The 258,511-nt window shown below is 42.9% G+C and overlaps 3 protein-coding genes across 7 annotated transcripts; all 3 read left to right on the top strand.

The window, feature by feature from the left end:
* The first annotated feature begins 75,130 nt into the window (after positions 1 to 75,130).
* On the top strand, positions 75,131 to 84,262 carry STX16 (syntaxin 16). 3 transcript variants are annotated; one of them, XM_066330924.1, is made up of 8 exons: positions 75,131 to 75,415; positions 78,792 to 78,899; positions 79,707 to 79,847; positions 80,373 to 80,535; positions 81,407 to 81,498; positions 81,656 to 81,799; positions 82,335 to 82,415; positions 83,474 to 84,262. In XM_066330924.1, exons 1-8 carry the CDS (start codon positions 75,335 to 75,337, stop codon positions 83,576 to 83,578), a joined length of 915 nt encoding a protein of 304 aa, XP_066187021.1. In that variant the 5' UTR covers positions 75,131 to 75,334; the 3' UTR covers positions 83,579 to 84,262. The 3 variants fall into 3 exon arrangements, with proteins under 3 accessions (XP_066187021.1, XP_066187020.1, XP_066187022.1); XM_066330923.1 differs by having other exon boundaries at positions 75,131 to 75,469; XM_066330925.1 differs by lacking the exon at positions 75,131 to 75,415 and adding an exon at positions 77,677 to 77,757.
* A 3,680-nt stretch (positions 84,263 to 87,942) lies between these two features.
* NPEPL1 (aminopeptidase like 1) lies at positions 87,943 to 101,131 on the top strand. The gene is made up of 12 exons (XM_066330921.1): positions 87,943 to 88,097; positions 88,895 to 89,080; positions 90,236 to 90,406; positions 92,967 to 93,056; positions 93,708 to 93,789; positions 93,975 to 94,117; positions 94,690 to 94,767; positions 97,273 to 97,373; positions 98,056 to 98,179; positions 98,530 to 98,706; positions 99,347 to 99,457; positions 100,204 to 101,131. The coding sequence occupies exons 1-12, from the start codon at positions 87,948 to 87,950 to the stop codon at positions 100,360 to 100,362; spliced, it is 1,572 nt and encodes a 523-aa protein (XP_066187018.1). The 5' UTR covers positions 87,943 to 87,947; the 3' UTR covers positions 100,363 to 101,131.
* A 21,645-nt stretch (positions 101,132 to 122,776) lies between these two features.
* Positions 122,777 to 254,077, top strand: GNAS (GNAS complex locus). Of its 3 annotated transcripts, none has more exons than XM_066330918.1 (12): positions 122,777 to 123,035; positions 175,133 to 175,205; positions 205,969 to 206,023; positions 206,110 to 206,229; positions 219,551 to 219,648; positions 247,286 to 247,340; positions 247,693 to 247,766; positions 248,184 to 248,242; positions 249,847 to 249,967; positions 250,976 to 251,106; positions 251,632 to 251,699; positions 252,580 to 254,077. In XM_066330918.1, the coding sequence occupies exons 1-12, from the start codon at positions 122,792 to 122,794 to the stop codon at positions 252,724 to 252,726; spliced, it is 1,245 nt and encodes a 414-aa protein (XP_066187015.1). In that variant the 5' UTR covers positions 122,777 to 122,791; the 3' UTR covers positions 252,727 to 254,077. The 3 variants fall into 3 exon arrangements, with proteins under 3 accessions (XP_066187015.1, XP_066187016.1, XP_066187017.1); XM_066330919.1 differs by lacking the exon at positions 122,777 to 123,035 and adding an exon at positions 170,403 to 171,583; XM_066330920.1 differs by lacking the exon at positions 122,777 to 123,035 and adding an exon at positions 172,542 to 172,718.
* The last annotated feature ends 4,434 nt before the right edge of the window (positions 254,078 to 258,511 follow it).

The raw sequence follows: 258,511 nt of genomic DNA, 5'->3' as shown, positions 1-258,511 counted from the left end.
GACTTTTTGAGGGCAAGTCAGAATGCCCACCTCAGGTGGTGCTTGCCCATGTCAGCCATTCCCTCTCCGTTCCCCGAACCAGGCCTGTGGGACAGAGCTGCGCTTGATAAAGGACTCAGAATCAGCTCTTGGCACGAAGCAAAGCACGAATCTGAACTGAGATGTGTCTGGGACAGAACAACACTTTCCTTTGTATCGGTGAGTATCGATGAAGCGTCTTGTTCCCTCCCTTGGAGCACATAAAACAGCACGTGTGTCCCGCAGTGTGAGGGCTCGGCTGCCTCTGGAAGCAGTGAGGGAAGAGGCTGAGCTGCCATGGCTCTGCCAGGTCAACACTTACAGTGCTGGCACTAAAGGCTAAAGTTTAATGCATTTTTCCAGACTGAAAAAAACCCCTAGTTTCAGTTTTTGCAAATGAGGCAAAGAAATCAAAACACATGTATGCCCCTGGCAGAGCCCCAGGACCCTGCACACTGGCTTTTCCTGGTGAAACTGGCTGTTTCACCAAATAAAAGGAAACTTTAGGGGAAAATAAAGAAGCTCGTCTCCAGGTTCACAGCAGTATTTCTGCTGATTGCAGTGGGGAGAAGCTGAGGCCTGATTCCACAGTCCCATATTTGCTAAGCAGGACCTTCAGCGTGCTGGGGTGAGGTCTCGCTGCAATGGGTTTAATGACTTTGTCAAAAATAATGCATAACATCTTTAATGTGAAGTGGGACAAACTTATCTTTCACGAGTGCATGAAGAATTAAAGTTTAATGATTCTTGCCAAGATAAAAAATAACAAAGTCCATTTGTAATGCAGGCACTCCTTTTTCTAACTGATGTTTTTATCTCTTTTTGTGTCTCAAATTCCCCAAACCAGTCATTCTCGGTAAATGTCCAAACCACTGTGGTTTTATTATATTTACAAATACATAAATTCTCAAATGCATAGGCAAAAAAAAGTTGTCCTTTATAATGATAATAAAGAGAAAGAAATAATTTTGCAAGAAGTTTTCTTTACAAAGCAGCACTTACTCTCTTCAGGCATGAGCCAACTTAAAAGAGAAAAAGAATGGAACAGGTAATCTTCTACCACTAACAAACATTTATTTTGGGTACACACCTCTCATATGACACTTCCAGCCTCTAACACTAGTCTCCTTAATTTCTTTCAGAGTATTTTAAAAGCACGTTTTTTTGGAGGGGGAAGGAATAAACCCAAAGCAGAGTAGTTTTCACGCAGGTGCCTGAAAATTTTAATAATCACACGTCAACCTTCGCCAGCCTTTATCACATCTCACACCCACAGGGCATAGCGATAGATTTCATTCATCTGGCCTCTTTCATCCCTGCGGCTCCCAAGGGACCTTATCAAAGTAACTGAGCCATGAGCACTTCTCTTTTTTTTGTTGTTTTGGGGGAAGAATTCCTCCCGCCACCCTGGTGCTGCGGCGATGCAGCTGTTGGGCCGCACACTGCCCCGGCAGGATGAGAGGAGTGCCACAGCCTGTTAGAAATACCAGGAGGATTTAGACAGGCGATGGAGTCTTCCAACCTGGAACTCTGCCAGGACATCAGGCTTGCATTCTCAGCTCGTGTTAAAAATTGCTGGGTAATCTTCGGCTCCTGCGGAGGACCAGCAATGTAAAAATGCCTATAATTTTTATTATCAAATAATTACAGGCTACCTGCTGGGCAAAGCACGTGGAGGGAGACAAATGAGTGCAAATAGCCGGTAATTCCAGCAGAACTATGCGGCCTGATTTATGCATTCAAAGAGAATAAAAGCTGTTCCTATTCTGATTCAGGGGCACTTTACTCGCAGTGCTGTAAATACTAACACAGCTGCAGGGTAACTGGGAAGCAGACCAAGGTGTTTTTACATTAGCTATGCTTCACTTGCCTGGCACCTTGTGTAATATTCATTCCTGTGCAAAACAGGTACAGAATATTTGAACTCAGGATCATGCACTCTTGTTAGCTATACAGGGCATTGAGTTGTCCAGTTCCCAAAGGCCAAATATTTTCTCTTCCCCTTGCCAGAACAGCAAGGGTAGGCAACCACACGTGAAGGCAGCAGGCCAGGAAACCAAAGATTGATCAGCCAACAGAACTGAAAATACTGTTGTGTGAAAAGAGGGATCCTCTGAGTAGAGACTCGGGTCCCCAAAAGGCCCTATCCATGAGCCATAGCTTATGGACTTTCTGGAGTCCTGTCTCTAAGAGGAAACACCATGGGATGTACTGGGTGACCTGGAAGTGCTGAGAATGTGCATTCACAACTAATATATACCCTGTAGAACCACTTGTATTCTATTTCAGTTTCAGGGGTGTGTATTATGCAGAGTGGAAATCAGTGTGCCCTAGCAGATTTCTGGGATAGCCTTTAGATTTAGGCACAAGACTACTACAAAATATCAGTGAGGGTACAATATTAAAGAAGAATTTTTGTGAAATTCAGCCTCTGTTTTTATCCAGTTGATTTCAGCTGCTGTGGATGGTCACCTGTAAAATGTCCTTCTGCTTCAGAATAGACTTTAAAGGCATAGCCAACATCTTTCTTAATGCTTATGAATGACTTCTAATCTGCAGCTTCTTATGTCAGGTCTCAGCCAAGAACAGATGGAATTGAATAATATATCCCTCTTTTGGGGCACTTGTGGGAGAAGAGCTCAGTGTCCCTCGTATAACTTCACTGAATCTCATTGGGAAACTCTGGAGGGAGCTATATACATTTTACACTCTTAGGCTCACCAACAGATGGACCATGATGCACAGTTGGAAGAAGGGGACTGAAAACAAAAAAAGTTAAAAAGAAGTATTAAAAATAAACAAACCTAGAAAGGAAAAGATTCTTGAATTTCTCAGGAGGAAAAAATAAGGTGGGAATGCTATTCCTTTCACTCCCAAGTAAAAGCAGTTAATATGTGCAGAGGATTCTTCATGAGAAATACAATGTGCAGAGTCTTTATTAATTAACTCAAAACATATAAAGGAAGGCAGTGAGATCTTCACCTCAGGGATGCTGGAGCCATGGAGGATAAGTCCTGCTCAAACAGGTGAAAGGTGCCATCAGGGCCTGTGTCAGGGCATTTCCCAGCTGAAATGGGTGGTCATGAGTGGAAATGAGTACCCTCTTTCTTTCAGCTCAGAGCAATGCTTCCATGTTGTATTCTTGCCACACTCCTCACCATTAGTAAGCAAAGCATAGCATTGTCCTCCTTGATCACCCATCATTTCTTACACCAACCTGATCTTGGGCAGGTGATTCCCTCTCACTTTTCCATGACTGGCAGCAGCCTGTTTGGACTCAGCCATTTGAGGTTTGGTGGATAAAGACAGAGTTTTGGTTGTCTTTACCAGCCACTTGAGATGAGCAGTGAAGGAAGTAGCACCTTCCCTTAGCCTGTTACTTTGCACTAGTCACTAAGAAATAGTATTTTAAAAAAATACTGCAGAGTCATGCGAGGCATACCCATCGCATTTTACAGGGCAACAATAGGAAAATGTGAATAAACCTTGCAGAGTACCTGGCTCAGTGTATGTATTTATATATTAAAAAGCACTGGAGTATTATTTACATGCTTAGCTGGAGTTTGTCCTTTCTAGAGAAGTCTGGGCTGCTACCTGTTATACTTGGCTCACGATGCTTTAAATAAGAATTTATAGACCCTAAACCATCTGCAAAATGTCCCAGCTCTTCAAGGCCAATGTAAATGCAGTGAGGGGGGAAAACCGCAGAAAGAAAAGGTTAACAAGGTTTCTCCTTGCCTCCCCCTTGGCACATTTTATAATTATAACTTTATAATGTCTGAGAGCAAAAGGTTGAAACAGATAAAGTTCCCACATCCTTGGAGATAATTGCAACAGTTTGTGTAGCACATGCCAGCAGCAGCAGCTTTGTTTGGTGTCACTGCTCTACACATTGCTGAGAGTGTGTGCACTGCAGGGCACTCTGGAGCCTGCCTTCACATCTCCACATGAAAGCAGCTCGCTGTGATTTATATCATCATGCTAATCAGGAATACGCATTAATTCAAGGTCCCTTTTGGGGCCTTGGGAAGAAGGAAGAATCAAAAATGAGCCAGATTTCTGTTTTGTGCAAGGTGCTGCTGTTTTCCAAAGTGTGAAGGAATTAAATGTGTCATTAGTGTTCGCAGACACGTTAAAAGGCAGCTAGAGGAGAGAGCTCACTGCATGGCTGCAGGGAGAGCCATGGGCAAGGAACCTTCTTTTGCCCCCTGACTCTATCAGCGTTAAGGAAATTTAAAATTTAAGTAAATCTTGAAATTCTAACCCACGTTTTTCTTATGAATGACAGATCCTTCCTGCCCTCAGTCCACCACATTTCTCCAAGCCTGAAAACTGACGCTCTCTTCTTAACAGCAAAAAGTAGGAAAGACGTTTGTGGTCTGGTGGTTGCACCATGGGGTTGGAAAGCAGAAGAAGTGGTGTTTCAAATCTGGGCCAAGATTCTTGTCCACCATGGACTTGATCCTGCCAGATACTGAGCACCCACTGATTATCCAAGGCCAGGCCCTCACGCAATTCATGTGAGTCCAAGTTCTTGTTCCAAAGTAAAAACTAGGCCTGTGTTCAAAAATATTGGTGCTGATTCTGTGGTTATGCTGCTTCCTTCACAACCCCAGCAGTCTAGCATTAATTTCCATTTTCCCTTCTAGTGGCATGAGGGCTGGGACAGTCATATTCCAACACTTGACACCTCCAAAGCCCTGATTCCCTGTGAAAATCTCATTTTACTTCTGTCTAGCTTTTAGTTTTTTCAGATTAGTGGGAGGTCCTGTTCTTTTATGTTTCTGCCCATACCCAGGAAGGGAGAAGAATAACAAATCTGGAAAGAAATTGCTTTTATTCTGACGAATTGCAAAATCACCTAGCAAGATCACCAGCTCTCTCTTTGGCTAGAGGACGCTCTACTATAAATACAGATATAGTCTGTACCAAAACTAATTTTTTAGGGCAACATGTAGCTTAGAAACAACAAGGAAGAATAACCATATATCTAGATTGTTGGGCAAGTAATAATATTTCCACAAGGTTTTTTAATGCTCACCCATTAGGATTTTAGGAATTTAGGTGCTAGTGTCTTATAAATACCTTAGACGTGTGATTTTATGTATGTTTTCCATGGACCTTGTGGCCACTCTGAACTAATTCTAAGGTTCTACAAAATATATAACCAAGAAAAGCAGTTCTATTGTCAGAGACTCCATGGGGGTCCATGAATCCAAAAAGACTGGAAACAGCCACCAAGGTCAATGGATGGATTATTTAGATTGGATATGCCCCCTTTTTCCCATTCTTTTATGTAATGCAATTTTCAAGGTGAGATTTCAGCGTGCCAGTTGCACCACTGCAGGCAGAAAACTGCACAGACCTGACTGACTCCAGCAGCTCCAAGCAGGGCCTCTGCCATTCTGCAAAGACAGAGAAAGGAAGAGGGAACTTGGGCCATCAGTGAGGAAAGGTAAAATAACCATATCTTTGTTCAGTGACTGTAGTATCCACAAGCAGTTGTTGAAACAGATTTTGGAGTGTGTCAAAAACCCCAAGCCTTTCTGTGGTCCCTAGTCCAGGGCTTTAGTAATAAAGCTTGTTTCCTCCTTGCCGAAACAAGCATTTACTCTTTACTTTGAGGAAGATAAATGTTCTTGAGGCACATAATGATATCAGCAGAGATAAATTACAAAAGCCACCAGCCAAACTCAAGCTGCTGTGAGGCTGTACCATAAATTGCTGCAGCAGACACACAGCTCCAGCAGCAGGGTTACCATGCACCTGCTCACGCCTCAGGCCAGCCCCTTGCATGGCATATTCCTGCAAGGCACGAGGAAAGCACTTAATCATTTGTTAAATTCTTGCTCTATCTAAAAAGTATTTAAGGATATGAACTTTGGTTCAAGCCTTGCATGTGTAATACCCTTATATGCCCAAAACATCATTCCACCATGTGCATTTTTTCTGGTTTATATATGTGCATTTTCTCTGACACTGTACAAACCTATCATAAAATGTTTTCAAAGCTTTTTTTAAATATATAAGGAAGCTGTGGAATGAGGGATGTCTGTTGAGTGCTTTAGATTATATAGTACACATTCATCTGAGGGTGCCCCATGGGTACCAGGGGGTTCAGTGTTCTTGCCAGGATGTCTTACTGCACAAACCCTCCTTCCTGCCCCGTAACAACCACCAACTGTCCCAAACTGCTGACCTATTAACCAAACAAACTCTGCTAAATATTGCCATGTGTAAGTGTACTATTATTTTTCTAATTGCTAAAAACATGTCCTTCCTGCGTTCAATAGCCTCTAGAAGAGATTGTTAACAGCTGGGTATTTAGCACAACAGAGGCTGTAGACTTAAAGGAACATTGTCCAGGTTAGCCAGTGAATTTGGCCATCTGTATTTTTTTATAGATGATCCTTTTCATGTTATCCATGTTACATTTGAAACTGTGAATCAATGGCTCTCATGAGGATTAAGTCAGCAGAGAGCAGAGTTCATTATTGAAAGAAAAGACCTGAAAGAAGATGGATGTAACCTTGGATAGCTGATGATGGATTGAGACTGCTTTTTAACTGGATGTCCAACCTTGTGCTGTGGGAATGAGGATTGGGGGCTGTGAGGGGGAGCACGTGGAGAAAATATTTTCTGGTATTTTCTGATGTGGTTGTATGGGATAACTTGGACCCAAAAGGTCCAAATCACTCCCAGCTATTTAGGGATCATGAATAAAGAAAGCTCCAAGCTGTGCTTTGCCCGTGGTTTCAGTGGTGAGGGAGCCCATCTTACATATGGCTGCAATAATTTTGAAAACCTAATTTTATTTTCCACTACTAATTGCAAGAGGTTTTTTCCTCCTGCTTTTTGCTTGCTGTGGAGGACCAGTCGTTTTTATTCTCATTTCTAGACAGCTTCAATTCCTGCAGTTGTGAACTGGTTTGCTGTTACGGCGTTTGTATTTTAAGCATGAGAAACAGATGTCTAGACCCATTAGTGTTGGGAAGAGAGATTTCTTTGGTATTTGAACTATAAATATGGCAAATTTCCCCTCATCTTATACTTTGTAAAGATTTGTTTTTGCAAAAGTATCTAATCTTAAATCAAACTTTGTTTGGTTATACCAGTCCTTTGGAGCCATTACAGTCTATCACGTCAGCAACAGTTTAGGTATTCCAAAAATAAGATGGTTGTAAATCTGTGCTCTGTACCCCTGTGTCCCAAAATCTTAAGGATAAAGCAGAGATACTCTGCATTTACAGAAGCAAGATTGAAACCTCAAAATCTCAGCGAGTTGCACGTGTGCTACAGCAATAATGATGATTTTGAGTTGGGCTCAAGAGTCAAGTGTCCACATAAAGAGGTGACTCCTGTGACTTTCAGACCAACCTCTCCCCTTTCCTGCATCACCACTGCAGCATCACAGAGCACAGCTGCCTGATTTCAGAGATGCTGAGGAGTCCCAGCCCCACCAGGGCTGGAATTACCTTGTGATCCCTGAATATGCTGCAGGACTGAGAGGAGACAGGGACCTGCACCCAGCCCCTGAGTGAGTGCCCAGCCTGAAAGCAGAGCTGCCAGGGGACCTTTGATCCTCTGCAAACAGAAAGTGCAATTGATTCTCTTCACTTAGAAGCATGACTGGTGTTACATTTCCTGAGCTGGACAAGGGTGGTCCAGATGTCCATGACAGATTTTTGCATAAGCACTTTACATTTTTTTGTTTTTCTAGCTGTTTGCTCTTCTTCTCTGGTTTAAAAAAAGCTCTTCATACACTCTTGTTGAAATCACTGCCCTAAAAAAGGACTTACATCAGCCTTTAGTCTTCAATAGTTTATTGGATCTCTGGTTGCTAGTGGGGAAAACAGACAAAATTAGGCAGACAGGAAAAACTATGGGACAGTTACTTATGTGAATTTTGGGTCATTTTTTCTTTCAAAAAAGTTAGTACAACCATATGGTGGAAAAAATGTGCCAAGTTTTACCCAATCTACTCACAAGTCAAATAATTGGACATATAAACTGATTATTCAACCGCATATGCATTTTGAACAATCTGAAATACTATTTTTAATGGACTAGATTCCAAATTATTCAGACATTCTGCAAAGAGTCAAAATGCCATAAAAATGTCACAATTCTGTCTCCATCTTTATGTGTCCACTCCATAATCACTGTGTACACAGTGGTCCCAGCCCTTCATGCAGGGAGCTGGACAAGGTCCCTAAAAAGGACAAACAGAGAGTAGTTGCACACTTCTGGGTTTCTGTAGAGATGGGCACATCTAAATCATAGATCCACTCACTCTCAGTGAGATAATCATAGTAATAAATAATGTATTAATACAAATCATTGTAAGTTGTCACAGGTTATCACTTTTGAATTCCTTCTGTCCTTTAACATCTAAGGAAATAGAAAATACTGGCTGTGCAAATATTAGCCCGTCTTTCTAAGCCTGCCAAATCTCTGGGTTCAGTGAAAAACTCGCTCTTCTGCTTCACCACACTGTGGTCACCCCTGTGAGCCTGCAAGACACTTATTTCTCTGATAATAAAAACAAACTCAACCAGTTTCCGAGCCACTTCCAAGTTTGCTTCTGGAATATCAAACTTAAGTTTTCATTCTCTTATTTCTTGATTAATGCATTGAGCATCAAATTTTCTCAGTCACTTCTAAACTTTAATCAAGGATAAATCACCCCCAATGGGCATTTTAATCTTGTTTCTGTATTTTTAAAGGAAATTAAATGTTAATTGCTGCTAGGTAAATTTATCTAAAACACTGATTTCCAATTCATCCCACAAACAGTAAGAAAATAAAGATAATTGTGAGGCATTTCCTGCTGAATAAAGGGAGCAAGGACTTTTTTCCCCAAATAATATTTCTAAAATAAAGTATTTTTAAAGATTACTGTTATTGTATATTTTTAGATGTCTGTTACTTTAAAATGCCCAGCTAAGCTGACTGCAGTAATTGTTAGGAAAATATTTCTCTCCCTGTCTCCGAGGTGACTGTGGAAGAACTACGACTTTGTTTAAGGAGAGATTAAAAAGTAGAGAGAAATTGCCATTGCATATTCAACAGCAATCAGAAAATATAAAGCCCAGCTGCTTTAGTGGGCTCGTGTGTGACATCCTCACTGCTGCTGTGTGTGCAGCTTCAATCCTTTGGGGGAAATCATCACTGGTTAGAGCTCAGCCTGTGTTCATCTTCCAAGTCAAGGCCCTTGATTTGGGGCTCTCACCACTTGTACTGGCCCTTTCATTATGTCTTGGGACTGCTCCTCAAACGTCCTGACTACACCATCCCAGGAAGTTGGGAGTTCCAAAAGATGTTACAGCCTGGCTACCCTGAAATCAAGGCATCCCAAAACACACTCAGATTGGGACCCACACTTCTGCATTTCCAACAGCGTTACCCGCAACCATCTAAATTTTAGGATCGAGCTCTTGCATTGCCGAAGATTTAAACCAAAAAAATGGCTTTGGATTAAAGTTTTTGTAAGGTTTACCACTAAACTCATCTCTGTAAGCAGCAAGCAAAATCCTTATGGTTTCAAATCCTACTTTTTGATCTTTTTCACAAAAGCATTGGCATTATTCCACGAAGCAAAGAAGAAGCTGTGAAGGTCAGATCTTCTACGTCATTGCAATCATAAGAAGAAAAAAATAAATTGAAAAATGTCTCTATTATATAATCCGCACATTAACAGGTGGAAAAACAGCAACATAATTTACCTTTCGACACAGAAATGTCTTCCTTGGAGCCAGGGAAATTCACTCTGGTGTTTAGTCTGAATAGATGCCAATTTTCTGTCTGTAATGGGAATCCAGTGGAAACTTGGGAAGGAGAAAGAATTAAAGATAAATGCCACTTTCAGTGCAGGAGCTTTGTCTAAGGATATTTGGTGGGGCTGGCAGAGCACAGACTTAGGGACTGGTCTCAGGTCAGCAGCAGAGTGGGCTTCTGACACTTTTGGTTTGCTTTTGGGAGCCTCTGCCAGAGTACCAAGGTGACTTTCTAGAGTGTAAAATTATCATTATCAGTTAAGACTTTAGTGAAAATACAGGTCAGGCCCTCCAGGCTCACTCACCCTCACACACACATGCACAGACACCTCCTTGGCCACATTCTGGACCAGACATTTCAGAGATGCTCTGCAGCCACTCCCTTTTCTAGTCCATAGCCAGAGCTGATGCTCTCTGCCTCAGGAAATGCTTAGAGAATCCACTCATTACGGCCCTGAAAGTTCCCTACTCTGAAGAAACTTTGTACTCTTATTAAAAAATGCTGGGACTAAAAACTGCTCCCAGGAAATGTGCAGGAAGGGCTTGCAGGATGGGAGGATTGCCTTGCATTGGGTTAATAGACCCATTAAAAATCCAGAAGGGGTCAAAATTAATATTATTTTCTAAATTTCACAGACGTTGCTTTATTAAAAGGAAACCCCGAGATGTTCAAAGCATGCAGGGAGCTAAGCTGCCAGTGTCATTGAATTTTAATGATGAATATGTTCCTTAGGCTCTTTTAAAATCCCAGCTTTAATGTGTTGCTTCACGCAAGGCTAGAAAGCTTGATTGCAAGCAATAATTAAAAGTTTTCTAATCCCAAGAAAACTAGATTAAAGCAGAGCTCCACTTTATAGTGATTAAACTAAAGCTACTAAAATGGAAGCTTCTTCAGAAACATTACTTTCCATTTTTATTCTTAGTGCCTCACTCTGAATCAAAAGCTGCTAAAAGGGGAAAATTTAATGTTAAACAGCCTAACAATAAAGTTTTCAGTCTAATCAATCTCTCTGGTACTACAGCAAGTGCAATTATTTTAATTTTGTGCCAAGATAAGTATGAAACTGAAAGTAATCTGAAAATTTCTCTAACTGCCTGTTAATAGTGGAGTTTCCTTCATTTTCTCCTTTGAAAACATTCCAAGAGTGTTCAGAACTTGAGTGAAATATCTCTCTAAATATTGTCTAAGAGTGACTTTTGTGTTGTCTAGTTCAAATGCAAAAAAAATATCTCAAAAATCCAGCAAAAAACCCTTTCTATAAGTTACTGCAGTCTTGCCTTTTGCAAGCATGGTGAAAATATATCTGGAACTTTTCCTTCATTTGCATTGATAGGTATTTTATTCTGGTACTGGAGATTAAATAGACATTCAGCTTTTCACATCCAGTATTAAACAAGAAAAAAAAAATTAGGAAAATGAAGAATAATGCAGGAGAGGAAACTAATAAGACAAAGTAGTTGCTCAGAGATAATAAAGCAAAATGCTTCTGATACCAAAGATACGTGGCCACAGCAAGGCCTCGTGGTAACATAGCTGTGTTGGAAGGATCAACACAAATGATCCATAAATATTTTTAAAGCTTCTTGCATGAAGGGTAAGAGATGAGGCACATATAAAGATGCATACGTAAGAGTTATGTCCCAGTTGGCAACCGCTAGCCCGCTTTTCTTTTGAACTGGCTGCAGGGGCAGGCTGTTCCTTGCTGTGCTGCTCAGGTACCAACAGGATCCATCCCCTGCGGACGGGATCCTCCGCCGAACGTGGCACTGGGGGATCGTGTGGCACCAGTGTGTGGTTCGATGGGCGCATTGTCCTGCAGCACTTCACACTCACCTGCCCCGGCAGGCGCAGAGACCAGGCGGCCTGAGCTTGAGTTCTCACCAGGTGCCCACCTTGGGGCGCGGTCCTGGGCGGGGGACAGGCACCCAAACACAGGCAGCTTTGGCGGAGCCTCCCTGCTCCACAGCCTGCAAAACATTTCATTTTTCTCTCCTCACCCCCAGTGCTCCCCTCCGGTTGTGGTTTGCTGCCTGCATGCCCTCAGAGAGACATTTGCAGCCGGAGAGTCAGGGCAGAGTGGTTTTCCACTAGATTCAAATAGCTTGGAAATGCTCCATCCTGTTTGGAAAAGGACCTCGGGGTTTGTTGCCATGCCGTGGGGGCGAACAGCAAGGAATCCTCTCACAACATTTGTGCTTCTAAATGCCAGCCACGCTGCACTGCCGCTGAAAGATCCCGGTGCCAGGCTCCGCTGGAAAACCCCCCGGCAATTCCCAGGGGCATCACTGAAATCCATCAGCGACCAAGAGTTACGGAGCAATGGGCATCGCTGCGCGCTCCGGGCGGGAAGCTCGCAGCCATCCTCCCTTTCTTTCCCTGCACCGCCTGCCCTTGGGACACGCTGTTATTGCAGCCTGCCCATCGTTTTTGAAGTTGCTCCTGCCATCGGCTCTCAGAAGCAGGCTCCCTCCTGAGCCCCTGGCTGTCATGCCTTAAATCATCATCTGCCATCGTTACAGGGTTGTCCCGGCTTCTAAGACATATTGGCAGTGACAATAATGGCTCTCAGAGCAAAGCTTACACAACGTGCCCGTTTGTGTGGGTTTCCAATACACAGCACTCTAAAACTTGGCCATTTCTGTGGTTTCTTCCTAGTGAGCAACCGCGTTTCAGCAATCAGAGGAAAATGGGCCAGGGTAATTCTCCTCTCTCCTGGTTGCTCTTACCTGTCATGTCACTCACATATTTCAACACACCAGCCCTAGGACAGCTGTAGCCGTGTGAATAGTTCCCAGAGCTTCATTTCACAATCCTTCTTCCTTTCAGTTTGTTTTATAAAGAAGAATAATTTCTCTGTGGAGAGGAATTTCATTGCATTTATTCGTGCTTTTCAGTAAATTGAGAGGCCAGGAAAAAAAAAATTACAATACACCTGGTGTCAGGATATTCAGTGCAGCCTCCTAAGTGGGAAAACAACCGAGGCCCGTGAGGCAGTGAAGGGGGGTTCAGCTGTGTGCTCTATTACATGGAAAAACTGAAGTTGTACAGTCGAGTTGTACTACATCATTTGAAGAAGAAAGAGGTAAAAAGACAGGAGTACCTAACTGTGGTGCAAGAGGAATCCAGGCTTTGGTTTGGTGTTGGGAAAAGCCAGGCTCAAATCTCCTGTTGCTTAAGTGTGCATAGCTGAAGTATAGACACCAGCAGCTCTGCTCATGTGGGAGTAGACACTCAGATATTGTCCTAATTTACTTGCCCACTCTGTTTCTCAGTGCTTTTCTTTCTTAAACTTACGTAAAGTCCAGTCTCAGTTCAGGCACAACTCCTGTGCCTAAAGAGCACTTTATGCTGTGTGGAAACACAAGCAATGACTACTGCACAATATCCCAGACACCAACACAGGACTTTTAATCTTAACACAACAAACCTGCTTTTCTCTAAAGATAGCGTAGTCTATCAAATGGCCCTGCTTATTGGAAACCTCCACAGGCTTTTTAAATAAGTTTCTGTTCCAATGTATGTGCACAGAACAAAGTGTACTTTTTGCTGCACAGGAAGAGTTTGAATAATCCATCAATAGTTTAAAACAAAATTCAAATAACTCAATTTGAACTGAGTGGAAGTAGTCTTTCTTTCAGTTGAAGTAGTCTTTCTTGTCCTGCAAAAATATTTTCTGTAAAACCCTTCTGACCTCTTTTATCTGTTTATTGAAGTGTATTGATGCTCAGTGCAATGAACTCAGGTTTGTGGAGAGACAAGGTGTATCAGACAAGATTTGGGCTCAGGAGAGTTTCCATGTCCAGCAGCCACTGAACATTCACACAGATCACTATTGCACACCTTTGCAATCTGAACATCAGTAAGTGATGCTGTGATCCGCGCTGCTTTAATACAGAATGTGAAAGAGTAAAAACACAAGATCTCTTCAGTCTGCTGGCCCAAGCAGGACGCAGATGCCCTGAAGGAATGCAAAGATGTTCCTGTGGGCTGTTGAAAATAGTGCAAAGGACTTGGATGCAGCTCCCTGGCTCTTTGCAAAGCCTCTCTTTTTATCTACCACTTACGGAGATGCAGTTTTCAAGAATAAGATTTTAAGCCCTCCCTAAAGAGCCAGTACCATTAAAGGGCACTGGGAATTCCTGCTTCTGTCAAGTTCAGACCAGTCTTGATAACAAAGTTCTGCTCCTGCTTTGCATCCTCAACTGTCTGTGCCTCCCTCCCTTGCCTTTGCTGTTTTGTCCATAGACATATAAGGACCCCTGGCACAGGAATGGCTCTGTATGGCCCATATTTGGGTTTTTTTGGAAGGTTGGAATTACGAACAGAGCAAATACTAACATTGGTGCTGACCTGGCTGACTTTGTCAGGTCTGTACCTGGTTTCCCAGCTGCATACTCAGACTCCCTGTCTGGTTCCATCTCTGATCCACACATATATCTTAAAGATTCAGAAAACCAGTGTGAACCTAATAAAATATTTTTACAGACCCTTTGAATTGAAATTGAAAAGGAAGCCATTTCAGTCACCATAAGTACTTACTTTTCCTTTCTGGCATACTTAAGTAGGTGAGAATTTGAGGCAGGTGCCCTCCAGTGTCTGCTACTATTATTTGCTGAATTTTGCAATGTAAAAGTCATTCTTTTGCATTAATGTATAGTGTGTGTTTGTGTACACTGCTATGGAAGCTGCAAATAAAAATGGATTCCTATAGTGGAGTCTTAACCCAAGTTGCTGCAGTACACTCACATCCAATTATTAAAAAAAAAAAAAAAAAAAAAAAAGGCAGCACTGTTTAATTTGGAAAGAGATGGTTCCAGTTATAGAATGAGTTATGTGGATTTGATTACAGAGCAAAATTTTTGTTAAATTGGTATTACATAATGTGTGAGTGAGAGTGCTTTGGGTTTAATAACCTGATTTTCCTGCATTTTTCAATTTTCCTATTTATTGAGAAAAGCGATCTCTTTACTTCATGGACGTGAGACCAAGTGTCAGAGATTCAGAAACTGGAAGTAAAAAGGAGAGGACAATCAAATGAAATGACAAGGGAGCTGCTGTCCTCCTAAATAAACCTTAGCCAAGAAAAATGCAACTGCACTCTCCTTGCTCTATTTGAAAGAATGCACTTTGTTCCTAGAAACTTTTCATTCCTGTATCGGTTAGTCTACTGAGAAAAACACTTGACAATAAAGAATATAGCTTTTGTGGCAGGAATATTTGGGACAAAATTCTCTCTGTTAGAACAGGCTGGCTTGTTCCCTGCTGCTGGCCTGGGTGATGGAGCCAAGAAAAGGACAGCACTTCACTGCCAGTCCCCTGCCCTCAGCTGTGCCAACACCATCAGGATCAGCATGGGCTGTACATTTGTAATTTTCTTTTCATGCACAAGCATGAAAGGCTCTGACTTGAAATCTTCTCCCCTGGTATTTCTGGAGTTTGGAAAAATTCAGTTCAAAATCTGGGCTTTGGAGTGGTTCCCTCAGCTCGGGGTGGTTTGTCCCCATATGTCAGACACAGGGACCCAGTGGCACATGTTGGTGCATGCAGAGATTTGGGGGGCACAGAGAGCCTGCACATAGGATGGGCCACAGGCAGGGTGAACCATAAACTCCCACTGCTGGGAAGAATCAAATCCTCTTTTTCATGTGCTGCCCTGGCCGCTCTGTGTGACAGAGAGCAGAGAAGACAGTGCAGTGCAGTTTGTGTCAGCTATCACAGGAGGGTGATAAATGTGCTGTCAGAGTCCTACAGCTCTATCTGTTTGCTGTCTGGTGGTTGCATGATTCAGGATCAGTTTATGAGTTTCTTCTGGAACCAGATGGTTGCAAGGCAACAAAACGAATGCCAGCCACATATAAATGTCAAATGTTCAAACCGCTCCATGTCAGCACAGCCAGGGTGTGCAGCCAGCACTGCTGCAGAGCACAGAGCCACAGACAGGCAGCGGGGCTTGTTTAGCCAAAGAAATACAGAATTCAGGAAAACTCTGATTCTAAAAGAGATATTTGGTGAAAATAAATCAACTCCTTATAACAAAAATATGACCAGGTCTGTGTGTCATGAGATAGCCTGCAATATATGTCACGAAGGCGAGTCCTGTCAGATTTAATTACATTTTTCTTGCAGCTTTAAACAGAGCTGGCTTCAGCATGAAGGCAGCTTCTTATTAAAAATGAAATATAAAAGATGAGATTACTAACCACGAGGAATTTACCAACAGAGACAGTATCTAATCCTGTGCAATATCCTGTGCAATCGTGAAATATCTGGGATATCTGCAGCATTCCAGAGAATTATATTCGGGCATTAATTATTCTTCTTAATTAGCGTTCAGACAGAACCTAACTGCAAGGCCTTCTCAGGCAGGCACTTCAGTGGGTTCCATTTGCACATAACACGACCTACCTTAATCCAGAACAAAGAATTCTGCCCAGTAGTTCTGCCAGTTTATGCCAAATCCCATGGACTTGAGTGGAGCCAGATTTTCTACTTTGGCTGCTTCTATATATTCTGGCAGAGATGAATGCATTTTTATAATGAATTATTCAAAATCTTTCCAAACAAACTCTGTTATAAAAGGATTTCCCTGCTGTCAGAAATGAGGTATTTAGCTGATTCGTGATGAGTACAACCTTTTCTAATAAGGTCTGCATATATTTCCTTTTGAGCTGCACTTCATTCGTTTGCTGGAAATCCAGGAAACATTTGAATCAAGTTAGGACCAAACAGTTCAGAGTCTGCAATGTGGTTATCATCATGTCAGACACAAGGAAAAGACTCAGGCAGAATCCACTCCCTCCAGAATGTTCCCATCAATATTATGGGTGTGAGAAGGAGCCTGCAGCCATCTGGCCTTCATTAGCTCTGTTTCAAGCTTGCTGTACATAAGGACGGGGTCTGAGAGACAGTCTGTTACAGCCAAAGAACTGCATCAAATGCCCAGTCGCTGTGTGAGTGATCCCAGGAACTACCTGCTAATGAATAGAACATGGCATTTGGCACCAAGGATGATGTTGAAGTAATAAGTTTTAAAATGTAGTTTATTATTGTCTTCCTTTATAAAATTAAACAGGATACACCATCCGTTTAAGAGCCTCTATAACCACTCATTTAGCCCTGCACTATTTAGCAAGAATGATTCTTTTGGTAAAATCTGTGTCATTCTAAAACTGATTTTTCATGGGCTGTTGCAAAATTGTTTGTCCTCCCAATACATCAAGTTTATTGCCATCAGTTGCAGCTGCACTACAGAGTAATATGATTATATTCCATGAAAGAGTCAGCAGCAAATCACTGTGGGTGCATCTATGAACCTTTTGGGGTAAAGTGGTATCTCATACCTGTGTGTTCAACAGTCCAGACAGTGAATCAGAGCTGGACTCTTCCATCCTGAAAACTGGGACCAGGATGGGTCAAAATCTATATAAGATTTGACCTTAGAAGCCCTCTGCACTCTAAATTCCTGCTGGCTCCAGCAGGCAGCTGAGTGTGGGAGGTTGGCAAGACAGAGCTAGGGTTTTGCTGCAGGAACCATCAAGGGACATCCCACTGTACACCCCAAGAAGTCTTCCAAGGCCAAAATTAGAGCTGGGCACCATCTGGGTCAGTGGTTACAGGGGCTGCAGAGATTTATATGGAGTCCTCAAAGGACAGGCAGTCACTCCATCACAGTTGTTCCCCGGGTTTGTTTTCTGCAGCGGTTTGCACAGAATGTGGGGAAATGTCTCCCAAATCTATCAGCACATTCTGCAAAACCCCACTCCAGCCCCAGCCAGGACGGTCTTGGGGCTGTAATTACCAATGTGGTCCTGGCTCCTCCCTGGACAAATCAGGAGTTTGCAAAGTCCTGGGTCAAAAATGACATTTTTCTCATCATATTGAAAACTGCAATTCTTGCTAAAAAACCTCCAACAAACCACCTATTCTAAGATTGATGTGCAACATAAATCAGAAGTAATCCAACTGAGGCTGTTAAAACAAAGCTGCTTTTTCTTACCAAACTGAAACATTTGGATGTGACAAAAAAGAAATGGTAGAGGCAGAACTGCTGCTTTTGACAATTTTAAATGAGATTTCACTTTAATCAGTGAGATTTTTGCAAAGTGTTTCTGACTTGTTTTCCCTGGCTATATTCATAGCTTTGCTCTGTTAATATTTATTACCCATATTTTCACACCTGGAGGACTAAGTTGCTCCCTACTGTTAGTAAGCTACTATAACTTTGAATTTCCTATCATGGTTAGCACAGGAATAGGAATAGGCAGGCTTTAGTCTTCCACGGGGTTTGGATTTGTCATCTTGAGCTTCAGATGCTTGGCTGTGAAGTGGGAGCAAATGTGTGCTATTTTACTCATCCACAAGGGAAATCTCCTTTGAGGTACTCAGATGAAAAGTCAAGAAATTAGGATTACTTTGGTACATTTGCCCTGTACAAGAGGTTTGTCTGCAAAGGAAAGAATCAGCTTGGCTGTGCATCCTGCTGGTGTGAGACTGACATCTGAGTGCACTGAATTGACTTTGCCATGGTTCTCCAGCTGTTCCTGAGCAGCAGGGTGAGAGCCAGCATGAAAACACAGCATCTTCTACAGACAGAACTGTTGGGACACTGAAAGCAAAAAGTACCTCCTGTGCTCTCCTGAAGGGAAGCACTTTTTCTGGTAGCTGTCCTTCTCTTCCTTCTTCCTCCAAGGACAAGCTGATGAAAGCAGACAAAGTCACAAGAAACAGTGATTTCCAAGGGATATTTTTGCAAAGAATTTTCATACACAAAAATGAAGAAGTGCAATGCAAGATCTTTCAGCTCTCTAAAAGGTGGGACGCTGTTGAGAAGAGACCTTTTCTCCTGAAGATTATTGTACTAAGTGAAAGTTCTCTACGGAAAACCAATGCCAACAGGATCCCTTCCAAACCACCCACATCCTGGGTCAGCACCTCCTTTTTCCTGGCTTGAGGAGCCCCCGGAGTGAAGGCACAGTGGTGGCACCAGGCTGTGCTGGGGAGATGGAGCTCCTCCTCATCGCCTCCTCTCATCCCAAAAACTCAGAACAGGGGGCACATGCAAAGAGGCCGCTCTGGGGCACAAGGAGATGCTCTGTCACTCTGCTGTCTCCCCTGACTTGCTGCCTTCCACTTGATGCACCCTCACTTTGTCCTTGTGCTCAGCAAAAGGCTTTTCAGGTTGCCTGCACAGGTAATTTTACCTCCTCACTTCTCTCCCCACCTCGAACAGCAGCAGCTCATCAGGAGCAGCGGTGCGTGCAAACAGCAGCACCTGAACTGGGTCACAACACCTCTGCTCACTGCAGGGCACGTCTTTTGATGCCCCAGACAGATACCTGAGACAAGACAGCACTTATACACTTCATTATCTGTCAGACAGAGATGGAAAAGGCGTGATAAGGAGAAGAGGTGGGGTGGGAAGCGCTCTGTTGACACTGGTAGGGAAGAAGTGAGCGTGGAGGCTCCTGGGTGGCCTTGGGGAAGCCATGGTGGCAGGTCCAGGCTCTCTGAGAGGGGCAATGCTTGTGCCTCCTCAGCCCAGCAGCACGTACAGAAGTGACCCGGAGCACTGCTGAGCACAAGCAGGCATGAAGCTGGGGCAAAAGGTTTACTTTGTTTACCAAAGTGAGAAGAGTCATTTAATACAGAGACCCAGCCCAGTTCAGTCTGCCAGGAAAAAGGAGAAAAGAGCCAGGATTGGGATGGGGACTGTTTCCCTGGCCTGCAGGCTGTGGACATGGTGTCTGCTCCCTGCTGTGATAATGCAAAAGGCTTGTCCACTGGTTTTGTCTCCTCAGGCCTTAGCCACTGCCCTTGCTGAAGAAGGGGTCAAACTGTCTTTTCATCATGGACCGGGTCAACTTATGGAGGAGCCTGGGAAGTGCTGCTTTATCCCATTCTCCTGAAGTTGGTAGTTGCCATCAGCACTCCAGGTTTGACAGAGTCAATATTGCAAGGCAGACACTGCCATGAGTCACGGGCTGCCTGACGTGGTGCCAGCCCAGCGCCATGCCCAGGTGTCTCCAGCGCAGGTTCCCATGGGAGAAACCCCCTGGATGTGATCCCTGAGCAGGGCCCAGCTTAGCAGACACTCGCTGACAGTAATTGTATTCCCCAGGGGAGACTGGGCTGACTCACGCTCAGAATTTTCATACAACATTTGGGATGGGCAGTGTTTCTGCTCTGAGTCACACTGAGCTGTTCTTTATGGCTGGGAGGATGCTACTGCGGGGTCCCAGCCCGGAGCTGCGGTGCAGAGGATTTCATGAGGTTGTCACGGGGCATTTATGGAGGTCACATCGTTCTCAGGAGTATCAAAGTCCCTTCCCTGCCACAGCCATTCCTACAGCATGCTCCAGGGGCTCAGCTTTGCACAGGAAACGCTCAAAGCAGTCACTTAGCAATTGCAAGTAAATATGTAATTGGAGCTCAACACTCGAAAGTGTCAGGAGCCAACATCACCACCCTCCCAAGCCATGCCTGTGTTTAAAGATCCCAGGGAGGCCCTTGCTGTCCCTATTGTAGTCCCAGATGAAGAATGAGCCTCTATTCCTCTCTCTGAAGACAGCAGCTGCTCTACGGATGCTCAGCCACTCTGGAGGACCCCAGCAGGCTGCCTCAAACTCCAGCCAAGAATAACATCAGAGCACAATGTAGTGAGTTTGTTTTTCACAAGGTTCTCCCAACTTCCATGGGCTGGGCGCATGACTCAAAATTAATGGAATGCAATAATTAATTTCACTTGTCAGGCCAGCATTACCCTATCTGCTGTGCTGAAAGTGCTGTTGCATCACACTGGGTGCTGGGATAGGTTGGAATCCTGGAGGAAATTGTACATGGAGAAGTAATGAGCAGGCCTAACCTGGGACTGCATGCAGCATATCTAAGAGGGACTTTTACACCTGATAGTTTCCTTTTAATTAAATGTAAGCTTGCCTAAGAAAATAGAACTCAAGGTCAGGGTTTTTGGATGGAAAATCTAATGACCGGGGCACATGTTGTGTTTTGCAGAGGGAAACAGTGTGAGGGGTTTTATTCAGGGTGTAGAGATTAGATGTTTTCCATGGTGTTTCAAATAGATCCTTTAAGTGTAAATACCCAAAGGATAAAAGCAAATAGTGTCCCTTCTTCAACAGCACCTTACCTGAACAACTGTTGTCCTGCAGGGAGTCCTCAGGGCTGTGGGGAGTGTGGCTTGGTGAATAAATGGGCAATGCAAAGCTTGAGGTCAATCCCCTGCACTTCCATTTCCTTCCTCTCCCTCTTCCAGACCCAGTCAGCTCTCCATGGAGAGAACCTGGGCTCAGATGTGAGCTGAACACCTGAGCTCCCAAAAAACCAAAGACTTCATTTAATACCCGTGTCTCAGTGACTGTGCTGCAGGTTTCTCAGCCAGGTGAAGAGGAGCACCTGTAACACTGTGGAGAGCCACTGCCTCCAAGGAAATATCACTTGCCTCCGTGTAGCAGCAGGGCTGGAAGGATTGGAGTTGGATGAGCCACTATTGCAATTACTGGTGTTGCTGGATGGATGTTTTCCTTCATGCTGTGCAAAGTTGTATTCTTTGGGAAAAAGAAAACAACTCAAACCTCCTTCAGAAACCACTTAAGACATGAGATGTAGAGAAAGATTAATGAGAGGAATGGATACAGTGCAGTTTCTCAGACTGAGGACATGGCTTGGTTCAGCTGCACTGGACCACAGGCTCAGAGGTGTTCTGGAGGGCTCTGGGGACCACTGTGCACAGGGTGGGCTCTCAGCATGTCTGCAGTTTCTCCCTCCACAGCACATGCACACACTGCCAGAGAGCAGGTAAGGCACTGGCTTGTGTCACTTGCACACTTTCCTCCCACCTTCAGGACAGATTTAGTCTTTTTTCTTTTGGCCGAGACCATCCTTCACTCCTAGGAATGAAAATTATATTCCAGACCCACTGGGTTTTCCCTTCCTTTATTGCTGAATATTGTTTGCTCTAGGAGTGAAGAATCATGAAACCCAGACCCAGAAAAGTTATTTTCTTTGAAGGAAACAATCTTACACCAGTGAGTTTTCTGCATGAATATTTGTTTGCATCCCACATTTGTTGCTCTGTGAGACAAGCCAGGCAAACTAGAGAGAAGGAGACCAGGGTGATCTCTAGTGTCCTTAGAATCACAGGCAAAACTGCCTTACTGCAAGGATCCTAGTTTGTATTTGATCATTTTTTAATGTTTTCTTTTTTTTCAATAAAAGATTTATACTTGGAACGACCTGTTCCAAATCACCTCAGCAAAGAGCAATTCCATTATGAGAAACTGATCCCTCTATTCTCAGTCCCTCTGGGAAAAATACGTTCTTTGGTAGTTTTGGTCCAACACAAATGGAAGTTACTGAACTGATCATACAAAGTTGCGTGATCGCTAAGTCTCTCCTTGGCTTTATGAATTTCCTGTTGTTTAACCACCTATGCCTTAGTGTGGCATGTAATTCATTGCTGGGAGATGCTGTGATCCACTTCATTAAAATTTCTGCATATCGAGGGAATTTAGCTTCTTTCAGATAATTTATCAAGCAAATGTGGATTTTTTTAATCCTCCTTTTAAATTTTGTGCTAATTTTGACCCTGATTTAAGATTATTAACGTCGAGATTTGCCCTCTACAGACCTTAAAATTCCAGGCTCATGAAAACTATTTGATCTCTAGGAACTGATTTCAGTCCTTGAAAGACTAGCACACGCCATGGGGTCATATTTATTTTATGAGATGATTTTTTCCTAGTGAGATCAGTTGATGGAGCAGCCAGTGTTGCAAAATGTGGAATAAATTTCCAATACTATGCCGCAATACCCAGAAAAGATCTCACCTGCAATTTAGCAGTCAGTAATAGGTGCATTTGAAGGGCTTGCATTTTATGTACCTCTGGTTTTATAACTTCCCTTCCCTTCTATATCTCATATATATATTTATTTATATGTACGAGATAGAATATATATAAATATAAATGGTTTCCTGCTTTCTTACTGAACACTGGGGAATTAAAAGTCAACTCTGCTTCCTTGAGCTGCTGAAAGATTGCTTTCAGGTGCTGTAGGAGTTCTTCCCAAGATTTACCATAAATCAAGACAGCATCCACCAGGCCACTGCATACCCTAAATGTTTGCATAGCAGCAGGCTGGTTACTTGAAAGACACTAAGGAGTAACCCACACAAACCACAGCTTTATGCTGAAAAAAATCCAGTAAGCACTGAAAATTTTGTTGTGGTCTTGGAAGATTCTGCTCCAAGGTGTTGCCAATATCTGTTCCAGAAATCCAAAAAGCTGTTTTTTCCCTTGGCCCTCACATCAGCTGGTACCCAAGGATGGAATTATTATTTAGCCTCAGTGCTGCAGCACTAAATGATTTAGTGCCAACTCTCCACATGGCCACCAGACCAAGATCTTCTGAAATGCTTCTTTCTGCCACTCTCCTGATCCCCTCTGAGTTACCCGGTCTCTGAACACACCAGAATTTCAGGAAAAGGAGCATGGCAATTTAAGTTCTGGTGTTAGATGTGGACTACAGGAGAACTGTTCAAAACTGTGTACTGGACTCAAATCCCACTGGAAATGTTCAGAGCGTTCACCAGCAGCACCAGTAGCCCCTTTTCCCAGTCCATCCCAGCAGGAGACCCCAGCTCCCACCCGGGCAGGAAAGCTCTCTGCATCCTGGATGCAGGCAGAGCCAAACGCTGCTCTTGTTCACACATTTCTCACTAACCTGATGTTCCAAAACCGGTATTTTTTCCCGCAATAAAGTTTGAAAAATGCCAGGACGCTCCCAGGCAAGTGATTCATGTGCATGTTGAGGGGTTGGGGAGGGGATGGGGGAGTGTGGATGTTCACACTGTCTAATTTTAGATGCCTAATTCAATTAAGGTCTGGCCCGATTACACAGTCAGAAAGACTCGCCTTCCAACAGGGGTTACTCAAAACTCCTAAATTAGGATTCTGCTGCTGGCCATGAGCTGGGCAGCAGCATGAGCCTGGAGTCAGACAGGGTTTGTACATCCTGCACATATTATTTTGTTCAGCTCTCCCCTCGGTGGCATACTGAAATACATCCTTCTTGTTTTGTCTCAGAAAAGGCTTTATTGGCTTAGCCTTATGCCCCATTTTAACCTCTCCTTCCCATTTGTTATTTGTGAAGACTCAGCCCTGATTAAAACCAGCCACATCTTTTATGCTGTGTGATGGCTGTTGCTTCCTCTCCATGGATTTCTTCCCCAGGATTCAGAGTTTCCTCAGCCCAGCACGGAGGAAGCCAGCACGCAGAGCAGGCCAGAGAACGAGGGCTCCTTTGTAGCTTTACTTTACTTTTCCTTCTGTTTGATTTCCAGGAGAGGGATTTTATGTTGCCTGATTTATAAAAAATTACTCAGGGTGCCCGACAGCCCTGCAAGGCACTTCTTAACCCTTAGAGCTCTTGCACCACTGTCAGAGAGTTTAGCAGAACTTTCTTTGTCCTTCATCTTTCCTCACCTTCCCTATCTAATGTAAAGTCATCATGAATTAACTGATGCTCATTTTCTCTATTACTCAAATCAGAAAAGTACTGATCCAAATCAGAATCAGTACATTCATCACATTCTGAGCCCTGTGATGCCAGAGATTAAAATGACCAAACCCAAAGTGTGTTTCTGGCCCCTCAGCTCTTTACCAGTAACTACAAACCCTCCCACACTCTTGTGGAACTGAGATTAGGCTGGAGGTGTCCCAGACACCAGTTCAGTGCTGTCCTCATGGTCAGCAGATGATGGGAGCCCAATGTGACCCTGAAAGAGGAAACAAATTAAACCCTTTTGACCAATTCTTTATTTTCAACTGGCTCTACATTCTTAAACCAGCATGTAGAGGGGTGTGGGCTTGTCAGATAAAGAAATAAACATCTGCCTCTTGACTCCACTGTTCATTCCACTGAAAAAGTCCTCTCTGGCCGTGGCAATCTTCCATGAGTTTGAAGAGGTAGGAATTGTACACTGGGCATAGTTTCCTGATGCTTTGAGCAATTCCTTTTAAAATTATGCATAGGAAACCCAGGCTGTAACCCTAAGTCATGCCAAAACAATCTCCCCCTTCTAGATTTATAAAGTTTGCCCAGCTTTCTACCACAGCCACCCAGGTGGTACTTCACCTTACTACAGAAAAACACCTATAATTTTATTTCTTTGAAAAACATGTGAAACTTTTGGCTCAAAGGCTGGGTGGGAAAAAAGTACATTTCTTAGTGGTTTATTGCCCTTAGGAAAACATACTTCAGTTATGAAGTATTCCCCCCTGAAAACTTACTTGACATTTTGTCGAGAAAATAGTAACATTTCTACAAAGTTAGCCAAACTACTTAATATCAGAGCTGTAAAGCAAAGACCTATGGAAATGTCAGAGTGTGGATGAGACTGGTGACCTGGCTTTATTCCACTGGTATGAGCCTGCACTTCTGAGGGACCATCCTGGGAAACTCTGCCCACAGTAGCAGGAATTGCTGCTGTAGGAGAAGCTGGAGGCGTTTCCCTGCAGCAGCACCATTGCTGCCTTCCCCCTTCGTGCTCTGCATGAGGCTGGAGGGTGAGAGGTGGAGGCAAGAGAGGTTTGGGCATCGTGGTGAAGTTCCTGAGGGGTTGGACCAGGCCCCTGGAGGTTTGGGTGGGCTCTGGAGCCTTTTCTTCAGGGAGACCTGAGTGCAGAACAGCTTTTCTCTACATCCTGGGAGCCTCAAGTCACTCCCAATCCTCTGTCCTTCCCCACTCTGGACTCCCAGACATGTGCCATAAGGAGCTCAGGATGGAGACAATGACACACCTCTATCAGAGCTCACTGGCAGAGAAATAAGCCTAGCTTAGCTCAAATGAGCTAATTAATTAATATCTGTCTGTCTGACACCCATCTCCAGCTGGAGTGAAATTCTGGCTCTGCTGAAATCAGTGGATGTTTTGGTATTCACGCATATGGGCGCACAAGTTCACTCATCTCTCTGTTTTTCAGTCTGACACAGCAGAAGGCAAAACCCTGTCTCAGCTGCCACCACTCCAGACATCTCTCAGGTGTCCCAACATATATCCATGGCCGTGCTGCTGCTCATCCAAACCCTGCAGTTGCTCCCATCTTTCAGGAGCAAGAGAGTTAACTGCTGTGTCTGAACAAATATGAACTGCAAGAAAGTTCAGGCCCATGCTGGGATGTGAACTTTCTGTCTCAAGCCCATTTCTAGCTTTGCTGTAAACAATTTCAGAATGTGATTAGATTTTAAGGGAAACTTGTAATAGAGCTGTAATAAGATATGATGTAATAGGTAATAATAATAATATATAGCAGCTGTTAAGGAAAGCTTTTTCTGCGTTTATCCCAGAAGGATACAAGGAGTCAGCTGCAACTTCATATTTTGAAAGAGGGAATATTAAACACTAGGACTGTGATGCAATGATGTTATTGTAAACGCTAACAGGAAAGCCCAACGTGTGAGGGTTAAGACCAGCAGAAGATGCATGCAAACAGCTGCCCTGACACAAATTCCTCCAAGTTTGGATCGTTTTCTTTTATTTAACTCAGAGTCAATACACTGCACTTCCAGAAATTGCTTTCAGTAGGTTCTAGGCTGCTGAGAACACTGGGATTTTTCCTCTTGCTTCCCACCATGGCCCTAATGAACCCTCAGAGATCACCTAGAGGGTTTAATGTGATGTGTGTCTCCAAACACCCGTCTGCAGCAGCGTCACTCAAGTTCCAGCAACACCCTATCCTCAGTTCATGCCTCTGGGAGAAAAGAAATATAAAATCAACAGAAGTTCAGGCTGGAACATCAACTTCAAAATGGAATTTCCTGGTGCTTTTCGCAGCACGGCATTACTTAAGTGTTAACTAATATTGCTCCGTGTGTTTAATCTCCATGTGTTGAAGGAAAAAGATCTTTCATGGAAAGACTAGAACAGATAAATCTATATTTAGCCTACTATAAACACCTCACAGGGTCACATTTCTGAAATGCAGAGGCCAAGGATTGCATGGAGAAAATGGATGAACATGAGCACAGTTGTATTTGATTCAAAAAGTGGGCATTTCTATGTATGATGGACAGAACCCATTATAAATTAGGCAATGTATTAAAACAAAACTTTTAATTGTTGACTGTAACAAGAAATGATCCAACAGGGGAGAAAAGGAAATACTTTTTTTGGATCGTTAACCTGTCAGGATTTTTCCAGGGTGAAGTTACTGTGCAGAAACATCAAACAGGCAGAGGGGCTGATTCTGCTGTACACAGCTCTTCTTCTCCACCTGCCCTTGGCAGGCAGCAGTGCCAAAAACCTGCCCTGGGCTCTGCCAACCCATTTCTGACATCAGCTTTGCTCTCCACATAACTCACTTGGCTTGTTCAGCCCGGGGGAGAGCTCTGGGTCCTGTCCTTCCTGCCAGGAAGAGGCAGTCGGGACTTCTTGGTAAGATGAGGACCCCAGCTGAGCATCTGCAGACACAGTGCAGTGGAGAGGTTTTTTCCTTTCAAACCGAAGGACATGCCGGGATACTTGTGGTGTCAGTGTTAGGGAAGAGAAACAGAACTGAGTGTCCCATTACACCGGCTTTCAGCTTTATTTGGGAACAACCATTACGTGAGAGGCACTGCCTACTGCCTGTTCTAAGTAATCCAGGCCTGATCCAAAGCCCCAAACTATCTGCCCTGCCAACAAAAGCATGTTAAATAACTTACCAGAAAGTACATTAAAACAGTCTCCTGTCCTTGGTGTTATTTTGGTATTTTGCTGCCTGTGCAATGTTACCATATTGTGCTTGCTGCTCAACAGTGTTTTTAGCATAATAAAGCTAGGAAAAAAGTCATCCCTTCACCTGAATTGCAGAAACTAATTCATTTTTAATATTTAAAGCTGTTCTGGATTCAGATTGGTGTTGGAGTTTTCTGTAGATTTGTGTCTAAAGTTGAGGGGGATTTTCAGTAAGATTTGCCATGTTTTTTACTGTCTTTAAGAATGGAGGTCTTTGTGTCTTTGGTTGCACTTCCAACTTCAGGGAGGAAAAACCAGGTATTGGTAATTGTGCTGATGAATCCAGAAGAATCTTAGAGTGATTAACTTGAAACAAAGAAGTTAGGTTGTTCTAATGATGAGATCCTTATCTGAGTTGAATGCATTTAAATGTGTATTTTACAGTCCACCGGTCAAGTCATAAAATACAGTTAAATCTTAAAGGAAAAACGGAAGGTTACTAGGTCAGAAATCAGCCACAGAATTTTACAGGTCAGGGAACAGCAGGTTTTATTCTTTTCAAGGTGCCCTGCAACACAAGGTGGATGGAGGTCAGAGAGTTTCACACTCTGAAATGTGGGGATGGCTCCTGGGCAGTCATGCGGGAAAGGGAGGAAGATCACATCCCAAAATCTGGGCTGTCTTACTGAGGAGAACAACAATGCCAGCGGCAACTGCCTGGTGTCCTTTTGCAGGGACACAGCTCCTGGTTGGTGCTGGCTTGATGGCTCTTCATCCTTAGAAATCCCTGCCCAATGCCAGCACAATCACGGGAAAAGGCCACGGTGCTGCCTCTGCTTGTTCCTGATGAGGATCTAACCAAGCACATTTCCCATCTGCAGCAGAGCAGCTACGTTTTCTCTTTTGAAACAGGGAATGTTGTTCTCCTGCGATTGTTGTATTTATTTTATGAGTTGCTCTAGGAATGCTGTGTGGCACTCTCTTGGCCCCTCTCGCCTGTGATTTACAGTAGTTATAAACATTCCAAAGTACACATGTAAGTTAAATGATACATTAATATCATAAAGTTACAATTCTGGTATAAATGTGTCATCGGTTTGAATATTCAGTTTTTCCTTTGCCCAGCTTTGTGATTAGGCTGACTGGAATCAGCTCAGTGCAAAAGCACCACTGACGTGAATTCAGTGTGCCTGCATGTCCCCAAAGTAAAATGGTGTAAAAACAAGAAGAGAAGGGTACTTTGCCAAGCTGAAACAGTTCTGAATATTTGACTGCTTACATACATTTTCATCATATTCTTCAATAAATAGAACGAGAGGGGAAAAGGTAATTGAACCTCATGCCCATGACAGGAAGACAAATTAGACTCCCTGCAATACTCTCCAAGGTCCGGCTCTTCCCGTGGGTTCGTGCCATTGAAGTCGTTCCTGCAGTGCCAGAAACCGCAGCGCTGGTCTCGCTGTTCGGGAGGGCACGGCTGCCCCAGCGCCGCTCCCAGAGCCGGCCACACGCTGCTGCAGCTCCCAGCCACTCGGATCCCGGCCAAGTCCGCACGCCAAGGCCTGCCCGGGCTGGCCGGAGAGGGAAGTGCCCCTGGGACACTCGCTGGGACACGATCCCTCCTTCTCCTGTGGCTGTCAGGGCATCTCAGCCCCGCCACTCGCAGCAGCTGTGGCACCGCTGGACTGTCTCCCACTTGTCACTCGATGAAAGGAAGCATTTACATCTGCTGGGAGGAGTGACCCGGCCTAGCATTCTCACAGGAGGATTTTCACAAAATTCAGAGACAGCTGTGTCTCCTGCCTTTGCAGATTAACTGCAGCAGCAGCGGTGAAACACAGCGAAATCAGATGATTCATTCAAGATCATGCAGGAAACCAACATCACTGGAGGAATAAAATGCAGCACCTGAGACCTCTACAGCTAAACTATAATACTAACATACAGAAACAATATACAGAAGGCAGGTAGTCTGTAAAATAGCACCCAGCTTTGCAAATAAGGCTAAGAATAATCACTTACATAATCAATGCAATATAACAAATTAAGACAAAAAAGGCTATTGAAGGAAAAGGAAATTTGTGGCGTTAAGATTTTAGGGGATCAGTCTCCAAGTTGTCTGGAGACTGGTTATTTCTAAAAAGATAAAGTGACTGCATTTGATCTGTCCATCCAGCTATGTACCACTAGCCTGAAAAACCTTTAAGAATGCTAATTTTCAGATAAAATTCATTAATGAACTATTTGATAAAAGGAGGCAAGCTAATTCTTTACATTCATATCACGACCCTGATCCAGGTGATTACTTTAGCTGATTCACGGGCAGGTTGGAATGTACCTAAGTCCCTGAAAATGTTACCTGCATTGTCTTAATAGTCCTCTCCTTATCAGTCATTCAACAAGGGATTTTTCTTTTTCTTTGTAAAAATCTATGAGGGAAGAGCTTGGCATTCAGAAGTTCAGCTCTTGGAAAAAAATTCTGCCTCCTCCTAGACCCCGGTGAGGGAAACTGGGTGAACTATCAGATGAAACAAGCCTACCACAGAGCAGCTTTGGCTTTCATTGTTGCAATATGAAAGTATTTTATGATGCCTCATAAGTCATGTGTGAGGCTCTGATAATGGTCAGGTCAGCCCCCACATTTCACACTGTGTTTAAAAATACAGCTTGTTTATCTACCCCACGGGCTGCAGCCTGCCATCAGATTTACATTTGAAAACACTCAGCACCCGCACACAGCCTCAGACTGCCTTATGAAAAGCACCCTGACATGAAACAAAGCCGTCACCCTCCCTTTATAATTAATGTTTTATAATTCCTTTTTTTTTTAATCTCTGGGTTTGGAGACAAACCGAGTCGAGTCCATACTCAGTGCCCTTTCAGGAAATGCTTTTAAGGTATTTTGCTCGTCCCTTTCTCCCTGTATCCCTGCACCCTGTGGGTGAGCAGGGTGGGTGGGTGGCCAGATGGCACAGAACCACAGCGTGTCTGTGCTAAGGCTTCCCATGTCCTCTTTGTTTTATTGTGTTCTGGTGCATTTAGTATTTCACTTACAGTCCAAATCTTGGAGGCAATCGTGAGAGGATCTCTGCTCTCAGCCATAAATAACAGCCTCATAACCCATACAACTACACTGAAAATCCTCAATATGTAACTGAGATGAACCTTTGGGTTGTAATGAACCTCAAGCATGCATTTAAACATACAAACAGATAAAAATAAAACAATGTGATGAGCTCTAAGCCAATTTCACAATTATGCTGCCTGAGTCACAAAATTAAATTGCTTGGAGTTGGCAGTAACATATGAACTTTTATTTGAGGCTGTGCTCTATTCCATTCCTGTATTAGCTCCTTAAATAGCAAAATGAAGTATGACTTAGCATTCAGCAGTAAATCCTCTCTTTTTTGTGCCCTGTGCTGCAGTAGCATGGTTTAAGGGAAAACATTTTTTGACGGTGACAATAAGCGCAAGATATTGCCTGACTGCAAAACTGAGCTGGTGTTTCAGTTAACTATTTCTTCCTCAATGCAGAGCATTAAATATCAAGCAGAGGCATTAAAGGAGCCTGTTGATGATTTTAAATATTCAGGTGGTGTTTTTCTGCTGTGTTTGTACAGCGCTGGGCAGCTGACAAGGAGTCCTGCAGAGCATAACGGCTGCACTGTATCACCCCAGAGCCGAGAGAGAGCCAGGTCCTGCCTGCGATAGGAGGGACAGGGGCTTCCAGCAGGCCAGCACTTCTTGCTCCAAGTGTGGAGGTTGAGTATTTATCACTAATCCGTGTGTATTCTGCATGTGGAGCCTCCTCCCATGTCCCTGGCTGGCCCATTCCCCCAGCAGCCCCGTCCACACCGTGCCCATTCCGCCTCCAATGCCGCCTTTATCGGCCGGCTTGCCGGGGCTCGCTGCCCACCACACAGCCTCTCTTTAATCTCTGTAAACCCAGCTCCCGGCCAGAACAAACTCTGCCTGCCAGAACACATTTGGGAGGGATGGCAGGGATGAGAGGCTGCCTGGCAGAGCAATGGACAAAGGGGTTTCATGGGTTAATTTCTGCTTGGGCACCCTCTTTTACCAGGCAGACCAGGTGGTAGAAAATTGTTAAAACCCCTCGGAGGTTTTTTCCATTGATGCCAGCACTGCTCCGACCTGTATTCTCAGCCTTAAATCACACAGAAACCTACTCGATGTGACCTGAATGTCAGCCCTGAAATGTCTTTTTGTGCAGAGTTCCCAGCCAAGGGTTGGGTTTGGGTGTTATTTCAGGCATGAGGGCAGGTTGCTTTCCAAAAACTCTGCCTGGATGCAGGGAAAAACAGGCTTTCATGAAAAGCTTATTCTGACAAAAACCCTGTATATTGTATTTGGAAGCACATGGGGGTTATCCACACAAGCAAAGTGTTATGTTTTCCAATTGTCCAATAAAATAGATTTACATAGAAGCAAGGAAGAAATAAGGCATTTTATAAGGCTGTTTCTAACCTCCATGAACTAAGACGTCTTGATTTAAAACTGCTCTGTGCCCAGCAAGAGGAAATAGTTTAGACTGTATGTGAGAAGAGAATAATGGCTCCATCAGGTAGTCTGTCAGCTCATGTAAATAGGGCCAGACTGGAGATCAGGGAGAATGATGTGCTCTCCCAGGAAAGGGCATCACTGAGGCATTGAATGAAACTGGAACAGATGGATTATTCCATGGGACTTGTACAGTAATTCCACTGGGCCCCTTTGAAAACTACAGGAAACACAACAGGAAAAACAGAGACTGTATTTACAGGGGAAAAGTTGAGTCCCAAAACATTTACAAACTCAGTCTGAAGTTTTTCAGAAGTACTGGCTGAATCTGTATTGCTTAAATCATACCACCTTCTCTTCAGGAACTTCTCCTCATTCAGCAGAAGCAGCACAAAATGTACCATTTGACAGTAATGCTGCTCCCTGTGCAAAACCTGACTGAATTTATATTTCAGGGTGTCTTTTTCCTGCTTTATTTCAGGCAAAACTTCACATTGCCAAAAGACTTCAATGCAGAACAAAGTTTTATGAACCTAAAGACCAAGGTCGATTGAAAATCAGGAATCATTCATGGAAAATTAGCAAATGTGACACACGCAGAGTGAAATCTGCATTAAGAACTGCCTCCAACTGGCAAGGCACTAACCTGTGGGACAGTTTTATTGGATCTCCCAGGATTACAACATAATTTTCTTTGACAACTGGTTCACAATCCAAACCGAGCAGAAACCCTTTCTGGGGGCAGCTCTGAGGCTGCCTGCTGTGTCGGGATCTGTGAAAAAGATCAAACCAGAACAAGCAGGAGGGATTTCTTTGCTTTGTAGAGCATGAGGAAGAACCAGGTGTGAAATGGTGAGAGCACTGTGGCTCTGCTTCAGGCTCTGCAGCTCTTCTGTCCAGACACACATGGGACTGCTGTCAATATCAGCTGGAGCTGCATGTGCCAGGCAGGAGGAGCAGATGTTAACACAGGACCAGGTCCATGTGTTTCCAGGCTCTGTCATGCCTCAGGTACATCTGCGTCAAGGCTGAGCTCTTCCCACACCTCCACCATCTTTCCAGCACTCCTCACTTGGCTTACTGTTTAACCAAAATCCTGGCCAGAATAGATCATCAGAGCTGGCTTAGGGCCAAGAGAAAAGCCTGGGAGAGTTCATTCACACTACGGAAAAAGTTGAGGCTCTTAGGCATCACCTCTAGCCCTTTGTGATCCCTTTTCCACAGATGCTGAGTGGAGAAGCTAATGGAGAGTACCAACCCCAGTTTAACAAAATCTCTGTGGATTTTGGTGGGGGTTGAAACCATTCCCCAGTGACTGAACATCCCCAGGGTGCTTCATCCCCACTGTGGGTGACAGTGGGGCCACACACACTTTGGGTCACTGGGCAGGAGTGGTCATCAGGTAAACGAGAGCTGTTTTCTGGAAGGAAAGCACAGAGAGGCTCATTGCAGTGCTGTGGCAGCAGGAGTGTGGAAGGGAGGGTCTGGGGCATCACATGGTGTGCAGGACAGAGCCTGGAGAGGATGCTGAGGCTTGTGAAACATGGGAGAGGGATGGGATGTGACCTGGAACATGGGCAGCGATGCGAGGAAGGTGTGGCATGGGAAGCTGCTGCAGCCTGCATGCCCCACTGAGATCAGCATATGGATCCAATGTCAAGAGATGAAAGGCCACACGTCTGGGGACAACCAATAAAAATGCAAAGTATACTTTGGATGGAAACGTTCCTGAGAAAACCAAAGGGGAAACAGTCCTGCTGGCAGCAGTAGCTGCAAAGCAGTCAGTCAGGGCTGGGGATGGTGAGGGCTGGGGTTCCAAAGCAAAGGAGACAACTGCTCCCCTCATCTGCCCACATCAGGAATTCTGTAATCAATGTGATGCAGTTTGGTTTAAAAATTACAAGGGGAAAGATATTCCAAAGGCAAAAGCTGGTATTTGCAGGGGCTGCGGTCTCAGCAAGGACCATCTCCTGCCTTTTTTCCCTCACATCAGCAGCAAATGGCTCATAGAATGGAAGTGCCAAAAGTAATCTTTCAATCTCGTTTTGTTAATATGAAAAATGTATTGCATTTTTCTAAAAGGAAAAAAAAAAAAAGACAAAGAAAAATTACTTTGTCTGGAACCAAAAAGAAAAAAACCCCAAAGCCTTCCTTGTGAAGTGAGCTAGGAGTGACTTGGATAAATGCATCTATTGACTTTAAAATGTAATGCTTTTCTTCAGAAGGAATGAAGGACACGGAGGGTGTGTGTATATCAGAAAGCTATTTACATTGCCTTAACCTGGATTCACCTTTCCTTTTCTCTAGGGTATTTATTTTTATTTTTTTCACATAATGTTCTTTTTCATGTTAGCCCTTCTGCCACAATTGCATGAAAGGGTTTGCAAGAGCTCACACTTCACTGAGCGCAGTTCTGCCTTAACCTTTATACAACTTCTGTTTCCAGCAGACTCTTTTTAATTTTCCACATTATTTCTCATTTCATCTTCTTTTCTTGATGACTCTACTGCCCTTGTTGAATCCTTTTTCCTGTTAGTTTTCAATAGATAAAACCACTAGGACCGATTAGCAAAGTAATGTTGGCTTTTTCTCAGTATGAGCCAAAGCTCGTACTCCAGAAGACTCAATTTGTGTCTTTTCTGTTTGTAAAACTTTGGTAAGACAGCTTCTCACCATATGAACAAAGATCCACTTTAAAAAACCATATGGTGTTAATGTTCATGCATTTGATTTATTGGTACACCCATTGGAGGAGGCTTTGCTGTTACCAGGAGGCTGCCAATACTCAGTAATAACTGCAGGGCTGTTCCTCTCCCTCCAGCCTCAGCATGAGGGGAGATTATTACTCTTTTACAGTGTTTTCCTTCACTTCCCCAGTGTAGGGAGATGTGTGGGATGTGGGAAATGGCCTCATCACTCTGCAGAATAACTTGCTGAAATACATGATGGAGAGGAGCTCAAAGTGTATCGGCTTAGTTTGCAACCCCAAGGATGGCTGCAAAGAGACTTGAGCACAGCTCTGCAATCCAGGGAAGGCTTGGGAAGGATTGTAAGGACACAGGCAGGCTCAGAACCAGTGACTTTAAATCAACATGAGCCACAGAGCTGGGGAGCTCTGTGTGATGTCTCATATTGGGAAAACAAAGTCCTCCTCCATCCAGCCACAGCAAAAGGCAATGCGGTCAGAACTGATCCAAGGATGGTTTTTTCCCATGTGAAACCTGATTAAAAGTACCAGAGGAAGCCTTTGTGGTTGAGAATTAAGCTTGTTCAGCAGCCATATAGGATAATAAACTTGTCCAGAGCTATAATGGTTACTGTTAAACCCTAGAAGTATTTTTAAACCTAATGCTTCTGAGCTGAAACCAACTTTCACTCGTTACAGATTAAGAAATGTCTAAAGCAGGCAAACCTCCCACACCAGCATTGTAGGCATTTCATAGCAGCACAGGCTGGAGACTGCTCAGGGACCAGGATAGGTTTTATCAGTAATGAGCATCTTGAAATGAAGATGCTTACATGAGTGCTAAACTCCTTTAAAGAGCTTGGCCCAGCCCAGAGAGAAAAAGGAAGGGTTCTCCAAGGTACGGTTGTTTCTTCGGGCTGTGTTGGGCGGCTGCCAGCTTTATTCACAAAACTGCTGTTTCTCCTTCCATAATTGCAGTGGGCACAGAGCCACCTCACAGAAAAGAACTGGCACATCCTTAATCTCCTTCCTCCTACCTCAGCAGAGTCCTTAGGATGAGCTGGCAGGTGCAGCCACTGTCTTCCCACAAAAAAATACATGTGACCTCTCTTTGCTCCTTCAAGCTCAGTGCCCACTCTCAGAGTCGAATTTTCCAGAGCTATGAATGTCAGTATTTGATTGTTCAGGTGCTTTTTCACATCAAAAGCTTTCAGTTTTGCTCCTCCAGCATGTGAAAATTGATTATTTATCCTTCCCCTGCCGAGGCTGATCCTGCCTTGTGTCAGGAGCACCATCAAACCAGTGGCAGTTCTATCCAAGTCACCAGAAAGTTTTCAGTGAATTGGGGTTTGTGTCGTTGGAAAATGGCAGTTAATTAGAACCAAGGTTTTCTGTGCAAATGTATTTGTTCTGCTAAATTTAACTCCAGACAAGGTGTGAAACTGCTAAGCGAGGAGGCAGAGCAGGAGCACACCCCTTTCTGTCTCTCCTGCCCCCATCATCCAGGAGAGTATCTGGTGTCCAGGCCCCTCACCTGCACTGTGGAAAGTTATTTTCAAGTCTTTTTTTTGGAATGGTGCAAAATCTTTCACTTGGTACCCAAACCAGTGGGTGAGGGAGCAGAGAAATCACTGGTTTCTGCACCATGAGAGATGGATGCTGTACTCTGGTGCCTCAGGCAGTCATCCAGAACAAAACAATTACCTTATTTTTTCTGAAGGAAAAGAACCCAAAACAACACCAGAAGTTTTCAATTTCATTCCTTTGAAAAACAAAGCAAATGTAGACACCTGCCTGTTTCACAAGAGATTACTGTTGGTGTTTCAGTTATCTCTGGCATTTGAGTGGTGTGGTGACCCTTTGGTGGCCCACATTCATACCCACCACTTTCTCCAGCCCCCTGACACCAGCACTCCCTCTCCACCAGTCCTGGCACATCTGAAACTCCTAAGGTCATTTGCAAGGACAAGGCAAAAGTTTTCTTTTAATAAACAGTTTCTCATAGTTAATCAATAACAGTTTATGTAATTGGGAGACCTGGGAGAGGAGTGAGGATCAGCACTCTATGTGTTATCCTGACTTCCCTGAGCTTTTACTCCTTCAAAGCCAAGTGTGGACCACAGAGGAAAAAGCAGAACAGCGAGTTGCAAAATCACATTCTTTCCCCTAAAACACGAAGGGACTTGTTTGCTTCAGCACTTTGGGTTTGGTAGAGATAGAGTGTAAGCAGGTTAGGGAAATAAACCTGTGTGCCCGTGGTTACCAGCTGTCTCTGTCCCTGTATTACTGTAAGTGTACCAGAGAGCTGCTACCTGCCTGTGAGCTGCCAGCAAAGAGCCTTCAAGAGGCCAAAGTCTTTGCTCCCCACTTGCCCGGGCAGTGTGGCTCGTTTGGACCTGTGGAAGAAAGTTTGACACCTTTTTGTTTCTCAAGGAGTGAATGTGGGAGCAAGGGGAGAGGAAAGGTGAGGCAGGAAATCTGGCTCCCTTTAAGATGCTTTGATAATCTCCTGCACAAAAAGCAAAAGCCCTCAGGTTTCTCACATTGTAACGTGGAACATGGGCTGCTTGAGACCTACAGTTATAGCTCAGTTACCAGGAGTGAAATGCTTTACTTGCCTCGGGGGACACGTGAAAGGAGAGCTGCCCCCAGTGCACTGCTAGAAGCCATGCCAGCAGTTCAAATAATTTTTTTCCAAAATTTTATGATCTGATGCTTGGATTACATTTGTTTAGCTGCAGAGGTGTGAGGTCTGAAAAATTTGTCAGAGGAAAGAATAGCTCCGGCTCCAGACATGTGTGCATTTGGAGTTCAGCTGCAACCAGGACACTGTGGAAATTCTTGAGAAGGGATGAAGTCACAGGATGTCTTGTCTGAGATTCAAAGTGCAGGAGAGGAGAGACACGTCTGGTGGCAGAGTGGGAGAAGTGACTGTGAGCCAGCTGGGGTGAATCCAGAGCAAGGTGAAGGCACCTAAGGCTCCCCTGGACATCTCCCACTGTGCAGTGGACACATTCCACCCCAGCCAGGCATCCTGAGGAGCAGGAGGGGCTGGACATGAACCATCACTGCCTCAGCCACCTGCACTGCTGTGAAAAGAAAGACCTTCACTTCCAAATATCATTTCATTGAGCTATTTATTCCCACTTTTCCCTCTGTTGTTCCAAAGGATCAATTTAGTAACAGAGCACAGCTTCCTCTCTAAACCTTCACAGAATCTGGACCTCCCAGCTCCCCAGACTGTGGCTCTCACCCTGCCATGCAGGAGGGGCGTTGAGGCAGGGAAGCTGGTGATATTTCCAAGGCTACAAGTAGAGCCACCCTCTCCCCCAGCCCAGGCAGGCACTGGCAGCACACAGGGCAGAGAAGCTGACACAACAGCTTGGACAAGTCTGTGGGAATGCACTCTTAAGGTCTCAATTAAGGGTTAAATGGCAAGGCAGTGACCCCAGGACCCCCACCCTATATCCTTTGCATCACTGAGCCTCCTATTCTAAAAAAATCTTTTCTCATTTATCTCTCCCTAACTGTCTTTTTTCTTCCTCATTTCCTCACTCCAAAATCCCCTTTTTTCCCTATCATCAGCTTTCCCAGCACAGGTCCTTCTGCCAGCCCATGATACCTGACCCTCCGTCATCTCCCCATTCATCCACTGACATCCAACATCTGCCCTTGTGGCAAACCAAATCCACACACACACACACGTGCACTTCAGGGTTTGGGGCACCTGGGTACGAGCTGCACCAGTGGAAAAGATCTTGGGGGCAGAAAAAGAAGAGAAATGTTAGGAAAAAAGTGGACATATGGTAGCCCTAATAAAGAGTGATAAAGTCCTCTGATAGGGCTGGAATGACTCCCGCTCAATTACCAGAGCTTTGGACCAGACTCCAAAGCAGCTCACTCTCCAAAGCTGAGATAAGTCCCTGGCTCCTATTTCCAGCTCTTGTGCTCAGACTGCTCGACAGGGCCCATCCTCCTGCTTTTATTTATATTAGGGAGTCACTCATTCGTAATTCATCTGGGGCTGAAGCTCACTTCCCGTGTCAGGATACAGATCGTTTATAAAGTGATAAGGGACTATATTAACATTACAACCCCGTGTTGGGAGATGCTCACATTTTCTCTCGAGATGTTTATCGCCAATAAACACAGCAGAAAATCTGACTTCATTGACCTTTGCTTCACAGATAATTCTCTTTCGCACTGTACATAAAATGTGACATTTCTTCAATGTAGTGCTGTGCCAGGTCCAGTGGAGTTCAGCACATAACACTGCAGACAACAGAAGCTGTAGGTGCTCAGAATGTTTGAAAATACTCCTCTGACAAACTTAATTAGGAGTTTTAATTGTCACATGTGCCAGTAGTATATTTTTACTTGATCATCAAGAATTTTCCCTGTCATCCCAAACTCAAATTCTTTTGTTTTCATTCGAAGAACAACAAAACACATAATTAGCAGGCACGTGACAAGACTTCATGATGGATTAACAGCATTTCACAGTTGAAAAGAGACCTGTAGATAAAAGGCCAATGTTAACAGATACTCACTCAGTGAGCTCAAAATTTCCAGCTCATCTCTAATTGTCCTGACATCATTTTTGCACACTGCATTTATGGAAAGGAGTAAGGAGCGTTCATCTTTTATCTTTGAAATATATGTAAATGCCTTGTTCTCTTCATGACCTGTTAAAAAAAGCACCCTTAAATACTAGGCAGGTAAATATCACAACAGTTTTTCATGTAAGATTGAAAGAACTAGTACAGGTGCCAGCAAAAAAGACTGGGCAAGGATAGGAAATGTCATGAGGACACCCTTTGGTTCATATTTTTAGGAGTCTCATTTGCAGGTGAGAGGTCATTTGCAGACTCTACCGATGGACAGTGAAGAAAATTCAAATGGCATTGGGTTCATTCACAGTGAGCAGCACTGGTGGGTCAGGGGCTCAATGGGTCATCCCTGTGCACAGCAACACTGGGGAGCTTCTCCTGGGCTGGGATAACACAACACAGATAACACAGCATGGAGATTCCATCACAGCCCTGATGCTCATCACTTGTTAATTCAGAAATAACAGAGCAAGATTTGGGTGCCCAGCTCTGCAAGCTTTGAAGGAATGTGTCTTCCAGTAAGTGGTCAGCACTCACCTCTAAAAATAGAGGCAGTGAAAATCACTGATGACTTTCGATAATCTTGGCCAAAATCAACTATTTTTAGCCCATCTGTTCCCTCTGAGCTCAGTGCTCTCAGGAAGAATGTATATTTTGGGGGAAGGGGAGGAGGCAGAGGTTCTTGTCACTTTCACTGAGTGAAAGTTGAAACACTTTCATATCAAGAGTACTAAAAAATGACAGAACCACTTAATTTCTTTAAATGGATTTGAGAATGTTGCCAAGTTTTGCGAGCAATTAAATTTAATGCAGGATAAGATGGCAGGGATGAAGGATAATTATATGCTCTCAAAAGCTTGGTCTTTTTGTAAATGAAATGGCCTTAGGGAGTTTTCCAGAAAAGTTTGGGCTCAATCTTTTAGTTCCAGCAAAGCCAATTGCCAGTCGTGGTTCTGCACTGGGTGTATGTGACATGATTATTAATGAATTCCTGCTCAGATTCCCATTCAGCTGCCCAGCAAACTTTAAAATAGTTTGTTTTTCCTTTGGCGGTTTTGTGCAATCAAATCTTGCCTGATGTGTTCACTTCCCCCATCCCTGCACTCTCAGCAAGTGAAGAATTCAATATACTGGACATTGGGAAATTTATGTTTACTGGCAGGTAAACACTGGAAGCTTTTAAGGTGATAGTGTAACAAATGCATCAATGAGAGCACTAATTACCTGTCCTGCTAATGAGCCCAGACCTGTGAGGGGTTTGATAGCTCCTTAGAGGTGCTCAGTGCCACCATTCCCTTTGCTGAAAGTCAAGAGAATTAATTAGTTCTGAAGAGACAGGAACTGATCTGTTGGGCACCTCAGTGAGTGTCCAGACAGCATCTCGTGGCAGTCTGAGAAAGGAATCTTTAAGAAGATTAGAGGCTCTGCCACAAGGCTCTACCCTTCAGAATTTGAGCACTGACTCATTTTCTTTTGAAGTTATTTGTGGGTGTTACATGAAATTATTAATTTATCACTCTTCAGACAATGTTAGATGACCTATTCGTGAAAACTTTTTCACTTTTCAGAAATGCTGTAAACCCATTGCTACAGATTCTCCAAGATCAGTTGTTTAAGAATCTGGGGGAGGTGATAGAATATTCTCTGTGTGATCCTCGTTACTGACCTGATTAGAAAGCCTCCCTTAACCAGACACATAACAGACACGAGACAACATGATTTAAACAGTTTATTCAATATATCTGATAGTTAATCTGAATAAGTTCCCAGCAATGGAAATTTTAGGAGGGGATGGATTATAATAAAGGTCATGAATGATTAAAACATCATAAGAATGAGGGATTAGCCACTAAAAAGGAATAAATCCCTTGGATCACTCATGTGATGTTTGCTATCCACTCTTGCAGGTTGCAGTCTGACAGGTTACAAAACACAACCTTAGGCCAGAAATCAACTCGTAGAGTCTAAGAGAAGCAAAGAATATTTATGAGCAACTTGTCTAAACACGTGAAAATTTTTTTCCACTTTTTAAAATTTTATCTTTTTTTTCCATTTACATCTTTTATTTAATAAATCTATTTTGTGTTATTTTGGCAACACTGTCTCCATGTAAAACATATTTGATTTGCAACTAGCTACAAAAATATTTCCCAAGCACATTCCAACCAGCTGCAAGGATGATAATCTTGCAGACATTTTTCTTTTTATGGGTTAATTATATTTATTTTTAGTTGAATTGCTGGGCTTATCCTTGGGAGCCTGTTGGATCCTGAAGATGCTTGCATTTGCTGTTGGGAATATGGCACAAACAACAGCCCTGGATAACATTTATCAAGGCTCTAATAGCTTTGTTGTTGGGAACGAAGAGCTGGGAATGCCATTTTCCCAACTCCACCTACAGATTTCAGGACCTAACAAGCTCTGGAACAAATTTTGCATTTCAGTTTGTGAAAAAGATTTTATCTATTGCTGGAAACCCCTCCAGCACTTTAGAATAAAAAGAGGAGGAAAAAAAAAGAGAGATAAATATGGTTTTATCTGATACATGCATTTGTTTCTCCAAACTTGGTTGAGCATAAATCATCCTGAGTGGTCCAGGGCATTGCCCAACTCTGTTTCTGTGCCCCTACAGTGCCACAGAGCTGCTGTGGCCGTGCCACCCTCAGCCAGGACAGAACCAGCTCGTAGAAATCAGGTGTCCATGTGAGCCTGGCTGCTGCAGGGAGATGCTCTGGTGCCTCAATCCAACTGGAGAATCCTTTCTTTAGGGACAGGAATGCCAATGGATCCTGATCAATGCAGCTGGAAGAGTCTCCTGTGATGGCTGTGCTGGATGGGACCTTTGTGGCACTGTAATGTGGGTGACAGAAAAGTTAATGGGAATTCCATCTCTTATGATTAAAGGCACCATGTTCTTTTCCATAGGAAACACTTAACTTCAGATTGTGTAATTGCAATTTCCTCTCTAGTTTTCTGCTCTCTTTGATCATTTCCTATCCTTCTTTCTTGAGAGGAGATTCTGAATGTTGTTAAGCAGCTTTTGTTTCAGACATTTACATTCAGTAACTGATACCCAGTGCAGGGTCTGCTAATGGCTCATTTAGGAAGGAATATGCTGAGTGTGAGGTACAGTGAGGCTTATATTAATCTTACACCCTCACAGCTAAAATTGATTTGATATTTTCAAAGACTTTGATGAATAGTTCCACATTTGAGAAAACAGAAAACTAAATAAAGCTTGAGTAAAGATTTCCTGATTAAACATTTTTAGCAGGAACTAAACCTGAAATCAAAGCTGGCTCCAGGGATGTGCTCAACATGCCAGCAGCATGTTGCAGGTGAGGTTTCCTGTTTGCCCGTTGTTGATGATTATGGGCAAAAAATTAAGTGTTTTGAAAACGTAATATTAGCATCAACCTGATGTTTTAATATTTCATAGATGTCCCATCCCTGAGCCTACCCCTGCAGCCAGTCTCTGTGGCTTGAGAGCTCCAGAGCAAGATGTGGTTGTCACCCCTATGACTCGAGTGCAGCAAAGTGTATGAATCAAAAGTGTTTGTACTCATTGCCTGGAGGGATCCTGTGCATTTATACTGGCCTAAGTCACACCAGAATCCTGTTCCCTAAACCCTGAAAACAAACACTTTGGCTTCAGGAAAGAAAATGGATCCACAACAAATGGTGTAGCATTGCTTAATGGTTTCCTGACAAATCCCTGTCTCTACACTGGAGCTGAGAAAGCAGACGTGGAGACTGCTCTCATTTCAGTCTCAGGAGGAACCTGACAGGTGCAGAGAGAGCTGGACTGGATAATGAAGTCAGAGGTTCGGGCACTACCAAAAAAGGCTTTCTGCACACTTAGCTAAGGACTGTCTGAGTGTGTCACTGCCATGAGAGGAGAGTCCCTCACTGCTGGAGTGTGCAGGGCTCACGTGTGCTCAGCTCCCTGGAAAAGGTGTAGAACAGGAATAAAGGCAGATCCTCCACTTGCTGTGACTCCCCAAGATCACAGGGACACACAACAGGCCAAGTGAGATCGGAAGATGATATCATTGGTTCACTGAAAAATCGAACAGAACTAAACAGACTTCATCTAACAACCTTAAGAATCGACGGATCCCCTCTTCCTCCAGCAGAGTGACAGAGCTGAAAGAGAGTGTCTAAAACAATAACCCTTCTTTTCCTCTTCAACGAGACCACCTAGGTCCCTCTTCACAATTTGTCTAGCCTGATCCTGGAGACAGCAGCCTGCACAGTCTGCAGCTGTACTTCCCGACCCTCACCCCTGGGAAGCCTTTTCTGATGTTTTGCCTAAAACTCTCCAGCTTTAGTTTAAGCCTCTTGCTTTTTGCCCAATGCACTTGGGTGCAGAGGAAGGCTTTATTTGTAAAATACTTCATAAATCGATAGGAGGTAAGATGGAGTTTTTCTGCTTCCATTGTTACTTATTTACTTTTAGCCAGAAATTCAGAGAATTTATTAACTTCCTTGGAGTGATTCAAATAAACCACACAGAAGAGCAATAGGTTTCTGTGGAATGCTTCAGGGAAAAGTAGTTTCATGCACTACTTAAACCTGGTGGGCTGAAGTCATGGGAAGTTTGGCCATGGAGTAAAACAGTGCCTGGATTTCAGCCAGTGAGTGGCAGATTTCATATTCCTGTATTTGTGAGGCTCCACTGGCTCATCCATCCTGAGAGAGACTGAGTGTCTTCCAGGTAAATACACAAAACAACTGTGGAGCCTCCAGCAGGTCTCACTGAGCTGTGGCCCCTTCAGCTCCCTCGAGGGGATAGATGAGATCTCCTCGAAGCAGGGTTATTCAGGCCTTGGTTGATTTGCCTGATCTTGACTTCAAGGAGAGAAGAAAGAGCTGAGGGTGTAACTCTCTTACAATGAGAACACAGGCTTGGAGGAAGAAATGAAGAAATACAGATTGTGGAAGAGGGGAAGACTCAAGGCAGAGCACCAAAAGCCCCATCCATCCTTCACCCCAGGCACAGACCAAAAGTCCATCAGTCACAGCAGTTTATTCCTGTCAAATGACTCCTGCTCCCAGCAGGAACCACGGGACCAGCACCAAGCAGAGGAGGTTTGAATCATCTGAGCTTATCACACCGAGGTTTCACAAAGTTCACATTACAGAGCCCCAATGCATTTTACAGCTTACTTGAAGGAAAAGGACCGAAACATCCAATATATCTCCCATAGCCTGACAACCCAGTAAACACTCCAGCAGGATAGCCATGATCCTTAGAACAATGGAAACATTTTAGTTAGAAACTGTAGAAGTTACAAGGCAAAGATTTATGTGCTGTGGGGCAAATAAATATTCAGTTCCCATTAATGTTAATGGGAGTTAAGTGGCTAATTCCCCACACATTATGCTGAAGATTTACTTCTTTGTGTTTTATAGAATAAATGAATTTATAGTCTTCCTGGAGGTTAGACCTGGGAAAAACAAAGAGCTCAGAGTTTACTCCATTTTTATGAGGTCATTTTTTTTAAAGCAGGTTTATTCCCTGAACAGAAGGAAAGGTTAGAAGAGCACCAAGTTAAAGCAATCCCCTCCATGGGATGCCAGGGAGATTTGTGACAGGCATTTAATCCAAACTCACAGACAGAGAGACACGCAAAGATCCATATAAAATGTCTTAATAACAGAAGCCGGAAATTTGTAACAATAATAATGGCTGACATTTATACAGAGCCTTTCATCCACACATCTACAGCCTGGATTTTGCATTCAAAGGCACTCACAAAATTCTGCTGCAAACCACATGTGATTTCACACTAAGAGGGCAAAATTCATCAAATAGGCTGACTTTGACATTGGTGACACAGACAACATTGGGGCGGCTGTTTAATGCCCCAGGAAGGTACTTCAGCAGGTTTCCATTTTGAAGCTTAGAGTATTTTCATTAAATTAAATTGATTTTTTTGATGTAGTACGGACAGAAATGAGCATCTATACCTTGATGAAGTCATACCTACACCAGCATTTAACAGTCATTCCCTGCATCTCCATGAAAAAAATCCCACAGCATTTGTTCTCTTTTTCCAATGCTCCAGTTTCTAAGATGACCCCATACATTTTCATTTCTGACTAAAACCCATTTAAAGTCAGTTTTGGGAACAAGTTAAAAGTCACAAGGATCCTTTGCCCAAGATGTGAACAGAATGTCACAGTGTCTGTGCTCAGAGACAACCAAACATTCATTCCAAACAAGCACATTTTTCTCTTCCTCTGTTAAGGGCTGCTACACATTTGCACCGAAACTGAGATTAGAGATTATGTATGAGACAATTACACATTTGTTTCCCTTTTGCCTGATGTGAAAAAGAACAGCTTCAGAAAGAGGGAGAGAAAAATTCAGGGCAGTGTTTTTCAATAGGGCACAGTAATCTGCCACAGATAAGCAGCAGTCTTTTTTCCTTATTCAAATGTTAAGCTTTCCCAGGAAAATAATATTTTCCCCTGACTGGTCATTCACTCATCTGTAACTCCATGCAAAAATTTCTTTTCATTAGCAGGGTCACTCTCACAGCTTCATTTTGGTCAGACATTGCTTTTGCATTGCGTATATTGGTTTGGGTTTTTTCCCTTTTGGCAGCCTCTCTCAAGACCTTTGACAGTAAGTCCACACACTCATCTTTCATTAGGACTAAGCTCTCTCAGATCCCTTGGTATTTATGGAGCCAAGAGCTGAGGAGGCACAGCAGGATCTCAAGGGCTGGGCACCACGACCCAGGTTCTCCAGCACAGTGGTGCCAAGGCCAGGCTCTGTCTCACATTTCCTGAGTGCACAGAGGACAGCAGCAAGCACTGGCCATGAGGGACTGGATGCTCTCCATCCTACTTGGGACACTGCTGCTTTTGGGGAGTTTTCAGTGCCCAGTGACAGCCTCCTGATGGGAAACCCAAGCCAGGCTTTTCTCTTCCTCATCTCCTGTGAAAGCTGTGCAGGGAGACCTGGCAGCCAACAGGGACACCTAAATTACATCTCATGTAGAGTGGACTTCCCACAGCTAAAACAGATCCTGGAGGGAAAGAAGGCAACAGAGACAAAGCAGGGCTGGAATGTGATTTCCTTGCATATTTGAAATGTTATTTACTATCTAGTAAAGCTGTTTTATAGCACCCTGCATTTTATTTTCAAACACTTCTATCGGCACTCACTGTATATCAGTCACTATCTGATTATAGAGGTTTTCACAATGGTTTCCGGGCAGCTTTAAAAAGCTGCCAAAGAATTCAGTGCAGCAGAGGTTTGAACTTCATTGCTGTTTTTCACTAAGAGAAAAAAAAAAAAAAAAAAAAAAGCTGAAGAAAAAACAACAGACATGGAAAAAATTGAAAAAATGGACTTCAGTGGCCTTTGTGAATGCAGTATGGCCCAAATCATGAAAAAAAAATGACCTTTTTGAGGTGATAGAGTTCAGACAACCTGCTCACAACTCTCTGCCAGGGAATCATGAGATCTATAGACCCTCTGGCTTCTTTATTAATTCTTGATGAAGAGCAATAAATAAATGTCCTGTCATTACCAAAAAAGCACGTATGAGACACAGAACAAATATTAATTGTACTTAAAGTAGTCCAGTCAGATGGTACATATGCATCCTAGAGAGATGATGGACAGGTAAAGAACAAAATATCTTCATTTAAAAGAGACAACTGACTCAGCCCATTTGTTTTTGCTGGCCACACAAGAATAGCATTGTGCCTGTACAGATTACTTTTACATTCTCTGCTTCTCCTCAGGGACAATACCTTGTCTTTTTAAGCCATTTCGTTGTGTTGATAATTTTTGTTCTTTACACTAGGCTGTAAGCCAAGGCAAATGTTTGTGTTGTTTTAAAAACTTGAAGTGTATCACTGTGGGAAACTTAAAATACACAGATAACTTCAGAAAGCATTTTTGAAAAAAATTGTGATAATATCCCATGTTATTTCACTTTCCTTCTGGTAGCTTTACATGTAGCAGTGTTCAGTGCCTTCACTGGCTGTTTTTCTGTCCTCCTCCCTTCCCATTCCAAATATACAAAAATACTGATATGGTCATAATTGAACCAAACCATCCACATTTCTGTAGCGACAAAAGTTACAGGAAAATCAAAATTCTAAAACCAAATGTTGTTTTTGTCTTTGAAAGAATGTGTGAGATATGCAGCTGAAATAAATAAAACACTTAGAAATGCATGGGTATTCAACATTACGGATAAACAGGGCTCAAAACAGTAATGAAAGGACAGGCAAAACAATTGAAAAAGACAAAATTAAATAAGACACAGACTCTGAGTTCACACAGAGAACATTAGTCTTAGTCAAATGCTACCAATGCTCTGCTGGGGCTGCTGAGTACACAGGGGCTCCAATTGGAAAGATTACAATTTTGTCTTGCGAAGGCTGCCCAGACTTAGTAAAACAAAATTAGATGGATGAAAAGAGTCAAGGACTGCTTTGCACCCCAAGAAACTTGGGGGAAGGAGCAGAGTGAGGTGTCAGGGATGGAAGCAGAGGATCTTCTGTCCTGGGGTAAGTTTATTCTGCCTGTCCTGGAAGTGGATCCTGGCAGGATCCTCCAGGCAGCAGGATAGAGCTCACTGTGAAAACAGATATTGATTAAGGGTGAACCTGATTGCACAGCCTGATCTGAACCAGCTTCAGCCTGAGCTCCAGCATGAGGAACTACTCAGGCACCCCTTGCCAGACCTGGATGACTGGACCAGAGGAAGGGAAGTGCTCCCCAGGCTGAGCAAGGGGAGGTTTAGATAAATTATTAGGAAAAATATCTTTCAGTGTGGTCAGGCATTGGAACTGGCTGCACAGGGAAGTGGTGCAGTCACCACCCCTGGAAGTGTTGGATGTGGCACTTGGGACTATGGTTTAGTGGTGAACATGATGCTGCTGGGTCAGCAGTTGGACTCAGTGGTCTTAGAGGTGTTTTCCAAGCTGATTGATTCTCTGACTGTGTGCTTCTGCCTCAGTTTTCGTGATGAGGGCATTGGTTGTGTGTTTAGACAAGCCAGGGGCTGTCCTGTCACATGAAAGAACTACACAAGTGTCTGTTTATCAGGTGGTGATCAAGCCCCCAGGGTCCCACAGCTAATGGTGGTCCAGTGTGGGCCCAAATCTCTCCACCAGCTTGTCCTCACAAGTCACCATAACCTCAGCCCTCCCTCCCTTTTCCAAGACACACACGGAGGCACAAGTCCCCACAGGTTTGTTGTTTCAGGGATGGATGACATTGAAGTGTGATGGAATTGTGTAATGCAGCTTTACTAAGCATGTGCTTTCTATTTGTCCCTGCTTAAGCTGTACTTTCATACACCCAGCCCGGGAGTCCTGCTGAAATCTGCAAAACATTTCCAGCAGCGCACATGAAGGTCCCGAACCCTCGGCAGGCCGGGAGAGCATCTGGCTGGGGAGGCTGGGAAGAAGTCATTTTGATGGAATTAAAGGAAATAGTAATCAGGGTTGTAGTGAGAGCTCTCTTCCTCCCGTTAATGCGTTTTGTTGAACAAAGCACAGGAAGCTCTAACAGAAAGCTCCTCTGTGCTCCAGAGGCTCAGGGCGCCCGGCATCCTTCGGCTCAGCACAAATCCCCTTTGATTGGGGGCAAAGCGGAGATCCTCCCTCAGCAGCACACAATCCTGGCCATGCCCCACTCCATCCCCCCTTCTCCCACTCCAGGGATGCTTTTCCTCTTCCGTTCACCTCCTTGAGCAGATCATCTGTTGGTGGAATAAAAAGAGAAATGTCAGCTTTACCTCCTTTTCACTAATTCCATCGCTCCAGCTCTCCTGCTGTCTGTAAGGGTGCTTGGAGTGTTTGTTTTTCAGCAATAAGCACTCCCTAACCAAGGTCACACACACTGTCTAAGTGCCAGCAACCAGAAACTTTAAATAAAGTCTTGCTGAAGTAACCGTACAAATATCTTTTTCACAATAATCTGCTCGTTGTCTTTCATGTGTTCGCTAATGAGCTTTACCTCCTGTGGAAACTCAATGGGCTCTAGCTGCACAATTTTCCAGGATTTGAAAAACGTATCAGTTTTGCTGGAAGGGGAGCTGGTGTTTGTTTTTCTGTGGTGAATTTTGTTTTTATTGCTCTAACTGCTGCTTCACAAAATGAAATGTCTGTCAAAACAAATCAGGAGTAGGAATGCTCCAGACTTACATTTTTGGCACTGTTCTGCAACATCAAGTGTTCATCGTCTTGACTCTTAAACACTGCACATGGTTAAAATGAACTTCAAGATCAAGACTGAATAGATGTCCCATTAATTATATTTCAATGTGTAGCCAGCTTCCAAAGTGGAACCCGGGGCCATACGGAGCTTTCCTGATGCCAAAGCCTGAGGGCTTCTCCAGCTCTGCTCTCGCTGCTTTAGTCACTCTCCACACATTCCATCCCCACAACTCACTAAGAGCAGAGGGGGGCTGGAGGAATCCCAGTTTTGCAAACACGTGCCACATTAATCATATTCTCAGTGCCGGTGCTCGCAGCACTTACACAGGGAAGGAAAACATTCATTACCGTGGGGTTTTTAGGTGTGTAGTGCAAACATGAGGAGTATTTGCAGGTCCCAACAAATGCTCTCGAAGCACCACAGCGCAGTGAACTGAAGTATCTTGGATTATGAGTGATAATAAAAGCAGGGATGTGGAAACAGAAGGTGTTTTGTCTTGGAAAATCAAATTGTGTCAACTTCTAATTGAGCACAAGCAATTGGTGTGCATAAGAGTTGGTCTGGTAGGTGTGTCCTTGATTGCATCCTCCTCAGCACAGCTCATGATTTGGGGCTAGAGCCTGCCCTGGACATGATCTCTGTGGAAATGCCAAATATTCTGAGTGTAGAAAGTCTTCAGGTAATTAGTAAAGAAATGCTGAAATGAGTGAAAGCTTTAAGATGCATAGCATTCTCATGATATTAGGGTTCAATGCTGATAATGCTGAAAGCTGGTTGTATTTATTATGTTGCTTATTCATAATTAATTTCCTAGTGAATAATATTAATAGTAATAAATAATAATAGTATTAATATCAATCAAATATCAACCATGAGCTACTAGTCATGTAAAACCATGTGTGCCTCAGGACAGCCCATGCAAATTTTAATGTGCAATTTCTGTGTCCACAGCCGAACAGGTGCCTTCAGAGAAACCTTGGTAAATACTTTCCTAAACAAAAAATAAATAAAAAGAAAGCACAGGTGGGCTGTCTTGTTTAATGTCTTCCACATGCAGAATCCCAAAGTCCAGAGATTAATAAGGGGAAAATTATTCTATGTCAACACTACTGCAAGTTTTAAAGGCCAAAATCCTCCTGAGTCTGAGCTCAGCTCTGAGAATCTTCCCTCCATGGAGAACCACAGTTCTCTGGTAATAAAATAATGGGGAGGGTAATGCTTTGCACTTGCCCAGGGCTACATGGGAAGTGGCAAACAAGGACAGTGGTTGCATCTACAGAAAAACAAACCCCAGGCTGGGCTCCAAGCCAGCTCTGCTGCTCACCTGCATCTGAAAGCAAGCACAAGCATTTTCTAAGAAACATTTTATTGCACCATGAAGAATTGAAATGTAAATATTCCAGATTTTTTTTTTTTTTGTAATTTTAATTCATCCTCCTGTGCACCTGCATTCTGATGCATTTTTACCAGTGCATCTTGCTTTTTCTCCATGCATTCCTCATGTCAGTGTGGTGGTAGCCTATCCCTTTTACCCTGGTGCATTTCTGGGTCACAGCCTGAGTCAGCTCTGGCAGGAGCCACCTGACAGCTCCAGAGGGATGCTTTGAACCAGGGCCCAGAGCTCCAGTGAATGTGGGGCCACAGCTCCATCCCAGCTCCACAGCTTCCCTGGGCCCACTCTGCTGGGTGCTAGGGCCACATCATCAGCACCATCCTGCCATTTAGGGGATATCCCAGACCAGAGAGTTAAATTTTGAGGTGGCCACAGACACTACCTCTGTCTAGAGCTGTAGGATGGATTGTGGTGGCCACTCTGCCCAGGGCCTGCCCTCCAGCAGCACAAGGAAGAGGGTGTTCACACAAAGGTTTGCACATCATCATTCCCAGACACCATCCAGGCAGCTCTGTTGGGACACATAGAAGGAGAAGGGTGGCCAAGAGAGGCTCTGCTGGCCATGCTTCACCTCTGGCCACCACCCCTGAGGGTGCTCAGTCCCACTGCAGGTCAAATGGTCATCCTGAAAAATCAAAAGTAGCTGTTTACTGCTCCCTCCCCTCTCTGCACTGTGCTGAGAAAGTGTTTGGGCTGACAGAATGTGCTTCATCTTAGGAAGAGAAGTATCTTTATTAGTTCATGGCAATATTTTTCTTTCAACTTCCATTCACTGGGTTTTGTGTGCCTTTAGATGGTGTTTTATGATGATTTTTAGATGTTAACATAAATCCTGTTGTTCAGCATTACAGCTTCATTGATCTTATTTCATTAATTCTTATCTTCGCTCCTGTGGATTTTACTAATTTCTATCAGTATATAATTGGAATTTTAAGAGCCATCATTAAATTTCTAGCATTTGAAGTAGTCCTCAGAGGGTTGCCCTGTAAATGTGACCGTCTTCAAGCACTTTTTCCCCTTAGTAAGGAGTGCTGCAAGATCTTTTGTTTTATTCATGAAATGTCACATTGTCTAATATCACAGCACTACATCACATAACACATCCAGCTCTGTAGTAGTAAATCCCTTTATGTTTCTACATTGGATTGCAATTTGCAATATTAATGCTGCGAGTAATGTATGGTGACAACTGAAACTTTCAAAAGAACATACAATTTCCATTCCAGACACCCACTATCATTCCCAGTAATGGGAATCCAGTCTGAATGTATGGCTCCAGCAGATTTAACAGCACAACTGTCAAAGCACCAGTGGTACTTGTGAAACCACAATTATGCAGGTAATCTGTGAATAGTGAAACACTTACAGGAACTTTGACTTTCCCTTTCCAAATCCTAATTTCTTGTTATTCCTCCAAAGGACATAATAACAACAACAATCATAATAACAGTAATGGTCAATGGCAGAGTAACTGTGAAGCATCTTGCAATAATGCAGCAGTGCCCAACTACATTTCTGTACATAGCACAGCAACCCATCCTGTCTAAAAAAACCAAAGATTTGATGATTAAACCATGGATGCCATCAAAAGGCAATTTTGATTTTAGCTCTCGAGGGTCTCAGGGGTTTTCCTACTTCTTTCTGGGCCACCAGGTTGCTGCCTTCCCACCAAGTGACCCATCCACTGTACCCTTGGTAGAAATCGCTGCCTTTGGGTTTCAAATCAGGCTTATCAGTCTCCTTTTGCCTCACCAGAAGTAGCTCAGGCATCTGCATATAAGCTGCCTCAGCAGAGAAACAAACCTACTGCCTGGCCCAGAGTCCAAGGATTTAGCTCATAAATCTCAAGGCTTTGATTAATTCCCTTCCTTTGATTCTTTTTTTGCTTTGCAGATGTTAACATTTTCCAAGCAGTTACATGTTACCTTGGTGAAGTGCTAAGAAAATAGAGGCCATGTCTGCAATGACATAAAGGATAAAGTAGAATAGCAGACATTGGTTTAATGCAGCAGTCAAGATTAGATAAGGAGCATATGCCCAAGGCTGGATCTGAGAAATTAGCAGGAATGCAAAAGACATCTTTAGCACGTGTTTCTGATATAAAGTCACTTTCACTCAGAGAGGAAATCTGTTGTGTGCTAATACTGATATTTTCTTCTCTGATCCATCAGGTGAAAACATATTGGAAGAGGCAGGATAATAGCATTTCACCAGCAGCACAGTTCTCTTCTTGCTAGAAATAGATTTATTGTGCCTTCTCAGTCAAAACTGATAGCATCCAGCATCCTCCCATTTACCTCTCACTGCTCCTGTCATCTGGCATTTTTCTATAAACAGACAGTGATTTAAGATTTCAGCAGAAATTAAATCATTTTGCCTGGTAGAGAATGGCAATCTTTGAGGCTGGGCAATCTTGGTTATACAGATTTAACACGAAAATACACATACAGCTAAAACTTGCTTCATTTTTTTCCCAAAAAATTAGCAATTCAGGGAACACAGTTGTTTTCATCATCCATTATCACAATAATTCTGATCAGGAGAAAACATATTAGCCATGCTCAAATTATTTCTTTGGAAAAGAATGTTTTAATATGGAAATCCTATGATCAAATTTGGGAACACATAAGTAAAGGTTTTCGTGTTACACTCTGCAGCTGATGTGTGGCAGTACAGATGCACCTGATAGTTCAGAGAAATCTGGGATTTTTACTGAGACCAGCAATCCCAGTCCCAGTTGCACACAAATAAACAGTTTTCACTGGGAATCTTATGGGTTTGCCAGTCGACATGAGACAAGGTTTATTTCCATTTTGGAGGGGCTGTACAGAAGGGATGGGGGTTGTTCATAACACGCTGTGGATCCAAGAGGCAGGGACTGCTCTGTCCTCCTGACTCAGCCTGTGGAGGAGCCCCAGCCTCCCTCCGTGGGAGTCTGGCAAGATGAGCTGTCTATTTTAGGGACTCAAATTAAAGCTAAACAGGAGAGGATACTCCTACAGACACAGAAATTTCTTGCAAAAGAAATGGACCATTTCTGCAATTATTTCTGCATATTTTTCAGTCAGATCTTGCAGAGCCTCTGTTGTTTTGCAGTGTGGTTAAACAAATACACATGAGACATCCATCCCTCCTGGTCAGCTCTCAGACCACTCCTATCTCTAAATTCCCAGTTTTATGTCTATATTATTCTTTTATGCAAGAATCAAGTCCCATAGCACACTGATTTCCACAAGGCAGTCAAAACCTCAAATATCTGATGCTCACCTGATGCTGCTTCCAACATTATCAAAATCTCAGGGCTGGAATACGAGATTTCTCCCTTCTCTCTTCCCACTAAAGGGCATCACAATCCATATTTTATAAGTTTGTATACTCCCACACGGCCAGGGCAAACGTGGTGCTGCTCTCGTGGTGTGTGTATCTCATGAAAGAAATCCTTTTGCCAAAGAAGCCCCACAAATTATAGCCTGAGGCATAAAAAAGAGAGATCTAGATCCCAGCTCAGATTAGGATGTGAACACACTGTGATCAAAAATCTTGGAACTAAAGATAATTACACCCTACTGCAACCATCACTGCTGCTTTAAAAATAAATCAAGCTGGTTTTCACTGAAAGCATTTCCAAATCCAAAATGGGAATTGGATCCAATACAATTTTGGGAAAATGCTGGGGCTCTAATATTAAAAAAAGATATTAAAAATCTGCAGATTTTTGTATTAATTGCATTTTCACTTCAAGCAAAGATAATGTTGACATTTGGTTGCCTTTTAGAAATCATCCACCAAACATTTCAAGTGAAAAAAATGTAAGCAGAAAAGGTTCAGTTAAAAATTTTAGAAGGAAAAGAACATAGCGTAAAAAAAAAAAAAAAAAAAAAAAGAGCATGATTGGAGAAAAATAAGCTTCTAAATTAATAATTACAGGATTACCTTTTATTTATAAAAGCACAGATTTTAAATAGGCATCAGCCTCTAAATGTGGGAGCCCATCATGTTGTCACCTGTACGACTGTAGCTCCATCACTGGTGACACACTGGGCTTCTCAAGTGTGAATGTCTCACCACATGAGTTAAGGAAATTATTCCTGTCATGCACAATACCCACATTTTATAAATGACACGGATGAAAATTGAAATTCCTGATTGCTCTAAGCACAAAATTACGGGGATAAATTTAGCAGCTCTTCAGATTTTCAGGGTTCCTATGCCATCAATCCCTCTCTCTCCTCCTGTTATTACCACATTAAGTTAATAAGACCATAGCCAGGAGAACCTTCACTACCAGAGTCAGCTGATAACTAATATAAATAATTTATTTCAGTTCTGAGATTAATCAATATATGACCTAATTTTTCTTGCTGTATTTTCCTCTATGTGCAGAAACTGCAGAGAATCTCAATGGCCACTTCAAAAATCCTATTTAAAAATTGAACACTAGAGATCATATTTTCCAAACCTGCCCAGTCTGTCTCTCCTAATTAATGATGTGGTGCACTAAAATAGATTGCTGTGTATTCTGCAGAGTGTTGCTTGAAGTTTGACTTGTATGAGTGCCATTGGCTTAAACAGCTGTTGCCATGAAAACTCCAAATCATTGTAAAAAAAAAAAAATAGATGCCTGTGCAGCAGAATAAAGGCAGAAGTAGCAAGTAGCACACTGAGAAATGAATCTGCCCAAGTAAGTGTGCCATCACTGCTGTGCACCAAAGGCTGCTCCTCCAAACTGGGCTCCAGCCAACAGGAGAAGTGACAGTGATGAGGTTTTGTGCCATTTAATCCTCAGCCCTGAGCTTGGCAGCAGAATTAGCACCAGCACCTTTCAAATCAATTTGCAGAAAGGAGAGTGATGAGTCATTCTGCAGGAGAAGTCAAAAACTGATCAGCTGAGAACACTTGTGATCACAACCCTTTCTGTGGCCCTTCCATGGCCACCTCAGTGTCCCTGTGAGGAGCCAGTGGCCCACAGGAGCTGGAAGCTTCCCCAAGAGCAACATGTGACCACGGATTCTTTTTCTGGTGGATCTTTTCATAACTGAGTTCTGTTTAAAACCGTCCAGCTGCAGAATCTTGGCAAGGGGGCTGCTCCAGAGCACAGGCACTAACTCAGCTGTCACTCTGGACACAGGGCTTTTGCACAGTGTGACTTTTGCACTGATGGATGATGTACCCAAACACCGTGTCCCTGTAACAAATGCATATGAATGAGTAAGCACATTTCATTCCAAACAAAAATCACGCCTAGGAGGAGGAGAAATCAACAAGCACATTGAGGGAGAGAGGTCAGGGGAGGGACTTTTTCTCATTAACTCTTTGACTTCTGAGAATCTGGAAAGAGTAGTCACTTAGCCAGTGCACAGAGACGTGAAGATCTCCATTGCCTCTTTCCTTCTCATCCATACCACCAACCAACAATGCTGATATTGGAAAACATGTTGTGACTCGTAGGCAAGAGTCACTGCAGTGAGTGCCCACAGATTCTGGCATATTCTGACCTGTTGGGCACAGTTTTGGCTCCTGCCCCTGAGCCATACTGTGCAGCAGAGCTGTGGCACCATTGCACCTCTGTGAGTCCATGCATGAGTTAACTCAGCTGAGGCCTTAAGTAATGACCCACACAGATGAGCAGGTGGTGAAACCTTGCCCACACAGGACACCTCCAGATCTCACTGGTCCCGCCAGATCCCTTGGGGTTTGTTCCACCAACACAGCTCATCCACCTGTGTGCCACTACTGCTTGGAAATCCTGGTGGACTTTGTGCTTAGGCTGCAAGGCACAGCTCTATGTAGAGCCAGTGTCTCTCTTTTCACATCCAAATGCCCCAGAATGATGAGTTGTTTCTTTCTGAAACAATCTGCCATATTTACTTCACCATTGCTTATCTTTCTGGAAATGTTTTTTCCTGCAGATCACGAAGAGAAGCCTGGCTTCCACAGCTATCCTAAATTCCCAGTCCCTGCAGGTCACCATCCTTTCCCTCCCCTATTTTCTGTGTTCCATTTCAATGGCTTCTTAGGGGCAAATTCTCTCCTTTCTCCCCATCAGCACATCATCTTCTTCTTCCCCATCCCACTGGCCGAGGCAGGAAGGGAGCAGGGCACCAAGAGCAAAGTGAGCCCTGAGGCATGTCAGGCCCAGGAGCAGCCCTTTCTGCCGTGTGCTGTGCCCAGAAAGCTCTCCCTGGCCATCGGGTGGTCCAGGATCCACAGCTTGAGAAACACTGACGGGGAGAAACAGGCTTTCTCTGTTCCACTCCAACACCATTTGGTGTTTTCTCTTACAGGCTGTTCTCTCCACCTCACTGCACAGAGAAAACACCCCAGAGTATCCTGTTCAGAGCCACTTCCTTGCCCTACATCCCAGTGGATGCAGCTTCTGAAAGGAAGCAGAGTCGGCAAGGATGGAGCACTTTTGGGAATCATTCCCAGCATATGGAGACTGCATTCTGCAGCAAGCAAGGGCAGTTCCCTCAGCAAGTGGAAAATGGGCTTCACCTCCCTGTGGTCTCCCTGTGGTTTGCTTCCCTTGCGATATTATTTTTGAACAGGAGGCAGGAGCTCTGTGCTTCTTGTTCTGTTTAGTAAATCCAATAACCAAACCTGGCCCACTTCTGGGTGGTCCTCCTGAAATACCCCAAATCCACGCCAAGGCCATGTGATATAATAATCATAAGAAATACAGGGATTGCTTTGACAGATACCTCAAAATCAATTTTTCAGGAAATGGGATGTTTCAACCAATGTGTCCATTCCATATGGATTTTTTTCCCCTCTATTTCTTTTACTTATTCAGTGTCTTTGTCCTTCATTCCAGTAAAGCCAGAATTACCAGCCTGGAAAATGAAGATCACTGGCGCATGATGCTTGACTTGGTCTTAGGCTGGTAGACGTTAGACTGCACAAAATGCCTCCCACGTTAAGGAATTCAGATCTGGATTGCTGAGCAGCCCGACTGCTTTCATGACCAAGAAAAAGAAAGAGAGATGTAAAAACAGCCAGCCATAAAAAGCCAGCCACGAAAACCCAAACGTAAGCATGGTTTCCTTTTATTTTCCGGAATGCTTTGTGGGTACAGTCAGCGCTCAGGGGCAGGCGGGGATGCGGAGCACGGAGCTGTGCCCGCTGCCGGGGCTGTGCCAGCGGCTCCCTCCGCGGGGCCCCTGCGCTCCCTCTTCCCGGCTCCGGCTGCGGCTCACCAACATCTGCCCCAGCCCCCGCAGCATCCCTGCCCTCCTGCCTCTGCTTCTGGTGTGAGAGGAGGCAAAGGAAATAATCCGTGTCCCTTCTGAGCTGAGCTGCGGGACCAGGAGCAGAGGCTGCTCACAAACTCTCTCAGATCACCAGCCAGCTCATCCCTCTGCGCATTGGGGATGTCCCTGAAAGTGCTTGACTCTGAGAGAAAATAAACGTGATATTGCATCACTTACAAACTTCTTCCCAGCTACCAGCTATTAATGGTGTTGTAACAGTTTCTCATTCACAGCTTTTTGCTGGTGTGTTGTATACACAGTCTTTTCTGGGAGGATGAGAACCCAAGCCTCTTCAGATGGAGAGGACAGGCTGGCCAGAGATACTGTAGTAAATTCCTGTTCTGATAGCAATCAAATGAATAATTATTTGGAGCAGAAAGTCAAAATTCCTTCTTAAGGGCCTGATCCAAATCACATTACATCAGAAAACTCTTTATTTTCTTCATATGCCTGTGCAACAGTACTTAATTGGATGTCTATGCTCTTATTTGTCATTGCCCTGATTTAATTAATTGCCACAGAATTAAAAATACTGTTTTAATTCATGCTCACATAAATATCAGTCATCCTTGTCTCTTTTCATATACACAGGCCCTAATTCAAGTACCATAATTTTGCACTGCAAACACAGCCAAAAAGGTGATAAAGGAGAATTTCACGATCTGTTTGTTGGCTGATACAGAAACAGCAGAGCACAGGATCAAAGCAGAGCAGTGTGCTTGATTTACTCCCAGCTGCTACGATTTTTGTGAAATGTGTCTCGAGACATGGGATCCCATGAAGGGAGCAGTTGGTGCCAGGAAGAAACAGTCAGCATTGCAGGAGCTACACATTCTTCCACTGCTCCTGGCATAGATATCCATGTGGATAGACAATCACTGGATGCCCTGTCACCTCCTCCTGACCTGGGAACCAGCTCTTCAGTGCTTACTGAGGAGCTCGGGGTTCAAGAGGCACACCCTGAGCCCACAAAACCTTCCTCCCACTGTCACCTCACACTTGATAATCCTGTGCCTTTTCTCTGCCACATTACATTCTCACAGAGCTGCCCCTGCTCTCCCAGCATGTAAATGATGTAAAAGAGGCTGTTGTACTGCACAGGCTAAAGGTCAAAGCCTTTATTAAAAAAGTCTCTAAACAGTTAAAGTAGCCAGGAATACGGGAGGTATGAGTGCAGCATTAATATTTAGGGGAGTGGAGGAAGGAAGACAGAGAGATGAAAGCTGAACACCTTTTTGAACCTGAGCCAAAGCTTTATCAACCATATAAATAAGAGAACATATCCTGCTCAGTGAGACACGTATTCACCCTGTTTCATTACATTCTGTTCTGTCCTCAGTCATGATGGATCCTGCTGAGACTCGTGTTTAACAGCTCCTTCCTGGAGTGGCTCGAGCAACAACAAGAAAAAAAATATTGTGAAAGTCACACCCCATTGAAATTGCATCCTAAAGGGACCTGGTGAGCGTGGTAATTACCAGGACGACTGTGAGCACCAGGGCCACGCTTGGCTCAGAGGCTGCTCTGCGTGTTAAAATTAAAAAGGACTTTAGGCAGATGCAAGGAAAGTGGAAATTAGGGACCAAAGTGTAGGCTCAAGAGCGATTCATCATTCCTGATAAGAAGCCATTAGGCCCGGCTGTGATGGGAGCAGAACCCGAGGAAGCTGGCAATTTTAAGCTTACAAATGCAGAGTAATCCCCCTGTTTTCAGATAATGGAAAACTGCATTAACCTTGTGATGTTTCCCTGATGGCTCCAGCACATTCCCCCTCTTACCAGCCTCTCTGCTACTTTTTTTTGCACCCTCTGATTTGTACAGGTTCTGATTTCCACCCTCTGTGGCCAATCCCAGAAGGTTTGGTAGGCGAGATCAGAATCCAGCCCCGTGTTATTTCAGCCGGAACCAGATTTCTGGCTTGTTTTAGCCATCAGGATAGCCTTGACATGCTTTGACTTGCTTGCACCAAAAATGTAAACAGCAGCCCTAAGTAGAACAATTAACATTGTGTCTCTGCAGATGTTTGTTTCCCTTGAAGGAGCTTGGAATTTGAGTGGGGAAAAGCAGGGTAGGCAGCGAACAGAGGCTAATGCAGTCTGGGGCAAACTTCCCAACTGGAGTTTTATAAACAGCTCAAGCTGCTTCCCTTTCTATCAGTGATGTCACTGCTAACCTTAGTTTGGGCTGCAGCATTGCTATCCATCATCTGCCAGCCGCTATTCCTTCCCCACTGTCTAGCAGCAGGAATATGCGAGGGTGGCCGGAGACCTGAAGAGTTTCTGTTTCACGTGAATGGAAGCCAATAAGCTCCGGATTCTCTGGATTTTTCATACAAATTATCTCACCCAAGTCTGCAGATAATGCTGTCTAACAGTTGTAGGTTATAATTTCCAAACAGGGAGATAACCTTCATCATGAAGCAAAAGCAAAAATGCCATTAGCAGATAGAGAGGTGATTTAGCTCAACCTAGCCATTCGCTCACAAGTCTGAATTTATGTCACCAGTTGTGATGAAATGAGTGTTTTCTTAGATAGATATGGACAACTAACACAGCGCAGAACTCAGCAATCTTCAAAGGACTCTGAGTTTTAAATTCCCTGGCTAAAGTCAAACATTTGTCTTTTTTATCACTTTCACTCAAAGGATGTGTTTTTGCTATATTACATCAGGTTCATTTGCCAACAGAAGAGGCCAAGAGGTGATGTCCAAGAGATGAATGCTGCCTTCACTTAGACGACAGTAACCCATCAGCTGCACTGGAATTACTCTGGGATTCCAGTGAAGGACTTGACAGCAGGACCATAACACCCTGCTAGAACATTTCTGATATCACCATTGCAGGAGCTCCATAAATCCAGCACTTTCCAGCTGAGACATTTCTGAGGAGAGCTCAAAGTTGAGGTGATCAAACAGTCAGGGAAGAGGTGACCAAACAATGAACAGCAGTAGGACACTTGCCTTCCTTCCCCTGCCAAAAAAATACTGTTAGGTCAGAGTAAAACTAAATGCAGAGTTATTCTGTGTCTATACCCATTTTGTCTGCAATTATACTCCTTTGCAGCATGAGACCTGGAGGCTTTGTGAGCAGGACATAGTCTTTAACAGGTCACTTGCATTTTCTCTTTTCCCTCTCAAATGCCAGCACCTTGGCTGCTCTTGTATCATCCTTTTTAAACTGTTCCTGAGCCAATGCTGTATGATTCCTTGCAGTGCTGCTCTCATCCCTCGACAGGCCATGAGAATCAAAGCAGATTTCATTTGCTTTGGAAGCAGATGTCTTGTGAAAAAGCTTCTGTCTGTTTAGCAGCATGACAGATTCATTCCTCCAACAGTCAAAAGGCTTTAATTTAGTGAGGTCACACAGTCAGAAATTGGCCAATTGAATACTCACCAGAAAAACTCTGCCTAAGCCTGATGTGATTCTACAGGACAGAGAGTACCTGCAGCATCAGGTAGAACATTAGAGCATCTCTCATTGCTCAGACACAGCAAGGTGGTCTCACTGCTGAACATTGTTATTATTACATACAGAAAATGCTGCTGCATCAGTTTGACTTTCCTGCAGCCTCCCATGGGGCTCACAGTGAAGGCAAATGAAGAGAGCAAAGAGGGATCGTTGGTGTGGACTGCCTCAGGCACAGGAAGGGCTGAAGGTGAGTGACTGCCTTACACAATACATGACTGCAAATCCTGCTCTGGTCGTCTGCCACTTTCCTACCAAGATAAACAAAACATGTCCCTACTCAGCTCGTGCAATTTTCCACAATGCTCTGAACTCTGCAGGTGACAGCCTGGGAGAGGGAACAGAGACAGCTCTGCACACACGTTGACAGGATTGCAATACACGATTGTGACAGCTGGGGATACTTTTCAAAACTATCTCTGTACCGGAGGATTTGAAATGTTTCTTACCTGAGGCTACCTGCCAATGACTACTGCTGTTCTTTGCAGCTGCAAACACCTTCAAAATAAAGGCAAAGTTCCAGCTGAGTGTGATGTTCAGACTCCAGCTGCAGCGTTAAGTTATGTGAAGAATTCATTCAACCTCCTCCTGCATCTTGTTGAACAAAGATGAGTTGCTTTCATGCCCATAGTTTCTGGGCAGTTGTGTCAAACCTTTGGCTATACTTAACCAAAGACCTGCCTAAACCCAGATGCATCACTGGGTAAGTTTAAGTCATGCCAGTGTCTCCACAGTGGCTTTAAAGAAGGCAGCATTCTGCACCACAAGCAGCCAGCTTTGTGGCTTGAGACAGATGGATCAGCTGGGAATACCTAGGCAAGGATGAGCAGAAGGCTCAGAAGCACAGAAGAAGCTAAAGGAAGGCAGTCTAACACAGTGGGTTTAGCCATCACTAAAACTTATCGAGTGCATCATTAGAAAAAAAAAACCCAAAGGTAGCTGTAATGCCAGTCTCTGCACTCCCTGTCTTCAAAGAGCTTCCAAAGGCAGCTTGAATTCTTCACCTCGATGCTGGCATGCTCGGAGTGACACTGGAAGGCGCTGCTGGCAGTGGCTGTTGTCACAGCCCAGCTCCCCACGCTGGCAGCAGCAGGAACCCGGCTGTAACCGGAGCTGTCCCAGCCCGGGCAGCCCCGCTCCCAGCCCCGCTGCTCTGCGGCTATCTGCCCTGCACACTAACTACAGACTTGATGAAACATTATCATACATGAAGGACTAATTAGGTGTGCTGGGCCATTAGCCATCTCTGAACATTGACTGATGAAAAACGTAATTAATGGCAGCTTTCATAAACAGACTGCAGAATGGAGAATTGAATTAAAAGGAAAACAGCTGTTGCTAATGGAAATAAGGGCCATTTCTTGATTAAAATATCTGCCTGTCTTTCCGTGGGAGTTTTTCCAGAGTGGTGGGATGGAAGAGTGTAACGAGATCTGGGAGCAGAGAATCTGCAAAGCTTCTTGCTGAAGAAAGTACTTCTCTGGCTGGTGAGTCACAATGTTTTCCTTTTGCAGATTGGAGCAGGGGAAAGAACCATACAATTGCCTTGTTCATCTTGCTGCCAGTCTGAACAGCTTTATAAACCTTGGGGATCAACCCTGACATGTAGGAATCCAGCTCAGCTTTAACATAATGTGATATTTCATTTTACATGAACCCACAGATATAGGAGAGTCTAGAATTCAAAAGCTGCTTGCTAAGGCCCTACACAGTAGCACCGAGCTCTGAATCCAGGAGGCATCTCCACAAATCCCACTTAAGCACATCTATTGATTCTGACACCAAACTGCAGCAGCAATACACAACTGAGAACATCCATCAAAGGGAGGCTTCCACCCAGAGACAGCCACTAGGGACTCAGTAAAAGTTTGGCAATATGAGTGAAAGGGTCTGAATGATGGAAAATGTCAGAATCAAGATTTTTTTTTTTTCAGGTCATGAGGCCTTTCTTTCATGCTGTGATGACCCTGATTCCCTCTGACAAGAAGCACTGCAGGATAAACCTACAGTATGGAAGAGTTAACATCCGGATTTTCATAGAGACTGAGCAACACAGTTTTGTCTGCTTCCTGTGACAGAAACCACACAGCAGTGGGGTGAAATGCTCCTTTCCGAGTTTCTGAAGCCATTTACTTCATTACTACATTTAGCAAGAAAATTTTCATGCTGCTTCGAAGTGCCACTGGGACCTGCGTGTCAGTGGACACGGCCTTCTCAGTTTTACCTCGTGTGTTTGAGTGTCCTCTCCAAGGATGCTTTAGTGTCTCTTTATCTAAAGCCTTGAATGATGGGGTTGATTCCCTGGGAGGGCACGTACTGCAGATGAATTTTGGTGCTTCACTGTCGAGCTGCTCTCTGTAGATGTGCACCCCGCTGCGTACCTGGGGCAGGAGAGCTCTGCTCTGCTGCTCCCACTCCATCACTCCTACTCTGCCTTGCTCAAAATGATAGATCTTTTCCATCAGTGATGCCTGAGAGCTAAGCCCTGGAAATCCCAAGCCCCGTGGAGCCTGCTGACAAGGAAACACACGCTCCATCCCACCTGTGCCCTGAGGAAGGGAGGCGCATGAAAGGCTGCGTTCAGGCCGCATTATCAGATTCAAAGTGGAAACCAAAGAGAGAGAAAGGTCTGAAAGATGAGCCAGACGGGAATGCCTGTTGCTTTCACCTTTGATCCACGTGGTGCTTTGATGTGGTATTTCAATCCTTCAGAGGAGGTAACTTATCCCAGCCTGCAGCTCATGGCACCTCTGATGGATATAAAGGAGGCAGCAAGCCGAGCTCTGGGCTCTGGCTGAGGCACTGCCACTCAGAGGCATAATTCAGTCCCAGCTCCCTCCCCATGCCCATTTTTTTCTCTGCCTGCAGAGTCTAAGAGGAAATTCCCTCAAATAAATACAAAAGCACTTGATGTTCATCTAATGGCATTTCAGGGAAAGGAAGCATGAAACCACACAAGTTATTCATCTCCATAAAATGGTTTTATCAGGACCCAGAACACAACTCCTTAGCCTGAGGAGGTTTGATCTTCTTTGTGAGATGTAAATGCATGACATTATGTGCAGAATGGGTGCTGCTTAAGAACCCAGATAGATACAGAGCAAGCATGTGGGAATGATCAGCATAAAATATTTCCTTTTAATGATGTGCACACTTCTGCTCCTTTGAGGGAGAACAGTATGTGCAGTGAATACTTCAGCACATTTTTCTAGTGATATGGAGGTCTTGATCTGGTGGTGAGGACTCAGACTCAAGTGTTATTTGTGTCACTCTCAGCCAAAGGTTTGCCTCTCCATTGCTCTGTGCATGGAAAATCCTGTGCCCAGGTTTTCCCAATAGCAAAACAGAAATAAAGTCCACATCCATGTGCTCACAATTTGGGCAATAACCTAACCTGGAAAAACAGGCTCCAAACTTCCTGGGGTTTGCTACTCTCTGCAGCCAATACCAGAAATCTGTCCCAAAGAACAGAAAGAGAGGTATTAGTCTAAACAAGCACTCCTCAACATGCACTTGAAACAAATCCTGGGAAGGGAGCAAAGCTGGAGCTGTTCTTACTTGCTGCCTCCTGTACAGGCTTTAATTGCACATAATTCATTAATCCTTTGCTCTTCTGAGCAAACAGATCTGTTTCAAGACACTTGTATTACATAAAAAGCCAGAAACCCTTCTGGATGAGTGTGTTTGTACACATTCACCCAAGGGAACGCTGCTGGTCCTCATTTCCCTGTGCAAGTGCTGTGCTAGAACTGACAGAAATTTGCATCCCTTGTGTGGCTTTGTTGGGCTGGTTTTGACATTGGTTTTACAAAATCCACATGGGAACCCCAAGATAACTGCCTGGAACACTCTCAGGAGTGGCACTTGGAGGCAGATGAGTGGGTATCTGCAGGACTGCTTGGAGCTACAGGAGGCATCTCACTGGAGATTCCTCCTCTCACCCCCCAGGGTTTTGTGCCTGCCTGTCACCCCCTGTGTTTGCTCTGCTGTCAGACCACATGAAGATGAGATATGCAGCTGTGGCTCTACAACAGTGCACTGGTTTCATGATCATTAATAGACAGCATCATTCTGTCCCTGGGCCATGAAAACAGGAAGAGACTAACAACTGTGCTGCAGGAGAGGGCAAATTCTCCTTGTCCAGGGGTTTGAACTCTGTAACACAGATGCCATCATGCTTAAAATGGGAGAAAAGTTATCCAGAAACAGAAATGAGGGAAAGAAAGGTGAAGAAGCAAACGCAGGGGGCATAGAAATGAGTTCACGGGTCCCCGTCACTCTCAGACTGCATGCTCAGGAGAATCAAACACAACTGTTGCTCTGTTGTTTTCAATTCAATAGGAATGAATCCTGGTCCCACAGGGAGTGGAACAGGGTAACTGGTGCAGCAGAGAGACCTTTTGAGCTGGATCTGGAGCCAGACTAACAACTGGCCCAAGCCGTTTCTGATAGAACAGTGCCAAAACCAGCTCAACATTCTTCACCTCCCCTGAGCTCCGGCGGCGACAAACCTGGCTGGGCTGTGCTCAGCCTGGATAACCCAGCTGTGGCAGGACCCAAGCCCAGCAAACCCATCGGGCACTTGCCAACCTGACACGTCTGAGTTCGTGAACTGCAGCTGGTGCTGGCCCCGGGTCCCTTTTTCCCTCGACATCCCGAGCAGAGCGAACCGAGCCTCACCACAGCGCCTGGGAGACCGCGGGCAGGAAGGGATCAAATTTTCCAGTTTTGCCTCAAGTGTGTCACCACATCAGCACACAACTGCTTCTCCTCATGCCAGTGTGTTGTGTCACACCTCATATTTCACAGGATAAAACACAGCCCAGTGATGCGAGTCCCTTCTCTTGCCGGACTGCTGGTATTTATGGAGATAGCAATTACCAGGAAGGCAGGATTTAGGGCACGCAAGGGCTGGTGGTGGCACAGAGCCCTTGCTACTGGTGGGTGGGATTGCTTTACCTCTCCCTGAACTCCAGCCAGGCCACTCAGCACATCTCCAGCCACAAGAAGTTTCCAGCTGTTTTGGTTTGAAGCACCAGAGGAGGGGGAGAAGCGGGGGAGGCTCTATCAGCTCTTCCCAGGGAATGTGGTTCAGTTCCTCGCACCTCATCTTTGGTCAGGAAACTGAGATGGGGATAGGCAAAGCTGCTGAGCCTACTTAGACAGAATACCTCAAGAAAACATGCAGAGCCAAATTATGTCTCACTAACTTCTCCCAGCCCAACACCTTCCACAGCTCTGCCGCAGGGAAGGCAGGGCAGCACTGGGACCTTTTCCTTGGCCCCTGCTGTGGAACAGCTCCTGGGCTCTCACATGCTCTCCTTCTCAATGGTGGGGAAAGCCACTGCTGGGAGTTGGGAGACTGAAGCACCAAGAATAGCAGGTTCAGGCAGATCCCAGATTCCATGGTCCTTGTGCCCAGTGTTTCCTGCTGCTGAGTGATTCTGACAACCTCTTCTGTGGAATTTAAGAGGGATACAGTGGAGAGAAGCCAGGGTGAACATTCCCATGCAAGGAAAATGAGGTGGCTGTGTCAGAGTAACTGGCACAGACTGGATCCAGCCCTCCCTTGGGTGCAACAATTCCTCCACGGGTCTCTGGGTTTTTCCTGCAACTCAGCTCAGGGTTTCCTGAGCCCTCTGTGGTCAATGGTGGATGTACTCCAAGCACGAGAAGATGTTGCCACCCCCAAAAAGCACAGCCAACAGGCCCTGGACTACTTTACCCAGCAGGGATTCAACAAGGGCAGCACAGCACAGAGATGAGGCCACACACCCTGGAGAGCACAGAGCCTCCCAGAACAGCCTACACACAGCAGCAAGGAGGTGTGAGGTCAAAATAACCCTCTGCCCACTCTGCCCACCGCTGACATCACTCACATCCTGACATCATTCACGTCCTGATCCTCTCCCAGCAATGGGGATGACTGGGGAGTTCAAGGCACGGGTCATTGAAGGAGGTATTCACTGTCACTGCAGAGCAGCTGGAGCCCACAGACAACAGCTGAGGGGTCCTGGCCTAAAGCCAGGCACGGGGACATCACTGAGAGGTGAACTAGAGGAGTCTGGGCTGTGTGAGTCATTCAAGATCAGGCATCCGTGACTCCAGAGGGATGAAACAAGGGTAGCTTGGAGAAAAACCAGTTGTTGTGTTTAAACCCAGCAGGCAGCAAAACACCACCCAGCCCTCACTCAATCCTCCGTGGTGGGATGGGGAAGATGACTGGAAAAAGGCAAAACCTGTGAGTTGAAACAAAGACAGTTTATTAGGACAGAAAAGGAAGGGAAAATAATAATAATGATGATAAAATAACACACAAAACGAGTGATGCACAAAGCAGTTGCTTATCATTCATTGTGAAATGTCCAGTCAGTCCCCAAGCAGCACTCACCACCCCCGGCTAACTCTCCACATTTTTTTTTTCCCAGCATGCTGCCACATAATCGGGAATTTCCCTTTGGTCTGTGGGATCAGCTGTCCTGGCTGTGTCACCTCCCAGTTTCTTGTGCCCCTCTCCAGCCTCCTTGCTGGCAGGGCAGCATGAGATGATGAAAAATCCTTGCCACTGCTCAGCAACAACTAAAACATCAACATCATTGTCATCCCAAATCCAAAACACAGCACTGTACCAGCTACTAGGCAGAAAAAAATTAACCTTCTTCCAGCTGAGACCAGGACATTGTCCAATCAGCATCACAATGCCTTGCCTCAGTTTCTTCAAACTGGGGACAATAGGATACGTTCCCACGAAGCTCCGGGGAGTGGAAGTTCTCAGATGGTGGAGACACTGTAATTCTTTTATCTGGGCAACAAGAAGAAAAGAGAAAGAAATAAAAACTGTTCATTTCTTGGAGCTGCTATTCTGATGTTCCTCGCAATCCCTCTGTTTTGATTTCAGATGTATGGTCTGCACTGGGCTTTTTGGTCTTTTTCCCTACTGTGATGCTATTTAAGGCAGAAAGGAGATTTCATCATCTCCCCATGGCCACTCTCAGCAGCCAGCCTTGCCCCCCTCCCTGCCTTGCTCCCCTTGGTCTAATAAACTCCTTTTGCTTGGTCCAGTTTCCTTCCTTGCACATCATCTCTTACATCATCTCTGTACTTATCTCAGGTTCTATCATTTCCTATTTCCAAGCACCTCTGAGAATAGCACTAAGCACCACGTACAGCAGTATCTTGGCATAACACATCAGCTGCAGGCAGTGGTTCTAAGTGACAGAAAACCAGCCTGGAAATCTAAGATTTCTTCACCACAGGACACCCACTTGGTAATAACTTGGCATCAGTTCATTAAGAAAATCAGTATTTACAGTTCCTCACCCTACAGGAAGATCTAGGCCAAAAGAAAAGTGAAGATTTGTTAAGTAGGACCCCACTCTTACGTGCCCTCTGCTGCTCCCAACTGGCATTGAAATTCCCTCATTTCAGAATGATTTATGGCTAAATGCTATCATTATAAAGCAGAACCAGACTACTTCTGTGCAAGATAACACTCATTAGGCAGACTTTCTGACTAGATTTTTTTTCACTGTTTCATTGATTATTTTTACATTGTAATGTGCAAAAACCTATTCATGTCTTTATTAGCCTGACTTGTTTCCTAGGTTTATGGAAAAGATCTTTCTTTGATAACAGTTGTTATTGCTGGAATGAATGTCAGACCATGATCTACTGTAATACATCTTTCTGAATTGCCTTCTCTAATTTTGTTAGTTGAAAAAAAAAAAAAAAAAAACCTAAGTCAAAGAGATAAAACCTTCTGGAAGTGGAACATTGCCACTAATTAGGATAACAAGAACAGAGGTATGAGTTGCTGGGGATACTGGAGTCTAAGCTTCTTTTTCTAACACAAGAAGAGGCATATTTTTCTGGAACAGTGTTTCTTCTTTTACTGAAATTCTGCTGCTTTGAAGGAAATTATTGACATTAATCTCTTTATCCACGATTCCCTTAGGAAAAATGCTGACCAGGATTCAGCAGCTCCAGATTCAGGTTCTGAGTTTGCTATAAATACCCTGTACGACCTTGAGCAAGCCACTGTTGTTCTGTGACTTAGTTTTTCCATCTGTAAAATGGCAGTAACGATGAATCCTGTGTTTTATTGCCAGCTCTTACATTACACATATCTGCAGGAGAACTGCTCACTGAATCTCCTCATGCCTTGGCGCCTCATCTCTAAAAGGGCAATAATAATACTTCTCTTGTCTACTTATTTTGACTACATTTTGCTCGTGTTTGGATGTCCTTGAAGTACTGTGGGAGTCTGCCCCAGGATGCAAACAACACATTTCTCTTCTCTCCTACGGCAGGCACGGTACTCTTTGACCCTTGAATGTCTGCTCTGTGGTCTGTGGGGGTTTGACCTCTCAGGGAAAGCTGCTCTGTCAGTGACTGAACTGACTGACTCGCACTGAAGCACCAGGGAAGCACTCACAGAGCACACTGTGGTAGATAAATTGCAGGGTAACATCATCACTGCGGTCAGCAGCAAACATTGAGGGGACAGAACATCTTGAATTCACACTATCTCTGCACATCAGCATCTAATTACTGCCAAACCTCCAGCCCCACAACTCTTGCTCAGCTAAGAACCACATCCATGGCGCTAGGAGTCCCACCTGGATCTAAAATTATATACACCTTACCAGGAAGAGACCACTAACACATTTTTATATCTGACAACTCAATTTAAAACCAGAATATCCTCACATGACTACTGGAGAGAGAATTAGGGTAAGCAGAGATATAAATGTCTACAACGAGCAACCTTTTATCTTTGCTGCAGAGGTGACCTACACCGTGGTGACACAGAAGATTTAATATAGTGCCCAGCTGAGGGAAGGAATTTTGCACAATATTAGATGACAGAGTTGTTCCATTGTTTAAGTACCACAGGCATTATTAGTCTGTCACGAGACTGGGGTAGGAACTCACAGGCTGTGCCTCTCACATCTGCCTTTGAACAAGGTTGCCTGTGTAATTATGTATGTGAAGTATGTCTGCCTGTAAACACCAAATTCATGCAGCTGAATTTTGATTAAAAAATTCCTCCCAGCCCTCCAAGCAGACACATCAGTCTTCACTGCCTACCCAGCTTAAAGTAGGAGTTGATTCCACCTGGATTGATTGCATTTCAGTGGCAGGGGAGGAGTACAGACACATTTGCAGGATCCATTCTACCATTTTTCAGTGTGCAGAAGAGTAGCTGAACTCAAGGCAACTCTTGATGTTGAGCAAAAAAGGACAGAGCCCCTTTAGAGCTGTGAATTTCTTTCTCTTTATTATTTAAACATCCATTATTTAGTGTCTTTGCACGACCAAATTATTGCTATTTTTCAGATGTTTTGCTGGAATTTGCTGGGTTCCCCATTCTGCTGTTAAAATGCTGGTACAGTTAGATCAATATGAAAAGCCAGTTTGATCAACAGCAGTTTTCCAGGAGGAGTTACAGAATGTCAGCTGTTTGAACCCAGAGAAAATAACAGTTCTCCTCTGTTTATGTTTCCAATGGGTGCATTCAGATTATAGCTCATCAAGATGAAGACATTATGGGCAACTATGTCTGATTTTCTTGTAAGGAAGCTGGAATACCAAAAGCCGGTTGAGAAACCGAGGGACTGAATTTTAAAAGCAGCACAGGCTGCCCTTGTTCCCATCTCCCTGCCTTGCAGCACCATCTACAGAGATGCTGCCAGAATCGCACCCTCTGCAAACCTCGGGAAGCTCCAGTTCCCTGGAAAAACAAACCCTGGCTCAGTGACTAACCTGCTCAGGAAACTGTGAGTTTGACAGCCCTAAAACCTGAAATCCTTCTGCAGCAAGATAAAGGCAAGAATATGATCAATTTTCCCTCAATTCCTATGCAGAGAATGCACCTCTAGCAACAACAGAGGTAACCCAGACACTTTGCTGGTTTTTTCTCCAGAAACTTTCCTGCAGAAGAACTTCTCTGGCAGAGAAGTGTTCCTTCTGCAAAAGGATGGTGGGATTTTTCAGGGTGAAATGCACTTCACGGTCCATTAATCCTGAATTTGGCACAAGCTGATTGCTCAGGCTTCAAAAGAGTGCAATATTTCACCTCCTCCGTGTATCTACTCAATTACACAAGATGAAACATCGTGGGGATTGACCTTCATCTGATCACTGGAGCATAAGATCTGCTTGCCCTTCACATGGCCTGGGTACCCAAGCAGTGATACAAGGGCAGGACCACGATGAAGGAGTTTTTAAGCACAAGCAAAGGAGTTTGCAGTTTAAAAGCTGGAGTTTGAAATATGTCTCTGATTAACTTGCCATTTAAAAAAAAAAAAAAAAAAAAAAAAAAAAAGAAAAAAGAAAAAAAAGAAAAAAGAAAAGGTATGCTTATCTATTCACCTCGAAATAGAATGTTCTTCTGAATATGGAGTGGTTTTTTCCACCAGAAGCCAGATCCAAATGCCACAGTAGTAACTGGAAAGTTCCCCACCAGGCCCTGGCTGTGGGAGGAGGTGGGTGCAGGAATGTGCCAGTGCAGGCAGCATTGCTATCTCATGGCTCACTGGGAGCAGCAGAAGAGAACAGGCATTAAGAAAGCAGATAAAAGGGCAAAGGAAGACACAGGCTCCAAACCTACAGCAGTGGGGCTTAGGCACAGACATGCAACAGCCCTGAATGTTGCCAGTGCACACTTAGGAGGATGTATTTAGGGATGTGTGCTGTCTTAGGAGGGGAAAATATGATCTGGGTTTTTTATGATCGGATCAAATGCAACATTTTAATGTGGTTGTTTGCCCTTGCCTGTCGGGAGGACATACCAGGACCCAGTTCCTCTGATGGTTGAACATATCCTTCTCATTTTCAGCCTACATCTATTCATTACCAGGCCGAATAGAACTCCAGCTCCTCTCTGTTATGAAAACCAGCTACCTTACAAAGTCATCAGGTTAGTCCAGCACTGTCCACTTTCAGTAAATAAATCCACATTGCCTTTTAGCCCATTCGTCTCTGCCATCACGTCTGCTATTATTCTTTCTTGCTAAATTTATCCCAAAGTCTTGTGTTTTATTTGGATCAGTCTTGAATCATTTTTCCTCTTTTTAAAAGCTGGAAGAATTTTTCCTGTTCTCAAACTGTGTTGTGTTGCTCGTGCAGGGACGCTGTTACACAGCCAGATATAAAGTGCTCTTGGATGTCTGAGTCAGAAATTAGAATATTCCAGCTGAAAGGTGTCTATAATGATCATTTAGCCCAAATCATTGTCGCATTATGATCTTGATGATTCGTTCCACTTGGATGAGGTAATTTCTGTCTCCATGCATTCATTTCCTCAGTGTACATTTCCACTCCATATTATACATTCGTGTCCTGCCTCTCCCCCTTTCACCACCTCTCCCCCTCCTCTCCTTCCTCTCCTGCTATGTATGCCTGAAGAACATTTTGCTATTTGTTTTAATTTCCTTTGCAAGGTCTACCTTAGCTTTACTTCTGGCACATTTCCCTTTATGCCTACACTTCCTAACTTCTAAGACGTCATTTTCTTTGATTAATCCTTTTTCCATTCCTTCCACTCCCTTTGCTTATTCCTAGTATCCACTTTGAAGTGGTTATTCACCAAGTCTGGACCCATTCCTTGCAGAGTTTTATCCCTCTGTGTACAAGTCCCAAATACTTTTTACAGCCCCTGCAGAAATTCCAAGCCTGCCCAACATCCAAAACTTTTTAAGTTGGCAAAAATCAGAAAGCAAAATGTGTTAATTGCTGCTGTGTACCAACTTCCAGCACACTGGGCTTCCTACTGGGTTCATGTTCTTCATCCAAATGAGATATTCCAAAAAGGTTTTTTTCTAAAAGATCATGGCGAGACCACTGATGGCAGGAGAAATTTCTCTTGACCTCCAGCCACAGCAGCAGTGCCAAGAGAAGGCAGGAAGGTCATTAGCTGTTCTCATAGTATAAAAATTGTTACAGTAGATTAAAAATTAGCATGAAGAAATGGAGCACACACATATATTTTTAAAGCCTTTGTCAGGCAGCCAAAGTGAAAGCAGATTTCACCAGACCACGAAGAATGAAATGCGTGTGTTAGCCCTTGTATGGCTTGAGCTTATTTCCTTGCTAAATTCCAAGTTTCAGGTCTCTCCCACTGAGGCAGAAGGGCTGCTCAAGAAAACTCCCCAAATATCTTACAATAGCAGAGGGAATTTTCCCCCCCTATTTTTCACGGTACAAGTTTGCCCGGGTGGTTAAATAAAATGAGATAACATTTCCAGAAAACGTGGTTGTGATTATAGTCCCTGTTTATACCACGAGTGTAAAAACTGGTTGGTTCGGGAGGGTGTTTTGAGGGTTTAAGAGAGGGAGTCTCCTGATGATCCCTGGGCAGAGCTCCCCTGGCTGTGCTGGGCAGTGGCCACTGCAGTTTCCATGGGAGATTTCTCAGATGTCCCTTGGAATAAAGGCGTGGGATGCACCAGAGGGAACCCAAGCCTCATGTCACATCTGCCCCGCGCTGGACTGACAGAGCAGCTGGGAAAAGTCATTTTAGTCACCGTGTTGAAAAGTTTCCTCTGAAAAGTCAAATCCCATATTGTCATTTTAAATGGTTTGTTCACATTCAGGGAACATCCGAGGTTTTGAATGGTTTGGATCAGGGAAAAAAAAATAATCCACGTGTCATTGTTTGGAAGACAGAAAATTGACGGAAACAAAGGAAGTGGCAAGGAAGGGGTGGGAGGGGTTCAGAAAAAAACAAATGGGATGTGGGAATGGACGAGGAGATGGATGAAGGGATGGACTGTGGATAGACCTGGGGATGGACTGGGAATGGATGTGGGATGGATGGAGCATGGACATGGGGATGGACGTGAAGATGGACGTGGGAACGAACGTGGGGTTGATGAGGGGCTGGACAGGGAGATGGATGCAGGGATGGATGTGAAAATGGACATGGTGTTGGACAGGGGGTGGATGTGGGGACAGGCTGGAGAGAACGTGAAGATGGACGTGGAGATGGACTGGGGATCGATATGGACAAGGATGTCGGAATGCCCGTGTGGATGGACATGGACATGGGGATGGCCGTGTGCATGGACATAGACATGGACATGGGGATGGATGCAGAGATGGACATGGACATGTGGATGGCCGTGTGGATGGACATGGACATGGGGATGGCCGTGTGGATGGACACGGGGATGGGGATGGCCGTGTGGATAGACACGGGGATGGGGATGGCCGTGTGGATGGACATGGACATGGGGATGGCCGTGTGGATGGACATGGAGATGGGGATGGTCGTGTGGATGGACACGGGGATGGGGATGGCCGTGTGGATAGACACGGGGATGGGGATGGCCGTGTGGATGGACACAAACATGTTCATGGACGCGGGTGTCGCCGCCCCGGCCCCCGGAGGGCCGGAACTGTGTTGTCGCGGCCGCGGTCCCGGGCGGAGCGGCGCGCAGGGGCGGCCGGAAGGCGGCGGGCGCTGCACAACGCGGAAGTGCCGGTGCGGGCCGGGCGATGGCGGCGCCCGGCGGCCGCGGGGGCCCGGGCTGGGGGGTCCCGGTCCCGCCCAGGGGCGTCCCGGCCCCGGCCCTCTGAGGGGTCCCGCTCGCGGCCCTCTGCCGGGTCTCCGCCCTGACCCTCTGAGGGGCGGCCGCCGCGTCTGCCGCGGGCCCCGCGCTGGGCTCGGGCCCGGCGGGGCGGGGGGCCATGGCCACCCGGCGTCTCACGGACGCGTTCTTGTTGTTGCGGAACAACGCGGTGCAGAGCCGGCAGCTGCTGGCCGAGCAAGTGAGTAGTTTCGGCTCCTCCAGCCCTCTGAATTCACGTAGCATGGCTGCTGCGGTGAGTCTCCTCCCTTCATCCTTCTGTAGTCGCCGCGCCCCGGGCTGCCGGGCGGCCGTGCCCTGCCCCGCCCCGGTTCCCCCTTCCCCCGACCCCTCTCCTCAATCCCCCCGTCCCCCGACCTTCCTCCCTCTGCCCCTCCTTCCCACCCTGTTGATCCCTATTTTCCCACTCCCTCACGTTAAAGGAATAGAAGAGATCTCTGTGCTGCTCGCATCTCTGTTCGCTTCGTGCATAATAAATCAAATACTGCCCTAACAGCTTTGGCATCGACAGGAGGTGTTTTGAAGCCTCCTTACCTCCAAAATAAAATAAATTCCTAAAGCGGATCTCTTCTATTCACCTCACTGTGGGCACTGTTAAAGACACTGATGTAGTTTATTCCCATTGCTTAAATTTCTCCATAACTTGCTCCGAATGTTCATTGCCCTTTTTATTTATCCCTAAATACAAATAATACTTAAACACATCTGTGAGAGAGGGAAGTCAGTAGATTCTAGTGTAACTCCTCTTTACAGAAACTACCAAAAGTTACTGGTTGAGAGGCAATTTCTGTAATTTTTTCTAGGTTTTGAGCTAGTCTGGGTGTGATGGGCTGCCTGGCAGCTCAGCTCTGCTCAGGTTTTCACACTTTCTGTTCAAACTCATCATTTATTTGTCATAGCCACCAGTAAATATCTGCTGGCAGTCTCATCACTCTAAATAGCTTTACATTAAAGCATTTTTGTTGGGAAAAGCTGTGCTTCCTGTTGCTCTCAATGGTCTTTGTTCATTGCTAACTTTATTACACCTGTAATGTGTGTATTAAATTGCATTTACAGAAGAGGAAATGTCAATAGCAATTTGTATTTTACACGTGTACTTTGGCTCTGCATTTAGTCCTTATTCATTTTTTTATGTCACTTCTGTAGATCCTTGGGGTTTTTTAAACATCACCTAGAAAAAGTAGCGATATTTTGAACTCACTGCTCCTGAGCAATGAAACTGCACTTTACTCAGCAGCCAGTGCAATAACATTTATCACCTGCATCAAATATTTATTTACAGTGTTTGTTAACGTTAATCAAAGCTTTTTGCTGGGCTGATTGCTCAAATGCAATGGAGACTCTCAGTGACTGGAAATTGTCCATCTGTGCAGTGGTGAAAGGAGTAATTTTTGGCCCTGGTGGGCATTTCAGAGTCCCACAGTCACTACTAGTGAACTATTGCAGCAAGAAGTGTGAAGTTGTCAGTGTGAGCTGTTTGTCTTTCATAGTTTTGGGTGCCTGTTGCTGTCAGAGTTGCAGGTTTCCCTTGGGTGGTGCCCCCAGGCAGAGCTGCTGTGTGCCAGCAGGGCAGGGTGGCAAATTCCAGCTTCCCTTACTTCATCTCCAGCTTCCTCCTCGAGAAATCCTCTGCTGGGAGAACTCTCTGTCAAGAATTGCATTCCTAAAGTCAGACAGTGAAAGCAGCATCTGACAGCAGAGTCCTGTTCCAGAAGGGAATCTTGGGGAATCTCATAAGAGATCATCAGCTGATGCCGCTTTGTTAAAGCACGAGGATTTTGTCCAATTTTAGGTCTGACTTTTTTAATCCTGCAGTGAAATACCCTTTTGCTCACACATCCTCTCCCCAGTGCAAGGACTGGTGAACAGGGAAGGTGCAGATCCGTGTCCTTGTGTGCTTTTTCAGATCCCTGCAGGGTTCATGTTCCCTGAAAGCAGAGCACAGCCCAAGTGTGTACAGAAGTGACTGAACATTTGCTTTTGCATTTTGTCTTTTGCTGTCTGTTTGATGCTGTGAGAACTGGGGTGCTTGTCAATAAATGTCCTACAAAAGCTTCTCTGTGCCCCCTCCAATCACAATCAAACCCAGTGGATGCTGACTGCTGCAGTCAGACTGCCTTTGCTGTCATTCTTCACTGTATTCTATTGCAGCTTTTCTGCCTGACATTTCAGTATTGAGAAACTTCACTGTGCCATCACTTTGTAAAACAAACCAAGCTCTGCACTTGATTTCTTATATTCTTGCTGTTTACCAAGGAACTGAAATATTTATTTTGAAAGTTGGTGCATTAAGCAAAATGCTGACTTAAAATGCAATATCATGATGTATTTATTGATTAACCATGTCTTAAAAGCCAGTTTGTTTTTTCTTGGTAAACCATCATGCTTTAAAAATAAATCAGTATTTTCTCAACTGACCATGCCCTATATCTGTCCTATGTCTCTTTTTTCCCTTTTATCTTTTGCTGTCTCTAACTGGATGGGGCTGATGGGATCCACAAATCACTTCAGGAGCTGGATGAGGTATTGTTTTTTCACTTTTTCTTCTGCCATGGTGCCTCAAGCCTACCTCACTGAGCTAAAATATTCCTTCTTCATTCTGCTAGTTTATAGAATTTCATTGTACAGTAGAAGGACAGGCTGCACAGAGAAAACAAGCATCTTGTGATGTTATATTGTGAAGAGATAAGTGTATGAACCAGTCTGATTTACTGTGCACACGTGGGGTAGAGTGACTTTGCACAGTGAAGCCATTAACTATTCTTCATGCTGTGCATAAATTATGCAAACTTTATTGATCAGGAAATAAGGTCAGGGATAAAAAAATTGCTTTCAAGAAAGAGTTGCTTGGGAAGGAAGGGGGATGGTTTTTTAGGAAGGGATGGGGCAGGGAGCCACAAAACTTTCCAGGCCTGATAAAGGAAAATTACAAATTTGGAAGAAACCAGGAAGGGAAGAGTTTGTATGAAAGCTTTCCCAAGTAATTAGTTAATGTTGTAAGTGGTATCATTGATGAACATCTCCAGTACTGCCTTGGCCATTTGTGTTTAGCACAATTTAATTATCACTAACTAAGTAATTTAACCATTTGAGTTGCATATCAGTTTGCAAGAGTGTTTGTTCTTCAAAATAACATTGTTTGAGAACAAGCAGTTATAATAAATGTTTTTTGTGAGCTTTTCCCAAATGCAGTTTTCCAACTTGCCAGGCCCAATGTGAACTGTGCTGCAGCATTGGCTGTGAATGAAATGTACTGTGTGAAATGTACCAACATGAGAGATACTTGAATTCTCACTGTAATACCATCTTTCCTCATGGAAACTTCGCTAAGAATTTATTCCAAGAGTAGCTCTGAGCTTTCAGATGCTGTAGGAAGTGGGAGGGTGGGAGGTCATTATCCCAAAGGGCCAAACCAGGGGACGTGATGTCGGATCCCGATCAAACACATCTCTGAGGTTCATTTCAATGGGAAGGCACACATGCACGTTTTTCTGATGCTCCAGGGTTTGGATGTAATTAGAATGAGGCTAATTGGCTGTGTGTTGTGCCCTGTGCAGCTGGCTGATGACCGCATGGCCCTGGTGTCAGGGATCAGCCTGGATCCTGAGGCTGCCATCGGCGTGACCAAGCGTTTGCCTCCCAAATGGGTGGACGGGGCAGACGAGGTGAGTTTTAGTTTGATTTTTTTTTTTGTTTGAAGCTGGTGAGGGTTCCAGTTGAATAGACCCTAAAATGGTGGAAATGAGCAGTTCAGTGTTTGAAACCAGGAAACTTTAGTGTCTTCTAGCAGGAGAACTTTGCTACCTGTGTGGTCTGGATGCCTTGCAAGTTATGGAAATATTTGGACAAATGCAAGGGAAGGATTCTGGAAGCATCCAATTAAGAACTCCAAGTATTTGGAGTGTTAAGCTATTCTTGACTTTAAGAAAATCCTGCTTTTTTTAAATGTACATTCAGAATGCTTGTTGGCTCATCAGTTTGTGTGGACAGAACCCGTTGTACAAAAAGATGCTTAGTCTCCTTTTTACTGTTATCATAATCATCCTTACAGATTTATTTTGAATTACTTGTTTGAAAGCGTGGCATTTAACTTCTACTACAGAGTTGAGGTTATTCAATTTCTGACAGAGTTGAAGGTGTGACCTGAATTTTCATTTATTTTTTTGGAAGTTGGCTAAATCTTCTTGCTGTGATGCTGTATAATTATAAAAATATTATTCCAACTTAATGAAGCATGTTTAAAAGCAGCAGTCTTGTCTAAGATTAATGAGTAGGTTTAAAAAAGTAGCAAACTCAAAGTCTATTAAGAGCATTCACTTCCTTAGTCAACTTTTTATGTGGCTTTTAATAATATTTGGTCTGCCTTTTATGTTACAGATTTCTCTGAATGATTTTTGTCTAACATTTCTCAGAACCTTTTTCCCTGAAGCATGAATTAATTCCCTTTCTTCCTGCTGGACTTTCTGTTTTAGATTCAGTATGATATTGCCAGGGTTAAACAGAAGATGAAAGAATTAGCCAGTCTTCATGATAAACATCTAAACAGACCCACACTGGATGACAGCAGTGAAGAGGAACGGGCAATAGAAATAACAACCCAGGAGATCACACAGGTACAGAGTGCTTTGGGTCCTAAACCTCCAGTCTGGCACATCTTTAATGCATTAGGATGAGACAGTGGTTTGCTCTGAGCAAAGGAATTATTTTGTGATCAGTGTTGGAATGAGCCAGAAGTCCTGGGCTCTGCTCTGACCTTCCCAACAAGTCACTTAAACCTCCCTGTTCTTTCCCTTACCTGTTTGATTTTCTGCTTGGAACAGGACTGGGAGATTAACCAAATCAAATTTACAGTTATCTCAGAGAAGTGTCTATTCTGAGGCTTGCAGTCCAGCTAATTATAATGAAGCAAACGTCTATGGTCAGAGGAAGTTGTGTTACTCTTACCTTGTTAGCTTGAAATTATTTGTTCATTTATGTTCTGTTTCCATATCTTTTTAAACATTGCACGGGGCAAATTCAGAAAATACTTTAAAAAATGTAGAGATAAAAATATTAGTCTTCAATGTGACACTTTTGCAATGTGCTGTTTAAGGCCTGTGCTGCTGTGTGTTTTCCCACTAATGGAATTGTTTTCTCAGTTATTCCACAGATGTCAGAGAGCAGTCCAGGTGTTGCAGAGCAGGTCACGTACTTGTACAGAACAAGAAGCTCGTGTTCTCAGGAATGTAGTGTCTTCCTTAGCACAGTCCCTTCAGGACCTCTCCACCAACTTTAGGCATGCACAGTCTGACTATCTCAAACGTAAGCATAAGAGATGTAACAGTAATGCATGGAGCCCTCCTGTGCAGAGCACTCACTGAGGTGTGCCTGTTTTCTTGGTTGGGAAGCACAGAAGGGTTAAGTGATGCACACAGGACTAAGCAGAGGTTAGAACTGGAGAGTTTCTGGTTCACAGCCCACGTTCAAACTGCTTTGCTCTACTTATTTTTCTTGTTGCTAAAGAAGGAATGTCATAGTTGAGCGTATCAACAAAACAGTATTTCATCCATCCACATTTTTAATGCATTTTGCTTCTCAATTTGTGGTTTGGAAAGATGAATCTGTTACCTGCTGCAGATGGCAGGCTGTGATAGATAAAGCTTAAGAGCTAGTCTGTGATGAATTAAAATTCTGCATTCATAAAGAGATTGGAAGTGGAACCATTTCTGTTTAAAGGTAAAATTTTGTTCAATTCTGTTTTAAGCTGAGTCAGATTATTTTAATCTTGAAAGAGACCCACAAAAACTTTATTTTCAAATGTAATGTTGATATTTCTTCTTCCTGTGGTATAAATGGCACAGGTGGAAATGAAGATCACCAGACAAGGAGTGTTCCTAAGAGATGTTGTTACAAAATAGCCTGGAGTGATCACACTTTAAGGCTCTTAACCTCCTAATTTTTTAACTTTATGGAACATAACAACTTAAAAATCACTGATTTAATCAGCCTTCCAAGTCTTGTTGAATTTGTTATGCTTTTGTTAAATAGTAAGCCTGACAGTTAATATTGAAATATTGTGATTTATGTCAATTACTACTCAGATTTTCTTTTTTTGTGCTTTTCTGTCTGATGCTTCAGACCTTGATTATAGTGTCCTTAAATATCATATTCAAACATAGTTTGTCTTTTACAGGTATGAAGAATAGAGAAGAAAGGTCCAAACACTTCTTTGACACCTCAGTCCCACTGATGGATGATGGGGAGGATGATACACTTTATGATAGAGTAAGTTAAGATGTTATCACACAAATTCAATATGAATTGCGTTTTCTCAGATTATAAATACCTGTCCGAGTTATGAAATCTTGTTATCCTTTTAATTATTTCTAACATTTTCATGGTGTTAATATTAGCTTAACATATAAATCTTGTATTTCAACAGGGTTTTACAGATGACCAGCTGGCATTGGTGGAGCAAAACACGCTGATGGTGGAAGAGAGGGAACGAGAAATCCGTCAGATTGTGCAATCAATCTCTGATCTCAACGAAATATTTAGGGACCTGGGAGCAATGATAGTAGAACAGGTACATTGACAGCACAGTGTTAGTAAGAAATGGGAACATTCCATGTGGTGTTGAGGCCTCCAGACTCGCTTTTCCTAATGTACTTCTTCATGCTCAGGTTTCCTCTGCTTGAAATATGCCACAGGTTGAGTTAATGAAAACAAGTGAACAATAATTCAACTGGTAATATGGGTTAAACTTAAAAAAAAAAAAAAAAAAAAAAAAAAAAAAAAAAAAAAAAATCAAAAGCCAAAGTTTTCTTGGTTATTTCTCCCAGAGATTCAGTTTATGGTAAATGTGTCAGCCAAGAGCACCTGGTCTGGAATCAGGGTGATCTTTAGGGATGTGATGTGAGATGGTGACAGAGCTGCTATTAAGAACTGAGCAAGGAAGTTGTTTATTGAAATCCCAACTAGTTCTGTAAAAGTTCATTGTTTACATAGTTCATGAACTGTTTGCTGTGAGTGTTGTTAATTATTCTGCTGCTTATGATAACATTTGCTTTATGAAGTTCATTTAGGTTCAATTTGGTGCTTGTTTTCTCCATTTTATTTAGGGAACAGTTCTAGATAGAATTGACTATAATATTGAACAGTCATGTATGAAAACTGAAGAGGGTCTAAAACAACTGCATAAGGTAAGCTGATGGCATACTTAAACCATTTTGCATATCTAATAAGATTTTATAATTAAATAGCTATTTAGTTAGTTTTCAATTAGACATTGTCCCTTTTAAAAATTCCCTCTGTACAGTATAAAATGTCCAGCTGTACCGTAGGAGGAACTTTCCATATAACTTCTGTTAATGTCATGCTTGATGCCTTGAGTTAATTTCTAAAATGACTTTCTGGGCATCCAACCAATGTGCTTTGATATTTATATTGCTGACCTGGTGGGACCTGTCTGCAATTCCTTCTGTTTGAAAAACCAGGCACTTGGGAATAGGACTGGTTATTTGGCACCTCACTGCAGGTTCTCGTTTGAAAACATAATCTCAATCACATGAGCAGAAAGAATAATTATTAATGTTTTCTCTTACCATCTGACACTTGTTAGATGTCAGGTCCAACCTCTTGCTTTATTGTGAAGCTTTTGCTATGAACACCTGAAAAGTTTTAAAGGCATTGATCTCAGCAGTTTTGTGGTCATTTTGTTCTGGTTTTATTTTGAAGGCTTATTAATTAAAAGCAAAACGCAAGCTTTGTTTTGTTTAGCTTCTGTTAGTAGACTTTCATTTGACTTTTGGAGAGTTTTCTCTATCTTGTGTCCTATTAATTCCCCTGGGAAAAGGAGGAGAGGGATGAGAAAATATGGTCAGAAGAAAGAAGAAATTAAGCAGAAAACTTGAAAACAAACTCAAAAATAAAGCTTTCAGTTCTAATTGGCATTAAATGAAAATGCACAGCTGGCCAGGTACAACAAATATGCCTATTAAAAAGGGAGTTCACAATTTGTTGTGAATTGTGATGTCTTCCAATATGATACAGGGATCTTATCTCAGCAAACTGAGCCTTTAACACAGTTAAAGTGCAGATCAGAGTTATTGTGTGGGAATTGCCTGCAGTGCACATTGTATGAGTTGTCAGGTTACCAAAGAACAATTTGAAATACACAGACTTGACTTGCACTAAACAAGAATCTGTATTTCAGCCTTGCAGAAATCTAATTATTGACTCTTTCCTCTCTGTTTTGTAGGCAGAGCAATATCAAAAGAAGAATCGGAAGATGCTCGTTATTTTAATTTTGTTTGTTATAGTAATTGTCCTTATTGTTGTTCTTATTGGTGTAAAGTCACACTAGGTTTTGCTTCATTTTTCTCATTTTTGGAGTTTCTGTGAACTTTTTTTCCCAATGTGAATGGATGGACCTGCACTCCAGAAAGCAGCCTTTGAATGTACGAGCCCTTGTGGTGCAACGTCTGTGCAATGTTTCTGTAGAATTCTTCAAAGTACAAGTTTGGTGATCTGTGAGGTGTTTGTAAGGATTATATGGAAAACGTCAGGAAATTTGATGCTCCCACACAAAAAAATTTGGCTTTCTATACAGAGGTATTTTGAAACAGTACTTAAGAATAATTAAAAATTGAAGTTTACCAGTGACTACAGTAATTAGTGTGTTACTGTGAACAAAAATGTGTTGTCCTCTATATTCTTATGTCATAATTGTTACAGGCTTCAAATTTAAGCCACGTTACTGAGTCAGTGGGACTGGATATCAAAAAGTGATCTTGATGTAAAATTTCTTGAGACACAAAATTGTTTGATTGAATGCCCTTTCTTCCAGACTCAAAAACTCCAAAGAACTGGATAGACAGCTAAAAAGGAAAGCTTTTAGCAACCAGAAAGTAATCCAACCCGTGATCTTAATTTAGATACTGCACCATTACGAAGAATCAGTGGTACTTGATCTTGTAAATAACAAGATGTAATCACTGGCATAATTTAACATGTTTAGTTAATTAAAAAATTTTCTGAGCTTGAGTAATCATGGGAATGATTTTCCTTCATTGGGATGATCGTATATATTTTTCATGCTTTTTGTTTTTGTTTAAAGTACAGACATTACATTAAAGCAGTGAAGTTAAGCTGAAAAAAATGGAGTAGAAACTCAAAAAGAGAATCTCTCTGGCCTGCTGCAGTGGGTCTTGGATGTTTCAAACTGTAGCTGCTGTATAAGTTGTTTATCTTACAGTGCATTTGTCCATATGGGTTATGTTTTTTGTATAAGAAATGGCTTCACTACAGTACATATTACATCCATTTTCCCTGACAGAAAATTCTCTTTCAAATATCTGCCTGGAAGAGGACATTTGTGGTCTTTTACTGGCCATGAGAGATATCATGCACATGACATGTTACAAGGTCTTCAGTGGAGAATTTGGGGTTTTCACTGCTTTTTTAAGTGGAAAACTTTGCTGCAGGCCGTACAACAGAAATTAAGGCAACACTTAAGTAACAAAATGCTCTTAATTTAATTCAGGCCTGAAGTGGTGTGCAATTGTAGAGGCCTTCTCTTAATATTTTTAATATTGCTTTTTTATATGTTTGGGTTTTGGGGTTTTTTTGTGTTTTGTTTTTTTGGTTTTTTTTTGTTTTGTTTTTTGTTTTGTTTTGTTTTTTTTCCCAAAGGGACTGTAACCTCCTTCATTTTTTTTCACTGATACAAGTGCTCCCCATAGACCTGCAGAGATGTTCTGCTCCAAGCCCCAGAAGTGCAGTTTCAAAACACTATGACACTGAAGTTGCATCTGTCGCCTGCCCCGAGTTTCTTTACTCTGTGCTAAAGAGAACTTGAGACGTGGCTTTAAACTGACCATTTTCAGGGATGGACCTGAAAGCAAAGACTGCAAAAATATTGAAAGCCTTGGCTTTTTTTTTTTTTTGTGAGGCTTATGAAAAGTTTTGTACCACTCTTGTTACCTCTAGAGAAAGGGGATGTTGAACCACCAAAACTGCCAGTTCAAATGCTTCATTGAATTCGTGAAGTAAATTGGTGAAAGGAAGACTGAGGCTTGTGTTGGGTGTGCAGCTCCCCTGTTCTGGTGATAGATCTTTCAATGATCGTGAGTAAAACTACTGTCCTCCCTCGTGCTGTCTCCATCACTTGGTGTGAAGCAGCAAATTGCTATAATTTAATATACTGTATTTGCAACCTTCTCTCTAACATGAGATCGTGTTATTTATTTCTGTCTTGACCGGTGCTTTTGACATTTTATCATGGCAGATGGTTTCAAAGAAGTAATAAAACACTTCCAACCTAATTGGGAAATTATTCTTTTTTTTTTTAATTTAAATTATAAACTGAAACATACTTTTGTGATATTAACATGTTTCTGTTGTTCATAATAAATGAAAGTGGCAGTGATGTGAAATCTTTTTTTCTAAAAAGTAACTTGCAGTAGCACAATGTCGTTTGCATTGTCAAGAGTTATTTCCCATGAGTTATGCCCACTGTCTACCTATTTTCTGCCCAAATTCTGTATGAGGAAATGCATTTTTAATGAGGTTAAATTCACATATCAAGTGTCCTATGTAACTTGAGCTGGAATTTCTTGAAGCTCGATTCTGTTGAGGAAGAAAACTCGGGACAGGCTGGATTCTACATCACTGCTGCTGTGTGGCTTATTCTGAGTCAGTCTGAATAACTGTCAGCAGTTCAATCAAACCTGATGCTGTGCTTTGTGGGAGTATCCCCACAAAAGGGGATCTGAATGTGCCTTTGGGCTGTGAAAACCCAGAAAAGCCACAGCAGCTGCTGCCTCCTCAGGTATTCCAGGAGCTGCCTGAGCCTCCTGCCTTCTCTTCTGCCCAGCCCTGGAGATGTCTGTGTGCTGCTGCAGGCAAAGCTGGGGCCTTCTCTCAGCCTGGACCTTCTTCATGGCTGCTGGATTCTTCTCAGCTGTATGGAAGCTCAGATTCCTTACAGGGGAACAGAACAGCATTGCTAAAGCATCTCTAAGGGTTTGTGTCTCCTCAGCTGGTGGGAATGGTCTGTAAAGCTGTTGGCTTGTGCACAGTTCCTCCATTAAAAATGCATGTAAGCCTGCAAAAAATGAGCTGCAACTCGTTAACAGAAGTTAATTATATGCCAAAATGACGGTATTAAAAGCATTGTAATAGCAAATTTATTTTTACTGCAAATTTTCTCTAGAAACTGAAAAGTAATGTGGAAGAATTGGTTTTTCACTTGCTGATTTTTGGAATGTGCTAAAAATTGGAATATCTATACTTAATGTCATGTTCACTGCCTAGATTGCATTGACCCAAGGTCTGCTTTTATGAACCACAACACAAAGGAGTCTTAACTCTTTTGCTTAAGTGTTTGGAAGCTCTGTTTTTGGTACAGCCTTTCAAGATTTAAGTTCTTGGATAGGTGACAGTGAAACTGATTTTGCTGGAAAAAAATATGCTTAGTATTTTAAAAACCCCAAACCAAACATCCACCTTAAACAAAACTCATTAAAACAGGGAATTCATTATAATTTTGCATAATAATTATGATGGATTGTGCAAGGTTACATTTTACTGGCTTAATTCCATGAATACTTGTCGAGGATCAATAACTGGAAGACAGGTCCCTGCTGCAGCTTCTGCTAAAGCTCAGAGAAATAGAAACGTTTGCAGCTGCTGGTGGTGGGATGTTCACAGGGAGTTTCTGTAGATAAAATTGATTTCCTCAGGCCATTCCCTCCACAAGGACCCTCCTCTGCTGCCCTTAACTGCAACAAAAGGATTGTGGGTTAGGTGAGTGTTTCCTGCTGTTTTATTTGCCTTTCAGATGCTGTGGATTCAGGGAATGTGCTGGGTTTGGACTCTTAGAGCAGCAGGAACAAGCGGGTTTTGAACTCAATGATTGGGAGCTTACTGCCTGGAGGAATCTTTGGAATGTCTCAATCCTGAAGTAATTGCTGTGCGTCTTCTCACTCCCACGCTGATCTTATATATTGGGATAACAGTGGACCCCTGAGCAGTGTATTTTCTGTGGTTTGGTAAAGAGACTCGGTAAAGTTGGAGCCTGTATATTGAGTTACTGTCCCGTCTGTGAGGACCCACCACCAACCTCTGCAACAGCTGTTCCTACAACTTTTATTTTCAATAAAGTTTCTGTGATGTCCCTTCAAAGACCTTACTCTAAGAAGTTGGTTTTTCTCTGGAATTCGGCCTGGGTTTTAGGGCTTTTTGTTTTTCTCTTCGGGTGTATTTCCATTATATGCATCAGAATTCTCTTTTCCCGGGTAGGTGGAAGACTGCACGGACCTTCCCGGTTTTCCTGGCTGCGGATCGATGAGCATCGCCTCCCGCATGGAATGGCCACAGCACCAACCCCGCCTGAGCTCCAGGAGCGTTCAGAGCCGGGATTGCGGGCTGTCTGCGCCGGCCAGGAACTGGCCTCCGTCATCCCCGTGGGGCACTTCCAAATGAACGCATTCTGAACAACCCGCTGGCCAAAACATGAACAGCAGGCGCTTGGCAACTACAAAAAGACCAGAATAAACACCTTATTCTATTCCGACCCGCCGTGTGGGCTCACTAGGATCGCGGACCCCGGCAAAGCGCCGCGGAGGAGCCGCAGGGCCGTGCCCGTGCCCGTGGCCGCGCTCCCGCGGCAGCGGCGCGTCCCCGCCCCGCGGAGCCGGGCCCGGGGCGGGGCGGCGCGGCCGGGCAGGAAGATGGCGAACGTGCAGCTGGAGTTCCAGGCCAGCGCCGGCGAGGCGGACCCTCAGAGCCGCCCCGTGCTCGTGCTGGGGCAGCTGCACAACCTGCACCGCCTGCCCTGGGCGCAGCTGCGGGGGAAGCTGCAGCCGCGGGTCACCGAGGAGGTGAGGCCGCGCCGCGGGTCCGCGCCCCCTCAGAGCCCGGCGGCGGCCGCGTGTCCGCCCGGCCCGGCCGCCTCACGGAGCGGCCCCGGCCCCGAGCGCCGCCGTGCCCCGGGACACACCGAGCCGGGCCCAGCCTGTTGCTGCGGCGGCCAGCGCTTGTGCCCACCCGGGCCGGGGAAAGGCGCTTTGCCCTCCCGCAGGGAACCGGGGACGGCTACAGTGAGCGCTGAGAGCCCCTTCCCCGCCCGCCGCCGCCGCGGTGCGAGCTGCGGACCTGTTTGTGTAGCGGCGGTGATGGCTTGTGGTAGAATGATAAACGTTTTTTTGCACTGCGGCTTTTTAGGTCGCTGGATGTTTGGCAGGGGTTTTTATACGGGGCTCCCCAGTCTCTTAAGACAATATTTACCCTTCTTGGTTTTGTTTGTTTTTAATTAAATTGCTATGTGAAATAATAATTCGGAGCCAGTAAATCAGTCCTCCTATTTATCACTAGGAAAACTGTCTCAAGTTAAGAAAGCTCTGAACCTGCCTGTGCACTGAACGGTGTGGTTTCAGATTGTAATTCATACAGCTTAAAGGAGATGCTTGTAATGGAAAGCACGTTTATATTTTCTGGTTAACGAACGGGTTTGTCAAATTTCCTGTTTCTTTTCCCTCCAGATGTTGTTGTGCACAATCTCTTTGTTTCCAACACCTCACCCCCTGTCATTAAAAAGTGCCTAAATACACCAGGAGTGAGGTGGGAAGGAAAAAGCCTGGCACGGTCCTTTGTCTTTAAACCCTTCGTTTCTCCGCAGGTCTGGCAGTCGGCTCTGAGCACTCTGAATCCCAACCCCACGGACAGCTGTCCCCTGTACCTGAACTATGCCACGGTGGCCGCGCTGCCGTCCAGGGTCAGCCGGCACAACAGCCCGTCCGCGGCGCAGTTCATCACCCGCCTGGTCAGGAACTGCCTGCCAGGAGGGGTCAACAGATGCATTCTTGTAAGTGCCTCTCCAAACGCTTCTGCTGAAATGTCTGGCCAGTGGTTTTTTTTTTCTTGGCTTTGCCGGGTTGTAGCTGTCTCCAAGGAGACTGGACGTGGACGAGTTTGACTGATGTAATTACACCGACATGAGTGGGTTTGCACTGACATGTAGGCAAGGCCTGGCTGTAATGCCTCCTGCGTGCTCAAGCACATTAGGAAGAGGAAATTAAGGCTGGATTCGTATGGAACATCTTCAGCCAGGAATGCCCATGCAAAATGAGCCATTGGTGCATTTTCTAAACTGGGATTTGGGATGTCAGCACATGCTTCGGGAGACTGATGTAGCCTGAGTGGAGGGTGCCATGTCTGTATCACTGAACCCGTGAGAGGTGCCTTGCTTGTGTTCAGTGAGTTTTAAAAGTCTTGATGCAAATAATGCTCCAGTGTGAGTCCTTTATAGCACTAGCTCTCGGACTTCTTTGATCATCTTCTCTATGAGCCTGGTGAATTTATGTTTCTGTGGGTTCTCCAGTTAATATCAGATTTGTGGGTTCTTGGAGAAGACTCATACAGTCAGTGTAAGTGACAAAATTTAATAGTACTCTTCACTTGGGAAACGTATTTGCAAGAGTAGTAACTCTACTTGATTTTTAAATGTTTAGCTAAAACCTCTTTCCATTGGTAATTTCTATAACGAACTTCAGAAAAATAATCTACCTGTTAACAAACTTCTGGGTTAATATTAACCACATTCTCATGGAATTCCTGCCTTCACATTCTCATATAATTTCTGTCTTTGTTATATTCGTTTTTAGCACGTATTGGTGATTCCTGTGCCTTTTTTGGTCCTGATGTGTAGGCTAGCCTCTGTTAATTGCACTGGTGTAATTACAGCAGTCTCCAGCTCCTTTATAAGGATGAACTAATTCCAGAAGTGTAATTAATTTCCATGTGGGAAATGATCTGGGCCAGTTCACTGGGGTACTTTTCACACTTCCTCTCTGTCCATGCAAAACACGACGAAAAAGCTTGTCCTGACTCATAACTCAGTGATTTCCCACCACCTCCTTTTCTCCCCCTCTTCCCCAGTAAAACCCCAGGCAGCAGATCCTTTTTTTAAGTGCACCCTTGCACTCCTGGTGTTGTGTGACATGTTTTGCTGCTGTTGCAGATGGTGTGTGAGCGCTCTGAGGTCTTTGCCTCTGCCTGTGCCCTGGCCAGGGCCTTCCCCCTGTTCACACATCGCTCCAGCGCCTCCAGACGCACAGAGAAGAAAACTGTGACAGTGGAATTCTTCCTGGTTGGCCAAAACAACGGACCCATGGAAGTAGCCACGCTCAAAGTAAGATTTTGGGGGTGGTTTCTGCCATCTTTTCCTTCAGTTTGTTGCATGGGCAAGTGCATCAAGCTGCCTCTGGAATAGGTGTTGTATAATTATCTTAGCTCAGGGTTCCTTGAAGCTGATCAGCTCAAAGCATCTGTGAGTAGAAATACTGCAGCAGATGCTGAGGGTGTCATTCAGAATTTAGATTTCAGGGGTGGAAAACACCAAACAAACAGCACAAAGAAAATGTCTCCTCTCTCACCTGTATCACAGATCCAAACTCTGGTTTTAGCCTTTAATATTACACTGCTTTTTGTGTATGGGCTTCTCACTTTTTTTCTGCCCAGGCAAAAGTTGCGTGTGACTGTGCAGGTGAATATCACAGTGAAGTCACTAAAAGTCTCTTAACAGAGATCACATGTGGCCTCTGCTATTTCTGTCTGATGTACCTCTTAGGGTCTTGTTTCTGGCCACAGTTTTGCCAGAAAAACTCAGCCAAAGAAACAAAACAGCTTGGAGCTGAGCTGTATATGACAGTGAAATATGTCCAAGTCATCTTTCAGTGGCAGAAAATCAAAGGCTGTTTCCCTTGTTTGACTGTTACAGAGAGGAAACTCCACATCAGGTAGCTAACTGTTGGCATGCCAGGTCATTCCTCTTCAAGATCCATAAACTTAAAAGTTATTCCAAGGTTTGCAGTTAATCTGTGAGGGAACTCCCTGTTCAGTGCTCCAGGCTCTGTGCTTTAGTACAGATACTTCCTTAGCTGATCAGTCAGTGAGGTTCCAGAAATCCCTTGAAAGTTTTGGCAATGGATTTGACAAAGGATATGGTGTTGCTGCCTTTGAAATTCACAGAATTACAGCTTTAGGGCGTTGTTTTTTTTCAGTATCTTTTCCTCTGTGCTTCATGCTTGCTCTGTGAACTGATTTGGCCCCAGAAAATGGTGCCAGCCCCGTTTTCAGAAAGTGGCAAAGACAGGCGTGCTGAGAGTACAACTCTTGATCACTCCGTTTTTCCATGCCCCAAATCAGAAAAAGCATAGCTGGTGTCAAAAATAGTTCCTTCAGATAGGTAGATTCCAAACCACTTGGGTTATTTTTAACTAAAAAACAAAGCTGCAATTATTTCTACCTCCTGTTTTTTCCCCTTGATGTCAATGCCAAAAATATTACTGGCTTCCTCTTAGCTGAGTTTGCACCCCTTAAATTCAACCAGCACCAGACAGCTAAAGCAGAGCATGGATGAGGCATGTGGTAGGACATTTTTATCTAAACCTCTCCTTTGGCATGTTGTATTTTACACCTACTGCATTGTACAGGGTATTTTATGGTGAGGACTAGCAGGGATTGTCAGAGCTTAGCAAGGCACTTATTAAAGGCTGCCATTTTTCAGGTTCTCTGGAGCACTCTGGAAATACAAACACAGGCACAGCTTGTTTCTGGAAGTCCTGCTGCCCCCCTGAGGCTTGGCCATGGGGTTAGAGCACCACCTTTTACCTGCATAGCCCTAGCAGGGAATCACTCCAGACAGAGCTTGGCTCCTGAAGGAGGTCCTTACCCCTTTAGGGACAGTAAAGCAATCAGAAGTAATTGCAGGGAATTGGGCACCACTCCAAAGCAAGCCAAGGTTTAGGAGTGTGCTGGGATACAAATGTATGGAATCCTTAGGCTGGTCTGGCCAAGCCAAACTTCAGGTCCCTGAGCACGAGTGAGTGTCCAACACCTCAGATTCCTGTGAAACCCATCTTGACTCGCCCTTGTGCCGTGTGTGGTCCTCAGTGTAGTTGTGGCTACTGGAAAGCTTGCACAAAGTTTCCTTCCTCGAGGTCCTACAGCTTCAAGTTGTTAGTTCGTGAGAGTTAAAAGTTGAAGCTTGATGTCTGGTGTCTTCATGGTCCTTTTTTTGCCAGGAGGATCCTTCTGTAAGGAAACAGCTCTGGCTGCTGGACCATTTTGATTCTGTCCCCTCTTAAATAAGTTTTTGCTCAGTCAGTCAGGTGAGGGTCAGTCCATTTTGCCCCAGAAATCAGGAAACAGTGCATGTTTTACACAAACATGAAATATTCCAGTTTCCCCGTGGGCCTGCCATACAGAACATCTCACAGCAGTAATCTTTATTGCCTTCAACCACTCTGCCTGCCCTTTACAAACTCTGCAGTTTCCCATGTTGCAGATTACACAATCCCTGCAGGTTTCCAACCCCAGCAGCCCATAAGCTCATTGTGACTTCCTGAATTAGCTTCCTCTTATCTTTCTTTCCTCCACCTCACTTTGCCTTCTTGGTCTCACTTTGACAGTGGAGAAAGACACTAATTTTCCAATTTTTCTACCCCTTTTGCTGGGTGAAGGAATACAGAAAATGAAAGCATGTAGAAAAATACAAAGACTAATGGTTAGCTTGGCTGACACTGTTTAACTGTGCAGTGCCTGCGGCGGTGGCAGTTAAGCATTAACGTGCTGCAGGGGAACCACACATGGCTGGCTGCAGAGGAACCAGTGGTGTTGGCTGCAGAGGGATAAATACAAAGCTGTGCCAGGCCCCTTCCCTTCTCAGGTGTCCCTCTTGTTGTTGGCAGTGCCTGGCCAGTGCCACCGAGGGTGTCCGGCTGGCCGCGCGCATCGTGGACACGCCGTGCAACGAGATGAACACCGACAACTTCCTGGAGGTTGGTGATGCACCTGAGGAGTGACAGCTGCTAACTGGGAGTGCAGACTGCAGTAATCAAACCCCAGTGCTGCTGCCTCGCAGGGAAAGCTGTGTGGCAGCAGCAGCCAGAAAATCAAACTGAGGTGCTCAGGCTCTGCCTTTGGCCTTTCACATTTCGTAGAACTGTGCAGAGATGGAAGGAGGCAGAGTTTACAGCTTGGAGTAGGGCACTGGGAAGCTGAGGAAATGAGTTCTTCATTTGGTCATGGCACTGGAATCTTGTCTTAAACCTGATGGTGACCAGAGTTACTGGAATTATGGGACAGTTGACACGTTTCCAAATGAGCTTTATCATAAAGATCTGGAAAGCTTTTGAGAATGAAATATTCCTGTCCTATTACATCATGATCCAGTTGTCCTTTACCTCAGAAGATTTCTTTTACTGGCAGAGCCTAAAGGTCAAATTTATATTTCATGCCATAGTAAGTCAAGGATGTGTCAGTGGAATTAGGCCATCAGAAAAGCAGCACCACTCCCAAAATTGTGAATGTTTGTATGTGTGTGCATGCAAAAATCACAAAAACTCCTTAACTGGGTACCCATTTGTGTGGAAAGGCAAAAATGTGTCCTGATGATTGACTGACGGTGTCCTTTTTTCTGAATTATTAAGGAAATCAAAAAGGTTGGCAAGGATCTTGGGATTACTCCTACCATTATCCGAGATGAGGAGCTGAAAGAGAGAGGCTTTGGAGGTACATCTTGTTGAGTATTCCACTTTTTCCCTAGCAGATGACTGGAATGTTTTGCCATCTCCATTGTAATGTTTCATTTGCGCATTTTTGAAACCTTTATTTATTGCCCATAGTATTCCAAGGAAATACCCACAGGGGCTCCCTGTAGTCTTTCTTCCCCACAGATTCAATTCTCTGTTTTCCAGGTATCTATGGAGTTGGAAAGGCAGCTCTGCATCCTCCAGCCTTGGCAGTTCTCAGTCACACTCCAGATGGTGCCACACAGACCATTGCCTGGGTGGGCAAAGGTATTGTGTATGACACTGGAGGACTCAGCATCAAGGGAAAGGTACAGAAACACTGGATCTGCAGCTGCCTTTGCTTACACTGTTGTTTTCTGATGAAAGCAGTTCACATAATGTCTGTAGGAAACAAAAGGACCTTTTTATTGAGTTAAATGCTTGATCTGTTGTCATCCATATGGGCACAAAATATCAGGGGAGAAGACCAAATGGGATTCAAGCACCACTACACAACAACTCAATGGCAACATGATATTTTGCCCTTTAAATGTTGCCTGCTGAAAGGCAGAAAGTAGGAACAAAAATGTTTAATTTCTGGTTTCAAAGATAGAACCAAAGCCCACTGGAGTTGGCCTCAGTGTGAAACTTATAAGCAACGTTTTTCTTTTTTACTTTCCTAACAGTTTAGCAGCCCAGGTTTAATATTTTTTGGTTTCATGACCAGATCCACCAATAAGCAGAGGCTCATGTTCCTTGTTTGTGTTGTTGACAGCTGAGCACTGTCAAAACCAGAGTCTCAGAAGCATCAGAAACACTGGTTCTAGCTGACATGACTGTGAAATTCTCTTTCAAAGACAAAAAAAGAAAAAAAAAAAGATCTATGGTTCTGTTTAAACAGACTACTATGCCTGGAATGAAACGAGACTGTGGTGGAGCAGCTGCTATTTTGGGTGCCTTCAAAGCCACTGTAAAGCAAGTAAGTAAAATGTGTTAATTGATATCTTGTATCCCAGCACTGCCAAGGAGCTTGGATTTATTCCCAGAGACAGAAGCCTGTCTAATCCTGAAGTTCTGACCTGCCTCTGCTCTTAGTGAGCTCGAGCCACTCTGCTCTTTCTCCTGTTCCAGGAAAATATTTCACATCTTTACTGGGATCTTGAGAATTGTGAGAAATTCCTTGAGTGCTGGCTGGTTTTTTTTTAAGGGTCTTCCTTGAATTTCAGGGTTTGTTCTGTGGACTGAGTGGTTTCTAGTTCCTTGAATCAGGTCTATACTTGAGTTATCCAGTGCTGATTTTGTTTAAGCTGTGGGATTTGGGGCAGCTGTTGTCACCTTAGCAAAGAAGGGGATGAGTGACTCTGGGATATGAAGTCTTTCTATATTCCAAATCCTGTGCCAGGTCTAATATTAACCTGGTGGGGAAATAGCAGCTCTAGTGTCATCAGGAGCTGCTTGTTGGGTTGCTTCTGTGGTCAGAAAGTAGTGGGGGAGCTGAGAAGAAGCCAGGTATTGAAATATGAAGAATTACAAATATTCCTATTGCAATTTAACTGTGCAAACTGGGGAAAAGTGGCTGCTGCCAATAAAACTCTGCCCTCTCCACAAATCCAGGGACTGAGTCTTGCTGACAGAGCAGCTATTGCCTCCAAGGAGTATCCAAAGTTCAAAAAATATTTACTGCTGCAGATTAATGCATAGATCTGATGGATGCTTTGTCCAGGGGCTGATCAGTGCCAAATTCCCATTTCTCAATAGTCTAGCTCTGTGCCTTGGCCCTAACAGCATGTTTGATGTGGAAAGATTGTAAACTTCACAGTTATCTGCTGAGAATTAAAATTAAAAACAGATTGTGAGCTGCATCTCGGGCAGAATAACTACCTTGCATAACTAAATCCTTCAGAAAGTTATGTCAGAGGTCTGCAAGGGACAAAAGCTGGAATGTGCTGCTTTGGGAGACTTTGGGATAGCCACGGATGGGGAACATCCTTTCAGTGGTTCAGTTCTTGTTCCCAGAGCAGTTTTGTGTGTGACTGTCTGCATGGAGAGAAGTTCCATTCCCAGTCCCAGCAGATGTGAGCACAAGTGATCTGTCAGTCCATACACAATTACTGCAACAGTGAATAAACTGCCAGAGATGTGTTCGGACAAACTGAGCGTGGAGGAATCTCCATATGCATTTATGTGTAAAAATGAAAGAATGAACTCACTGCTTAATTTTACTTGTGTGAGAAGGCCTGTAAATTACATCCCTGCAGAAAATGTGTTTGGAGAGGCAGTGAGAAGAATTTATTGTTACTGTTTCAAGGTTTTGGGTTTTTTTAATCCTTCTAAGAATAAAAGAAAGGTGGAAGAGGTTTCATTGAGCGATGCTTTGTCACAGAGACTGAAGTGGGAAATGTGTGTTGGATAGAAGGCTCAGTGGGATGAGGGACAGAGGTTGTTTTCCATCTTCATAAAATATCTGCCTGCATGCTGTTCAACATGTACCCAACATGATTTTAAAAGGCTTTGGATGGCAAAATTAAACAAGTGATTTTTCCTAGAAAGATGCATTTCCTCCATTGTGTGCTTTCCAGCACAAGGGAGAAGAGAAAAACATTGGCTTAAATTTTTGATTTCTTTCTTGTTAACATGATCCTGCATGTTAACATAGTGAACCCTGCTTTTGAAGAGCTGCAGGCAGAATGAGGTTCAGAAAAAGGCAACTGATACTGGAAATAGATTTTCACTTTTTGACAGTAGATTAACAACATGTCTCTCTTGGAGGAGAAAAATCCCGTGCAGTGCAGTGAGACTCTGTGAATAGTTGGGTCATGGAGGGAAGGTCCATCTCCAGCAATGCTGTTTGCTCACCAGCTGGGCTAGAAACTGGAATTATTTTCTGCCTTCTAAATGCTGCCTGTTGTTTTGAAATGTTTTGATTTATGCCTTTGCCCTTTAGACTTCAGAATATGAGCTGATTCAGCAAGCCCAGATTTCTTCAGCCACAGACTTTTATCAAGAGATTAAAACTGGCCCAGGTTTTCCCCCAGAATTTGATGTTGTTGAGGTTAACCATCCCAGTTAAGGAGGAACAATGTTTTCATTTGTTAAATGCTGCTGACTCCCTGTGTGTTCCTAGAATCCCTCCACACAATACAACTGCTGTATAAATAACAGAATCATCATCCATCTGAAAATACCATCCATAACCACACAGGCACTTGACTTTAAAACAAAATTAAAACATTATGAGATAAACCAGAATAGAGGAGGCTAAGGGAAAAAAAAAAAAAGTTTAAAAGTGCTGTGTGCCTCCCAGCGAAAATGACACATTTTAAAAAACCCAACTAACACCCACCCACCTGTCCAAAAGCCCCACCAGATTTCCTTTGAAAATTGTAGTGTTGCTGTCAAGAAATCTTAATCCCTCACTGATTTCAGTCCCAATAAATCAGCTTGATGTGAATCAAAAGCCATTTCTCCCCTCTGGTTGTTACAGGGGTTTAAGGACAATCTTCATGCCGTTTTTTGTCTGGCTGAGAACGCAGTGGGACCACGTGCAACAAGACCTGATGACATTCATGTTCTTTACTCTGGAAAGTAAGATTGTATCTATCCCTTTCCCATAAACAGAACAAACGTCGTTTTTCTATTAATTTGAGAGCCATGCAGATTGTGAAGCTGTCCCTAAATCAGCTTCCCTAAACATTGATAATTGCATTTCAGACAGCTATAGTCTTGAGTATAGCAATGAGTTTTAAGTGTGCTTAGATTTTCCTGTGGGGTATCTAAATATGCATCAAAATACGTATATATCATGAGGTGCACTTCTCTTAAAACACTCAGATTTAGATGGTTTTGGTAGTAAAACCAGTTTTCTGTGTCCATCTGCAGCTGCACCATGTGGCAAAGCAGCAAAGACAGGCCACCAATGGATCAGAATCTCTTTTAAGGACAGATGTTACTTCTTTGGCAGTAATTTGTAGAATCCCAGCAAGATTCTGGGACAATAAGATATATATATATATATAAAAAATACAATAAGATGTCTTAGTTGTTTCTGATAAAAACACAGGCTCAACAAGCAGAGCCTGCCACAAGGGCAGGGCTGTCATGTCCCTTTTCCTTGTGTGCTCTGTCTGGATGCTTGGAGCTGGGGAACAGCAGCCCTGCAGACTTGCAGAGAGAAGCCCATGAGGTCTGAGGTATTCTAGTCCAGACAGGTGAGTCCTGACTTCCATCCTGGAGCACTCCAGGCTGACATGGGCTCTCTTCCTCCCAGAACTGTGGAAATCAACAACACTGATGCAGAAGGTCGCCTGATCCTGGCTGATGGAGTCGCTTACGCCTGCAAGGACCTTGGAGCTGACATCATTCTGGATATGGCCACTCTTACTGGAGCTCAGGTACAACATTTGACATTTACAGCTCAGTTTCTTTTCTGGTCTTTGTGCAACGTTTTTGCTTCTGCATGCTTAAATTAAAAGGGGTGTTCTGATGACATCAGCAGCTGATGTAAGCAGGTCAGTGCTCCATGTTTGCAATTCGATTTATAATTACCAGAACTGATTGTTAATTGTGATCAGGATTTTCTTGTCCATGAAGTGGCTTCCATTTCAAGTTACACACAGAGTGGTACAGGGGTACAAATTTAACACTATTACTTTCTAGCATCTGTTCCTGTTTTATACAAGGTTATATTGATGAGCAGTGGTGGAAGGTGACTTCTTCCTGATTTTGTTCTTTACCTCACCAGGGAATTGCTACAGGAAAATACCATGCTGCTGTCCTTACCAATAATGAAGAGTGGGAAAAGGCTTGTGTTAAAGCTGGCAGGAACTGTGGAGACTTGGTGCATCCTCTGGTGTACTGCCCTGAGCTGCACTTCAGTGAATTTACCTCTGCTGTAGCTGATATGAAGAACTCTGTAGCAGTAAGATTTATTCTTTCTTACTTACATAAAAATGGGTGTTTTCTAGACAGTGAGCTGGCCTGCTGAAAGCTCTTCATGGGAGCACCTTTTAGAAATGGCCCACATTGTCCTTCAGGGTCTTTCACCTGGGGCTGTCACTTTTAAACAGGATGATCTGCTGCAAAGGTATTTTTTGGGCTGCTTGCCTATTAAACATGGCCCTAAATGAATGCTGAATTCCTAGATGGAGAACTTTTTAGTAAATCAAGATGGGCATTCCTCAGATCATACATCACCAGCAGAGAAAGTAGCTGGGAGTGCAGAAACCAGGAAACTGAGGATGGAGGCCTCGGAATTGCTGCAGCTGTTTTGCTGCATTTGAGAGCTGCAGTGTGCAGTGAGGTTCCAAAAGCACTGCAGACAGGAGTGTGGGCAGAAGAGGAACTGAGCAGGGCCACACTGCTCTTAGGGTCTAAGTCAAGGATTTACAGTTGAGTTGGTTTGTAAGATTGTTTTAGGGCCGTTCATTAGGCTTTGAACGAGATTTGTCTTTCCTCTAGGCAGAATGAACCACTTACAGTTTCTTTGCTTGCGAGACCAACTCTATTTTTATCAACAAATGTTTATTTACTCAACAACTCCATATTTATTGCTCCCACAGGACAGAGACAATACCCCGAGCTCCTGTGCTGGGCTCTTCATTGCCTCTCACATCGGCTTCGACTGGCCTGGGGTGTGGGTGCACATCGACATCGCTGCTCCCGTGCATGCTGTGAGTGTTCCTGCCCCTCCCTGGGCACACAGCCTGGGGAAACACACCTGCTGCTGCCTGCAGCACCTCTGGGCTTGTGTCCATCCAGTGTAGAGGGACAGAAATACCTGGGGAAAGTCTTTTAGAAAAGCACTGACTCGTCTCTGTTGCAAGTTTCTTGGTTTGGTGGTTTCATCTGTTCGTATTTTTTCATGTTGGTTTTAAAATATTCTAACAGCCACTTTAATCAGTGACATCTTTATCATTGTGAGCATTGACAACTTGCCTGGTCTCCGTTCATGGCAGTAGTCCCAGCCTTCCATTTTCAACCATGTTGTTTTAAGATGATTGACCAGAACTGATCATCCTTCCAAAAATATGTTCCCTCTTGGAGATTTTCTCTCCTCCCTTTGGTGGAACTTGTGTAGTTTTTTTTCCTAAAAACCAAGCCAATTCACTCCACTTGCTTCTTTTTTTCTAAACCCAGTTTATTCAGCTCATATTCCAAATCCATGCTCAGGCTGGTTGGGAGATCCCCTGCCCTGAACAACACTGGCCTCCCTCCACCCACAAGTCAGTGGGAGCTCTGTTCTCATGTGTTGACTTAATGCAGCTGGGCCAGATTCCAGTGGCCCTGAGGATTCAGCAGCACAGAGCAGGGCTTGGCTGTGGCTGCTGACCACCACAGCTCTCGTTGGATGAGCAGCCAAATCAACACTTGCCCAAATCCTCCGAGTGTGAGCTGAGCGGTTTTGGTTTTGTTCTAGGGCGAGCGAGCTACTGGCTATGGCGTGGCTTTGCTGCTGTCCCTGTTTGGAGGAGCCTCTGAAGACCCTTTGCTGAACCTGGTGTCTCCCCTGGGGTGCAATGGGGACTCTCCCCCTGAGGAGATGGAGAGGGACTCCAAGAGACGGCGCCTGGTTTGACGTGCCCCAGCCCTGCTGGGCTCTGGGGTTACCTCACTTTGCACTGATCTGTTCTCAAGCAATGAAATGTCACACGTCAGAAATCGCCCGTGTTCCTTTTTTTTTTTTTTTTTTTTTACTATCATGATTAAGATGTATTACTTGTTTCTGATAAAAACAGCCTGATGTATTGTTTAGTTTGGGGTTATTTTTTTCTTTTTTAAATTATTGGTGCACACAGTTGCTGAACAATATCAGTGGTGCAGAGTCCAGGCTCAACTAACTGTATCAGGAAGAGGCCACGTCCTCCTTTGAGCTCCTCACAAAACCTAACTAAGTGCATTAATGCATGAGAAGCTCCCTCTAGTCTGAAGAAGCAACTGCAGCTATTGCTTACAAAGCCTTCTGAACTACTTATTATATGTGAGGTTTTATCAAACATTTCTGCAGGCCCCACTACATCTCAGAACACAGGACAAGGGGAAAAACTCTGTAGACTTGGCTTATTCAGCAACGACTTAGCTTAGCAGCAAAGGAGATGAGATGAGGAAAGGCCTATAGTTTTAATAAGGTGCTGTTTCCGCATGTTTTAATGTTCTTCTGACCAGTAAAATCAGCAAGGGTTCAGAACATATCTCTGTGTAATTGTTTCACATACAAATTACAGAATGTATTCATGTTAAATGAGGAAAACAATAGAGGGACTGTGATTGAGTAAAATCGGTTTACAAAGCAGAGTGGCTTCTTGCCACTTAATAAATTTATTATTATTAAAGAAGCTTACATATCCCATGTGGTGTTTTGTGGTGTTATTTACATTTCTGAGAACACTGAGTGCTCCAAAACTTTGTGTACAACATCATTACCCTGTTCACATTCCTTTTCCCAGCACTCAGGGCTGAGAGAGGAACAGCTTGCAGCTTTGGGGCAGTTCTGCAGAACTTTGTGATTCACCTCATTTGATTCAGCAGCACTCAGGGATGCTCAGTGTGAGTTTCTGTACAAGCCACAGGGAGCTTCCAGGCACTGGTTTGGCTGGGACTGCCACAGGAAGTGACTGTGCCCAGCTGATGTCATGGCAGTGACAGGGCTGGGAACAGGGAGACCAAGTCCCTGTCCTGGGGCTCCAGCTTCAGCCTTTGGAAGCATTTCCTGGCCCCAGCAGCATCAGTGGTGAGAAATTCCCCCTGGGCTGGTTTGCAGATCAAGGCAAGCTGAGCTGTGAGGGACTGTCCCTATTGAGGGGATCTCTGGAGAACTGGTCTTGGTTTTAGCTGGAGTTCCAGCACTGAGAGACACCAAGAGTCTTTTTGATTAAAGACTTCTTGGAAAGCAGAATGCAGAAGGGAGAAGGAACAGGTCTCATCCTGATTGTGTGGCCCTATTTAACAGACAAAATGTAACTAAAAAAACCCACAGAACCCCAGAACTTCATTACTTCCTGTATTTGTTTCTCCCTTGCTATTCTGGCTCCCTGGTCCCACTTGAGTTTTAAGAAATCTGAATCTGGGTGAGTTCTGCCTTTGGTCATTCTTAACACTTGGTATAAAGCACTACCTGGCACCAGGAACTGCTGTGGGGAATGTGTTGATGAAGTTATTTTTATTACAGACTCGGCATTGAAGCAAATAGCAACATGTTCTAATTTCAGTGCTCTGAGATCATCCTCAATCTCCATTTTGTAGAAGTATTCTTCAAATTAATCAATTCTAATTTTGAAATGTAGTGTTTTGTCAGATTTTTACATAAAAAGTAGCCTGTGGCTTTGTGGCACGAGGCTCAGTTCTGATGTTACTCACTGACAACAGAGAAGTTTGATTTTGATGGCTGATTATCATATTCTTCAATTTTGCTGTGTCTCAAGGCATATAATTCTGCTGGATTTAATTTGGAAAGCACTTAATAGAAGTTATTTGTAAAATTAAGTACCTCATATTAAAAAAATCTATTAAGAAAAACCTGAAGAGCAAATGAGATGTTCGGAAAATCAAAACCTGAAAACCAGCTGAAGTTTGCTAAAGGACATAAAATTAATTAATTCAACACCTAATAATAAAAAAGTCTGACACTTCCTATGTATCAAAGATACAAAATAAAAATCAAGGCTCCTTCTTTCAAATCTGTAATAAAATCCCTTGCCATCCCTCATGCACATTATTACTTCCTTCTGTTTTGATAAAAGATTTATTCTCCAGAGCACAAGCTTTGGACCTACACAAGACAGTGATTTGTGAGCTGCATGTGCCAAATAAATGATTCTCTTTCACAGAGCTTGCACTGGGATCATTCCCATTAAGCTCACAATGTTTCTTTGCCCTTAATAAGTAGAATTTCAATTCCTTTGGTTTACTCTCGTATTTCTGGGTGCTGGACAATTTTAACTCCATGTTTTTGCCCCAAAGAATCCTGGTGTGAGATCAGGATTTTACCCTCTTTTGACGCAATCTTCAAAAGGGGAGGTCCCAAAATGGTCTTACAAATACCAAATACACAGCAATTAACACGTGGGGTCATTACCAAAATAAAAAAAAAGCCCATGTCGAGCAGCAGAGCTGGAATTTGTCCCTGCAGCTGCCACCACTGGCGGTGCCTGGGGTGAGCAGGTTCCAGAAGCCACCCTGACCCTGTGCCCCTGACACAAAACTCCCCGTGAGAGCAGCAGTTATTCACAGAAAACTCTTCCAGACATCAGAGCTTTGACCTCTGGGTGTAGGGCTGCACTTGAAGTGTATTCTGGCACCACTTAAACAACTTTGAACACAAACACTCCCACACTGGGCAGGGAGCACCTGCAGAGCTCTGCAGAACCCGCTGGACCCTGAGTCCTCCTGGCTGTGGGGAGCCCTGAGCAACCTTCAAAGTGTCAGAGTAACTTGGGGAGCCCCAAACTCCAGGTTCCCAGATGTCCTCCCCGTCCTCAGCTGCCTCCTGAGCAAGCACAGGAGCCAGAGCGGGGTCACAGAGCCAGGGAGGTGCCTCTTGGTGTTGTTTTGCAGGTCTTGGAGCTTAAATTTCTGCAGCTGTGAGCCCAGTGCTTTTAAGAGGAGGTTGGCAACCAGGAGCTAATGCACCTCTTCAGGAGATCTCCTTATTTCCTCCTTGGGGCTGTGCTGCTCTTGGATGGCCCAGTGGAAGCTGACACAGGTGAGTGGAGAAGTGTCTCTGCCATGGTCCAGACCATCCCTGCTCTTTACTTTGGGACAGAAACATCCTCTGGGCAGCAGCTTGCTGTGAGATGAGCGGCAGACTTGGGAGGACAAGGCTGATCTGCTGGTTTGCTTCTTAAAGTGAAGTTGTGCTCAGGGAAAACCTGCCTGTGATGTGTTCAGCTTGCAAACCTTACTGCAGGAAAGGCCTTTTCTGGCTTTGTGGTGTTTTGCCTGGAGGAAATTTAGCCAAGAGTGTGTTTGATCCTGTTTTGGCACTGCCAAGTGCTGTCTGAATTGGGAACTGGCAGCAGAGGCGTCACCAGAGTTTTACCTCGTGCTTCAGAAAGATGGATTTGGGCAAAACAATATTTAGGAATTAACTTTTACTGGTCAGTTCTGACCCTGGGAAGGCGCAGTAGAGATTTGGGTTCCCTTTGGGTGTGTTGGAATTCACCTGGAGCCTCTGGTTTGGAGCTGGGTGTGGAGAGATCATCCCCCCTCTGCTCTCCCTGGGAGCAGTGAGAGAGAGAGGCACAGAAATCCATCCTCTCTGTAATGGGGACAAACTTTTGGACAAAGTAGTTTTTTAGAAAACAGTCTTTGGGGCACCAAGACAAGCACCAAGGTTGTTCCAGGTGAGTCAGGGCGTGTTTTATTTTCTAGTTACCCGTGCACAAAGCTATTGCTCACCACGTTTGCTACAGTTGGAAAAGCATCCACACAGGCCAAAGGCCCTTTTGTATCACACTGCACTGACCCTGAAGCTGCACGAAGGCACACTAGGCCATTAAATTGATTTTTCTCCATTTGCATGTGTAAGGGTTGGAATTAGTACATCTCCCTCCTCCATCCCCATTGTGGTTTGTGTCTTGGAAATTCTGTTGCCTCGGTATGTGATGTCTTCTGGGCTCTGGATGGGAAAGCAATAGTTTTCCAAAACTGCTGTGCAGGGATTTTTATTTTTCCCTTTCATGTTTTCTTTCAAACACTTCTCTTACACAAAAGCCACAGAGAGAGTTCCAGGCAGCGTCCACCCATATGAAACCAGACATTTTTTTTCCATAATCTTTTTATAGATTTGATAATATTTAACTCTGCGTGTATTAAAAATGTATGGAGTACATAAAATTCGTTATAAATGTCACCAAATGGGCCAATGGCTTTTTAATATCACTGCCACAAGACTGTATTTTAACCCATTTCCTGTCTGGATCCATTCCAGTGGCAATTCCAGGAGGGGAATATATTTAGTCTATATTTACTTAGTCTGTTTAACTTTCAGTTAGTGTCTTTGGCTGATCCCGTGGCCGTGCTATTTTGGGATGATTTATACAATATTTACATTAAATTCTGCTAATATTTCCTTGCCTCTTGAAGTCGGATTACAGTATTTACATCTCAAAGGCCCAAGTTGGAGGAATAAGCAGCTGTTCCAGGCACCAGAGAGAATTTAGTGCAGGGGAGGCTGCCAGCAGTGAGACCATGAGTCTGAAATACTCGTGGAGGAATTATTTAGGATTGGACCAGTCCTCCATGAAGGAAGGGGGAATCATGGAATGGTTTGGGTTGGAAGGGACTTTAAAGGCTGTCTAATTCCAAACCTCCTGCCACGGGCAGGGACAGCTTCCACTCTCCCAGGCTGCTCCCAGCCCTGTCCAACCTGGCCTTGGACACTGCCAGGGATGGGGCAGCCACAGCTCCTCTGGGAAACCACGGCCAGGGCTGATGTGGTTCCTTTCATAGGGAACAATTTCTTCCCAATACCTAATCAAATCTGCCCTTTTTCAGCTTGAAGCCATTTCCCCTTGACACGCTCTTGTCCCAAGTCCCTCTGCAGCTCTGGTGGAGCCCCTTTAGGCACTGGAAGGGGCTCAGATCTCTCTGGAGCCTTTTCTTCTCCTGGCTGACAACCCCCAGCTCTTTCAGCCTGTCTTCACAGGGCTCTCCAGCCCCCTGAGCATCCTCTGGACTTGCTCCAATTGATCCATGCCTGTGGGTCAGAGGGAATTCCCTTCATGTCTGCAGTGGTGGAGCAAAGCCCTCAGCTGAAGGGAATGAAGTGTCTGTCTCACTCTGTGTGTGTCGTGGCAGCAGAGGCAGGACAATGGCCCTGAGCTGTGTGATTGAGCCTTTTACAAAGCTGAGAGAAACCTTCAAATCCCAGTTGGGATGCTGAGGTCAATCCTTTAATGCAAAAAAAAGGAAAAGAAGTAATATTGGGGTTTAAAACAAAAATTAGGACAAAATAGATTTAGCATCACTTAACTGCAAACATGCATCTCAGTTGGAGGGGAAAACATTCCTCTCTGCATAAATGGAAATTTACCTTCAGGATTGACCTGTGCAGTAACGAAGCAGCAACTGGATGAGATCAAAGTGCACAGAGCCAACCACCCTCAATCCCAACAATATTTGGCGGAACAAATGATTCTTCTGCATTGAAGGCACAATGTAATTTAGTGGTCCAGGGAAAAAATCCAAACTGTGAAAATATTTGACAGCTACTGTTATCTAGAGAGGAGAAAGAAACCAAATTAGCTGGCATTTTGGTCTATAATTATTCTCAGAGGAATCTACAGATTTTTAAGTATAGGGGACGGTTCCAACAGACATTCTTAATGGCTTGAAATTCTGGAAGCAAATACTGCTTTGAAAGCCAGTGAAACTTTAGGATGAATAAATATTTTTTTTCTTTTTACTCAATTTAGTTCTCATTTTCAAGTCCATGAATTGTCTACAGTTTATGAAAAAAATGTTTTAAGTCTTATATCCTTGCTAATCCACTCTAACATTGGACTGAAGGACGTTCATTGTGCTTCAGAAATGTCTCCTTTGGAAAGTTACTCACTTCAATACTAAGAAAAACTTCATCAGTAGTAAGAAAAACGTACCTGTGGATAAATAGTCTGTCATCCAGAAGGATTTTGTTGGCCTTGGAACTGCTAAAATGACATACAAAAAAAAAAGAATAAAGGGCAGAGCCAAAGCGAGAATTGAAACAGAAATTCCTGTGATTCAGAATGACTATGAAATAGAAATTCTTTCTGTCTTGGACGCCACAAAGCACAGCACAAGGCAGACAGATAAAACACCTCTGACTCCTCCACTTCATTGTCATGAAATATCCTGAACCTCAGAGGTAGGAGTTTAAAAAAAGTTCAAATGAATCATTTCTGTTTTCTAGGAACAAGAGACTGAGATTGCTAAAGAGCATTTTTAGCTCAGATGAATAAATAAATCAGAGCAGGGTATGGGGTAATGGAACTTCTAACCACTGCAGGTGTGAGGTGGTAACAGAATATAACCAAGGCTCTCCTAAAAGCTTTTGCTGCTCAGTCACTGATAATCCCAGTCTGAGACACTTGGGCTGATTTATGGGCACTAAAAGGATCATGTGAGTTAACTCACCTGAACTGCACCCGTTCCGTAACCTCTGAATTACCAGGGTGGGCTCACACTGACCCACCACTCAGGGCACCAAACTGCTGCCAGATTACTTTGCCAGAAGTTGAATTTTCCCTAAAAGGCCACAGAGCTGATGTTCAGTGTGAAAATGAGCATCAGCCCCTGAGTGTGACACAAGGACAGACACACACTCCCCACTGGGACCAACCCTCTGCCAGGGCAGCAGTGTCCTTTTGGGACAACTGACACCAGCTTTTTAGCCCCCACAAGATTCATATCCTTAAAAACCTAAAAGCTATTAAGTGTTATATTTAAATTTTATTTAGATTTTTTTTCCACTCTGATCACGTGCATATTGTGACAGGTAGGTTGGCTTTGGGGGTTTTATTGCCTGTTCAGAAACAGATCAGTGGGCAGTGGTCACGATGAGAACTTCATTTAATATCCTGCCTGCTTCTTCATTCCTGGACTGACGGGGAAGGGATGGGACCTGCCACCGATAAATGATTCCTCAGGCTGAGGACAGAGCAGGGGGAAGAGGTGAGGATCCATCCTTGGTGAGGCATCTCAGCCTTGCTGCTGCCTTTGGCTCCCATCTTTGCTGCTGCTTCAGCTCCACTTAATTCTTCAGCACTGTGGCTCAAATGTGTGCGTTTGAACATCTCTGACCCTACCAGAAGAGAAAAATTAATAGGAAATTATCATTTTGGGTGCAGGTAGCAGAAGGTTCTTGCCCAGTGGCAAATATTTCCTCTGTGCTTTCCTGTGTGCCCTGGTCCTCCTTTTAATGATCAGCCTCCAAGAGGGGTAATCGCCAGTTCAAATCACTAAAACAATCTAAAAACCAGTGGAGTCCAGACTTTTGTGGATGATTTAGAAAGACAAAATCCAGGGGAACTGTGCCTGTAAATGCTGGGTGTGCTGGTCTCAGTGCATGTTCAGATTTTTAGCACCACTTAACCATAGCATAATGGAACACAAGTTCGTGTTTTTATTCCCTTTATTAGTGTTTTTAATGTGATGTTCATATAGTTGAAGGCAGTTATTGAGTTCTAAGTAGGAACATCTGGAAGAAAATGATATTCCATGTACATTGAAGTGTGCTGGGCAAGAGCAGCGTTTGGGAGGGACAGAGTGGAAAATTGTACAAGTCTGGCTAAAACACACTCAGTCCCTTTGGGTGAGGGCAGCTCAAAGGTGCAGCTCCTGGAGGGCAGAGAGCTTCATTCCTGCCGGGCCTGGCTCCATCCTGCTGGGCTGGTTCCACCTCCCCATCACCTTTCCTGCTGGGAATATCCCCTTGGCTTTTCCCTGCCCCGGCTGTGGCTCAGCCAGGGCTGCCACCATCTCCTTCTGCTGTCATTTTTCTGCTCAGGGACACAAAGGGATGCTGCTGCTTCACCTGCCTCTGGGACACGCTGCTTTTCCTCCAGTGGGCTTTTGGTTTGTTTCAAGTTCTTACATTTCTTCTTGTCTTATTTTGATTAGTTTCGTCCAACTGGTTGAAAACAAAGTTGAGGCAATGAATACTCTAAATTATGTTGTGCGCTTTATCTGAACTCAGTGTCTTACAAACACTGTCCTCATGACATAAACCTGTAACTTCAGTGATATAGAAATCTCCAGAAAACTCAGATTTGATTTAGAAAGGACTTAAGAAATGAGAAATGCTTTTTTTTTTTTTTACTCTTAACTTTTTTTTCCAGCTAGTCACATACTTTTATTTCATTCTATTGTATTTTATTATTTTTTTTAATTTCCTGTCAGACCAGCCCTAATGAATAAATCCAGATTGCAAATGGGGAAATATTTTTCCTGAAGACGTAAGGTTAAACCAAAGCCAAGGAGATACTGGCTGTAGCCCTGGTGTTTTAAACACCAGCCTTTTGTTAGTTATGGCCTTCCACACTCACACACAACTTTATTTTCCATCTGGCTATTGCATTCTTTCTCCCAAGACTGGGTATCCCACCAACATTCTTCTTCCTGAATCATCCCTCACAAAAAATTTCGCAGCACTCCACCACTGTTCCCATCTGTCTGAAATCCTTCCATGATAGCAAAAGGCATTCCCTTTGTCTCCAGCAGGCTTAGCAGTGGGCAAGCCCACAAACCTAACCCAAAGCCCTTTTTGTATGAATATCAGAAGGGATGAGGATGGTTCTTAACGTGTGTTTTGTTGGCTATCACTTTGACATGTGAGATGTAAAGGCTGTGAGAGAAAAGAGCCTTTCATCTCTTTGGCCAGCAGGAATCGAGCCTGTGCCTTTTAAAATTGCCCCCCTCCTAGAACACATGTAAGCTTGCAAGTCAGGAAATAATAGAGAGACAATTATTCATCCGAGTATTAATACTTCTTCTGATATTATTGTTTTTATTTTTGCGGAGCACAGCTTACTTTGGAGCTGGCCAGCCTCTGGAAGCTCTCCATCCCCAGATCTGATATCCAAAACAGGAAGCGGATTTGACAGGCACATGTAACACTATAGACCAACACAAAGCACCACCGTAAAGGGCTGGCTCTGGCCCAGCTTTGTATGTGATGTTGAAACATTTGGTGTTCTGCTTAAGGTTTCTGCCAGGAAACATCTGTGAGATCCTGCTGCAGATAACACAAACTGTTTGATCAATCCTTGTTCACCCAGAGAGGTGCTGGGAGAGGCTTTGCTGTGGAATCAGAATGTGCCCAGTGTTGGGATAGCCTGGGTGACCTGAGGCTGGCAGGGCTCTTTGCATCCCCTTCTGCAGGTCCTCTCACCATTTCCTTCATTCATCTCCCCTCCATCTGCTGTCACAAATATCTAAACAGGATTTTTGTGGCAAAGAACCTTTTACACCCTGTGTATCCCGTGCAGGGTTAGTGGATTATTTAGCCTACTGACCGAAGCAGAAGTCATTGAAATGATTTCTGGCCAACTGGCAAATACATTGCAGCTCTATTAAACAGAGCAAGCCAAACAAAAATAGAAGGATGAAAGTTAATGCAAAAGAAAAACCCCAAAACCACTCAGTGCAAACCCTGCTCACACTGAAAGGCTTTTCTTCTCCTGGTGACCACCACAGCCTGAGACACAGCAGAGCTTGGTAGTGCTTGGCCCTGCTGTGACTGTGTTCCAGCAACTTGTCAGTGGTTAAAATAAGGCTCCTACCTCGAGGCAGAGCAAACAGCCCTGCTGCTCCAGGAGGCCTCAGCACCAGCCTGGGGATCAGCAGGAGTTCAGGCTGCCACAGCGGTGTAAATGAAAGTGCAGCTCACAAAACCTTTCTTTTTTCTTTCTTTTCCCCAACAAAATTCAATAGAGAAGTGACAGCTTTTCCTCCCCCTGAAAATCTGTGCCAATGGACCCTCTTGGTTTGGTTTTCCTGCTTCCCTGGTGTTGAGCCATATAGGACCAAAAGAGCAGAGTGTATTTATTCCAAATGCCACCAGGCTGCCACTGAAGCTGAGAACTGACAGTGTGGCAGCACAGAAATATCTCCAGTATTTAACTAACGTTCCCTTAAGCAGCAGGCCAAGGATTTCCAAAAGCAGATTATGTGGTTTGTCCCCTCCTGTAATGAGAAGAAAACAAATCTGTTGGGTGTGATGCTGTCAGCATACTGATTTGACACCTTTTCTATAATTATCCCCATGTATGGCTGCAAACGCCCCTGTGTAGGTGACTTATCTCTCCTTAAACATTGTCACTTAGCAACTGAGGTCCAAAAGGCAGAGATTGGTGTCCTGAACAGCAGTTACTGCTCCTGAACACATGTAATGTGTTGTCTTCTACCTTCCATGGCATCGCTTGTCTTTCTCAAATACCCGAAACAGCAACCAGTGGAAGCTGAACAACAGGTAAAAACAAAGGAACGCTCTTGGCAGCAGAAACTTCTGCTTCAGGAGCCAGGTATGGTCCTTGCAATAGTTTATATCACTCCCAGATAGGCTGGAAGGTCTGTGAACCCTTTCCATCTCTGTTCCATGTGCTGTTTTGGGATGCCCAAAAGCATCACAAAAGCATTTTGTGATGCACAAAAGCGTCCACAGATCAAATGCTTGGGTTTGCACAGCTGACATTTAGTGAAACTGTCCTAAGGACATTTTGGTAAGAGGTTACAGCCTTAGTTTAGCACTAAAGAGAAAGTCAAAGCACCACACCAGGAGGAACTTGTGTTGTTTCCTCACCGTGCCCATTCCCTGTCACTTTTTGGAGAGATTCTTGTTTATCTTGTGTCTCTCAATCACAAGTTGCCTTAGCAACAGTCAGACTGGGGATGCACAGAGTGGCTGCAATTAAACCACATTTGCACCTTATTTTTCCCATAGAAGGTGTAGAGGTGCACAAGCAACATCTCTCCTGGTGTGGATTTAGAACATTACAAACTTCACGAGTCAAAAAGGCAGCATTTGGAGAGGATGTCTGTCCTAGAGGCCACAGCTTTTATTGGTGTAAATCAGGGAGTTCAGGCTGCAAAGGCTTTGAGGGCAGGAGTTGCTTTGTGTGGGCATTGCACAGCACACTGTGAAGTCTGAGCACTCTCAGAAAATGGAGGGGAAATCTAATTGCTGCACTTTTCTTCAGTCCAAGCAAATGGCTCTTTTCCCCGACAGTTAATTAAGTCAGCATAGGAAGCAGAAAGTTTCCCTTGGCTATAAAGAACCCTCCCCTCTGGATTCCACACCCTGCACTGAAGTGCTGTGGACAAACCAAATGACAAGTGTTCCCAACACCAGTGTTCTCCTGTGCAGCCTCCAGCACTGGCCACTCGCTGCTCCAGGCTCCCCTAAAAAGCCAAATTCTTGAGCTGTGATAAACTGGTAGGGCTGGAACAAGCTCCCAGGATTTAATAAGGAGAGCTGGACTTTGCATGTGGCCTGACAGTGAATGCAGCAAACTGCAGGGATTTCATGGGTGCCTTTGCCAAGTAACTCTGGTTTGTCTCTCACATCATTCCTCACACGTTCCAGGTTGAGGGAGACTGCAATGAAGCACCAGAATGAAAACACGGTTTTCCTTTTCTGTGAGAGGCTGGCTCACCTGAGCAGGGAATGAGAAAACGTGGGATTCCTCTCTTTGTGCCAAGAAGCACACTGGGCAGTCACTGCGGTTTGAAGCCAAAGCTGATGAGAACTGATTGTGTGATTGGAGGGAGGAATTCCTCTGGGGAGGAATTGAGCCCTGCAAAGAAGCTTGGGACAGGCAGGATGTTCCTGTAAGAGGAAGGAATGGGGAACTACGCAAGGCATGAGCCCTCTGGTCCCGAGCCATCAAATGGGCACATGGGAGAGGAAACCAAGCGCATTGTCTGGGGTGCTGCAGCTCTGAAACAGGAGCTGGCTTTAACTGAGAACAGTGATGGCTTTAAAAGAAATCCCACATTTGTTTGGCAATACTGTGGATATTGGGAGGGAGGTATTTTAATTCAAAGCCATCTCTCCATCACTCCCTGAGCTCTGCCGTGACTCTGTGGGACAGCCTTGGGCATGAACTTGACTTCTCTGCCGCTTAGTTTGGATTGTGACTGGAGCGTTTTATCTCTTCATGAAAATTCTTGTAATCGCAGTGTCCTAGACCCTTTCCCTGCAGTTTGAAGGCAAACTGGGAATGTGGATTGTTGGTGCATTTTGAAGGGGAAATGCTCTGATAATAAGAGGTGAAAGGTTTGGAGGTAGCAAGAAGTTGATATGAATGCAAATAAAATTTACTAATAAGGAGCTTTGGGCAAACTTTGACTTTTGGATAATCAGAGAGGGATGGGTTTGTTTTTTTAAAGTACATTTTCCTGAGTTCTGCCCCAAATGTAAAACATCTTTTATTTAAATCAGCGTGGTTATTGCATAACCAGTGAAAGTAAAATTGAGTTAATAACCTTTGATGAACAAGATCTCTATTTTAAATTAATCGATAGCACATGGAAAAACCCTGAAATACTGATTTTGTTTCTTCAGACACAAAACTGACCAAATGCCAGTTCGAAATAAAATAAAAGAAGGACTGGCCTGTTTTGTAAGTCAACAATTTTTTATTGCCCTTTTTTTTCCCCTCAAGGTGTGGGGCTGTAAAATTTGGATTCTTGATGGGATGGAGAACGACAGATTTCAGCGACCTCCTCACTGCAGAATTGCCAGGCTAATAATGCACTTACAGGGTGATGCTTTCAATGAGGGGTAAGTTGTGCCAAAAAAAGCAACACTCATAAATTAGGTCATATATTCATGTTGTCCAATTGTTTCATGTACCAAGTTTACTGAGTATTTTCTTAAAGGGTAAAGAATAACCAAGGTTATATTGTGCAGACTATTCTTCAAAACAAGTTTCCCAAAAATAATAAACACAGGAAAGCAAGTTCATATCGGTTATTAAAAACTCAGCTAATAGAATTTAAATTAAAGTGTTTGGTTTTTTTGTGATAGAAGAGCAGAAAAAATTATTCTTTTTTTTCCAAGAGAGCTTTCCATGCTAAATTGCACTCATGTACAAGAACTGTAAGAATGCTACAGTTTCAGCAGGAAAAATGAAGTTATATATGATAGACTACAATGAGTAAGGAGAAACCATTTATGAAAACAGAAATCCAACTGCTGGTGAGGATGAGGTGCAAGGAGTGTCCCTGTGCCAACAGCAATTGTTCTCATTGCTTCCCAAAGGGGGAACAAGCTCACAGGGAGCTGTTCTGTTTCCCTGCCCTTCAGGTCTCAGATGGAAAGGCACAAACTGTGTCCATCGATTGCTTTGCAGGTACATTTACTGTATACATTTCCAATCATCAAACCAAAGGCTGGGATTTGCTCTCTGTCCAATAATCCTCATTTTCTCTGAAATGGGAACTATTGATCCCTTATGTTTCGCTTTAATCCAGACTCTTTATTGCTGAACAAGTACTTTGAAATGTGGCTGTAGGATCACTCTTTCTAAATTAGAGTTGCTCTGCATGGTTTCTTGATTTTTCTTTCCTGATACAACTAACTAGTCAGAGCAGAAGCGTTCTTCACATTAAAAGAAACAAAAAACCCTGATTTTTTAAATTAATGCTCAAAATCTAGTTCTTGAGTTTAAGATGAATGCGCACAGTCTCTATGCAATGCGTCCTTAAATGGTTATCCTTAAATAGGCCGAGTGAAGAGACTTTAAAGAACATTCTAAGTAGCAACCCAACCATCACAGAGGCCTCCATGATCCACCTAAATGATCTCAAATGCTTTTGAGGAATGGCTGCAGTGTTAAATATTCCAAATTTCCACCTATTCATCCTGTACCAACCCAGCTCAGAGCAAACTAGGCTGGAGACTGGGGACAGCAGAGGTACAAGAGCACAAGGCTTCTGCTTTGTATCCTTAGTCATACTCAGGGCAGGATTAACTAGCAAGGCAGGACACAATTAAGTTGATTTAGTAATATTGGTAATGTTGCCTTACTCAGCAAATCCTCTTTCTGTCATATTAATTATTTACTGAAGCCATTTGCTACTTAAACTGTGAAAGCTGAAATGCATCTGTGATTTTTCCTTTTAATCTTTGGCTAAGGGTTTTGTAGTAGATAATCCAGCAGAGAGTGTATGGTGGGTCTGTGATTTTGGTTGCCAAATGTATCTGTGAATGAACTTTGCAGCTCTGAAAACACAGAGCCCTTTAGGATTATTTGCCAAAAAAGCAATCACAAGCTGTTTGGAGGCTGGTACTTGTGTGCAGTCTCCTTTTATGTGATTGTTAGCTTTAAAGGGAATTAATCAGAGGGCGAAGCAGAGCTCCCATCCAGAGCTCTGTCAGAATGCTGGAATATGTTTGCACCCCTCAGCACACGGAGGGAAATGTTCAGTTGAAGCAATGCAGGTGGTCAGACCATGTCCTGGATCACACCAATTCCCAGGGCTTCCCCAGCCTGCTGCTGCTCCCCCACAGGAATGGGAATTAGTCCAGGGACTGTTAATTACGGTCTGTGCAAAGGGAGTTTGTCTCTGTGGAGTGTCAGTGCTGCAGAGGAACGAGCCCTTCTGAAGTCCCCAGTGTGAGTAAGGCAGTTAAGGAGTGACATTCTGCAGGCTCCACACACTCATTTTCTATTCTCTGTTGCTCTATTCCAGCTCCAGGTTATTGCTGCTCTCACTGGAATTTAATTCAGTCCATGTGAAGGCTGAGTGATGGTCAATTTTGCATTCTGCACCTAAAATCTTGTTGGAAAGACCTCAAACTGGCTATAGGAAGGTGCTGGCTACAGGAAGAACTATTTCATAATGGGAGCACAGAGGTCCTCAGCAAAAATTAATAAAGCTTATCGAAACTTCCTTTGCTGCCCAGCCAAAAACACTCCTTAAGATACAGAAAAGCAGAATTTTAAATGGAAGAGAAACCAAAGTATCTTGTATCATGTAAGCAAAGGTGTCTTTTTTGCCACATGGAACTGTTTGGTATCATGAAGAGACTTCATTGCCTTCATCATTCCGTCCTCTTGTAATTTTTTTTCAGTAGTAATAGCAGCAAGGAGAATCATGAATGCTTTGCACTTCCAGGAGGGCTTTATAAATGAGAGGCTTCAGGGCGTTTTTCCCTTGACATCACTGTTCTTTCACTTGAGCCTTTCCATTTGGTGCAGTGGAGGCTGCAGCTCTCCAGCTCAGCGCTGAAGGACCCTCCTGGGCGAAGGGCAGCTGTCTGTCTGTCTGTCTGTCTGTCTGTCCTAGCAAACACAAGTCTTTTCCTTGGACACTCCAACCTGATGTGTTTCGTCTCTGCCCAGGCAAAGAGTTAATCCTTCCTCTACAGAAACCATTGGGAAGTTGAAAAACACGACAGTGGAGTAACAGCAAAATACAGCAAGCGAGGGGGATGAGAAGGAACATTTTATTTGTCGAGGGTTTTTTCTGTTGTCGCACCAGAAGATGAAAGGTGATTTATCTTGATCACTCCCTTTTGTGCCTGCACCCGAGCGTGCAGCATTAGCAAGGAGGAAGAAAAGGCAGACCCCTGGATTGATGAGACACCAGATGTGTGAAAGCGTGGAACGAAATAACAGCCAAAACGGAGAGAAAGAAATGAAGAGCCGTGTCGTTCTTTTTTTTTTTAACTTTTAATGAGGCTGGTGTTAATACCCCGGGGCCTCATTAGCAGCTTATAGACGACACTGAAGCTGAAGCTGGGCATCTCCAAGCTGCAGCTCTGCCTTTGTTCTTGGCGGACACTCGGAGGGATGTGGTACCGCAGGGCCAGGCACAGCCAGCCCGTGCCACTGGTGACATCTAGAGGACTCCAGCTCTCGGCACCAGCACAGCTTCGTGCAGGGGAAGAAGGATGGATTTCCCTGCCATAGGGCATCTCCTGCTGCCCGCCGGGCTCATCTCACAGGGATGTGGCACAGGGGGACACTAAAAACCTCTCCGTGTTCACATGTAACTGCCCCTGAGGAAACCCTCCGCTGGAGTTTCAGATTTCATCAGCTCAGGGTGTAAAGTGCACTACTGCAAGCAAGGAATAGACCAAAACCTGCTCCTTCACTGCTGTGAGTGATTTATCCAGGAGCCTGTGTCTGAGGGGGCTCTGACACTGTCCCCAGACCGAGTGACAGTGTGTGACACAGAGCAGATGCAGCTGCTGTGCTCTGGGAGCATCTCCCCTGTTCCCCTCCCAGTCACTGCTGGGATCTTGCCCTGGAAGCAGTGCACAAATAATCAGAATTATGACTACAACTGCAGCTACTGTGCATGGGCGCCTCTATTTCCTGCAGTCTTAACGACAGGCAGGTGTCAGGCAGCATGAGAAAATACACAGAGACGGTGTCAGTGGGAGCTCCCACTGCTCTGCAGGGCTGCTGCTTCCCAGCTCTTGTGGGAATGTCACTGCAGAACCTTCCTGAGAGCCTGGCTTTGGTCCTGGCAGCTCTGCCTCTCCCTTGGCTCTGGAGTGTGCTGGCACCGAGGCTCAGTGGCAGAGCTGCCAGGCTGCTCCAGGGCTTGCTGGCAGTGGGGACAGCAGCCTTCCCCACATCCCTGTCCTGAGCAGCCAGAGGTGCTTTCATCCTCTGTGCTTTTTTTACCAAGAAAGTAGATCCCTTGTTTCTCTGACTTTTTTTTTTTTTTTTTTTTTTGCTTTAAAGCTGCATGAGAACAGTGAAGACTAGCAGGCAAAGTCAGCCTGACCCAGTGCTTCAATGGCAAATATTAAACTGCAGCGCTCAGAGAAATGATGAAATCTCTACTGGTAGAATTTAACAGCCTACTTACACTGGAGCCAACCAGGAGAGATTTATAAAGCTGTAAAATAAGCTAAATCTGTTTTAAATTATTTCAGAACCTGAACAGCACAAACTGTCTTTAAAATCAAAGGGCAAATTTGACATTAAAAAATGAGATTATACATTGCGGCCAAAATTAAATGCTGTTGACCCAATCATATAACAAGTATTTGTGAGGAATATCAGGGACAAAGGTTTCCTGGATTGTTTCCATTCAAAGAGAAAACTGATGATAGTCTCCATTTCTCTCAAGCCTCCAGTCCTTGCTATTCTAAAAGTCCTCTTCCACACGACATCCTCCCATGGCCACAACGCTCACTGCTATTCGGTTGCCCTTTTTCTTGCTCTCAAAGAGCTGTGGGGACCATCAGTGCCCAAACCAGCTGGGCCCGCGTTTGCAGAGTGTTTCTGAGAAAACCCCTTGGGCTGCAGAGTCAGGCTCGGGACTTGCCCCAGTTCAGGTTTTAGTCACTCAAACCCGAGGGCTGTCACTGCTCCATCCCTAAGGCTGACGGAGCAGCGTGTGGCCCTGTCACCCGCTTCAGCTCAGCCTCCTGTTAATTCCGTGAATAGGAGCGCTGACATACGAGCCCAAGTTTGCAGCAGGGAGCTTTTTAAGCAAAGCAGGATGCTGGCTGGACTCCAGGACGTGCAGTTGTTCTCCGCTTATTACACCAAACACGCAGCTCTGTTATCCCCATCGTACATCTGAGTAAGCGCCTGCTACTCCAACCGAAACGCTCCGCTCGGAGCTCACTTGCTTTTTCCAAAAGGCCGCGCGATGTTTGCAGACACTGATTCAGAAATGAGTGTTCGCGTGTCCTACTGCTTTAATTAGTCACACGGAGCCAGCAACACAGGCTGGCTTCAGCCCCTCTCCTTCGGCAACTCGTGCTCCTCCGGGAGGCGAGGACAGCGGCGCTGGGAATTGGGGCTCTGGCGGGGAGCACGGTCACTGCCAGCCGAGCTCTGTGCCCTCGCTGCTGTCCCCCTGTCCCTTATCGCCCCGCGGTTAGCGCACCGCGCTCGGCCCGTCCCTCGCTCCTGCCGCGGCCGCTATCTCCGTGCGCGAAACCATCACACGGGCTTGGTTTTTTTTTTTTTTTTTTTTTTTTTTTGTTTTTTGTTTTTTTTTTTTTTCCTACGCGGCTTGATAAGAGCCAACAGATGTCAGTGCAGCCTGAACAACACGGGGCCGTGCTCTGCTCGGGGCTGTGCTCCCTGCAGCAGCATCCCCGGGTGGGAGCGGTATCGCTGTGCCAGGGGAGGCACACGGCTAAAAACACCCGCCCCGCTGTTTTTAAAAACACGTCCGACGGTCTTAATGGACACACAGGTTTTTGTTGACAGAACGAGACCGCTCGTTTGTGCTGTGTATTATCCTTGAAAACCTGCTCTGTTTGTGCAGGGAGTCCCATGACAACCTCGGCTTGCTGAGGGTGCCACAATGATCTCAACAACAGAAGTGTCCCTTTATCTGCTGGAGAGGGACAGAGGGGAAGCAGGAAGTATCTGCAGGCTCTAGGAAAAGCAGTTAAGAAATGGAAATAAGCTGCTTTATCAAAATATTGCTTTGCTGTTTTCACAAGTGCGATCCCAGTGGATTTCCAGCCCAGCTCAGGGCACCTCTTCTGTGGCAGGTTAATGCCAGATACGTGTGTGAAACCCAGTAAAATCAGTGGAATTGGCTCGGTCATCTGGTTAAGTGATGTCTGAATGGAAGGAATTTGACAATGGGATTTCACCTTTTTGCCATAACTATGTTTTCAGGTGACAGCTCCAGGACAGAGAAGGCCTCCCTAGGGAAATTCACACATGGCCTGTTACTGGGGGGGGAAAAAAAGGTGAAAGTACTTTGATATTCCTGAAGGCAAACTGGGGCATGAAGCCACAAACCGAGATAGGCAGGGGAAAACCAACCATTGAGATAGCCAAGGGGAAAGGTAGCAAGTTTTATTGTATTTGAGAGTGAAAAGTTTGTACTTTGGAGCTTGGATGGTGGCAGCTGCTGGTTCTGTGCCTGGTCTTCTATCCCTCGCTGCAGTGTCAGGAGCAGAGAGAATACAAATGCTGGATCGGGGGATGAAAGATCTCATGGAATCTCACACCTGCACCAAGTTAATCAGGGTATTAATAAGCTGGATGCTTATCTACTCAGCTACACACCACACACAGTGAAGTGCAGAGCTTTGCTCCTGGAGCCCAGGACTTGTTCCTGTGGCTGATGGAAACCAAGATGGACTGGAAGGGTGTCAGTCAGAACTGGCATTCAGAGCAGGACATTGCCCCCTCCCCTCCAGTCTCTCCAAATAAAGACTTGGCCTATTTTGTACTTGGGATGGTCTTGAATGTCCTAGATGGAGGTGGCTTTGCTCAGCCCACGCCCCGTGAGCCCAGGTGGAAGCCGAAAGCTGCTGTGCAGTAACACCAGCACAGTTTGCTGACCATGTCTTCAGTCACTTTGGTGCTAGAAGCACCAATACCTCTTGTCATTTTATATCTGAAGTACATTTCAAATGGAGCTAATTCTACCTATCGTGCCTTATCTGTGCATCATGATGTTTACTTTAGAGACGAGCCACCTTTTAGATTAAGAGATGTGACGGTAGCTTTGTGGTTATAGGTATCAGGAGCTCTTGATTTTCACACTTCTTCAGAAAGAAGACAAAAGATTAACAGTTTAGATTGACAGTTAAACAAGAATTTAGGAAGCCATGATTGAAATTAGCCACTTAGTCACCACTTTTGACCTAAACTACAATGCAGGGAAGAGAGAAATGACAGGAAAATAAGAGTTAAGTGAAGGAAACAACCAAAAGCGAAGAAAACATAGAATCTGCTTCAGCTAAAATTAATGGGAAACTCTCACAGTCTGTAGTGGGTGTTCAGTCATATAAACACTGAGCAAATCCTACAAATGCAGATTCCTCTCCTTATGCCCTAAAAGCCTTGTTATGTAACTGGGTGGCAGGGTTTATTTTCAGGGGTGCTCAGTCCCCTTTGTTGCTCCAGCCAGACTGTGCACAGCAGTCTCAGGGCCCATTTCAAGAGCTAAGCCTTTACTCAGATGTCTTTAACCACCGTGCCAGGCTACAGCCACCTACACTGGAAAAGCTGAGTGCAAACTGGGGCCCCAGAGAGGGCTGTCTGTGGGAGGGCAGTGCCAGCAGAGGGGCTGACACACTCTGCTCTGCACCAAGAAATGAGGCTCGTACACATGGATCACTTACTCTAACAGCGGTGGGAGTCTGAGTTCAGTCAATTATTTTCCCTCCCAAGGTACAAATAAATGCAAATTTTACTCATCTACATTTCTCTTGTGTTTTCTAGTGTTGATCCAAATGTTTTTGCTTATGTGTCCGTGTCTCTTCTTTTAACCCTGCAGTCTCGCAGTTGTTGCCTCTTTTCTTCCTTAACATTTTTTATATTCTCAGATGGCCCATTCTGCTTTTTAACCTCTCCATCTCTCCCCCCCCATTGCAGATGGTAGGAACAACAGAACAAAAATACAGAGACCTGCAGCCCAGTGCTCAGGAAAAGACAACTCTCTGTTCCCTTCCTCCCTCCTGAGAGCTGGGGAGAGGCAGATTTTGAAGGCAATTTCCTCGTCTATCTTTGAAACTGTGTGATTTCTAAAAGCTGTCAGTCTGTGTCATGCAGTCTTTGCCCAGGTGAAACATGTGACTTTACCACTGTTGTCACTTCTTGCCACTAACTAAAACTGGTGTAAGGGAAGTGATGAACTGTGCCTGGCATTGTTAACAGCTGGAATTCAAGTAGCTAAATCTATGTTGTAACCACGGGCAGGGCCACAGCCAGGGCTACAGCAGGATGTGAAATTTCTGATTTCCTGAAACAAGTAATTTTTAAGCTTTATGAGTTATTCTAGGGGTCTGGAATAATTGGATGAGGGAAAGCCTGTTTTCCACTTTGGAACCCTATTTAATTTTCAGATTTCCACTTCAGGGGATGGACATGACAGCCAAGGTAGGCTTGGTGTGCTTTGCCGAACTTGGCACCTGCACTGGCAAAGTTTTCATGGTAACCAAACCAAGACAGGCTGGCCTTAAACTTGTCTTGCCGTGAATTGCACCAGCAGGAAAACTCTGCTTGCCTACCCCCAGAGCAGGAGAAAAAAATTATAGGCTGAATGTTCCTACTGGTTTGTCATCTTAGTTTTTGGGTTTGTTTGTCTTCTTCGGAGTCCTCTAAAGAGTTCCCTTTCCTTTGGCAGGTGGCACATGGACAGATCCCCCAAACCCAGCCTGTTTCAAAGAACTGTCCTGTCTCTAAGTACAAGATTTGTCTTGTTTCAGTGTCTCTCCAAAAAGCACAGGAAGAGAAAGAAAACTATTAATAATCTTCTAGGCTGACCTTTACATTTTCTTGTTATATTACATTCTCAGGGGTGTGTTCATCAGAAGAACGAACTCCGGGTCCCAGAGGAGAAGGCATTACAACAGTGGAGACAGAATGAGTCATGTGGGCATCTTGAGCCTGATGTGAGATGGATTTATTCCTGCTACAGGCAGCAACTGCTGCCGAACCCTGGGCTAACAGTGATGTACAAAGTGAACTTCCCTGCTGTGTAGTGATTTCATTCTTACTAATTGCTGTACCAGTTGCAGGAGATTTTGAAAGAGAAATGTGCATCAAGAAGACACCTAAGTTGTGAGCAAGCACCGAGAGGAGAAATGGAGATTTCAGTGAGAACCACACGGGCTGTTTGCAGAGGACAGGCTACAGCGCAGAGAGCTGGTTGGAAAGCTTCAATTCCAGAGTGCAGGATGTGTGGCCAGGCCCCAGAGAGCATTAGTCATCTCATAAGTGAATGCTCAGAGCTGGCCGGAGATGAGTACAAAATACAGCATGACAAAGCTGGCAGTGCTGTGCACAGCCCGTGCTGCCAGGGAAGGGGGTAAAGCCACAAACAGCATCAGGCCAGGTAAATTGAGAGAACTGAGGAGCTGAGTGTAAAGTTCGTTGTCAGAAAGCAGATGCGGTGCCTTCGGAGGAAGTTCATCAGTAACTTCTCCATTGGACGACGGCATTGGCAGAAAATAACGAGAAGTCACCGACTAATGTGTTAAATGTATTAAAAATGGGGCATGAAAATGGCACGGGTCTCGGTGTCCTTCTCTCCAGCGGGCTCAGGTGTCGCGTCGAGGAGCTCAGGCGCGGTGTCCAGAGCTCTCCGTGGACCAGGGCTCTCCCTGGCACCGCAGCATCCTCACCACGGGATGTCGGCTCGGGTCCCGACCCGCCAAAAGCCGGAGCGAGACGCCGAAGCAGCGCTGGCCGCGGTGGTCCGGGGCGCGGGGAACGCCCGAGCGCTGCCCCCGGCCGTCCCCGCGGGGCGGGAGGAGAGCCCGCAGACAGCGCTCGGAGCCCGGGCGCTGCGGGACGCGACCCCCGCCGCTCGGGGCGGGATGCGGGGGCCGCTCCCCCGCGGGCAGCGCCGCGGCGGGGGCCGCTTTCCAGAGAATACGGTAAACATGTCCGCATCACGTGCGGCCGCTCCCGCCGGCCGCGGCGCGGGACCGGCCGGGAGGGCGGGACGGGACGGGAGCCGCGCTCCGCCGGCCGAGCGGGGCCGCTTTAAGAGGCCGCCGGGCGCCGCCGCCTCGCCCTGCCCGCCCCGGCGGAGAGCGATGCCCGCGGCGCCGTAGGGCGGGCGGCTCCGGCACCATGGGGCTGTGCTACAGCCTGCGCTCCCGCCTGGCCGCCGCGCACCCCTCGGCGCCCTACGGCGGCCGCGGCGAGCCGGACACCCCCGCGGCGGCCGAGCACGGCGACCCGCAGGTGCGGCACCGGCTGCGGCAGGACCTGGTGGCCAAGGAGCGGGCGGACAAGAAGCGGAGCAAGAGCATCGACAAGACGCTGAAGGCGGAGAAGCGCGAGTACAAGCAGACGCACCGGCTGCTGCTGTTGGGTGAGCGGTTCGGTTCGGCCCGGCAGGTGCGGGGCCCGGTGCCGCTCCCGGGCGGGCGGAGGGGGCGGCGGCCGCGGGGGCCCCGGGGCGGGGCGGGCGCGCACGTGGCGGCGGCGCCGGGCGGGGGCTCCGGGGGCTCGGCGGGGCTGCGGCAGCGCGGGGGGAACGGGGCCGGCGTTTGCCGTGCCCGGCCGGGGCTGCCGGGGCCGGGGGGCGCTCCGTGCCCGCCGCCGTGCGCGGTAGGAGCCGGCCCCGGCGGAGGAGCAGCCGCACGCCCGTGAAGGTGATGCTCCGCAACGGGGCCGCGGCCGCCTGTCTCACACCGGGAGCGCGGGGGCCGAGCGGGGCGGGCGGTGCCGTGCGGAAGAAGCCCGAGCCGTCCGTGTGCCGGAGCGATCTGTCCGTGTGCCGGAGCGATCTGTCCGTGTGCCGGAGCGATCTGTCCGTGTGCCGGAGCGATCTGTCCGTGTGCCGGAGCGAGCTGTCCGTGTGCCGGAGCGAGCTGTCCGTGTGCCGGAGCGATCTGTCCGTGTGCCGGAGCGAGCTGTCCGCGCCGCCTCCCCGAGCGCACGGCGGGCAGATGCAGCCCGGGCGGTGCGCTGCCAGCCGGCGCTGCCCCGTGCACCATTCCTCGTTCCTTCCATGGCAGCCCGTCCCCGCCTTGGACTGCGCAGGGCTCACGGATGCTCCTGCACGGTGACAGCACCGGCGCTGCCTTCCCGAGAGGTGCCCTATGGAAAGGCGCTTTGATCATTAAATGATGTGATGTCTGAGCTTGTGTAGTACACAAACCACAACGCAAAGAGGTTTAGAAAGTCAGGTGTTGGCCTTCAGGTAAGTCGAAGGAGGCTGGAAATGTTTCTCCTCCTCCTCCCCCCTCAGTGCAATGCAGCTGGAATACAGGTTACCCTGAGCATCTTGGGATAATAGAGAATATTTTCAAGTGTTCACAGATAATTTAATCGCCTCTCACCCTTGGAGTGTGCACGGTTCTGCAGGACATAAACAGGAAAATTTGGCCTTCATCTTACTGATGTGTGTTTGCAGCCTGTAATAGAGGAGCAGAATTTTAAGGAGCTTTAGAAAACAATATTGGACCTGGTTTTCTGCATCTTGGTGGTAAAAGCTTCTATTCCAGAAGCAGAACTTTTTTTTTTTTTGATGTGGTTGCAGCTTTACTGATGCAAGTCTGTTAATAAAGGTGTCCCTCCTTCTCATGGGAAGGGGGTTGAGCAACACTTGTGGGAAGAGTAAACTCATGTGCTGTGACTGTTGGTAAGGAATCACACCTCTACCCAACGTGCATTCCTTTCAAGCACACCATACCTGTAGGTGTGTTATCGTTTGGTGTTTGGTTTTAATTTATTTCCAGTTTGTTCTGTAGTGAACAAGTGCGTGAAGGAGGAGCCGTGAGAACTTTTCTTTCTTTGTAGATTAAATAAGTCAGGAAAAAACCCAACAGCAGGGCTAGTTCTGATGTTAATCTGCAAGCCGTTAAGTCATAAAGGCTATCTGATACAGGCTTCTGTGGGCAGTATTTCAGTTGCCTGTTTTTTAATAAAGAGCTGGGGTTTGCTGCAGTGACATTGAACACTGAGCGAGTTAAACAACACATCTGAGTGGTTTAGAGTTGTCCACGGTGAAGCCAACAGAGCTTTCTTTGTCAAAATCCTGATTTATAAATCTGATGGATATGAGTCAGTGTTATGCTGGCAGTCGTTTATTATATTTCAGCCTGGACTTGAATAGCAGGAAGTCACTTTTTGGCCCTCTTGTAAATCTTGGGATGCCTGAGAGACCCATTTCCCTGCTCCTTACACAGGGACTCAGTTTTCCAGTTAGCTTCCTTCCCTTGCTGCTTCTCCCCTGCATCTCACTCTCACTTGGAGAATTTTCTCTTTCTAAACAGGAATATGAAATTTGGGGTACATTTGGTGATCTTTCATGTACATGAACAGGTATTGCTGCCACAGCTGAGTGTGTCTGTGCTGGGATTGCTTAGGGTCTGCACACACAAATGGAGCAGGAGGGTGATGTTGAATGCAGGGGGCAGGAGCATCCAGCTGGGATTTAAAGCTGCAGCTGAGTCTTTCTCTAAGGAATGGAGTTAGGGTGGGGAAAATGTGCAAAGCCAGGAATGTCCCCTTGCTTGGGCTGAAGCTCAATAGCAAAGGCTGCAGTAGATACTTGGAATTTCTCACTTTTATTCCAAATTTTTAGGTTGACATGCTCCTATAGGAGTGCATCGCTGACACGGACAGCAAAGGACACCAGGGCTGTGGCAGCTCTTTCTTTGAGAGTAACAGACTTTAAATCAAAACTGCTCTGATATTTCAGGTCTATCCTATCCCCAAAGCTAATTTTTTGTATCCTATGGCTGCAGAAGCTCATGCACTTCCAAGGGCTGTATTGGGAATGTGGAGTGTTCCTTCCCATGGCTGGGCTGTACAGGACACGGGGAGTGCCCAAAGTCACTGTGCCTGTGCTGTGGGCTTTGGTGTTGTAGCCTGTGTGTAACTTACGTGTCTGTTACTCCGAGTATCACTCAGGTTATGCTCTTCAGCACACCTGATACTTATGTTCCCACCTTGTAGTTCCTTTTTTTGGAAGGACAAGTTCATCATTTTATCCGTGTGCTCAGGGGTGTGCAGTGTCATTACTCAGCTTTATTCTGTTAATTGACTGAGGCTTCTTTAATAATTTTTCAGTCCTTTTTTATCACCACTGTTGTGTAAGGTAAAATCTCAAGCCCCGGAACTTCTCTTAATTTCAGTAGAGCAAAGATCTTGCATCTGCTGTGTTTTGGGGACAATAATCTGACTTTGTATTTGCAGCGGAGTAGTGGGAGGGTTTTTGCTTTGTTTTTGTGAAATGCTCAGCCAGGTGTAATCTTACTGGATTTTGTTTAGTGAACTGTACGAGTCACAACTTCAAGATTACAATCACTGTTGTGTTGGCAGCATAGTGTGAGTTCAGGGATACTATTGGGAATAGAAGGTGATTTTTCATTGCATGGGGGTTGTTTTTTTGTTGGAGAACAATCCTGGCTCTAAAAGTGAAAGTCTGTGGTTATGGGGGAGAAGATATTAAACTCTGTCATAAAACAATTCCACTACGCGTGTGCTTTCTTACTGGTGACAGTAATATGGGTTTTCCTTTTTATTTTTCTTTTAAAGACTTGAAAGTATGAATCTGGTTTGCTATAAGAGAGTGAACTTGGGCTGGTCCCCTCTCAGTGCTTTGCCAATCTGTGTACTTGGCTTTTTCACTCTCTCAGGCTGAACTCTTGTCTGTGTAAGAAGTATTTGTAGCTTATTCCCATCTTGGAAAGGAACTGTGGATATCAATATATGAATAGAGATATATGCACTTGTCACCCTAAATATTTATATTAAACAACAGCTTATAAAATAACAACCATTCTGAATCTTCCCTACATCAGTGCTTAAGTAAAAATGGTTTTAACATAAATATGTGTGCTGGTGCAAATATGCATATAGGGTATGCAAATGGAAAGTTTTTATGGGGAAATATATTACACAGAAGAAAAACACACTTTAAAAAGCGGGGAAATATCAGCGTGGAGACTGACCACAGTCACCCTCTCTGTGTGTGCTGCATGGTGAGCCCCTGGCTGCCATAGAATTAAAAGACTTTCTTGTATGGTTTACATTGTGTTTTTTTCCACAGGGCTGGTGCCTTATTCAGGGCACAAGATGGATGTTGTGTAGTGAATGAGCAGCTATTCAATATTCTTATCCTCCTCATACAATGTGTCACCCTGTGCCCTATTTGCGACACTCCATCCATACCCTGTGCTGAATAAAGAACTGTTGAACTCTTCATGCTGTGGCAGTGATCACTGCGGGGACTGAATGCTTCACAAATGTCAGTGCATGGCACTGCTGTGAAATGAGGTGGTATCCTCCTCCCTTTGTGGATGCTGGAGGGGGAAATGCCACCAAAGACTAAAGCTGAGATTGTCCAAAGGCACCACGGATTTTATGTGCCTTGTCTTTGCCAGACACTGATTTTAATCCATAGCACCCAACTTTTATTTGTTGGGGTTTTTGGGTGCTTCTTTTGGGGTGTGTGTGTTTTTTTTTTTGTTTTTTTTTTTTTTTTAGTAAGCACTTTCTGTATTTAGATCATAGACCTCATTGTTGTGAACACTCAGCATTTTTGCAAAGTGAGCTTTAGGTGCTCTGAAGTGCAGCCCAGGAGTGAGAGGCACAGCTGGTTATCCCTGTTGGAAGCTGTGTGCTGCTCTGCTGGTCGGGGCAGCTCTGTGGCAGTTACTGAAGCTGCAATGGCAAATCCCACACAATATTCCTTCTCTTGTGGTGATTCCCTATCTTGCTAGCGCACAGGGAGGTGGTTATCTTGGCACTGCTTCTCTTGGGATGGTATGGGAGAGGAAGACATCCAGCTACAAAGACAGGCATGTGCTCAAGCACTTGACAAAATTCCATTTTGTTGACAAGATTTTCATTCACTTGCAACCAGTTTGTTTCTAGTGCCCCATGTATTATGAGCTGTAAGAGAACACACCCTGCTGAAAAGCATGTTATCCTGCTCAGAAGGTCATGTAAAAGATGTACAGGACAAAAGAGACTAAAAATATAGAGGGAATCCTTATCCTGGTGCTCCCTAATTCTCAAGAATAAGATTTTTCACACTAAACATCTTTTACTGAGTTGGGATTAAATTTCCCCTTTAAGAAAAGCAGGAATAGGACAAAAAAAAAAAAATCCTAGGGGATGCCTGTGATGTGTGTATGTTGTAGCAGCCTGCACACTGTGATACCAGCTGGAGAGGCAGCAGTGTGCACTTCTCCAAATGGACTGGCTTTAGTGGTGAAGGAATGACAATATTTTCCAATAGGGCTCCCAGTAATTACCAGACACTACAAGAACACTTGGACATGGGAATTTCTGTGGTTTCCATCTGCACAGTGCAGACATGACAATCCTGCTGTGGACAGCAAGGAGATGGAACGCTAATTATGGACCTTCCTTTGCAATAGGAGCCCCTGAAGAGAAATCCTACTCAGTTCCCACTGCTGTATCCAAAATGTGATGTCTTTTCAGTCGGTAAATGGAGATCTTCTGGATTGGAATATGTTCACCCCAAACAAAAATAACTGGGAAGCTTTGCAAGCTTTGAGAGAGCTTTACCCAGTGTGCAAGAAATGCTGGCTGCACCTGTGATGGGATTTGTGATTGATTGCTGAATCTCAGAACAACTTTGTGTCCTCAGCAGTGACACTTCTGTGCTTTAGATCACTTAGTAAAGTGATTTCTCTCCTGCTCTCATTTGAAATTTCATAAGAAGGGGAAAAACTACTTCTCACTTCCTGCTCTGTTTTGGTTGTTTTTTTGTGGGGGTTTTTTTGTTTTTCTGTGTTTGTGTGGTGGTTGTTGTTTTTTTTTTTTTTTTTTTTTTTTACTTGAGAGCTCCTGACAGTGGCTTTCCTCCACGTAAACAAAAAGATCATTAGTCTCAGGCAGACACATGATGTGGAGAGCTTCAGCCAGCATATCTGAAGTTTGGCAAAGTTTGAGCTGCTTCAAACAGGGTCTGGCAGGGGAAGGTGTCTGAAAAGCTGGAGCTGCTCTGCTCTGAGTGTGTGAGAATGGAAGGCTGCTAATAGATGGCAATGCTGTGTGAGGCAAAGTGGATGTTCTCTACAGGGATCTGAACTGCAAACTAATTACTTTCACAGTTGTGCCTAATGCTGAAGGGATGCTCTGGGCATGTGTAAGCATGAATTTTTGTGGGAAGGGGGGTGAGGAGTCTCAAGGATGCCCTGATCCCCAGGACCAGCCATGCCTGTGCAGTCACACAGCAGCATAAATGTACACAGTTTCTCCCTTTCCCCAGCAGAAATGCCATCTCTGTGTAGTGGCAATCTGGTTTTTTCACTCATTAAATGCCTGGTGGCATAAAGATCATCATCCATCACTCCAGAGAGGCTGCATTCATCTGTAGCCATGGATCTAATTTCAGTTATCCGAGAATTTTTATTTTTAAAGCTCAGACTCCACCCCAACAGTTCTCTCTTTCGGAGTGACTTTTTCAAGCTTGTGATCCTGTTGCTTGGTCAGCACCATCTGCTTCCAGAGCAGGCGAAATGTCTTGCTTGCTTCTGTGCAACTGCTGGCACCATTCTCCACTGGGACATCTTAAATTGAGCTGCCTCCTGTGCAAGGGCTTCCCTAGAGGAAAAGCCTGGAGGAGTTAATGACATGCAGTTCTTCCCGGGCTCCCTTAAATTTGGGAGTGTCCTTACTCACAAGTATGCATGATTTCATTGAATTTCGTTCTAATTGCCACAATTTAAAAATGTCAGGGAAAGAGCCTGGCAATTCCCTGGTGTGAGGACAACTCAGATGCTTTTCATGAGAAAGCCCAGTTACCAGGCATATAAATCCATGATGGTTTAGATATTCAGACCTGAAGAATGTGTCTTGAGAAGAGAAGTTGAACTCCATGACTTATTCTTATTGTTCCCCTGCTCAGTGAAGCAACTGAGAGAACCAAGCCATGCAAGCTTTATAAATAGCTCGGCCAAAGTTTTCTTTACTTCCTCTAATGTGTTCCCTCTGCAAAGAAAACCCACAGTGTCTGTGTCTGGGCAGCGTTTTAAAAGATCTGTATGTAACTAAGAGGGCAGAAAAGTTGATGGGTTACTCTCTGCACTGAGGAGTGTGGGGAGGCAGCAGGTGTCACACAGATGTCAGAAAGTTGATACTTTTATTTTGCCAAGTGAAGGAAGGGGGTGCTGAGGAGGATGGGGTTGGTTCCTTGCGTGGAATAAGAGGCAGTTTTACAATCTAGAGTCTTGCTCTGTTTAGCCACTTCTGTCTCGGCGCTTTGGAAGAGGGAACAAGGGCTGTCACAGCTGTGCTTCCTCTGCATTATGCTGCAGGAGACTTAAACACAAATACATTGCTTTTATAATGTAATGCTTGCATTTGGAGAGCCTTCCTTTGACTTTGAAATCAGTCACATCTTGCCCCTGTGCCGTTCCTGGCTGCTTTAGCTGCCTTGCAGAGCAGCTTGTGAGGTGTGTGCTGCTCCCCTGGGCAGCCAGAAACCTGAGCCTCAACTGCGAGTCATTCCTGTCACATTGCAGAGATTTTAGATTTCACTGATACCCTGGAACAATTCGGATCGTGGGCTTGCTGCTGGTGAATGTGTGCTGTGTGCCAGCCCCTGCAGGGGCCAAAGGCTGGTGGAAGGGATTCTCCAGGCTTTAGCCCTTTATAACTTTTTTGGTTTTTTAGTCCTTTTCTAACACACCCTGCTAACTCTTTGCTTTTGGCAGTTCCAGTGGGACACCAACACCTGGGCAATCCTGTCAGGCACTTTGTCGGAGATGATGAGCTGTGCTGGCTCCTTGGTGGAGGTGACAAACACATCTGAGTCCATGTGCCTTGGAGAGAAGAGAGCCTGGAGGGGGAACAGCTTGTCTCACAGAATGTGGGTGCTCTGGTCCTGGGGCACACAGGACTTGGACTTGGCAGCTCTGATGGGGAGATGCTGCTGCAGAAATGAGGGCAAAAAAAGGCACTTTTTAGGGTTTGACCTTCTGTTTCTCTGTGTCATCCTCATTGCACGTACACCACCTCTTCCTCTTTCCTACCCCACCTCCCACCAAACACCATTTTTAGTTTGTGGGCTGTATTTGTTTGGCTTTGCATTTTTCCTGGTTGTTTTTCGTGCTGAAATCTCAGGATCGCTGGTTGGCTGGGAGGTTTTCTGGAGCACAGAGGGATTTGTGTGACTGGGGCTTAGCACAGGGAGGAAATGTAGATACTGAGGAGAAGGGGATGGTATTGTGAGCTGAAAATCTGCATTCAGATGTTTTGGGTTTTTTATAAATACCGGTTAAAACCGTCTGCTTGGAAGAAAAATACTCTGTGAAATACCGTCTTGATGCTTTCTCTGCCTTACTTCCACACAGGAAATTCACAATTTGATATAACTGATTTTTCCCTGCTGATGAAAAGCATGGAATAAATTCCTTTTAGACTGTAAAAGCCGAAAGGTATTTTCTCCCCTAATCCTTTAACAATACCTGTACTCTCATTTCTCCCAGCTTCTGTGAAGTTCAGCCTTATCTGTAGCATTTTGTGGCTTTAGATGGTGAGTGATGCAGGACTTCACTTGCTCATGTTTCAGAAGAATATGTATTTGTTTTTAACAACACTTCAGATATTCACAGGGAAAATGCTTCTTCTTGTCTGTTTTCCCCCAAACAAAAATAAACACGAAATTTGAGTGGATAGTTCTTAAACATGCCTATATCCTTGTGATTGCAGTGGGATTATTCATGTGAGCAAGGGCAGTGTCCCCTCAGAGTCACCTGTGTGCTGCCATCCCACCTGGACTCTCCATCCCCTGGGCAAGGCACAGGGACACACCTTGAAGCTGGATGTAACCCACCTCAGTGCAGAACCAGGCAGCGTAGCCTGAATATCACTGTCAAGCTGAAACGGGAGCTTTATGGCACGAAGGAATTTAAGAAAACGTTATTTGAAACTTTGTTCGCTGTTGAGTTATTCTGCATTAGGAGGTTTGAGAATCTGTTGCTTCTAGTGGAGGTCTAAGCAAAATCTAAATACTGCAAAGGTATTTAGTGTTCAGGATTATTTTGGGAGGGGGCTGAGGAAAGGCCTGATAAGTTATGTACTTGACCGCATGTAGTTAAAAATATTATTTGGAATATAAACTTCCTTGTCTGAAGACCAGCTTTATGCATGAAGTCAAAAAGCACAAAAAGCAGTTCTCCTCCTGGCCTCCATAAGTATACCTTAATGCTGCTGAATCCTGGAAATTATGCAGGGCATGCTTTTTAAATGTTGATTTTGACTTCTTGCCTGGGACCAAGTGTAAAGTCTTTCCAAGGAAATACTTAGAAGACTTGCAGTGAAACCCAAAAGCTGCTGCCAAACCTTAGTTTTTAGAAAGGGAGTAGGGGGCAATCCAGCCTGTTAAAAACTTCCAGTTGTTTGTAATTAAATCCACTTCTTCTGTGCACAATAAACATATACTTAGAAAAAGATCATTTTACATAATACTTATGTGGTTTAGTGCTGCTTTTCAGCTGCTAAAAATCCAGCAGTAGGTTTGCTATTTTTGTCTGGGAAGGTTGCTGAGAGCTGGGAAGCCAGGGCTGCTGCAGCTGTGCCACCACAGTGGCACGGATCCACGTATCCAGTGGTGACACACAGAGCGAGCCAGGGAATCCTTTTCTCATCGTGAACCATCTTTCCCACTAGTTCAAGTTTGTTTTGGATTGACAGGGATGGGAATGAGGAGGAGGAGATAAAAATATCCCGTCCGCACGTCCCTCCTCGCCAGCAGCAGCAGCGCTCGTGGCTTTGGTGGAAACTGTGGGGCTGCAGGAGCTTCTCCTCACTTTGGGGGCTGGCAGGAGGCAGCACCACCAAATCCTCACCACCCTGAGCTGGGTCTGCACGGTTCATTCAGGATTGTTTCAAGTCCACTGCCATCATTCTTCTGGAGGATGGGACATGTAGGGTGAGGGGGAAGCCCGAGTGTGAGTTTATCCAAGAGATAAGTTTTATTTTCCCTCTTGACAAGGAAGGGGGATTTTTTTTTCCCAGGATGGCATGGAGAAATTGTCAGTTTTTCCTGGGCATGTTGATGGAGCTGTTGGGTGTTGTGATGGAGTATAGACAAGGCATAGAAAGAGCAGAGAGGAGCAGCTTAGAGGTATTATCTCATTAAGTGACATAAGAAAAACTATGAAGCCTTGTAGAGCAGATTTGTTAGGATTTGAGATGAAAATCCCTGTTGCTTGCTGAGATTATCCCCCAGCATATGGCAGGGAATGTAACAGAGAGACAGAATTAGCTGCTAATGATCTGGACACCTCTTGAAAACAGATGTTTGTAGTCCCATATAACTGCCTGCTGTTTTGTTAGTCCAAAATCTGGATTACTCAACAACAGACCTGGCATGGTATTAGAATGCTTACTATCTTCATTTCCCACTGATCTCACCCAGTACAGATCACCTCTTAGGAGTAATCTAGTGTGCCAGCAGATGGAGTTAGCCAAGGGCCAGGGAGTGGTGGGGAAGCTGCAGAAATCTCCTTGGGCAGCCCAAGATGTCACTGTGGCACCACCCCGCTGCTATTGCACAGGCAGTGTTCATTTGGGGTTTCTTGAGGAGTTTTTGGTAGATCTCTACGGCAAATGATGCTGCAGTTGAGGAGGGGATTGCTCAGACTCAGTGCTGCTGCGTGGGCAAGCACCTGATGTAAAAAAAACCTCCTGTGTTACACATTTTGATGGTTTTGGTACCCTCTTACTTACCCTGACTTGGAGCTGTTGTCAATAAATACCTGATTTATCCTCACCATTGTTTAAGGCCCTGAAGTTTCCAACTCAGGTATGTAATTCCCTTAGTTTCTCTTTGGGCTCTCTCTTAATTGTTTTAAGTGTTCCTTGAGCAATCTGCTCTATAACACTCCTGCCATGCTTAAGTTTCTTTACATTCAAAAAAATTGCTTCCTAGGTTACTTTCCTTAATTTACATTGTTGGAAGACATCTTCTTGGAGCTGGAAACATTTATTAAGGTGGGGAAAAATTTCTTATCTCTCAGTTCAGCTCATCTATTTTCCACCCCTTCCTTCATGTTAAAATTCCTTTTGGACTTAATCTTTTACAATAAAAGCAAGACCTTAGCCTCAACTTCTCTTTCTAATTTAGATTCTTTTGACCTGGCGTCATCTTTGTTACAAGGCTTCACACGCTGCAGTACAATAATATTTTTCTTGTGGTGCAATGAACAGCACTGCAGATGCTGTTCCAGATGGGGTCATTTTTCCTCTAAATTAGCAACTGCCTTAATAGATATTTTCCGTGGCTTCCAAACTGTGTGGTGTTGCTTGAACGAAAATGTAATTCCACAGAGAGATTTCAAGCACAGCTTTTTCTGGGCATCCAGAAATAGTTTTTTTAAGAAAAGTATTTGTACCGTCAAAACGAGTTTGCTAGTGTATGGTGCTTGCATGTTGCAGTCGTGTCTTTGGAATTAGATGAAAAATCTGAATATTATCTGGTATGTTATTCTCAAAGAACAGCATTTTCATGCAGGCTACCTTATTGATGTAAGGGTTAAACTACGGCAAATGTATTTTGAAACAACTGGATTTTTTCTTCGCATCAAGAGCAAAAAGCCCAGTTCTCTGCCTCCAGAGACACTTGTAGAGCTTCACCTCAGATCAGTTAATTTTCTGTAATTTTGAAATGATCATTTGACGTTGCAATTTTAATGTGAACAACTTGGTTCTGATCACTTGAAACTTCCGTGGAGGGGTGTAGAGGATTCTTACACAAAGGGATGTGATGTGGACTTGTGAAACCCTTGGTGGTGGTTGCTCTAGCAGGACATGAATGGACTCTCAGGAGCATTTGCTGAGTTCTTCTTTGTCACAGACAAACATGGAAAATGCAGGAAAAAATGAAAAATCCAGCAGGACCTCAGCAAGCAACAGGGATTTTCATCTCAAGTCCTAACAAATCTGCTCTACAGGGCTTCATAGTTTTTCTTATGTCACTTAATGAGATAATACCTTAGGATCACAAGATACTTTTCAGAACATCAGTTTCTAAATAGTTGAATTTATTCCAGAGAAATTCCAGTATTTTTGTTGGTTATTCAGCTAATATCATTAGCATGGCCAATAGCAAACTATTAAACTGTGCTGCTTGTAAGTCTTTTCAGATTACAGGGTCTGTAATTCCTTTTGAGATGGAGAGTTTGTAGTTCAGTCCCATATTCTTTTTGTAGCTCGTTGCCCCTCCTGGTTCTGTCCTGAACACTTACGCTAGGCAGGATTTTTTTTTTTTTTAATGCCAAAACCACTAGGACTGTCCCAATTTTCTTAGTCTCGTCAAGTGAAAGGCCCTGAGCCTCCTTCAGGCTTTGTGCTTTTAGGGTGGGCAGCCATTCCCCTGGCCATGGCTCACACACCACATTCCATGAAGAGCCTGGCACTGGCCAAGGTGCAGAAGGGACAGCAAAAGGCACTGGGCAAGCCCTGGGTGTGAGCAGGAGCAGCCCTTCGTGTCTGTGTGCTCGGGAGGATGGAGCAGGGTTTGCAGCTCATCCTTTCGTACTGGGAAATGCTGTTGGAGCTTTTGTGTCCGAGGAGAGAAAGTGGGATTTTTGTCCAGCCAAAGAGCTAAAGCTGTGCCTGCAGGGTGGGAGAGAGAGATCCCTGCCAGCTCCCCATGGGAACAGGGCTGGGAGGGCATGGATTTGTCAGGGCTGTGGGGGCAGTTTGGTTCAGGCGAGCTCTCCTGGGAAGATGTCACAAGAAGAGTGCATGCCATGGCCATTAGGAATTTCTCCACACTGCCTTATTAGAAGAGATTCTTATGTTATTTTTTAAATTTTATCCTCTGCTTGCATCCTGCTCTGCATAGAGAAAGTCTTGCTTCTGTGTCTTGGGAAGCAGCAGTTTTCCAGTGCTTCCCAAAATTTCCTCCAGAAAGGGATTATGTCACATCTGACCCAGATGCTTTTAGAAAACAGCGTGTCTCAGCACAGTAAGTTCAGGGAGGGACTCTCACACTCAGGAGCTGATCACAGTGGTGAGGACAGTGTTGGGGGAAAAGAGCTTTTCCTTGGATTAACTCAAGGGACAGTCAAACACTTTGGTTTGGCTGCCTTGGCCCTATTTCCAAGCTGGGCCCTCTTATTTCTCACATGGGAGTAGTGTCCCTGGACCTCTAAAACCGCCAATATTTTTTTCTCCTCCTGTCCTTTGATTAAGGACTTGTTTGTTGACACTTCAGTGGGTTGTGGCTCTGATGACAGCAGCTCTTGTGTCAACCAAGACAGAGCTGCTCACTGTTGATAGTTCCTGGCTTTGTCTCTGCTTCCTAGATGTGGTCAGATAGAGGTTCTAATGGTCTTCCAAGTTGTAAGTAGGGATAATTCTCAGTAGAAAAGTCAATTCAGTATTTTTGTATTCAGTAATTCAGATTTTTGCGTTTCTCCAACTGTTCCCTGTGCGTATATGTGGATCAGACAGAAGAACAATGTCAAGGCTGTGCAGATCTCCAAGCTAATCTTAACAGTCTGCCTGAAAAAGCAGATGTGTAGGATGAAATAGAAGGGTCCTATTTGCTCAATAAATGTTTAAAAAGATAGTTCTGTACATATTTTAAAAGAACTTTTCAATGGAAAATAAGTGACTGAAGTGTTTTCAGTGAACAAAACGTGGTGTAAAGTTCAGATTTACGTTTCTTATTATAGCTTAGTGGGTTTCATCTTAAAGGAGTTTTAATAGGTGCCAAATGCTCTCAGTATCTGTCAAGGTCAATTAGAGATGAGATTTTTTTTTTTTTCTGGTTTTGCATAGAGCAGGAAACATGAAGCATCTTACTGGAATTGTTCCTAGAAGGTTTGAACTTTGCAGATGTGTGAGGTTTTCATATATCGTGGTAAAATGCTAAATCTGAAGCTCAGCAAATTACTCTGCTGGCTGTTAACAGAAGATTCCAGCTATTGCTGGCTCGGCAGGAAAAGAGATGAGATTGAAAAATTTCCAGCGCTGCCAGATGGAGATGTCCTGGTGGGTAACTGGTCCCATAGGAAAGGTGTAGGAGCAGCAGTGTTGGGGCCTTGCCCCGATTGTTTTGGCACCTGTTTAGCCCTGGATCCTGGCTTTATTAGCCCTGGCTTTTCCTCGAGGTTCTATTACTCTCTCTTAGCACACAGGAGAAATCCCCACCAGATAGATGCGAGGTGAAAATCACACCAAAGAGTCCTTGGCAAAAAGATCAAAATCAAGCGATCAAAAATCAACGATCTTTGTCAAAGGATGAAATACAACATTTAATTCAACACAAACCCACTTATCATAGCATTACTTAGTGTTAATTCAGCATTTTCTTAGCATAAACTTATGAGAAAAACTTTTCAACTTACGACAGCTTGGCCGTCGGGCTGCTGCTGTCCCAAGGCCCCTTGATCTGTCTCGAGGGCTTCAGCAAGTCAGAACTCAAGGGTAGAATGTGCTGCTCTGGTTTCCAGCTATTGTAAACACAGAGGTCAGTATCATGGCACAACTAGAACTGTTAAAGTTGGTAGTGCATTGTTTGTTATTACTTGGTTTCTTAAGCATAACTCTTCACTGTCACAGAAGACTGTAGCAGAAAGGATATGTTCATTTGGAAATAAAGTGCTGAGTTTGTGCTCTATTCTTTGTTTTCTTATATTTTCTTGACAGATGTCAGTTTTAGGGCACCTTTCTTTGATTGCTTTCCCTTTATTAACTTTGTCCCTGCCTTTTTACACTTGGAGTTGGTTTTTGACGTATAAGCAGTACTCTGTACATTAATATATTTTTGTAAGACTGATGCTGTAGTTGTCCCTGATCTTTGGCAGAGCAGTTCATATACTCTTGGATGTGTTGTCCAGCACACCTCCTTTACCATATTTCTCTTTTCTCAAATTTAAAGTCAGGCTTTTTTCTGAAACACAGGCAATGGAATTTTTAAATGTTAAACTGTTAAGGACACAGAGCAGTGTTATAAAACGATGGAGAAACACAGTGCTGCAGAAATATATATAAAAAAAAAACAACACTGTGAAAGATCTTTTCCGTTGTCACTGTTTCCCTTTACTCTTTCTCTGTTAAGCAGTCAGTATTGATCAAAGTTAGAAGTCTTAGTTCACTTCCAATATATTTTTTTTGAGAAAACTATGTAACTCTTGCAATGAAAACCATTGAGCATGCCAGTCAAAACTGAGAAAGCACAAAATACCAAAGTCCTATACTAAAAAAAAAAAAGGATGTTATCAAATGTGTTGCACTGGCAGAACTTTTGAACAGAGTTTTCTCAGACTGGCAAGTTGTAGCTTCACTCAAAAAAGACTTTTCCCTTCATCTGGTTTGACACTGGAGCAGGAAAAAACTGGGGGTGCTAATTACACTAGTTCAGAAAGAGCTGAAACATTGCCATAAGCCATGGAGAACAACGTAGTCCATGACCTGACACTGGAGGCAGATGTGTGCTGGGGGTAGAATCTCAAGGAAACAATCCCCCAAGATTTGGGGATCTTGGAGCTGCCACTGAGCATCCCAAAGTGCATCAGCATCCTGCAAAACCTGACTCCTGAAAGAAGAAATGTGGGAAGGATGCAGTGGAGAATGCAGCAGGTGGAAGGTGCAGGAAGGATGTGGGTTTATTTGTGAGAGCCAAAAAGCCCTTGGAGGAAGGATGCTATTAAAGACCGGGGAAAATAGTGCAAAATAGGGTAGTCAATATGAACTATATTAGTACCACAAAGAACTACAGCAGGTCATGTATTCCCTTCCAAAAGAAATGGGTGCTTACATCTTCATCCCCAATTTTCTTTTTCTATATTCCATGAATACATATGCTTTCTCACACTTCCTCATTTAACTTAAAGCAAGGAAATTATAATAAAAATGACAAATAAAAGTGTTTTTGTGTCGTCCTTCCACTTTATCATTTCGTGCAAATATTTGAAGGCTTAACTAGGTGCTAACCTTGAATGTTTAATGTTAGGACTAACTTCTGCTCGTTGTTTACTGAAATAGGGCCACTGTGTAACAGCAATAATGTAAGTCAGTGTCAACACCAGGCACTGACATTTTAACAGAAGACTTGAGTTCATAACAAACCCAAGTCAAGGTTTTTAGGGTGAGTTAAATTTACTGCAGCAGCGCCCTCAAGTGCTGTGACACTTCCTAGGCCTGATGGTGTTGGTCCCATGGGACACTGTCATGTGCTGGGGCTTCATTCTTCAGCACATTTAGCTCAGTAAGAGCATGTAAATTATTTTGGTGGACTTTTGAGTGTTCACACAGATCTGTGAGACTATTTAAATTAATACCAAAGTGAAGGGAAGGGCGCTGGTTTGGGAGTTTCCCCTTTAATTGCTCTGTGGTAAGAAAGGTGCTTTCAGGACCAGTTTGGTTGGAAGTGATGGTGGAAGGAGACCTGAGCAGAGGAGCTTTCTCCAGACAGGTCAGCCATGGGCCAGGTCCTGCAGGATGCTGATCTGGAGTTTGGGATGCTCGGTGCCAGCAGAGCCCAGTTTTATCAACACCTTTATCAACTGCTCTGCAGCTTCCATGGCCTTTTCTTAGTTTAGGCTGCACAGCCAAAGGAGCAGAACCTTCCCTGGTGTGATTCATCACCTTAACAGAGAATTTAGGATTTAGGCATAGTATCCACTCTCCTTTAGTACTGAGGGAACTGTGACTGGTAGGCTGTGGGTTTAACCAGCACGCTGTTGGTATATGGCATAAACTGCATGGACAAAACTATAGCAGTGTAAAACAACTGAGGTCTGCTAGAGGTGTTACACCTCCTAAATATACATTATTATGGGTGTGCAAGGAGCCTGTAGGCCCTGGACTCACTGCACTGTGTCTTTGCCAGCAGAATTGCAGCTCTCCTTGAGGCAGCTGCTGGAGGGAGCCCTGGTTGCACTCACTCCTCAGCTTGTGAGTAATGAAGCCCCAGTGGCTCCTAGAATTGCAGCATCTCTCAGCCATCTGACAAAGCTGTCTGTGTGATTTCCTCCGTTCTCCTGAATTCCCTTCTCTTGAGCTCTCCACCTCTTGTCTCCCAGCACGTCTGATCAAAGTAGGTCAAGTCAGCTTTGTTCAAAAGCAGAATTCTGCCGAGTGATGCTGCCGTGTCTGGAGAAGCAAACTCAGCCTAAGGGAATGATTCCATGGGGTAATGCAATCACAGCACCTAATAATTACCTGTATCCACAAAAGGAACATCTGAGGCGTTGCTCTGAGAAGAAGCCATCACTTGCAACTCTCTCTGTGTAAAAGTAATGCCCTTTCCTCCTCATTATTAAGGAGTATTTTTGTAGAGATACTTTAAAGTCTTTGTTTCATATTCCTAGCATATACAATTCAACTGTGTGTTCTGTAGTGTCCTTTTGTGTGGGCTTCTCTGGATCCAGAAGGAATAGCAATTGCAATAGTGATAGCAATCTGTGGAATGAGGAATTGCAACATTTGGGCCATACCCACTCTTTATATTTTAGTCTTGAATTAATATTTCTAGAATAAAACAGGAAGAAAGGAAGAGGTCAGAGGGAAGAGAATTTAGAAATCATTCAGTCGTTTGACTTATGAGGAAAAATAGTGACACATCTTTAAAATAAACAAATACAAAGGTCAGTGGCCAGAAATTCAGTAGTCCAGGGCTTTTTTTGGCCACTTAAACAAGGAAGTTCTAAAGCCTTTGGCCCAAGTGCTTGTCTCTGCTGCACATGAGGAGTTTCACACAGCTCCTTCCTTAGGTGACCTCGGGCTGGTTTTGATTGGCACAAGGGAAGAAGGATGGCTTTTCTTCTGCTGGGAGTTTTACACTCTGGAACAGTGCTGTTTAGAGTTGGTTACTGGATTCGGTCCCTATTACAGCTCCCTCAGTGCTCCCTGCTGCAGGCTGGAGGAGGATGTACTAAAGGGATACCCTTCTCTAGCATCCAGCAGGCTCCTTAGGTATTTTGGGCCAGAATACAGGGGCAGTGTGTGAAATACTGTGTGAAATTTTGGATACAGCACACCCTGTATTATGGCATTGCAGAGACAACTTGCATTGCCCCTTTGTTCTCTTTACACCTCTATCATCGCCCTCCAAAAAGGAGTGGGGAAAAGAAAGAAAGGGGGGGAAAAAACTCCACAAAAATGCAAAACCAGAACGTGAGGAGAAAAAGGAAGTGGCATTATTTGGCAAAGCTTCAAGGGGAACAAGCCCGGGGAGTTTGGTTGTGCTGACAGAAGAGGGGGCCAAAGCTGCAAGGACTGAGGGTGGGTTTCAGGTTGTAAAAGGAAGAGGGTGACAATGGGAAGGAGCCAGGGAAGTGAAGGAGCAGAGTGAAGGGCTGAGCAGTCTGGATGCATGGGAGAAGCCTCTCCCAAGCAGTGCTGTGGGTGTGAGACTGGGGTCAGCCTGCCCAGCTTGGGCTACAGCTGCCACCGTCCTCTGGCCACAGTTTTGACACCTGTAATGGGTTATTATTTGGGGGGGAAAGAAAGTTCATTGAGCTATATTTTGCTTTAATAATATTATCGATTTCTCTAACGTTGTTGTGCAGGCATTTATTCATAGCTTGAGTGCAGTTGTACTTTTCTGTCTATGTCTCTGCTTTTGAAACCCCGGGCATCGTGCTTCCCTGGCTAATTCAGGTCTTTTGGAGAGATTTGCACTCTCTGCCTGGTTGGAAAGTACCCCCAGCCCCTGGGCTGAACTCTCTCTTGCTCAGAAAAATATTTTGCAGAGCAGCCACGGCAAGACAGGTTTGTCCAGGGATGCTTCCATTTTCCTGTGCCTCTGCATGCATGTTTGGCTGTCATTCTGCAACAGCTTGGTGATGGCTAAAATGGAGGACAATTGGGATTTCTTGCAAACACAGAGTTACAACACTGATAGCAATGTGGCAGTAAAGTTTCCGTTTCCCTGCTTAAAGCATCAGCTCCCAGAAAAGCATTTGCAGACCCACTGCTGCATTCTCCTATTAATCACTTTCAGGATCATGGTTTTCAGTGATTTTTGCTCCTAGCCTTTCTGAAAGCAGCCTGCAAATGGCACTTGATTGCTAATGTCACATCATGGGAGGTGGTTAGTCTGAACCCCCTGCCTGTAGCAGGCATCTAAAAGCAAATGGAAATTGGTAAAAATCTGTATATTATAATAAAAAAAAAATATATAATGCATACAAGGAGAACAGCTCCAAGAATTCTGGCCAGCCTGCTGCATGTCTGGTTTGGTGATATGTAAAATTTTGGACAGGCAGTGGTACACATGGACAGTTTTTGTTCCTGTATAAACAAAGCATGTGCATGCATACGTGGTTGAGCTATGGAGGGAAAATACAGCCTGAAAACTCCTGTGCAGGCAGGACAGGAGGTGATGTGACTTCCCACTGAAAAGCCAATCAAGAAGAGTATCAGAAAAGCAACCGAAATGGGGCTATTAGGAAGAATAAATGTAGGTAATGATGTTGCCAACTGTTACAGTCATTTTTTCTCTCACAGTTATTACTTTTTTCCCCTCAGCAACAATCTGTAGAGCACTGGCACTGAACTTCACTGTCAGTCCAAACAAGCCACGTTTTCTACCTCTCAAGAGTTCTGAGAAATGTTTCAAGTGTTCCCAAAAGGTTCATAACTTGAAGGTGTATTTTTCCTTTAAATTCTCAAAACTTTGGGAGGGTTTGACCCCTTACTTTAAGTGGCTGGGATTTGCACATTCGTGATAAATTTCGCTAAAATACTGTTGTGTGTGTGGTGTGGTGTTTGTTGCCACTGTTCAGTAATGTGTGAGCTACTATGCTCCTCCTGAGCTAGGATTCCTTGTTTTAGCAGTGAGAAGAAAATGAGGGAAAACTGCATGTCCAAAGAGAGGAAATTTTAACACACACAAGCATGTCCATGTGAGATGGGAGGTGACATTCAGTGTGGCACCTGGATGTTCCCGTGGTAAGGAGTGGCTTGCACTGAGCTGGGCGCTGGGCTGTGCCCTTGGGACTCTGTTCAGTCACGCAGCTCCTTGTGCTGCACGTTGCAGCTTCTGGGTCCTGCACATGGCATTGGGCATTTCTGACAACAAATTCACAAGGTATTAGTGAAGGAATAAGTCCCGTATTGTTAAAGTCTCCTGGATGAATAATTACTGCAGATAACACCCTTTATGTGTTTATGCCTTTGCCAGTTGTGGTGCCACTTCTCCACCGAGTTCCAGAGCTGACTTCAACATTGCCCTCCAGCCCCTCTCCACACCCAAACCAAGAACAACATCTAGACTTATCTGGAGTCAATCCACGAGCTGTTTCCAGCCTAATTTCTAGAGCTATTATTCTAGAGCCACCTCTAAAGCCATGTCTAGAGTAATGTCCCCTCTCTAAGATGATTTATAGAAGAAGCTTTGAACTTGCCCCTGGGTCAGGGTGTGCGGTGGCTCCCAACACTGCTGTGGCGTGAGTTAAAGTGTTGATCACACATGGAGCCAAGCTGGAGCTGCCTCTGGATCCCCTCCTGTGCTGTCAGCGGGGTGAGGTCCTGCCACCTCTGCTTTGTCCCCTGCCTCCTCGCTGGACACTGGGCAGCAGGACACGGGGGCCAGGAGGGCATGGGGCAGCCAGCATGGCTTACTGTGCTATTTTTCTCCTTGTTCTTGTTGTGGGTTTTTTTTTCCCCCGTCACTTGTGCCGCTCTCCCCGGGAAGCAGCAGTCATTTCAATGTGCGCTTTGTGGAAGCAGAGCTGCCTGAGCCCTTTAAGCGGGAGATGAGCTCAGGTAGAAGGAACGCAGAGAGCTCCTTTCATCAGCCAGGGCCCCGCCGGCGGCTGCGGGGCATGTCCGGCCAGTTATAAATGGATCATGTGTTGCTATTTTTAGCCGAGAGAGGATTGTAAATATAAAAGGGTATAAAGTGCAAAACTTAGCAACAGTGGCGTTTGTTTGCCTTTTTTTTTTTTCTTTGCCTCCCCCCCCCCCCCAAATTTTTTTTTTTCTTCCCCTCCCCGTTGGCAGGAATGTGTTTGGAGAGGAATGAAGTTAGATCAGGAGCTTTGCCCGTGGACTTTGCACTCCTTCTATAGACAGAGATATATAGATGTGTATCGCCGGGCGGGGGAAGGGAACGGGCTCCTCTGGTGCTGTTTGAAGGGATCCAAAAGTGCAGCCTGAACTGAGATGGGAGCGGGGGGACCCGCAGCGGGGCCGGCTTGGGGACAGAGTTCAGCAAATGGAAAACACTGACACGGGTAAAAATAGTAACAGCGGGGTTAAAAATAGCATCTGGTGAAATAAACGTGCTGTAACTCCTGAAACCCTCCTGGGAACTGCTGCCTCCCGATCCGCCCCTGCCCTGCGCCCCGCTCACTCAGGAGCCCCAAAGCAAACCCCCTCAGCAGACTGCAACCATCAAAGCAGACCCCGCACTCTGCAGAGGACGAGCTCTGGGGACCTTTATGACTATTTTTATGGACTTTCGTTTTGTTTTCTTATTTTGTTTGCTGAATCTTCGCGCCAGAGAAAGGGGGAACAGATCCCTCTTTCTCTGAGACTCGCGCGGTCCTGGGACAGAGCAGTTAGGAGGTCCTTTGGGTTGTTCCTCACTTTTTTTTTTTTTCCCCTTTCCTTTTCACCTTTTTGCTGTGATTTTTCCCCCTTTTTTTTTTTCCTTTTTTTTCCTCCTTTTTTATTTCTTTTTCTCTTTTGCTGTTGGTGCTGTTGCTTTGGTTTTCCAGCCCGTGTTGTGGCTGCCGGGGGCGCGGAGCTCGGTGCTGTCGCCGTGCCCTTGGCCCTGCGCCCCGGCAGCGCCACGGCCGCGGGGCACACGGCGCTGGAGCCCCTCAGCGAGCTCCCCACACAGCACAAAAGGTGCCGCCTCTTCTCCTGGTGGCAGGAAAAAGGGACAGCCAAAAGGGCGACAAGAAAGGATGGCGAGACCTTGAGGAGGTGGCTCTGTGGAGCAAAGGCTTGGCCGGTGCCTGCTGTGAGGGCGTTGAGGGTGGGCAGGGGTCAGCGAGGAGCAGAGGTGGGCAGGGGACACGCTCCGGAGCGCTGGTGGAAATCTTCGAGATCTTTTATAGCCCTGGCTGTAAATGTGCCTGTTTTGGCTGGACCGGGTGACTGAGGCAGAAATAATTGCTGTGACAGACAAGGCAGACCCGGTTCCTGAAGCTGCCCCACCACAGCACAGGGACAAACTGGAAGCCCCGCAGTTCAGAGGCAATTACACAGTTCAATCAGATTTTATTTTATTTTTCCCCCCTCCCAACGAAGCAGCTGAAAGTCTGCACGTGGCTTTTTGTTGCCCAGGTTGAAGGGGTGGGTGCATTTGGACACTGAGGGAGCAGTGGATGGAGGAATGCCCGGGCAGGGTCGGAGCGGGCTCTGCTGCGGGATTCGGGGCGCTCCTCTGCTGGAAAACCGGGGAGACAAACCTAGAAATGTGATTGAAAAAGGGCTTTCTGCATCGAGGCACTACTGAGGCATGGGCAGGTGGTTCTGGGATGCAGGGTGATGTCTCCCTGTTTTCCCAGGTCTGCTGCAGCCCTCCAGGGTGGTGCCAGCGCTGGAGGGGAAAGGGCGTTTATCTGCTAAAACGAGAAAGGAGGAGAATGTCCTTAATTGTATTTAGCTGGCTAAGCCCTGAGCATTTAATTACTTTTTTTTTTTTTTTTTAAAGGATTGGACATTCCGCAGCTTGTTTCTCTAGATCATTTTAAATTAGTTTTGATGTTTAAATATATTTCATATGAAGCCTGTCTAAATCTTTTAACCAGTATATTTTTGAAAGCACAAGTATGCTTTCATTTGATGGAGTACCTAGAAAAACCCTTTTTGTATCTGAGCAAAGCTGTTTTGTTTTTAAATTAGGTTGTTCCAGTCCTTCTAATTTGATCATTTCAAATTTAATTCAGCGCACAAAAATGATGCAGAAACTCCTGTTATGAATCTAAACTGAACATTCATTTTCTTATCAAAATATTATTATCGAAAAATATTAGTCATTCTTCTTGGCATAGTAAACAAAGAAACATGTGGATGTGTTAATTTATTCCAGATCCAGAAAAGAGAGATAGTTTATATAAGTAAAATAAATAATTCTTGACTATTTAATAATTGGATCACTTCAACAATAGTTGACTAATAGTCATATGTCTGAACTACATCTTGCCCATTTCTATTCTTCAGGGAATTTAATGCTTAAAGAGTGGTTTTCTTTCCAGGGATTGACATTTTAAAATTGTTACCTTTTTACATACTTAATAGTTCTTGTCTTTCATAACTTACGAGGTCAGAACTAGGGGGAAAAAAGCTCCAATGTAGCTGAGATTAATCCCCTGGAAGTATGCAAAGAAATTAAACTGAGATTGTAAATCGTATGAAGGAATTTAAGATAAGTGAGCACAAGATAGAGTTATTTTGCAAGTGTATTATTTTACTGCCTTGTATAGATAGAAAAGATTTGGATTCCCAGAAATGGTGACGTGTTGATGTGTCATTTATTGGTTTTGTGTCAATGGATTTTGAATTATACAGATCTAATTCCAAATTGCAATGGTGGCACAGGAGTGAAAATTTTAAAAGTGAATTTTTTCTCCCTACTGTAGGATAAATGTGCCAGCCTATAGCATATGAAAGTCCTGTATTTCTACATATGGTTCTGCTAATTGTTAGCAGTGTTCAATTGTTAGCATTGCCTATGGAGTTATTTTGCTCCTGTTGGTAACTGCTTTAACACTTTGTTTTTTTCCAACTTGAAGTACACAGGTGGCAAATTGGTAATTGATAACAGCCAGCTGAGATTGAACTCCTGGGATTAGGCTGTTTTAAATATCAGAATTCCACATTTGTATTTTTTCATTTGCCTGAGCTTTAAAGAAACCAATCCTGCAATTGTTGGTTGTAAGTAATAAAATTTAACCCTCATGGTTTGGTGGGGAGGATATTGTTTGTTCATAGACTGCAAACTTACAGTGAGTACTTAAATGCTCCATGGGTATTTTACTATGCTCTAAAATAGTTTTTTTGTATTTATGTATTTGTATCAGAATCTAGAATGCATTGAGAACTCAGCATTTTATTTGAAAGAGATAACACATTTTTAAAATATCAGGTAACCTATTTGTTTTAAAGAGGATATATTGGAGAGTTTTGAGAACAAGTGAAAAATTATCAGGTTTTTTTACAATGTAAAGGGAACATCTCTGGAAAGCCACAGCTGAGATCTTGCAGCCCTTCTTTGTTCAGAATGATTTTTACAGAACTAGAATTTTTGGATGCATGGTAGGGAATTCAATACTGTTCTCTAGAAACTTAACAGAAGAATTATATTTTGTTAGAGAAAACCAGACAGTAATTGCAAAGCCAAAAATCTCTAAAAAGAAGATTGTTACCGTTTTTCCTGGTAAACTTTTCCTGTTGCATAGTATCACAGTAAGGGCATAAGGGAGGAGGGTTGAATCAACTTTTTTGATACTTGCATTTTTCCTTGAAACCTACCTCCCCTTCCTTTACCCTAAATGCATTCAGTTTGAGGTGTCATAAATAAAATTTGTTCATTTTAAATATTGGATAATATTTTTCTTCCTCATTTGTACATAGATGAATAAGATGGATTGAGTTAGTAGTTTTCAGAATTTTGATATATTCTTTTTTAATTTAAGGTTGGTCTATTTTTTCATATAAATATTACATTATTATTAGATAAATATACTTAATTTTTTTAGCATTTCTACAAACTCTATGCTAAAAGGCATGGAGACCCATGAAACTGCTTTACATTAAAGGTTATTCTGTATTTTTATACTGGCTCAATGCTAAGTCACCTTTGTCCTAAATGTGAACTGTAACCATAGTGTTAAACATGCAGTTGCAATAGCTAAATTCTGAGGAAAAGCAGGAAAATTGATGGCAGCAGCCATGATTAGAAATTTGGGTATCTTAAATGATGGGAGAAAGTAATAATAAATAATTTCTTTTGCCACTCTATAAAATTTCTAAATCTGGTGAAAATAAATTTTGTAGCATTTTTCAAACTAAAAAATGAGCACAAGGAAAACTAAGATTCTGGGAAGCTGTTGCATAGCATTTCTAAATAAATAAATGCAATTAGCGAGGCACTAATTATGACATTTGTTATTAATCCTTAGTGGGTTTTTTACCCCTTGGGGAAAGTCAGTTAATTAAAACAATGAAAATGCTGAGGGTTTTTTGTTGGGAGAAGAAGAAGAACCCAACTTACTCCTGGCACGATTTAAATAATAAAACCCACTAAAGTGTGTTTCAAAGGAGCAGAGCTCCAGATCTGCTCCCACTTCCCCAGCTCCTGAACTTGTCCCTGTGTGTGACAGCAGCAGCAGACACTGAAATTGCTGCCTGTTCCAGGGGAGCCCAGGAACATTGGGAGGCCCCTCTGGGTGGGGAAAGCTGGGACTCCTTTACTGAGGATGGTGATTATCTGCAATTTTTTGGCAATGCTGGACCCGCTCAACTCTAATCCCTTTCTATTCAGTTGAGTATATTTTTAATCGTATTTTCTTGAGTGAGAAATGTAGGGAAAAGGAAGCTTGGCAAAAAAACCCCTCAGAGTATTGACTTGCTGTTTGCATATTTGGGAAGGATTCCCTTTGAAATACTTCGAAGGCTTTAGAAAACTGGAAAGGAAAAAGAAACTTTTTACAGTAAAACCACTGATGTAATTAACATTTCTTAAAGTGATGCAACACTTTCAGTTACCTAAAAATATGTTTCCACGCTAATAACAAAACCAAGAGAGACGGTAAACCTGCAATTTTAATTTCTTCTGTCGAATCGTTCTGGTTCTGTTACTGTTTTGAGACAGAGTTTTCATTCTTGAAATCTCTACTCTTTGCTCACGAGCTCTGCAGCTTAATTCCTGCTGCACAGGAATTGTGAGGTTGAGCTGCTGGTGGGTCTCCTTCACATGGACAGCCCCCCTGGAAACCTGCAGAATCTGAAACGTGTGCCAAGAAGCTCCAAAGCCATGTGTGATCGATTTGCTTGATTTTTAACAACTGTGGGGAAAAAAGAAAACGTAGCCGTGATTGTGCAGTGATTAATAGCACTTGCTCTGGATATCTTCTTTTTTTATTTCTCCTCTGCGAATCCCTTGCAGTCAGAAGCACAGGCAGGTATTCAGTGCGCACTGCTGGTTTCCTGAAGCATCCCCTCTCCCAGATCTCTCCCTCAGGCAGCACAGAGCTGCCAAGGCAGGCTCCTGCGGAGTATCAAAGGGCGTCCCCTGCAAGGAAACGCGCCTTCTCCCAGCGCTTGGACAGAGCAGCTGTCTGGCATTACCAGAGCTGCAGCTGGATAGTCCCAGCCCTGCTCATCCTGCTGGGTTTTTTTTTGTTTTTTTTGTTTTTTGTTTTTTGGTAAGGAGTTTATAAATACACGCTGCTGCTCGTGCAGTTAGCTGGGGTCAGGATTTTGTGGGCTGTTTGAGTCCAAAGAGCTCCGTGCGTTCCCAAACCCGCGCAAGAACCGCTCCCAGCCAGGAGTCTGCAGCTGCCGGCGGTGGCTCCGCTGCGTTCCTGGCACAGCTTCCTGTGCTTTCTATACATGCAAAACAATAGAATATTCCCAACAAACCACTGGCAGCTGCCCCCAGTGGGTCAGGAGTGTGGTCCTCCACCCAGGGCTCTGCAGCAGTGTGTTTGCTCAGATGCTCTCCCACAGCCAAGGGAGACGTCTGTTGGTGCTCATCCTGAATCAGCTGCTCCTGGGGGCTCAGGGATCACACAGGAGTGTTAAAGCTTGGCCCAGTAGGATCCCTTGACCCGACCCAGGGGTTTCAAGTGGAGCTCCTTAGCCCAGGGAGCCTCCTAAGTGATGTACTCCCATACAGCCCAAGCCCAGAGGTTGATGCTGCTGCTCAGATCTCAGCTTTGGGCACGGAAGCATTGGACGTACAGACACAACTGGATGGAAGGGTTGGAAAAGTGTCGTAGCTCTATCGAAACAGGTTTTGTCAAGCTGGCAAATGAGCCCAGTATGGAAGTAATGTGGCTTCAGGCTTCTTGCAAAGCAGCATCACCCCCAGAGCACCCAGGCAGAGCAGGAGGCAGGGTCTGCGCGGCTCCGCTCGCGCCTGGGGAGCTGGTGCAGCAACAGCAGGTCAACGTTCCCATATATGGGAAAACCCTGCTCTAATTTTTAAAGCTGTGTGTTGTGGCAGTGCTGAATATGGGAATTTTATAAGCAAAGCTGAATGCTTGTTATGTTCATCTGGATGCCAGCATCTGGCACGCTGTCGCTGCGGTTGCCAACGTGCGCTTGCAGTCTCTGTGAAAGCAGGTTCCCAGTGTTTTCCCACCTCTTTAGGGTTTTCTAACAGCTGTGTGAACAAGGGATGTGGCACAGGGGAAGGCACAAAGCTGAGATGCTCTAGGAAAGCAAGTGACCAGAGGGCCTCATATGTGGGACATTTTGCATCAGTAGTTTGGTGAGGGAGCAGGAGAGGCTAAGGATGAGCACTGCAGCAGTAAATGTGCTGGTTCAGGGACCTTATTTGTTAATACATATTATCTTGGTATTATTTGGATTTGCACTGAGCTCATCCCTTTACTAATCTGAGTGCTTTACTCTTCTCCAAGCTGTTCCTGGCTGCCCATACAGAGAGTAGACAAGCAGCCTGTCGTTTCTGTAATTCTTGTAATCTAATTACTGCCTGCCAGAGCAGCGAGGAGCTTCTGCTAAAAATCCTTGATGTACTTACTGCCTTGATGCACATGTCTGATCTGGAGTAAGGATCAGGCAAAAATGTCCTGGGCATATCAGGAGGCTGAGAAGCCTCTGGGACTATGACCAGTGTTGAATTTTTCTCTTGGTTGCACTTCACCTGTGTGTGAGACTCTTAACTACTAACAATGAAAAGGCTGAGGAAAATGGGAATGTCACCTCTAGGACAAGGTAGCTGTTTATGAGCAAGATGGGCAGAGCTCCCCTCCAGGCATTTTGGGTGCTCTAAATCCACTCACTTGGGGTTTCATGTTTGTGTGCTTTTAAGGTAAAAATAGAACATTAATTGTTATTTGTAAAGGGCTGGATTTTCACTAGTGAACAGCTCAAGTAAAGTTGATTCATACAGTAGTTAGTTCACTCAGAAGAGAGTGAAGTTTGCTACCCTTGCCCTGCTGACCACTGATTCTGAGCCAGCAATGTTCAGAAGTGCCTGGTGGTGCTGTTTGTGGCTCCTCTGGTGTTTATCCCTTGATTTGGGGTGGCAGTGAAAACTCCCCTTTGATGCCAGCCTGCCTACTTCAGTAGCAGAAGTGCCAGCCACGAGCAGGATGTGAATCTAGAAACTTTCTTCGGAACTAGTTTAAAACCAGCCATTTTGCAGCTGTTCCTCCCCCGGGAATGAACCCACCCTGGCCGTTCTTGGCAGGCTCCAGTTATTGCCAGCTCCGTGCCCTGTTTTAGGGGCAGCACCTGTGGGAATGTGCCATTTTCTCAGGAGCTGGAGAGGAAAACATTGCAGGTCCTTCCTGGCTGGAAAAGAGGGATGCAGCAAGCAGCAGCTAGTTGCAAAATAGCCGCTTTAAAGCAGAAGCTGCCTCGCTCTGCCAAAGCTGAAGGGCCAGCCCCAGAATGGAATGCTTATAAAAATAAGATGGTAACCATGCAGCAGAGACAGAGAGAGACCAGGAAGTTTCAGTGTTACATACAGCATGATACTCTGCTTGGAAAAATATTGTCACAATTGTAGAGATATGGGCACGGATCCATAGTTGAAAGGCATAACCCAGTACCTATCATTAGGGTGATTTCAGTCTCTCATTTCCAATTTTGTCTCTGGAAGAAAACTCTTTCTGGCTTGGAAATTCTCATGTGAAATGTGTAGCCAAAGGAGATGTGTCTGGGGAAAAGTTTGGAGTAATTGATTAAGGCTGGTTTTAAATTATAGAGGGGGGAAAATTTGTCTTATACCATTTCAAAACATAACGGTATATTGATTTATTTAAAAAGTTACAGGATGATGGATTTGTTTTAGTTTAACCATGTTGATATTTATGTGATGGTTTGGATTTTCAGCAAAGTGAAAGAAAGTGCTTCTTTCATGCAACCTGATGAGGAAATAAAAACATGACAGCGACCTTTGAAAACATGAATGTTTTCAGCTTCTCAGTCATCCTGAAAAACAGTGGGATATCTTGCTTTTCAATACTTAGGAAATCTTGCCGCTTGTACAATGAAGGTTCTTCTCTTTGTTTTTTATAGTGGAATCTGATTTCTGTCATCTTGAAGACAGGCTATTCCTTGAGCTCTAATTACATCCAGAGAGAGAAGTTTCTGCTGGGATAAGGGTTGTAGAGATGCAAGAACTAATGTAAACTCTCTGACTTTATTCTCCTTCAGCAGGAGCCTCAGGGATGCTTCCAAGAAACCAATGTGGGGCACCAGGAAAGGGGACAAACCCAATCAGATTGTGCTGGGTTTACACTTCCCCTATTTGTGCTCTCAATTGGGAAGATGTTAAGTTCTAGCACTCCTCCAGGTTCAAAAATTATTTAGGAATATGTAATCACAGTGGTAGAGAGGGGATGTACTACAATTCTTTAAAAGATTGGGAAAAAAATGCTAAAGCATTACTTACGTACTCTCTCTGTCTGGTGCTTCCCCTGCCCCATGGAGCACACAGACACTGAATTATCATCTTTACCCATTAAAGGCTACTTCAGCAACAAAAAAAATCACTTTCCAGCTTTATAACAAAGATGTCACTACTGAAAAGTGAGCTGGGTACTTAGTTTTGAGCTGTCTGTTTACAGGTGAGCTGTGCCTTCTTGTGGAATCCTGGCAAGAAATAAATGACAGATTATTCCAACAATCCATTTACTTTCCTCGCTGTTTAGGTCTTAGCACAGTAGGGCCAGAGTGGTTCACCTCTGGGGTATTCAGTTGCAGGGCAGACAGTTTGTGTGGAGGTGGAGGGTATTCCACATGCATTTTCCAGCATTTTATGCTTTGTCTTGAACCTTCAGCCCCCAGATTTCAGTGGAGCAGATGTACCCGAAGTGAAATCACCCCATGGGCTCCGGTTATTTGTGTTGTGTCAGGCTTTATCAGTGTCTGTAAAAAATGCTTTTCCAGCTCTGCATGGGGTTCTGTATGCGTTATGCTGGAGGTTTTGCAAATCCTCCCAGGGCTGGGAAGCGCTGAGAGGACACCCAGCCCTTGACTGCGTTATTTGGGTCCAGCCGTCCTCTTTTGCAGCCCTGATGTTTGATAAGTGTATTGCTTTATATCACCAGACCCCGCTCTGGTTCTGTGCAAAGATTTTCCACTTCTGCTCTCCTCTATCTTTAATAGATAAATGCTTTGAGAGTGCTTTATTTATTACAAGACCTTGGCTGACATGATTCATCTCGGCAAGCAGTGGAAAAAAAAAAAATATATATATATATATATAAAATAGGTATTTTTATGTCACCTGAGGTCTACCAAGAGTGGGCACTCCAAGGTGGTACTTCTGTCAGAGATGTTTTTGTTTACTTTACAAGCAAGACAAAACTCTTTAGAACCAGCAAAAACTAGGTCTAACTCAAATAGTTGAAGTAAACAAAGATGTTTCTCTTCTGCAAGGAGGTAGATGTGTCTGTGTAAGGACATGGTCCCTATGGAGTCTGCCCTACCACAGAGTATAAATAAAAGGGGAAAAAAAAAATCTACCGTGGAAAATAAATAAAAAAAATCAGGAGGTTTGTTGCTGTTGTTTGTGGAGTGTCTCATCATCAGGACGCTGTTGGTTGGTGTGTGCTGGATGCTGCTTCCCAACAGCATTTTTCTCACTGCATCTTCCTGAGGGTCAACAGCAGATTCCTCCTCTGCAGGTGTGGCTAAAAAACTTCAGTTTTCCCCCAAAATGAGGTGGGGGCACACGCTCATGACAGGAGCAGGGTGTGTGTAGCAGTGTGCTGAGTGTCCCCCTGCCCCGGTAAATCTCTGCCTGGACTGAACCAAGGGGATATTTCAGCCTTTTTTATTGATGTAGTTAAAGGCAGGTGACCTTTGTTACTTAGCAGCTTTATTGTCCTCTGCTCCACCTCGGGTATCACCTGGATTGCCAGGAAATAGATGAAAACATTTTGAAGCCTGCAGGACGGAGGTCATCTTTCAGAGGCATCCTAGGAAGTTTCTTTCCTGAGGAAAGGATTTTTTTTTTTTTCTTGCTAAGAAGCTTGTAGCTCTATTTAAACGTTTCTTTTTGTAGTCCATAAAGGCAGGAGGAAGATGCTGTGGCCTGACTGCACAGCCTGCTTTGTACTGCTTGAAAACAAATTGTTTCCCTTGACCTTGGTGGGAGTTAGGATGAAGTTGCAGCAAAGGAATATAGCTTAAAATACAGGGTAGAGGGTTATGCCTTCCCCCTTCTAAATCTGTGATAACCACTTAGCTTAAGAAACTTCCTAAAAGGTATTTTGTAAGGAGCCTGAACCAGTGGCAAGGACTGGTATTTTAATTTTAATAGATTACAATCGTTTGTCTAGGCAGAAAATTTAATTCATTCCTGCATCGAGCTTTATTTTTGGCTCATAAGACCTAATGCCTTTTAAAAAGTCCAGTCTTGATTTAAAAACTGTAAGATGTGATATAAATACTTTGAAATGCAAGCAGCAGTATTAATTTATTTATAAAAAGTAACAGAAAAATGTAATCTCTGCGATACTATCAGCATGCCAGATATCATATCACCTGAAACTTCTTGGGAGGTTTTCTTACAGCCCTGTTAGCTCAGACCCTGTGTGGATCCACTTTATCACATTTTTCAAGTCAGCAAAGCTGCAAACAAGGATTTAGAGACTGTAAAGTAGTAAAATTGCAAAGGAGAGACAGTGGCGTTGGAGAAAAGGGACTCTGATATTTAGTTTCTTTTTCTTGGCATTATTTAGACTCCCAAATGACAACGTTTCTAATTTTCTAGCACAAAGGAGGCTTCATGCTGTTCAGGATCTGCTGTAAAGTTCTAGTACAGATCATTCTGTATCCCAAACAATTTATCTAGTTCAATGATATTTTTATTTCACAGCTACACTTTATAGGCCCTAGTCTAATAGCTGGTATTTTTGGAAACCTCCCGTTTATCTAACAATAAGAGCCAGAATGGAATATCAGTTTCCACTTAGATTTTCCTGAATTCTCTCCCGTTAAATCAATAACATTATTTTTTTAGATTAAGCTTTCTTTTGCTTTTAAGGAGAAAGGCTAAAAAGGGAAAAAAAATAAAATTCTATTTAAAACAAACACTGAGAAAAAAAAAAAAAAAAGGAAAAATGCCATTATTTTCAGATAAGTTAAATAATCAGGGTGGGTTTTGTTACAACATTTACATCATAAAACGTGATTTTAATCAAAGGAATGTAACTGATTTACAGCATGCACTGTGAGTGCTGGAAGTACATGTGAGCAGGCCATTGTAACTTCAGTTTGTGTACATCAGTCTCACGTCTTAAATCTGAGCTGCTGGGAGAGGGGCCGGGAGGCTGGAGAGGGAGAATCACATCAGAAAACTTTTTGACAAACTGACTCCCAGAAAATAACAAAGTGCTGCCTCCCGGTTTGCCATTAGTCCCAACTACCTGAAAGGAGCTTTCTGCAGATGTATAATCATCGCAGTAGCACTTTCATTTCTGTCACAGAGGTCTAAATAAATGAATTGGCCATCTGCAATTAATTCACATTGTGCAAATAGTTTGAAGACTGAGTCGTCTGTCTTCCGAACAGAGCGATCTATTTTTAGCTTCTCAAGCAAGCCTGTTTTGTGTTCTTTGTAGAGTCAGCGACATTCTTTCAATTTTTCAGCTTAATTAACACAAAAGAAATTGTAATCTGAGAAGGCAGCAGAAACAAGAGCCCCCTGAAAAGCATGAATTTGCAAGAAAGCAGAAGACGACAGTTTTGCAAAAGATAGATGGCAAAAAAAAAAAAAAAAGAAAGAAAGAAATTAAAACAAAAAAGTTCAGAGCGGTTTGTGGGTTTCGGGCTGGACACTGTATAGGCTGAGTTGTACTTAATTTGTTGATTTGCAGTGAGTGCTCACAGCTTTTGCAATTAATTTTGGGTTCTTTATTCTGAAAATGATGAGAGCCGCAGAAGGAATGTTTTCATGTGAGATAACTAAAACAGAAGAATGCTTGTGAATAAAGCAGATTTCTGTAGAATTTCTTACATAGGTCTGGCCGGGGTGTGAACTTTGGTGTGTGTTCTCTGGATGGTTGAGGGAACACCGAATCCCCTCTGGATGGACTCTTGAGTACTCACAGTTGTAGATAAATCATCATTCCAAGCTTAGATATATTCATATACATGCAATTTTTATTAGAATCTTCTCCTGAGAAATGTAAAAATACCTCCTGCAATACAGATGCATTCTGTAGTACTTGAGTTAGAAAATTTGTAGTGATTGTTAGAGAGAAAGAAGGCACAGCTCACTGCTCACAGGGATTTGAGTTAAAATGTTAGTGCTAAGCAAAAAAAAAAGGGAATGAAAAACTGAAAAACTCAGAACACCAACTGCAATCACTGAATGTTCAGCAGTGCTTTGAAGTAACGAGATTTCTGTGCCTGCTGGCAAGTGCTTTTTTGTTTTAATGTAATACCCATAATACAAATATACAGCATTAGCATTTTTTGCTAATTTTAATTTGCTGTGCACTAATATTATTCATGCACAGCGTGTGAGCTTCCCAAGTACAAATCTTTCTAAGGGTCCGTTTGTGGGTGCTCGTCTGAAATAGGCAAACAAAAGGAGGAACAATCCTAAACACTCAGCCTCCCCTCTCTGAACCCAGGGAAAGAGAGCTTGAAAGGCTGAAATACAACTCAAAAAATCTGGTGTGTGCTGCAACACAGGGAGCAGGGACACGAATTCCTGCACCAGCCGGTGCATCCGTAGCCTTGTGTTCCAGAGTCACGTGTGCCCTCTTTGAAAGTAAAATGTTGTGTATTTTATTTGGGATTATCTAAAAATACAGCAAAATCCCCGGTGGGAGCGTACTGTTGTAGGTGTGGCAAATAGAGTCACCTCAGGGGTTCAGCTGGATGCCCTTGTTGAGATGGACCTGCGTCTGTTCCTTCTGAAATCTGGTCTCCACGTGCTTTTGGAAACTATTCCCCAGATATCCTGAGTATCAACTTTTTATCTGGTTCCTTCCCAAAACTGTGTCTGAAAAAGTTGTATCACACATCGCAGAAGGGGAAAAAAGAAAAGTGCAGAAAAATGGTTTGTTTAATAAGCTGAACTTAGTTCCCAGAACTGTAAGTACTTTTGAGTGTATCAAGTTAAAGCAGAAGCCATGACTGGCTTCTGATTAAAATACTATTAATTCTTCAGTTGTTGCAGAACTGGGCTCCTGCAGGATGCCATCAACCTCTCTAACTCTGACCAGTTCTGCAATACCTGAGCCTTTCCTCCCAAATTAAGTGCTGGGGGAGATTCCTTTCACTGCTGAGGGTTTGGATGACGGTATCCTTGTTTTTCCTTTACTGCAGAAACCTGCTCAATTTCCCCTCTGTAAATGAGAAGTGCTGTTAGTGGGGAGGGGGAAGAACATCCATGTTCTTGCTAAGAAACAATAAGGGACTTTTAGAGCTGCTGCAAAGTCCCTGTGGAGGATTAAGGAGGTGTGTGACTGGCAGCGATGCTGAAAATAAATGGGAATGGTGAGCAGTGCTGGGACATTGGTTGGCTCACCTGGAAACTCGGAAAACCCGAATGAAAGTCATTTAATTGTCATTAAAAGCTGCCTCACTCACTGTCACTGATCTTCCCAGTGCCAGACTGATATACAACCTTAACTAGAGGTCCTGTAAAAGCCATTTATCAACACTGAGAGATGGTGATGAATATTAAACACTGTCGAAAAATGAGTTTGCATCCCTTTGCATGAATTTGTGCTGCGAATTTTCCCACACAAAGCTAAAAGAACTAGAGGGAACTGTCATTATCATCTTTTTCAGTGTTTGTAACAGGCACATCTAATCAATGATCTGGGGTTTAATTATTATTTGAGTTTCAGTTGTAGGAGTTTTCCATTCTGAGCAATATGCAGACATGCCTTTTGTGTTTAAGGGCTAAATGCACACACACTAAGGCGTTTGAAAGGCTTCACTATATCTGATGTTTTTTCTTTTAAGGATTTTTGGATATTCATGAAACAATTTCCGTACATTAAAAACAGTAAGATAGGTTTCTGTGATTTTTATACCCTTAAAGTTGAATTTTTGGATCTTTGTTGAAGGAAAAGTAAACTTATTTTTTTTAAGTATATTAAATACGGTAATGAAACAGGAAGTATGTCCTAAAGTATGTTTGGTTTAAGCGCTGTAAGAAAGTCTATTTAAGGATCCTTCTGTAAGGATGTAAATTCTGACATACCTATTTAGTGTAACAGTTGTAAAATCTGTGAGGTAGTCAATCATACCTTTGGCTTTTATACCCTGCCGGGTTACTTGCCAACATAAACAAAGACTTGAAGGCTTATTTTTTAGAACTTTCAGACAGAATCCAGTGAACCTTTCACTTAATTCATAATACCCTAAATATTAATTATTTCTAAAAATACCCAACCAAGACTGTAATTTCTAAAAACAGCAATGAAGGTATCTTCCACTCCATCCATTTTATTCACGTCTGATCCTCAAATAAATAAAACATGTCTTTATTTTATTTTTTTTTTTTTGAAACTCAAGACACAATCTGTTGATCGTTTCTTTAGAAGGTCTTCACCCAGTGTGTTTTCTGTTGAGTCATAAGTTACGTCTGTAGACCAGTGCATTGTTCAATAACAGTAAATATTCTTTGGTGCTGAATCACCCGTGGGAAGGACAGACACAGCACTGGGCTGCGGGCACTGAAGCAGAGGGACAGAGTGCTCCATGTTGTTAAGGTTTCCAGAGAATTCTTTAGATAACTGGCTGTCCACAGTCCTTCTCCATACCCTTAGCCCTGACAACAGCCTCCTCAAGGGAATGAAGAGGAGTTTGTGCTCCCAAGGCAGCCATCAGCTGGGAACTAACCTTGCACCAGGAGTTGTGCACCAGGCTCCTCCAGCGACTGCCGCTCCGGTAGCGGTGTCAAGGACCGTGTGACACGGACACTGCAACCAGCCTTGAGAAACCGCCTGGCCCTCTTCCCACCAGGAATGCCCAGCGACCAGAGCTAGATAGTGTTACCCATCCCTTCGTGTTCTTTCCTCCCCACTCTTGGTCTTCTCCACATCCTGAGGGGCTCTGGCAGGAGGCTCTTGGCTCCTCGCAAGCCACAGAAGAAGTCCATGGAGAATACAGGGAAGAGGTTTCCCTGCTTGGTGTTTTTGGGAACCAACGTGAGTTTTCACATTATAGTAATTCCTTCTGCCGAGGAGAAGTCTGGATTCCTCGCCACCTCTTGCCGTGTTGCTGCAGAGCCCAGCAGGCAGCAGAGGGAGCACAACAGTCCCTTTTCCAGTGCCATGGGATAGCAGCGCTAATTGTCTGTAAAGCAGCCACCAGAAATGGCAGAAAGAAAGAGAAGAGTGAAAGACATCTTGGTTAGAGGCATACTGGAAGTAGATGAAAGGGCTGGAGGGAAGAGGGTAAATGTCTGATTATTAGGGAATGAGGAGCTAAACATGGCATCTTAATATGGCACGTGGCAAGAGGCCAGATCTGTTAGTTCGTAGATCTTAACCTGCTTCCAATATTTGGTGTTGAGCAGGATTAAAAACCAGGAGGGGAGGTTTTTTTTGGGTTCTGGTTTCGACAGCGATGGAATCTCCTGAAGAGCAGTTTTAGTGCCGTGGCATCCAACCCCAGATTCTCATCTTGTGAGACCTTAGGATCCAAGCCACAACTCTTCACAGAATAATGTGAATGCAGCTACAAAATGTAGTTAGGAGATGGTGGCTCTCTGGGAACGAAATGTATCATTGACAACTGATAGTCATATCAAGGAGAGTGAGAATTTAGCTTCTGCTCCTGATTTAAAACATGTAGCATCTGCAAGGTGTTATTTCCTCGTGCTCAGCATTAGAAGTGTTTATGCAGTACCAGATCTAGAAGAAGTTTCTAAAATACAAGTTTTCTTAGGAATCAACTGCATTGATGACTTTGTTATATCTGAAGGTATAAATGAAAGTGACATTTATGTAACAGATTTTCCAGTATAAAAGCCAAAGTCTGCTGGCGAAAAACACTCAGAAGGCTTTACCATGAAAAATTATAACAATCAGAGGTTAGATGAAATTTACAGAAAATGTGGGGCGAGATGGGTGAATCTACTGCTTTTTCATTGCTTTTTTCCAAGTGGAATGACTTGAGTCTGAGGTTAACTTTTTACTACTTTAGAAGATTAGGTAGTTCATAGAAAAAGAATTCAAACTGCTTATTTTTAAAAAGAAGACTTCAAAGAAGTTTGTTTTAGAGTAGAATTCGAGTAATGCAGGTAAGGTAGTTAAAAATTCCCTCACTGAAATGTAGTTTGAAAAATAAAATTTCATGGCACCTATACAAGTATTTCTATAGATCCTTATCTGTAAGAGCAGCAACATATTTCTTTTTTAATTAAAGATCATTATAATTGCTAATGTATGATTGTTCGGGGGCATATGTGAGTCAAACTGTGGTTTTGAGAAGACAGTTTTTGAGAACACCTTCACCAAATCCTTCGCCCTGTGCTGTAACATCTGTGCTGAATTAAAATACAGGTTTAATGTTGGAGATGCCCTATCTCCTTGCCAGGGAGAGGAGCACCTCCAAGAGGACAAATGAGAAAGCTGGGAGTCATCCAGAACAACTGAGGAAAAGGATTCTGTAAGATGTGACCATTTTGCAGAGAAGCTGATTGGCAGTTCTGGAAAGGAACAAAACAAAGAACCTTTGAAGCCAAAGCGAAGAGGCAGAAGAGGGGTTCCAGTTATTTAGGGAATAGGCACTGTCTCACAAAGAAGTAAAACTTTCTAGACAGAAAGAGGCAGAATCATTGTTGCCAGGAAAGGCATAATCAAGCTAAGAGATGAATTCGAGCCTGTTTGGTTTATTTCATGTATTTTTGCTTTGCTTATGCATTTTTGTTAGCTTTTTAATTGTTTTGGAGGGGCAAAGTTGGGGTATTTTTGAAGACTTTGGACTCCTGTGTTTAAGAGGTTCCTTTACTAAGCCTATATTGCTTTCTTATCAGCCCCTTCAGGACATAGTTGTAAACCCAGAGTTTCTCACAGATAGTAAACCTTACTGAAATGTACTGAAAAACCTGTCTCCAGAAAATTGTTCTCCCAGTGTTGATGTGCCCAGATAGTGGCTTTCCATCACGGAGTGCTCTTCAGCTCGGGTCTTCAAAGGCAGTGATTCATTCTGTGATGTGTATCTGTCTAGACATGAGAACTTGATGCAATAAAAAGGTTTCTTGGGTATTAAGAGACTGTTAACAATTACATAATTGTTGTTAGGGCAGGAGGTCTCAAGTCATGGTAGGTTATTTCTGTCATGTCTTGTCCCACCCTTCCTTTATGCAGATCAGTTTGGAGTGTTTGCCAGTGAACTTCTGTCCTTCTGCCACCTCTCACCTGATCATTGCAGACTTCATATTGATGCTTCCATAAAGAGACCTGCTTGAGGACACTCTTTGGGGCAGTGAGATCCTACAGTCCATTTTTTAGCTGGTAGAAGCACTGCTTCAGCACTTCACATTCTTAATTCCATGATATAAACTCAGTTTCAGCTCTCTGGTAACAGGAAATCTTTTATTCATCCTCGGGCGAGGAATTTTGTAGCCTTTTTAACTTTACTCTTGAGCAGTTGTAAGTGTCTACACATCACTGAAAAAGAGCGTTCTTGCAAGTTGCTGCTGCACAGTTTGATCTCGTGGCTGGTGTGTCTTGGATTGGGTCCCTGTCCCTACACCCAGCAGCTCTTCCTGCCATCCCTCCAGTGCAACCCATGGAAAGTCAGAAGTCAGTTCTTTCTAGCTTGCTTTCTTTCCTCCAAGCCAGCTTTTAGGGTGGAGAAGAATTAGTTCTTTTTATTTCTGTGCTGAAAGATGGTCTGTGCTGGTCGTGGTGGTTCTTTCTGCTTGGGGCCATTGTCGCTCAGCTGGGTACAGAGTGCTTTGATCCACCATGGAGGGTATGACACCAAATAAATGTAAACAAACCTTATAGCCAAAATTATGTTTGCAAAATAAAACGTGGTTATCATTTTCATGGAGAACTATTTTTGGCGTGTCACGATTGCCTTGGTCCCTTTTGCCTGCCAGAATTGTGAATTTATAAACTCCCTCACTGGTCTCCTCACTCGAGGGAAAGAGAACCAGGAAACTGAAACTCCATTTTTCTTTCAAATGAGTATTAATGGCAAATGTTAGGAGGTACTTGCTCAGCGTTGTAATAATATACATGTCCATTTATGAGATGGTCCAGACAGAGCAGAGGATTAGGAATACAGAACTTAAGACTGAATCTGAAAAGGCAGCACAGGAACTTCAGCTCCCAAAATATCCTCTGAAAGTTTTGCTTTATTTCACACTGTCGGCCAGGATTCTCCTTACAGCACCACAATATTCATAATAAAGAAATAAATTAAATCCACCCCTTCCTGTATGGCTCACAACCCACAGCACTGTGCATGCTCAGCACATGTGTAGTTTTGATAAAGAGACATTATCAAGCCTGAAATCATTTTAAATAAAACAAATAATGTGGCTGCCCAGCACTTCCTCTGGAAGTATTTCCTTGGACAAATCTTCCTTAGCTCTCACATGCGTGGAGTTAGTATATATATCCTTCACTAACACCAATTCATAGAAAGAATGTTTCAGACTCACTGTACAGCTGTGTATTTTATATATAGGCTGTGAAGTGCAGCCCTGCAGGGACAGCCAGCACTGGGGACATCCAGCATCCTCCAGGTGGCACAGGGCTGGAGGGGACAGGAGTGCCCTGGCTGTCACCCCAGGGCTGGGGCTGGGGGCAGGGCGGGTTTCCAGCCTCTCCTGTGTTTTTTGGGGCTGCAGAGGGGATGGCAGCAGGCTCAAAGCCATCACACCCCCTGCCCCTTCAGCATCCCTTGGTTCCCTGGATGTTGTAAGGGCTTTCCATCAGACCTGGGAATGCTGCGTGGCTGTGACCCCGCCGGGCAGAGGGCAGGGGGCTCGCTGTGAGCACTGGGGGGTTCGGAGGATGACAGGGATGACACCTGGAGCAGGTCCGGGCTGGAGGGAGCTCCTGGCCCCATTGCTCCGGGGGCTCGGCCGCGCTCCTTCTCTGTTTGCACAGCGGAGACGGAGCTGTAAAAAGCCGATTGCTTCAGAAGGGAACAGGTCACAGTCAGACAAGGGAGCAATGGAAAAACAAATTCGTTATTGTAACACCAGAGAGCATAAAGCAAACTGGGAGTGACCTGCGGAGGAACACGGCGCTGGGCTCTGTCCTGGTGGGTGCTTCATGGCGGGCAAAGAAAGACTCAAAAGTGTGCAGGCTTTTTTCTTTTTTTTTTCCTGTTTTCAAAATATAAAGTATCTTTGTCTGGTACTTTGAAAGTAGCAAGCATGCTGGTTCTAGCTTTCCCTGGTTTTGCTGGAGGGCCTGTAGGAGAAGGACTTGACAGAGCACTAGCAGCTTTCTCACCATTTTCATTTAAGGAAAACAGCATTAAGATTTTGAATAGAGCCTGATTTTTATATTTTTTTTTTCCATGAAATGTTGCTGAAAATGTCTTGAGTTTAAGAGGTGTTAAGAAAAGGAAGACAGACTAGTAGAAAAACTTGCTTCCTTTTTGAATAATTATTTGATGATGAAACATGCAGCAGAAGGGCTTAAAGGTCACCAGTGAGACCAGGGCCCCTTGGTTCTCGGTGCAGACATGTTGGAAGCAAACAGCTCTCAACCTGTGAGAGAGAGGCAGATAAAAGATAGCTGGACAAAGAGGCACAAAAAAGGGAAGTGGCTCGTCCAAGGTCACCCAGGGATCGGTGGCTGTGCCGGACTGAACCATCTGCAGTGGATCAGGTCTCCTGGATGCTGTTCCCCTGTTTGATCCCCACGCTCATCTTGTCTCCATTCGCCCTTTGTGAGTGTTCACACCGGTCTGAGCATCCCCCGGCTGGGTCCACGGGAGGGGATGATCCTTCAGCGCTGCTGGTTTTAATGTGGCAGAGGCAAAAGCCAGAGTTGAGCACAGGTTCTGAGCCTTGCCTCCCACAGCCCTGGCCATGGATGTCTTTCCTGACTTTGCCTGAGATAGAGCAACAAGGGAAACCTTTCACTGTGCACCTACAGCCTTGGAGACAATCAGTTGGTTCATGTACTTTCTAAAATCTAACAGACATTAAAAAAAAAAAATAACCCCAAACCACCAGAAAGACTTTTTCACTGCAAAAAGGGTCTAAATTCTGCAACTGCCCTAGGGCGTGTGGGGCACTCTAATTTAACATCAAGGCACTTAAGACGTAATGGTGCTGCTAGTTTGCCAGACAGACAGATTCTTCCAGGAAAAACAGGGTACAAAAGACCCCTATTCTATAACTGTGTCAGTATGTAATCTTAGGACCTAGACTTAACGTTTTTTTCATCTAAAGAAAAAGATGGGAGAAAATACCCTTTTTCAAAAGGAATACTTTTAGGCCTTTAGCAATGCTGAGACGGAGTAGCAAAATCACAGTCCTGTTTTCCTTGCAGATCGTCTCTAATAGCTCCTGGTATTGAGAGTATTGTGGTTTGCTAGCACTAAAATGTAAAGTTATTTTGAGCATGAAAGCCTGGACGTCATCCTATTTAAAAAAAAAAAAAAAAAAAAAAAAAAAAAAAAAGTTAAAGAAGGAGAGGAATGTTTACAGCGCATTAAAACCTGTGTGACAACTTAGCAAGAACTATTTTAACAATCCTCTTATTCCCCTTTCCTGCTATGCGCCATAAAATGAGAATGCAGTGTCAGGAATAAATAACAGTGGCGTGGAGGGATGGCACACCGTGCTCCCGGAGTCAGGCTGGGTCAGGCTGAGCCACCCTGCTCCAGTGGGAATTGTGGCTGGGAGCTGCAGGCAGGAGCCTCCTCTCCTCTGCTGACCCCCCGGCAGGAGAAAAAGTTTGAAGAGTTTCGTGCTTCTTTGCAAGAATTAACTATAACCAGTATTTAGAAAACGGCTTCTGCCACAACTGCCTGCCTGGGCTTTGTGACCTAAACGGAACAAGGACTAAAGCAGAATATTTCTTTATACAAAAAGAAAAAAAAAAGTTTGCAGTCAGGGGTAGGTCCGCAGTGAATGTTGACAAATACTGAAACTAAATATGAAAAAAGGCTTGTTCCAATTTTTTTTTTTTTAATCGGCATTCCATATGTGTTATGTGGAGAGCTAGGATGTGCTGCTACTTCTGTTACATAAGAGGGTTTTTTTCTTTTTAAATAAAATGCAGTGCAGAATGCATGAGAAGGAATATCAAGAAAAAGAACTACATGAAAATAAGCTACTAAGTGAAAAGCTCGTACTCAGTGTGTTATTTCCATAATTCCATGAGTTCCTTAAAGTCTCTTTTTCATGTTTCTGAGGGAAAGCCTCGAAGTGAAAGGAGGGAGGCAAGAGGTTTTTTTCTTTGGTTTAAAGGAAGATCTTGGTTAATTCTATTAGTAGACTTTGGGCTTGTTTTTATTTCAAAACAAAACAAAAATCCTTCTCAAGTTTAGAATTTCTGTATGGAAAAATTCTTCTTCTTTGCCAGAGAGGGAAGTATCTCCTTTTCATTCTGTTTGTTTTGGAGTATCTGTAGTTAAGTGTTTTGTGTTTGTTCTTTATTGAATACATTAGTGGTGCATTAATTCCTCCCTGACAATGCTCGTTTCATTGCTCTCACTCCTTCCCATCTGACAGACAAACTTGTCCTTTCACGTGATGATCCTGCTTTGCCCTCCCAGGGTTTGATTGCTAGTGGCTGCATTTCCTACCTTGTTTACCTCTGAATGCTTTTTAAAGTGATTTTTGTTCTGGCCCCTACAAAGGAAACAGATGAGGAAAAAAAAAAAAACCCAACAAAAAACCCACACTGAATTCTTGCTCCAATTCCAATCTGTTTGCTTTGGTTTTCCTTTTTAGATTATTGTTTGGCTTTAATTTGTTTGTTTCTCCTTTAAACGGGTTTGAGATTACTCAAGGGTTCCTTGTTCAGCAGGTCAAAGGGTAATTTGGAGACTTTGAAACCGTCTCCCTTTTTATCACCACGTTTCGTTCTTCCCAGAGTCCAAAGGATTTTCAGGACGATAGCTCGATAGCTGGTGGAGGATGGCTCCATCTAAGGAAAACACGAGCAGCAGACCTGAGTCACTGCAAGAAGCCATGGCAGGTTTTTTTAGATGAAAAAAAACCCCACTGATCTACATCTAAATCAGAACCTTAATTAATCCTTACATGTAACTAAAAAATTAAGTTTACTGGGGATTAAATACAGTGTGGTTGATAGGTTTGATACTCGACTACCCATCCAGGATGGAGACCCTAAATTTAACTAACTTCAAGTCAGAGAGGTACCCATACACAAAAATATGCAGTGTGTGCTGTTTAAAAATGTGCTTTAATTGAAAGAGTCAATCTGTTCCAGAGTTAATCTCTGCTTTTAAAAGAGGAAGGTCAGTTCCAACTTTGTACAGACAGCAAAATGAAGCGTGGGGTAATGTAGGCTCCTTAACAAAACTCCAGGTGTTGCTATAAGAACCATTTGTTTCATGTTGTCCCCCAGGTTAACTGAGCTCTGTGTCCTTCCATGGAAAACACTTGCTGAAAATTTCTCTTTCCCACAAACAGCAATAAAGGAAATGGCACTATTAGATCAGCGCTGTCGCTTTTACTCTTTGAGCCACGAATGTTGTCCTCCCTGCTGCGTCTCCTTGAGCCGTGGTAGGACCTGGAGTGGAGACTCTTCCAGAGGAGAGGAAGGCTCACAGCCTCCTCAGAGGCTGCAGGGCCATTTCACTCCAGTTGCCAAGGGATGCTGGAGCGAGATATGTCTTCTCTTCCAAATGAGCACGTTGGCTTGGTCACAACTCCACCCCCACAGTTCACAGCCAAGAGTTGACGAGGTCACATTCACTGAGGAACTGCACAACTATCCCATCTGAAAAATGAGTTCACCATTTCTTCTTTGCTGGAGGCCCCCAAGCGCTCCGTGCCTTCAACTCACTAACAAATGTGAATTATTTGTGATAGGAAATAAGGGTGTTTGTCACCTGGAGGGCTTGGGAGGAGGCTGTGGGGGAAGATGGGCATCTGATCTGGGTCTCATAATCAGCTGGAATTACAAAGAGTAACTCGGATGGATCCAGAGCCTGACTCTGGTCAATTTAGAATAAACCTGATGCAACATCAGAACTGTAAGCAGAAGGTTTTATCCATTTAGTTAAAAAGATAACAGAACAACATGAAATATGTGTCTGAAAAGCCTTTTTTCAACAGGCTCAGAATCTACTCTGTTAAGGCAATAGTTTCTCCAAAACTAAGTCTTGCATCTACATTTCCAGCCAATGTCTGTGAATTTTTACAGCAGTATTTATTTGTCTTTTACCTATACAAGTGTGAATATCCTCATACAAAAAGGGAGACTACCACAAGGAAAACGCATTGAAATACATGTAACATGTCTGTCAGATATAAAGTATATATATTAAAATAGGGAAAAGACAGTATTTTTCTTGAGGTCCTGTCTAGTGATTTTATCAGCAGGTATTACATGTAAATCTTAAAAGGACAGAAGTTCATGTGTATAGGGTGGGGAAAGCATAAAAGATGTGAACTTTTCAACAAGTTCTCCTACTGCTATTGATAGTCTGCTTCTACTTTCAAGTTCTGATTTATTTACAGGATTAGGATATTGTTACAAATCCTTCTTTAGTTTTAGGCACCAGAAGGTAGATTTTTGGGGCAAAAGCTGTGGAGGGAAAGTGGAGAAAGTAATGGCAGTAAAATTTCTCTTTCAAAAAAGAAATTGACAAAATTAAGAGACCTTATGATTTTCATTAGGATGTAATAGAAATTAGGTCAATAGGACTAAAAATCCATTAACTAAAGCCATCAAGTGGACTGAAATGGATTAAAGATACAAGGAACTTTTATGCACCCTCATTTTCTCCCAAATATTCCACTGAAATATTATTGCTTTTAATTATCCTGCTACCTCGTTTTGTGAGGTCTTTTATGATTTGAGAAATGAAAGCAACAGAATATTGTTTCACACTGTCACATCTCCTGTTCTTTTTGGGACAGTCTTGCCCTGAGATGTGTGCTGGTGTGTCAGAATCTTTGCATTTACTTTAGAATGAAAAATAAAAACCAACAGCCTCTATTCTATCCAAAGTGTTATATTCAAGCACAGAAGGAATATCAGTGAATCTGAATTTAATCTGTAAGTGTGCAATGCTCTCAATCTTTAGTGTGCAACCTTGTATTTCCCATTAACTTAATTAGTGCAGGATTGAGTCAATAGCCATAAGTCTTCTGATGTCCTTTTACAGCTATTTCCACGTTCTTGTTACCTTATCTTTTTGGAAAACAATTTTCATTTAACATGTAGCAGTGTCCTTAAACATCCTATTTTGAAGCTTCAAATAGTTAGACTTTTATCACAGAGGCACTATGCCTATGCATTTAGTTATTTTATCTGTGCATTATTTGTTCCTAAGGCTGCAGGTTCTTCAGAAGTGAGATTTAATTTTATGGTGAGTCAGGGGTCAGATTGTGCCTGCACTTACCCTTCTGATGGCAGTCAGAATCTCATGAAACTCAAGTTCATGGATTTTTACAAGATGGAAGCTAATGGAACTAGTTCCAATAAGAAACACAATTTGTTCTAGAGACACATTAGCAGCATTATGTTATTTAAACAAATGAAAAAAGAGTGAGAACAGCTAATGTGTTGGTATGCTCGCTCTTAAAAAAAAAGGGCTCCTAATCAGGACAGCACTGAAAAAACTCCTGGCAGTTCACTGGGTTTGTGAAGTGCGGGTCATGCCTGATGTCCTGAGTCCTGTAATTTGTCAGAAAGAAAAAACAGTCTGTAAATACTGATAGGTTACACAATGTGAGAGTTTTCTTTTTGTTTCATGTAGCTTTTGACACTTTCACACTTTAGTAACGCTTGTAATACAAGGAGCTAATTCTTAATTCTGTTGTAAGTAACTGGGAGCTTTGTGAATTAGCTGTGTTTTTCTTTTTCAGCTACCTCATGCTTTGCTCAGCCTAAAGACAGAGGCACAAGGTGTCTGCAGCAGGAGGACAGTGATTCCTGTGGGAGTTTAACCTCACAGAACCTGTCATGGTTTCTGTTTGGGAAGGGATGGGTGTGCACTGCTGGACAACAGCATTTACACAGCCATGACTCCCTTGTCCATGGATGCTTTGGTGTATTTACCCATCCCATTTCCCTGTACAGACACAGTTCACTGAGATTTTAGCTTTTTGTGTATCTCCAACAATAACTTTTATCTTGTTTGTGTATTCATTCATGTTTGGAGCTTGAGATGGGCTCCCTTACACCCAGCTGGAACCCAGAGGGAAGCAAAGCCTGGAATATCTTCATACCTGAAACCATAAAAGAATTATGGAGTATTCTAATTTTCAGTCCAAATTCTGCTTTTCTGAGTCCTTTATGTCTTATAAACTCCACAGTTAAAATATATTTTAATACTGTATAATACATGGAAACTGTACAAACAATAGCTTATAAAAGATACATGGAATTATTGCCATCATTGCTTCAGATGAAGCTGGGCATTGCTGAGCCAAATTTCTCTAAGACCATTAAAAACTGCTCTTAGACTAAAAGAAAACCTAGGGACAGCAGTAAGAATCTCTCCCATGATCCAGAACTCTTAGGCTCTGTGGCATTTAAAAACAGTGACTGTGATGTTCCCTGTTTCTCCTGAGGTCCCCCCCTCTTTCAGCAAGGGCAGCTCAACAGATGTATTTAATGACATTAGCTGTGACCTCCTAGTTGTTTGCTCTATTCACATAATTATTTTACTGTGGGTGTTTCTAAATATAGTAACTGGATGATGTAAGAAGGTGTGTTCGTGGGAACAGTGTGGTAGATAATCGAATTTTGCAAATGAGGGTAAATAATATTTGTATAGTAAAGGACGTTTCACTAACTCATGTGTGGGGGTGCGTGCATAGAGAAAAACTACCTGTATATTTTAGGGAACTGGCTTATACAGAGAGCAAAGCGACAACCTTTGTTTCCCAGGTCTAACCGATAAGTTGTGTAATTTTTGCAATGAGGTTTCCAAAACATGTTTTAGAAGAAAACAGAGCTAGGCAAGGGGTAAAACCACACGTAGAAGCAGGTGTGTACATCCAGCGGTACTCCGCTGGTGCAGAGAGCATCCCCTGGTATCTTGAGCCCCCCGCCCTGGCCGGGGTGGGCAGCGAAGGACCCCTGCGACACAGACACAAACCATTCAGCACCATAACTTCCATATGAATTATTGTTTTGCCAGCGTAGCTGGAAGGCTTCGGCGGGGCACGACAACCTTTACAATTTATCCCAAATCCAATTAGCTGCAAGGCCGGCTCCGGGCGCCTCCATCCCGGGGGGACGGAAGCTCCGGGGGATGGAGGCTCCGGGGGATGGAGGCTCCGGGGGATGGAAGCACCGGGGGATGGAGGCTCCGGGGGATGGAGGCACCGGGGGATGGAGGCACCGGGGGATGGAGGCACCGGGGGACGGAGGCTCCGGTTCGAAGAGGGCGCCGGCGGCAGCGCGGGGTGACGCGGGCATCATGTGAGCGGCCCCGCTCGCTCCCAGCGTGCAGTGTGGGCCCGCTCGCCCCACCCCGCGCTCCGCCGCCGCGGAGCCGCTCAATAGGGGAAGGGAAAAAAAAAAAAAAAAAAAGGAAAGGGAAAAAAAAAAAAAAAAAAAAGGAGGAGGAAAAAAAAAATGCGGGAGAGAGCAGGAAAAATAAGACGGGGAAAAATCCGCCCGTGAGGGGACAGGTTTTGCTCGGGGCACACAGAGCAAACGGGCGCCTTTTTTTTTTTTTTTTTTTAATTTTTTTTTTTTTTAATTTTTTTTTTTTTGTATTTTCTCCTCGCCGAGAGGATTCAGCCGCCTGGAAACCGCATGTGAAAAGAGCAGCAGCAAGGAGAGGGGAGGATTAAAAAAAAAAAAAAAAGGAAAAAAAAAAAAAAGGGGGGGTTTGGCTTGGACCCCCCCGCCCCAGTGCGGGAGGAAGGACCCGCGGCGGCCGAGGGCGAGGAGCTGCGGCGGCCGGCGAGGGAAGGGACCGGGGCTGCGTGACCCCCGCGGCCGGGGGGGAGAGGCGAGCAAGAGACGTTTCCCGATCCTCCCCGCCGAGGATTTGGGGAGGTTTCCGCGCCTGGAGCCCGTGCCTTTGGATCTAAAGAGGATTATTATTTTTTTGGGGGTGGCACTGAAGCTGGATTTGTTCCCGTGCGTGCGGCGCGGGGGGGGGCATTTCTGCTGCCTCTAGAGGAGCCGGCGGCCCGGCCGGGGCGCGGAGATCCCCGCGGATCGCTCCGCACCCCCCGGGAAAGGTGCGCCGAGGGGATCGGCGGGGGGCGGGGGAGGAGAGGCAGCTGCAGCTGCCGGGGAGGAGGCCCGGCGGAGCGGCAGCAAAGTCATCGCTATCGGCCCCCCCTCGGCTGGCTTCGGGCTCGGCGCTCTCCATGTCTCTGGCTCTGGGCAGCGGCCGCCACAGCAGCGAGTAGGGGGGGAGGAGGAGGAGGAGGAGGAGGAGGAGGAAGAAGAAGGGAGCCCGGGAGTGCCTCCCTCCCTCCCTCCCTCCCCCCGGCAGCCCCGGCCGCCTCCCGTCCCCTCGCCCCGCGTCCCTGCCTTCCCCTCCCCAAGATGGGCTGTTTAGGGAACAGCAAGACGGAGGATCAGCGCAACGAGGAGAAGGCGCAGCGGGAGGCCAACAAGAAGATCGAGAAGCAGCTGCAGAAGGACAAGCAGGTCTATAGGGCCACGCACCGGCTCCTCCTGCTGGGTAAGGGGTCGCGGGCCGTCCCCTCCCCGCCGGGGCAGCGGCCCCAGCGCCGGGCACGGCGAGGCCGGGGCGGAGAGGTGGGGCCGGGCGGGGGGAGCGGAGCCGCAGGGCCCACCCGGGGATCCGCTATAGCGGCGGCCGGGGCGGCGGGGCCGGGGCCGCCGGGGGGACCGGCGCGGTGCGGGGGAGCGGCGGGGAGGGCTCGGGCAGCGCCCGGGGCGCCGCGGGAGGGGCCGGGGCAGGTACGGAGCGGCGGAGCGGGGCCGCTCTCCGCCCGCGGGCCTCGGGCGGCCGTGGGGAAGGGGCCCGCGGGGAGCCCGGCGCATAAACAGGGCAGGGCAGTGACAGCGGCCGCGGGCGAGCGCGGGAGGGCCGGACACCGCTCCCCGCGCCGGGGCTGCCGAGGGACGTGCGGCCAGGCCGGGGACAGGAGGAAGAGGAAGGGAGGAAGTCGGGGAATCGTTCGGGGGAAACGGAGGGAGGATGTCGGTCCCGGAGGGAAGGCTGGCCGCGCCGGGGCCGCGGAGCAGCGCAGGGCCGAGCGGGCACGGCCCCGGCCCCGGCGGCTCCGCTCCCTCCGCTGTCGCACCAGGAATTGAGGTACCGCGCGTTCGAGCGCCGGCACTGCCGGGCTCCAGGTGCCGTTCCAGCGGCTCCTTCGGGTTACCTGCCCCTGTTTTTCATCAGAGACGTTTACAAACGCAGGCTGTGGCTTTCAGGGAACGGAAGGGTCTAAATATCGATATCGGAGAGTGCGAGCGAATGTTTGTCAGGCTCGTTATTTCAGAGCATTTCGAAGGGAGTGTTTTAGGATCAGATGCAGTTCGGAGCCGTGGGTTGTTTTGGTCACGCCGAGGGACTGCCTGTGCACGTTCTGCAGGGCTGGAGCGTGGAGCACGGGCTAGGCCTCGCCGAGCTGACTCAGTTTGGGGGGAAAAAAAAAAAAAACCTTAATCGAAGGGAAAAAGAAAAAAATTTGAAGGCGGTGAATTTGGAAGCTTACTATCACCAGTAAAATGTTTCAAACAGTCATTTGAAGAAAGTGACTTAATATAAGTGGAGAATGACTGGGACTACAGCAGCACCTGCAGCACTGAGGAGCTTGCCAGGGCTTCAGCAGAAATCTTTTAACAGGGTAATTTGGACTTCAGCTCTTGGGAAATGTCTTGGACTTCCAGATTTCAGGCTGAACATTACGTAGATACATAGAAACTATTTGTCATCAGAGGAGTTGCTTTCGTAAGAGGCAAAATTTCAGCAAACAGAAACATGATGGGCTTGCCTGGTTTTTCTTTCTGTTTTCTTTAGTTTTGGTGTCAGAAAAAATAGTTTATATACTTGCAAATAAAAATTTGCCTGTGTTAACAATGGCAGTAAAGTCATCTGTGTGTGTGTTTTAAAGTGATAGTTCAGCTGTTACAGTTTCTGCCATGAATTGTGGATAGTCTGTAACTCAGACTAACTGGTCAAAAATATAAAAGTTCATCTCCCTATTATTGTCTTACATTTCCTCTGTAAGACACGTGAAATAAGAAGCCAGGCACTTGGAAACTGTTCTTAATCTTTTCAAATCATATTCAAATAACAACAAAGAAGAGCTGCTGAATATTCTAGTGGGTTTATGCTGCTGCTCGTAGGCCCCATCGCTGTACACGTGCTCGCCCCGCTGCCACGAGCAGTCTCGCTGAAATTAATGGAACTCTCCTTGGTGGTGAAGTTAAAACGTGTGTGTGTAATTATCGTTGAGAATACGGCCTTAACAAGCAGCCAAATATAGAGCTAGCCTTATGGAGAAATGTAGATGTCATACATCATTTTGGTTCTCTGGTGTTGTACCCGATCCAGAGAACCCAGGTGTGTCAATACCAAACCGTATGTGTTTATAGCAAATGCAACAACTGTCCAGCCTCCTTCTTGGACCAAGTGAAGTAAAGATTTTGGCTCCCAATGCTTATAAAATGTGATTTAGTGTTACAGCTGAAATTTAGTTGTTATTCATTTCTAAGTGGACATATGACTATAGCAGATACTGCCTTTGTGAATAATTCTTAGTTGTGAAGATGATCCAATCTATCTTATCCCCAGATACTAATTCTTGACTGGTTTAGCCACCTGTGTTTATTGCATGGTGCAGTCTGCCTGATCAGACAGAGGGTGTATGGTATAAAATAGCAGCTTAAGGGAGAAGTGGCGTGTGCATGAAGAGTTGTAGATAAAAACTGCTCTCTAAAATGCTTACAAAACACCAGTGAGCAAGGAGAGGAAAAAGGAGTAAGGCTCTGGGATTAAAGTGGCGAAACATGCAGCCAGGTTTTATGGAGAGCAGAGGAGGACTTTTGGGAATTGACGAGGGAGAAGGGAAAGAAGGGACAAAGCAGAGGGGGAAAGCATTTGTGAGAAAATGAACCTTGAAATGTAACTGCTAAAATACAGTTTTGAACACGAGGCTCAAAATGGAGGCTTGTGCTGTCAGTGTGTGTGCTAGCAGAGGCCTGACATCCTATAAATACAAACTGTACCTCCCTGCCCGTTCTGCCACAGACGTACGGCTCCTGGGGGTGAGACACAGGCTGAGCAAGGGGGATAAGCGAGTAGCCAGGAGATGCTAAGGGGAATCTGTCTAAATTCTGCCACGTTACGATACTACTCCTGCAAAAAATATGTTTGCTTTATATAGAAGGCTGCCGATCTGGCAGCGTGGAGCAGCTCAATTAAATGCTGCTGTTGGAGTTGTTCAGCGTGCATGGAAAAACGGGTACTATAGGCAGATGGGCTGCCCTGTGCACTGGCATCCGAGCAGCACAGCAGAAATAGCATCCATCTACTTATGGAAACTGGAGTAAAGTGGAGTGGGCTTTTAGCACTGCAGGTACGGGAGGGGAGCAGGGGGTGCTCTTTGGAGCAGGCAGCCACCAAAGGTGGTCTCTGCCTCTCCTCGTGTGTAGGGTGCATTTTGGAACGTGGAGGGAGGGTGGGAGGCTGCTTACAAGACACAAATAAGAGGAGGTTTTTTGTAGCTTTGTGGGTGGAGGCTTAAAGGGATGCCTTCCTTTTTCAAATGTGAGTATCTACATATATTATTCCTTGTGATTTAAGTTACGGAGTTTGACTGGGTGCTGATGAACTGCAGCCAAACTGTAGAATGCTTTAAGGATATAACAGAATTTCTTTGATTTAATAGGGACTTCAGTCAGTCGTTCCCTCTGTCAGAGTGACAAGGCAGCCAGGTTGTGATGTTCCCTGTCGTCTTCTCTGTAAAATGTTGAAGTTGTCCATTTTCTTTCCAAATACTGCAGTCTGCTTTTAACATTGACACTGGAAAAATGGACAGTGAAATGATCCAAGATTCAGATCTGACACATGACTTGAGCTGGGCATTTATTTTTAGCTACAACTGAAGTTTCCAGTGGCAATTATTTCTTTCACTTTTCGCTCTTGCGCTGAGAAACCCAACTTTCTCGATTTTACCCCAAAGGAAAAAAAAAAATTCTAGTGTGTGCCTTAATCACTTATGTTTCCTTCTGAAATTGATTTACTTTCATTTTCTAGGTGCTGGTGAATCCGGTAAAAGCACAATAGTCAAGCAGATGAGGATCCTGCACGTGAATGGATTTAATGCTGAGTAAGTGCATTTGCTTTTTTCACTCCACGACGCACCTTCCTCCTTTGCGCCACTGCTCCTGGTTTATATCTCGTGTATTTTCCTCCTGCTGCTGTTCCACTGTCTCTAGAATCTGGATGTGTATTTTTAGATGAGATGAATAGACATTAACCTGAAGAAGTCAGGCTCCAGTCATAAGTAAGATCTAGCAGTGTAAAATTATTTGGATCAAGGCAGAGCTGGTTTGATTGAGTTTTGTGGGTTTGTTAACTGCAGTTTCTTTCACAACATGGCTGACACTGATTTACTTCAGCTATAGCACATTGATTCATATTGCTGTAAACGTGCCTTGTGTCAGTGTACAAATTGAGCACAATTTTCTTTATTTGGAGCAAGTAAGGCTTTATTTTCTGTGTCTTCACAGAATGAAAGCATACTCTGAATTTTGGATATTTTGTTGTGTTTGCTTGTCCAGATGTTTGTGTTAAATTGTCTTTCTAAGAGCTTTTATTTTTTTGCCTCTAATATCTGTTATTTGGCAGTTATGAAGAAGAGAATGGCATTAAGATAGGGAAAATGGATATCTTGTTGTTTGTCTGAGAAAGATTTATGTTTGCTAACTTTCTGACGAACTTTGCTGGAGAGTAGGAGGAGATTCTTCTGCATGTTAATTTATCCTTAAAATTCTGTGTGTGTGTATAGCAAAAGCTGCTAAATTAGTACTAATTGAATCAAAGTGTTGAAATTTCAAAGCTTATTTTCTGTGCTTTTTTTTTTAGATTGTATTATTGGTTTTGTCTTGCTTGTTTTCAAATGTAACAATTTTGTACTGCCATCCTTTAGCTTTTAGTGGTATCATCTATTTTGTGAATCCTGCCTTTTTGGGAAGGTTAAGCTTTCATTAGTTTTCCAGTAGTTAATTCTTTAATAAGAATATCTGAGCTGAAAGTTTAGCCAAGGAGTCTGGACAGTACTTCTTCCTAATCAGCAAATGATAGTTCAAAATAAGATACACAGTCTTTTGGATGAAAGTTCAGACTGATTCATAATAAATACATTACGTGCTACATGTTTTTAGCTCCTTTTTATAAGGAATATTTTCTGTTTCCAAAATGACTTTTTCATAAGTGCCTAGTCCTGGATCCTGTTACTGCTGAGCTGTCTGTCATTTGGTCTGCTGCAGAGACCTCTTAAAAGACTTGCATGAGTTGACTTAGTTGAGTAGGTCTCAATATTGGGGTGCTGAGTAAAAAGCTCATAAATGAAAGTGGAAGTGGATCCCCGATAGCTTTGAAAGTATCAATCCATTTAAGCAACAGGGTTTTTCTAAGATTTTAAGCACATGAAGGCTCTTAAAGGGGCAACAGTGCTGTGTGATGGATGGTGTATGGTGTGGGTAGGTAACCTCAAACCCTGCAAGCTGCATCCCCAAATGTGTGTGGAGCTGGGAGCCCAGAGACCTGTGCAGAACTGGTCAGGGACTGGGACACACTGGGATTTGCAGCAGCAGGGGGTTCCTCGAGTGTCTCACTTTGCATTGTAGGTTTGGGCAGAGCTCAGCCTGCAGCTGGAATCCAGGGCAACATGGCAAATTTGGCCTCTGGAGGCTCTGCTGGCATCTGCCTTCTCATAGCAAGGGATTTGGATTACGGGGCAGCCCCGTGCCAGCACAGCCCTGCTGCCAGTCACGGGCACGTCCCGGTGCCACACGGGAATGGCAGGGGACCTGCCTGGGGCTCAGGAGCTGGGGGTTGTCCACCCATGGCACTTTGTCCCTTGTGCTTCTCCTTTGGTGGGTAATAGGCGTTGGAACACTGAGGAGCATAGAAATCCAATAGAGAAGTGTGACATATTTAAAGTGTACAAGGAGTAACTTATAACGCATCGTTTTTGGGGTTCTGCTGCCAAAAATAATCAGTAGGTCATAACATACACTTTACAGCAGGGAAAAGGCTGTTTTTCAGTGTTTTGAAATTCTTGCAAGTTGCACATCTGTCCTTAAATAACTTGGATTTTCTTCCAAATAACTAGCTGCTCTCTATGTTGTGTCGCTTTCCATTACCCTTTTTTGCATGATTCATTCCCTTGCTGCCCAGCTTACCTTGTGGAAGAATGATGTGGGATTCAGCTAATGAAAGAAATAGCATGGAGGGGTTTTTGGAAGGGTAGGAAGAGCAAAGCATTACTTCTCTTCGTGCCCTGATCAGTTGATCAGGAACATAAACATGTTTGCATACAACACCACAGCTGATGTGATGAATAGCAGGAGGGAGGTGGTGAAAACAGTAACATGCTGCAGATGAGGAGACTTTAATTTTAGTGTACTTGTACATGAGTGGATTTGAATTATTTCTGTTGGTGCAGCTTATTCTTGTGCTTGGAAAGAAATCCAGTTTAAAGTCCTGTCTTAGAATTGTTTGCCTGTGGTTTGGTTGCCCTTTGGCAATGGGTGTTTGAAGCAGAGAGGAAACCTGTTTGGAAAAGTGTCTGATGCTGTGAATGAGGGAATCAAAAGTTTTTATTTAGTGTTACTCTTCTTTGTGGTGACTGTATAGGATATCCAGTGCTAAAAATGCTGGCTTACTTCAGTGAGTGTGAGGGGATTTTATTTGGTTTGATTTTAGGATTCTGGCCCTAAATAGCTGAAGTTGTCGTGTGCCTTTAGGTGAATTGTAGCATTTAGCAGGGTGAAATTGAAATCTGTGTAGTTCTACAAATCTAGAATTTCCTCTGGGACTCCAATTCTCAATCCCTTTAGCTAATTAATTATTTGAGGAACTGTATGGAATCAAGTGCTCCAGGTAATTAATGTGCTGAATAGTTAAAGCTAAGATTAATGTGATGGTGGTTAAAGTTGTAGGCAAGTTAACTACAGTAAAGACTATTTTTTTTTTCAATGTTCCTTTTATAATCCATAGTTGAATTAGAGACAATTTTTTTTTCTCTGCCTCTGTAGTGAAGGTGGTGTGTGGGATGTAAGAATGCTGTGGCATTGGGGAGCAGAGTATTGGAGAAGCAATGTTCTACAAGGCATGTTCTACAGCACAGGTTTTTCTGCATGGAGTTTTTTTGGGAGGGCTTAGCCCACTTTCAACTTTTGCAGAATGGCTTCAGGAGGTGGTGTATCATCTGACACCTTCCTGCAGCAATTTCATGAGAAATGGGAGTGTTCCCTCCCCCCAGAACTTTCCCAGTGTCCTGGTCTGTAACATGGAAGTGCTGCCTCCTGAGCATAATGAAGAAGCCGTATCAACCAAATTTTCTACTCTTTGCCTTACTGCCAACAACAGAGGCCCTTTTGATGTAGAAAAGGGTTTAAATTTGGCTTTTAATAGCAGGAAGCCTGCGACTTCCCTTCCTTTCCTTCCCTCCCTCCTCTACACTTCAGCTGCCTTTTCATGAGGCAGTTCCAGAGGAGTAGGTATCTGCTGCTGCAAACAGTATTTTGTGAACATCCACTGATAAGGTGGAGCCAAAACCTTCTCTTTTTGGCTGTGCACAAGTTTAGATGGCAATCTTTCTGAGCTGGAAAGGATGAAAAATGGAAAAGGGAGGATAAGGAGGAGTAAGGAATATAGTTGGAAGAATTAAATGTGTAGCTCAGGTTGAAGAGGAAAAGAAAAACAACTCCTTTTTCTGCTGTCTAGAGACAGGGGTTCATTGCTTCTAAAAAACACGGCCTTTCACTTACTTCTGATTTCTTTAAGTCATCTTTCCCCTCTGTGATCACTGTGGCTTTGGCTGAGAGGCTCTAAGGAGAGGGTCATTGTCATGCACAATTTTAGAAAGCAGGGAATAATTGGCAGGGGCAAGAGACAATTTTGAAGTGTCATGGGAAAAACTGGGACAAGCAGAAATATTTAAATAGAAATAAATGGTTGAAATGTGACTTACGAAATCCACTACAAAGATTGACAAATAAGGGGAATGTGCCTTTGTGATTATGAAGTTTGGATAGTGGTTAGAATTCAGGAAATCTTGAGGTTACAGGAAATTTCAGGTAATGCTTTTCAGCCTCAGTTTCTCAAATGATGGTGTAAAATGTTGGCACTTTCTTGAGGTGGTATGTTGAAGTGCTGAATAGGAGTTTGTGTATTTATTAAATCTGGTAGTGTTGATGGCATAAGCAGAGATGAATACCTTTGTTTTCAAGACTTAGATGAAAATATATTTACATTTCTCTTGTACTTTTAAAAATTATTTTCTCTTAGTGGGAAAGCTAAGAAAGCCTGTGATCCTCTTAGAAATTTTAAACATTTTCTCTTTTCTTACCAAGATTTAGGAGTTTGTGAGTAAGGAAAAGTAGTCATTGATGGTTTCTAATCTTTTCTTAATACATCCATTACCACCATTATGTCACATAAAGCAGTAAATAACATTATCTAATGACTTCAGTTAGTGTCAGTCTCTCTTGGAGGTGAAACAATTTCTGGTTCAGTAACTTTTCAGTTGTCTGATAGTGTGGAGTTTTTCCTAACTTTGGTCTTTTAGCCGTGTGATTTAATGGAAGAGAAGTTAATGTTATGAGTGAGGGAAAAGTATAATATTTATATAACTAAGTCTTCCAAAATAATGAATTCCCTCCTAATGGCTAATATTAGCTTGTATGCACAAATATGATGGCTCTGTTTTTATAGTTCCTTTACATTTGTGTACCAATCCCATGTTTTCAGAATGGTCGCTTCAGTTCCTTGCCAAGGAACAAACAGACGTTATTGGGTTTTACTTCACTGGCAACAAAAGTAATTTTTTCCCAGTGTTTGAGTAAAATTGAAAATTGGGGTGGGGGAGGCTTGGGGTGTGTGATTCCCCTCTCCTCCTTTCTTTCTTTCTTTCTTTGCATCATAGTGTCTGTTGAGAGGCTTCTGCAGCTTTGAGGCACAAACTTTTGGGGTTTTTTTCTCGGCTCCTGTTCCAGGACACCAGGGAGTTGCTGGAAAATTGGTGTGTTCAATTCCATCTGAACAGCTGGTTATGGTGTTTGATCAAAGTTTGTGCTGTAGAGAGTGAAGTGGAGGTGTGGGCAAAGAGGAGGAGCAGGATTTGCACTCAGTTTTAGGTCTTGTCCTGAGAGGTGACACAGTTGTGCAGTTGAATTTTGTCAAAAGACAGAGATATGCCAACAGCTAATAAATACTACGAAAAAGAGCTGGCTAATGCATATAGCTCATAAAAGTTTATGCAAAATGTTTATACGAGTTAAATATAACTTTCATCAGCTTATAAGAAATGGGAGGTAATACCTGGTGATGTTAAACCACCTATGCAGCCAAGCAGTTCCTTAATTGTTAGAATGTTTAAGGGAGTTTTTATGTGCTTGAAATTATCTTTCCTTTGAAAATACTTTTATTTCTACAAGGGCAAAAATTCTGTTCTATGACAGCGTAAAAGTGAACTCAGTGAAGCAGCATTAATATTTTTTTTTGTGTATAACAAAAAAGGATAAAGCCTTCTGAGTTTGGGTTGGGTTTTCTTTTCAAGTTTCTTATGGGGTCTTTCCTGAAGATATAAGACATTGTCTATTAAGAACTTCTGCAAATGCTTTGCAATTTCGATCTGCTACTTAGGTGGGAATTTTAAATGCTGTAAAATGAGTTTTCACAAAATTGTGATTGTTTATGATACCTGCACTGGGCCTCTTCTGGCAAGGATTGTCAGCATACTGTGGCGCTGAAAATTTGAATAGTCACTGGAATAACTCCTTCACCTTGCTTAGAGGCTTTTTGAAATCAAGCCATTAAAATATTTCCACATTCAAGTGAAGCGAATTTTTTTTTCAGGGTGAAAATCTTGTTATTTAGGTTCCTGGAATATTACAGAAAAGCAGTGCATGAGGGAATCCAGAAGTTTAAAAAGCTAGTTAGTTTTATCTGCTTTTAGATGCTCCAGGTAGGCTCAGGTTAACCATCAGTGGAGAGATGACAGCACAGTGTTCAAAGAAAGCACTGACTTTCATTTTTACATTGTGCTTTGTTTTCACAAAAGAAAAGAACTAAGGTAAAAGAAGAAAAGTGTGAACTGAACATAATTTCTTTATTTTCATGGGAGGCATGGTATTGCTCAGAGCAGAACGTGCATCTTATCTGCATTCACTGGTTGGGAAATGCTGGATTCTCCTAGCAAAGCATTTAAACTACCAATTTTATGTTGTTACATGTTGAGAGCTCTCTGTCCTTTGAATTACTTTTCCTGGCTTGCGACTTGACATTTGTGCTTTCGGTTAAATATTTCAGTTTTCTGAAGAAGAAACCCAGCAACAAAAAAACCCAGTAGTAAACTCACCCCTCAAGCTAAGTTTGCATATGCTGCAGACATGATTTGGCATGTGAAGGGACTGGCCAAAAATATGGCAGTAGTTCTATTTGTTTTGAGGTTTAAATTTCACAAAAGCTTTTTAAGTATGCAGCTATCATCCTAGGAGAAAGCTTTATAGTTGTAGAGAGCTTGGAGAGCAATAACTATGAATAGCGGAATAAGCACGAGTGATGTAATCTGAGAAGCAAAAGAGAGAGACAGAAGAGAGCTTAAGGCTTAACTATGTGGAAAACATTGTGAATGGGTCTGTCAGGGTTTTGACTTCTGATGGTAGATGTGGGATTTTCCTCATTAGTTTTGGTAAAATCAAACAAATGTGCAAGTTTCCTTTTATTTTCCCAAACAGAAAATAAACAGTTCAGTGGGTAGCTGAGTGAGTGAAGTCTGGCCTCTGTAACTTGTTCTGTCTCCCAAATCCTTTCTCCCCTGCAGCATCTGCAGCTCCTCTTTGGGACCTGTGGCTTTCTGAGTGTCTCCTGTTTCTTCCACTCCTTGTTTTTCTCCCTGATTGCAACACTGATCCCTAAATATTCCTGCATCAGCCCACCCTTTATCTTCCTTTTTCTGATTTTCCTGCTACCTGGACAAAGTCAGAATGTGTTGTGGTTGGTGTAGATCTACATGGACTCTTCCTGCTTTTCCTCATTGGAGTGCTAATTTTGGTGTCTCTTCCACTCAGCCTCTGATTTTCATTTCTGGAAATTAATTTTGTAGCAGCAGCGCTTCTTCAAGTTTGGCTTCACAGCAGAATCTGAGATAGAGTGACACTTAGAAAAAAAAAAACAGCTTAAAAAAGTCTTACTCGTCCTCAGTTCACTCCGGATTTTTGTTTTGAAGTATTTTTAGTTTCCACATTCATGAGTTATAGTGGAAGTGGTGTATTTTCCTCCATTTTCTTATCTTAAGCAAACATCTAGTAGTATAAACCAACGTATCGTGTTCCGTTTAACTTGTTATTTAATAAATCACAAACTCTATTAAATACTGCAAAAAACTTCAGATAACTTCAAAAATATAGCTCTCTATGGAGAATATTAAATGTATGTCTATAGTCCACACTTCCATGTCCTTTCTGAAAACTTTCACTGGGTTTTTAGGTCTTCACCAGCTTTCCTTAATAATTAGGTGGTGCAGAGTGATTACCTTTTCTCTAGCCAGTGCTACAGAATCAGCCTTACATGAAGAATTTTCTTCTGTAGTATCTCATTGTATTTCTTATTTCCCATATATTTTAGGTGGACAGACTGGGCAGTACTCTGATTTTTTTAAAAAAGAATGTTTTTACTAATTTTTCCAGATGGACGCTTGAATTAGTTCTTATATATGAACAGAGTGCTCCTTATCATCTTAAACTTATTGCAGTTACCTAATTTGATATTAAAACTATTCATTCACATTATTGCAAATGCTAAAGATTTCCCTTACTTCATGATGTAGCTACATTTTATCTCTTGCCAGTCATTCCAGCTGGGATTTTTTTTTTTTTTCAATTTCGTTGTGTTAAAACCTTGTGGGTTTTGTCCCATAAGATGAAATTTATTATTAATAAGAGCTGTGCCTTTCCCTGCTCCTTCTAGCAATCTAGATATGAGTGGGATTTCTTGTTCCTGTTTCTTAGGTTGTGAGCTCCTGTGTTGTTCTCTTGGGCTGGGAGGAGCAGGTTTGGAAGGTTTTGAGGCATTTTTCTAAAAAGTGAAAAAGCTGCTCTCGTTGCAGATTTGTGAACATCCTTCCCCAATGTCTCAGATGAAGACTGGCAGAGCGAAGGCTTTGAAGTATAATCCAGCAGGCAAAGTTATCTCTATCTTTAATTTTAGATACATCATGCATTTGTGTATTAGGGTTACCCAGGTCCCATCTCTGATGAAGAGGCTGAGATACAGAAATTGCTCATCTAAATCTTGGTCATTCCGAGCTCTCAAGTTGATAGGAAGGAATTTCCACTGATGAGGGCTTTTTTTAACTTGAATCTTGATGTTAAAAATAGCATGCCTTACATTTTACTTTAACAGTTGAACCTTGAGTTAATAGTAAATCCAAGCATTTAGGATACAGTGCAGGTGTAGCTGCATCAGCTTTTGATGGTTTTTTCTACAACTGTACTCTGATGTAAATGTGAATTTAATGAGAATTACTTGCTGACAACTGAGCTTGCTTAGAAACAGCAATGCATTGAGGGGTGTTTTTGACAGCTGAGAGGCAGAAGCATCCACTTTTTGAAAAATGTAGTAGTGGAATATCTCAATGAGGCGTTTTGTTCCGAGGTGTTGCTGCTGCAGAAGTACAGCAAAGCTTGTGACCTCCCTGAGCTACCTGTTGCCGGCTGTATTCTCCACAGGGCTATTGAATAAGTCATTGTGTTCACTTGTCTTTCTAGTTAAGGCACTAGAAAATAATTATCTCTCCCAGCTGCACCTCTGCAGCCTCCCAGGAGTGGCGGGAGAGCTGATGGAGCAGGCAGAGGTGTGCAGGGTTCCCTTCTGGGGTTTGGGGTGGTCCCAGGAGATGCTGCATTTAGCCTTGAATGGCACCTTCAGAGCCTCCTGGGGGATTTGCTGCTGCCTCCTTAATCACCAGGATTTAAACACTCCCTTTTGTCTGCAGCTCTGAGTGCCTAAAACCGCTTTGGTTTCCTTCAAGTTTAGATATTTGTATTCTGTTTGGACAGTACAATTATCTTTGCGATATAACTGTTCGTATTAATTAGAAAACGTTGCGAGGAAATGGGTGTTTGTGGAGTAAATTTCTTCTTTAAGTTTGTGGTAAGAAACAATGCCTTGCTTCAGTCTTGCTTGCTTTTTAATTATTTTTTTTTAAATATGGATAAAAAAAGTGTAGTGGGACACTTAGCACATTAAGCTCAGAGAACTACGTGTAATGCCTGTTTTAACCCTGATAATTTAAATTAAAATAGGCTAGGTAAATTTGGTTTAATGTGACATTACTATGTAAAAATTAAACTAATTGGTTTCATGAATTTTAATTTAATTGCACAGTAGTGACTGGCATAGCTTTGTGTATTTTTCTTTTTGGCAGGTTAAGACTATTTAAGATAAATACGAAAACTTAGAGTTGTAACAACTTTTTTTTTTTTTAATAAGCAAAATAATAGTAATCCTAAGGACAAAGCCATTTACTGAAATGATTTTACTGAATATCTTCTGAAATGAGAGTGTAATCACAACACTGCATTATTCATGGAAGAAAACTATAAGCACAATGCAAAGCTTAGGAAAATTATTTTTCCTTCAAATGAGAGAGAAAACTGAAAGGGGAAGGGCTCAGTTAAGCACTTGGGGTTTTCAGGAAAGCTGGGACCACTCAGTCCCAGTCTCCCACACAAACCCCTCTATCTCTATCTTTAATTTTAGATTAAAGGTGTGCAGCTCAGGCAGAGCAGCACTTTACACTTCCCAATATTTGACAAAACACTTGCAGAGCTCAGTGTTGGTAAGAAAATTAAGTTTCTTAGTGCTTTGTTTCAATGTCTTCTGCAGCACACTTGTTACACAACTTTCTGGAAGATCTGCTTTAATGGGGTTGTGTGGGGGGTTTTTTGTTATTAAATTTCTGTGCTGTGGGAAGCTACTGGATTTTCAGTTCTGGGTTTTGATGCGCTCTAAAATAGATGCCTGGAAATTGGATGCAACCTTTTAATTTTGCTATGTCAAAATGATTAATGTCGTTTCGAAGTAGTTACTCATAGGAACACATTCTGCTTCTGCTGAACATTGTAGATAAAAATATGCTCTGTTACTTGCACACAGGACACTTGAAAAATCTGAAATGTAACTCTTTTGCCTGTTGGTTTTTTGAGCTGGAACTGTGTCACTCTTCATTTCCCCGAACTCTTGGGAACTTGGGATGCTCTGTACTGCCTCTGTGTTTTGCTTTCACTTAATTGGACAGTCTTCACTTTATGTAATTGTATCTTATGCAATCAAATGTTTATTTTCCTTATGTTTATTACCAAAGAACTTGGGAGTGTGCTGTTACCTAAGTATCTTTTTGACACTGTGAAGTAAGGGGCAAGAAATGAGTGAGAAAGATCGAGTTTAATAAAACGTTTCTGTATTCTGTGCAGTCTTAGGGAGTTAGAAAAAAACACTTTGAAATCAGGTAGGCAGCATAATGTCTGACTTTTTCCTCACAGTTTTATTCATGCTGAATAAATTTTTAAACTGTATTTTTTTCTGGGATTAACTAGAGTCAACCAAGGCCTCTGTTTTCTTAACTGAAATTCATAGGTTTCATTTTGATAATAATTTCAAACAATAAGAAAACAAGAATATTTTTCCACTTAATTTTTAATAATCCTGTTTGGGCACAGATTTCTTTTTTTTAGTGAATGCAGAAGGTAAAGTTACACATAGTTAGGCAGAGAAAGTAGAAATATTCTATATATGTTATTCCTTACTCAAAGAAAGAATGTTTCCATCCTGGATAATGCTGCAAACAGAGAAGGAAGTTTGGTGTCTGTTAGAAGGAAAAATATTGGTATCGTCTCAGTGTGATTCTGTGATATTGTTATGGAAATAGAATATAGGTATTTTCAATAAACAAGGCAGAAAAATCCCAGAGGATATCCTGTGAGAAACTATGGGAAACACCAATTTATATAACTTATTTGTAATTATTACTGGGAGGGGTGATCTGATAAGTTGTACTTCAGAAATGTGTTTTAAGGCAGCTGAACGTGAGAGAGTCCCGCAGGAGTCAGAGTTTAGATTGTATCTGTAAAATTGGAAAAGGACTCCAAAATCAATTAGTTAAATTACCTAAGCATGGTTTGGGATGTTTTTGTGGCAAAAAGACAAATGGATGTCTTGGATGAAGGCTTGGATGACTAGAAAAAGGGAAAGTGAAACATAAGTGATAAAGGGGAGTTCCAAATCTGATAACAGTGCTGTTAAAATAGTATATCCTGTGCTGGTGCCTTCACTTCATGAAGGGTGTAGAATTATTGGGAAGAACTTAAAATTAAAAGGAAGCCACAGGAGTTGTCCCAGGTCCAGAAAAGGGGTGTCCAGATGTGATTCCATGGCCATACCCAGGTGATGCTGTGTGAGAAGGATGCCTAAAAACAAGGGCAGACATGAGACTGACTTCCTTAGCATTTGAGATACTTTATTTGAAATAATTGGTTGGGGAAGAGGAAGCATCATTTAAGCAGTCCTATGGAGGTAGGGTCTTATTTTTAAACCATATTTGAATCCACCTGAAGATTCAGCTTTCCTGATGCAGGGTGTGTGTGCTCAGGGTGCCCACTGTGGCCTTGGGGAGCACAAAGTCTGATGCACGTGCTGCAAATTCTTCCTTTTCCTACCCTGAACATTATTATGTGTTTGCAGTTGTGTGTTGGTGTTTGAAGCCTTGAAATCTTTCAGCCCCGTGTCTGCCCACGGACATCAGAGGGGTGGGGAAGCGTGGGGGCTGACTTTTGGTTTTGGTTTTTTCCCTTAAGATAATTTTGGTGCTTGTTTTGTCACTGTTTTCACTTCCTCCTGATGCATCAAAGCTCTTGCAGGGTCTAAGGTGATGTCAGAAGATCCTCTTTTGGGCCAGACTGGTTGATTCTTGCTCAAGTGATGCAGATGAAGTTAGTTGAAGGGCTTGAGATAAGAAACTTCCACTGGGGACCACCAGGCTTGGTTCCATCTTCTCCTGCCCAAGGCTTGCTTGGCCTCCCTGCATCATTAGAGCAGACTTTTGTAAGCAGTTCTCTGTCCTTGCAGGAGTCCTGGGTACTCAATCTTACCTCACTTCAAACTGTGACCTTCAGAAATAATTGTTTTATTTGAAATTTCATCTCAACACTAAAGCATGTGGAGAAGCACAGTGGCTTGTGATGCACTGAAAGGCAAACTGAAGTATTCAACTCTCTGGTGTAAAATTCTTGAAAATAGTCACCAAATATCTGTGTTTCCTGACTGTTCCACGCTGTTCCAAACTGTTAGCCCAGCTCAAAGCTCTGGTTCTGAAGTCTGTTCTGTAGAAGGTGTGGCTGAGGAGGTGGCTGACTGGATTTAGTCCTACTAAATTTGATTATGGATCTCTGTACTTTGAAAGAAACAACAAAATTTCACCTTAGTGTGGGTAATTCAAATCAGTATAGAGTGCATTACTATCTCCTAACGAACCCAAATATAGTTCTCTTCAATTCCATTCATTCTGGACCTTATCTCTGCCTCTGATATGTCTCACTGGTTGCCAGGCAACCTCAACAGTAGTTCTGCACATCCAGCAGCATTAAAAAAAAAAAAAAAAAAAAAAAGGTGAGTAGTTGTTGCTGAAAATAAGATGCCTTCTGATGACATGAATGAAGGGAGTTACGAGGGAAGGAAATGGGGAGTGGCGACTTTGGAGCCGATGTTCTGAAAAAGCTAATAATATTTACCACTTAAGTAGTGCCTTTTATTTTCCAAGCACTAATCAAGCAATCGTAAGATTATTAAATAAAGACTATTTTTGTCCTTTCAGTGAGTGATGCACAATTATATTTATCCTTCCTAAAGCAGAGGTCAGGATTTAATCCCAAGAGTGAAGAAGTTTGGTATATATATTTCTTTCTCTGATCTGCATTGACTTTCCATATTTCTAGTTGGACTGCAGATTATCTGGAGGGTTTGAGAAGATTTTTCTTTGTGTGTTTGCTGATCCATAGCCAGTACTCTCTCTTTATTTCATGCAGATGCAGCTGCAGTGTTTTGGGTTTCATAAAAATATTTATCACCTGCAAGGCCTTCCAAACTAGAAGTATGAAAAATTGTGTGTAGGTCCTTTATTGTTTGATAATGCTGTAATGCTTATAAAGCTGTAAATAGAACTTCTATATTCTGTCTGCTGTGCAAAATGTGATCTGAGAAGCAACAAACTACCACAGCAAAGGAGATCATAAGGGAAGTGAAAGCTGATTTGGGAAAATTATTCTGGTTTTAGATTATTCAAAAGGACAATTTTCTGTTTCATGTAGACTGACCAAAGCAACATTATTGAAGATACACTTAAGCTAGAAAGTATCTGAGTTAAGATTGCCATAATTTGAGTTCTTGTTTAATTTAGGGCACCATTGCCAATGACTGCTTATATGAAAAGGTAATTTTAAATCCTTTAACTAACTCCTAAAAAGCAGTTTTAACTCGAATGTGGGGTTTTTTTAGAGCAGGTTCTGACACTGTGAACACTTTCCCTGTCCCAGTCTGCCTGGAATTACCAAGTGGTGTGCCCTGAGCAGACACCAGGGAACTGGACTGTCCTTCAGGGTCTGCTCTAGGGGATTGTTGGCCCCAGTCACAGTTCAGTCCTTTCCTTCCCACTCGTTTTTTCATGACGATGGTGGTCTTAGGAAGATGTTTACTCCATTTCTAATAGAGAATAGTAAAGAAGGGATGTGCTGCAGACGTGTCAGGAACAGGGATGTGCCAGTTTATACACGAAGTAGGATGTGCAGTGAGTTACACCCTCCGTGTCTGTGGCACACAGATCCACGTGTTGGACACGCTCCACGGAGGCTTTTCACACACACTGTGCCATGGTTTGTGCTCAGCCTGTGGTTACACACTGCATCTCCCCGTGGCTGTTGTGACACTGCTCAGGATCAAAGGGACAAAACCAGGCAGGGTGATTTGGGAGGCGTTTGCTGTGCCATGCAGATAAACCCCCAAAAAAAGGGAGGCTCAGTGTGCAAATCCACAGCTTATCTTTGCAAGGTGGCTTCCTGCTCTGGGCTTCCACAGAGGGGAAGGTGTTTTATGGGTAGAGTGGTGCTTGGAGCTCCTACTCACAGAACACACACGTTTTGAATCAGTCTGTGTTCATCTGAATCACAGAGCCAAAGGAGTGCTGCCTGAGAGGAGCTGGGCTTTGCTCTGTGTGAGAGGTGGTGAGTTATTCTCCAGCTGCAGTGAATTTAAGTCAGCTGGGTGTTGCTTTTAATGTGAGGACTAGAAACAATACTAGATCATTCTAGTTTTAAGGATAAATTAAATTAAGGAAGGTGTACAATAGAACTATACTTGCAAGTAGTTAAAACACAAATGAAATGGTTGAAACACAAATGAAAAAAACATTCCAGTGTTGCACAGTATTTTTACCACGTTCAACTTCTAAGGGTTATTGTTGTTGGACTAAAACTTCTTTTGACATTCTGCAGCTAATAGAGGTAATTTAGAGATAGAAAAATACTCTGTGTGTGTGTCTGTGTGTGTGATGAGTATACAAAAACTGTTTGTAGTGGTGGTATTTTTATCCTCATCTTCTAAGAGAAGACCAGTCCTGGTTCATGCTTTTTTGGTAATGCATAAAATACATCAATTTTGGCAGCTACCTCTTGCCTCTGGGCTTGTAAGTAGGTTTCTCTATGCAAGATGTGGGTAATTACTGCATGTGTGTGTATATATATGTGTGTGTGCTGTGTTAGTTGCTGCACCAGTATTGCCATGTAAACTTAGTTGCCCTTTTTTTTATATATATATATGTATTCTCTGTATATCTAGTTTTAAAAGAGTAAATATTATAAACTGGTTGCTCAAGAGCAGCACGCTATAAAAAAAGTAATAAGCACATCAGTAAAAGTGTTGGAGGTAGTAATAAAACTGCACTATAATCCTTCTGCCAATTTATTGAACTCTAACTATAGTTATCTGTGACAATTAACTGCTGTACATTAACCCTTTGTAGGTAGCTGTAAATGCAGTGATACTCAGTGCCTTAAACTTTAGATTTTCAACCAAATGTGTCATCTAATCTGAGAATACGGTTTCCTTGTTGCTTTTCTCTTTTTATCCATCTTTCAACAAAACAGGACACCCAATTACTTCAGGGAGAACATCTTTGTCACCAAAATAAACGTCCTTTTGAAAAGCAAACACGTGACTTATTTCAGGTTTTTCATCAGTGCCTTTAAAAGTAATAACACTGCAAAAGGTGATGAACATTTAAACACGGCCATCTCTGCTTCACTGGGACACACAACTCTTGTGCCCTGTTGGGTGTCCAGGGCTGACTCTGATTCCCAGAGCCATTTCCACCTTTCATTCCATTCCATTTCCACAGCCATGTGCTGAATGTTCACCAAGAGCTGGGCTGTGTAAGCTCAGGAGTGCAGCTGGCAAGTTGTGTTGCACATGTATAGTGATATGATAGTGGCAGGTGAAATTATAAAACGTAAAGCATTATTTCTTATTAAATAGAAGTCAGTCTTAGTCTAAGGTTTAAGTTTTCTAAATTCTGTCTCCTAGAAGGTGATTGATTGTATTTAAAATGTCCTAAAGTTTCCTCAGACTGCTGTAGTGTGTTGGAAGTTGAGACTGCAGCTTTTTAAATTTGGTTGTTTGTTGCCTTGGCACAGGAGTTTCTATAGATTTGGTGAGTGTCCCTGAATTCCAAGAAGATCCTTAAAATGGCAAGCAATTACGTTTGAAGTTTGGATCTCATTATGTCAATACAGATATGTAGTAAAATATTCCAGGGTGTGGTGATACTTAATCATTAATGATTGAGACTTGGGGCATTTCCTGAATATTAATGCTGGATATGAATGTTGATTGCCTACGGTGAAATTATCACCCAGATACTTCTTGTCTTCCCTCTCTTTCTTTATTGATTGCTAATGCAGAAAGGATAAATGCACAGCTAGGTCAGACAAATACTTAAAATACTCCTGAGGCACAATGCTTAAGACAGAACATTTGCACTACCTTCATACCTTGTGGATTTCTTAATTATCATGTAATGTAAAAATGGTTATTTTATTTCTTTTTTCCCTCTAGTGACTTGATCTGTAGTTACACAGCTCAGGCTGTAAGTTGTCCACTGGGATTTCTTCCCTCAGAATCACTTGGTAGAATTCAGCATTGTCACAGGCCTCTGGTTTCAAATGATGAAGCTCATGTAGAATTTTCTCTAATTGTGTAAGTTTAACTGCCACTAAGGGTAAACTGATACGATGCCACACCTTGGATGTACTTTAATACTTAATCTGCCCTTTAGGAAAGGATTGACTAGCTCATGTCAGTGCAAAACTTACTCATAAAAATGTTTATGGCTAGGTCTGCATTAATATTTTTAGAGAAATATAGCCTCTTGCTGCCAAGACCAACTGTTAATAGCCTACTAAAATACACAGCTTAAACATCTCATAAATGTGTTTGGAACACACAGCATGTGCCATTGGTTATATTGTGTTCTGTAGGTCTGAACTCCTGTCAGGACCCTGCACAAAGGTACAGGAGGAGGTGCCAGTGAATATCATTATGCTGTTGTTACATTGGTGTGGTTATCTGATTTCCAGGTAGTAAATTCGTTGGGCATGTCTGCATGTTGTTTGCATGTGTTGGAAATACACTCTTGTACCCGGTGGGATAAACTTGGTTTATCTTTCTGTGGAACTTTACACAGAGAAAGGGGTTTTTCAGTCTCATATATTAAACATTTGGGAGGAGAGCCTTGTCTCTGTTTGGCAGTGGGGCATTCTCCCCTTTCTCCTCCCATTAGCTGGGAAGTACCTTCTTATTTAAATGAAAAAAAGTGTTTTGTGTAGTCTGTTTTATGTATCTCATAAATAATATATCTTAGAATGTTGTAGATACTGATGATTCACCAAATTCCTTTAATCAAATCTGTGGTACTAAGCACACATTTTCTGTAACATAGTGGCATCTGGTCTGCTGAAATTTCTAGGAAGAGAATTTCTAAGAATCAGTGCAACACTAGTTTAGACCAGTGGCTTGTGTAGTCCAGTATTATGTGTCAGAAATGGCACTTGGGGAGGATTAGGGAAAAAGTATAAGAGATTCACTGTGATTCCTCTTCAAGTTCTGCCACTGCCACTTGAGGAGCTCCAAGAAGCAAAATTCGTAACAAGTTTTGAAGCTAAGTCACGTTGAAATGTGTTTGTCCATTTCTTTTAAAAAGCCTAGTACTTGAATAATCTAAAAAAAATCCTGGTTTTCCTTTTGAAGTTTTAAGTTTTCCTTTGTTACAAATAGAATGCAAATCCAGTGAAAACAGTTGTTTTGCCTGGTTTAATAGCTCTGCATTAGCTGGGTGTGAGATCAGTCAGATTCAGGTAGAACCAAGGTATCTCCAGTTTCTCAGAGCTTTGGCTTTGGTTTCGTTGAGCACAAGGTAGCAGCTGGTTGGATCAATAATTGTGCCCAAGCAATACTGTTTAAGTAATTTCCTGTGTTATACACACGCTCTTGAGATTGTTTTCTTCAGCTGTGTATAAGTTTCTCATTCAAACAATATTATTTGTATTTAAAGCACCATATGTTGTGAAAGTAATTGGACAATTATGACAAGGTGCTGTATATTCTAACTGATGAGCTAAGTATCAGCAAGTGATTTCTCACATAACTTTTGGCCTGAAATTCTCATTCACTACATACTGTCAGCATGAACTGTGTCTTTTACTTTTTTGTTATCATTTAGAAATGTCAGGTCAGGGCCAGGACATGATAATTGTGCCATTGTCACAGTTTGACTTACATTACAACAATATAACTTCCCTTTTATCAGGGGAAATGAAAATAAATGTGCTTATTCAGGTATAATTAATTTCCAATTTTAAGCTCAGTAAAAGGTCATTCTTCTTACAGGTCGAGTTCAAATATATGTAGATGTTAAATACAGTAAAGTGAATGTTTCTTCACATTGTGGCTTCCAGACTCTTTAATAAGAGCTGTTTGGAATTTTTCCACTTAATTTATGTTGCATTAGGGAAAGCTCTAGTTGGATCCAGAACTTGTTTGTCCAAAACATCCATGAACCATTCTGGTTTTAAACTGTACTTTCCTGGTTAAATAAACTCCCTTGGTACTAAAGGTGGGGTTCCCTGAAGACCAGAACTGTGGCAGAGTGTGGCCTGAAATTATTGTTCTCTTACTATGCATTTTAAGTGAGTGGGCATAATGGGAAATACAGTATCTAGGTATGGGAACTGTGTATTGTGTTTTCACATTAATTTCTACATCTCCTCTCTATCAAAGGAAGATTTTTTTTTTCCCTAATTAATCCAAAGCAAAATTATTTCAGAAGTAGCAATACAGGAACTTGTGTTTCTCTCAATAAATTGACTCCAGTTTTTCAGTAAATAGAGCCCTAGATGTCTAGGAAAAAAAAATAGGTATTTTTGGTGTCTTTTAGTTGGCAATGTCTTCTAAAGTCAGGCCAGCAAGAACATCAGGTAGATGCTGAAACAATATTCCCTGACACTGCTTGAAGAATTTTGCTAATGGGTTTAACGTGGTGCTGATGGTGTCTGTGCTTGGATGGAAGTGAGAGTATTTTTGTTGTTGTTGCCTGGTAATATTTGGTGTTTACTTACAAATACTTTTCTTATATCATCTTCACTTCTGGTAGTGCAAAACTTTTAGTAACAGGAAAAGAAATTAAAATACCTTGTATCATATGAAATGTAATTATAGAAATCAGTGTTGATACTTCAAAGGCAGCTATTGCCTGCTACTTGTTGATCTCTGGGCTACCAGAGATAATTAGTACAAAAATACCAGAGTTTGAGCTTGTTACCCTTTGAGACTGATTCTTTTGGTACCAGGTTTCTCTTGGAGAATTTCTTTACTCACAATTTTGATTTTTTGCGCTTTTGCCTTATGCTTCCTTTTTCCAGTGCTGGCTTTGAATTTCGGTGTGGTTCATCTCTTTTGCATGGCAAGTTGGATATAAACAATTTCTGTGTTGCTTCTGGGCTGTTAAGAGAGTAACTTTGCTTGTGTAAGTGTGTCAGGATATCTGTGTACATACCCTGGAACTTCAGTGAGCAGATGAGGAAAGTATGCTAACAGCTACAATTTTCATTTAGCTTTGCTGAGTTTTAAGTTTAATTTGGCTGTACTTAGAGACTACCTTTCTTAAGATGATGGTTTATTGAAGTGATTTTTCGTTCCTGTTACTTTGGAGGACTAAGACAGAGAAGACTTTTTCAGAACATGAAACTGGCCAAAAACACTGGCAATTGCACAAATAAGGTGAAGTGGAAAACTCCTCCTGTAATTTTACAGTTTCAGGAGACATAAGTGGTGTTTGTAACAATAGGGGATTTGAAAATATTAGAAAACAGATTATAAAACTTACAGGGGAGTCTGTGCTTCCTGACTTCTTTGTCTAAATAATCACAGAAGTTTCCCATGAGCTGTGTAGGAAATAGGAATACTTCGGTTGTTCACTAAACAGATATAAACTATTCCTTTTTTCACGTTGAGGGCAGCTTTAACTTGATCTGAATGACCTTTGCTGTAACCAAGCCAATGTTACTGTACCTCAGAGCTTTAGGGATGGAACGTGCTAATCTACAGGGGCAAGTTCTGTGTTCCAGCGATGTCCCAGGAGGTGTTAGAGCAGCTTTGGGGTCTGCAGAGGGCTCAGTGGCACCAGTGACAGGAGGAGACCTTTGTAAGAAAAAGCAGGTGTTGGTTTAGACCAACGAGCTTTTTCCTGCTGAAATCTTTTTTTAGAACGATGCTAAGACTTGTGCAAGATGTTCCCTGCTGGATTCCCTGTGGTGAGTCTCCTTTGGTGCCCACAGGAGTGTTGCTTTGTTGTAGCTGGTCTGGGCACTCCAGCTCTGGGTGACATTCAGCCCTTGTCTCGTGCCACCTTGAGATTTGGCATGGTCTTGTCTCAGTAAAAACTGAGTAGTAAAATCAGTGGTATGGGAGATACAAAATAAATAGCAGTGCAGTCAGGTTACTTGAGACTCTGTGTGCAGGAGTTTTGATTTTCTGATCCAAGTGCTTTTTCAGTGGAACTAACTCACACCAAATTTTGCTTGTTCTAATTCTCATCATCTCGTGTCATAATATATTTGCTTCTTACTACATAGATATTAATAAGCAGTTGTGTGACTGTGGCATTAACAAACCTTTATAAACGTGAGGCTGAGTATTGATCTGTGAAGCTCCATGTGAGCTGTCATCAGGGGTAACAGAGCTGAATGGTTTATTTTGGGTGGATGTTGGTAGGTTTGCTCTGTTGGGGATTACCTGCTCTCTGACACTTGTCCCAGAGGTAAGGGAAGATGAATTAACAGCTAGTGGGACTCTAGAAAAAAATATTTTTAAACCACTCTGAATGGAGAAGAAACTTTGAGTTCCAGTTTGGAGCAGAATTGAAGTGTGTCTGTGTTTGAATCTAGAGTAACAGCCCAGATTAACCACTGGATTGCTGGAAGCTGTGAGAACACACAGGCTCTCTAGATAAAACACATTTCTTGTTTGAAAGGTAGCACAGTGTAGCAAAGGCACTGGATGTATTAATGTGAAATAAAGACAGCCTTAGCTGGTGCTCTATGTGCTGCTGAGGATTTCACTAGAGACAGGCACAGCCATGTATTGTTTTTTACCAGCAGGGTCTGTGGTGGTTTTCTATTTTGGCTTGCTTTTGCCTGAAATGCAGCTTTGACCTCCTGTAGGTTTTTTTGGAGAAAAGCTTACTTGTGTCATAGTTATTCTGAACTGCCTTTTGCAGACACAGTCACTTTGCCACTTTTCCCTTCTCAACAAGGATTCCAAGCTTGTGGCTCACAGGGTACTGGTGTGATAGATGTGCACAAGTGAAGTAGAAACACTAGAAGTCAAGGATAAATTCACTTGTTATACAAAAAGAGCTGTAAAACACTCCGTTGTGACAACTTAAAAAGCTTTTCAAGTTAGAAATTGTCAAAATTATTATTAAATCCGTGAACAGTAGTAGCCCTGCAAAATTTGTTTCTAGATGCACTGTTTTAATAAACTGACAATTCTGGTTAAAAACTGGAAACTCTGCAGTAACACAGTTTGGGTTTTTTTTTTTTTTTTTTTCCTTTTGAATTGTGTTTAATGGAGTTTTTAAGTTCCCTGGTAGTGTACTTCATTTGCTATAAAATCCATCTCATAAGTAGTCGAATGTATTTGGTTTTGTGTTCTTCCTGCTGCTTGTTTACCAACAAGTTAAAAAACCTCAACCAACCAACCAGACAACCCAGAAGAAAATAATCTGTAAGTGATTTCTCAAGTTGTTCTGTTCTTCCCTTTTTTAGCAAATTATTTTATGAGACTTGATCACATGTTGTGGAGCCATAGAACAAGATGAAGAATTTCCTAGTGGGTGGTTTAAATAAATGTTAGACAGGAATTATTGCACTGTTAAACCTGTTGCAATTGGACATGTATGAGGCAGGTAAGAAAGGCTGTAGTACTGATGTTTGCAAACTGCAGCCAGAAGCATCTTATTTAAGAGTGTTACTGGTAGCTACATTTTTGGTGTATTTAACTGAGCTCTCTATTTCAAAGCAAGATGTGATGGGCAGAGGTGACTCAGACCTGTCACAGAAAAAGAACGGCAAAATAAAAATTTGTGGACATCTTGTACATGAGAACCCTCATCATGTTTCATCTTCAAAGGCTGTGGAAGAACTTACATCTCTGAGTTTACATAAACATAGCTGAGTTCAACTTATGGTAAATTTTACTTTCAAAGAGTTTATAACTTAATTGTTCAGTGGGAGAATGGATATTTTCTCCATGAAACATAGGCCATGCAGCATTCCTAAAGGTTCTGGGTGTCCTGGCCCCCATCCATCACAGTACTTAAACCATGAGTAGCCCTATTAAAGTTGATAGAATTACTCATGTGCTTAAAATTAAACATGTGCTTAAGTGCTTTGATGGATTAGAGCCAAAGTTGTCAGCACCTTGCTTTGTTGTGGGCTGTGTTACCTGTCTCTCCATGCCCCCGCCTGGGTCTTCAAGGGACACATTTTCAGATTTGCTCATTGCAATATTTAGTTGCTCTGTGTCCTAAAATTGCAGTTTGTATGCACAGCCATAGTAAATTCATCACAGTCTGGAAGTATAAATACACAACTACAACTCTTGAAATCTGTCAGGCCTTGACAGATTTCACAAGGTTTTTTTTTTTTTTTTTTTCTGCATGTTTCAGAGGAAATTTTATGCTAAGTCTTTATGTGACATCTGTGATGTTTTTCAGAAAGCTATCTTTCTACTGAAATCTATCTTTTAATAAAGTGTACCATGGAAATCACCATTTAGATGCAACAGCACATTCTTAAGAATGACTGTGAACTTGAACTTCCCAAAAACAGAGATCAGTAGGGGCTGTTCTAGTTTCTGCTGATACTGCTGAGTCTGTAATTCTTTAAGGCTTATGAGCAAAGTTGCATGTACCTGACAGCTCTTTATCTTGGAAGATAACTTTGGAAATCTTCCTTAATTCAGACTTTGTCCATGGTAAAAATTCTGGGTTTAACAGCTGTGAAGGGAAAGACTTGATTCAGTGACAGCATTTCAACACTGCTGTAAGAAAGTGTGGTGAACAAAGCATTTAATGTTAATAACTCTCTGAAATATTAACTTTCAGGAGCAGCTGCATAGATTGGTAAACAGTTCCTTTGTTCCTGTCCAAATGGTTCCCCCTTTTTTTGGGTCTACATCCCCTGCCTTAACTGCTTTCCTGTTCAGATTGTCATTCTGAACTTATAAGCTACCAGTACTGAATCCTACAGCATTTAGAAAATATTAAGGGTCTGGGTCATGGAGAGTTTAATGGACTTTTTTAGAAATGCCAGGGGGAAAATGGTGAAATACATTAGATAATTGCTTTTTATTTAAGTGAGGCAAAAAAACCTTGCCTTTTGTCATTGCTGGAGGCAGCCACCTTCCAGATTCTCTGTCTACATGGCAGAAGTGTTTCAGATGATAACAGAGATCATAACCACTTTAAAAAAAACCCAAAACAAGGGATTTTCAGGATCAGCCGTTTTCCACCTGTCTCATCAGTGTCTTCCCTACTGCATCCTGCTTTGGCTGGTCTGTGTTTACACTAACTTGGCATCCACTGTTCCAGCCATTTTTATTTTAGGGCTTCTTTCCATTTAATATTGGCACTTAGCCAGCTGTGTACTTTTTCAGCTTTAAGTAGCACTGAGGTCATCAGCCATTATAGGAACTATTCCTCTCATTCTTGTGCACAAACCCCTGAAGAGCTCTGGGATGTGATTGCCTTCTCTTCAAAAGCTCCATCATACCCAGTCCTGGCTGGAGAAGTTACTGGAATACAGACATTTGCAAAACAGTTTCAGAGCAAATGACAGGCACAGGACACTTACCAACTTGATGTTTTAAAGATTGGACAAAAGTGCTTTGAAAGTGAGAACTAAGGTGGGACCAGGAGCCCCCCACAACTGCTGTTACCTGCCTGTGTTGGAAAGCCAAGGATGAGGTGATGCACAGCACAGCAAACGGCCCAGATTTAACAGCACGTGTGTGCAGTGCCTGGGCACTATATACTCCCACAATAATGTTTTTTCTGGGCATGCAGAGATCAAGGAGAACACAGGAGGCTGGTTCTGCTCTGAGAGGTGGCTGTACAAACAGCCTGGAGCAGCAGAGGTGTCCTGTGCTGTATTTCAGTGCTGCTGCGCAGCCGGGCACAAGTGTTTAAAAATAATGTGATGGGCAATGGTCATTTCCTTTATTCTGTGTTAATAATGGCTACATTCACAATGCTTAAATAAATAATTAAAAAGGTCTCTGCTTCCTGACAGCAGTTTGATTGTCTCGAAGTAGTGAATTGTACAAGGCAAGATGATTCAGCAGTTTGACTTGAGTCCTCCTGTTCCTGCCGGTTCTGAGATGTCCTTCTGGACCAGAAAGGAATCACAGTGTCCTCTGAAGACTCTACAGCCTTGTTAATTATTGTATCGAGTGTCTGGAGAGAATGCTGAACTTCTGAGGACACCTTTTATTGCAATATGCTTTAATTACCTGTACTAAGAGCAAGAAAATGACACCGGTGTGTTCCCCTCTGAGTGCCTGGGGAGCTACAGGCAGGGTTTGCAATTTACAGAGGTGTTTAATTGCACAGCAGGAACTAAAGGGCCTTTGTCAAGCTCATAGATCACAGAGCTCTTTGTGATTGTGAACAATTCTATTTTCATCCCTTACCTAAACTATTGCTAGTTAATTAGTTGAGGTAAATGGAGCAGGATAAGCAGAATTATGCTTCTTAATATTGTGCCTGTGATAGTCTCTTTGTGCCACTAACAGGTATAAAGGGACTGTAAACCAGTTAAACGGGTTTTATGTAGGAATTTGCAAAGCTGAAGGGGAGCCTTGAGGTGGCTTAGAGGCAGAGTAGCATCTCTGTGCCACCTCCACCTGGGCAGGTGGTATGGCCACGGTGCCACGTGCCTGCTGCCAGAGACCTGCAACTTCATCAGGAGCAAAGTCTGCCCACAGCCGGTCTTTGCATCAGAATATCCATAGGGGCAGAGTCAAGTTACCCTTTAACCTTTGCACTTTGGGTATCACAGGGAGCAGAGATAAAGTAAACCTAAAAATGGAGTTTATTAGGTTTATAGTCGGGGATGCCTTTTTTAGAGTTTGGTATAATTTCATTGTGGTACCATTCCCAAAGAAGCAAGTCACATCCCAGCCCTTAACACTGCCACGTAAAAAATGATCAAAAATAGTAAGATTTCTGCTTTTACAGAGCTGTAATGTGGGGGGTTTTTTTAATCAACACTTCAGTAATTTGTGTTTCTTGACTTTTAACCTGGAGAGTGGTTCTGTCATTCAATTAATGGAATGTATCTCTTTGTACTTTTATTTCTTATACATTCCTGTGTTTATGGCTACATAGTAAGATGTGCATGTTACTCATGGAGAAAAATAACTGCAATGTATTAAAACAAGCAGTGCTGAGGCAACTTGCAGTGCTAAGGCAACTTACAGTGCTTTTCACAATCTTTAAAAGGGAACTTCTAAAGCCTTTTAAAAGCCCTTTTTGTATCATCTACTCCATACATTGCATCAGATATTGTGTAGGAAAGTGATTATGCTTCAGGGGATGATTGAACTAAGTTCTCCCAAATAATTTAGGTTGCAGTTAGATCTGTGCAACATAACCAATTCTTAACTTTGTCTTTAATTCAAAGTATATCACAACAAAATTATTCAGCCCGTTGGGGTTTTCCTTTTGACTTGTTTACAGGGAAAGCAAGTAGTTTGTCCTCATAGCTGTTCTTTTTCTGATATTATTTCTTCTCACAGATCTTTGGTAGCTGAATGGTACAGTGTGTTGATACCAGGAATTTTGGAGAAGTAAATCAAAGAATTTTCAAAGTGAAGTAGTTATTGGGGTGGAGGAAAGGTGTGGTGTAGGAGGAAGAGCAAAGTGGTAGGGAGGGGAAACTGGTCATAGTTACCAGCACACACTGACTGTAAAGTGCTTTTTAGGCTGCATTGTGTCAGCTTCCTGTGCCTTGGGTACCATTTAATTTTACCAGGTGCCGACCAAGAACAAAGTATTAACGTGGTTAGAAAATCTCTCTCAGCTCCACTGCAAGTGAGGAGCCAGTAAATCCTGTTTCCAGTTATAAGCTGTACAGAGTTCTGCCCCATGGCACTGCAAGGGTTTGTCCTTCCTGGGCTTGAACAGCACAAACCAAAAAAATCTCTTTGAAATGGGCAGAACTACTGAGGTATCTCAGCAGTGTGATGTAAATGGTGTTGAGCTTGCAGAAGATACGTGGTGGGTTTTGCTGTTGCAATTTTAGTCGTTTTGTCTGTAAAATTGGTACTTTGTCACAGGTCTAAGATGGATTATTTCAGCTTCACTCTGAATACTCCAGGCAACTACTTTTCCCCATTTTCAAGTGCCTCTAACTTGGCCTCTGCCCTCTTTGCTGTTCTAGCTGTTATATTTGGAGGTAATTGCCATGTTCTGTTAGAAGTAACTCAGGCTAAAACAAATTTATCTTTTAGTTGAATTGTAAAGTACTGCAGGATTTTTGTAACGTGGATTGGTAGTAAAACCTTAATTGAATTTCCTTGCTCGTGGTCTTGTGTCTGAAGATGTTGACTGCACAGCTCTGTTTCTCTGAGGTGGATTGGCAGGTAGTGCTCTTAGTTTCCAAAAAGGTTCAGTAAATAAATTTTAATGCAGATTTCATGGAATATTTATTAAATCCATCAGCGTGTTTCGCTGCATAAAAGACACCATATTTAAATGAATAGACGTGTTTAAATCCCACGTGCCTGTGAAGTCCATGACTGCCTGTCAAAGAACTGAGTTGTGTTTTAACACAAAACTGATCTATTCAGTTTTCATTGGCTGTCAGTGTGTAATTGATGGGTTTTTGAAGGTGAGCAGAAGGGGACAGCCTGTGGCTGCTTCCCTGGGCATTCACATTTCTTGGCAGCACCTGAAAAAGCAGGGAGCTGCACCTATGTGAAACACAACAATGTCATTTTCTACCATAAAAACTCAGAGGCAAATGAACTACTTTGTGGGATTTTTATTCTGGCTCTTCCACGTGCAAACTGGCTGCAGTTGTTAATGTCAGCAGGTTCAAGAGTCAGCGAGGTTTGACTGCTTCACAAATAAAGGTAATTTATGCATTACACCAGCCCCTGAAGGTGGTAGAGGCTGGGCTGTTTACAGCCTTGTAAAGGAGACAAAGGCTCCGTATTAACACTCTGTGACTACATTTTAATATGCCCTATTAAAGTAGTCTATATATTCTCCAGAGCTGCAAAACTCTCCAAGGTTTCTTAACCTGTCTGCGCTGACCAAAAAATTCAAACCTCTTTGCTTTTAGGAATTAGAGTAATGGATGATGTCCCATCATCTCTGTCCATGTCCCCCCAGTTCTTTAACATGTTTTCTTGTGAGAATTAATTTCAGCATCCTTTTTAAAAACTGTTTTTCTACTGAGAGATGCAGAATGTTTCAGGGTGAACTGAATCTTTATCCTCTGGAATATTTTTTTAGACTACAGGTATTTTTTCCAAGTAATGGTCATTTGTATTATCTGTAAAATAACCAGAAATGGACGTTAAAATTAAATCCGTTTGCTTCTGATAATCTGAGGGTTAATGTGTTCTTTGCATAAGATTTGATAAAATCTGAGTAAAAATGTTGCCTTTTTGCCTTTTTAATAGTAAAGCTCAACCACAGGTGGAGAAGTTCTTTACTAAATACTGATTAGATTGGTTTTCAAGGAATATTTGATTTTTCTGACCTTTGATGTCATTCTGATTTAATGTTACTTGAATTAAAATGTCATCCTTTTTTACAGTACTTAAAATAGACTTTATTAGTTTTCCTGAAAGCTACGTGCAGCTTTTCTTTGGCCCATTTACATATTGAAAACAGCAGGATTTGAGATTTTTTTCTCCTAATCCTCAACTAATAGAGTTTAATGCTTTGTTTGGCCTACCTTGCACAGCCTAAGCAAAAGTTTTAAACAAGATTAAAAATATGACCTTATTAACCCATGACATCTAAAGATACAGAACAGGCCTGCAGAGACATCAGTCATTCCTTAGCCAGGAGAGCATTGGTGCCATTCCCAAACTACTCAGGATGTTCCAGAGGAAAACATTTTGGCAGCCCAACTTTTTTTTTTTTTTAATTTTTTTTCTTTTGTAGTTTAGTGCCAACACCTGGGAATAAGAAATTAAAAAGGAAAGAATCTGAGTTGAATATTCGGTCTTTGTGGTTGTGGAGAAGAAAAGTTGGAGTACTTCTGGAAATTTGAGGTGTAACCTGGCTGGGTTTCTAAAAAACAAAAAAAAACCCAACAAAAAAACCAAACAATCCCAGAGCAATGGGATGTTGCTTTTGTGTGCTTCACCTCATTAGTCCCTGAGTAAAATGAATGTCACCTTTTTGGGTTTTTTTGTGAAAAGTTAGAGTTTTTTTTTTGCAAGCTGCTGTTGGATAGGTGATTGATGAAGTGCTGAGTTCCAGAAGAATAAATTGTCTCATTGTCATGGAAAGTTTATGTGGAGTAAACATTACAAAACACAAAACGCTGGGATACATTCACTGCTGTGTAATAGGAGTCCTTGTTTACTGGGCAGGCTCTAGGGCCATGGCAACACCACCAGAAATAGGAACTATGAGTATCCTTGTTGTAAAGATGATGATGGTTATCAAGCACTTCGTTAATTGCTGCAGGTTAACATTTCTCCGTAGTCATTATCGCTTAGGAGTGAGAGGATCAGCCAGGAGGTGTGAATGTGGAAGTTTGACTGAAATCTTTAATTAAAATAATGAGGTTTATGGTATGGCATGGAGGAGTCAGGTCAGTGTGCACCTCATTGATGCTTTGAGACAATTAGTAACAAGTGTTCCAGGAAAGAGAAAATAATGAGAGTTTGCTTATAAACAGTGCAAACGCCCTAAACTTCTCTTTTTCTAGTGATACTCCAAACCAAAGCAAAATGAATGCTAATTCCTTAAAAATGCTGATATCTTGCTTGGCTTTCAGCATATCAGTTGCCCTTTTAATCTAAACAGGACAGAATATGGATACACGTTCATTAAGTTCAAGATCCAGCTGAAATTTGGAGGCAGAATAAAAGCCAGACAAATTGCTTACACTGTCATTGATAAACACTTCCTGCTTTCATAGCATTATTTACATATTTTTAATAATTAAACATGATTTTTAAAAACTGAGAGCGGATGGTGGTTTTGCAACCATATGTGTGCAGTACTGAAAAATACAGTATTTGTGTACCCTGAGTCTTGGTTGTGGAATGGAGAGTTTGTCAAGAGCTGGGGCAACAGAAGGCATTGAAGTTAGGGAGGAAGAGAGTGAAAAGCCCTCAGTTTTTCCTCTCTTATCCTGTCTAATTTATTTTCCTTAATTTGGTGCTTTTGGCCTTTCTTGGCTCACTGCCTTGTTCTCATCAGCGGTGCCAAATGTCCAAAGCAAAAAAACTGGTAATCTTCAGGAATAAGGTGGTCTGTAGGTAGGTAAAGAAGTCTAGGAAAACACAGAATTTTCATCTGATTATTATTGATCACTCAATTCTCTCTCTGCATCGACCTTCCTGTCCCTGCCCCAAACTTCTGAGGACATGTGGTCAGAGAGGAGCTGATGTTCAGGATAATCACATTTGTGTTTGTTGGAGCTGATTCAGAGCCCAGCAAAGTCATCCTGAACACAATGATTTGGTGCTGCTGTTTGTTCCCCCTCTGGAAGAGCAGCACTTGCATTGCAGTCATGCTGTCACAACTGGGGAATGTACAGCCAAATCCTCCACATTTTCCTTGACGCTGTCTTTTACAAAAGTTGAATTAATTTTTCATCTGAAAGCCAAAATTCCCACTACTCCTGGATGTCTGTGTCTGCCTTGTTACAGAAGTAGTGCCTTTTTTTTTTTTTCTCTCCTTGCTGCTCTGCATTCTTGATTGGTGACTGTACTTTCAGTTTCATTTTGGTTTTTGGCTGTGAGTTATTATAGAAAGGAAAAAGTGATAAAAAGCATTTGCAATATGCTTACCGAATTAACATAAAATGAGGTTTTCAAGCTGGGCTCTGTAAGCTGAAAATGTGAGTTACTGTCTTTAAAAGGGTAAAAAAAGGAAATGCTGTTGGTCCTTCGTAGTCTCTGGGACACTGTGCTGGAAAATGTTAGTTTTCAAAATGAAAAAAAAAACCCTCTAAATGTTGATATAAATATTCCATAATCAAAGAGTCCTGTAAAAGCAATGAAGATTAAAAGGTCACTTAGACAGTTTAGCTGGCTATTTTTAGTAGTTGCATGGCTAACTTGGTTTACCTCAAAGTACTGATTTTATGCTGTGTGCAGCAAGAAATTAATAATGTGAAAAATTTTATCATAGTGCTTTGCAATTAAGTTCCAGTTTACAGGCTCAATGCTTAGTATTACTTTTAGGCTGCTAATTCCTGGTTATACCCAATGTTTGATGCTGCATTTCATTTGATTGCACTATTTCACACTGAAATGAGCTGTTGTCACATTGGACACAAAATGCAGTGCAGAGGAGCAGAGGCAAGGGTTTGCACTGTCCTGCTCCAGCCTCTTGGGCTCATTAATGTGAGTGCAGTTAATCACCAAAGGTAGGGCTCATTCCTAGTGGTTTTGTAGCCTACTCCTCTGCTTTTAGTCAAGGATAATTTTATATACTTGGATTAACCCTTTAGTGTTGTTTCACATCTGGATGTTTCACATCTTTTTTGTGCTTTGAGGTTCTTTGGTCTCCTTTCATTTGTTTCTACTTTTAGTAACTCACCCTTTTTTCCTTTCTGTTTGTTTCCAGTGTATACTTTCCTAAAGAACTTTCACGTATGTCTGGTATTTTGCATTCAAATGAATCAAAATCTGTTTGATTCTGCAGAATGTCTTAGTCCCAGTTGAAGGCTGTAATAAATTTTTATTAAAGCATAATTAGACACTGATTTTTGGATGCAAATAGATGTTGCTGCTTAAAATAGATGCAAATAGATGTCACTGCTTAAGTAGAAAAGTTTTGAGATATTTAAATGAGTCTATCTACAAAAGTCTTCAGTGACTGAAAGCACTTTAGACAATACAGCATTGATAGAATATTTTTCAAGTTCGTGCTCTTTTTAAAAAGATATTCTGCTTTTGCAGCTTATAAATTTAATGATGTATCTTCTTTATTACAGGGAGAAGAAAATGAAAATTCAGGACATTAAAAACAACATTAAAGAAGCTATAGAGGTAAACTTAGGAGCTGTTGTTTTTTTTTAACTATTCCAGGTGGCTATTAAGACACTCTGCAATATTTTACTTGTGTTTCTTTGCAGACAATAGTGACAGCAATGGGCAATTTGGCACCTCCAGTGGAACTAGCCAATCCAGAGAACCAGTTTCGAATCGACTACATCTTAAATTTAGCAAACCAGATAGACTTCGATTTCCCTCCGGTGAGTGATTCACAGTGGCTGCAGCCATGCCTTTTTGCAAATGATTCTATTTCACTGCCCTGTAGTAAATATTTCCCCAGAACAGTGAGCTGCTCTCTGGGAATTACTGCAGTAGGTGCCTTTGGTGAGTGCTAATCAAATTTACAGCGACACAGCCAGAATATTCCTGAAGCTGATCCTTCAGGAACATGGAGACCATTGTCTGCTTTTTGTGCTCTGGTGAAACAATCAGCCACAGAGTCAGGATGGACAGTGCTGGGCATAAAGTTTGGATATTGTTGGGAATTGCCCTGCCCAAAAGGAGTGGAGATACACACAGCACTCTCTTGGTGATTAGCTGATGTTTAATGATGCTGATTTCTCTCTTCTGGAAGAACGATGGAGTGTTCTTGCTGATTCAGATTCTGTGTCAGCCAGGCTCTCTGCAGACACATATGTCCTTGCCCCAGCCCTCCAGTGCTGGTTAATCATTCAAGGTGCCAGAAGTCCCAGGGTAAATGCATAAAGGATAATTATTTAGTTGATGATACAACTTTTTGTCCACTCACGGTGATTAATTTCTCCTGTATCTCAACCAGAGCTGTAGCAGAAGCCCATGGAAATAAAGTTTGCAAACGCTGAACACTTAAACACTGAGAAGATGTTTTTGTTAATTGCCATGGAGTACCTTTTACTTGCAGTAATGCAGGAGTGTTTCAAAGCTTGTATTTCTCTCTCTGTGCACTGTTCCAGGGGGCTGAGAGGAGGAATTAGGATGGTGTATCAAAAATCATGATCCATTTACACCAGAATTTTATGTCCAGCAGTCTCAAATGCTTGAATTGAAAGTGCAAGTGTGAAGAGTAGTAAGATGTGGGATAGTTTGCACCACAGCAATTCTTAATTCAGTTTGTAATTCTTGAAATGTGAACATTATTGAACAAGCCCGTCTGTGAGACCAACAACAGTTACCTTTTCCAAACGTTGCTGCTTCTAGGAATTTCTCTGCTTTGGTCAGTCTTTATCAAAAGAAAAATAACCAACCAAACAAGCTCACATGCTTTGTGTACAAGGCAGAAGTCAGGTGACATTAGCAGTTAATTGAAAGTACTGCACTGTAATCTTCAGATCATTTTGAATGTTGAACAGGCACAGACAGGTTGGTGGAGGGGGGATGTGTGATTCTCTCTAGCACACAAAATGTGCTCATTGTTATTTTGTCTTAAAGCATCTTACATTTGAGATTTTGAGATTTTTAACCTAACACCTCTTTAATTTAGACATTTGTCAGTGTTAGTCACAGAAGTACTCAATGCCTTCGTGGATGATCTCTCCTGCTAGGGGCACAGAAAAATTCATGCTTTGAAGATAGTTTTAGGAGAATATTTGAGAGAGAAGACAGTGGTTCCTTGCTCCACCCTCTGTGCTTCTGCACTGGCTGTGTGCCCACAGCTCTCCTACTGCCATTGTTTGTGCTGGTTCAGGTTGTGATCTGTAACAATGCTGCAACAAGTTCCTGTGACCTACCTCGTACTGAAATACTGGATTTTCCTTGTATCTTCTATCTCAGAGGTCCTTTTTTTCTTCCATTCAGTTGGAGTGCAGTGATTTCTTTTAATTTTTCCCTTTTTTCCACTTAAAGGAAGGTGTAATTGTGTGACTTACAAGGTCTATAAATAATTCCAAGTTCACTGAAGAGTCTTTGAGGTGTTGAATGACGGACAACTTCAGGAATAACAGTGCTCCAATAAAACTAGTTTTTCTTCTCTGAGCAAAGGTATTGTCTTAAATTTTTAAGCCCTGAGTCTACAGAGGTTTAGGCGTGTGCATAACTTTGACTGGTGGCTTACTTCATTGGCATGATTAACTATTTCATATGTAAATGTTTGTAGGGTTGAGGTTTTAAACTGCATTTGCATTAGCCACAGATGTTGAAGGACTATTGTTGGCTGTCTCTGCCCTCAGTGGTTATATAAGTTAATATGTCTCTGGTTTTTGAGTTTGTCTGAATGTAGGTTGTAGTCCTTTGGTACATGGAAAACTGAACCTGCATTTTAATTGCATGATTTAAATCAAGTTAAGACCTAGAGTGTCTCTAGATGCCCTCAGTGCATAGTGACAGAAATCACAATCCTTGAGTACTGCTGTAAAAATAATTTTGATTTTGTTACAGATTAATTAAAGTGCTTTGAAGAAAAAAAAAATTATGGAAGGAGAAAAGACAGCCTCATGCCAGTTATGCTTTAAATCTAAGGAAATCCAGTACACTGGGGGAAGAATTCCATAAACTGGCAGCTAAACCTTTTCCCATCTAGAGTATTGATTGTGAAGGAGAGAGGGGAATTTTTTAGCAATGTCAGCCCTGTGTAATGCTGTCTGATTTGAGCTGCAGAACTTGCTTTCTGCCTCTTGCATTTTCTTCATGGGAAATCACATTTCAGCTGTCTTGAGGACATACTTTTCTCAGTGTAGTATTTGATGCTCTTCTCTGCCCTAGGAAGAACATGAAGGCAGGGAGGAGGAACACTCATGTCCCAAGGGGATATTCCTTGAGGGCTACAAGTACTTAGGACTATACTCTTAAACACAGGGGTGTTCTGCTTCTCTTTAAATGCCCATTCTTCTTCTCCTAAACATTAATTTAGTAGCTCTCCTAAAAAGAATGTACTGACATAGAACTCAGTATACAAGGATTGGGATTTTTCCTCCAGCTACACAAGATCATCATCTTCATGAAGGAGCAGTTGAAATGAATTTTAACGTAGAGGCCAAAATCTCTGTTTATAATTCCTTGTGGAACAGGTGAAGCTAGAATGCAGGTCTCCCAACAGCAAGATTCAGTGTAATGTGAAAGGCAGAAGTCAGGAAGAATGTAGGAGCTTTACAGTGTGGTGCTAATATTGGGATCTGGCATGTAAATTAGGATTCAAAGAGCAACTTTTGTATTCTGATATTCTAATTCTTTTCTTAGTCTGGGTCTCCATCTGTTTGCTTTGCAGTTTTTGACTTACAGGAAATGTGTGTCATTTGTGTAGACCATATTGTTTTGAATTAAAAAAAAACCTAAAAAAACAACAGCTTGAGTTAAAAATAATGTTGGTGCAGTGTAATGCTAGGTTAAACATCCCCTTTAAAGCTGAACATTTACTATGTTGGAGATTATTAATTCAGCACAGTTGGTATTAAGAAATTAAATTTTTGAATACAAGTAGTAGCATATGGAGAAAGGCAAAACATAGTACTGACTGAAGGGAATTCTGTCCACATAATCATGCTGGTTTTAAAATACTGCAATTTTTAGTAGATCAGATCTGTAGCTGAGGCTTCCAAATGGTATTTCCATCATTATTGTCCTGTGATGCATTTAGCTTAACACGACTGTATGTGTATGTTTTCAGTGTCAAAAGTCAACCTCATAAGTAGTTTCAATAATTCAAACTAGCTGTATATCTGTCTGAAATGTCAGGTGATGTTGGGTTAGCTGGGTTATAAAAGGGATATTTTTATTCCTGTTTTGCATACCAGACAGTGGTTAGGATATTTTCTCCATCCCCAGTAATAGTGGCCTTCTTCTCATCCCTTTCTTTTTGCTCTTACTTTTAGAAGAGGGAAGGAAATGTTCCCCTTTTATCAACATTTCACACTCCATGATCAACCGAATTGAGCCAAGCTACCAAATAAAACCTATTTACTTTGAGTCACAGTCCATTTATAATTCTCTGGTTTTAATGAAATATTCAAAATAGCTGAGCAGGATTTACAGCTGCCTATTTTTAATTGGTCTGGACTCAGCTGAGGAAGATGTCTCTTGAAAGTACCATACTAAATTCAGAAAAATGGTGTTCAGAAAGTAGTGGAATCAGAGAATTATCTGCTGAAAGGCAGAATATCAGAGGAATGAGTGCAGCCTATGGCTCTCTGGGTGGTGGATGTTTAGAAGAGATGCTGCTGTTGTCTGCAGGTCTCTTGGTTTCAGTTTAAGTTTTATTACACTGCTCCATTGTAGTTATTTTGAATCTCCCACTACCACTGCTGCTGAATGGTTTTATTATGGTTTCTGAGTGGTGTCCTTGAGCTTTCCCACACTCTGGCTTCAGCCTCAAAGGCAGCTCAGCATCCCCTGTGCCCACAGCCAACCCTTCCCTGCGCTGCACACCGGGATGTGCCACCCGCACTGGGCCAAAAAAACCTCCTCTGGCTCCCCGGTGTAAATCAGACCATTGAGCCAGCCCGGGTTAAAAATAACCCTGGTAACCCTTACTCCTTCTCTCTTCTATTTTGGGGAGGTTATTTTTAACAGGGATCAGTTTGGAAGGTGTGATTTACAACCTGGCCCGTGGGCAGTGTGGTACAAAGGAGGACCCTTAACCTGCAGCAGGGTCACCGCGGGGCTTTGGAGCCCTTAAAAGGGTTTTGGCACCAAAATCTTCAAGAAGGTAACGAGGTAATAGAGTCTCAGCAAGAAAAGATGTGAGCTGGGATCTCATTGCTGCTAGAAGTGTTCCTTAATTATGTAGGCAACAGAACAAAATTATCTGTCCCTGTAGATAACCACCCTGATGGGTGTAATGATAGATGTATTATTATTCCTGTCTAAATACATCATGGGAGAAGAAGAGAGCTCTTCTGGTTTGACAGCATCACTAGCTTTCTAAAGTAATGACAAACATACTCACTGCAGTGGGGGACATTTCCCATGGGGAGATCTCGACTGTCGCAGATTTTGGGGTGTGAAAGCAGGCAAAACATTTTCTTTGATGAGGATACTCGTGGGAAGCTGGGAAAGGTGGGAGACACAGCCTGGTTCCTTGGGTGTCTGCACAATATTATGTGCAGTTTGGATACTTACCACAGAGAGAAAATTAGGGGCTCCAGCTTTTTCTTGTTCAGATGTTTTAATGATTTTGAGCAAGACACCTCAGCGTCCTATTTACCTTCTTTTAGTATCCTCTTAATATGTGTAGAAGAGTGATAAATACATATCTTTGAGATGCATCTTGAGGTGCAAAACTAGTAGAAAATGTGGATATGTAAAGTATTTTTGCCTCAAGAATGTTAATATTGTTCAGAGGAGTAGGAAGTCTTACAGGTAGTAGCAGTGATGTGGTGCTAGATCCTCTGAAATAATCCTTACTTACTCTTTTTAAAATCTCTATTATCTTGTCTACACAGAGCAGCTCCCTCTAAATGGCCTTCCAGATAATCCAATTGAGTTTACCTGATCACAGTTTACCAGGAACTATGTAAAGCTGGTTTTCTTATCCTTTAATAGCAGAATAAAGATTAATTAAAGAGTTCTTTTGAAGCCTTCTTTTAGTATAGGGTCTGTGAGGCAGGCAGCCACTTGATTTCATTCCTGTTTCTCATAACTGAAACATGTATAGCTATTAATAATTTGCAAATTAATCTGAAATCTCTGATTTTTGTCTGCATGGATAAATGCCTGATAGGGATGTTTTAGTCTCCCATGTGATTAGCAATATCTAGCAATAGTGCTAATCTATTTATTGGAAGTGGGGTTTTTTTGATGTGTTTGTTATTGTTGTTGTTGTGGTGGTTTTTTTTTTTTATTTCAGCCCTTCGAATTCTACTGTGCTTTCTCTGAGGTATTCACATAAATCTGTTGATATCCCACAAAGACTTTCCTTCAATTGGAGAATCTGTAGCCCAGGACTTGAGAGAATGGGCACTATATACAGGTCTTTTCTATAGTCCAGTTGCTTTTGTAGTACAAAAACCCTTCACCCTGTATTTTACTTTATTATTTTATTAATTTTTTGATTAGTATTTGAAGTAAATGCTAATGCCTTATTCTGAACTTGTATTTTTATCCAGTAAATTCCCACTATACCAGACCATATTTACAGGTTCAGAACTTCACGTGACTTAATTTCTCTTGATACATCATCTTTGTTTTCCTCAGAGCGGTCTTAAAGAACAAGGACAGATTAATTCAATTTATGCTGAAATAGAAGAGCTGTCAGCCGAATTAAACAGGAAATAGGCATAATTTAATATGGAAATTCTTAAGCATTTTCTGGTTTTAATCACAGTAAGAGACTATCACAAAATATTGGTGTATGCATAGATGAAATAAAATTATACCTGTGTGCCTCCCTGGTATTACAGTGGATCCAGCCACAGCCCTGTTGTGCTCAGCTGACTGGTCAGGGCTTTCAGCTGCTCTTTGGAGAGTACATGACATTTCTTCATGTCTTCCAGTAAAATTTAAGATTTTTTTTTTTTAAGCTCCCAGGAAACAGGATGTCTTTTTACTCTTATAAAGAAATGCCAGCAATTAAGCGGAACTTTCAGTTAATTTATTTTAAGTATATTTGAGCTTTATTTTTTTCATGTAGACTTTATTGTAAGCCTGTGAACACTTCATGAGTACAGATGCTGCTTCTTCAGAAAGATGGGAAGGGGGTTAGTGAGCTGTCCTTGGGATTCATGTGAATTTAGAATGAGGAGAACTATTTTATCTTACACCCTTTTCTGTTGGTGGAAGTTTCTGGCAAAAAGAGGCTTTTTGTTTCCAACTTGAAAGGAAGCAGCAGAGTTTAGTGTGGTCCCAGGTGTTTGTTCTTGGCACCAGGTAAGTTAATAAGGTCATTTGATTTGACTGTTCAAGCTTACTGTATATTCATTAAAAAAAAAGCAGCTAAATTATGTAGTATAGAAGACATTTTCCAAACCTTGATTTAAGGCTCAAAGGAAATTTCTCAGTTTTCTTAAACCTTCTTTCTTAGACTGAAGTCTCCAAAAATAGTTGAGGGTTGAATTGCCTCTGTCACCACTCTAAACTACGCTGAGAGAGCTGGAATGGGGTAGAAGACTAATTTCTGCCTTTTATGCTATCAGGAAGTTTGATCCATTAATGAATTGCCTCTTTCTATGTGTGATACACTTTGAAGAAGCAGAAGAACACTGATTATTTGGATTAAATTGCAGAGGAATCTTGATGATACAGGGATCAGCCTTGCTGCTCTCACCCAAAGTGAGTCTTCCTCCCTAATTAACATGAGGAGCTGTGTTCTGGCTTAGAAACAGATAAAGTTGCTGTGGCAATTAAACCTCTTGTGAAAGTAGAAATAAAAGAGAAATTATTTGATACGGTGTTAGTGAGGAGTTCTAACCAAAGGCACGTTGTAGCTTATGGGTATGGATTTGGGTGTTGGCACATTTCTCAAATGCTGTGCTGTTTTGAAACTCTTAACAAAGGGGAATAATGTGAGTTCAAACTTGACAGAAGTTTCTTAAATTGAATTCCCTTCCCATTGGCCAATCCTTGCAGCCACGTCCACTTTAATTTATACTACTAGAAGTTACCAGGCAGAAACACAGAATATTTGAGAATATTCTTCTTTTCCGAGCATGAAAAACTACTGATACATGAGACTAAATCCTTGCTGAAAATATTTGTGACTCAGTTATGGGAAGTGCTGAGTGCACTGGGCCTCTCCCAAAGAGTTTTGTATTCAGCTCTGGACACATGCCAGTAACTGGAGAATATCTTCAACTATTTGTAGGTATGCGTTTCCTTTGTGATATCATCAGCGTATTTGCCCTAAAATAGCAAGCAATAATTAACACTTGTTCACACCATTAGGAATGCAGATGTTTCCCTATTCAAGTGAGTGGCTTATTAAACTGTCTGATTTGACAAATTCAACACATTCTGGTATCCCTGCCCAAACTTGGGGAGAATGAAAAGATGAGATGAGTTCCCTCCTCTGAGCTGCCCTGCAGTCAGTAGTGATGATTTCCTACAGCAGCAATGAGAAAGAAATCTGTTTGGTGAGTACTTACCTATCCTGGAAGGAGAAAAGCAGCTGGTGCAGTGTGTCTTGGAATGCTGTGTGCTGCCCTGCCATCCCATGACCTTGCCTTGCTGCAGTGCCAGGCGTGTGGAATGCAGCAGAACTGCCTGGCTCCCAGGAAAGGAAAGCTCTGCTCCCCCTGGCACTGTAGGTCTGCAGAAGGTTTGAAACCAATGGTCAGTGCTGCTTTTAAAAGCTGAACACATTGGGGAAGCAAAGTCCTCCAGGAGTTTTACAGTTAGAAGCTGGTTTGGTTTGACCTTTAATCATTAGATTTGTAAGTCGGTGACCTATTTAAAACTCTTATTATGAAATGTGCAGCTCCATGGGACAGTGAACTTTGCCCACGAATTGAATCCCAGTTTTAACCACAATGTTGTGTAATGGTTGTACACACCTTTTGGGAGGTAAGGTTTTTTTCAATGGCATTGACTTTTGCTGGAATTAGTAAATAAACTGTTCTATTGAAGGATCCACCCTATATTATATTTTACAAAGAAAAGGTAATGTTGCATGTCCATGCTAAGTTTCCTGTGAATTTAGTGTCACAGTGGCATGGACTGTGCCACTGTTTTTCCCTGCCAACATCCTAATGCCTATAAAATATTGCTTCATAAACATTTTTTTAAAATCTCTTGAGTATTTATATCTGGAGGGAACAAAGCCTTGTAGGCAGTATGTCCAGTTATACTCTTTCATTTTCTACTAGTATTTTATCCTTGTAAAATGCTTCTCGAAAGCATTTGGTTCCTTTATTTTTTTCCCAGGCCTGGAGTTTGTCTCTTGAGGGTTATTTTTTTTAAGAACCAAAGTGCTCAACCCCCAAGTTCTTTAACACTTTCTGTAGTTTAACTTCGAGGAAAACCACTGTTTACCTGCTGCCATTTATTCAGCTTGCTGAAATTGTCCAATATAAGTAGGTTTTAAACTTGATTAGGCTCTGCATTGGCCCTTTTCTAATCCAGAATGGTGTCAGCAAGATCTTTCTGGAGCAAAGAACCATTTTCCAAGCATCCCTTCCACATTTCCACTCACGGGGTTTTTTTCCTCTAGAGGTCTGCAGAGATTCCTGTAAGTGAATACAAGTGATTTACAAATGTTGCCTGTTGACTCATTGTGTTGGGAAGCTTTCAGCAGGTGGAGAAACTGTCGCCTCATAAATAAAACATTAATAATGAAATACATTTCACATCAGTGTGGCTTTTTAACCATCGTGGTGTTATGGTGCCGTGAGACATGAGCTTTCCTCGTCCAGCAGCAAGTCATAGTCCTTGATCCTTCAGTTATCTAAGCAAGCCCAGAGAAGATTTACCCAGAGAGAGGATTTTCTCAGGGTTTTTTCTGGTTTCCCAGAAGTGGAGCCTGTTCTTGGGGCTTGTGCCCGGAATTCCAACTATGCCCCTGCCCAGCTGGAGCAGATTCAGCCAGACCCTGTTCTCCTCAGATCTCTGTTACATCCACATTCCTTTCCTGCAGTGTTCTCCTCAAGGATTTCTCCCTCTTTAGGGTTGTGTGAACGTTTGGGGACATGGAAAGTCTGCTCTGGTGGTGAATAAATGCTCCACTCCAGACATAAAGCTCAGGAGGAATTCACTCCTCACCTTCCCTGGTGATGCCATCCTGTCACCACTTCTGTTGACTTTTGTTGCTTTACAGAGCTTCAGCTGTACTTTAAACAGGATCTTGGGTGTGTGTTGTGACACTGCAGCATTTTATTTATTTTTTTAATGGAAAATTACATCGTTTGAAATTTTTTTTTTCCAATTTTAATTATGCGTAGGGCAAGAATGGATAGTATGATCATACACTGCAAATTCTGTGGATCATTTGGAACCTAGCATTCAAATCGTATTTGTTGTGGAATGTCATCTCAAACCAAATTGTTATTTAGTATTATTTGTTTATTTTAACTGCTTTGTTAGGAGTTCCATTTTCTAGTGCAAGAAAAACCTGTGTTGATGCTGCTGTAGAGTCTGTTATATTAGAATGTGCCAGCAAATGAATCAGTGTTGTGGAAACAAGATCCAGACATGTAAGGACTAGTTCTCTGGCTATTTCTTTTCAGGAAATTTTCCTGCTATTTTTGGTTAATTTGTTTCCTAACTCATTATTTTTAGAGCTCTCATACAAATTGCACCTATTTAACGAAAAAAAAAATTAAAAAAAAAAAAAGAAAACCCAACAAAAAAACCCCTGACTAAAACCCAACCCTTTTGCTAACTCGATTTTTCTAGTGGCCTCTGAAGCCCCTGTTTTACCTAAATACATAACAAATCTTGTGGTTTTACTTGCCTTCCCTGAGAGTAGCCCCAGGCTACATTCCATGACTCAAATGGGATGCTGAGGATTTCTTGTGTTATTCTTTTCCTTAAATATTATTTCAGAGCTGTGGTTAGTGTAGGTGTACTGGGGAGGAGGGAGAATCTGGAGCTTTTGCAGCCAGCTACTATGTCTTTATTCCAAAATCAGTCACTACAGTGAGGAGGATTCTAATAAAGCAGGAGTTGAATTCTGCAAGCCTTTGCTTGGGTGAACAGCCTCCTGCTTCACAGCTGCATTAGTCCCAGCATGTGTGGAGATGTATTTGATGTGGCCTGAAGACAAAAGGTTGTGTATTAATGAAAGGCCTTCATATTTGACCATCTCAAGTCATGTCGTTCACTTTTTAAAACATAATTAATACAAACAAACGAGGAAAAAAAAGACCAAAAGTAACAGCAAAACCTCATCCCAAAAAAAAAACCCCACTGTGCTTTAGTGTAATGATTTATTGATCTTTACTTGTTGTAGATCCTGATTTTGAAACCCCAGTAAAGAAGTTCAAAGAATGTGGAATTAAATTCTTTTTCCATCCCACATGGACAATTAATAACCTTACTGAGAAGATTGCTTAAGTATTGCTGGTTATAGTTCAGATTAGCAGGACAGGCATAAAGGGAGTTCTAAATATGTTATTGCTAATTTGACCTAATGAGGCACAAACACTGATCTTTACCCCATTCTTGTAATTCATGTATTTTCTTTGAAGTGAAAACTGCCCTTAGAACAGGGGGAGGGCTCTTCTAAACAACGTGTAACTGTTCTGCTAAACTAAACCCTGGGCTTTCTATTATCAATGTGTTTATGCTAGGGCCAGCAACTGGATTTATTTTTCATCCCATTTTAAGATCTAATGGGAGAAACTACTCCAAATGTAAGGCATTATGGAGTTTAAAAGGTCTTTGAAATAATTGCTGTATATCAGCTTTCCACCAAAGGGTCGTAGTTGCAATGTGAGAAACAGTAATGAGGAAGAATTTTTATGGCAGGCTTTTACTGTGTTGTGACTTTTCTTCTTAAAGAACTGACATTTTTCACTTTATATCTACATTTTTTTGGTGATGAAGAATGTTTTACTGCTTTTTCTGTAAACTTACCTTTGCCTAGTTATTTGTCCATTGAATCAGCTGCTGTTTCAGCCAAAGAAATCTTGTACAATTGCTGGTTCCATTTTTCAATTTCCCAGCTTTGTAGTCATAAGTTGAGTGAGCCATATGATGTTCTGTGCTGAACAACTGTTACTTTTAAAAACAAATATAGAAACATTCCCCAGAATGGGTTTGGATCAGATACGGTGAGATTGCAGGTAATTCTCCCTCTCTCCTTTACTTTCTCTTCCTTCTCCCTTTTGCTTTAGAATTCTGTTTTCCTCACTGTGCTCTGATACAGCTGAAGGTGACTGACAGTCCCCCAGCTGCCAAGAAATTGGAAATCTGCAGAATTAAAGTATCCAATGAGCACAATTCCAGCAGTGAGAGACAGAAAACTGAGGACTGCAATTAAGATTTTGGTTCATCTTCTAGTTCGTTTAATAGCAAAAGCAAATGGTCATGCAATCTGCAAATACTAAAAATCAAATAAAGTCTTCTTACCTACTTCTGAAAGAAATTTAACTGGTCGTTTTGTTCATGAACAGTTCATAAAAGCAAGGAACAAACTGACATCTAATACCATATATAAACACCATAATCTCTTTACAAGAAATCAGAACAAAATTTAGATGTGTATTTTGTGCTTGCTCTCATTTTTGTGTATGTGCAGCTAGGGAATACTTAACAGCAATAAAAGGACAATCGAATTTGTATCTGATTCACTGCTTCCATCCTTGGTATTCATAATTGTGTGATCAAACAAGCACATCTGCATCTTGTACCTGCCAAGAAGAGGGTGCTCTGAAAATCAGCATCACTAAATTTACTGTAAGATGCCTTTATGTATCTTTAAGATGCAATTTAAAGGATTTACCGTTCTGCTATAGTTCAGGTGTTAGTTGAGATTCTGGTAGGAATGTGAATTCTTTTTTTCAAAGTGAAACTTTGGAATGTGTCCCCTTTCTTTGTACTACATTGATAGTAAAGGAATGTGAGAGACTGATATCCCAAGAGATGGAGGAACCTTGAAGCAGCAAAAATAATGCATTTTTCTTCTTTAAAATAATTCTGCTGTAAAAAAAAAAAAAAAAAAAAGTCGGGAGACACAGAATATATGCAACAACTATTTTCTTTAAAATACCTGCTGCACTGGTCTGGATTAAAAAAAATAAGTTATTTGCCACTTAAAATCAGAATGAAAGCATTTTACACAGAACACTTCAAAGCTCTGAGAGATAGCCAAGGAACACCCATGGTTGTTGATAAGAGGAATGCCCACAGTGGTGTCTGTGTGTATTTTAGTCACCAGGCTGCTGCTGTTCTTTCTAAATCTATTCAGAGTTCTTGCACTGATGGCCAGCAGTTCAATCCCGTGTTGCACACACACTGTTGGAGCCAAAGTGCATCTTTCATGTGCAAAATGTAATAAGGGCTTTTGGTTGTGTTGTTAGTTTGTGTTACAGGTTCAGCAGAACTGAAGCATTGCATTTTTGGCTGTCTCTGCTTTCATATTTTGGCTTTCAGTTTTTAAGGCTGAGACAAAACATGATCTAGCCTTGTATCACTGTCTTTCTGCTGTAGTTCAGTGTCTTTTTACACTGTGAAAGAGTAAATTTACGCAAGTGGTGCAGAGTTAAGTAAGATACAGATGTCTGTATAGTCCCTGAAGATCCTCACTGACTTGCAGAGTCATGTAAAACTTAATTATCGTTGTCATTCTTGTAGGAATTATAGAGAAGTGGTGTTTCATTGAAGAAAAAAAAATCATGACAACCACATAAATGTAAAATACAGTGACGCCATGAGTTAAAGGACAAATGTTACCAAATAGCTTTGATTATTAAAAATGCCAACGAAATTGTCATTAATGAGGCATTAACCCTTCTTAGAGTAGATGGTTGGATTCAATCAGTGATTGAGAAGCAGTTAACTGTTACAGAGTGTTGAAGTCAGAAAGCCAACTGAACGTGTAAGTGACGTTCTAAAGCATGGTTAAAGATTTTTGTTAAATATCCTAAATTTCCTGCTCACTGAGAAACAAAATGATCCATTACTATTTGCTGATTCTCTTCGTCTCTAACCCATTCCTATAACACTGTTTTCCCGTTTCAGGAGTTTTATGAACACACAAAAACACTTTGGCAGGATGAAGGTGTGAAAGCCTGCTACGAGAGATCCAACGAGTACCAGCTGATTGACTGTGCACAGTAGTGAGTATTGTGACTGTGGCTTTGGTGTCCTGATGCTTGCTTTTCCTTATCCCTGGAAAAGGAACATGTGGTGCAAAATGAACTCTTGGTAATCAGCTGTTCAGAGAGGTGGGACAAACTGGTGTTGAGTTAGACAGTATCTTCATTGAAAACTTCACTGGTGTTTTCAAAAGGTTCCCCCTTAATGAGGGAGCAGTTTCATTGTCTCCCAGGCCCAATTTCCTACCTCTTCCACTTGGCCCATCTTTTCCAGATGTCAGCTTCAGGTGCTGCAGCACCCTGCAGTAAGTTGGAGAGAGTGTTGGTGGGAAATAAATCCGTTTGTCACTTCGGTTTCTAGTGCAGTTTATTTACCTGGAAACAAAGAGTTGGGAGTGACAATCATGGGAAGCAGCCTGTGACCAGTCACCAGAGTTCTGCTTGTGTGCCTTCATGCACATATCTGAGAATCCTTCTCTTCTGCTGTTTGTACTGCAGGGATAATTAGTATTGTCTTGAGAGTCTGCTGCATGTTTGCAGTTATTTATCACATCCAGCAATATTCCGTGGCTCAGGAGTTTTTATGGCAAGGTGCTCGAGTTAATTGTGACCATTCCTGGTACTTTTGTTGTGCATACTCAAGAATTGCAGGACTTAAATTTGAGATATTAATGGTTAAAACTGTGCTTTGTTAGTTTATATTACCTCTGCTTCTTTTGGGGAAGGTGAAATAAGGTTTAGTGGGTCAAGAAAATGAAGGTTTCTCATTTCACACGATGATGGCAACTGCACTTTGTCTCATACTGCATCTCTTAAGGAACATCTGATGAAATAAAATCTGCAAAGTTCTTTTTTTGTTTGTTTGTTTAGGTAGACTTAAAGGTAAATCAACAATTAGCTCTGTTTGAAAAGAGACAAGAGAGATAATTTTACTATGCCTTGCACAGCTCCATGTCTGTAGGAGCCTCTTTGAAGTTTTGCCATTGTTTCCAGAGTGAATTTGTTTGATGTGTAACGATGTCTTTTGCATTAGGTGACTAATGTTTGATCATTTGGCATGGAGCTTTTTGCAAGTTCAGTTGCTACAAAATAAAAAAGTACGAAGACTTTCATTTTCAGACAAGCATCCAGTAAATTTTGTGTTTCTAGTGTAAAGTTGATAGAAGTGAGGAAAAGCTGAGTTTGTTTCTGGTTGGTTTTTGTTAATAACTTCTGTGCTGGGGAGAGGGAAACTGTTGAGCATTAAGAGGGTTTTGTGATGCCCTTTTTCTGCCCTGCAGAAAACTGAAATTCTTGTCATCCCTGGACATTGACTTTTCCATAGATCAGCAGGGGAGGTGGCCCTCCTGATGGCTTTACCATCCTGCTCCATCTAGTGGAACACTTAATTCTACATCATGGGCTGTTGAGCCAAAAATAAACTTTGAACATTGCTGGCAAATTAGATTTTTTCCCCCCTAAATAAAATTAAATAAAAATGGTTGTCTTCTTCTCAAATATTTTAATAATTCTAATATTTATTCAATCTGATAGTAACATGTATGACACTATAGTCTTGCAGAAGGAGCTTTCTAATTGTTAATTTTGATAGTTCTTGTCTTTTCTGGCATTTTTCAGCCTGCAGTGGTGTTGTTTTCAATAAGAGAATATGCATAGTAGAAGCTTTTTAATGGTAAAATGATATCTTGGAGGTTAATGTCACTTTGAAATGCTGAACTGGCTTTTATCACATCAAATTTTCAAGGGACCTAACAAAACTTGCTTCCTATGAAATCTAACCTGTTGATACCTTTAAATTAACCTGTTGAGCACACACTAACAAAAATGTGGCAAAGGCAAAATACAAAATATATCTGAGATTATTAAAGGGCGGCTGTTTTAGCAAGTTACTCTTGTTAGTAGTAAGAGAAGTTAAAAGAGAACCTTGAGCAAACTTTATTGGGGTTGCCCATTCTTTCAGAGAGGACTTTTGGATTCTGAATACTTGTCCCACTTTGAAGTCCCCATTTAAAACAAGAAAGTTACACTGGGAATGGGAGATGGAAAAGTGGCTTTTCTCTTTCAAGATCAAGCTGGCTTCTTTCTCGCACTTGAAAGCTGAATAAAATCTTTAATATTAATGGATTCTTTGCTCAGTGATTTGCCTTCAAATTTTGAACAATGTTTCTTGTTCACAGAAATTATCTTTTTAGAGTTTTTTGTAAAAGAATCTAATGCTTTTCAATTGTCATTTCTTTTGAAGGCTGAATCACTTAGTGTAAAGTTTGTCTTGGTATGAACTTATTTAACATTCTGAATTTTTTAAAAAAGGAGGTTTTGTCAGTGTTGTGACACAGTTTTGTATAGGAAGCTTTGCAAGGAGATTCTGCCAGACATTTAAAAAATCAGTTTTGCCTGTCTTTTAGCAGTTCTGCTTTCCATGGATAAAAGCTAGTTCTACATGTAGACAGCTTAGCTCTAATCCAGGAGAAGGAAGGATTTTCCAGAATTCAGGGGTGGAGAATCTGGAAAAGAAAGATTCTGGAGAGATGGCAGCTTAAACTTCTGCAGAGTTTGTGCTGAAGAATTTGCTGATGGGTCAGGAGCTCTCCTGGATGGACAGAGAGTGAGGAAAAAGCCACTTTTTGCTGCATGTTTATTCCCAAGAAAATGGGAACAAATGTAATTCTCCATGTTTTATCTCCCTAATTCTGGTGTAGGCATTTAGAGTCCAAAACTGGTGTTTTACACCTGTTCTGGAGCAGTAATTTTAAATGCACAGCACTTCCTTCTGCATCTCTACAACTGTCAGTGTCCTCCCATAAGAAGTGACATTATTACACTCTTTTTGTAGCTCCACTGAGTCTCTGGTTGTGTTGGCTGAGAAAAGACAACGTTACAAAAAGCCACAGGTTCCATGCTGGTTTCCCATTTCCCTGCAGTTGTGCTCTTTGGAGGTGTGAAGCTGGGAGGGCTGGCCAGTAACCTCATCTGCTGGAGAGCCCTTCTGTATCCTGCAGCCTCAAGCTCACTGGCTCAAGGAAAATGTCACTTCAGAGGAGCCCTGTTCATTTTGAAAGAGTAGCTGCCTCTGCTCGTCATGAGCTTTACTGTACTTCCTGCCCAGGCATATTTTACAGTCTTGAGAGGCAGAGAGAGGAAAGAAGGCTTGTTTCCCTTTTCTTAACTGGCCTTACTGAGAAATCAGTTTCAATTCTGTATTTAGAACAGCCTGTGACACTGTCACCAGTTTGTGTTTCAGCGGTGAGGAGGGAGCTTTATCTGTGAGGAGAGCAAATTTCATTGTTGTTGCATCTTGCAGGGGTGCACACAGAATGTATGAAGCTGCCATGTGATCCTGCTCTTGGCTAATAATAAACAGAAGAACACAGAAGTGTCTAGAATACAGAAAATCCCCAACGGTGTTAAATTATTTACCATCCTTAATATGACTTCCCTGAAGGCACAGGGTCGCATTTTATTTAGAATATATAACTTATTATTTCAAATACAGGGGCCATTTCCACTGTGATGTGCCAAAGCCTGTTTGTCAAATCTGCCTTCTGTCAAACACAAACAGCATCTCTCCGAAGCCCTGTTGTTGCCAATACTTCTACCTCAGGTTTCATTTGAGCAGCTCTGGTTTTAGAGCCTCACAGATAGCTGGCAGAGCAGTCAGGGTGAGCAGGATCTGTCCCCAGGAACGTGCTGTTTGTGACATGGGGACATGAGGGGTGCCCACAGTGTCTTGCCCAAAGCCTGTGCATGGCCTGAAGAAACCTGCACTGGGTTAACTGTTCAGCAGCCTGGGTACTACATGAGTCTTCTAATGGGTTTTTTCTGGAGTTGCTGATACTAGGCTGTGCCCACAGATCCCTGAAGTTTTGCTTTAATTAGCCTTGGCCGCTCAGTTGATTTTTGTGCTTCATTTTTACGCCGCGCTTTTCCTTGCGAACCTCCTCTGGCTGCTGCTTCCTGGTTTTGGCTGGGGTGGAAAAGGAAATAAAGTGAGGGACAGTGTTTGCAGCCCATTTCACAGCCTGGAAGTCAGGAAGGGCTGGAGGCAGCACGAGGGGAGCCCATTCTCACGCGATTTCCTGCTCCTCTCCTGCGCTGCCATTTCGGGGAAGGAGGAGGCTCTGGAGGTGCACGGTCACGTTTCTGGAGCTCCAGCACCAGCACAGCCTCGCTGACACCTTGAAACCCTGCCAGGCTCCTCCAGAAGGGTTTTATGAGGAGTATTTTTTAAGATGTTTGTTTTTAAAATACTTATCAAAGGAAGGCAGGGAGTGCAGCTATTAGCCAACTGCTGTGCAGGGCTGCTGAAGGATCAGCACGTGTGGACACACAGGCTTTTTAATTTCTGGTGTTGGGAATTCTTTGTATTTTTATTAAGATTTATGGTGTGTTTTATTTCTGGATTTGCAGACTTGCAGGGAGCAGTTAAGAGCCCCACTTAATGATTTTCTTCCATGTTGATCTCTCTTGGTGACAAAGTTCCCTTCATGGAACACGCAGTAAAGTGTGTTTGCTCAAAGTCTCACCTTTTTAAATGGTGCCTGATTTATCAGGGGTACTACTGTTAGTCTAGTTTCTTATCCATATTATTTATTACTTTTTTTTTTCCCCCTTTTACTTTCTTTCCATTCAGTGTGATTTTGACAGGGTGGTTTCTCTTGTCTCCAGCTCCTCTGAGTGCTCACATTGAACAGCAGGAATTTCCCTGGCCCGTATTCCTGGCATACATGAGCTTCTTATGGACAGTAACAATTACATTGTTAAACATTTCCATGAGGAAGAATAACATTCATGTCCCCTTTTGCTGGAATAAAACTGATGAGCTTGCCTACTGCTGTGTGAATTCCTTGGCAGGCCAAAGAGTAGACCCAGATCATCTAACTCCTAATTTTTGGTCTTGATTACAAAATCCACATTACTCTATTCCAGAGTACTTAGAGATAACTGAATTAGGATCTTTTCCCTGCTCATCTTCAGCCTGAGGGAAGAGAAGATCATGTTTTCAACGAGGTTAAATTTCAATTTAAAAAGTACAGCCCAGGCTATACATTTTCTGCAGTCCAGTGGGGTGTTAGGTGTGTATGATGGGGAGCACAGTAACTCCTGTCTATGCATGACTTCAGTGAAGTCACTGCCAACAACATGAGTCCAAATATATAATAGTTGAATTATACCCAACTCCTCCACGTGTGTGTGCCCTCTTGCTGACTGTCAGTAGCAGAGATGTGCCTGCTGGCAAGTGCTCTGAAAACCAGATTACCTAAATTTAGCCAATAAATGGATTATGAATCCAGCACATGTCCCCACTCTTGTCACGGCTGATCATAAATTCAAGCTACACTCAACCGTAGATAAACTCTTCTGTCTTCAAAACAAATCACATCCCAGTATGGAGCAAGATAAACCAAAAGGTGTCCTGGAATAGGTTACTTGAATGTTACCAATTAGGTGCTCCAATAAGGAAGATACAAAGTTGATGGGCCATAATGGCAGAAAGACCTTTAGAAGTCCAAAATGTGAATAATTGAAGAAGTCACACCACAGCCCAATGCCCATTGCATCATCCTGAGTTATTGTCAAGGAGTTTAACTGTTTGCTGCAGGAATCTGATTTCTGCCTCCACTTTCACTCCCTCAGCCACTTCCAGCCCCCTGAATTCATTGCCTTCATTCATCTGCTGCTTTTATTTCTCCTCTGTTCCACACATCTGTGAATGTGCCAGTTCCTTTCTGGCCTTTGGCTGCAGATGCAACTTCCTTTCCCTGCCTGGTTGTAAATACTGTGGATTTGCCTTCAGCTGGAGGCAGGGCTGACCTGGTTGTAGAGTGTGAAAAAGCTGGGTTGGAACTTCTTCCCCAGTTTCTTGACACAGTCCAAATACTGTGTCAAAATTTCCTCTGTCCAAATACTCAGACTTCACCTTTTAGTTGAAGTACATCACTTGCTAATGCCTGCAGGGGTTAAGGATAAACTCTAGTGTTCATGGATGCCTGATTCAGTGGAAATGGATGTTTTATATTTGCTTTCACGTGTGAGTGGATTTGCTCTCACAACAGCTATTTCTTTGTTTCAGACAAAATTCACATGCGCAGCATTTGTTCAGGTTAGGCTTGCACTGAATCAAGAGTATTTGTCAAAGTTTGGCATGAATGTTAGCATTTTATTTAAATAAAATTTGTCTTTAAAATAGTGATTTTTGCTGAGATCATAAGCAGATGCCCACATGATTTGGTCAGTAGATTGCTGTGCTCCTCTAACTGAGAAGTTTCATTTTGAATGTCAGGAGAACATGAGGAGAATGCAATGAAGGCAGGGCTGGATAACAAACTTACTGACATTTTAGTCATCTGGAGGAGAATACTGGAGTGGAGTCCAAGGTGTAGTTTGCTCAGGATGTATCTCCATTAATATTTTACTTTATTAGTTGGCTTTGAAACCAAAGTTGGTATTACCCAAGAATGTAAATGTATAAGTAAGTATTGCTGCATAAACCTAAGAGTGATGCATCTTCAGAAGATAATTCTGTACTGAAAGTATTTGGCTACAGTCCAGAATTCTGCAGACAAAGTTCTTTAGCCAAATTTCTTGATGGGTGGCCTGTACCCATACTGTTAATTACCAGAGTTAAAAATAATTCAGTAAAGAAAAGAACGGATTCCTTGTTACTGGTGCTAAAAATGGCAAATTGTGTTGTTAGATAAAGAGTATTATGCTTGCATTTCCAAGTGATTTTAAACATAGAAATAAATGACAAAAAATGCCTAATCCCAGGGATTTCTATTTCCAAAAGGGAAAATGAAGTGATCTTGAGCTTTTTTAAAAACAAATACCTGATGCATATTTTTGTAATTACTTTCAAGTCTGTTTGGCTCAGTAGTGTCTGGACTTCTCAGTCAACATATTTCTGATACCTGTTCAGGCTTCTGCTTTGTTTTTTGTGGTTCTGTTCTCTGCAAACCTACAAATGCAAATACAGTGGGATTTTTTTTTGTGGGTGAAGAGAAAGTGTTGCAATGCGATACAGCAGGAGATGGAATATAAGCCAAAAACCTTTGTTTAATTAAACTCTCACAAATTTTTGCATTTTAATGGCAACAGGTTCCTCATTCCTTCCCACTGTAGTTCTTTTCCATCCTCAAAAGTTTTTGTTGTGGCATTAAGTTATAGTGTGAGTGAATATGGTAGAAATGGATGAAAAAAACATATTTTGTCCACTGAGGCTTTTGGAGGAGATGCTGTGAATGTTGTATTGGTCTCTTGCTCTGTTGATAGGTGCAAGTTTGTAATAGAATAAAAATCAATGAACAATACTGGCTCTGCACACTGTGCCTAAAGCTAAGCTGACCTGGGGTTAGTGCTGCAAAAACCAAACTTCTTGTTGAGGAGATGTGCAGGGTTGACTTTTGTTGATTGATTGATTGTGAAGTTTTGAGGCTTCATAAATTATTTTCCACGTAATTAAAATGACCCAAGATTTTACAAACAACTAATAATATATTAGTAAAAAAAAGATACTGTGTGAATTCACAGCCCTGACTTAATGTGCAGTCCATTCTGAGTGTATCATTGGTGTTGTTATAGACAAAATAATGAATTTAAGAAATCAGTATGTTGCACTGATTGTTCTGTAAGATCATTAAGTGCAGCTACTACCACAGCATTACTACACAATTCTATTTTTCTTTGATGATTGTAAAGATTAAGAAAAATTCAAGAGGCTGGATCCACGCTAATAGAAACTCTCTTGAAGCAGATGATGTTAAAACTCTCCTCCTGTGAGTGAACTCATTAACAACAGGTTTCACAGGTATCTGTGTGTAGAGTCCGTGGTGCTCTGCAGCCTTTCATCCTGCCACTGATGCCACACATTCCTGGGGTGAGGGATCTCAGCAGTGCAGGAAACACTGTGTTGGGCAGCACACCCTTGGTGCTTTTACTGAGGACAGCCCCTGTGCTTTGACACATGCTGAGAGCCAGACACTTGGCAAAGCTACATAAATGCTGAAAGCTCCACATCCTTGGCTTTGGCTTTGCTGCACATGGATCTTGTAATGATATTCCTTGGTTTTCTGTATTTTTAATCTTATTTTCGCCAGGCAGAGAATGTGCTTTTTTTTCTGGTAAGGAAAGTGTGACAAATTCACCCTGAAGGTAACAGCTTATTGTAGGTGAAGCTTCTCATTGCTTAAGTGTTTTGAGAAAATTGGAATGAGTAAAATAGTAGATTGTTGTGTACACAGTAATCCTTCAATCCTCTGTTTTTTGTGAAGACAGGCAGTGGTCAGTCTGAACTGGGATAAATGAATGAATGTCAGTAATGAATTGGTCAGAATGAATTAGGACGAGAAGTTAAACAAGAGGAGGAATTGTGACTGTAAACTCTAAGTTTGTCATGCACCTCGAGTATACTAGAGTTCTGAATTTTTTTTAAGTTTTACCTATTCACATAAAAAATAAACTCAGTTTTACCATAAAATTCCCAGAAACTTATTACAGAGCGTAGCAAATGACACCTTGACTTGTGACTATTTGGGTTAATGGTACAGCAGTGTTGGATTGCTGTACAGGTGAGAAACACTGTAGCTGTCAAATGGTGAGAATCAATCCAAGCAACTCTTACAACTCACAGTATTTCCTGAGATTGAATTTCCACTCCCCCTCCCAGGCTTTTTGTGCAAACAGAAAAAGCCCTGAACCAGGTTAGTTTTGAGCTGTGATACAAACAAACAATTCCGTGTGAGACAGAAACAAGTGGAAGAAAAGACTTCCACAGGGGCTGGAGCAGTCTTCCCTAGGAATCTCCTGCCAGGAGGAAGATCTGCAGGCACAAAATACAGGGCCAGCTCTAAATGAACACTCGAGGAGGCACACACAAGAGCGTGGCATTGGTTGAATCGTTTTTGCACAGCCCATGTAAGGCTGGAGCATCATTCCTGGGTGGACTCTGTGGTTTGGAGGGTTGGGAAGCTGTTGTGGGATCCAGTGCTGGACTGCCTTGGGGGGCCTGGCAGGGGACCCCCAGGACTGGCTGCTGCTGCTGTGGAAGCCACAGGAAACATTGCTGCAGCAGGACAGGGCTGCAGGACTGATGTGCATCCCTGCTGCTCTGACAGCCACTGTCCTGAAGCACGTGTGACCAATATTTTTAGGATTTTTGCAGTTCACTTTCCTGGGTGGGTGAGCGGGTGCTGGAGGTTTTTGCCTGACCTTGGGAGCTGCTGTTTGTGGTGTTCCCCGTGAGCAGGCACGACAGATTCTGGAGCACAGGAGGGTTTTATGAGAGCTCTCGTGGCTCAGCTGCATTGCTGCAGGAAAGGAACATCTCAAGAGGATGTCGTCTTACAGGATGACAATCAGGAGAATATTTTTATCAAGCTTAAGACCTAAAAAGCTACTGTAAACCTCATTAAAGACTTGCTTTAAAAAAGGAAGTAAAAGCAACCGTATTCTCAAAGATGGAAGGCAACAGAAAATTCCTGCTCCAAGGATGAAATGAGGCCAGTACATTTGCTGGTACAATGTGAAAGCACTATGTTCGATTCCCAATTATTCCCTGGGCTGAAACACTGCAGATACATCACTGCCAGTCCTGGGGAGAGGGAGCACTGGATGCTGCTGACTTGCACGTTCTCCCCTTTGTTTTCCTCTTCTGTGCTCTCCACTGTTCAGTGATGTGCCAAAGCCTTTCCTTCACTGGGGACTTCCATTTAAATTTCTTTTGTTTGGGTGCTTGCCTGCAATCACAGGTATTGCTGAAGTTACTGTTTTTTTAGAGAGCCCTGACAAAGATATCTGGAGGACATTTGGTATAAATTTACCAGCAGGCTCAAAAGTTTATTGAGACCATGTGCTTGCATGCAGAGAACATGGTCATAAAATCCTGACTTCAAGGAGGGGCAAGCTGAAAATTAAAAAAGTAGATTAAGCTCGTATTAGGTGAAGTTCTCAAACCAAAGCTGAGCTTAAGTAAGTTTAAATACAGTATTTTTGATATGTGACTAAATTCTAAATAAACTGAAAGAAATTGCTGGCTAATTTTACACGTGATTAAGGGTAATTTTGTAGCAGGATGTCATTGATAGGCGTTGTGATTTTGAACTGATTACTCTGTAGTACATTATACATTGGTTTTGTAGCTGAAACGTGTTAAAATAAGTTGTTGTAGTTAAATATAAATCTCAGTTCACTATATGTGTATTGTGGTGCACTAATTAAGTCTCTCAGAAGGATATGCACCAATAAAGCTCAAGGTGTCCATTATGGAAGTGAGGGGTTTCAGTGTCTGGATGATAATTTACACTTGAAACGTGTTGGCTGCCCAGTAAATTTTCAGTGAGTGCCTTGGGTACTCTGCAAGGTTCCCCTTCCCCCAGAGGGCTCATGTAAACTGCAGCCCCAGTAAAAGCTGGCAAAGGACTATTTTTAGGAAGCTTTCTGCAACTGGGGGAGGGAAGGAACCTTGGATCCTGAGCTGCCGAAGGAGCCGCATCCAGCCTGGGTCAGGTCTGCTGTGGGATCTTGGCTGAGAGATTTGTGTTTAAAAAAAAAAAAAAAATCCTTCTGAACCCTAAGTAATTTTTATAAATGAATGAAAATATGTACAAAATCCCTACAACTGTAAAACTGCCTTGTTTGTTTATTGCCAGTGTTGGTAATACTTGCAGATTTTCTGAGGACCACACTGTCCAGCACTTCTGCTGTTAGTGTCCGAGAGGGACTTTAATTACACATTTGTAATGTTACAATCAGGAGGTGTGTGAAGGGACTGTGAAGCTTGGTGTCTGCCAAGACAATTTTCTTACACAGCTTCATGAAGTGTGGGTGTTCTCTGGATATTCTTTCATCAAACTCAAGAGTGATTGTTGTTTTATTTTGGTGTTTTCATTAACTCCCTAACATCACTGTGTGTGCCATGAAGAATAGAGTTTGCAGTTAAGGTCTGCAGACTCCATTTCTTCCCTGGGTTCAAATGGCTTTTTGTTTTTCTGTCCCAGGAGCTGAACTGCTTTAGGATAGGCACATTTTGTTATCCAAGGCCAGGCTTGGGTGAAACAAAGTTTCCCCGTTCCTAAACCGGTGTTTGATACTGCTCTTCTTCAAGAGGATTATAAAAGCTCACATCTGCAAAAACCCTTGGGTGATTTTGGATAGAGTAAGGTTTTAAGTGAGGTCATATGAATGAAGGATGATCAATCTTTCATGGTTCTAATGCCAAGAAGTATTGTGATGTCATCAAGAATCTTGATCAAGATCTTGTCATCAAGATTCTTGATCTTGGATCTCACGATGGAGTGGTTTGGTGGAAGGGCTGAGAGGACCAGTTTAGAGATCTCCTGTTTTACCATGATATATTCCCCAAATGGGCATTCCAGACTCTAGGATGTTACCATGTCTCATTAAAATGCAGATATTAGTTCATTACCTGTGTATTTTCAATGCTAACTTTAATTCTCTACCCCTGTTGTTCAAAATGTGTTTCAAAAGAAGGTGTGTGCTATGTATGAAGTGTGGAATAGTCTTATGTGAGGTTAAAAGTGCAACAGACTCATTAGTACCACAGTGTGTTACCAAGGGAAACAGTAATTAAAATGGCCAGTTTTGAAAAGCTTTTTGGAGAAGAACATGTCAGATTATAACTTGCTTTATTGTGATTAATGTGGCTGCTGCAGTAAATTTAAAAACACCAGAATTCCTCAGAGCTCTTCGCTAGGTGGGATCCTTGGCCCTTCTCCATTGCTCCTGGAGCACTTCCCTGTGCACCTCTGTCGCAGGGAGCTGGGCTGCTCTGTGATCCAGGCAGTGTGTTATCATTCAGGGCTCTCTCCAGCCTGACTGTGCTCCGTCTCCTCTCCAGCGCAGTGTGAGCTGTGCAGCTGCACGGAGCTCAGGCTGGGAAAACAGCACCAGGCAGGATTGGACAGGTCAAAGCAGAGCTGCTTTCATTACACTAAAAAAAAAAAAACCCAACCAAACCCCAAGCCTGGCCCTCAACCAACTTTTAGGATCAGAAAGGTGTTGAGCCATTTCCCAGTTTCAATCTGATTGGAGCCGAGCCTTGCAGACGCTTGGGAAGCTGGAGCTCCACTGCTGCTTAATTGCTTCTTGTTTTGAAGGATAATTAGGGACTTTACTTAAAAATAGTAACTTTAGTGTTCAGTCCATTAAATTTGTCACCAAGATAATTTCGTTAGGCTCCCAGCTGTTTTCTTATTGGAATTGTGGACTAAAAATAGGTGAGATTTCTGCTGTTGTGTGCAGTGGCTGGTACCTCCATTTCAGCTCTAACTTTCCCTAATGATGTGAAACGTGTTTGTTTCCCTCAGAGCTTTCTTCTGGGCCGTATTTCAGAAGGTCCTGCTAATTATGCCAAAATTGTGCACTGTGGTTTTCTGATAAAGTCACGTGGCTGTGAAGAATATGAAACTGATTTCTCTCAAGACAAGTCTTACAAATGAAAGATGGATGCCGCACCCAGTGCACTTTTCTTTTTCACCAGTCTGCAAGAGATGTTTGTAGTAGTTGAACAAATACCTTCTAAAAACAAACAAACACTAATGAGCACAGGTTTGTTACTATTATTATGAGGGGTGTGATTTACTCTCGCAGTTCAGTTCTCATGAGCAGTCCCTTTGTTGTGCATAATTGAAATCACAATGTAGATTGTGAGATAATGTGACAATTACCGTGTTTATATTGTGTGAAACACGGTGTTTTTCTGAAACAAACCTCTGTAATTACCAGAATCTGTACAAGCACATGCTGCTTTTATACATACATGGTTTACAGGGTGAATCAGGTTGGAATATCCATGTTTAAGCAACAGGTTTCTTAAGCTCTGAAGTGTTTCACATTTATTCCTGAGGTCCACACCACAGGGCATCATAATGGAGTAATGGTGGACATGCAGAAAGCTGGAACAGATTTTTCTCTGCAGAGTTAGATCTGTCTGTGTAAATGTATGGTAATTTCCCTGCATTTCTTAGAAACCAGTAATCACTGGATCAGACAGAAGGGGTCTGGTTGGAGGGGACCACTGAGGCCATCTAGTCCCACCTCCCTGCTCAAGCAGGGTCTCCTCAAGCACCCTTAAAAAATTTGCATTTTTTGACTGTGATGTTAGTCAAAGTTGGCTTTTTTCCCTTGGTATACCTTTTGACTATAACTCCACTGAATATCTGCAGTTGGTGCTGATCAAAATGAATGTAGGTAACAGGAGGAAGTCCTGCTGCAGAGCAGTGTGGGGCTTGTGGGGTTTTTTAAAGGCTTGATGTTTGGAGCCACAACTAAGAAAGTCAGTGACCCAAATGTAAATCATACAGGCCTTAAGGTTTTTTTTTTTCTTCCCCACTCTGTTATCTTTAGGCAAAGAAACCAAAACCCATAAGATGTGTTAGTAAAACAGGTCTCTCCAATGGAAGTGAGCTCATTCAAAGGAGGGAAATTTTCTCCCTTAATTAAAACGAAGGATACGCTTATCTGCAGAAGTACTCCAGCGATGTTCCCCTCAAAACCTGTATTTAGATGCAGTGTGTAATTCTGGCACGGTTTATTAGCATCTCAGATCTTTTTTAATTTTCTCATCTGCTTGTTGGCAGTCTGTTCCTTGGACTTCCTGTGTGTGTGCGTTCCTACAAAGCAGATAACTGCAGATTTACAAGCTGCAGCTAGACGTGGGTGGGATGGCGTGAGGGAAAAGTGCTGTTTGGAAAGCTCTGCACCTGTCACTAGTTTGGAGCATCACCATCCATGCAGGGCAAGCCAGTGTGTGCAAGATGCTGCAAAAATCTCTTAGGCAGCAGAAATGCAGAAGAAAAGCAGGAGCGGCTAAATTTAGTAGCCGCATAATATTAACTTCTGTGTAATGTACCCAGTTGGTGTGCTCAGACACCCCTTTTTTGTGGTGAATTAATAATTTGCTGAGGACAGGAAGTGGAGTTAAAGTGCTGCTGCGTGATAAAAGCTGTGTTTCACATATGGTTATGGTGTTTATAGACTGTGTATGTATAAATAGGAGCACCTGATAGGGGGTGGGTGATGTGGGAACACACCTCCCTTTCACCAGAACCCATGAGTGTTCTCTGCAGACTTTCTCCTGACCCATCTGATCTGAGTCTCTTGCACCTTGAAGCCTTTGCTGCTGTTCTTGGAGTAAACCATGATCCGGAAGCTCTAATTATAGTCATGCAGAACAAATGGAAATCCTGGAATTGTCTCCAGCACTCTGGAATCACATAGCTGCAGGTATCAGAGCGATAGGTGAGCCAGCCCAGGACTGTTCCCTGCAGCTGCCTCGTGCCTCTGCTTCCCAGCACAGCTTTCAATTACACACTTATTTCCACATCTGTGGCTACTGAGTTTTAGGCATACATTTGAACCCAGACTACAATCTGAAGGGTGCTGTTCTTCATTTAGTGCTTCTTTTGACATTATAAGAAGCTTGCTGGGTTTATGTCATTTTGCAAAATAACAGGCTTGGATATTGGGCAGCCAAAAGCCCCAGCTGGGACTTAACTAATGTTGATGTGGGAATAAGCACAATATTTGGGCAAGAGAAGTACTATCTTAGACCCCTTTTTGCCTTTCCCACTGCAGCAATTATACACATAGTTTTTAGTGTCTTTTTCGGTTCAGTTCTTCTCCTGAGACTGTTTAAATGTTTCTTTCATGTAGAAGAGGAAATTTGTAATCTGTTAATGAGTAGTTTAGGTTTAGGTTCCCATCCATTTGAGATGGAAACATGAGACACTGCCCTCTGCAGACAAAGAGATGGTGAAGATGTGCATGTCTTCTACTGGAATCGTGGTTTTTAGTCATCCAGTGGAATTGGGAGATTGTTTTTTTTAGTTCAGTGCATACCTTGGACTCTTCAGGTTGGCTTTTCCTTCCCTTGGATTCCCAGCTGCCTGGCTGTGATTGAGTGCATGAGGGTCAGGGGTCCACCCACTGGTGGTGCAAAAATGAGTTGTTATTCATAACTCTGTGATACTTTCTTTTCAGTGTAATAAACCAAAAAAGCATAAACCAGTATCACTGGCATTTCAGAATTAATGCCCAAGTTCTTCCCCACCTCTTGGTGTTTGTTTCATGTTCCCTGCACAGATGGAGCTTGCTGCACCATTTTGTACTTGCTTCATGATGAAATGGGCAGGATCTTTCTTCCTTTCTTTTTTTCTCCTCGCCCCCATCCCCAGAGGAAAGGTGGGACTGGAGTTAAGCTTTCCAGAGAACGTGGCAGGAATTTAAATTGGGCAGTTCTGTCCAGGGCAGCTCAGCGCAGAGGTTCTCTCCAGCCTTGGCCCAAGGGTGGTTTGTGGTCAGGGCTGTGGCACAGCCTGGGAGCACAGAGAGCTGTGTCACAGAGGGATGGGGCTGTGGGAGAAGATTCCCTGGCCTCTGTATGTCTGTCCCATCCTTGGCCTCTGTAAAGTCTGCCAACAAGGAGGCCAGGGAGGATGCTGAAGCGTCATGTGTCTCTGTCACCTCTGGTACCTCCTGAACTGTAATTCAGGAATCTGAATTCAGTCTGAATTCTTCTGAGTAAAAGGTTCCACCTCAAGGTAGAAATGTGCCTTCTGCTGCTGAGGGCTTTTGGGGTTGTAATGCTGAAATAATTATGTTCTGTGAATAATGCATTTGGTAATTGTTGAGGTAATTGCAACACTTTTATATAGGTAATAAATAGAGTCAATAAAGCTGGTTTAAAAGAAGTAATTCCACTTGAAACAGCCGAATGACTTCCTCGTTTTAGCATTACAAAACAAGCTGATTAGAGAATAAGGGATTTCAAGAGTTGTTCCAAAATTTCCCCAGCCCTCACTCCAGTCCTGTGTGGATTCCGTGTTTTACAGAACCTCAGTGCTGCTCTGGGAGTCAGGGACTGCCATGGAAAACCTCCCTGGGCCGAAACCGCCGGTGACTCTTGGCTGAGAGAGGAAACAGGCAGGGGTTGTGCCTTGTCAGGGATTTTACTTTTCCTGTGCACACTTCATTCTAAATTCCCTGTGACTCTGTGCGCTAAAAGAGCACAGCTTAGAAAAGTCCGTGTGAAAAAAACCACATTTTGCAAATGTTAGAATATGTTTTGTAAATACAAAGTCTGTCCTACTGTGTTTTACAGACATTTGAATGACTGGAGCTTTTAGTACTATTTTGAGGTCTTTTATAGCCAGCTGTGTCTTTCGAGAGGTGAGATTTAAAGTTCGTATTTTGGTAATGATTTAAATTCTGCTTCAGAGTGAGTTGAGTCAAGTTAGGTCAGTGGGGAAGAGAGAGGGGGAAGGGCCAAAATATTTTATTTAAAAGATTCTAAAATGGCTTGTCATGTCCCCTGTTAAATTAGGGCTGTTTGTGAGGCTTTGTAAAGCCACATTATTCTGCGAGGTGTCCATTTTAATTGCAGGCTTAAAAGCACTAAATACCCAAATGCAGTTTGTGGAAACACTGCACTGTATTGTTGTTGGCTGTGTATTGAGGTTGTCCAGGCACGTGAGTAAGCAAAGATGGAGGGTCTTTATTAGATTTTCCTTTTAAGTGCAGCAAAACACTCTGGCAAAAAGCAGAACCATGAAACTGCATGACTGAAACGTTTTTCACTGGGAATAAAAGAGGGCTGCATTATTCCAGAACCATGGGGACTCCTGTGAATGGCTGTTCCACAGAAGTAGTGTGGTCACCTTTATTATTTACCTTTGATTTTGGCTTCAAGCTTGATTTCTTGTTCCTTTTATCTGCCTGAGTGTAATGTGTGCCAGGGACAGACAAGCACTTAAACTTGACTTCTTCATTTTGTTTTATGGCAGAACACAGAACCAGGTATTTGCTTTTCACTGTAGCCAAAGATGAGTGTCCCTGCACTGCTCAGAATTCACATTATAAAATGCTGTTGCAGCTCTGTATCATTTTCAGCCTGGTTTAAAATGATATTTTTCAAATATGCCCGGTGTTAAATTTCACAATCAAACACATGTTTTCAAGAAAAAGAAAAAAAAATACTGACTGTACTATTACAACTCACTTCCAGATGAGAGGTGTGCTCTTTACAGATGGTTCCAACTCCAGGTGCCAGCTCTGCTTTGACAGAGGCCTGGAGTGGTTTTTGCTGAGTTGAAAGCAGAACATTTAAACAAGAAGGAGTGGGGGGAAGAAGCCACATTCCTCTGAGGAAAGCAGAAGTGGAAATGAGAGCTGCTCTGAGCTGTGGGACTGTCAGCCCCAGCAGGTATTGACAGGTACTCAGTCCTGGGGAGACACCCAGCCCCTGCCTGCAGCCTCACGGGACAGAAATGAACATTTCTGCAGCATCACAGTCACAATTACTGCCTTCTTGCCAGAGAGCCCAACTTCCTAAAGCACTGAACAGAAATCTCAGCTGGGCTGGTGCCGAAGCAGACAAGATTCCAGCCTTGGATTTATATCCTGCATCTAAATTACACAAACTATTTTCCTGAAGATCTTTGCACAAGGGTATTTAAACCGGGAGGTGAAGTCCTCCCTCACCACCCTGCTCAGAACCCAGCAGAGGTTTGTCTTCCCATTGTTTTGGGCCTGATTCCTTCCCTGAGCTATCACTGCTTCCTTAATTCCTGCGGAAACTCGGTCTCGGTTCAAAATTCCTTTGGTGTCACGTGAGGTCCTGTCAGCTCCACCTAGCCTTGTCCCTAAAATTCCAGTTACAAATGATGCTGCCCATTTTTCCAGCAGTAACTGGGGAAGTGCCTGGTTCTGTGTTCTCCCTGTTTAGGTTTAGGTTTAGGTTTAGAAGCCACACACAAGCTGAAAAAATGTGCAAACTGTGTGAACCTTTATTTTATCTGGTTCTGCAGATAGCTCTGTTTCTTCAGTTTAGGGAAACTAGTATGGAGTAGTAAACTTTTTAATTATTTTATCATCTGAATGCACTTTTATTAATATTTTAAATTGTTAACATAATTTTTTATTTATTAGTGATGTCATTAATTCTGTCATAATAATGCAGCTTTAAAATTATAGATACATGCTGGTCTTTATCAGCTCAAATCAATTCTGCTGATTTGATGGCACTGGAGGGAGCTACAGACCATGATGACAGGATTAATAAAAATACTTGGTTTAAACACCATGAAAGGATATCCCATTAGGTTCACCTGTTTTAATTGCTCAGAGCAGCCTACAGCAGGGGACTTACACCTATAACATGCATAAGTTGCTGCCATATTAAAAAATGACATCTGGCATTGAAGGAAGCTTTTATATCCTTATTTGAAATCAAATGTGGGGAATTTCAAAAAAATTCATATTCAGATTTCATTAAAAATTCTTCATTCTGCATTTGACTTTACTTAAATAGACTCCTTAGTCTAAGTTAGCAGCAAGTATTCTTAAAGCTAAGAAGATCCTTGTTGCACCTGATGGATTTAAATTAGATTAGATTGTGAAAAATCATTACATTTGAGGTTTCTCTCCAAGTTCAGTCCACACAGAGCACAGGAGGGGTGCAGTCAGTGGTGCAGGTTTTGGTTTCTTCTGCAGTATATAAGGTCTGTGACTTTAGCTTGCAATTCAAAAAGGTTTAAAACAGGAAAATCTCTGACCTGGTTAATAGATACTTTTCCACCTTCCAGAAAACAGAGCATGACAAAAACTGTATTAAAAATACGGATATTCAGGTGGAGCAGATGGGAGAGGAGTTCACCAGCAGCCACACTGGAGTTGTCACTAGTCCAGCTTTGTTTTTAGATAGTGAAGACCATGGAAACAATTTGTTGTTTTCTTACAATTAAGTATTAGACTTAAGCTTTTAATTCCCTGCGTAAAATTAAAAGTTGTGGTCTTTAGTGTGCCGAGCTTTTGCTGAAATAACTGGAAAAGATACCAAACTTGGTGGAGTATCTAGATTCTTTAAGATGACGATCTTTGAGAGTCACAGGAGGTCAAAATCTCTTCCAGCATCAAGAAAGACAGAAATGAGGATAAGTAAAAATGAAGGCAGGCAAGCAAAATCGCTTTAAAGTGTAGAAAAGAGAAAATATCTTGTATCTAAAGCAACAGATTTCATAGTGTCTTGCAAGAAACATGTTCATTAATTAGGCCCAAGTTTCTGGTGTACATGGCCCTCCAAAATTCAGGAGGAAACATCAGAGCAGCAGCGAGCAAAGCAGAGTTTTGTTCCATGAACACGTAATCGTTTCGCCTTTTCCCATGGTTTTTTGTCTCCTTTTGCAGCCTTGTTAGGAGAGGGGAAAAAAAAAAAAAAAAAAGTTACTAGGGATTGCGCCATGTTCCTCCCTGAGGCTTGTCCCAGGGATGGGGCTGTGGTGATCTCATCCACACCCATACCTTCCCCTTGTGTTCCCAGCCTGGAGCTGCTCCGCTCCTCTGGGCTGGGCTGGGGGGCTGCTCCAGAGCTGTTTAACATCCCCAGGCTCCTCTGGGCATGGTGGGGAGAGTGAAACACCTCCCTGCACCTTGCAGAGTGGGAGCAGCCCCCAGTGCTGGGTTTGGGGTCGTGCTGGTTCTCCTGGCAGAGGCTGTGCAGGGCAGCTCCATGAGAGGGCTGGGAGTGGGTACAGCATGCAGAATTTGGGGTGAGCAGAGCCCCTGGTTGGTGTAAAGGAGCACATATCCTCTATCAGGACGTCCTGTCAAGGCAAGGAGCTAATGGCAGACAGGAACTGGGGATGCCATGGAAGCCCTTCCAGGGAAGGACTGGAATATTGGCCAGGTTGGGATCATCCCTTGTAGTGTTTGCTGCTCCACAGCCCTGTCCCTCTCATCTTTTTCCCAGACAAAATGAGAAAGTTTGTCGCTTATGTGGGGCAGAAAGGGCTATCTTTTAGTGATGTATGAGTGGCTTTCTTATGGAAGAAGGAAGGGGAAAATCTTTTTTATATGATTTAAATCAAAACTTGCAGCTGGTGGTAGCCTCTTAGACTACCTTGGAGTATCTTTATAAAAACCAATAAATCCTTCCTTGCATGTTTTAAAGTACATTATCCAAAATCCTTCTGTGCAAGCTGCTGGTCCTGAGGTGTACATTGTTCAGATGGCAGGGGAGCAAACTGGATGTGGTGAAAGGCAGGGGGAGGAGAGGGAAGTTTACATACAGCTTGAAGCCTGGGTGGAAGTAACTCTACAATTTTTAGCAATGAAAATATCCATGTAGGGACCTCAAGGAATCCTGTGGGCTGCTGGTGCAGTTTGCGTGGAGCGTGTGCACGGTGCCTTTTTGGCAGACAGAAGATATTTTACTGTGGCTAAATGCTTATTATAGTTGCAGTTTCTTGATCACCATCTGTAGTCTCTATTGGTTTTTGATAGAGCAAAGGATTTTATATTTTGGGAGTGGCGTTCTCTGTGTTATATCATGCTGACTTACTCTACTTCCAGTGTCTGTGAAATAACAAAAGTCTCACAACTTCAGCCTGATTCCTGAGCTGCTGCTTTCCTGTGCTGGAGAAAATACTGAATCTCCTCATTATACAAATGGCTTCTGTTGGGTAATATTGACAAATACACTGAATAACATTTTTGACGTAACATTCTGTTCCCACACAGATAATTTGGATGTAATTGAATGGGTTGATCAAGAGTCTGTGCTAAAAATACGACATTTTCTCACCCACTAAGTGGAAGAAAACGCTCACTCCGGAGGCAGTTCTGTGGCACGGAGCTGTTGGGAGGTGGGATGGGATATTGCTGTCACTCTGGTTCTGTCCCAAAGGGACGATGCTGAGAGCAGCCCTGGCACAAGGATTTGGGAACCACGTCCCTCTCCATGCTCCTGGAGGTGTGGAGCAGCCTGAGAGTGATTTTAGCTGGAGCAGAGTGCTCCAGCCCCGGCAGGATCCCAGCCAGGATGGATGCCTGTCAGACCCGCAGGAGCACTCGGTGCACTTGAGCCAAAAACGTACAGAAATAGTTGTGGAGGGGGGGAAGATTTGAAGATCTCTTTTCTTCCCTTCTGTTTTTCCTTATTTTAATGGTCTCCTGGGCAAAAGGCTGCATTGTTACAGTTTCAAAAGCAGGGTGGTTGTGCTGCAGACGGGCGGGGAAAAGAAAGAAAAATAGACCTTAGAGAAGGGCTGGCTGTTTAGTATGCAATAAAGTGACTTTTATACCTCTCCCAATCTCCTATCAAATAAATCTCGTGCTAACAAGCAATCAAACCCGTTTCCCTGCCCTGCTCTGCACAGCCCCAGCCACATTGTACCTTTCCAGCCTTTGAAACTGCCTGTGCCTATTTTTATTTGTCAGGCCGGGGCTGGGCTGGCCCCATTCCAGATGTGTCTCACAAGATTTGGTGCTGATGAGCTATTTATAGCCCTGTGGTTCCATTGTCATGGCAACCGTGCTAGAGGCCAAGGCGGCTGGGAGCTATTTCTGGACTTGTGCTGTAATGTAAAACTGATTGGGAAAGTTAGTGCATCCTCTAAGCCAGACTAACTTTAGACAGGCAGAGAGAGGGGAGAGGGGGGGAAAAGGAGACAACTACAACTTCTTTAAATAGATTTTTCTCTTTCTCCTACCTTTTCCCCGTTTCCCTTTTGGAGCGCTGGCGGTTTTCGAAGGGCTTTGCTTTGCCTTGTGCTGGGTTTGTCTGAAATTCATTCATGCCTCCCGGCGGATTACGCTGCTTTAATTAGGCAGTTTGGGAAGCCGGGTGTGTAACCAGCCTCGTTTTTAGGGCAAGGTTTGAACTGCACCCAGACACAAAAACTAAAGGGGGCTTCGCTGGCACCTCCTGCTTTTCAGCAACAGTCGCAGTTTGTTGTACCCCATAGTTTTAAAATCTATTTTTTTTGCGTGTGCTTCATGTTCTCCATGCCATATAAGGAGCTGTAACCTTGATTACCACAAGATGATTCCAAATATATGGAGTCATACTTTTCAGCTTTCTCATTATTTGCTTCAAAATTAGACCCATGGTGCCCCTCCGCCTCCAAGTGGCTGGAATGCTCGAGGTTCTTTTGGAATTGCAGCTGGGGCCGCTCTCAAAATCACTTTTCTGGGATATGTATGCATTGATACCATCTATAATTAAATTCTGAGCTCGAGACTATCTGTAGACCTTTCTGTGCAACTTACAGTTTCAATAAGGGAATCCTAATAACCCTTCGACTTGAAACTGGAAATCAAAAAGTGTTTTCAGCTCCTTGGGAAAGTTTTCTGGAGAGTCGGATTTTGGTTCACTTCTGTTCACGTCTTAACGCTACATTTCGAGGTTCATTTCCAACATAAATCTGGTTTTCAATGGGATCCTTATGCCTGAGGACTGACACGGAGAATGTTGTTACAGGGACATCGTATATGAGAGGTTTTTAGGTGCAATGTAGTGATCTCCTCATTATACCAATAATGCTTGGTACAGTACAGTCCCTATGTGCCTGTCTCTGTAAAGGTTTTTTCTCTTTCCTAATTGTAAAGTTGTTAAAGTAATTACGAAAATTTTGGAATTTATTTTCTCTCTCCTTATCCAGTTTTGTTTAGCCTGAAAAAAAAAGAGCTGTGCCTTTCTGAGCATTTTTTATTTTCCAGTAACATTTGCGGCATGTTTTCAGCTACTACCTCAGCAGGAAAAGCTCCCCCTTTACACATAATAGAAAACACCAGTATATCTGTAAAAAAACAATCAAAATCTACTGATGTCTCAGCTTTGATTTTTTAACTTACATTTGAGGAAAAACCTGGCAAGTTTGGTTTCACATGCTGTCCATGTTTGCAGGACACTGTATATACCAGCAGATTGAATGTTTGCTTGTTTTATTTGCATCATCCCTGTGACTTTGCCTGCTGTTTTGCTCCTCTTGCAAAATAAACGAGCTGGAATCTTTATCACCAGTTTATGGAAAAAGATTCCCTCCTCTCCCCAGCCCTGCTTGCTTTGAGCAGCTGGAAGGGACAGAGTCAAGGGACACTCAATTCCTTCACACACAAATATCCTTTTAAAAGGGAGGTTTATATCTTTGTACTCATCCTCTGGCTCAGCATAGCTGAAGAAAATTTATCAAAGAGTTAACTGCAGAGCTTTTAGAAAGCTTTGCTGAATAACATAAAGGATTATGGCAAGGACTAAAAAGGCAGGAAAGCAGAAGTAAAGCATGGTCTCTTCTGAAAAATTAAAAAATGCATTCTTGTTTACAATAAACGCTGTTAATGTTGAGTTAAATTTCAGCTTCTAACTAATTTAAGTAGTACTTTGTAGTTCTGATTGTATGTAGATAAATAAAAATCCGCTGGGCATTTGCACAGTTTGGTCTTTAGGGTGATCAGTAAAAAACTACTGATTTCTTTCTGGTCACAGAAACCTGAACTGGAAAGACTGTTCTAGAGGTGATCAGGAGAAATGCCAGTGTAATTCTTAGTAACATCTTGATAATTCTTAGTAATATTTTGGTGGGTTCTTAGTAATATCTTGGTAGAAACACATGACTCAGTGGAAATGAAAAATCATTTCCACTAACTCAAGGGACTTGGGGCAATTAACTCCTGAGTGTGCCTCCCTTTAAAACAGGGTTAATGCCATGTGTGCATTGGGGGTGTGATGATGGAGGCAGGAAATGCAGCCTCAATTGAGGCAGGCAGGAGCTGGAGTCTGATTTACTGTCTGTAAAATACCTCGAGGCTTTCAGAGGCAAGAAACTTCGCAAATACAGGGTTTCATTGCTACTGGTGAGGCTTGTAGGTTATAAATAAATGTTGTCTGTAGTTGGGATTGAAATCTTGATTTCATGAAGTATCTTGCTGACACTGAAGATGAGATCTTATTGTGTCTTTTAAGAGAGACATTTTATATGCAAATTCAAGTTATGACTTGACCAGAAAAAAAAAAACCCCGATGGAAGTAAAGCTCTTCAAATATAGGTGTGTTGTCAGTTTGAAGACACCTTTCCAATGTTGTTCTAGGCTGAAAACGAAAGCTCTTCTTCACAAAGCTGGGGGAGAAAAAAAAATCCTGTCTGCCAACCATTTCATCAGATGACAGAGAGTAACATTTGAGTTGAAGTTTATAGAGAAGGCTGTCAGGAAATGCTGGAGGAAAGGCAGCCTGAGTTCCCCTCCCGTGCTGCCCCGGGCAGTGAAGCTGTGCTGGGTCTGGGGTGGAAGGTTTGTGTGTTACACACCTTTCCAGCAGGGAAAACAAACTGCAGCTCTTTGTCTGGCAGCAGCACTGTTCATTCAGGAAATTCCCTCCTCTTAGGGATAAAGCAGCCCTCTCTGGATGAAAAGAACTCCAGAATAACTCGGGTACTGGCATATATCTTCATCTGAAAATTGGGACATGGTTTTGACATAATAGGTTTTAGTTAAAACTTGGAAAGAATTGAGGATACATGTATGGCTTAATTACTTGGACCTGCTGGAGCTAAGGAAAGCCTCTGTGAGGATCTCTCTGTGAATCTGCCTCCTGAGCGCACCCTTAAAATTAAAGACACTTTATTTGTCACAAAGATCTGCTTGGAGCATTTCACATGTGGTTTTCCTTCCCTAAGCTAAAAAAAGGGACACAGAAATGCAGCTTTTTTTTTTTTTTTTTTTTTTTTCTTTTCAGATTGTTCTATTTTTTTTAATACCTTTCATTTTAATATCTCTGAGACACAACTGGTGCTGCCCTAGAGATGCTTCCTCAGTGTTGCTGACTACGAGTAACCTGAAGTCTTGTGAGGTTTTTTTGTTAATGTGTGTCAGAACAGTATCAACATTTTATATCACAGGCAAAAGAGCCTCTTACTACGTGACAGAATTTTGCAGAGCAGTAGCTGATCTGTTTTTTAGTCCATGTCCAGAACGTGGCCCAAAGTGAGAATTGGCAGCAATGCCGAATGAATTATTTGCTTTCTGGAAGACAGCTTTTCCATATAATCTCTGGGAAGATTTTACAGAACAAAAAAAAAAACCCACTGACTTTGTAACTTGGTTCAAGGCTTGCTCGCAGTATAAAATTTGGTTTTGTGGTTTGACAGTTTTATGTGAATTATTTCATCAAGGTCACTTCTGTTTCTCGCTGTAAGTTCACTGCTGACACAGTAGATGGTGGGCACGTCTCCAGTAGGCTTAGAACAATCTCTCACAGCAGTGAATTCGGCACACAAAGTAGTGCTCAAGTGGCCTCACTTATGTTTTGGGTAGAGCATAGCAAGAATTAAAAATAGAAATTAATGATGGTGAATTTGTGTTTATTTTGAACTGGGCTTTGTTCTCATCTGGCCGGATTATTAGTTTAATTTACTGGATAAATTGTTTGGTTTTGACTAACATTGACTGAGAAGTCTGTGAACACAGTGTATTGATCTTTGCTGAACTCTCGTGCTCCTGCTGTTGCTCCTTATTTTAGGTGTATCAGAGCGGATCAAATTTCTGCTCCCCTTTTCTCCTCACATGTATTTTTCCATTGACTAACCGAAAGAACAATCCCCTTTCTTTACACGTGAGCAAAAAATCAAACTGCTTTTTAATGCCCTCAGCCCTTTGTAAAGCTGCTGGGGCAGACTTTGATGAAAGGCACAGGGGGAAATCTTCACTGAGCGTATCACTGTGCCCCATTTTCCCTAAAATGCCCTGGAAGCAGGAGGGGTTTTCTGGGGACTGTCACACAGTGAAAGACTTCCTTCTCCAAGGAGCATTGTTAGGAGTATCAGATGTTGCTGAATGTTGAAGCTTGTTTTTTAGGCGGGGGGGAGAAGAAGAAATGTTTATTCCATTTGAAGTTGTTTTACCTGGCATGAGCGTTGCTGTTGGAATTCATCTCAAGTACAGTACTACTGCTCCTATGTGGCTGATTTTTCAAGGAAATCATAGGCCTAAAAATAGTCTGCATAAACAACAGTAAGAGGTTTGTACTTTCAGTTCCAGGTTTTAGTAATATCTTGTTGTTATTTTCTAATTTCCAGCTTCCAAAATCCATTAAGCTGATTAGCAGAGTGTTTAAAAATAAAACAAAAAAACCCCCCAAACCCAAAACAAAACCAAAAACCCACCTCTCGTGGAACCCAGAATAAAATGTTCTGCTTGGATAAATTCATACAGAAAGGCTGGGTGATTGCAGTAATCACCTTTGTATCTTGATGAACATGTTCTGTTCGGAACATTTTTTTCAAGCATCCTCCAACTTGTGAAATTGCCACGTGATTCTGAAACTGTGCTCTGAGGGGAGAGGATGGGGTGGAAACACTCGTGTTAGTTGGAACACACGGCTGCTGTACGTATTTAACATCCTCTGTGTACTGAACAGAGAGTTTTATTTCTTCCCTTTGGATTAAAAAAAAAAAAAAAAAGAAAAAAGAAAAGAAAAAAAATTACTTAACAGTTTGGAAGATATGAGAAAAAAAAATCCAGCTTGCAAATTGCAGAGCACAGTCTGTCACCACTTTATCCTTGTGTGTCTGTGGCCGTGTCACGCTCCATGATGGAGATTGATCTTTGCACTTTGTCTCACGTGGTTTTGTAGCGTGTTAACTTTAGATACATTTTAATTTGTTTAAAAGTCTATAATTCAGTCTAAACAAAAATTAATTTTCATGTGTCTCTGAAGCAAGATCTAGTTCCCAGTGAAAAGGGCATTGCAGTGAAGCAGTTGTCAAAATATTGGATTATTTTTTCCCCCTTTCCCTGCTCCTCATTAGGTGTTTTGGGAAGTCAGGGCTGAAAAGGGCTGAGACGTGTGGTGGCTTTACTGGGAGTTTTTTGGGGTTTTGATTTGTGAATCTGGCACAAGGCTCCCTTTTCCCTTGTTGAAGCTGTGACTGTTGTGAGTGCACATTAAAGGAGGCAGGGAGAACTCGCCTTTCCTTTGTGATTTCTGCTTCAGAGAGAAAACAATTCATGCAGAGGAATTTCAAAGGGAGCTCAAAGCCTATTGGTTTAAAGGCTGATTAATCATTAATGGTTGGGGTAAAGGCGCTGCTGAAGTGGAAGGGGCTGAGCAAAGGGGCACCTGGTGCTGGGCAGGGGGACTAGGGGCAAACACCATAAAATCTGCATCCTGAGCTGCAGGTTTGCCACCACAATAAAGCAGAATTAACTAAGTCCTTGAGATTCTTGCTCTTGGAGTTGAAGTGAAAGACAATTACGAGATTATAGTTAATTGGTAAAAAAAAAAAAAAAAATACTGCAGAGTGTCATCTGTAGGTAATGCCTAATGAATTTGAACAAAATACATCTCTTATTTAGCCAACTACTGCTGCTGCTCCTGAAGCACTGATAGAGCAGCTGACAGAAAAATCAGTGTCCCCTCTCACTTAACTGAGCTTGCACTGAAATTGGTTTAGAGCTTTCATTGATCTCAAGAACTACAGAGTTGATACGTTGTTTTAAAAATACTCATTTTACTTTCAGGGGCAGTACATGTGAGCAGTTTGCTTTACTGCTCCTGGTAGCAGGTTATTTGCCAGGATGTGTGTGAAGAAATGACCCAGATGGAAGCTGCAGTGTGTTTGTGGCAGAGGGAGCCTCGGGAGGGGCTGCAGGGACATTCCCAGCTGGGGGAATTCAGCTCCCAGCCCTCTGCCGGTGCTGCTGGGAAAGCTCATCCTGAGCACAGGAGCCCAAACCGAGCCATTTCTCTCTGTGGTTTTTTATTGTTTCGTGAGCCTGAGAGTGTTAATTGTGCCAAAGTTTACCTGGGAGCTGTCAGTTAAAAGTTTATCTGATTTGAGAGTGACAAGTTTCTCGTTTTTTCTTTCCCCAGTTTTCTAGACAAGATTGACATAGTCAAACAGAACGAGTACACCCCGTCTGACCAGGTGCGTGGAGCTTTGTGAGGAAATCACACAATTTATCTGCCCCTTTCATCTTCGGGGGTAATTCATTCATTTTCTAATGGCCATTTCAGATACTGCCACCCACTGTACGTATTGAGTACTCCAGTAAAAATGGCTTTGTCCTTTGGATTATTTTTATACATATAAAATGATGTACAAGGTTGCATCACTTAGGAGATTTCCATCGTACTTCTGTGACACTGAACACTCCAGTGCTGTTTGCTGGTGTTGCAGAACAGCAGGAAAAAAAAAAAAGGGGTTATTTCCATTGCTGGACATATGGAAATTCACCAAGTATCTGTGCTGAATCAGTGCATTTCCCTTTATGCTTTAGGATCTTCTCAGATGCAGAGTTTTGACATCAGGAATTTTTGAAACCAAGTTTCAGGTGGATAAAGTAAATTTTCAGTAAGTACCATTCCTTCTTTTTTATGTTTTTACATTTTTTTAATACAACACAAATACCAAGGTAAATTGGGAAGAGAACCTACCATATATTCATTGAGCCTACTGTATTTCTCAGGTGTCGGTGTTTAATAGAAAGGAAGTAATTTTTGATTTTTTAATTTAGTTGTCTGGCTTGAAAACGAAATGCAAATTGGTGTGCAATTTCTGCTTTATTTGAGATCACAAAGAACAAAATGTTTTAAATCTATTTTCTCTGCATGCATGTGTTCATGGACTGTTTACCTGTTCAGGTTCTTGTAACTTCTGTGACACAGAAGTCCTGAAGTTTCTTACCTTTTCTATTTGCATGCAGACACAAACAAAAAACTCAGTATAAAATGATTCTGACTGACTGGATTTGTGGTTTTTTTTTCTCAGTATGTTTGATGTTGGAGGGCAACGAGATGAACGCCGAAAATGGATCCAGTGTTTTAATGGTAGGATTAAGATTTCTGCTGGCTTTATAAAATTGCTCTCTGCAGAATTGTAGTGTCTAATCTTCATTTTCTCAACTGTGTGAAATCCATCCTCTTTCCACGTAGCTCAGTAAGGAGTTACCCAAGAGTCATGCAGGATTGAGTTTTTTCTTGACGTGTAAACTCCTCTAACTACGTAGAATATCTTCAAGGAGAATGTAGGTGGAGAGGAATTTGTGCTTGGGAACTTCAGCTTGTCCATTTTTTTGGCTCCCCTCTCTAATCAGGTATTTTTGGAGGTGGCTTTGTGCACTGTTTGCCAGCTGTGAGAGTTTAAATTCCAAGCCATGTCCTGTCCTCCACGTGCAGGTTGACATATGGATGTGCCTGTGCAAAATACAAAATTTAGGATAATTATCATATGCATAAAATGAGGTTATCACGTTTTTGTGTATGATTGCAGCCCCTTGGCTCTGTTGTGGTGCTTCTTTCTGAGTCAGCACTGACCCATTGCAGAATGGGGTTGTAGGGAGCATCTCTCTGGTTAGACACACTGGAGAGAGCTGGAGTCTCTTAGCACCAGTGTCCCCGTGAGCTGAGGTCAGGTTTAATTCCCACATGACTGAAATTAGGCAGTTCTGTGTCTGTCCTGAAGTGTGACAGGTACCTTCACTGCAGCTCTTTGCTTTACTCTGTATCTCTGTAGATGAGAAACCTTTCTCCACACGGGTTTTCTTAAACCCAGACTTGGTGAAAATATTTTCTCTTCTTTGTTGTTTGGGCAAAATAACAATGAAGGTACACAAAAAAATGCTCACCTTTTTGTAGGGAAGTTACAATGAGATCCTAGAGAATAAACAAAGCAGAATGCAACTTGAAATTCATGGTACATTGCTACAGTTCCTGTCACAGAATCACCTGGACACTGTGTATGTGCGTGGAAGGACTGTGCAATATTTTATTCCGTGCTATTAGTAACAGATTTGTTTGGGTTTTACCTTTGCTCCTTCCTCTTCCTGTTACCTCATGGTCTGACTCATCTGTTCTGCTGCTGAGGTGGATGAGCCTGGAAGTCAGTGTGAGGGGCTGGAGCAGCACAGACACAGGGATCTGGATCCTGGGAATGCCTCCCAGAGAAGGGATGGGGCTCTAAGCATAAAACACTCTGCAGAGGGACCAGAGCAATTAACCATGAATTCACTGTAGTCTGCTGTTGTTACTACTGCCCTTTGCACAAATCAAAAGTGCTGTTTGTCCTGAGGTTTTTCCCCCAGCACCTTCCTGTCCAAAAACTCGGAGTTCTTTCCAATTTTCTTGGCACGTTTTTAAATCTTTAAATTCTCCTCTTGGCTTCTTCAGGTTTTTTTTTTCTCTTGCTTCAGTTCCTTTCTTTCTGACATTTTCTGTCATTCCTGTCAGCTGCTGTTCTGGGGCCTGCCTTGCCTGTCTTCCATGGTTTCTTCACTTTCTTTTTGGATTCCTGGTACTTAAAAAGCTGTCAGCAGCAGCCTCCCAGCCTGTTCTCTGCAGGGAGCTGAAAGTCTGGCAGCTTCTTATTGAACTTCATGATTCCTGGATATTTCCTCTGACGTTTGGCATTAACTAAAGGCTATTTCTTGGTTTAGATGTGACTGCTATCATATTTGTGGTGGCGAGCAGTAGCTACAACATGGTGATACGAGAGGACAATCAGACCAACCGGCTGCAGGAAGCACTAAACCTCTTCAAGAGTATCTGGAACAACAGGTCTGTGAAAGGCTCTTATCAGTGGCATTACTGATCCTGTCTCACACTGCAGCCACCACTCGTGGGTGGGCCTGGCTGGGACAAAGTTCATTTTCTCCATAACAGCTCATGGAGTTGTGTGGTTTGGGTTTTGCCCCAAACAATGCTGATAACACACTGATGCTGCTGAGCAGTGTGTGCAGAGCACCAAGGCCCTCTGCTCCTCACTGTGTCCCTGCAGTGAATCCTCAGGGCTGGTGGGAGGGGACACAGCTGGGCAGATCCAAACCGTCCAGAGGCGTGTTCCATGCCACGTAACGTCGTGCTCTGCAGTGAGGGGAAAAGGGGATTTGGGGAGGTTACCCAGCTTGCTGGGTATTGGTCTGCCCACAGGAGGTGGTGAGTGATTGCCTTTGCATCACTTGTTTTGTCTTCTCCTTGCTTTTACTTCTCCTGCACTAATTAAACAGTCATCATTTATATTTCATCTCGACCCCCAGATTTTTTTGCTTTCATTCTTCCTTTCCTCCTCCTCCATCCCCCGAGGAGGAAGGTGAGTGAGGAGCTGTGTGGTGCTTGGCTGCCCACCAGGGTTAATTAACACATGGAGAGCTCTGTTATTCACATCTCCCAGCACAGTCTGGGCTGGTTCTTCAGTCATAGCCTTCCACCTTTAATGTTTATTGCACTCAGATCATTGAAAAGAGCTCTGCACAGCTACTAATTGCTGGTTGTCATATTGAGGCTAAAGTAATTAAAGTAGGGATGGAGCAGTGCTCTGGGATGTGGAAATGCTCCCCTGGGGTGGGTTTGGATTAACAGCACAAAGTGGGGAGCACCCAAACAGCCTCAGGGTGTGCACACCTTGAATTACACCCTTGGGATTCAGCTATAAAAGGAACCTTTCCAAATCATTCCAGTGTGTCATAGGATCTTGTCCCTAGACATTTTGTGTGACTTAGTTTATTTTAGGTTTCAGTGTGATCTGGGCTGTGCCTCCTCACAGTGTTTGGTTTCCATTTTCCACAGGTGGCTACGGACCATTTCAGTAATCCTTTTCCTGAATAAACAAGATTTGCTAGCAGAGAAAGTTTTGGCAGGGAAATCTAAAATTGAAGACTACTTTCCAGAATTTGCTCGCTACACTACACCAGATGATGGTAAGATTTTTAAGTTTGGTTTGCAGTTTATCATTTTCTTGTTAATCACATTTGTGATGGTTTTGATAGCTTCAGCTAAGACTTGAAAACTCTTAAGTAGATGTAATCATCAGTGTCTTTTTGCCAAATTGTAATGATGAATTTAAGGTATTAATAAGGAGAGATTCCTGCCTCTTAAACGTTTAATACGTTAATAATTTCATTAGGACAAAATCCTTTTAATTTGGTGTAGATCACAGTCTGACATTTTGTCACAAATGTGTCCTTGGGACTCGCCCTAATCCTGCCTGTGGTCATTTCTCTTACCTGCCAAATGCCTGCTAATTGTAATTGCCATTGTAATATTCCCTTGTTCTCCTGAAATCCTTCTGGTTTAAATAATGTTATGGTTTGTCTTGTCTCACAGTCAATTTGCCAAGTGTGTTTCTGTCATGTGTGAGCAGAAAACAGAACAAGTTGAGATTTTTAGATGCTATTACCAGAAAACACCTGTTTTAATAAGATACTTATTTTATTATTAATCAGCAACACCAGAGCCTGGTGAGGATCCCAGAGTTACAAGGGCCAAGTATTTTATTAGAGACGAGTTTCTTGTAAGTATTTCCTTTCTTTGGTTATTTCTTCCATGATTCTTCTCAAACCCAAGCTCTTGCTCACTTTCTTCTGCTGCAAAGTGCTGTCACTTCTAGTGTTGTTTATATTTAACATCCACATTGCATCAACCACTGTTATATTTATGAGCTTTACTGCTGTTTCTTACTCGCTTTTTGGATATTTGTTTGTACATATTTAAATAGTAAAAGAATTGGTGAGAATTAAGAAACCTCAAATAGAATGATGAGTGAAGTCCTGCTGTTATTAATGGGGCCAGATTTTTATTCCATGCATTTTCTCTAAAAATAGAGACTAAACAAAAAATGCCTCATTTGTCAGATATTAATGTTCTTTTCATATTGTCTTTCCCGTTACTGGTCAGCTGAAACTATAATGGATGTAGATTTTTTTTTTTTTTTTTTACAATTACTTGTAATGATGAGCCTGGAAATCAAATTGTGGACTCAATTTAAAACAGAGCAAAACAAAAAGTTAAAGGGAGGCTTTCTGTAAGTGTAAAGCAGGGATAAAATCTCTGTAGAGGGTGGCAAAATCCTACCTTTTTCATGGCCAAATGGACTAGGAGTTGTGTTGCTAAATCTGCCAAAGCTGCACATAAATAATGACATTTTTCTGAGTTCTCATTCCTCTCTCAAATACCCCATCCTGCAGTGACCACTGTGTAATTCTGATTATTTTGAATTTCATTGCAGATGAGAGAGTAAAAACTTTGTGGGCATTTTACCACTCAGTTGCACGTTTTGAAGACCCAGCTCACACGTGCACATGTCACCTTCATTCAGCTGAGCTTTGGGGACAGGTCGGGGTTCCCCCAGTGGGTTTTATTTTAACCCAGTGTCTCTCTCTTGCTTTGCACAGAGAATCAGCACAGCAAGTGGAGATGGAAGGCACTACTGCTACCCTCACTTCACGTGTGCTGTGGACACAGAGAACATCCGGAGGGTTTTCAATGACTGTCGGGACATTATTCAGCGCATGCACCTTCGCCAATACGAGTTGTTGTGATGGAGAGCACTTTTTTCTGTGTTTTGGACTCCTTATTCCTTATTAAAACAAAACAAAAAAAAAAAAGAAAGAAAACCACCCTTGCCCACATAGGGTGGAAGAGAACTGTTTAAAAATCTCCCATTGATTTGCACCCCTCAACTTTTTTCTCCTTGCTGGACAATAGCAGCACTTCTAAGCTTGCTTCTGTACCCCTCGGACAGTTTGAGATGGCCCCTAACACTTAAAAGGCCATTTCCATGAGGATTCCCTAACACTGTTATTAACAAAAAAGAGAGGAAAAACCCCAAACAAAACAAACAAACAAAGAAAAAAAAAATAAAACCTAATTAATTAAAAGCCCTGAATGTGGAGCACCTGAAAGAATTGGGGATGAAAAAATTAAAACGTTTGAAACAAAAATTGGGGGAGAGAAAACTTTAGGTAATTTAGCACTGCTGTGGGCATAATCCTATAACCCGTGATCTCCACTTTGTGTCACTCACTGCATCCGAGTAACGAAGGTGCCAAGTCACAGACCAAGTTTGAAGACAGACCCTTGAGTTTGGTTCTCTGACTGTAATGTGGCTTTGGGCGGAAATACTGACAATTCTCCAACAGACCTAGACAGTGCAAAAACCAACTGCTACCTTTCAGAAGGGTATTTTTAAAACCAGTCTTGGTGGTCTAAAGACAACCATGGACATTTATGAATTGAACTGCGTATGGCCTGTGATTGCAGAAAGAGTTAACCACACACTGTTTTCAGTTTGTCCACTGATGATCCCGTCTGCTCTAAAAATCATTATCTGGACTGTAGTCCTCACAGTCTTTCCCTTCTTTTTCTTCTTCCCTTCCCTCATTTTTTATTTTACTGCTGGATTATTATTCTTGTACAGACTGTAAAATGTATTATTTTGTACAACTTTATTGAAAATAACTTGTAGAAGATCTTTGTGCCTTGATTATGGCTGTACCTGTACAATGAGCTAAGATGTAAGTATGTTTGATTGCGCTGTACAGCTTTGTCAACCCTATCTGCAGCATTAGCTCAAGGTAGGGAAAATTTATCTGTAGTTTAGTTTTTCTGGTTTATAAAAGAAGGAAAAATACTGTTTAGTAAAAAAAAAAAAGGAAAAAAAAAAGAAAAAAAAAAAGAAAAAAGTACAAATTGTGCAAACTTAACCACTTTAAAAGTGAGGTCTTCAACAAGTGACCAGATGTTGCAGCATCGTGCTTTTTAATTTTTAGCTTTAATTCATTTAAATCTCTATCCAAATGCAAAACATGGCTTGTTTCTACATAAAACCAAATTTTGCTACAAATTATAAATGTTAGTCTTTGGTCATTCATAGTCCATTTTTTTTTTTCTTTTGCTAAAGACAAAACAAACAAAACAAACCAAACCAGAACAATAACAGACACACGTAGGGCATCATGCAGGTCTGGTGACCATCTCTAGACTGGGCCAAATACCCACCAACCTCGGCTTGTGCTGCGTGGGCAACGACTACCAGAATGACAAGGTGTGCACTGCCCTTGGATTTGGCCACTGAATTCCAGTTTCAAATGACATTTTTATTTCTCTTTTAATAAAGAGATACTTTAGAACCTTTTTTTTTTTTTTTTATATTAACTATATAAGTAGCTTAAAAGTGAAGATGTGTGGATTTTTTTCTTAAACTTGAATAATTTATGCAAATTATATGCTTAGAACAACATGTGGTACAGTAAAAAGAAAAAAGAGCAAAAATCACTGTAGCAATAAGAGAGCATGTAATTTTAGTAACTACTACACTGCTTTATATTTTATACCTAGGTGTTTTATGTCTCTGTGAGTGTGTTACTTTTTCATGTGTCTAAACCTACGTGTACAATTTGTACAGAGTCAGAAATTACAGCTGTAATAACACATCTAGAACAGTGTTAGCCTATATTACTCAAACACCCCTGTTCCCCCTTCATTTACACCCCTAAACTGATCTGGATCTTAACTGCAGTGACTTTAAAAGGAAAAGAAACGAAAACAAACACCAAAATTCTTGCCTCTTTGCCTTTCACACTAGCTTCCCTCCACCCAGGAGACCATGTTGGCTTTTCTTTTTGTGGGAAGAGATCCAGTTTAAATTCAAGTGAGGGTGTGGTCAGTGATGTCTGTGCAGCTAGATTTGCTTCAGGTATTGGATGCCTTTTCAATACTAAGAACTGCAACTGCTCAGAATTGTGACTTTTTGTTTGCTTTTGTGGCTAAAGTCTTAAAATGAATGACACAGTCCATTTTCACTGGAGAGCAGGGATGTGAGGGAGTTACTGTCCCATCTCGAGTCAGAATTACTTCCAGAAGACACTGAATAGTCGAAACATTTTAGCTGCGGTTGTTGCTCGCCTTTCAAGAATGATCTTTCCTGTTCACAGGTTTAGAACAGTTGCCACCTGGACTTTGTAGAACTGTAGAAAACATGACAGAAGATAGGCCCCTCCACGTCAGAATGTATCCAGTGCCTGTAGGTGAAGGGCTGGCGTTTCCACTAGGTAAAAATGGGACACACGTAGTGGAAAGGAAATTCATTGTGAGCCTTAATTTTAGTTACAGGAGCCAAAATCTTTATTTTAGTGCCAACCCTTATCTTTTTAAGCCTAGGAGGAGTTGGTGTGAACACCAAATTTATAGATGGAGAAAACCTGTAGTAGTGTGAGGAATGTTAATCTCTTGCCTGAGAGAAACAAAGCACCTCCATTAAAACAATTAACAAAATAAGCTGCTTCCTCTGATGAGGAGGACACATAATAACAGTGAGCTATATAAGACAGCAACAGTTTAAGAAACCTAAAGCTTTATATGAACAGATATGTTTAGGGGATGCTTTTGTTTTTTTTTTTTTTTCCTTATGTGAGGAAAAAGGCAATTGTTTTGAATATGGTTGAGTTGCACAAGTACAGAGCGTGTGTGTGTCTTAATGTCTCAGTATTGCCTTTGTTAGTCTCTTTATTAGTCCATGCAGTTTGGTGGCCTGGTAAATGCAAGTCTTATTTTTAACAGCTTTCTTTTTCCTTTTTTTTTTTTTTTTTAAATACAAAACCATAAAGCTTTAATGCTTGCTATTTAATAAGTAACTGTGTTTTCTTCTGTCTCTAATTTAGTGGCCATAATTTGCAGTTAATTGAACCATTCCAACCTAATGCTTACCCATATTTCTTAGTTTTGTTTTATTTATTTATTTGAACTTCTTGTTTTCATGATTGAGGACTGTCACTTCTGTCTCATTCATCTGTTTGGAAACTTCTGACCTTACAGCCAAAACTTAACTCATTCTACTCAGTATTCATCGTGATGCTGAAGTGTAAGATACCTGCAAATGTAAACACTACCACTTTTATTAATAAAAGCAAATACAGTGTTTTTAGGGCACATTTGCATCACTGTAGTTGAGGTTGTGTCAGTATTTCCATTGTAAACCTATGGAGGGTCTTACCTTGGCACTAAACTGCCCTAAGCTGAATCTTTGCCATACAAGGCTTCTGCTCAAGCGTGATTTGGTGGGTTGGTTTTTCAAGTTTCCAACACAAACTCTTATTTCTGTTTTAAGTTATACAACTGTTTTGTTGGATGGGGGTTGGTTTAAAAAGAAAACAACAAAAAAAACCAACAAACAAACCTGGTTCAAGATTGTTTTTGGCACTTCTGTAACTCAGAAATGGTTTTGATTTTAAAACAACCTTCGGCAAGCCAGTAACCTACAAATATGGTCTGATAATTTTGGGTATTTTGTAAAAATAATAATAAATTGTAGAGATGTTGTGGTTTCAAAATCAGCTACTGTGCATTTGCAGTAACTTATTTCAACCCAAGAACTTTTACTAATTTGTGCATCAGAGCACACGTTCAGTGTGGTGCAGCAGAGTAGGGATAACTTCTAAAGAGTTTTTTTCTTTTTTAATAATGTGGAGAGATAAATCCACTACAGACTTAAAAAGGATTCAGCTGCCTCTGAAAGCATCAAACACTGCTCTCAGAGGCTGAAACTGGAGCTCTGCAAGTTGATAAGAGCAGATTTTGATGCAAAAGCCTAGGAAGGCATCCTGGATCAGCTGTCATAGGCAGGAGTCCTGAGGGCTTTTCTTCATTTATCTAAAAACTGTTTTGATTCGTGGCATCAGGGCAGGGTTTAACTGAGGTTGTGTCCTAACTGCAGAGGAAGGGAAGCTGACACTGCTTCACTGTGCTGCAGGGAATTGATACCTGCAGGGTAATTCCCTTCTGCCAGTAAATCTATGCACAGAAATATTAATGTTCATGGCTTCAGAACTTGGGCACCTTGTAACTCGTCGTGGTGTGTTGTTCCTGTAAATGATGGAGGATGTTTTGTATTATTTATCTTATTTTCCAGTGTCAAAAAAGTATGTGCCAGTAAAAACAAAAGAGAGAAACACAGGAGATTGACCCCAGACCTGGAGGCAGAGCCCGTGACAGCTGAGTACCAGTCCAGTGCCTTAGTGACAATGCTCTTGGTGATTGGTGCTATACAATTGTCTTAAGAGTGATAACGTTGTTCTAAGTTATAAAATTATGTTACTCATGGTGGAAGAGAGTAAGTTCTCTTCTCTCCCCAACTGTACCTAATGTGCTGTGTGTATTCCTAACAATTCTGGCACTCCTAAGACCTCTTCCATGGAAGTAGATGATAAAATTCCTATTAACTTCAATAAGCAGGATCAGGGCCATAGATTGCTGTCAGTGGAAATCTCACACAGGAGCAGGTCCTCATCTCTAAAATACATGTTGAGTTTGTATAACAGTAAAAATATTTATAAGCAAACATCTGTTTGCAGTCCAAAACCAAACTGTGCCCTTCTTCCTCAGCTTGGTATCTGTAAAAATTCATCTGTTGGGAAAAAAAATCTTCCTGTTCTTTGACAAACTTTGAAGTGTCTTTGCAAATAAAATAAGCTACAAAGGGGATTTCTGAAGCTCTGTTGATGAAAGCTTGACACTGAAAAAATCCCTCTGGTGACTGACAAGACAAATTCCAAGAGTGAGACTATTTTAATCCTGGTCATACCCAGTTGGCTTCAGTCCAGTGAGTGGATGTGTGTCAGGGTAGGCAAAACTGCCTCAGAGTTTTACTGTAGTGCACAGACTGCTAAAATTTGAGCCATAAGTACTGGCTTTGTAATTAATTGTTGTGATCCCTGATTCTCTTTAAAAGCTCAAACTGCTTTTTACCCTGGTTACTTTTCAGTGTACTGAGCTGAGCAAAATGGGTGCAGTATAAAGCACAAATCTGACCTGGAAAAGCAACATGGAAGGAGGTGGGGAGGCAAGTAAGATCTCTCACTGCATTCAACGTAAAAATTACATGGTGGAGGTTTTTTCCTGACTTCTGTGTCCTATAAACTTAGCCTGGTTCTGTGGAAATACGGAATTCCCCAGGTAACAACAGCATTGATACCTCTGTAACGTGAATAACTGACCAAATATGTAGTAGTTAATTAAAAATACACCAAAAACCAAAACTTACAGATTTTCCTAATTTTTTTTTTTTTTTCACTTAGGAAGTCTGACTCAAAATTATTGAATGACAGAACAAAATAAAACCTTTAAACATTGTCCCAGACAGGGAGAAGGATAAATTTTGAGGGGAAAGATGCTGACATTAGGGATTTTTATGTAACATGCTTTCTAATGCTGGGGTACCAGCAGACAAATGTAAGCAAATTCAAAATTAAAATGTGAATTTATCTCTTCACTTTAATTTACCCGGTCATTTTATTGAATGAGTTGGCTAATTTATTTTTTTAATGTACT

This window comes from Sylvia atricapilla, chromosome 16 (assembly GCF_009819655.1).
Source record: "Sylvia atricapilla isolate bSylAtr1 chromosome 16, bSylAtr1.pri, whole genome shotgun sequence".
Lineage (NCBI taxonomy): Eukaryota > Metazoa > Chordata > Aves > Passeriformes > Sylviidae > Sylvia > Sylvia atricapilla.
Note: the sequence above shows the minus strand (reverse complement) of the source record. Positions and strands in the feature narration are given on the sequence as shown.

Excerpts from the sequence above, each read along its gene's own strand:
- GNAS (XM_066330918.1), top strand. The coding sequence starts at position 122,792 with ATGGGGCTGTGCTACAGCCTGCGCTCCCGCCTGGCCGCCGCGCACCCC. Across the intron at positions 247,341-247,692 it reads AGTACACCCCGTCTGACCAG|GATCTTCTCAGATGCAGAGT; the intron begins GTGCGTGGAGCT and ends TTTATGCTTTAG. Across the intron at positions 248,243-249,846 it reads ATGGATCCAGTGTTTTAATG|ATGTGACTGCTATCATATTT; the intron begins GTAGGATTAAGA and ends TTCTTGGTTTAG.
- STX16 (XM_066330923.1), top strand. The coding sequence starts at position 75,335 with ATGGCCACCCGGCGTCTCACGGACGCGTTCTTGTTGTTGCGGAACAAC. Across the intron at positions 75,470-78,791 it reads CACGTAGCATGGCTGCTGCG|CTGGCTGATGACCGCATGGC; the intron begins GTGAGTCTCCTC and ends TGCCCTGTGCAG. Across the intron at positions 81,800-82,334 it reads GAGCAATGATAGTAGAACAG|GGAACAGTTCTAGATAGAAT; the intron begins GTACATTGACAG and ends CATTTTATTTAG.
- NPEPL1 (XM_066330921.1), top strand. The coding sequence starts at position 87,948 with ATGGCGAACGTGCAGCTGGAGTTCCAGGCCAGCGCCGGCGAGGCGGAC. Across the intron at positions 93,790-93,974 it reads GAAAGAGAGAGGCTTTGGAG|GTATCTATGGAGTTGGAAAG; the intron begins GTACATCTTGTT and ends TCTGTTTTCCAG. Across the intron at positions 98,180-98,529 it reads CCACTCTTACTGGAGCTCAG|GGAATTGCTACAGGAAAATA; the intron begins GTACAACATTTG and ends TTACCTCACCAG.